Here is a 258,836-nt window from a genome sequence, read left to right on the forward strand (position 1 = left end):
GATTAGTGGCAGTTATGGTAATGAGGTAGGATTCAATCTATAAGATTAGGCTGTGTCTTAAGTCAATCTCTTTTGAGACCTAAAAGAGAGAAACAAGCAGAGAGACTTTGAGACCTCCTACCACCAAGAAAGCAGTGCTAGGAGAAGAGCATGTCCTTTGGACCCAGGATTCCTGCATAGAGAAGCTCCTAGATGAGGGGAACATTGATGACAAGGACCTTCCTCCAGAAGGTCCTGAACTTGCACTTCTAGCCTACTACACTGTGAGAGAATAAATTTTTATTTGTTAAAGCCATCCATTTGTGGTATTTCTGTTATAGCAGCACTAGATAACTAAGACACCACTTAAGCCAAACAAAATGTACTCTTAACTCAAATTCCCCTTATCTGGATGCCAAACATGCCTGCAATGACTGCATTGCTATTGTTGTTGTTGTTAGGTACTGTCGAGTCAGTTCTGACTCATAGCCCCTATGTACAACAGAATGAAACACTGCCTGGTCCTGAGCCATTGTCACAATCATTGCTATATTTGAACCCATCGTTGAAGCCACTGTGTCAATTCATCTAATTCAGGGTCTTCCTCTTTTTCGCTGACCCCCTACCTCACCAAGCATGAGGTTCTTCTCCAGGGACTGGTCCCTCTTGATCAGGGTCAGATTACCCAACAGGCAAGGTAAACACTGTGCTTATTTTGCTTACCAGATCATTTGTAGTGAAATTTTTCAGTACAGATTAGTTAGTAAGCACAAGTTAGCCTGTGCTTACCTTGCTTACTGGGTCATCCACCTCTGTCAGTGTTGTGAATTTGAAAAGAGACTTTGATTCTATAAAAAGATGCTGTGGGGTTAGGAGACAGACAGATGCCAGCCATATCTAGAAGTAAAAAATTCAATTTGGAGAAAAAATGTGTACTTGTTTACTACAGATGATCTGGCACTGTGCTTGCCTTGCTTATTGGATAACCTGTCCCTGTTCCTGATAACGTGTCCAAAGTAACTGAGACAAAGTCTCACCATCCTCGCTTCTAAGGAACATTCTGGCTGTACTTCTTCCAAGATAGATTTGTCCATTCTTCTGGCAGGCCATGGCATATTCAATATTCTTCGCCAACAGCGTAACTCAAAGGCATCTATTCCTCTTTTGTCTTCCTTATTAATTGTCCAGCTTTCACGTGCACATGAAGCAATTGAAATTACCATGGCTTGAGTCAGGCACACCTTAATCTTCAGTGACATCTTTGCTTTTTAAAACTTTAAGAAGGTCTTTTACAGCAGATTTTCCCAATGCAATACGTTGTTTGATTTCTTGACTGCAGCTTCCATGGGCACTGATTGTGGACTCAAGTAAAATGAAATCCTTGACAACTTCAATATTTTCCTCAGTTATCATGATGTTGTGTATTGGTCCAGTTGTGAGGATTTTTGTTTTCTTTCTGTTGAGGTGTAATCCACACTGAAGGCCGTAGTCTTCGATCTTCATCAGTAAGTACTTCAAGTCCTCTTCATTTTCAACAAGCAAGCTTGTGACACCTGCATATTGCAGGCTGTTATTGAGTTTTCCTTCAATCCTGATGCTGAGTTTTTCTTCATATAGTCCAGCTTCTCAAATTATTTCCTTAGCATAAAGAGTGAATAAGTATGTTGAGAGGATACAATTCTGACACACATCTTTCCCTATTTTAAACCACATAGTATCCCCTTTTTCTGTTCAAATGACTGCCTCTTGGTCTATGTACAGGGTCCACATGAGCACAATTAAATGTTCTGGAATTCCCATTCTTCACAATATTACCCATAATTTTTGGGGATCCATACAATTGAACGCCTTAGCATAAGTCAATAAAACACAGGTAAACATCTTTCTGGTATTCTCTGCTTTCAGCCAAGATCCATCTGACATCAGCAGTGATAGCTCTCATTCTACATTGTCTTCTGAATCCAGCTTGAATTCTGGCAGTTCTCTGTCGGTGTACAGCGGCAATTGCTTTTAAATTATCTTTAGCAAAATTTTACTTGCATATGATATTAATGATACTGTTTTATAATTTCCACATTTCATTGGATCACCTTTCTTTGGAATGGGCACATATATTGATCTCTCCCAGGTGGCTGGCCAGGTAGCTGTCTTTCAAATTCACCTGTTATTAGACTGAAAGAAAACCCTGAAAAGGAAATGCTGGAGGAAACAGTTAATCGCCTTTGTCATTTAGCAGTTAAATAGGTATAACCATGTGGACTCATTGCAAGGGATCCTGACAGAGACTTGGAAGGGGTCCTGTAAGTAAAGGATCCTGAAAGTTGCAGTGATTTCAGGGTAAACCAACTTTACTTTCAGGGCAGGTAACTTTTCCTCAAGGGAGTCATTGCTCTTCCCTGTCTCTGTGTCTAGGGCCACCTGATCCAACTTTGGTAGATCTACCTTGCTAAATCATAAAGGATAAAAACAAGAGTCTTGATTTCTCTCAGAATGTCCCAGGCTCCTTATGCGAATTAATCCAGCTCCATCCCAGGGACCTTCCATTAGTCACCAAGGATCTCAGGGAGTGGCAGTCTTTTGTTTCAACTGCTAACCCCTACTTCCAATGAGGGAAACCTTCCTACCATACATATACATTAACTAAGGGCAATACTTCACATGATTCTTAGCAGAGCTAAGATCTGATTCAAAGAAACTTTCTGCCTCTTTCCCCACAGGTTTAATCCATCCCCACCCCTCAATGGGCACCCACAGTTGCCTGCTTCAAGAGATATCCTGTTACTCATGCATAAAATTAATCCCTCTGAAAAGATACAAAGGGTGGGTATAGAATTTTTAAAGTGACTTCAAATTTTATATCTATACATATATACATACACACATATATAGTACTACAACATTTTATGGTAGGTGATATGGAACATACATTTGCTGTGCTGTAGGACTTTATATTCTGGTATTCAATACTTCACTAGTGGTCAGTTGCCAGCCAAAAAAGTGGCAGTTCAAGTCTACCCACAGACATCTTGGAAGAAAGGCCTGGCAATCTTCTTCCCAAAAAATCAGTCATTGAAAACCCTATGAAGCATAGTTCTGTTCTGACATATGTAGGGTTGTCATGAGTTAGAATTGCTTTTAATGTGCCAGCCAGGAGGTATCAGTGGGTCAGCGGTAGAATTCTTGGCTTCCATGTGGGAGTCCAGGGTTCAATTCCTGGCCAACGCACCTCATGCACAGCCACCATCCAACTCTCAGTGGTTTGTGTGTTGCTATGATGCTGAACAGGTTTCGGCAGAACTTCCAGCTTAAGACAGACTAGAAAGAAAAGCCTGGTGATCTACTTCTGAAAAATCAACCAATGAAAACTCTATAAATTACAAGGGTGTGATCTGCAACCTATCATGGGGATGGCACAGGACCAGGCACCATTTCCTTCCATTGTGCATGGGGTAGCCATGACTTGGGGGCTGACTCAATGGCAGCTAACAACAACAACATGTACCAGGCAGGACTGTAGGAGCTGGGGACCCAGTGGTGAATAAAAAGCAAATTCAACCTTATGGAGCTTACAAAGATAGGCAATAGACACATAAATACTAATTATAGAATATAACATCCAGAATCAATAAGTGATATGAAGAAAAACAGAACTGTGTTTGGCAATGGGGTTACATACATGGTCTGAAATGGCCTCCCTGAGATGATAAATGAGCAAAGACCCAAATTAAGTGAGAGGATGAGCTATGGAACAATTTAGGGGGAGACACAGGTTTTTCCAAGGCAGAGAGAACAAGTTTGAGGCCCTAATTTGAGATAATTTAAAAATAAATTCTAATAATAAAATAAGTTGTTATTGAGTCACAGAACAATAAGTAAGGCATCAGAAACATTATTCATTTACTCATGCATTCAATAAGTAATTACTGAAACTTATTGTGTTCCTGGGGATGCAACTGATGAACACTAGGTCCTAGGGATACCACTAAGTTTGAACAGTGCCTGCCCTCCAGAAGTTCATGTTCTGGTGTGGAGATGAATTTCAAATAAAGGGTTATAATAAAATGTAATACATGAGCAGGTGTTCTGAGGTAACTTAAGAAGGACACCTAAGAAAGCCTGGGGTGGGAGGTGGGGGCCTGGTGGGGGCCTGATGGAGGCCTGAGACGATAACCTTTCTGGAGCATCTGACCTCTAAATTGAATCTAAAAGAAACAGGAGTTAGCCAGAAGTAAGGGTGAGAGAACAAATTTCAGCCCATATTCCAACTTCTGGAAAAGAAAGAGTATGCAGTATTTTAAGAGATGTGGTATTGAAACTTTTGAAGTAAACTAGGATCAGATTGGGAATGGCCTTGTAGGTCATACATAGGAGTTTGTCCTATATTCAGAGAGCAATGGAAGCCACTAAAGTGTTTTAGGAGAAAGTGACACCATCAGGCCTGCATTCAGAAAGATCACTCTGCTTACAACATGGAAAACACTTTGGAAGGGTGTTATGGATTAAATTGCATCCCCCCAAAATATGTGTTGGTATCTTAACACCTATACCTATGAATGTAATGTAATGTAATTAGCTTCCATAATGCAAACCAATGTCATATTAATGAGGCCATACTAGTATAGAATGTGTCATAAACCTGACTACTTCTGAGTATAAAAGGAGCAGATTAGACATGGAGAAAAGCGCATACTGGGAAAGACAGATGCGTGTGAGGATCGCTAAGAACCAAGAAGTTCTGGAGCTCCTGATACGGAAGGAGTTAACACAGACGAGACCTTGATTTATACTTTTAGCCTCCAGAACTGTGAGAAAATAAATCTCTGTTCTTGAAAGCCACCCACAGCAGCACTAGAAAACTAAAACATAGAGTACATGACTAAAGACAAATATTGGAAGTGGGATAGAGAAAAAACAATGGATTTAAAAGTCATGATATAAGGTTGATCTTCAGAGTCCATCATTGGTTGGAAAATAGAGAATTATAAGATGAATTAATCACACCAAAGATGGGGAGTTGACTTCAGAGTATGGATTTGGAGTCAGGTTTGGATGATGCTGTGTATTTGAGTAGATGGCAAAAGCAGTTTGATAGGAAGGTGAGGGCTAGGAGTTTCTTCATACAGTTATTTTCAGGCTAACAATTATCGAACCCCAACTGTGTGCTCGTCTGGACTGTAATTAGCACTGTATACTTATTAGATCATTTAATGCTCATAACAGGGTAAGCTATTGTCACTCCTGTTACAGATAAGAAAACTGAGGTGTTGAACAGTTGAGTAAATTGCCCATGGTCTCACAGCCAGAAAACGGAAGGTAATAAAAATTTCCAAACTAAAGAACAAAAATTAGCCCCAATACTTTATAATCATTTCTTATTTTACAATAACGTATGTCATTGTGTGCTGTCGAGTCAATTCCAACTCATAGCAACCCTATGTTACACAGTAGAACTATCCCATAGGGTTTCCTAGGCTGTAAACTTTAAGAGGAAAACCTGGTGGCATAGTGGTTAAGTGCTATGACCAGTAACCAAAAGGTCAGCAGTTTGAATCCACCAGGTGCTCCTTGGAAACTTTATGGAGCAGTTCTACTCTGTCTTACATGGTTGCTATGAGTCAGAATCGACTCAAAGGCAATGGGTAATCTTTACAGAATTAGATCACCAGGTCTTTTCTCTAGAAGAGTCACGGGTGGGCTCTAATCACTGACCTTCAGGTTAGCAGCCAATTGCTTAACCATCACATCATGAGGGCTCGCTCATGCTCTATCTATCTATCTATCATCTCTCTCTCTCTCTCTCTATCATCTATCTATCATCTATCTATCATCATCTATCTATCTGTCTACCTGTCTACCTGTCTGTCTGTCTATTTGTCTGTCTGTCTGTCTATCTATCTATCTCCCACCAGTCCTTAGGTGGAATGGCTTTTGGCTGTTCAAAATACACAAAGAAAAAATTCACTCCCAGTGTAAAATAAACAAACCAAAATATTGTCACTGCTGGAGAGATGCAAAAAGACTAATGCAGACTCTGAAAGCATTCCAAAGAAGAATTTCCCAAAATGTTTTTCAGCAATGACAACATAGTTTATAAAAATATATGCCCTTCTAAGGTAACTATTTCAAAGAGAAAATCACTTGCATCGATAAGTTCAAGAGTTTTAAAATATAATTGAATATTTAACAGGAAACTTTTAGACCCAAATTACAGTGGGAAAAAGTTCAAGATAATTTACACATATCTTCAAAAAGTAGTTTTTCTAGTACTTGATTTACCCAAATGTAAAAGTAATTATGCAGGCCGTCCTCTCAGGCTGGCATAGGTTGCACAACACTTCTAATTTATTCACCTCCTCTGATTTCATAGCCTGAGAAGAATGAAAACAAATGAACTTGGAGGATTTGGGGAATGTTCAGTGGATGTAGTTCCTTCTTTCTATTGATTTATTGATTGCTCTTCTTGGAAGTGCTATCGTTTAAAGACAACATTTTCTGCAAGCATAGCTGGAAATTTTATCCTGGAACTTCCAGATTGGAATGGCTGCAAGTCATTTCAATTCAATATATTATTAAGTGCTCTATAAGAAATAGGAAAATTGGGTCATCAAAGGATGCCTGGTGGTTCAGTGGTCAAAGCAGTCAGTAGCTAACTGAAAGGTTGGTTTTTCAAACCCACCAGCCACTCCAAGGGAGAAAGATGTGGCAGTCTACTTTTGTAAAGATTTGAAGTTTTAGAAACCCTATGCGGCAGTTCTACTCTGTCCTATAGGGTCGATATGAGTCAGAATCAACTCAACAGCAATGAGTTTGGTTTGGTTTTTATGACTTATCTATAGTGAATATATTGCTGGTGCTTAGTCTAAATCACCACATGACCTTTGATTTATTTAAAAAATGCAGTGCTTTCTGTAGAACAAAATTCTAACTCAAAAAGAAAGACCAGACTTACTGGCCTGACAGAGACTGGAGAAACCCTGGCACCCTATCAGCTCAGTAATGAAGTCACTCCTGAGGTTCCTCCCTCAGCCAAAGATTGGACTGGCCCATAAAATAAAATGAGACTAAAGGGGCCCACCAGCCCTGGGGCAAGGACTAGAAGGCAGGAGGGGACATGAAAGCTGGTAACAGGAACCCTAAGGTTGAGAAGGGAGAGTGCTGACATGTCGTGGGGTGGTTAGCCAATGGCATAAAACAATATGTGTACTGTTTAATGAGAAACTAGTTTGTTCTGTAAACCTTCATCTAAAATACAACAAAAAAAAATAATAAAATGCAGTGTGTTTCCAGGCATGTATCAAAGTTGAGTATACCCAATTTTGGGGTTCTGCTTGAGTTTTAACTAATCTTACTAAACTGTAAAATGCAGGTTTCTATCTTTTTTAAAGAATTAATTCAAAGAAGCTTATCAAAATATGCTTATAGGATAAATTTTAAAAGACTGAAACCATACAAAGTAATTTTCTCAGACCACAATGGAGTGAAGCTAGAAATCAACAACAGAAAAAAACCTGGAAAATACACAAACATTTGGAAGTAAAATAACATACTATTAAAATACCAGTGGGTCAAGGAAGACATCACAAATTTCTTAGTGTCAATTGAAAATGAAAGCACAACACACCAAAACTTGTAAGATGTAGCAAAGGCAGTATTCAGAGGCAAACTTACAGCAATAAATGCTTACGTTAAAAAAAAAGAAGAAGAAAGATCTCAAATTAACAGCCTAACTCAACAACTCCAGGAACTAGAACAAGAAGAGCAAACGAAGCCTAAACCCACCAGAAGAAAAGAAATAACAAATATGAGACCATAAATAAATAAAATCAAAACCGGGAAAACAATAGGGACAATGAAACCAGAAGTTGCTTCTTTGAAAAAAATCAACAAAATTGACAAACCTTTAGTTAGGCCGTCAAAGAAAAGATGGAAATAGCCAAAATAAAAAATGGAAAAGGGGATATTACAACAGACCTAATGGAAATAAAGAGAATTATGATAGAATATTACGAACAACTGTATGGCAAAAAACTGGATAACCTAGACAAAATGGACACATTCTTAGAAGCACACAACCTGCTCAAACTGACTCAAGAGGACATAGAAAGTCTCAACAGACCCATAACAAGTGAGGAGATTGAATCAGTAATCAAAAGCTTCCCAACAAAAAAAAGTCCTGGACCAGATGGCTTCACTGGGAAATTCCACCAAACATTCGGAGAAGAATTGATACCAATACCTTTATAAACTCTCTCAAAAGATACAAAAGGAAGGAATACTCCCTAATTCATTCTATGAATCAAACATAACGTTGATACCCAAACCAGACAAAGATACAACAAAAAAAGAAAACTACAGGCCAGTATCTCTTATAAATATAGATGCTAAAATCCTCAAAAAAATACTATTGAACAGAATATGATAGCATATTAAAAGAGTCATACACCATGATCAGGTGGGATTTATTCCAGGAATGCAAGGGTGGTTCAACATTAGAAAATCAATCAACATAATACACCACACCAATAGAACAAAGGAAAAGAACCACATGATCATCTGTATTGATGCAGAAAAAACATTTGACAAAATCTAACACCCTTTCTTCATGAAAACCCTAGACAAGCATAGAAGGAAATTCCTCAATATGATTCAGAGAGTATATGAAAATGCCAACAGCCAATATTATACTTAATAGAGAAAAACTGAGACCTTTACCCTTGAAATCAGGAACAAGGGTGCCCACACCAGTTCTATTCAATATTAGAAATCTTAATCAAAGCAACAACACAAGAAAAAGAAACAAGAGGTAAAATAAAAGAAAAGATATAAAAAATTGGAAAAGAGAAGTAAAATTCTCTCTATTCACGGATGATATGATCCTATACATGGAAAATCCCGAAGAGTCCATGAGAAAACTTTTAGAGCTTATCTTAGTTATCTAGTGCTGCTACAACAGAAATACCACAAGTAGATGGCTTTAACAAACAGAATTTATCCTTTCACCGTTTAGGAGGCTAGAAGTCTGAATTCAGGGTACCAGCTCCAGGGAAAGGCTTTCTTTCTTTGTCAGCTCTGAGGGAAAGTCCCTGTCATCAATCTTCCCCTGGTCTAGGAGCTTCTCAGCACAGTAACCCTGATCCAAAGAACACACTCTGCTCCTGGCTCTTCATTCTTGGTGGTAAGAGGTCCGTCTCCTCCCTACCCAATTCTCTCTTTTATATCTCAAAAGAAATGGTGAACAACCACATAATACTGGGAATTGTGGCCTGTCCAAGTTGACACATATTTTGGGGGGACACAATTCAATCCATGACAGAGCTAACAGAGAAATTTAGCAAAGTTGCAGGGTATAAGGTCAACAAATAAAATATCAGTCGGGTTTCTATACACAGGCAATGAGAAATCTGAAAGGGAAACCATACCACTTACAATAGCATCTAAGAGAATAAAGTACCTAGGAAAAAACCTAGGGATGGATGTGAACAACTGAAAGGGATTAAAGAAGACTTAAAGAAACAGAAAAATGTTCCATGTTCATGGAGTGGGAGATTTAATATTGTTAAGATGTCAATACTACCCAAAGTGATCTATAGATTCAAGACAATCCAGATCAAAATTCCAATAGCCTTCTTTACAGAAATAGGAAAAACAATCCTCAAATTTATATGGAGTGGCAAGAGGCCCTGAATAGCTAAAACAATGTTGAAAGAGAAGAACAAAGTAGGAGGACTCACACTTCATGGTTTTAAGCCTACTATAATGCTACACAAAATTTTTTATTTATAATGCTACGGTTACAGTAATCAAAAGAGTCTGGTACTGGTATAACAACAGGTACTTAGACAAATGGAATAGAATTGAGGGTCCAGAAATAAACCCACACATCTATGGTCAACAGTTTTTTGACAAGGGTGTTAAGTCCATTCAATGGAGAAAGAAGAGTCTCTTCAATAAATGGTGCTGGAAAAATAGGATTTCCACATGCAGAAAAATGAAACAGGATCCATGCCTCACACCATATACAAAAACAAATTCAAAATGGATTAAGGACCTAAATGTGTAAACTGAAACCATAAAATTCTTACAAGAACAAGTAGGGGCAATGCTGTCAGGCCTAGCTTTCAACAATGGATTATCTAATATAATGACAAAAGCACAAGCAACAAAAGAGAAAATAAATAAATGGGACCTCATAAAAATTAAAAACTTTTGTTCATGAAAAGACTTTACCAAAAAACTGAAAATACAACCTACTGACTGGGAGAATATCTTTGGAAACCATACATCCAACAAGAATCTAATAAGCAAAATATATATAAAACTTTGACAAATTAAAAACAAAAAGACAAATAACCCAATCATAATATAAGGCAAAGGAATTGAATAGACATTTCACCAAACAGGACATTCAAATGGCCATGAGACACAATTAAAGTTGCTCAGCCATTAGAGAGATGCAAGTCATTAACCATCAGAGAGATGCAAATCAAAACCAGTCAGATACCATCTCACTCCCGCTAGGATGGCTAAGATTAAAAAAAAAAAAAAATAGCAGAACATAACAAATGTTGGTGAGGACATAGGGAAACTGGAACCCTTATCCATTGCTGATGGGAATGCAAAATAGTACAGCTGAGTGGAAAACAGTGTGGCAATTCCTCAAAAAAACTAACAATAGAACTACCACATGACCCAGCAATTCTGCTCCTAGCTATATACCTGAAAGACTTGAACGCAGAGATTCAAAAAGAGACTTGTACACCAATGTTCATTGCAGCACTATTCACAACAGCCAAAAGGTGGAAACGACCATATGCCCAACTACAGATGAATGGATAAACAAAATGTGGTACATACATACAACGGAATACTACTTGGCCAGTAGAAGAAATGAGGTCTTGATACATGCTACAGTGTGGATGGAATTTGTAGACATAATGCTGAGTGAAATAACCCAATTGCAAAATGACAAATATTTTATGACCTCACTTATATAAAAAGACAAAAAAAAAAAGAGGCAAACGTATACAGACCAAAGTTTATTAGTTGTTACCAGGGGTGGGTGGGAGGGGAAAAGAGATTAATGGTGATGGAAAACCACATGGATTAAGGGTAGGGTTGCATTGATGATTATTATAATTGCTGCCAACATGTTGTATGCCTGTAAAAAGTTACAATTGGCTAAAGTGGTGTGATAGATATATTTACAACAATGACACACACACACACGCACACACACACACAAGGAGCTGTTGAAGCTGTTTATGTAAAACCAAACACCTCATGGGATTTGGTTCCTTGGGTTGGAGGTTTAGAGTCGTGGTTTCATGAGACATCCCAGTTACTGGCCTAATAAATATCATGTTTAGTGCTTCTGTTCTAACTCCTCCTTAGTTGTATAGTGCCTGGGGTCTTAAAAGCTTGCAAGCAGCCATCCAAGGCACAACAATTGGTCTCTACTCACCTGGAGCAACAGGGTAAGGAGAGTCAAGAATAGGAGAAGGATATGGAATATGTGGCTAATTGCCTCCATGAACTACTGCCCCCTTTGCTGTAAGACCAGAAGAACTGGATGGTGCCTGGTTACCAATACCGAACACTCAGATAAAACAGTCCTTGGAAGAATCCTGATCAAAAGTGGGAAAATGCAGAACAGAATTTTAAATTCTTGCGGACTCTAGACTTTCTGGAGCCATGGAGGGTGGATGAACCCCTGAAACTATTCCCTTGAGATAAACCTTAAACAAAAAATATTCCCTGAAGTCATCTTAAAACTGAACAATAGTTTAGCTCAACTAGTAAAAAAGGTCTGCCTTGAACATTATGCTCTTTTAAGGACTCTGTATATGGGATCAGATTGACAACAGCAACTCAAAAGATTAGACAGAAAACTTGGGAACTGAGTATATGCTAACGGAAGAGGAACAACTCAGAAAAGGAGGGTGAGAATGGTTTTACAACTCGAAGAATGTAATCAATGTCACTAACTTGTACATGTAGAAAGTTGAATTGGTGTATGCTTTGCTCAACAATGACAACAACAAAATAAATAAAATTTAGGGGAAAAAAAGAATGTATCATGAAGGAATTGTTGGAGCACACAGAAGGACAGAGGGCTGGGACTTCATTGAGCTTGTAGGTTATATGACTGTTTTCAATACCTACTTGCTGATAAAATCTTATCTAATAAATGTTGGTTTGTGTGACCAAAAAAACAAACAAACAAAAACTATGCTAAAAGATAAAAGAGGTCCCTGACTGATACAGTTATCGCACTCCACTGCTAACGAAATGGTTGGATGTTCAAGTCCATCCAGAAGAGCCTGAGAAGAAAGGTCTGGCAACCACTTTCTAAATATCAGCCACTAAAAACCCTATGGAGCACTTTTCTACTCAGGCACACATGAGTTCGGCAGCAATTAGTAACTGGTAAAAGACAAAAACTTATCCCTAGTCAGGAGGTTCTATCTTTTTCTCTGGCATGATAATTAAATCTCACTTTTCCTTACATATTTGGGAGGGGACAGGCTGTACAGCTGTGATTATTAAACTACCGAGATTTTAAAAATGAGACTCTGAGCATCACCAAAAAAATTTTTACCTACAATTTATAAAAGAAAGATAAGTGATTTTCTACACTAGAAATTCAAGATCAGTAAACCTCTGTTGCTCTAATTTTCCTTTAAACGCACACAGTTTTGTTCTTCCAACTCTGAGTCTATTTTAAATGACCTACTTTTAAACTGGTTTTTAGTTAAGTGTGTCACACCCTGATGCAGTTGACTTGAAAGTGTTTCACTCCTTGCTATTTCCTTCTAAACTAATTATATTATTTTTAGTCATTCTGACTAGTGCAGGATAATTTTCTCTAGAGGATGGAATCTCTTCTTTAACAGGAAAATGGATGGGAGTTGTGTAGAACTCTTCTGGGTAAAAGTGTTTTTTGTCATTTTAATTTTCTGTGAGTGAGTAACTAATATTATTTATCAATGTTTAACATACTCCCCATTTGTTGGCGAAAGGGCAGTGAGGAACCTCAAGAGCTCTTCAGGTTTATCTGCTTCTTAGGACTTCAAAGCATTGTAACAGATGGTTGTCCACCCCATTTGTAAAAATCTCTAGGCAAAGGTCCCATGGTTGTTTTTCATCTTGCATTCATCTGTACTACAGCCCTTCGAGAGGAAAGTGTGCCTGTTATCCATCTACAACCCCTCCTGTTTTGATATAAGTTCATTTCCTCTAGGTGACCTCTTTGGATACAAAGAACAGCTGCTCACCATCTTCTGTGTAAAGTCTTTTCAGATGGATCAGTCTTTGTATATCGAACTGAATTCTTGGCTGCTCCAAGAGACTTGGGTGGAAAACCTCATGTTTGGTTTGGGGAAGAGAGTTGTTTACTGGCTGGAATCATTGCACCATTACGCAGAGTTATTATTCATAAGTTAACTCTGTCCTTGAAATTGAGATCTAACTTAAATTCATGTATTTAAAATGTTAGTCGAATCCCTACTGCGCAACAGCTTTAAACATGTAGTCCGATACTGTCATTATAAAACTGCTGTATTACATGAATGTAGTCCTGCTAAGAGCCCTGGTGATGCAGTGGTTAAGACATCAGCTGCTAGCCAAGAAATGAGCAGTTCGAATCCACCAGCCACTCCATTCTGACCTATAGGGTTGCAATTGCCTCCACGGCAATGGGTTTGTTTTTTGGGCTTTAGTGCTGCTAAGCTTAAACGGTGCTCTTATTAAGTGTGATCAGACTTACAAAGGTCAATAACAGAAACAAACTTTTTCCCAATGATTAGCTGCCATATTTACTTACAATACACAAAGGGGAACTGCCAAGGTACTTTAGGAGAGCATCCACACTTCTTTTTAAATTGTCGAAATATTTAGTGAACAGACTTCTGGCCAACACGGCACCATAGAGAGAAGTACCACACTGTCCCTCCACAGCAAAGACCCAAAAAGCAAAGTAAAACACAGACATACGTCATTCCTGGAACCTGAACTGCCAAACGAAGAGAACTCAGCCAAGCACTGAATGGAACAAGAACCTGACAGGACGGAGAGCCAGGAGAGTTACGTGCGAGGGCCCCATCAGCTAAGCAACGCAGATCCGCCATCTTGGACTCCAGTTGGGAATCGGCAGACAAGGAGCACTGAAAAGTAGTTTCGCAGAACTCCCAGCAAGAAACAGAGCACCCAGTAACCAGCGATACACGCCTTCCCACCCGCCAATTCTCTCCCCGCTGCTCTACCACCCAGCTTCCGGGCTGGTTGCGGTGGCTCAGCCAGTCAGGAAGTGCAGCGTCCCTGCCACCTGGATTCACCTCACCCACATCGGAGATCATTGCACAGGAAGTACTGGAAAGCAGCTTCACTAAGCTCCCAGCAGGAGACAGAATACCCGGTAACAAGCCATAGAAGCTTTCCTAGCCTCCCTCCTGCTTCCCCTCGCCCTCCCCCGCGTCCTCCCTCGCCCTCCCCCGCGTCCTCCCTCGCCCTCCCCCGCGTCCTCCCTCCCACCCCCCCCCCGCACCTCTTCGGCCTCCTCTGCTTCCTGCCAGCCACAGTCTCTTGGCCAGGAGGCAACTGCTCTGGCCTCAGGCTGCTTGGATTTGCCCTGCCTACACTGGCCAGGCCCCTGAGCTGGTTATTGCTTCTTTCCATCTCTTGGTTTCTTCTGTGCCTGCTACCACCTCCCCCTCCTTTCTCTGTAACACCTGGCTCCCTGTGCCATCTTTGCTTCTTCTTGAAAGACTGTGAAGCCACGCTCTACTGGGGCACCACTCTCCCGGCCCAGGACACCACACTGGTGGGGTCCCTGGGGCATTTTTCCCCCTTGTTTTGCTTTGTTCTGTTTTGTTTTCTTTTTCTTTTTATAGCTTGTGAGCCTCTTCTAGCTGGGCTGCCATGCACAGCTTAGGAGCCACTCCCCCAATTTGCGCAGCCACATAGGTGGGATCCCTGGAGGCCTTTCTTTTTCTCTTTTTTTTCTATTCTCTTTCTTTTTCCCTTTCTGTCTGTCTTATTTCTCAGTTCTGACACTTATCTTCTTTTCCTGTCTCCTGAATACCTGCTGCTTTGGGACATCTATACCCCCTCTAGCCAGGCTATACTGTGCAGCCTGGGAGTCACTTCTCTGGTCTTAGCAATCCCACCAGTGGGACTCCGGGACTCCTGGGGGCTTTTCTTTTCTTTTCCAAATTTCTATCTAGTTATTTTTTCTTTCTTTTTCCCTTCTTTTTTTTTTTCTTTTCTCCATTTCTCAGTTTCCCATCTCTCCACTCCAGTGGCATGCTCCCTTAGCACTCTTTTTTTTTTTCCTTTTTGTTTGCTTGTTTGTTTTGGGCTCCTGTTTTTCTATCCTGTCTCTCCTCTTTCCCATACGCCTACTAGCTCCACACATCACAACCTCCCCCCTCTTTCATGCCTACCTGCACCGTGCACTGAACATCACACCTCTGAGCAGCACAAGCACCTGCCCAGCACCGATTCCTGGCCTGCCCTGTTGGCCCTAGTACGTGCCACAAACAACCCATCCCAACCCCTCCTCTTCAACTGGACCTGCCCTGCTACACCATAGCTGAACGACTGGCCCTGCCCATTGGACAAGGAGGTGAAAAGTATTGTGACTACAGATGAGCAAACAAAGAATGCACAGTGCACTTGCTTAGACATAACCAAATAAAACAAAAAGCAAGATGAAACAAACAGATCTACAATCAAAAAATGAAGAAAGTAACAACTGAATGTCCCCAAGACAGCAAATGATATCAAAACATTAAAAAAACAGGACAGGATGGTTCCAGTAGGCATCCAAAATAAAACACCAGATGACTTTCCAGTAGAAGAAAAGGCAGGAGTACTACCTGAAAGGGAATTCAAGTCTCTAATATTCAGAGCAATCCAAGAGTTGAAACAAAAATGAGGAAAAAATACACAAATTTATGGAAAAGGCAAACAAATTCATGGAAAATACAAAAAAAAAAAAATCCAACAATTCGGGAAAATAATGCAGGAACAAAATACCAAAATAAATTCACAACCAGAAATCATTCAAAAACAACAATTAGAAATCCAAAAGATAACAAGATTTCAGAAATGGACAGTGTCATAGAAGGGCTGAGGAGCAGGTTTGAAATGATGAAAGAATCAGTGAAATTGAAGGCAAACAGATACAACTCTGTTTGAGGAAAAATCAGAAAAAAGAAAAAGAAAAAAAAAAAAAAACCCTGAGAATTATGTGAGATACAATCAAAGGCAAAAATTTGCAGGTGATCAGAGTTCCCGAACAGGGAGGGAAAATAGAAAACACAAAGAAGATCACTGAAAAATGGCTGACAGAAAAGCTCCCTAATATCATGAAAGATGAAAAACTGACCATCCAGGAAGTTCAACGAACCACATGTAGGCTAGACCCAAAGAAAAACACCAAGGTAAAAAAAAAAAAAAAAAAAAATTTTTTTTTTTTTTTTATATCGTAATCACACTCACTAAAACTAAAGACAAAGAAAAAATCCTGTGAGCAGCTCCAGAAAAATAAAAAGTCACATACAGAGGAGAACCAATAAGATCAAATTCTGATTATTTGGCAGAAACCATGTAGGCAAGAAGGCAATGGGATGACGTATGTAAAACCTTGAAAGAAAAAACTTGCCAACCAAGAATAATATATCCTGCAAAACTTTTGTTCAAATATGATGGTGAAATTAGGGACATTTCCAAATGGAAATTAAGGGAAGATGTAAAAACCAAACAAAACTTAGAAGAATTATTAAAGGGAGTCCTTTGGTCTGAGAACAAACAACATCAGCCCACAGCCTGAATCTAGGACACAAGATTGTACCAGCCAGATACCAACCTAGGAAATGAACTCTCAAGGACTATTCAAAACCAAAACAATTGGAACAGGGAACGGGAGAGGTTAATCTATAAATGACAACAATGTCGGAACAGTAAAAGAGGGAATAAACGGTACAGGTATAGAACTTCCTAATGGAGAGGAAGGCAAGGTGATACCAAGTAATAAAAGACTGTTTCAAACCTAGAAAGGTAAGGGTAAATTTCGAGGTAACCACAAAGAAAGTTAACAAACCTACTCATCAAAATAAAACCGTAAAGTCTCAATAAAAACAAAAACAAAAGAAATCCACAAACAAAAGGAACACAGCACAGGAGAATAAGAGGAACAAATAAAATGTTAGCACTACAAAAAAAAACTTCAAAATGACAGCGATAAACTTGCACCTATCAATAATTACACTGAATGTAAATGGCCTAAATACTCCCATAAAGATACACAGAGTGACAGAATGGATAATGTACAAAAAGAAATAATATTTGATGGCTATGAGGGAGGGGAGGGGTGGAGATGGAAAAACACTAGACAGTAGATAAGTGGTAACTTTGGTGAAGGGTAAGACAGTACACAATACTGGAGAAGCAAGCACAACCTGTACAAGCCAAGGCCATGGTAGCTAGACACATCCAAACTCCCAGAGACACCAAATTGCTGGGCTGAGGGCTGTGGGGACCATGGTCTCAGGGAACATCTAGCTCAATTGGCATAACGTAGTATATAAAGAATTTTTTTTTTTTTTTTTTAGTATATAAAGAATATATTCTATACTTTGGTGAGTACCCTGTGAGCAGCCATCTAGGATACTCCACTGGTCTCACCCCTTTGAGAGCAAGAAAGAATGAAGAAAACCAAAGATATAAGGGAAAGATTAGTCCAAAGGACTAATGGATCACATCTACCACAGCCTCCACCAGACTGAATCCCGTATAACTAGATGATGCCTGGCTACCACCACTGACTGCTCTGACGGGTCGCAATAGAGGGTCCCAGACAAAGCTAGAGAAAAATGTAGAACAAAATTCTAGCTCAAAAAGGAAGAGCAGACTTGCTGGCCTGACAGAGACTAGAGAAACCCTGAGAGTATGGCCCCCAGATGCCCTTTCAGCTCGGTAATAAGGTCGCTCCTGAAGTTCACCCCTCAGCCAAAGATTGAACAGGCCCATGGAACAAAACAAGACTAAACGGGTGCACCAGCCCTGGGGCAGGGACTGGAAGGCAGGAGGGAACAAGAAAGCTGGTAATAGGGAACTCAGGGTTGAGAAGGGAAAGTGTTGACATGTCGTGGGGCTGTTAACCGATGTCATAGAACCATGTGTGTACTAACTGATGAGAAACTAGTTTGTTCTGTAAACCTTCGTCTAAAGTTCAATAAAAAAAATAAATATACGTATATATTTAGTGAACACAAGCTATACGCCAGACATTGTGCCTTCTTACGCAGTCTTATTCTAGAAATACTTCCCCAGATAGAAACTATTTTCATGCTAGTTTTTATGTGTTTTTTCACTAAACAAATATTTATTAAGCATCTACCTCTGTAACACGTAGAGAAAATACAAAGATAAAACTCCCTATCCAACCTTAGAAGAAACTCCATGTAGAGTAGTCAAGTATACTGAAATTTTCTCTAAGCATGTCTCACAAATGTAATAAACATTTTTCCAAACCAGAAACTGGGACATACAATCTGTCAATTGGTTTTCTTTCTATTTTTCTGGATATAGTTTGATAAAATGTTGGCATTTTCAGAATATTTTGATAGTTTGTGGCAATTTATTTCAAATTGTGTTCCACAGAAACTTGAGATTTTCTGTTTAAAAATACTTCATATTAATATTTCTGTACATTTTAATTTTTTGTATAATTTCAAATTTACAGAAAAGCTGCAAGAATAATACCAAAGAATCTCTGTATGTTCTGAAGTCAGGTTTAGGAATTGTTTACATTGGGTACCATCATTCATTCTTTCTCTCTCTAAATACACACACACATGCATATGCACCCACAGACATGTATATACACACATCATACAGGGAGGGTATATATACATATTTTTTTCTGAACCACCTGAAAGGAAACTAGAAACATTGTGCCCCTTTCTCACTAAACACTTCAGCATACATTTCCTAAAAACAAGGATTTTTTTTTTTTACATAACCACAGTCAGTTATCAAAATTGGGCAGTCTAGTATTGATACAGTATTATTATTTCATCCGTAGGCCATAATCAAATTTTGTAAATTGCCTCAAAAATTTCATTTTTAGCTATTTTTTAAAATTGGTCCAAGATCGAATTGAGGATCACACATTGCCGTTAATTGTCAGGTCTTCTGGTTTTTTGTCTTTATTCATCTAGAACAAGTTTGTGGGAAACAGACTCTTAAGGTGGTTCCCATAATCCTTGTCTCTGGTGTTGCCACTCTTATGTGATCCCCTATCCTTGCGTGAGAGAAGGGACCTGGAACTTGCTTCCGACCAATAGAACGTGATAAGGCATCGGAGTGTATGTGATTATGTGTGTATGCTTGTGTGATTGTATTATATAAGATTGTAGAGCTCATCTTGTTGGAGTCCCTCTCTTTTGTTGGCTTGAGGAAGTAAGCAACCATGTTAAGGAACTCCTGGCAAAGAGAAGCAGGTGGCTTCTAGAAGCTGAGAGCAGCCACCAGCCAACAATCTGTAAGGGCCTCCAGCCAGCAAGAAATGTAATCCTCAGTTCTAAAATCGCAAGGAACTGAATTCTACTAACAGCCTGAGTGGGCTTGGAAGTGGAATCCTTCTCCAGATGAGCCTTAAATAAGTCTGCAGCCTTGCTTGCAGCATTGCCAGATCCTGAGTACAGGACCCGTGTAAAGTGAACCTGGACTCTCGACTCACAGACTGAGATAATGAAGGTGTGCTGCTTTAAGCCACAAAATATATACAAAAAAAAAAAAATGTATATGTACTCTCTATATATCATGTGTGTATATATATGCCTGCGTGTGTATATGTGCATGTGTGTATTCCTAAACCTGACCAAATTTAGTTGCTGTGGAGCAGAGTAGAACTGTTCTATTGGTTTTTAAGGCTATGTGATCTTTCTGAGGCTACACTGGGTGCATTCTAGCTGCCAACTTTTCAGCTAGTACCTGGTGCTGTGGAGTTGATTTGAACTCAGAGTAGAACTACCCAATAGGGTTTCCAAGGCTGTAATCCTTACAGAAGCAGACTGCCACATCTTTCTCTCGCAAAGGGGCTGGTGGGTTTAACTGCCAACCTTTCAGTTAGCAGCTGAGCACTTAAACACTGTGCCACCCAAAGATTCCAATATTGTTACACAGCAGTAGTTAACTAATACACAGCTCCTTTCTTTGTCTTTCTAGATCTTAACATTTTTGAAGCGTATGGGCTAGTTATTTTGTAGAAAGTCCCTCAGTTTGGGTATGTCTAATATTTTCTCATGATTAAATTCAGATTGCATGACATATTTTTAGGAGGAATAACACTGAGGTGATGTTTCCTTCTCAGTGCATTCTATTAAAAGGTATGTGTTGTTGGTTTATCCGATATTGTTGTTGCTGTGTGCCATGAGTCCATTCTGACTCATAGTAACCCTATATGACAGAGTAGAACTGCCCCATAGGGTTTCCTAGGCTATAATCTTTACAAGAGTAGATCACCAGGTCTTTTCTTCCGAAGAGCAGCTGGTGAGTTCAAATCGACTACCTTTCCGTTAGCACCCAAGCCCCAAACCATTGCGCTGCCTATAAGTGATACTAAATTGGTGACTTGGAATTATGGATTGAATTGTGTCCCCCAAAAATATGTGCCAACTTGGCTAGGCCATGATTCCCAGTATTGTGTGATTGTCCATTTTTGTCATCTGATGTAATTTTCCTATAGGTAGTAAATCCTACCTCTATGATGTTAATGAGGTGAGATAGGTGGCAGTTACATTAATGAGTCAGGACTCAATCTACAATATTAGGTTGTGTCTTCAAGAATAGACATATGCACATCTACGTTCATTGCAGCATTGTTCACAATAGCAAAAAGATGGAAACAACCTAGATGCCCATCAACAGATGAAGGGATAAACAAACTATGGTACATACACACAATGGAGTATTATGCAACGATAAAGAAGAATGATGAATGAATCTCCGAAGCATCTCACAACATGGATGAATATGGAGGGTATTATGCTGAGTAAAATAAGTCAATCACAAAAGAAAAAATAGTGTATGAGACCACTACTATAAAAATTCATGAAAAGTTTTACACACAAAAAGAAACAATCTTTGATGGCTACAAGGAAGGGGAGGAGTGGGGATGGAAAAACACTAAATAGACAATAGATAAGTGGTAACTTTGGTGAAGGGTAAGATAGCACACAATACCAGGGAAGCCAGCACAACTTGTACAAGGCAAAGTCACGGAAGCTCCATAGATACATCCAAACTCCCTGAGGGGCCAATTTGCTGGGCTGAGGGCTATGGGGACCATGGTCTCAGGGAACAGCTAGCTCAATTGGCATAACATAGTTTATGAGAAAATGTTCTACATTCTACTTTGGTGAGTAGCATCTGGTTCTTAAAAGCCTATAAGCAGCCATCTAAGATACTCTCACTGGTCTTACCCCTTCAGGACCAAGGGAGAATGAAGAAAACTGAAGACACAAGGGAAAGAGTAGTCCAAAGGACAAAGGGACCACAACTACCATGACCTCTACCAGACTGAGTCCAGTACAACTAGATGGTGCCCAGCTACCACCACTGACTGCTCTAACAGGGATCACAATAGAGGGTCCCGGACAGAGCTGGAGAAAAATGTAGAACAAAATTCTAAGTAAAAAAAAAAGACCAGACTTACTGGCCTGACAGAAACTGGAGAAAACCTGACAGTATGGCCCCCGGGCACTCTTTTAGCTCAGTAATGAAGTCATTCCTCAAGGTTACCCTTCACCCCCAAATTAAACAGGCCCATAAAACAAAACAAGACTAAAGGGGCACACCAGACCAGAGGCAAGGACTAGAAGGCAGGAAGGGACAGGAAAGCTGGTAATAGGGAACCCAAGGTTAAGAAGGAAGAGTGCTGACATGTTGTGGGGTTGTTAACCAATGTCATAAAACAATATGTTTTGATGTTTAATGAGAAGCCAGTTTGTTTTGTAAACCTTCATCTGAAGTACAATTTAAAAGAAAAAGAAAGACTCCTGGTTTCTTTTAGTAAAGAATTGTATTTAGAAAGCAAAACCCAAATTGTACGTGTACTCATTGCTTCTGGTATGTCATTGCTTCTGGAACAAAGTATGTGTAAGACATGTACACTACAAATTACAAAGCATTGCTGGGAGAAATTTTAAAAGACCTGAATAAATGAACAGACTATGTTCATGAATTGGAAAATTCAATATAATTAAGAGATCAGTTTTTAAGATGTCCGCTCCTTGGCATCTCATAAGGCTGCAAATCAAAGTGTTGGGTGGAATCGTGCTCTCGTCTGAGGCTTGATGAGGAAAGATACATTTCTGAGTTCACTCAGGTTGTTGGTAGAATTTAGTTCCTTAGGGTTGTAATACTGGAGGCTGGAGGTCCACACAGGCGGTCAGCAGGAAGCTGCCCACAGCTCTTAGAAACTGCTTTCAGTTCCTTCTCACGTGATAGATAGATTTTTAGACATAGATTTAGAGATTTTTAGATACAGATACAGAGATATTTAAATATAGGAGCCCTGGTGGTGAAGTGGTTACATTTGGCCACTAACCACGGATCAACCGTTCAAACCCACCAGCTGCCTTGCAGGAGTAAGATGTGATAGTCTGTTTTCATAAAGATTACAGCCTTGGAAACTCTATTGGGCAGTTTTACTCTGTCCTGTAGTGTTGCTATGATTTGGAACTGCCTTGACAGCAACAGGCTTGGTTTCATGCACACAGGCACACACACACATTTATATTTATGTATATATGTATATACACACATATACATATGTATATCTGTATACATATATGTGACACCAGTTCATACCGCAAAGTACCTTCTAGTCTTCTCCCTTTCCATACGTGTAACTCCCTTCTCCAACAATGAGAAACTTGGCTCTCGTTATTTGTGCAAATAAATTTATACATTTTTCTTAAGCCTATAATATACAGAAAGTAGTTTCAGAACTGTACAAAGAACAAGCTAACTACCCACAGTTCAACATTTTTTATAGGTAAAATTTACACACAATGATTTCATTTTTGTGCAATTTGATGAGTTTTGACAAATGCACACGATCTAGTAACTCACGTTCTTCTCCAGTCTCAGAGTATTTCTATCATCCCGAAATGTTCCCTCACACCCTTTCTCAACTGGCTTCCTCCTAGAGGCAATCGCTTTTCAAATTATTTTCACGGTAGATTCGTTTTATGTGTTCTAGAACTTCATGTAAATGGAATCATACATTATGTATTATTTTTGTTGATAGCATAATGTTTATAATCTTCATCCATTTCGTTGAATATATTAGTAGTTCAGTCCTTTTTATTACTGAGTCGTGTTCTAGTGCATGAATGTATCTTTCATTCTCCTGTTAAGGCATTCGGGATTTTTAGAATTTTTGGCTATTAAGAATAAAGTTTCCATGAACATTCCTATGAACATAAGTTCTCATTTCTTTTGGATAAATATCTGTGAATGGAATTTATAGGGAAAAGGGTAGGTATATGATTAACTTGTTAAAAAATGCCAAACATGTTTCCAAAGTGATTGTACCATTTTAACTTTCAACCAGCAATGTATGAAATTTCTGGCTGCTCCATATCCCACACCAAACAGCATTTGGTGTTGTCAGTCTTTTTAGTTTTGGCCACTCTGGAGGTTGGTAGTGGTAGCTCACTGTGGCTTTAATACATATTTCCCTGAAGACTAATGGTGTTGAGCACCTTTACATGTGCTTAATGGCCATTTTTATACCTTTCTTTGTAAAGTGTCTGTTTAGGCCTTTTGCCAATTTTTCCCCTATTGGAGTGTTTGTCTTTTTATTATTTAATTGGGAGTATATGCCGTATACAAGCCTTTGTGAGATATATGTTTTGCAAATATTTTCTTCCAGTCAGTGGATTAATTTTTCCTTTTCTTAGTGGCTCTTTAGAAGAGCAGACTTTTTTGATGAAATCTAATTTATTATTATTTTTTTCTGTATAGTTAATCCTTTCTGTTTTCTCTTAAGAAATCATTGCCCACTTCCAGGTTGTGAAGACATTCTTCCATGTTTCCTTCTAGAACTATACATATTTTGTTTTTAGGCCTATGTTTCATTCCTGATTAATATTGGTGTGTGGTGTGAGGTAGTGGTCAAGAAAAATTATTTTTTTCATATGAAGATCCATCTGTTCAAGCAGTCCTTAGTGAAAACACTGCTTTTTCTAATGAACTACACTGGCATCTTTTTCTAAAGTCAAGTGATCATACAAATTATATTTCTGAACTTTTAATTAAACTTATTATAATTCATTATATTTGACTATGCTTATGTGAATATCATACTTTCTTGATTACTGTAGCTTTATAGTAAATCTCGAAGTCAAGTAGCATATATCTCCCAGTTTTGTTACCCTTTTTCAAGATTTTTTTTTCATTCTATGTCTCTCACATTTCCACGTTAAATTTAGAATCAGATTTTCATCTTTTTAATGAAATTGCTTGCTGGGGTTATGATTGGAATTTTATCATCAATCAATTCCAATCATAAATTTTGGGAGAAATGACATATAATAATATTGAGTCCTCCAATCAATGAACATAATATATCTGTGCATTTTTTAGGTCTGTTTAAATTTCTTCCGGCAATGCTTTATAACTTTTAATGTGCATTTTTTGCACATATTTTGCTAAATTTTTCATTGTATTTTGTTTTGACACTATTGTAAGTGGTATTGTTTTATAGTTTAGTTTTCTAATTGTTCATTGCTACAATTGATTTTTTATATTGACCATTTATGCTGCAATCTTGCTAAATCGCCTCTTAGTTCAAGCAGTTGCTTTGTAGAGTCCTCAAAGTATGTTCATAAATATTCATGTTTGCAGACATAAAGTTTTACTTTTTCCTTTCCAATCTTTGCAGCTTTTTCTTTTTCTTGCTTTATTGCACTGGCTAGGACATCCAGTACAATTTTGAGTGGAAGTGGCGAGAGCAGATTTCCTTGCCCTGTTCCCAAACTTCTGGGGGACAGCACTCAATAGTTTACTATTAAATACACCTGTAAGTTTTTTATAGATGCCCTTTATCAAACTGAAATATTTCTATTCCTTGGTTGCTAAGAATTTTTTTTTAAATAGTGAATGAATATTTAGTTCTGTCAAATGCTTTTTACTGCATCAATTGCGATTATCATATGGGATTTTCTCCTTTATTCTGTTAAGATGATAAGTTGAATTAAATGATGTTTGAATGTTAAACTAGCTTTATATTCCTGTGATAAATCATTCTTAGTCATAGGATATTACCTTTTTTATATATTGCTGGATTTAATTTGCTAATAATTTATTAAGAGTTTTTGTATTATTTCATAGAGGATATTGTTTTCTTTAAAATTTTTATTATGTTTTAGTATCAGGGTTATGCTGACTTAATGCAAAGCTTTGTGTAAGATTCATATTTCTTTTCTATTAAATGTTAGATCAAATTCACCAGTGAAATTATTTGGGACCAAAGTTTTCCTTGTAAGAAGGCTTTTGATAACAAATTTAATGTATTATTGAATTCTGTTTCAATAGAACTTCTATTTCATCGTGTGTCAGTTTGGGTTAGTTTTTTTTTTTTTTTTTCTTGTGAAATCCATCCATTTCATTTCATTTAAATTGTTAGATTTATTGTCATAAAGTTGTTTAGTGTATTTTTTATTTTATCTTACATATAACAGCATTACTGTAAGTGAACAGAAGACGGCAGGTAATATTTGGGAAAAAAAGGAAAGATATCATGGCACTTTTGTGTTCTCTTTTTTGGGAAAAGGAATTGGATCATCCATGGTTTCATTTGTTTTCTCAAGTTGTATGACCAAATATTTAACAGTAAACCCACTGCCGGGTATTTAACAGTAGAGGCCACATAATGTAGAATCTTGTAAACTACATTAGGAAGTTGAGATTTTATTCTAGTATAATGGGAATACACTGGAAGTCTCTTTTCATTTGTTTGTCATAAATAGTGTTAACAGCATTTTAAAGGTTATTGCTTGGTGATGCTTATTTGTTTGTCCTTCAGCTCATTTCCAAACAAAATTGAGGGTACTTAGAACAATCCATACCAGCAAGTTAAAACATAAAATAATTGATCAAATTGGGGTAAAGAATGAAATGAAATAAAAACAAGAGGTCAGTATGAAGACCTTACTTTTAAATACTTCTAAGAGGTGTGTTACAAATGTTATCTGAGCGTTCTAGAGACTAAAACAGTTTGAAACCTCCTCCTACCCCTTCTTCAGGTAACAGGCCTTCCCAGTAAGCCCTCACCCACCATCTACATTGCACAGAACTGAAACTCAATGATGGGGGAATCTGTGGATTGTTTTATCTTCCAGCAGTTTTTCAAAAACCTTCCTGGTAGTATAATTACAACAATATTCTGTTGTAATACATAACCTTTTTGGATTATAAGCGAACGTGGACCTTTGGATATTGCCACGTTTAATCAAATATCCAAACAAAGAAAACTATTCAAGCCAGAAATTCCCTCCATCTTTAGCAGGTAAGTAGAGAATTAAATTATAATTGACCTCCCGTTATGAGGAACCCATGGATTTCCACAGGGGGAAAAACCTGAGCACTGAGAAGAAAGTCTCTATTTCACGAACACTGATACAATTTATCATGCATTACTACCACTCCATTGCTTTGCTTGCTTTTTATTGGTTGTGGTTACTTGCATACAAAAGTGAACTTTCAATAAAACTTTATTTACCAAAAAGAAAAAAAAAAAAGTAAAGTTTGAGGAAAGCTGAAATAACAGAAGGACAATTATTTAAAGCAGGAAAGATAAAACATTGCATTGGGGGATTGGCAAACATTTTTAAAGTTCCCAGATTATCAATTTTGTTAGGTGTTTCCATGTGGTGAGTAATGTCTTATATTCTTGCCAAGAGTAAGTTTGTTCAAAGCATGTCCAATCACTTTTGGTATATTCCTGCTAACAGTGTCATTCACATTTTGTGAAACATATAACTCCACATCAATTCTGCCAAAAATAATTAGGTCATTGCAAAATACCAAAGCAAAGGAAGACACCAATTGCTTTCTTAATATAACAATATTGTAGTTAGTTGCTGCGGAGTCAACTCCAATTCGTGAGGACTTTATGTGTGACAGAAGAAATGTTGCCAGGTCCTTCACCATCTTCATGATCATTGGTATGTTTGAGGGTACTGTGTAATGCCTTCCAACCTAGGCGGCTCATCTTCCAGCACTATATTGGATAGTATTCTGTTGTCATTCATAAATTTTTCACTGGGTAATTTTTGGAAGTAGATCACCAGGCCTTTCTTTCTAGTCTGTCTTAGTCTGGAAACTACTGAAATCTGTCCACCCTGGGTGACACTGCTGGTATTTGAAATAGTGGTGGCACAGCTTTCGGCATCATAGCAATATGCAAAGCAGAACAACTGGATGAACTGACAGATGGGTGGTAGTAAAGAAGCGTAAGATAGTAAAGAGTAGGAATGCTTAACACTTTTAAACTGATTTTTTGGGAGGGAGTATTGATTCAAGTTAAATATAAATGATTAATTAATTTTAAAGTGTACTACCTGGGTGAGGGGTACAACAAGGCAACTACCTGCTCTCTTTTGTACCCACTTGCACCAGTATTCTCAATCTAATTATACAGAGCAGCCCTTGTTTTCTGACTTCATACGTTTTTCTCTTCCAAGAAAATCAGTGATTAAAAAAAGGGGGGTGTTTGATACGATGGCTAAAGGCACTTAATGTCTCATTATTATTAAGTACAGGTATAACTTGGTAGGAGGTTGTTCACCTAGGCCCTCAACACTTCACCTGACCTTTGAGGTCAGGGTTGCAGGAATCTGTCTTGGTGCAAAGCATCCCAGCTCTTCCCGCTGGGGCGCTTTGAGATGCTGCGCGGGCTGGGCGTGGAGCGAAGTGGGTCCCGGCTCTTACCGGACCTACGCGTTGGGTTGGAGGAAAAGCGAGGCGGCCCAGTCATTGTTTTCCCAGGCCCGAGGAAGAGCGCCCAGGATAGCAGCAGCTCTCACTTTCGGAAGGCTCCCAAAACTCCCGGTTTTTGGGCTTGGGAGGGGTCCCCTACATGGCAACCTTCCACTTCCTAGAGCGAGGCGAGGCGCTCTGCGAACACATCCAGTCACCTTTGCGCGCTTCCCAGGAGCCGCCTCGCCTCACAGCGCACCCCAGCGGCCGCGCGGCCTCCCAGCCGCGGCCACTCTGCTGCCGGAGAGTTCGCCTGTCGTCGTCACGGCCGCCTCAGGACCCGGGTACTCGAGAGTCGGCCGGACCCTAGGCAGACAGAGGGGCAGCTGCGGCCGAGCCCGCCCGCTACACCTGGGAGCGGTACGGAGCTGGAGGGACTGGGCGGGGCGGGAAGCTGGCCCTGCGCCTGCAGCCTCTCCGCCAGCCGACCGGGCCGGAGCGAGGCGGAGGGGGAGGGTCTCGAGGAAGTGTCCTGCTCCTCCGAGGGAGGGACCCTAGCTAGGGTGGAAAACCAGCTCCAGCGAGACGCGGAGTCGCGCGGCGCAGATCATGGAGCGGGGCGACCCCGGCCCCGGGCGGCCGCAGCAGCAGCGGGACCAGGACTCGGTAGAAGCGTGGCTGGACGATCACTGGGACTTTACCTTCTCTTACTTTGTTAGGAAAGCAACCAGGTAAGAAGAGAACGCACGGAAGACCTAGTCGGGGCATGGAGAGTGACCTGGGACTGTTCTCTTTCGCCCTTTGAATTTTCCCTTCCTTCCCATTAAGCAGCCACCAGTTCCCCGGCCCTTTGCTTTTGAAGTAGGTCCTTGGTCCTGTTATGGATAAATACCTCTACTTTAAAGTGAGTACGGTAACTAAAACCGAAGCGTCAGATTCTACCCAACTTGCTCACAAAGTTCAAATACAAAAATGTATGTGCCGACCCCCCCGCCCCAGCTCCCGCCACCCTGGTCTTCCCTGGGAGCAAGGTTATTTTTATATAACGTCGCTCATGGGGCCTTCTACCAGCCCCTCTCCTGCCTCTTGGTTTTCCTAAATCCCCTTAGCGAAACCAAAACACTTTTTTGAGCCCCTTCCCTGTAGCTCCGGAAGCACCATTTCCAACTCGGTCCCAGTGGCTCCGCTCCTCCCCGTCCCCCCTCGCCCCGGCCCTGGCGGGGCGGGGAAGCCGGGGTAGAGGCGAGACGACCGGAGAGCCCAAAGGCAACAACATGCCGGAACCTTCCCAGAGTGAGTGCGGTCGCCTTTTGCCCCTTCCAGTCCCCTCGTCCCGCGCGCCTCCTTTCACTCGCGCTTTCGCAAAAGGCGGTGCCGCTGGAAGGAGGGGCTCCACGGCTCGCACACAAAGGGCGCGGGGGAGGTGCACCGGGGAGCGAACCCCGGGAAGCTGACGGGTCCCGCGCGGCCCGAGCCGACCCCACAGGCCAGCTTCTCCTGGTCGGGAGCCAGGCGGAGGGCGGCTGCTTCGGAGCGCGGGGAGGAAGGAGCCTGACCCTTTGGAAGCAGCTCACAGCAGGCAGTCGGGGCGCGCGTGGGAAACGCTCGCGGGAGAGTTGGGAGGAATTGAGACCGGAGCCGAGGGACGAGGAGGGTGGAGCGTGGCGGGCGGACTCCCTGAAGCTTGAGGAGTTAGTGCGAGGCCGGGGTGCGGACAGCGCTCCTGCGCGCGGACTCAGGCTGACTCCCTGACGCACCCCTTTGGAGCAGGGGCTGAGCTCCGCCGCCGCCACCAGCGCAGGGCAGTGGCCGTCGGACTGCGAGTGCTGGCCATCGCGGCCAGGAGGAAGATGCACGCGGGGCGGTGATGGTGGAGGAGCCGACCGAGGCTTCGCGCCACACTCCCGCCTGCCGGCGCGCGGCTGCGGCTCTGCCGGGCGCTCCCCGCCAGGGGGCGGCGCAGCGCGGGACGAGCGGGCAGCGGCGGTCAGCGGCGCGGCGTCGGGGACCGTAGGGAGCCCGCTCCGAGTCGTCGGCTTCACCTGGGCAGGTTGTCACCCTCCCCCGCTCGCGCCTCCTGGAGTACAGACTCGGCCGAGGCCGCAGGGTCTGCATCTTGAACTTCCTACGTTTGCTATGTTGCCCTTTGGAGACAAAACAAGGTACTTGCTACTGCATCCCCCGCCCCATCACTTCCCCGGGGCGCGATGGGGACGGGTAAGGGGTGGTGGGGCCTGGGTCACACCGACGGGGCGATTTCCCAGTGAAAATGAACTATATATTTTTGTGTTCCTTTATTCTCTTGCGGATGTATTACTTTGGGGTTTTAGATGGGGTTTTTTTCAACCCTGTTTTTCTTAACAAACGTTCAGAGTTGGTGCCCCTTTGATCACTTTCCGCGTTTTTTGATGAAGGCAACGGCTCCGGGGACAAATCTTATCTCTTCTGCTTACTTACTCCGACCTCCTTCTTTAATTCCCGTCCCCTTTTTCCTTCCAAAATCCTAAACAGGAGCCGCCAGAGGATAGATTTAGTGAATAACCCTGGAAGGAGAGTGGTTTATTTACGAAGGGCACTTTGCTGCGAGTTTTAGGCTGAGGCACTAACGCCATCTAGGTCTGGAATTATCGATTGCTTATGGGGTCACCTGCTACTCCGAGGCCATCTGTCCCCAGTTTTCTTTCTCCCTTGCACACTCCCACCCTTTTGCTCTCATTGAATTATAGCGCATAGAACGGCAAGCAGGGAGGCGAACTAGGCTGGTTTTTTGTGTAGTGTGTGTGAAAGTGTTCTCTGGAGGTGTTCTAGGCAGTTCGTTAACAGCTTAAGGGACAACGTTATTAGTCTGATATTACAACATAAATGACCTTTTCTTTTTTCTTCCCTCTTCCTTCAGAGACGTAAATTTGGCATGATTTGGTAGTAGTTTTTGACTAGTCATAGTTAAGAACAGTTCATTTTCAGAGCTTGCAAAAACTTTGAAAGTGTAGTCATATTTTACTGGAAAATAAATTGAGAGAGTACGGTTACATTTTGTTCCCATTAGGATTAAAATTAGAATTCTCAAGTTTACATTGCTCCCTCTGTGAAGCTTAGATCACCTGAGACTCCATAAAAAGAGTTTTCCCCCCGTTAAGGTTTTTATATTATAGTTGATGTTGGCAATAGGCTGAAAGCTTTCTAAGGCACGTGTGTGTTTGTACTCTTAAGAGTATGTTGAGTATAAGTTAGAAAATGAAAGTGTAAAATATTTAAGAGTCGTGCAGGCCCTCAGCATTAGGAGGTATAAAGTGCTGAAAGTCGTCACTAAAAAATATAATCGAAGAATTTGCGTGTAGCCGGAGGCTCTTCCTGAAACAGTATTCCACTTTGGGATTATGTTCGGTGCTATTAACTGGAAACTTACTTTAAAATAAAGAGTGAGAGGCTGCTGATTAGTTGATTATAAAAATACCAAACTACTAAGCCCATTGTAGTTCATATGATTGTGGTAAAATTTTATTGCATACATTTTAACTTTATAGCTTATGGTTTTTAATAAACTTTTTTTCTTTTTTTTAATAAACTGGAAGCTCACATTGCATTTTTCCATTTTGTTAAATGTAAAATGAATACGATCTGCAATTCAGGAAACCTGTGAAACAGAATAGTTCTGTAGAAGCATTTGGATTCAAAGTTTTAAGATGCAAAATAAATTTGGACTCAGATTGTCCATCTGCACTAGTAAACAGGCTTGCTGATGGAACTCTCTCTACATTATTTGATTTAATTCAACATTCTTGTTTGTGTCTTTATCCTGCCCCAGACTGAATAGTCTGCCCCCATTGGTAGTCATTGAACAGAATGCAGGCTCTGGCATTCCTGAAGTCTCATTTGTCGTTGCTGTTGTTGAGTGCCAGAGAGTTGATTCCAACTCATGGTGACCCAGAGTAGAACTGCCGGTAGAGTGTTCTTGGCTGTAATCTTTACAGAAACAGATCACCAGTTCTTTCTCCCATAGAGCCTCTGGGTGGGCAGGAAACGCCAGCCTTTGGGTTAGCAGCTGAGTACTTAACCGTTGTGCCACCAGGGCTCCTTAACACCTGTAAATTTTAGTTAACCTTGAAAGCAATTATGCTCTATGTTATATTGTTTCTATAACTAGCTTCAAATACGGAGCAAAGGATCTCATTAAAAGTTACAGCTTGTAGCCTAGCAATAGGTGTTTTATAGTAATCACAACTTGTTTATGTGAATTTGAGAATGTCATTCGAACAATTCATGATGTAATCTATTGGCATAAAAATTAATTTGGGGCTACTTACTTGATTACAACGTCTGGAAACTCACACCCTCACTGTTCTGGACGACGTGCGGTCTTTTGAGCCTGAGACACTGTGAATGAAGAGCTCTGATGCATACACGTTCACAACTGAAGCCTTCCTAGTGCTAATGCCGCTTCACTGCTGTTGTTGTTCTTGACAGCGTATTAGAATACCGATACCTTTCATTACTTACTAATCAGCTCTGTGATTGTGGGTGGTGTTTTAGGTCATTTAGTACTGTAGGGGTGACATGATTGATTTTTTATTGCTTTGTTTTGTACTAGGCAAAAGCTGCAGAATATTTGGCATATAGTGGAAAATAGGAGATAGTAATTGAGGACAAGGTTTTACGACCGCTTGGATCAAAGTCCAGAAACAGAAGTTCTACGCTCCCATGTAGTTCTCTGTGATAGATTTTTACTTGACACCACAGAGCTGTACTGAATTGGTTGAGGTTCCAGGTCCTGTGTTTGGGATTCTTCGTTTCTGTTTCTTTGTAATCCTTCTCCTCATTTCTAAAAGCAGTAAAATTTTTACCTGCAAAGCATCTATATTAAAATCAGACAATGGATATAAAATAAGTACCACTATCCATTTAGAAGTTATTGTTCTATAGTTACGTAGAAATATAGACTTGATCACTATTTTAAGACAAATGATTTGTTATGCATATTTTGGTAAGCACTTACTAGTGTTGAAGATAATAAAATCCTTTAGGCATTGGCTGAATCTTTGTCACTATTTCTCATATTTTTATGGTGGCGATCCTGGTGCAGTCATGGCCTGTTTCCCTGTATTGTGTATAGTTAGGGCCCGTAGAGCCAGCTCTAAGCTGCCTTTTAGTGCCCTGGAAGCACTCACGTGGATTGACGTCCTCCTGCCTAGAGGAATCCCTAGGAGCTCCTGAAATGATGCTTCTCATTGCCTTCCTATCTCTAGTGACCTCAAAGTTTCAAGTTCAGACCCATTTAGGACATGATTCTTAAAAAGGTGGTAATGTAATGCAGTGGCAGGTACTCATAGGTGGAGATCTCAGTCGATCTGTCTGCTTAGTTACACCAAACTTAAAAAGACTTGGAGTCCAATTCAGCAGGATTTTCTTTTTCAGTTTGTGCTCTGAAGATAGGTAGAAATTGGCAATATTGTCACGAGATCGTGCCCTTAACACCCCAGATTAGCAATTATTTTAGCGTCTTCATTATGCCCTGCATTAGAATTTTCTTTCTAAATAATTTGCGTAAAGAAGTGTTTTGACTTTGCTCTCTAGTAGCATTTCTTTTAAAATATTTGAAACTTCTTTCAAGTTGTCTGGCTAAAGTTTGTATCCTGACTCTTTTCTGATTATAGGGATGGTGTCTTACTCAGACGTTCCCCTTCCACTAGATTCGAGAACACACATCAGCTTAGAACTTTGCCTGGGCTTCCTAGTGTGTTTTAGTAACGCTCAGGAAGGATTTCTTTTGTACCAGAAAAGGCTAAACAGAACTGCTTGGTATTTATTAGCTTATCCCAACTAGTTTTCAGCCTAATATTTAATTGAACCCATAATTGTTGTATTGAGTTATATTTGTTTTTTGTTCTTAGAGCTGATGGTAGGATAAAAACCTCTTGCGTGGATAAAAGCCTTTAGTAGAACTGCCAGCCAATTAAATCACTAAGTTGATTGATACTGGAGGGTTGAAAAATGACCAGTTTCTGAATTTCGGATGCAGACTAGCAACTGACTTTGCAGGACTTTCTGTGAAATTAGTTTGGCCACACAGATGTAGATTTAGTTGACCGGTGTTACAGCTGACCAAGACTGGCTCTGGAAATATGTGTTATGTCAGGTTCTCAGTTACAAAGTGCCTGTGGGCTACATACCTAGGAATAAAGATTGAAGAAAACCTTTCCACATGAGTCATTCATTTGATATTTAACTCAGTAATCTTATTTGCTGACATGCTAGTCTCAGTTTATTTTGAATTACGTTACATTTTTAAGATGTAAGTGCTTTATCCATTTTCTTTGAATAGTAGATAGATATAATTTTTGTTTATATTTATTGCCAGTGAGATGTTTAAGGCAGATAAAGCAAACTGAGTATTAAGCTCATAAGAATTATTTTGATAAGTATTCTAAAGGAGCTTTTAAAAAGCCTGTAAAGATACATCTATTTTTCTGTTTTTTAGTTTGTAGTGAACATGTTTTTAAAGTCTTACGTGCCATCATTACCCTCTTTATTTTTCAGGAGAGGGGAGACTTCTCTGTTGATTCTGAATCGTACCGTAAAGTAAGATTAACTGTTTGCTGATTATCGTCTCTGAATAATTTTATTTACACCTAAGCGTAGAAGTGAACCGAGCTCATTTGGTATCACATCCCCAGTGATGCTTATGAAATATTAGAAAGTAAAGATCCTGATCTTTTGAGCTTGTAAAGTAATTAAAATACACACACACAGAATCACTGACCTTTAGAGTTAGCAGGATCATGGAATCCAGTGTTTCTCAAACTAAGCAATGTACCCCTGTTAAAGAAGGACATTTAGTGATTTTCAGTATATTAGTCAGGAAACTTTTGGCCACAAGTGATAGAAACAACTCAAACTTGCATGAAATTGACTCGCATGATTGAAGGGCTTGAGTTTGACTGTGCGTTCAGCTGATGAAACGATCTTGTCCAGATTCTGTCTATAGTCCATGCACCCACCCATCTGCCGCAACAGAGGAGTCTGACAACCCTCCATCCATCTTTTGGCTCTCTTCTAGGTTGGCTTTATTCTCCTGAATGCTTTCTCCATGTGCCGATAAAGTTTCCCCCTGGCCTGTGTATGTAGGTCTTAAACTTCCAGTGTTAGAGAAGCACCTTCTTATGTATATCCAAAAACCAGTTGTCACCCACTCAGCTCTGATTCATGGTGACTCCATGTGTGTCAGGTAGAATTGTGCCCCATAGGGTTTGTAATGGTTGATTTTTTGGAAGTAGATTGCCAGACCTTTGTTCCAGGGCACCTCTGGGTGGACTTGTACCACCACCATTTATGTTGGCAGCCAAGCGCATTAACATTTGCACCGCCCAGGGACTCATTACCTGTGTCAGTCCTCTCAGAATTACTCTGGCCTTGCTTGGGTCATGTGCCTAACCTGGACCAGTCATTCTATCCAGGAGAGAAGGGTTCTCTGACTCCTCTGCTAGGGCAGGTAGCCCACAGCATTGTATGTCACTGGGGAAGGGCAATTCCTAAAAGAAAGTAATGTGGGTATACCCAGAAGTTCCAGATATCTGGCATTCCTTATGTTGCTGCCTTCTATTTTAATGTTACTTAAATGTAGAATATTTAAAAGAAAGTATAAGTTAATCATAGTTACAACATCTATGCAGCTATAATACGAAACAAGTGTACAAGTTAATTAGGAACAAAATGATAAAACTCCAGCCAAGTGGAAATTGAGAGCATTCATTAAGTTACCCTTGGAAAGTAAAACCAAAAGCAAACCCGTCGCTGCTGAATTGCTTCCGACTCCTAGGCCCCTGAGTGCCCCGTGAAGGGTCTGGTGAGGTCAGCTCGCCTTGCTACACTTGCCCTGTGATGACTCACTTCTCCCACTGGGCCTCTCTGTTTGAACAGTCATGAATCTTTCACTCCTATGGCACAGGATACCAGTTTTTGGTTTTTATGCATATTTATGTGTTAAATTTATCTCTTTTGTTTTCTCATTATCCCAGAACCGTTGGGCTACAGTGTGATTGTAAACACAAACATAAACCTGAATGCTAAAGTGCAGGGCAGTCCTTGGTTCCAGTGAGGGCAGTAGTGGTTCAGTGGTGGAGTTCTCGCCTTCCCTGGGGGAGACCCAGCTTCAGTCCTGGCCAGTGCACCCCACGTGCAGCTACCACCCATCTGTTACTGGAGGCTGTGATGCTGAACAGGTTTCAGTGGAGCTTTGAGACTGAGATGGGCTAGGAAGAAAGGCCTTGCGATCTACTTCTGAGAATCAGCTGGTAAAAACCCTATGACTCACAAGGGTCCAATCTGCAGCCAATCGTGGGAATGGCAGAGGACCAGTTCATAGTCACCGTGTGTCAGAGGCCGACCCCACGGCAGCTAACAACAGCTTGGTTATAGGGTGACCATCCAGAGAGTCTAATGCACATACACGTACAAAACTGTTTTCCCAGAAAATGTACAGAATTTCAAAGCATAGTTGTTTTGGGCACTTGGTACAAGCATATTCACTGCGTGGATTTCAGCTATGTTTTCTTTCACATGTGGTAGGTTTTCCTTTGAGGACCATCTTTCATATCATGTGATTGTGAATGCATGGAAAACTACAAAACATTGTATCCCTGCCAACTCTCAGTCAGATTCGAATGTAAAACCGTATGAAACAATTCTGCTTTTTATTTATATTTGGTCCCAGTAAGATTCTCAGATGTTTTCATGTCTGGAGAAAACTTGGAAACACTAAGTAACTTTAGGCAGAGGATTCATTTATTTGCCCTGCCAGACCCAAGCGAACCACTCTTGGTAATACCAGAGCAGAGATTATTGGAAGGGATCATTTGATTGTTGCTAGCTGCAGTTGAGTTAGTCCCCGACTCATGGCGACGCCATGTGTAGAACTGCTCGATATCATTTTCTTGGCTGTAATGTTTACAGAAGCAGTTTGCTGGGCCTTTGTTCATTTTGCCAGGCCTTTTTTGTTCAGTTTGTCAGGCCTTTGTTCTGAGGAGCTGCTGGGCGGGTTCAAACTGCCAACCTTTAGATTAGCAGCTAATTGCAAACTGCATGCAGCACCCAGGATTCTTCATTTGGAGGCACCCCAAATCACCTGTTTCATTTAATACCCTACTGTGGATCTTTTAATCATTTGTTTTTCTAAACTAATGCATCTCGAAAAGGAGATGCTATTGGCATTTAATGTTCACCTTTTCTGTTGTCATGAGGGGCTGTCTAGTCCCCTGCAGGCCGTTTAACATCCTTTGGCCCCAGACACTAAATGTCAGGAGCACTGCCATCATGTGGCAGCAAGTACACCCCACACATTCCCCAGGGCCCCAGAGCCTGGCGCCACCACTGTTTGGGAACCACTGTTCTAAACCATTTCAGATCTATTTCTGTTTTCTTATCTTTTTAATAGTGGTTTTCAGTGGTTTGCCATTTTACCTTGAAAATCATTTCTTTTCAGTTCCTTAAATATATTCCAGACTTTGATAGCCGTTCCCTTGTTTTGGGAGGTGAGAATCTCTACAGACTTTGAAGTATCTTTTCCATATTTTAAAAAAAAAAAATTATGGATGAATGTTATTAATGGTTTAAGCAGAGCTTTTTGTGGGATTGTGTAAAGTACTGGAAAGGGATTTGAGCTGGAAATCCAGACCCCTCTACTTTGTTCCCAGCTTTGCTGTTAACTAATGTGACTGGGGCCAAGTTAGTAAACCTCAACTTTCACGTAAGGAGTGGAGGTAGGCGAGGGATAGAGGCAGAGAGAGTCATAAATGAGCTTAAAAATCTCTCAGCTCTCAGAGTCCTTGATTCTTACTGGGAGAGCAGAGCATCAACTTCTCAGATAAACAGTTTCATTCTTTAAGGATTTTTCCAAATAGAGTAGTAGATCCAGGTCCAATTATGCAGACAGCAGTAACTCGAACTGTATAAAATAAAGATCTAAGAGCAGAAAAAATACCTAATGTTGTTTTTTGTATGAGTTATATTTGTGTGTTCCTATGGATAATTTTAGCAGATTTCCATATCAGTTAATTACGCTTCCCTTTCCAGGCAGAAAATTTAGTATATGCTTTTTGTAATTCTGGCATTAGTGATTAATTCACATGACTGATGAAAAAAACATTCAAAGACAGAAAAAAGGAGCATAATTTTCATAGTAGAATTTATAAGCATGAAAATGCATTGTGGTTTATGTATCATTTGGAGCCTGTACTTTTTCTTTCCATTTTGCTTTAGGTACCCTGTAAAATCTCTCCAAAAGTTACTACTCAAAGAACTGGCCATATTGCCATTTTTGAGGCCTGGGGCTGGCATCAGCCTACTTTTGGAATTTATACAAGTAAGCCCCCTTAGATGAGAACTAAAATGGACCAACTTTAATCCCTAAATCCCCATATAGCAAAGAATGTTAAAGCACTGTTGTATCATGTATTAAAAAGCAAGCTGCAGTTCAGAATTACGGTTTTGAAATATTTTTATGGTTCCCACAATAGGTAATTAGTTGTATATTTTCTCACATTTATTTTCAAGCAGTTTTATTTAGTCTTTGACTGGTGGGGGGAACTTCCCCAAAAGTTATAACTTGTTTTTGGAAAAAAATTAACTTCTAAGTAGTAATGTAAAAACAGGAGCCTCAGTGGCGCAGTGGTTAAGAGCTCGGCTGCTAACCAAAAGGTCAGTGGTTTGAATCCGCTCCTTGGAAACCCTATGGGGCACTTCTAAACTGTCCTACAGGATCACTGGGAGTTGGAATTGACTCAACGGCAACAGGTTTAATGTAAAAACAAGATACACAATTTGAGTTTTTCTAAATTAAATATTCAGCTCCTAATCTTTATGTGAAATTCAGAAAATTATGTCATATGTAAATGTAGTTACTGGTCTGGGGAGTCCTTTTTTTAGTTTTAATTTGAGAAAATACTAACATTAAAACAATCACACCCCTTTTTTCCTTTTTTTTCTTTAATGAAGTATTTCTGTAAAGAAATTTAGTGCTCTTCAAATTTGGGGCCTGAAAAGAAGCAATGGTTAACATCTAGCTAGTCTTCAAAAGCTCAATGAATAGATTCTCTATTTTTAGTTAAAAAAATTGGTTTTTAAAATATACTCCATTTACTCTTCAATTAACTGAAAACAGTAACTGTCATGTGTTAAACATTTACTGTGCAGCAGGCACTATGCGTTCACTTAATACACATTATTTCCTTTAGTTTTCTTAAAAACCCTATGCAATTACTGCTGTTATCCCTGTTTTACAGAGAGAGTAAATAATGTACCTAAGGCCATACTCTTAGAGGTGGTTCTGAGGTTGGAGCCCACGTCCGTCCCATTGAAATCCCTCAACCATCAGGCTCAGATTTAATGCCATGAGGAATCTAACTCAGGGAGAGATTGAAGTTTCTCCTAGGGCCTCTTAGTTTTGTGCAAGCACAGTACTGAATGATGTGCCTAGAGACTTTGCCCACATGGGTTTAGTTTCCATATATAATTTCAGCGTTTAAAAAGTAGGAAATCTCAAATGACATTTTAAAATAGAGTGACTGAAAATTTAGGTACTAGGCCATTACAATTTTATTTTTAGTATTAGAACATGAATACCCTAAGTATATATTTTCAAAGAATTTTTGTTCTTTGATACATGATTTTAGGCAAGAGCACAAAGCACATTAAACTGATTGCTCTATAAGTAAGCTTCATCTGATTATATTTTTAACTCATGGAAGTTATATATTGACATCACAATTTTACTTTGCCTTGTAAAATTTTTTCGCCTTGCTTTTCTAGGTGCAAGAAATGTTCTATAAAACACAGACAATGTATTCTAAGTATTTGTTCCTTTCAGGATATCTGGAATATTAAATATGTATTTTAAAACACTTCTGTCCTTTTCAAGATTGGTTTTATAAAATGAGTGAGCCGTTTGACTTTGGTAGAAAGTGCAGTGGACACAGTGATTAAACAGTGTGTGGGTGTGCTCACGTTTGGAATGCAGTGTAAGAGTTTGCATCCCAGGGCCCTGCCAGTAAGTTTTGCATGTTCTACTTCCTACTTGTAGATAAGATACTAGGCATCTGGAAGAAGTTGTGACTTGTCTGAGTTAGTGGAGAACTTCTAGAACACAAACTATACATGGTAGTTTTCAGCAGTAGGATCATAACTAATTGTGAGTGAAAATGACAAATTGGAAAGTAGGGAGAGTTTTGATTTAGAGAATAGGAGATGAAGCCTATGCAATACACAAAGTTAAATCTACTTAAACATCTGTTAGAAAAAGGCATTGCTAGCTTGACACGATTTAATTTAATTGAATTTGTTTATAACTTTAAAAGTGCTACCCTTTTCATCATCAAAAATGTGAACACATAGGGTATATAGAATGAAATGTATAGTATTTTATTTCTCTCATATGTGTCTTTTTTTATGTGCATAACTTTGGTGAATAAATTCTTTGTTATGACCATTATAAAAATTGACTACAATTCACTTTCTTAGCCTCCTACTCCCCAGAAGTCCTTTAATCTTTTTATCATTAAGGAATGAATTTATTCATCCCTCTCCCAGCTGTGTTATTACTGAGGGCCTAAAATGTCTGACACTGGAGATGTCAGGCTCAGCCTTTTCCTGCAGCAGCTGCTAGAGACGGGCTACCTAGTCTTTTGACTGGGTGAACTCCTTTAGTTTTGTTGGGTGCTCCACCCACATTGTAAAATCATCTGTAGTAGTATAAAGGAGCCTTATGAAATGAAAATGTTTAAGCATTATTCTTCATGACACTGATTTTTATATTAAATCATTTCATGAGCTTCAAGAATATATTGAGAAAACTTCCGGGGAGAGTGGCTTTGACACTGCTGTTTAACTGGATAGGATTCTAACGAATGTACTGGATTATCTCATTTAAAAAATACATTGTCAGGTTTATTTCATAACTTAATTACGTAGTACACACAATATTGTGTTTGGAATTATATATACCTTTTTTAGTCTTGACACGTCCTGTGCGCGACCGTGTTCTAGTTAACTTCCCTAAGGCTCGGTTTACTCATCTGTAAAGTGGGGATAATAGATGTCTCAGAACAGATTCCCTAGAGGATGAAGGTTGTTGTTGTTGTTAGGTGCCGTCGAGTCGGTTCCGAACTCATAGCGACCCTGTGCACAACGGAACAAAACACTGCCTGGTCCTGCAATCGTTGTTATGCTTGAGCTCATTGCTGCAGCCACTGTGTCAGTCCACCTCGTTGAGGGTCTTCCTCTTTTCCACTGACCCTGTGCTTTGCCAGTCATGATGTCGTTCCCCAGGGACTGATCCCTCCTGACAATATGTCCAAAGTATATAAGATGCAGTCTCTCCGTCCTTGCTTCTAAGGAGCATTCTGGTTGTACTTCTTCCAAGACAGATTTGTTCATTCTTCTGGCAGTCTATGGTATATTCAATACTCTTCCCCAACACCACAGTTCAAAGACGTCAGTTCTTCTTCAGTTTTCCTAATTGACTGTCCGGCTTTCACATGCATATCCTGCAATTGAAAATACCATGGCTTGGGTCAGGTGCACCTTAGTCTTCAAGGTGACATCTTTGCTTTTCAACACTTTAAAGAGGTCCTTTGTAGCAGATTGAAGGAAGAGGAATATATTTGAGAGGCAAATAAGCTCAATTTTGATCAAATTGAGTTTGAAGTACTGCAGAAGTAGTTAGATATGTAAATTTTGATTAATTGCTTTTCAACTAGAGTTTTTTTAGTTTATTGAGGTAATATTTTCTAATAATTGTTGATAGCATTTGATAAGATGGTATTTCAACTAATAGGATATGTTTCTCACAAAATTTTGTGAGCCCTGTTCCTGCCTGCTCTCCCCACATCTCTTCTCACAGTGTTCTTCTAGCAGACCCATCCTGTGATGTGTGCCCACCTCTGTTCCTGTGCCCTTCCATGACTCTAGTCACCCCTGGGCCACCATCTACCTGCATAAACCCTTCAGTGGCTCTCCATAGACTGCCTGAGGAGTTGGACATTGCTCAGCAGAGCAGTCAGTTAAGTAATGACCTGACCCTTGTATCCCTTTCCTGCCTCATTTTCAGCTCATTTTCCCACATTCCTTCATGACTGGTCCCAGTTAGACTGTATCTTACTATTCTAGACTCTCAGCTCTTAAATCTTATTAGAGCATTGTGTATCAATGGTATAACTAAAACCACAGTGAAGAGTGATTAGCAAAACTCTGAGACATATTTTTATTTACCCTTTTACTCCAAAGGTCAATTTTTCCCCTTGATTGTTGTCCACTGAAATAAAAGTGTGTTTGAGTTTTCCCTCCCAAAAAAGAAAGAAACAAAAAGAATATATTAAGACAATATACTTTTGATTACATTCATTGTTTTAAAAAATTTGAGGTTTAAAATTTAAGTTATGTTTATGACAAGAACTTGGGGCAAGTTTTTGGGAACTCCACTTGACATTATTTCTCACAGTCTAACTACTGTCAATCTTTTCGGTTCTTTACTTGCCCAGTGTGGGAAAGGATACTTTAATGAGCCCTAAGCATTTTTAAGCATGAGTCAGGAACCCTGGTGGTGTAACGGTTAAGTGCTCGGCTGCTAACCAAAAGGTTGGCAGTTTGAACCCAGCCAGCGGCTCCATTGGAGAAAGACAGACTTGGCGATCAGCTCCCTGTAGCCTAGGAAATCCTGTGGGGCAGTTCTTCTCTGTAACATGGGGTCACTATGAGTTGAAATCGACTCAACAGCACCTAACAACAGCTAGCATCAGCTGTGGGTGGTCTATACAAGTTTGAATTGAAACCACAGATGTTATCCGCGTTTGTTGTATTCGAATTAGTGATACCTGAGAGTAATAATTCCCAGCATTGGTTTTTGGTATACTTAAGGGTTTTTCCATATTTAAGACATATTGTAAAATTTTAGAAACAAAACTAATATAATTTACCCATTAAAAAAAAAAAGTGTATAATATTTATGAGGTAAGAAATTCTTTGTGAAAAAAATAGGGTAGGAAATAAGTGACTAGAGGATAATAAAACAGATTTTGGTGAGGAGAGAGAATGATTTGGATGGGATGTTAAACATCAGGATCTTGACATCAATTATAAATTCTTGGCATCAGTTTTCATTGCATTTTCCTTGGCCATGGCGTTATTTCAAGTGTCTAGGCCTGTTGTCTTTCATTAACAGCTTTGTAAAAGTTGAGTCAACTAAAAGACTTCAAGAGGGCTGCTCTGCTTTCTGATTGTTCCCAGGTTTGCAGGGCAGTGAGCAAGGACATACTCAGAAACGAAAGTGGATAGTGTCTAAGTTATTAGTGCTTGTAGCTAAGGGTAGCAGTACTTCTGTGGAACTTATGTCCAGTTCATTTCTTTTTGCTCAGATGGCTATTATGCCATATAAACTCTTATTTTTTTGGAAAACTTAGTAGTAGCGTCCTATGTCCCCCCAATGGTTTATGCCTAGCTACTAAGCTAACGTTTGGTGTTTTGAGCTCACCCAGCAGTGCTGTAGAAGAAAGGATTGGTGATCTGCTTCTGTAAAGGTTACAGCCAAGAAAACCCTTTGGAGCTCAATTCTACCCTGTAATACATGGAGTCACCATTAGTAGAAATTGACTCAATGGCAGTGGGTTTGGTTTCGGGTTACTGGGGTTCTGTATAGAATAGACTTCTGAAATACATGCTTTGGTCAAGGACTTTGAGTGTTCAGGGTGCATGTGTTGTTAGGTGCCATCAAGTTGATTTCAACTCATTGCGACTCCACGTGACAGAGTATAACTGCCCCCATAGGGTTTTCTAGGCTGTAATCTTTACAAAAGCGGATCGACATCTCTTTCCTCCCGCAGAGCCTCTGGGTGGGTTCAAACCACCAACATTTCGGTTAGCAGCTGAGGGCTTAACAGTTGTATACCAAGCCTATCCAGACCCTGCCAGGCCCACTCTGCCTGTGTGCCCATACCACCAGGAACATGTTTTCCCATCAACCTTTTTCAGATTCTCTTGGCTGAACTCTGAAGAAATGAACAGCCATAGCTCCTTAACCGGACCCCTTATCTCCACTGGAATGAATACTAAGGGTATAGCAGATAGCAAAATCTTTAATTTGTGGAAGAGATTTTGAAATACTTCCAAATGCACTTTCTAATGCTACTTACTTACTCTCTTCTGTAGGGTCGCTATGAGTCGGGCTCGACTCGATGGCAGCGGAGTTTTTTTTTTTTTAATGCTACTTGCACATCATCCATGAGTAAAGGAGTAAAAGAGCTTTTACCCTTATATAAGAATGAGGAAGCTGATGGGCAAAAAGAGGTTAAGTGAGTTGACTGTGACCAAAAGATGACCTCTCGGCCTTTTGAAAAAGTCAGCTTTTGTGGGAGTCTTAATGATCCTTTACTACAGCAGCCTCATTTTTACAACTAAACAACTTGAACTCCAGAGAAAATGAATCCCAGAGAAGTTGTAACTGGTGTAACGTCACATCTGTGTAGAGTCGTAGCTGGAACCAGATTTTATCTCCTGATTGCCAGGCTGGTATTCTTGACTCTGTACCTTGCTGAAGACAGTCAGTGGAGTCCTTGAATGATGCAGGTTGTTAACATGCTCCACTGGTGGTTTGAGTCCAAGTGATGTACTTTTGAAAAAAAATCAGCCATTGAAAACCCTGTGTAGCACAGTTCTACTCTGACGCACATGGGCGTGCTGTGAGTCAGAGTTTACTCAATGACAACTGGAAGATAGCATATTATACTTCATAAAGAGGTTAGAACTGGTAGTATTTCTCCCCACTGTATACAGATGGAGCACTGGTGGCACAGTGGTTAAGAGCTTGGGTTTGTCTGCTAACGAAAGGTCAGCAATTGGATTCTATCAGCCGCTCCTTGAAACCCTATGAAGCAGTTCTACTCTATCCTATAGTGTCGCTAAGAGTAGGAATCGGCTTGACAGCAACAGGTTTGGTTTTTGATATATACAGATTGATCGTGACTAAAAGCAGAGAATACCAGAAAGATGTTTACCTCTGTTTCATTGACTATACCAAGGCATTCAACTGTGTGGATCATAAATTATGGATAACATTGCAAAGAATCGAAATTGCAGAACAGTTATCTGTGCTCGTGAGGAACCTGTACACAGACCAAGAGGCAGTCGTTCGAACAGAACAAGGGGATACTGTGTGTTTTAAAGTCGGAAAACGTGTGCGTCAGTGTTGTATCCTTTCACCATACTTACTTACTCTGTATGCTGAACAAAAAATTCAAGAAGCTGAATTGTACGAAGAAGAACAAAGCATCAGGATTGGAGGAAGACTTATTAACAACCTGTGATACGCAGATGACACAACCTTGCTTGCTGAAAGTGAAGAAGATTTGAAGCACTTACTAATGAAGATCAAAGACTACAGCCTTCAGTACAGATTACACCTCAACGTAAAGAAAACGAAAATCCTAACAACTGGGCCAATAAGCAACATCGTGATAAACAGAGAAAATGTTGAAGTTGTCCAGGATTTCATTTTACTTGGATCCACAATCAACGCCCATGGAAGCAGCAGTCAAGAAATAAAGCTACATATTGCATTGGGCAAATCTGCTGCAAAAAACTTCTTTAAAGCATTGAAAAGCAGAGATGTCACTTTGAGGTCTAACTTGCGCCTGACTTAAACCATGGTATTTTCAGTCATCTCATATGCATGTGAAAGCTGAACAATGAATACGGAAGACAGAAGAATTGATTCATTTGAATTATGGTGTTGGCAAAGAATATCGAATATACTGTCAACTGCTAGAAGAATGAACAAATCTGTTTTGGAAGAAGTACAGCCAGAATGCTCCTTAGAAGTGAGAATGGCAAGACTGTGTATTACATACTTTGGACATATTATCAGGAGGAACCAGTCTCTGGAGCAGGACATCATGCTTGGTAAGCTGGAGGGTCAGTGAAAAAGAGGAAGACCCTCAATGAAATGGATTGACACAGTGGCTGCAACAATGCGCTCAAGCAGAGCAACAATTTTGAAAGCAGCACAGGACCAGGCAGCATTTCGTTTTGTTGTACGTAGGGTTGCTCTGAGTCGGAATCGACTCTATGGCATCTAAGAATATAGAAGAAGAAACTGAAGCATTGGTCAGTCTCCCTTTTGTAAATAGTTTTTTCTCTGTGAAATGTATCATGTAGCATTGAGTGCAAAATAAAAGAGCTTGGTTTAAGGAAGAATTTTATGCTCCAAATTTTACCACAAATCCTTAATGCAGTTGCGTTCAGAAGGTCCATTTTTTTATACACAGAATCACAGTATGATAGTCCGATGTACTCTTTTCGTGATAAAATGAGTATTAGTGATTTGGTAGCCTGGAATCCATTAATATGCTGCATAGGGCCTACTTTTTCTTAGTTGCATACCCATTACCAATTTCAGTTAGAAAAAACAGAGTATAGAATGACCAGGGCGGCAAGATAAAATACAAAACATCCAGTTAAATTTGAATTTCAAATACTACTTACACTAAAAATTTATGCATTGTTATCTGAAATTCAATTTTAACTGCATGTCCTGTAATTTTATTTGCTAAACCTAGCAACCCTAAAAATGACTTTCCTTTGGAATACATTTATTAGCCATTTATCCATTCTTCTCAGCCCATGGTTTTACATTTACAAAACACAGACCTGTTTTCAGAGAAATGTAGAGATGATGGAATTCAGTCAGTTTTTTTAAGGGTATTATCCTTATGAATCTTTGTTCTTGGAGTCCTTTGAGGTGATGTTTTTCCTCCGTGGCATAGTATGCCATCCTTCATGATTAGCATGTAAAAAATGAAGTTAAAACGAAACTCAGTGCTGTCGAGTCGGTTCTGACTCATAGCAACCCTATACGAGGGAGTAGAACTGCACCATAGGGTTTCCAAGGCTGTAAATCTTCACAGAAGCAGACTGCCACACCTGTGTTCTGCAGAGTGGCTGGTGGGTTCGAACCGCCAACCTTTTGGTGTGCAGACGAGCGCTTTAACCACTGCGCCACCAGGGCTCCAGAGGGTGTGTTATTGTAAATGATCTTAATTCTCTCTCTGCCTTGTATGCTTCAATGTGATTGTGACTCATTCAGATAGAGTTAGCAGTTATGGAGTGCCTTCTACATAACAAGCATTGTTGTGCTGAAAACTTTTATATTCTTACAGGCCATAGGACTTGCAATAGGAGATCTGGTTCTGATGGTTGGTTCTGCCACCAAATATCAGAATGGTTTTGGATCAGCCATTTACATAATTCAGCGTCTTGATTTAGAAAGTAGGATTATTAATGCCTGTCTCACCAGGTTCAAATAAAATGATGTTTTTCCCCCAATATGTCTATGTTAATAGTTTTTTAAAATTCCCTAGAATCAGTGAAGAGAAAATAAAAACCCTATCCTTGGCTCTAGAAGTGATTTGCCCAGCCAGGACTGCCATCCATCTGGTACTTTTTACACCTCTGTCTGACATGCTCATAGTCATCCTTCTTTCCACCTTTATTCGTATGTATGTATTTACACTTAACGGCATAGGACAGCTAAAATCCAGTATGTGCATAGCTTAACTCTGAACACAAAACATACAGAATTTGTGGGGAGAGGTCACTAATAATTCGTCAGTGTGCGGGCTCCATGAGATTGAAAGAAGGGGCCTTGCCTGAGATTGCTTATTACTATATCCCTGGTGCCAGGTGTAGTACCTCACACATCCCAGAGATCTTTCCTTCATGGAAATAATGGATTCCAGAGAAAAAAGGACACTTAAAAGTGAATCCAATCAAAATGGAGGACCAAAAAAAAAAAAAAAAAACTGAAAAAGCTGAGATTGGAACCTTATCATGAAACATGGAGCTATAAATTATGAACATAATTTTTTTCATTTAATGAAGTTTAGATTATAATGAAAACTCTATGTTAGAATAAACAATTTAAATTTTCCAGGAAAATGGATTACCGTGAAAAATATTTTCACTTTGTTTGGCTTTTGCAGCAGGGTCATGAAGAAAATTGTTTTCCAAAGTGCTCTTTTTGAATTAATATTTGAAGGCTTCATCAGTTTTTCCAAAGGTCTTTCTTAATCCAGAATATGGTTGTTTGAATGTAATTCTGTTTTCAAGTATTTATTATATCATTATCCTTGTTGATTCTTTCTTCTTCAGTTGTTGGCTAGTTTTTAATTGGGCAAAAAGCTTTATTGTCAATGGCTTTGTGCAACATTAGGACAGTTTTCCAACTTCACTTTTATCTACTTCTGGAAATTCTGTCTCTTGTATATAAAAAACAAAAACAACCCGTTGCCATCGAGTGGCTTCCAACTCATAGTGACCGTACAGGACAGAGTAGAACTGCCCTGTGGGGTTTCTAAGGAGCGGCTGATGGATTTGAACTGCCAACTTTTTCATAAGCATCTGTAGCTTAACCACCGTGCCACCAGGACTCCTGCAATAACAAATAGGGCTGCAGTAAATACCCTTGAACTTCTTTGGCAAATGTGTAAATGTCTGTAACAAAGGAAAAGTGTATTTCAAAATTTGTTAGATATTGCCTATCTGCCCTCCAAAGAGGTGACACCAGTTTTTATTATAGCCGGAAAGATTGGACAGTGTCTTATATCCTCCACTCTCAAAGTAGTGCATTGTCAAACTTTTTTCTCTTGGCCTTTTTGTTGAAAGTAATTGGCTATGCCATTGGAGATAATAAGAGACAACATTGCTCTTATTATGGGCAAATTCTTTCGAAGGTAAATTTGAGTTTTGGAAAAAAGTCAAGTCTTATGCATGAGAAAGATAATTAGATATTACTCTAGGTTTTTTATTTTTTGTTTATTTTGGGCAGAGGGGCTGGTAAAAAATAAGACTTGACTTTTAGAAGAAACTACTGTTCTTACTCGGCTTATAAATTGCCTCAGAAGTTAGTTTCAAAAAGAAGAGCTTCAACAATGGTTAAAGCAGTGATGGCATTGTCAATTGATATAAGGTGACAGCTTTCAAAGGAGAATTATTTGAATCAAGCAACACTCATATGGATGAGATTGATTTGGTATGTTTGTTTTTTAAAGACTTTAGCTCAAATAGGCTTATTTCGTAGGAGGGTACATTAAAAACATAAATATCTCAGTTTTATTGGATTGAATTTTTTTAATTAGGTATTGCTACTTTTTAATTTTTCTCCTTCCTATTAGACAGCCCGGAAGAAGAGATCACATTTAACATTTTTTTTTATTGAATGAGCATTGTTGGGATAACACTTACAGAAGCCTATCACCAGATCAGATTTTCTGTTTTCCATTTCCACTTCTAAATCTCATCTGTCTGTATATAGTGATATATAGATATAATGATCTAAAATTATGCATATTAGCCCCCCAGTTTAGGTAAATATATTTTTTAAATTTTAAAATATTTAAGTTCAGAACAAGTTATGTGTTTTAAATAGCAAATTAACTTCCATATATATATTTTCCTAACACTAATGTTGAGTTTAGTGTCTTAATGCAAGCTCACTTTGGGAGAGGCAAACTTGTTGCTTGATGTGTTGTAAATCAGATAATCTACAAATATATATATTTGGAATTCTGACATTACTGAAATGTTCATCGAAGCAAATATCTTTTACAGTTTTTCAGAATGAAATTATCTGTCTTAACTAATCACCATGTTTTTCTTTGAAAAATGAAACAATTATCTGATCAGTTTACAGTAAAGGGATTTTTTAGTAGCTTTTGGAGGTAGCACAGGTCTCTGGGTGCTGTGGACTGCTAACCCAAAGACTGGTGGTTTGAACCCACCTAGTGGCTGCTAACCAAAGGGTTGGCAGTTCAAATCTGCCAGGCGCTCCTTGGACACTCTATGGGGCAGTTCTGCTCTATCCTGTAGGGTCTCTAGGAGTCGGAATCGACTCGACGGCACTGGGTTTGGTTTGGTTTTGGTAGTGGCACCACAGAAGAAAGGCCTAGTGATATGCCTCCATAAAGATTACAGCCAAGAAAACCCTATGGAACAGTTTTACTCTGTAACACATGGGGTCACCATGAATTGGAATTGGTTTTGGTTTGGTTTGGGAGGTAGCACCGTCTGTCTCCAAATATTTAATGTGTCTGGATGTTCTGTTCTGCAGAGAAATGGTCAATGCATGGTTTGCTGAGAGAGTTCACACCATTCCTGTCTGCAAGGAAGGCCTCAGAGGCCACACCGAATCTTGCTCTTGCCCCTCACAGCAGACGTCTCGTGCAGATAGCAGTGCCCCTGGGACACCAACCAGGAAAATCTCTGCTTCTGAATTTGACCGGCCCCTTAGACCCATTGTCGTCAAGGATTCTGAGGGAACTGTGAGCTTCCTCTCTGACTCAGAAAAGAAGGAACAGATGCCTCTAACCCCCCGAAGGTTTGACAATGAAGAAGGAGATCAGTGCTCACGGCTCTTGGAATTAGTGAAAGATATTTCCAGTCATTTGGATGTCACAGCCTTATGTCACAAAATTTTCTTGCATATTCATGGACTCATCTCTGCTGACCGCTATTCGCTGTTCCTTGTCTGTGAGGACAGCTCCAATGACAAGTTTCTTATCAGCCGCCTCTTTGATGTTGCTGAAGGCACAACACTGGAAGAAGCTTCAAATAATTGTATCCGCTTAGAATGGAACAAAGGCATTGTGGGACATGTGGCAGCGCTTGGTGAGCCCTTGAACATCAAAGACGCATACGAGGTAAATAGGGAACCATTGGAGCAGAGGTGGGTGGGAGGGGACTATGAGGGAGGACGACTGTTTCGAATGGTGGGGTTATTTGAAATTGAGAAGAAGTAGGATAACCGAAATGCAATAATTTGCATACCTATTTAAAACTGTACTGTATAGAAGAGGTTTCCCATCTTTTAAATAAAGGAGCTTAAAGAGTTTCTTTAAAGAGTCAAGGATATGGACCTGAGCGAAATCTTGTCTTGTTTTCCTCTTTAGTAATAATTTAGCAGAGCTCATCTCATTATTGTATTCTCTCAGCTTTTTATCTGATTTTACCTGATAATATTTGAATAGTCATCATATTATCTTCACATGAACTTCTGAAGATTTTACTGAGACTCTAAAATGAGAAAAAGTTTAAAATAAATGAAACAAAAACTGTCAAAAAAAAAAAAAAAAACCCTACCAAGGACAATCTTATTTCATTAAATCCTGTTCGTTCAAAGTCACATTGATACCAAAGTCGCTTTTCTTTCCTTGTATACTTTCTTTTGTTTGTTTTTAAGCAAATAAATTTTTGAATGTTTTGGGAAAAATAAGCATTTTTTCCTTAAGATTTGACATTTCTTCCGCTTTTGCTATAGTTAACCACTGGTCTTTAATTTTGGGGTTAAGGATTATATTATAAAATTCTTATATTTCCCATTTAAAAGGATCCTTTTTATTAATAAAATTATGGTTTTTAAACAAAACAAAAACATACCAAGTTGCATGACGCTCAGTATGTTTGCAGGGTGTTTTATAGCACCGTGATTGAACAGTTGGTTTAGCTGTCTGCTGTGTGGTACACGAAGTGGTTCAGTGGCAATTGGCTCACTCTTATGTGATTTGAGGGATCATAAGTGTTTTATTTGCTCTCGTATTCCTGTTTCCTAATATGGTACCTGGCACATAGTCAGGTCTTAATAAACATTGGTCAAACGAAAATTATAGTAGATAGCCAAAAAAAAAAAAAAAAACTCATTGCCATCGAGTCGATTCCAACTCATAGCAACTACTATAGGGCAGAGGAGAACTGCCCCATAGAGTTTCCAAGGCTGTAAATCTTTACAGACACAGACTGCCACATCTTTCTCCCACAGAGTGTCTGGTGGGTTCAGACTGCCAACCTCTTGCTTAATAGCTGGGTGCTTAACCATTGCACCAGCAAAAAAACAAACCTATTACTGTCAAGTTGATCCCGGCCCGTTGCAACCCTAGAGGACGGAGTAAAACTGCCTCATAGGGTTTCAAGGAGCATCTAGTGGATTCCAAATGCTGACGTTTTGGTTAGCAGCCATATCACTTAACCACTACGCCACCAGGGTTCCTTAAATAGAAGAAACAGCAGATCATAATAGGTGCCAAGGAAAATGTGGTAGATTCAGGGAAGGAAGTGATGACATCTAGTTGGGAAGATGGGGAAAGGTTTCTTTGAGGAGGCAGTGCTTGATGCAACCCTGGAAAATAGATAAGATTTGAACAGATGGAGATGTGTGCATGATGAGATGCAGATGTAAACAGCAGTTTGAAGAAGGTACAAGGAAGTTGGGCTATTTGGCTTTTATTTGGAGATATATGGGTAATACTCAGGATATACACTGAAGAGCTATGGGAACAGGGCTGGGAGATTACTAGGGTCTTGAATGCCACCCTGAAAAGTGTGTTCAGTTCAGAGCCATGAGGAGCAATTGAGGATGGTTTGAGTACAACTGTGTGTTAAGAAAGGTGAATTTTACAATGGTTATAAAATGAATTAGAGTAAGGAATACGGAAAGCTGAGAGAATAGAAAATTTTTTTAATAAACTAGGTAGGAGGAAGTGAAGGACCTGAACCAGGGAACTGGCCTTCACAATCAAAAGGAGAGAATGGATTTCAGATGAAGAGAGAGTCTGTTGGCCTGTAGGAGATGGAAGGAAGGGGAAAATAGGAGTCGAAGGTGACTGAGGAATACCAAGGGGAGGGATGTGGGGAGAGATGTGACAGTTCAGATAGGTAAAATCCTGAGACCTTTTTGTTTTTCAGAATCCTTTCTACTGAAAAGAAATGCAGTTTGTGTGAGCAATTTATTTATTTCTCTATTCTGTTTGACAAATTTACTTGTCTTCTGGAGCTGTCTTCACAACCTCTTTGAGCTCTGTAGTAACGTCACACAGTAGCAGATCCAAGAGGGGTATTAAAGACACAGCTGAAGGATTGCTGCCAAATCTGCAGAATTCCCTTCCTGTCTTAGGTGACAGCTGGGTTTCCGCTTTTCAATGGCACTACAGTCTCAAGTACAGTAGGACCATAAACATTCTTCAGTGTTGCTGAGAAAACCGTCATTTGTCTGCATGGTCCTAAGTTTCTCCAGCCCTGAGAATTTTTCACTTGTATGCATATTATTTGATCTACTTACCGTCTTTAAGTCTTTGACAAAGTATTTTTTGTTTTGCAGTTAATAATGATTGTATTCTGCTGCTGCTCTCTAAAGGAGGCCCAGTGTCCTTGATTTGCAGTGCTTCTAGGGGTGAAGCCACTTAGCCTGTGGATTCCTCATGTTGCCACTTCACCCTTGGCACCCTTGACATGTGTTCACAGTGGCCTTTGCAGAACTTATTCGTGTCCCAGGAACGTCATTAGAAATTATGTGATTGATCAGTGATATCTTGTTTATTACATTGGTTTTAGCAGTGGAAGTCAGTTGGCTAATGAGTAATTTATTACTGAGCCCTGTCCAAATTTGAATAATCAAAATACTGGCCCTTAGCCTGCTGTGAAAGTAGTTACGACTTGAAAATCCATTCTAATATTTTCTTCTGAGTTCTCCCTAACAGTACTTTTTCTTTAAGCATGCATCTGTAAAAATGACACTCTAAAGCAATACGCTTTCAGCTTTTTTAACCACAGAACACTTTAAAGATTGTAATGTAATAGTTGAAAACCAAGAGGTGGTCACGAAATGTAATAATGCTCAGATTAAAACCACAAATAAAAACTAGTCTCATAGGTAAATTAATTGTAAGAAAAGGTAAACGTTTGATTCACTTTTTAAGACTTCGTAATAGAGTGAAATAGGGAATTCAGTTTTTTATTACTAATAAAATAGCGCGTTGATATATTTAAGATATAAGACAGAATCCAAAATTTAGACCAGTAACTCTCAGACCACAAATGCCAGTGAAAGGTTCACGCATCACCGCCTCCTGTATCAGCCGGTTACTCATCTAACTTCCTTGGATGTGGCATAAAAAATCAAAAACTGAACCCACTGCTGTCAAGTTGATTCCAACTCATAGCAACCGTATAGGATGTGGCATAGCATTTATTAATGATAAGGAGATATTAACACATACTTAATAAGAGCAGCTATGTTAAATGTGTTTGGAGTTTTCCTTCTCTATAAAAACTAGGTAATATTCGATATCTAGACTGGATTGTCTCGTAACCCAATTTCCATGTCCTCCGGAAGGTGGTGCAGTGGTTAAGCACTTGGCTGCTAACTGAAAGGTCAGTGGTTTGAACCCACCAGCCGCACCATGGAAGAAGGATGTGGCAGTCTGCTTCCATAAAGATTTTAGCCTTGAAAATCTTACAAGGCAGTTTTACCCTGTCCTGTAGGGTTGTTATGAGTTGGAATTGACTCGATGGCAACGCCTTTGGTTTTTGGTTTAAGGGAAGCCTTAAGGAGCCCTCGGAAATCCTGGTGGCGTAGTGGTTAACTGGTACAGCTGCTAACCAAAAGGTTGGCAGTTGGAATCCACCAGGTGCTCCTTGGAAACCCTATAGGGAAGTTCTGCTCTGTCCCGTAGGGTTCCTATAAGTTGGAGTCAACTCGACGGCAACGGGTTAAGGAGCCCTTGTGGTGTAATGGTTAAGTGCTTGGCTGCTAACCAAAAGGTTGGCCGTTCGGACCTACCCAACAGCTCCACCAGAGAAAGACCTAGCAATCTGCTTCCATAAAAATGATAGCCTAGGACATATGCGGCAGTTTACTCTGTCACATGGCGTTGCTATGAGGTGGGTTTTACATTGTCAGAACACCCCTTTCTCTCCTGAGTCAACTGGAATGAAAAACTTGGGCTCTTACCCTGTTTTCACAAGGCAGCCACTCCATGTGTGCCATGATTTCTAGAGAGAGAATTTGGAGGGACTTAGGGAAAGGCCCATTGCCACTTATGTGGGTTTCACCATGTGGCTGCAATTCTTCCCACCCCCACTTCATCTCTCCCTTTTCATTCTTTCTCCAAAGAAATACATCTGCACCTTCTCTCACCCTGCAGGCATTACTTTTTATTCCAAATACTTACCAAGATACTTTTCTGAAGAAATATGTGCTCTCTCAAGAAATTCTGATGAATAAAAATTATCTCTGAAATGAATTTTGGAAGGAAGAAATAACAATAGCAACTGTTTTCATGTTGATAAATCTTATAATCTCTCATGGAATAATTGTGCACTAAGGAACACAGTTTGGGAACTGCTATTCTGGATTGTTCTGTACATGTCATTGATCGACATTCTGATCACTTTTAGGCGTTGTCTTAGAAATGCTTCTCCGTGGAAGAACACCATCCTTTTAATTTGGCAAGTCATCTGTATTGTTTGTTTGACTTTTTGCTTCCTGTTGTTTTGATTTTGATACAATTTCAAGCTCACAGAAAAGCTGCAAGAAGAGTATAAGAAATGTCCACATACTCTCTACCCAGATTCTGTAGTTGTTTATGTTTTGCCCCATTTTCTTTTTATTTTCTCTCTAAAATGCGTATAAATAATGTATGCTTATTATGCTTCTGAATAATATAATACTAAGCTGGAGATATATGTTTACTGAGTATTAAGCATATATTTTCTAACAAGAATATCCTCTCACGCAGCTATACTACACTTATCAAAATTAGGAAATTTTACATTGCTACAGTACACGGTGGTTAAGTGCTTGGCTGCAAACCAGAAGGTCAGTAGTTCGAACCCACCAGCCTCTTCTTGGGAGAAAGATGTGGCAGTCTGCTTCCATAAAGATTTACAGCTTTGGAAACCCTTGGTGTACTCTGTCTTTAGGGTCGCTATGAGTCAAAATGGACTAGACAGCAATGGATATAGTTATTTTTTTACCCCCGGTCCAGGATCACATATTGTGTAGAGTTGTCACGTCTCTTCAGTCTCCTTTAAATCTGGAACAATTCTCAGCCTTTCTCTGTCTTTCTTGACTTTGATATTTTTGTTGAATACAAAAAAAAAAAAAAAAAAAACCCAAACCAAACCCATTGCCCTTGAGTCGATTCTGATTCATAGCGACCCTATAGGAAAGAGTAGAGCTGCCCCCTAGGGCTTCCAAGGAGCAGCTGGTGGACTCAAACTGCTGACCTTTTGATGAGCAGCTGAGCTCTTAACCACTACGCCACCAGGGCTCCTCGAGGAGCACAGGCTTATTATTTTGAAGAATGTCCTTCCTGAATATATTCAAGTTACGTATTCACTTCGACGGCACTGGGTTGGGGCTATTCACTTTTGGCAGGAATACCATGGATGTTGTTGTAACTATCTCACTGTATCTTGTCAGGAAGCATATGATGTCATTTTGCCATGGTATTGATGATGTTAAATTTGATAACTTGGTTAAGCGATGTCCACCAGATATCTTCATTACAAAGGTGTGATTTTCCCTTTATAATGAATAAGTATCTTATGGGAGATACTTTGAGACTGCAGATATTATATTCCTCATCAACCATATACATACCAATTTTATCATCCCCTGACTTTCTAACCCCATCATGCCATCTATATTTATTAGTTGGCGCTCTAGTGTAAGAAAGAGCTTTGCCTTCTTTATTCATTCAGTTGTAACAGTATTGACTCACGGATTTTTATTTAATGAGTTATAATCTGATATTGGAAACCCTGGTGGGGTAGTTGTTAAGTGCTAGTGCTGCTACCCAAAAGGTTGGCAGTTCAAATCCACCAGGTGTTCCTTGGAAACTCTGTGGATTAGTTTTATCTTTATTTTGATGCTGAAATTATACCATGTTTGCTGGCCCCTATCTCTCTTCGATATGTCCCTATCATCCTTAGGCACTTTCTTACTTCTGGCACAAGATGTTCAAGGTCATCTTATGCTGTCCCTGCTTTAGTCCTAGAATCTTTTCCTTTTTCTAACAAGCCCTGGTTCCTTTTAGTGGACAGGATGGTATTTAGAAACCAAGTTCTGGGCGTTAGGTGCCCATCGTTTCTAGTATGTGCTCACTGCTACTAGAATGTCAGCAGACAGAGCTAGGGGAAAAAAATATATATATAGATACACCAATATTTTATTTATTTCTGTCCATCTGCTGTATTAAAACCATGAATGCATACTGATACCTCTACTGTATTTTTATGCAAATAATGCATGCCTCCTGCGCTTGTTTGCCGGCCGTGCCCTCCCCCTGAGAGGCACCCTCATAAGCTTTGCCATGCCCATCCTCTTCCACCTGTTGTTGTAAGAAAAAATTAGCATAGTGCACTTATAGTAGTACCTCATGGGGGGAAGGTGCAGCCAGCAAACAAACGCAGAAGGCATGCATTATTTACATAAAAACATGGTAATTTCAGTCCAGCACCTCAAGGTGCATTATTTTTTCTTTCTCCTTTCTCTGTTAGGTATTTCCTTCTCCGAAAACGATGGACCAGGCTTCCTTATCTTCTATATTTTTACTCAGAATGCTCAACCCAACTTTTTATTCCTTTCTGTAGATATTGATATCTTTCCCTTCATGCCAAAGAACTTCCTTTGGCATTTCTGGTAGTGTAGATCTGTTGGTGAGAGTTTCTCTCAGTTTTCGTTTATTTCAAAATGCCTTTATTTTACCTGCGTTCTTGAAGGATAGTTCCATTGGCTAGAGAATTCTCAGTTGAGAGTAGTTTTCTCTCAACCCATTATAAAATGTTTTCTGGTCTTCATTTTTTCCTGAGAAGTCAGCCATCCTTAGTATCATTTTTCACCCTTTATGTAATGTGTTGTGTGAGTTTAAGATGAGAAATTTTGGATCATTATATCTTTAAATACTTTTCTGCCTTATTTTCTGTTATCTCTTTGGGATTCCAATTATATAGATGTTAGACCATTTGATATTGTCCCGGAAAACACCAAGGTTCTGTTAACTTTGTGTGTATATATATATACACACACATACACATACATATACGGCCCTGGTGGCACAGTGGTTAAGAGCTCGGCTGCTACTCAAAAGGTTGGCAGTTCTAATCCACCATCCGCTTCTTGGAAACCCTATAGGGCAGTTCTACTCTGTTGTATAGGGTTGCTGTGAGTTGGAATCGACTCAACAGCAACGAGTTTGGTTTTGGCTTATATGTATAGATATACGTTTTTTTTCTTTTTTTTTTCCCTCTGTCCTTATGAATGGATACTTTCTGTTGCTGTGTCTTCAGGTTCGCTGACTTTTTCTGCTATTTTCGATTTGTGGTTAAACCCACCAGTGAATTTTTTATTTTACACGTTGTACTTTTCAGTCCTGGATTTTCTGTTTGGCTTTTTTATAGTGTTTCCTTCCTTTGCTGAGGTTCTCATCTGTTCATTCTTATCATATTTTCCTTTAAGTCCCTAAATACAAGGACTTCTTTGAGTCCTTGTCTGCTTATCCCAACATCTGAATCATCTTGGGGTCATTTTCTATTGACTGATTTTTCTCTTGACTATGGGTTATATTTTCTTGTTTGTTCACGTGTGTAATAATTTTTATTGTATGCTAAATATTGTAGATGTTACATTGCAGGGCATTTGGATTATATCTCCCTTTAAAGTAGGGCTGAGATTTGTTCAGGCAAGTAGTAAAATTATTGGCAGATCATTTTGGTCCTGCCACACTTGGTCTTATTATCTGTTACAGTGGATCTATTTTAGTTTTTAATTTAGTCTTAGGGAGTATTCCCAATTCTAGGGTATGATCCTGCTTCTAAAGAGTAACATTTCTGTGTCACAACTGAATGCCTGAAGGGCTCAGTGAGGTCTCTCCTCAGGTCGGACTGGACCTGCAAAGTCTCCAAGCTCTTCCCTAACTGGTATCACCATTCAGCTTTCAGCCTTCCGAAGGTAATTTCTATTATTTTTGCAGTCTTTCTCTGTACATGTCTGAAGGAATTAAGCAGTCAGTCTTCTGCTAGCCCTCTCTCCTTGTACCTCCTTTTCTCCAAATTGCTCTCTCTTCTCAGGTACTTTGCCCTACAAATTTTAGCCACCTCAGAATCTCAGAACTCCTTTCTCTTCTCTTCACTGAGATCATTGCTCCACTTGTGTGCCACCTGCCTTCTTCACAGCAGGAAAATACCTCCAAGCACAAAGCAAGGATTTTGTGTGGCAGTCATGTGTGTTTGCTCCTTGCACTGTCTGTAGTTTAGTTGTCTCATATATTTTGTCTAATTTTATCATTGTTTTCAGCAGGAGGGCAAGATGATACCAGTTACTTTGTGATGGCAAATGCATATCCAAAGCTTGTGTTTTCTCACACTGTTATGTTCTCATAAACTATCAGAAGGATAATCACTATAATAGTAGTGCACCTTTTTCTTGTTAGTGTTTCTGGAGCTACAGAGGTTAGAAGTCCTTTGCAATGAGTGCATTGTTAAAGGACAACTGTGTGTGATACCAGAGTTTGGAACGTCACCTAATGCGAATTTGAAGGATATATTACTCCCACCGCCTTCAAAGAAAAGTGAAATCCAGGGATGTTACTGATTTTAAACTTGTGTAACTGCACATACACAAAGTAATGAATGCCTACTGATTTCAGTCTGTCAGACTCTACTGCTTTGATTAGAGAGTTTGTTTTAATCTTCTTTATAAAATGACCTTTTCAAAGTCAAATATTCATTAACAAAATACTTGCCTGGGATGCATTTTTATTTTTCACATTTAGATTTAAAAAAAAATGACCTTCAAAAGATGAGGATTTTCCAATGTGAATATTCCACATTCCCTGAAGGGGCTTTCAAAGGCAGAATTTTGGGAGCAGTGATACTATTATTAGGTTAAGTATGTAACTTTGAAGGGAACAGCACTCCTTCATTTATGTTTTGGTATTTTCTTTTTCCATTCTAATATTAATTCTAATAATAGTGGTATCTGTTGACTTCCTCTAGTATGTTTTTCCTCCTACCTAAAGGTTTGCTTTAAACGATAATAAACGAAAAATGATCATGTTTAATAACTGTGATATCATTCCTTAATGAATTTCTTCATTTATTTAACAAATACTCTTGAGTTCTTGTGCTAAGTATTGGGGATAAAGTGATGAACCAGAAACAGCTCTGTGTAGAGTTTATGGAGTTCCTGGATAGTGCAAGTGATTAATGTACTCAGCTGCTAACCGAAAGGTCAGTGGTTTGAATCCACCCAGAGATGCCTTGGAAAAAAAGCCTGGTGATCTGCTCCTCCCAAAAATCAGCCATTGAAAACTCTGTGGAGTGTGGTTCTACTTTAAGACACATGAGGTTGCCGTGAGTGGGAAGTGACTCTGTGACAACTGGATTTTATAGAGCTTCCTGCCTAATTTTTGGTCTTCTCAGTGTAAAATTTAATGGCAAATAGTCTTGTACCTTTTTTTTTTTTGAACCATGTTTAGAACTTTTACAAAGTCCTTTGTGAGATTGGATGTGCACAATGTGCTTTGTAAAATAGGAGATTCAGAGGAATTTTAAGGAGACTAGTCCCTGACTTTGAATTGTTTATAGTGTGAATTGAGGCCATGCAGCTATTCTGTACACACACACACACACACACACTCTTAAAGATGTAAATACATTTGCATATCTGAAATAGAAGTACAGAGTATGAGGAAATGTATAAACAACCATTGCAAGACAAGTAAAATTAATGTTGGAAAGATTTTGGAGGTGGTAGGTTTTATAGGATGTTTCAGGGTTGGAGATGCTTTTCTTTGAATGGCCAGAAGAATCAGGTACTGAGATATGGGGACAAGTAAATCATGTTATAGAGATGGAGAGATGCCACTTTTTCCTAAATTTCAGTAAGACTATCTAAACTTGTTGCCACTGAGTCGATTTCAACTCATAGGGACTGTATAGGACAGAGTAGAACTGCCCCACAGGGTTTCCAAGGAGTGGCTGATGGATTTGACCTGCCGACCTTTTTTGGTTAGTAGCTGAACGCTTAACCACTCCACCACCAGGGATCCAAGACTACCTAAACTTTTGAGTTTCCTTTATTACCAGACATTTGTTCAGTCTGTATTTTGTTGTTTCTCCTAAATACTAGCTGCTAAAAAAAAAAAAAAAATTGACATTTATCTTGGTCAAAACTGATATGTCCTCACATGATTTGATGCCCTCGTTTCACTATGGTGGAATTGTTATTTGGAGTAACAAAGTAAGTCAAAGGTTAAATATCTCTAATCTTATAAATGAGAAAAATCAAATCAGTCCTTGAGCAGATCAGTCACTAAATTGAATTTCTTTTTCCTTACTAGGATCCTCGGTTCAATGCAGAAGTTGACCAAATTACAGGCTACAAGACACAAAGTATTCTTTGTATGCCAATTAAGAATCATAGGGAAGAGGTAAGACAATTTTCTATTTTATAAAATGTTATTTGGAAATATTTTTTGGAAAAAATTTTTTTTTTTTTTTTTTTTACTTTGCACACATTTGAAACGATAGATAATATACTGATAAATTAACTATAGAGTACTTAAATATTCTGCTTGATGTTTTTTATTTAGACTTTAGTTACAGGGTTCAGTCCTGGTAGAAATTTTACTGAAGTCTTTGTTTACAATTAGATTTCAGACATGTCTTTTTCCCCTCCCCCAGAAAGCCTTATTCTATCTTAAGATATGTAATTATAGTTGTGGTTGGAATCAGTTTATTCCATTTATATTTTAGGTAAGTGTTTAAATAATGCTTATTTTGTAAATCCTCATTCGATTGTAGTGATCATCAGCTGGTATCTTTGGATTCAAAATGAGATTTTGAAAAAACTGAAATTGTAGCTAATTCCAAACAGTTGTGTAAATTTTGTTGTGAAATTATGACAAACAAATGAAAATATGTTGGCTCATATTTTGTGTTAAGTAAAAGATTTGAATTTTGTCAGCACTGAGTTTCCTCTTCCCTTTGCACTCATTTGAAAAAAGATAGTTAATAAATTTTAAATTAAACTACACATTTCAAGTGAACATTCTCAGTCCTGGCTGCACATTACGATCAACTGGGGACTTTCTGAAAAACCATCAATTAAATCAGAATCTCTAGGGCTGGATCTGACAGTGATGTATTTCCCAAGCTCCCCAAGCCTTTCTAGCCAGGGTTGAGAATCACTGCCCGAAGGGAAAACATTGGAAGGTCCTCATCAGTGGCTTTTAACCTTGGCTGCACATTAGCATCACCTGAGAATTCACCTCAGGTCAGTTAAATCAGGATCTCTGGGCTTGGGACCCAGGCACCCGTGTTTTTAAAGCTCCCACATGACTGATAATGTGCAGCCAAGGTTGGGAGTTACTTACAAAGACATTAGAAATACTTTGATGGTTCTTTTTGATTTATATTCAGATTCTGACATCTTTGTTTTCCTTCTCCATCCAGCTTGTTACCAAGTCCTGCTGATTTTTTTTTTCTTATACAGTGCTTCTCATTTCATTTTCTTTTTTTCATTCCTGCTGCCTGTGCCAATTTCCCTTCAGTGCATCCTGTAGACCAGTCCTCTGGGAATATTCCTAAATCAGCTCTTCTGAAACATTAATGTGCTTAGGTATTACTTGAGGATCTTGTTAAAATACAGGTTCTTTATGATGCTCGGCCTGGGGTGCGAGAGGTCCCAGGTTCATATCCCAGGTGAGTCCTTGTCTTGGGGCCCTGGTGGCACACTGGTTAAGAGTTTGGCTGTTAACTGAAAGGTCGGCAGTTCAAATCTACCAGCTGCTCCTTGGAAACCCTGTGGGGGCAGTTCTGCTCTGTCGTATAGGGTCACTATGAGTTGGAATCGACTCGATGGCAGTGGGTCTGGTTTTTTTTGGAAGGTGGGACCTGAGATTCTCCTTTGCTAACAAGGGCCCATTTGATGCTGGTGTTGCTGGTCTGCAGACCACACTTTAATTAACAGAGCCGTAAATAAGTACCTTTGAGTTGCTAGATGGTTTCTTAAGAGGGTAGCTCCAGCAGCCGTTACTAAAAATACTTGCAGCTAAGATATGAATATGAGGTTAATTAATTAGTTACTTAATTAGTTAATTAACTAATTTTGTGAATTAATAAATAAAGCTAAAAAGACCATGCATGGACTTTGATGGACAGATACAGCAAATAAAAAATGTGTCCATTGCAATATTTGGGATGTACTTGTAGTAAAAAATTATTTGTTATGTATGTAAAATCAAATTTGACTTGACATCATTTATTCTCTCTGGCAGCCCTAGATATAAAACAAGGACTGTGATTTTGTGTACTTAAGGAGATGTAGAAAACTTGGTCCCACTAATGTTTAGCCTTTAGTTAGTATTTTTTAAAATCATGGCCCCCAAAACACCTTTGTCCTGGCAGAAGGACTTGGCCTGAATCATTATCTGATTGAACCTCTGTTTATAAATAGCATGAATAATCTTGCCAACAGTGGGCAAGGGGAGTCCCTGAGAATGTGTGGCATTAGGGACTACTCCTTTTACAAAAGAGTACCCTCAGGATACATGTTTTTTACCTTTAAGATTATCACTGAGGATGACTTAATGTTTTTAAGAGAACAGCTGTATTATGGTATAATTTACATGCAATAAAATTCATCCATTATAGATGTACGTTTGATGAGTTTTGACAGGTACATATGTAGTCACGTAACTACCATTACAGTCAAGATACAGAACATTTCCATCACCTCAAAAACTCCCCATACCCCTTTACAGTTGATCTCCTGCCCTCCCCAACCCTAGACCTGACAGTTACTGACCTGCTTTCTGTCACTATTGTTTTGCATTTTCTAGAATGTCATATAAGATAGTCTTTTGTATCTAGCTTCTTTCACTTAGCATAATGCTTCTGAGATGCATACATGTTATTGCATGTTTCAGTAGCTTGTTCCTTTTCATTGCAGAGTCATTTATTCTGTCTTAAGGCCGTACCACAATTTGTTTATCCATCCAGTAGTTGTTAAACATTTGAGTTATTATAAAATAAGCTGCTGTCACTGTTTACATACAGGTCTTTATGTGGATGTGGACATATGTTTTCATTTCTCTTGGGTAGTTATCTAGGAGGGGAATTGCTGGGTCATATGGGAATTGTAGCTAAAGCAAATGGAAGAAATGATGAAGTAGAAGAGCTGAACAGAAGAGTTCAGAGGGTGGCTCAAGAAAACAAAGTATTATAATGAAATGCACAAAAACCTGCAGTTAGAAAACCAAAAGGTAAGAACACACTCAGCATTTCTCAAGCTATAAGAACTGAAGAAAAAATTCAAGCCTCAAGTTGCAGTATTGAAGGATTCTATGGGCAAAATATTGAACAACGCAAGAAGCATCAAAAGGAGATAGAAGGAATACACAGAGTCACTGTACCAAAAAGAATTGGTCAGTGTTCATCCATTTCAGGAGGCAGCATGTGATCAAGAGCCAATGATATTGAAGGAAAAAGTCCAAGCTGCACTGAAAGCAGTGGCAAAAAACAAGGCTCCAGGAATTGACAGAATACCAATTGAGATGATTCAACAAACAGATGCAATGCTGGAAGCACTCATTCGTCTGTGCCAAGAAATTTGGAAGTCAGCTACCTGGCCAACTGACTGAAAGAGATCCATATTTGTGTCCATTCCAAAGAAAGGTGATCTAAAAGAATGCGGAAATTATCTAACAATATCATTAATATCACACACAATTAAATTCAAGAATGGTTGCAGCAGTATATCGAAAAGGAACTGCCAGAAATTCAAGCTGGATTCAGAAGAGGACGTGGAACGAGGGATATCATTGCTGATGTCAGATGGATCTTGGTTGAAAGCAGAGAGTACCAGAAAGGTGTTTACCTGTGTTTTATTGACTATGCAAAGGAATTCGACTGTGTGGATCATAACAAATTATGAATAACATTGCAAAGAACGGGAATTCCAGAACACTTCATTGTGCTTTTGCAGAACCTGTACGGAGACCAAGAGGCAGCCGTTCAAACAAAACAAGGGGATATTGTGTGGTTTAAAATCAGGAAAGATGTACATCAGGGTTGTATCCGTTCACCATATTTATTCAATCTGTATGATGACCAAATAACCCGAGAAGCTGGACTATATGAAGAACCTATGATATGCAGGTGACACAACCTTGCTTGAGAAAGCAAAGAGGACTCGAAGTACTTATTGATGAAGATCAAAGACTACAGCCTTCAGTATGAATTATTCCTCAACATAAAGGAAACAAAAATTCTTACAACTGGACCAATAAGCAACATCATCATAAACGGAGAAAATATAGAAGTCGTTAGGGATTTCATTTTACTCGCATCGACAGTCAGCACCCATGGAAGCAACAGTCAAGAAATCAAATGACTTTTGCACTGAGCAAATCTGGTGCAAAAGACCTCTTTAAAGTGTTCAAAAACAAAGATGTAACTTTGAGTGATAAGGTGTGCCTGACGCAAGCCATGGTATTTTCAGTCTGGACAATGAATAAGGAAGACCGAAGAACTAATACATTTGAATTATGGTGTTGGCGAAGAATATCGAATATACCACAGACTGCCAGGAGAACAAACAAATCTCTCTTAGAAGAAGTACAGGAAGCAAGGATGGCGGGACTTCGTCTCATGTGCTTTGGACATGTTATCAGGAGAGACTAGTTCCTGGAGAATGATATCATGCTTAGTGAAGTAGAGGGTCAGCGAAAAAGAGGAAGATTGTCTTAGTCATCTAGTGCTGGTATAACAGACATACCACAGGCAGTATTTAACAAAGAGAAATTTATTCTCTCACAGTCTGGTAGGCTAGAAGCCCAAATTCAGGATGTCAGCTTCAGGGAAAGGCTTTTTCTGTCAGCTCTGGAGGAAGGCCCTTGTCATCAGTCTTCTCTTGGTCTGGGAGCTTCTCTGCGCAGGAACCCTGGGTCCAAAGGATGTGCTCTGCTCCTGGCACTGCTTTCTTGGTGGTGTGAGGTCCCCCACTCTCTGCTTGCTTCCCTTTCCTTTTATCTCTTGCAAGATAAAAGGTGGTACATGCCGCACCCCAGGGAAACTTCCTTTACTTTGGATCAGGGTTGTGACCTCAGCAAGGGTGTTACATTCACCCTAATCCTCTCTAACCACAGGCAGAGATTATTATTTATAACACATAGGAAAATCACAAAATGGAGGACAACCACACAATACTGGGGACCATGACCTAACCAAGTTGACACATATTTTTGGGGAACACAACTCAATGCATGACAGAGATGGATTGACACAGTGGCTATAACAATGGGCTCAAACATAGCAACTGTTGTGAGAATGGCACAGGACCAGGTGCTATTTAGTTCTGTTGTACATAGGGTCGATATGAGTCAGGATTGACTCATACCTAACAACAACAACAACATGGTAGGTGTACGTTTAATTTTATAAGAAACTTCCAAACTCTTCAGTAAAGTGCTGTACCATGTTTGCATTCCTACCAGCAATGTATGAGAGTTCCAGTTGCTTCACGTCCTTGCTAACACTTGATAGTGTCAGTCTTTTTAACTTTAGCCATACTAAAAAAACTTATTGCTGTCCAGTCAGTTCTGAAACATAGTGACCCTATAGCTATGCTAGTGGGGGAAATTTGATTACGTGAATATATAACCCAGTTCAGCCTAGGGCCCCACTGTTTGCTGAGAGATCAGATTAAAATGGTTTCTTGGACTTCCTTATGCTCCATCTGCTTCTCTGCTCCTGTGTCCTCCCCTGCAGTCCCTGTTTCACCCCATGATGACTTGATGTGACGCTTAGGCTCTTCACTGGTTTCCACGAAAGTTCACTCCCACCAAGCATTTCATGAGATAGAAACATTCATTAACTTCAGTGTAGACTTAGTAACTTTACTGAAGGAAAGGTTTCCAAAACACAGCTTTTGAAAACACCTTGCTGACCTTCCCCATTCTCTGTCCCCACCCCCTTGCTCCCAAGTTCACACTGACCAGATCCAGAACATTTTCTCTGGTAATTATTTCTTCAGAGAAGAAGAATGAAGGGAAACCATCAGAAGAATAGGCATACTCCCAGCATAACTTGTTTTAATATGAAAAAGTAATTTGGCTGAGTGAGAACCAAGATGCCTAACGAGATGTAGTACATGACCTTCAGAATTATCTTTAAATTTCTAGCCTTGTAACAAAACACTGGGCACTGTTGGTTTTTATATAGACACAGAAGTACTCTGTCATGAAACTTTTGAAATAAAATTGAGAGTTTCATTCTTAAGACTTTTGGGAATAACCGTTAGATTGCTCATGACATTATTTGGGCTTGAATCTTATCTTTACCACTTACTTGATGAGTAACCAGGATGGAATTAGTTAATCCCTTTGAGCTTCAGTTTCCTCTTCTGCAAAATGGGGGTGATAACAGTTCCTATCTCATAGGGTTATTGTTATAAATTAAGTGCAGTGATGGTGTAAAGGGCTCAGCATAGTTCCTGGCAAAGGGTCAATATAAATATGAATTCTTTTTATTTTTTTAAAGGAGATGTAGCACTAACAGAGCTTTTAAGAGAGACAGGAAGTGAAAGCATTGTGTAAAGAGGTCATCAGCCACATCATATCCACCCAGCTGAGATCAAATGATAACTGGCACAGCTTCTGACTTAACTTGTCTGTTTACTGTCCTCTAATAAACAGGCATCCATGGGTGGTGCAAACAGTTAACACACTTGGCTGCTAACTGAAAAGTTGATGGTTTGAGTCCCCCCAGAGGTGCCTTGGATGAAAGACCTGGCAATATACTTCTGAAAAATCAACCACTGAAAACCCTGTGGAGTACAGCTCAACTCTGACATATGAGGTTGCCATGAGTTGGAGTCAATAGTTTGGCAACTGTTTTTGATTTGGGGTTTTTGCTTTTGTTTTTTTTTTTTAAATAACAAACCTTAGCTTAAAAGAAAAATGGTTTTCCTCAGAAATGAGGCAAAATTAATTTGGTGTCTTCCATTTGTGTTAATCCAACTGTACTGAGTAAAACCAGCATATATCCTAACTAATTACTAAAGTGACCTAAAACAAACTGTGATTATTTAAATAATTGTTTACTAATTGTGGTAGAGTTTACAAAACTGCCTGGGGTACCTTTTAGTGATTGGTTTCTTAAGGTGCTGGCACCCACTCCAGAAAGCTGTTTTAGGCTAGAAAATTTGTAAATGTAAAATTGTAAATGTAAAATCTAGGCTAGAAAATGTAAAATTCAGGAGGATTTTCAGATGAGTAAAACATCTAAGCTTCTCATTTGCCTCTTATGAAATATTTTAGCTAGTGAAACTTTTCAAGAGTTCTTTTCATTAATGTTCTAAACTGAAGTGTAATAGATACAGAGATGCTTTTTTAGAAGTATGCAGCACAGATGTTTCTAAAGTTCTGTGAGAGAGATTTTTGAACAAATTGTACAGGTTAGGTTTTTGCAATCTTCTCTCTCTACTCCCGTCTAAGGGAATGGGGTTAACAGGCAAAGTGGGAAGAAAAAAAAAAAAAACTGGAGAAGCTTGAAGAAGCTAAAGGAATTTGTTTTGGAAAGATCAGAGAGCTGCTGGCTAGGAAAAATGAATAAATACAGAAAGAAAAAGGGGGCAAGGGAGAGAAGAGAGTGTGTCAGGCTATGTATGAAAGAAGAATGGCTTAAAGGGTATGGAATAGAACTTTGGAAATAACTGCCTTTCACCATGGAGACAATAAATGTACATGATATTTACTGAGCACATTGTATGAGAATTGTCCTATGAACTTTACAACTTAATGTTCATAACAAGCATAGGAGGTTGTCGTTATTATTACTCTCACTTAACAGGAAACTGAGACACAGAACATTTAGGGAACTGTCATATAAATTAAAAACTGTGGAAGCTGAGGTGCAAATTTAGGCAATCTCACTGTTCTTGTTGTGTGCCGTTGAATTGATTCCAACTCATAGCAATCCTGTAAGGACAGAGTATAACTGCCCCCTGGGTTTCCTAGACAGTGATCTTCATGGGAGCAGATCGCCAGGTAAGTTCTCCCAAGGAGCAGCTCGAGGGTTCGAGTGGACAACCTTTCAATTAGCAGCCGAGCGCTTAACCTTTGTGCCACTAGGCCTCCTTAGGCAATCTGACTACAGGGTCATAATAAAGGGAAAGGGGGTTTCTTAAAATTCTGCTATGGACGATGACTGTAGTTGACATCCTACCCCTTAGTGTTTTCCTGATACACTGCAGTTCACATTCAAGCTACTGTTGATTTGAGGAGGGAGGGTGGAGGGCACATTGATGGATTTCATGTGGTTCCACGCAGAAGCAGGCTTGAAGGGAAACAAGGAGACCTGGCTCCTTTCTGATGGCATTTTCAAAGTTTGTGTTTAAACTACTTTGCTGACAGACTCTTAAAAAAAAAAAGAATGAGAAAGAGGGATCACACTCTCATCCTCTGTTATGCCTTAAGAGGAATTCATCCAGTAAGCAAGAGGAAGTGTTACCGGGGATAAAAAAGAGTTATAAGAGCAGGTTTCACGCATCACAGTAATCTGGGCCCGTGTGCTCCAGGGAAGGGCCATGATACTCACATGAAGCGTAATGAAAAAACTCTGACCTAAGTATGTGAATTTTTAGGGTTGCTATTCAATTTCTTTCAGACGAGATGCTAGATTTTTCAGAGTGGGGCATGTGGACCCATTTTTATTTTTGCCACTTGCGTTAGGTATTTCTGTAACCAGGCAGGATTATTTTATGTTGAGTAAAGAAGTGCAAGGGAATTCAGCCCTTTCCCTGTGTGCTCAGATGGGCTATTTCTGAAATGCTGCCCTCCCTGAAGTATTGCTCATTATGTGACGTGAAGAAAATGAGTGTTCCTTTTTAATTATAGGGGCTGCACCAGTGTAACGCACCCTAGATTCAGAGCCCTTGTTTGTCACCCAGTGACTGCTGAATTCTCTATAGATCATTTGGAGGAGGCAGATAGGAAGGAGGAGATAAGACAAAATGAAATAAAGCAATTTCTCTGCAAAGTTCTTACTGATCTGAATTGAAGATTATATCTCATAATGTCTTTCATTATGAGATATTGAAACACCTGTTTTCTCTTAGTTCCGTGTCAACCCCAATTATTAAGTAGAAATCCAATTTGGAACCAGAGTTCTTTTTATTTTATCATCTTGATTTTATTTTATCATACTTGTAAAGCTTTGATGCACATATAACAATTAAAATAGATAATTTATGATAAATTCTTTAGTGTGAAAAAGGAACATTTTAGATAAATATTTAGTTATTTATATCTTTAAAAACAAAAAAAGCCTGAAGATACTGGTTTATTGAAGCATTATTTGCAAGAGCCAAAAGGTAGAAACAGCCCAAGTGTCCATCCTCAGATGAATGGGTACACGAAATGTGATGCATATATACTATGGAATATTATTCAGCCATAAAGAGAAATGAAGTTCTGATACATGCTACAATGTGGGTGAGCCTTAAAAACCTTATTTTAAGTGAAATGAGCCAGACATTAAAGGACAGATATTGTATGATCCCACTTACATGAAGTGTCTAGAATAATAAGCAGATGCATAGAGACGAAAATGGCTGCCAAGTCCCCGGTAAAGTGGTTACCAGGTACTGGGGCTAGAGGACGAGTGGAGAGTTACTGCTTAAGGGATACTGAGTTTATGTTTGGGGTGATGAAAAACCTCAGGAACTGGATGGTGGTGATGGTTGCACAACGTGTCACTGAATTGTACACATAAAATTTTTTAATTAAAAAAAAGGGGGCCTGAAGAGATTTAAAAAAGCAGCAGCTTGGTTTAATTTAATGAGATGCTTTGAATCAGATTGAATATCTGCCCCAAATCATTATTTAAACCTGATTTAGAGGAAAAATAAGTCATTAATATAATCAGATGTGTAATTCATACCACAGTATACAAAGCAAATGTTTTCTAGAATTTAAACTTTATGACTGTGACTGCTCATTGAAGACATTCTTTTGTTTCTTCTCATTCGTTTTCCCAACAAAATTGTTGGAAATTGTTCATTGCATTTATTTGCCTGCAATATTCTTTCTCGTAGCTTTGTTTTAGAAACAAAAGTGCTTTGCAGTTTCCATTCGTCCTGAATTTGATGTCATGGTGGTGATTTTTTTCCCCCACATTGCCCTTTAAGTAATAAATGTATTTTACAAAGAAGATGGTAATCATTTTCCTGTTTCTGCTCATTTAAAAATATTCTTAATTGTTTCCCATACATTATCTTGTTTCGACAAGTAATTACTGAATCACTACAATATGTAGAGCAAGGGTCAAGGCAGTGGAGATATCAAGAAATATGAAACAAGGAGGTGTAGTTGCTTTAAAAAAATTCAACCTGGGGAGGGGAGGTAGGTCTTGTACAACAAAAACTAAATATCAATACCAAGTAACAATATCAATGTCAAAGGAGTTCAGTATTCAACACACAAATTCAAAGGAGAGAGACTGGGGATTAGGGGAGCTAAAGCAATCGCAGAAGGATGAAAGCTGTGGGTTCATACAGCCAGACTTTGCTGTGTTTATCTCTTAGCTTTAAGAGAAGAAACGCATAAATGTTCCCCATGGTACTTGGTTTCCATGAGAGAATGGAAGCAGAGTAACTCCTTCCCTGCGATCTCATGATCACCGTACCAACTGTGGCTTTCTTAAATTTGACAAGTAAGCTTGGAATAGGTAAGCTTTTTAACTTTATGCGTAATTCTCTAATTCTAAGTCAAACTAGGTAAAAAAAAGCAGGGTTTAATCGCAGACTGTAGGTTGACCTAGATCTATTTTAGCCTTTAAGAATTGCCTGGCTATGTGGGGTTTTTTTGTTTTTTTTTTTTGTTGTTGTTGTTGTTTAACTTATAAATTGGTTATTGCATTTATTTCCTGGCAGTATTCTTTCTTGTAGCTTTATTTTAGAAACAGAAGTGCTTTGCAGCTTCCATTGGTCCTGTACTTAATGTCCTGATGGTGATGATCCTTTTTTTTCCCCTTTTCCACAGTAGTAAACAAGTATATTTTGCCAAGAAGTAGATGGTAACCGTTTTCCTAAGGTGGGAGGGCGGAGAACATTTCTTAAGAGCAGTACATAATGCTAAAAGCTTAAATCCCTGAGGCTATACTGCTGACCCAGGAGAAGAGATGCTGAAAAAAAGCTTGAAACTGAAGATTAAGGGCAAGCTATCTGTGCCCAGATGATATCTTATTTTTGCTGCTCAGAAAATTTGATTCATACTGAATGTTATGTTTTATTCAATATAAGATTTATCTTCATTACCGCTTTCAGGATAACCATTCCAGCACTTATTTTGAATTTAAAAATAATTTATAAGTTTAATTTTGAGGAGTTTTACGTAGGCCCTAATATTAAAAAAAAAAAAAAAATCAGAGACCTGAAATTAGTTGCAGATAAACAAAAACCATTTTCTTTGTTTGATATCTGACCCAGAGCCACATAATTAGACCCTTGAGTAGATTGTGATTATTAAATAATTTTCATGTTTTTCGTATATTCTTAAAGAATTGAGGTGGTAATCAGTGAAATTGCTGTTCTCAATAGATAAATGGAAACCCTGAGGGGGTAGTGGTTAAGTGCTATGGCTGCTAACCAAAGGGTTGGCAATCGAATCCGCCAGGCACTCCTTGGAAACTGTATGGGGCAGTTCTACTCTGTACTCTAGGGTCGCTATGAGTCAGAATCGAGTCAATGGCACTGGGTTTGGTTTTCAGGTTTTCAATAGATATATATGCAAACTTCTGTGTAGACATCTATTAAGAGCTAAGATTACATGGGTAACAGTGTTCTGTGAACTGTTAAACACTATGTATTCCTTCTTATTAAGTCCTCATCTAAAAATCCCTATCATTCTAGGTTGAATTTAAATGAAAGAGCAAGAGATACTGGTTTTATAAAACTTTTGATTGATTGATAGTGAAATCTGTTTAGAATTCCAGGTCTGTTTGATTGTTAGAAATGATTTGCTGGTCATGAATACTATATTGGTTATCTTTTGAATCCTAACAAATTATCCCAAACTTAGTGGTTTTAAACAGCAAGCATTTCTTATTTCACAATTTCTGTGGTTTAGGAATTCTGGAGCAGTTTAGCAGATTTGGTGGTCTGGCCTCAGGTTTCTCATGTGGTTGCAGTCAGCATGAAGGCAGGCGCTACTTGACTTGGGTTTGAGTATGCACTTCCAAGAGGTTTCACTTGTAGGCAGGAGGCCTTAGTTCCTTGCTATGTTGGTGCTTGAGTGTCCTCCGTTAAGTTACTTGAATGTCCTCACGTGGCGGCTAACTCCCTCCAGAATGAGTGATTCAAGAGAGAGTAAGCAAGAAGGAAGCAGCAGTGCCTTTTATGACCTGGTCTCCAAAGTTGCACACTGTCACTATCGTGATATTCTGTGCTTTAGAAGCATGTCACTAAGTTCAGACTTAAAGGTGAAGGGCGGGATAAGGCTTCACCTCTTAAAGGAAAGAGTATCAAAGAATTTGTGGAGATATTTTAAAACCAGCAGAAGTACCAATATATTTTGGGGTTTTATTTTGTTTCCTTAAAATTGGCCAAATGATAAAAGAGGAACTCTTCTTGTTAATTAAAATAATATTTTAAAATCATTATTTCCCAAACTTTCATGTACTTCAAAAATATGAATTACCGGAGGCAACATAGATTGGCTTTGAAAAAAGGTGGTATGTTGGTGTGTGTGTTTTTCAAGATTGGCGTGAGTAAAAGGAAAAAGAGGAAGTAGAGAATTAAAAAGAGGAAGACTGAGAAGAAGAGGATGTCTGCCCCTTTTGACTGTGGCAAATGACTGAAGTATTAAGAGTCTTCAAAACTGTTATGCCAGAAATGCAGTTCTACATGAGCTCACTGTTTATGTGTAATGTAAGTACTTCTTAACGTTGACAGGAGATGCTCATTGGTACATCCTTAATGTATCTTTCTGCACCATTGCTTTCTGCCTCTGTTGGTGAATTAAGAGCAGAGGGAACATATCATTACTTTGGTACACTGTTTGCTTGCATATAAAATGGAAGGAGGGAAGTGACTGGAGACTGAGGCCATACAGGTAGGCAAGACAAGGTTACGAAGAGCCCTCTAAAATGCCATGCAAAGGAGGCACTGTTTTTTTTTTTTTAAGCCAGGAAACATTTGCGATCTCTTTGTCTACAGCATTACTGCTGAACAGTTTTCTCTGTTTAATATCTAACCCAGAGTCAAGTAATTTGACACTGGATAGATTTTGATAATTAAATAATTTCCATGTTTGTTCATACACAGAGACAGTGTACTGTGTCTGGAGAAGGAGAAGCTGGTAAGGAGGCTTTTGTGATAATCCAGCAGAGAGGTGAACTGAGGCCGAGGGAACATGGAGAGTGGATTGTTACATTTCTGCTTTAGAGGTTGGGTGATTGATTTGACGGAAGATGAAAGGATAGGGAAGAATCTAGAATACTTTCTAGATTATTGGGTACGTTGTAAATAAGGGAGGGAGTTATGACATATACAGAGATAGTTAGTTTTGGGGGAACAAAACAATTAGCTCTTATTTTGGATATGCTGTTTCACTGTCTAATACTTTCTCCTCTCCCCTCAAATCTCAACAACTAACTACCCGTCCGCACTCTCAGCTGATAACCTTACTTACTATTTCAGTGAAAACTAAAGTAAAGCAATGAGAGGGTTATTTCCACAAGAGAACTCCCACCCTCATTCTCACCACACCCATCATCCGAGCCCCACATACTCTGGCTTCCCTTTCACTTCTAGGGATGAACTGTCTCTGAACCAGCAAAGGTCATTCTCCTGCTTGTGCACCAGATCTCATCCCATCTTACCTGCTCGAGGACACTGCTCAGCAGTGACTCTCCATGTCTGAAATCACCAACAGTCCGTCTCTACCAAATTGGTTCATCAGCATACAGGCATACCTTGTTTAATTGTGCTTTGCTTTATTGCACTTCGCAGATATTGTGCTTTTTACAAATGGAAGGTTTGTGGCAACCTTGCATCGACCAAGTATATTGATGCTGTTTTTCCAACAGCATGTGCTCACTTCATGTCCCTGTGTCACATTATGGTAATTCTGGAATATTTCAAACTTTTTCCTTATTGTTATATCTGTTATGGTGATCTGTGATCAGTGATCCTTGACGTTACTATTGTAATTGTTTTGGGGTGCCACAAACCATGCCCATATATTGGATGTGTTCTGACTGCTCCACCAACTGGCCATCCCCCCATCTCTCTCCCTGTCCTTGGGCCGCTGTATTCCCTGAGACAAGACAATATTGAAATTAGGCCAATTAATAATCCTACAGTGGCCTCTAAGTGTTCAAGTGAAAGCAAGACTCACACGTCTCTCACTTTAAATCAAAAGCTAGAAATGATTAAGCTCAGTGAGGAAGGCATGTCAAAAGCTGAGATAGGCTGAAAGCTAGGCCTCTTGCATCAAACAGGTAGCCGAGTTGTGAATGCAAAGGAAAAATTCTTGAAGGAAATTAGAAGTGCTACTCCAGTGAGCACGCAAATGATAAGAAAGCGAAACAGCCTTATTGCTGATATGGTCTAAATAGAAGATCAAACCAGCCACAACATTCCCTTAAGCCAAAGCCTAAGCCAGAGCCAACTCTCTTCGCTTCTGTGAAGGCTGAGAGAGGTGAGGAAGCTGCAGAAGAAAAGTTTGAAGCTAGCAGAGGTTGGTTCATGAGATTTACAGAACGAAGCTGTCTTCAAAACATGGAAGTACAAGGTGGAGCAGCAGGTGCTGATATAGAAGCTGCGGGAAGTTATCCAGCTGACCTAGCTGAGGTAACTGATGAAGGTGGCTGACCAAACAACAGATTTTCAGTGTAGATGAAACAGCATTCTGTTGGAAGAAGATGCCATCTAGGATTTTCATAACTAGAGGGGAGAAGTCCATGCCTGGCTTCAGACCTTCAAAGGATAATCTGACTCTTGTTAGGGGCTAACACAGCTGGTGACTTTAAGTTGAAGCCAGTGCTCGTTTACCATTCTGAAAATCCTAGGGCCTGTAAGAATTATGCTAAATCTACTCTGCCGGTGCTCTATAAATGAACCGCAAAGCCTGGATGATAGCACATCTGTTTACAACATGGCTTACTTAAAATTTTAAGCCCGCTGTTGAGATCTACTGCTCAGAAAAAAAAACTCCTTCCGAAATATTACTGTTCATTGACAATGTACCTGGCCACCCAGGAGCTCTGATGGAGATGTACAAGGAGATTAATGTTGTTTTCATGCCTGCTAACAGAGCATCCATTCTGCAGGCCATGAATCAAGGAGTAATTTCAACTTTTAAAAACTTTTAAGTCTTATTGTTTAAGAAATACATTTCATAAGGCTATAGCTGCCATAGTGAGTTCTCTGATGGATCTGGGCAAAGTAAATTGAAAACCTTCTGGGAAAGATTCACCATTCTAGATGCCATTTCATGGGAGGAGTTCAAAATATCTACATTCACAGGAGTTTGGAAGAAGTTGATTCCAACCCTCATGGATGACTTTAAGGCGTTCAAGACTTTAGTGGAGGAATTAACTGCAGATGTGGTAGAAATAGCAAGAGAACTAGAATTAGAAGTGGAGCCTGAAAATGTGACTGAACTGCTGCAATCTCATGATAAAACTGTAATGGATGAGGAGTTCCTTCTTATGGATGAGCAAAGAAAGTGGTTTCTTGAGATGGAATCTACTCCTGGTGAAGATGTTGTGAACATTGTTGAAATGATAACAAAGGATTTAGAATATTGCATAAACTTAGTTGATTGATCAGCAGCAGGGTTTGAGAAGATTGAATCCAATTTTGAAAGAAGTTCTGTCGTGGGTAAAATGCTATCAAACAGCATCGCATGCTACAGAGAAATCTTTTGTGAAAAGAAGAGTGAGTCGATGCGGCAAACTTCATCGTTGTCTTATTTTAACAAATTGCCACAGGCATCCCAGCCTTCAGCCACCACCTCCCTGATCAGTCAGCAGCCATCAACATCGAGGCAAGACCCTCTGCCAGCAAAAAGATTACAGCTTGTTGAAGGCTGAGATGATGGTTAGCATTTTCTAGCAATAAAGTATTGCATTTAGCAATTCATTTAGCAGTGAAGCTATGTACATTGTTTTTTTAGACATAATGCTTTTGCAAACTTAATAAACTACGCTGTAGTGTAAACATAACTTTAATATGCACTGGGAAACCAAAAAATCCATGTGACTCACTTTATTGCGTTAATTAATTTTATTGCAGTGATCTGAAACTGAACCCACGTTATCTCCGAAGTATGCCTATACGGATATGCAGATATCCTTCCCAACTTAAAAACAAAATGGGACATCCAGTTAATTGACCTAATAATGTGTTTAGTGCTTCTGTTGTACCTACTAGTTGGTAGTATACTTCCTGGGGTCTTAAAAGCTTGCATATGGCCATCCAAGGCACAACAATTGGTCTCAATTCTCCTGTAGCAACAGAGGAAGAGAGTCAGGAATAGGAGGAAGAAAGGGAATGTGTGTTTAATTGCCTCCGTGAACAGCTGCCTCCTTTGCCATGAGACCAGAAGAAGTGGATGGTGCCAGGCAACCATTACTGAACATTTTTATTAAAGATTTCAGTAGAAGAATCCTGATCCAAAGGGGGAAAATGCAGAACACAATTTCAAATTCTCACAGACTCCAGACTTCCTGGAGCCATGGCAGCTGGATGAACCCCTGAAACTATTGCCCTGAGATAATCTTTAAACCTTAAAAAAAATTCTCTGAAGTCTTCTTAAAATCAAACAAGAGTTTAGCTTAACTAGTAAAAAAATGTCGGCCTTGAGCATTATATGCTCTTTTAAGAACTGCGTATCTGTATGGGATCAAAGTGACAACCGCAACTCGAGGGATAGGAACCTTAGGGGGCAGTGAATTCATGTTGATGGGGAAGGAACAACTCAGAAAAGGAGGGTGAGAATGGTTGTGCAACTTGAAGAATATAATCAGTGTCACTGAAATGTACATGTAGAAACTGTTGAATTAGTGTATGTTTTGCTGTGCATATTCTCAACAGCAACAAAATAAATAAAAATTAAAAAAAATAAAATGAATGAAAATCATAAGATTCAGTAAAACTCACTAAACCATTACCTTGGGGGAAAAATATGAAGACACTGTATCAAAATGTTTAATAATATTCTGATTAGTAGAATTCTGGGTGATTCTTTTTACACTTTTCTCAATGAACATAAATTACTTTAATACCTTAGAAACAAAACAAAAACACCCCCTGGGACACATCTTTCAGGACCTTTTTGTTTCTCTAATGACCATCAGAGCAAAAGGTTTTGAAGGCGTTGCCATATTTGCCTTTCCAGTTTCCCTTCATTCTTTCTGGAATATGTGCCATGCAAGCTTTCTTCCTCACTACTCTAGGAAAACCACTCTTAGCACGTATTGTGATTGAATTGCATTCCCCCAAAATACATGTTGAAATCCTGGACTCTATACCTGTAAATATGATCCTGTTTGGAAATAGGGTTTTCTTATACCTGCTCAGGTATGTTAGTTAGAGCATTCCTGAGTAGGCTGGGTTCTAATTCTAATTACTTCTTCTGAGTTTAAGAAAGAGCAAAATACACACAGAAGGACAGACGATGGAGACAGATGGATCTCTAAGGGTTGCTGGCAGCTACTGGAAGCTGAAATAGACAAGGAAGAACCTCCCCCTAGAACCACACCCTGAATTCAGACAAAAGTCTGAACTGAGAGAAAATAAGTTTCTGTTCTTTAAAGCCACCCATTTGTAGCACTTGGGTTTTGGCAGCATTAGGAAACTAAGACAGCAGAGTTCCAGTGACTTGCATAGGACAAGAGCTAGAGATCGTTTCTCAGTCTTCATCTTGCCCAGCCTGTTGGCAGCATTTGACGTTATTGGTAATCACTCCTTCTTCTGGATACATTTTTTCACTTGTTTTCCAGGACCCCAGGCTAGCCAGTTTTCCTCCTATCCCCCTGACTGCCTCTCTCCTTTCCTTTGCTGATGTCTCATCATCACAGCAACTCTAAATGGCTCAGTCCAGGGTGCTCGTCTCTGCTCTGGCTACACTCATTCTCTCGGAGATTTTATCTACTTTCATAGCTTTAAGTAACTTTTATATGCTGTAATATTTTCCTATGGCTGTTAGCAGAGTACCACAGTTTGGTGGCTTAAAGCAATAGAAATTCATCCCTTCATAGTTCTGGAGGCTAGAAGTCTGAAACCAGTATCACTGGGATGAAATCAGAGTGTTGGCAGGGCTGAGCTTTCTCTGGAGGCTCTAGGGGAGAACCCATTCCTTATCTTTTCTAGCTTCTGGTGGCTGCCAGCATTCCTTGGTTTGTGGCCGTATTACTCCGTTCTTCAAGGTCCAAATCTTCACATCTCTCTCTGTTCCATCTTCACACTGTCTTCTCTGTGTGTCTGTGTCAAATCTCTCTCTTAGAAGGACACTTGTGATGGCATTAGGACCCACCGGACAATCTAGGATAATCTCTGCATCTCAAGATTCTTAAATTAAGCACATCTGCACAGAACCTTTTCCCAAACAAGGTCACATTTGCATGTTCCAGAGACGAGGACCTGATAACTTTGGGGGCATTATTCAGACCACTACATATGCTGACCAAATATATATTGCATCGATACTGCTGCAGTTTAAACTCATATATGCAGCTGCTGATTTGGCTTCTTTACCTGTGTGTCAAATTGGCATCTCAAATAGAACATGTCCAAAACTGAACTCCGATCTTCCTCCCCACTAAACCTGCTCCTCTGTAATCTACCGCATCTCAGCTAACAACTTCTCTATCGTATCATCTATTCAGGCTAAATGCCTTGGAGTCACCCTTAACTCCTTTTCTCTTAACTGTGGACATCCACCTCATCAGCATGTACTGTTGGCTTTGCCTTTAGTCAGTGCTTACCACCCTGGTTTAAGCCATTAATATGTGTGATTATTATAGTAGTCTTCTCTAACTAGTATCCCTATTTTAAGCCTTCAGCTCCCTAAAGTCTAGACTCAAGACAAATTTTATCAAACTTATTAGATCCTGCCACTCCCTTGCTCGGAACCTTCCAGTGCTTTCCACCTCACCCCGTAAGAATGGCACAGAAGGCCCCACATGATCTGGCCCCTCCCATACCCCTCTGACCTCACCTGTAGTCTACCCCCTTGCTTACTGCCCTCTAGCACGTTGATGTTCTTGCTGTTCTTGAACAAATCAGGCACGTCCAGCCCCAGGCATTTGCACTTGCTGTATCCTCTGCGTGGAATTCTCTTCCCTAGATGTGGCTCATTCCCTCACCTCCTTCAGGCTTTTGTTCAAATGACATCTAAGTAAGACTTTCTTTGACCACGCTTATCAAAGCGTAGCCATTATCCTTATTCTCTTCTCTGTTTCCACCGTAGCATTTAGCCCTTAATCACTGTCTGACATACTACATATTGACTTGTTGGATTGTTTATTGTGTGTCTCCCCTCATTTGCATGCTCAGATGTTTGCTATATATATATATACATATAAACCGAAACAAACCAAACCCAGTGCCGTTGAGTCGATTCCAACTCATAGTGACCCTATAGGACAGAGCAGAACCGCCCCATAGAGTTTCCAAGGAGCGCCTGGCAGATTCGAACTGCCGACCCTTTGGTTCGCAGCCGTAGCACTTAACCACTACGCCACCAGGGTTTCCATATATATATATATATGTATACACACGTATATGATCACCTCTTCAGGGTAATCATATTGATACCTAGTTTCTCATGGCAATAGCAGTGATCTGAGCACTCAATTCAACTCAAAGAAAGTGTTCTTTCAACCCCCTTTAATACTAACTTTAATTTTTAAATGAGATTCAGCCTGTTAAGTGTTTTGGTGCATGAAGCTTGCTTTTCGCTGCTCTTGCTGTGTTCTTTCTCTTCTGTTTGTAATAGGGTGCACATTATGGGCACACTCCCTTACCCTGTAATTACTGGAAGCTTTATTAGCACAGCGCTTGCCAGGCTGTAGAGACACAGACCTAGTAGAAGCGCAGGCACTGCTGGAACACGCTTGATCCTGGCCTAAGGGAGTCCAAATCCAACAACACTGTCCAGGGTGAGCCTGTGCTCTGCAGCCCAGCATCTGGCAGAACACAGGACACCACCCTTAAAACAAATCTCAGTTATAAGAGGATCCAAGGCTCTGAAGTAATTTTTGGCAGTGTCACATGTAAAGGTGAGCATAAACAGTGCTGGAATTATTTTGATAGCAGGTATGGTTTGTACAATGGATATTGACTACACAATTTTTTTTTTTTTTTTTATTGTTTTTTGGGCTTATTCCCAATTAGGCAGAGAGAGTGTGAAAGAAAGATCTCCAACTTGGAAGCAAAAATGACTTGGTCTTGGCTGCTGGCATTAAAGCAATGTTTCCTTGAGCCAGTTTCTTTGCCCATCTGTGCCTTAGAGGACTTGTCTGTAAAGTTTCAACATGAAGTATAAATGCGTGGGATCGTTTTGAAAGTCCTAGTGAGACAAGGAATGCAACAGGGCCCAGCACAGAGCTCTGCACCTAGCGGAGGTTCAGAAAAGGTTAGCTTCTCCCTTTGAGAATGCTTGCAAGGCCAGACAAATGGAGAAATGGAAAGTTAAACAACAACAGTAAACAGGGAAAGATAGCAAGCAGGCTCTTTTCTGGTATGTAGCCTTTGTGTCTCTGGCAATTTATAAAGAACTTACAAGGAGACTTTCTTCACAAACGCTACGTGCTGTTTTGTCTCAAGACTGAGTTTTTGTATCTAGTTCCCCACGCAGCTAGGTTGCAGACGTTGTTGTTGTTGTTAGCTGCCGTCAGATTGGCCCCTGGCTCGTAGCGATCCCATGCACAACTGGATGGGACCATTGTGACCCACAGGGTTTTTGTCAGCTGATTTTCAGAAGTAGCTTACAGGCCTTTTTTCCTAATCTGTCTTAGTCTGGATGCTCTGCTGAAACCTGTTGAGCATCATAGCAACACTCAAACCTCAACTGATAGATGGGTGGTGGCTGTGCTTGAGGCGCATTAGCTGAGTATCGAACCCAGTTCTCCCACATGGAAGGTGAAAATTTTACCGCTGAACCATCACCACCCCTGCCCCTTAAGACCTTTACTTCATTGCTTAAAAGCCAATGTGGCAGAGAGTTTAGTATTTGGCAGGGAAGAGGAATTTCTATTCTGCGGAGGGATGAGAATAAACACTAAGATCAAGAATTATGCTCAACATCCCCTCGTCTGGCAGGAACTCAGTCTCAGGTTGGCTCGACTTCCATTGGATATTCCTGGGGCAGGACAGGTCCTGACCCCCAGCGGCTTATTTCCCATGGCCCACCTGGGGAACACACCCTACCTAACAGCACAGAGCAAATATTCAGGACCTCAGCCTGGGTCGCCATTACTGGGACAGCTGGGAACTCGGCACGTGGGCCATGTTCACATACCAGCAGCAATTATAAATTCACTTTAAAAAAAAATACTTTTTAAACACTGAGTTAAAATTTACATACAGTGAAATACACAGATCTTAATGTACACTTTGATGTATTTTGAGAAATGTATATACACCTGTGTGACTAACAACCCAGTCAAGATGTAGAACATTTTCATCATTCTAGTCATTCCCCACCACCCACAGGGAACACTGTTCTGATTTCTATCACCACAGATTCGTTTTGCCTCTCCTTGAAGAATCTGCTTATTTTTGAGATGGTGTTATTACCATTTTCCCCTGAAATATAAGTTTTTTATGTTGAAAAAATGGTTTTTGGCTATAAAAACTTGTCACAAGATTTAGGCTCTCAATCAGGGAAAAGAGAACTCTTACCAGCCACCTTAGGCTTTTGATTCTTAAAGTTATAATTTAGAAAATTTTTCCATTCCCTTTGATGAAAATATGCATTAAGAAGATAAGGATACTTGTGGGATTATGGAGCCGTGGTACAGTGGCTAAGAGCTGGGCTGCTAACCAAATGGTCAGCAGTTCAAATCAACCAGCCGCTCTTTGGAAACTCTATGGGGCAGTTCTACTCTGTCCTATAGGGTCACTATACGTCAGAATTGACTTGATGGCAGTGGTTTTATGGGATTATGGAATCTAAAGAATAAGCCTTGGTATGTTCTGGAAACTCTTTGGTCTTCATGATTCCTTCAGTTTAAAAGAACAGTGCTTAAAAACTGTATTTTATACTAGTGCTACTTTCACTTTTCCCTGGTGGGGAGTAGTAGAAAGAATTTAGGTTTCAGTACCAGACCTGGACTACATTTGGGTCTGCATGTTCCTAGACTAGCTGTTGAACTTTCCTGAATGTCAGTTTCCTCTGTGGTAAAGTGGGGAGAATAATGTCTACCTGAAAGCATTGTGTTAAAGATTAAATGAATTAATAGATACAAAATGCCTGTCACATAGCAGACTCTCCCTTCTTGTTCTTTTTTTAATGGCAAACTTTTTAACATTATGAATTTTTCTTTTTTTGATTGGGATTAGGTTTTTTAACTATGTTAGAGACACTGGCCATTGGTCATACATTTTTTTTTCCTAAACAGCTTTATTGAGATGTAATCTATGTTCCATACAGTTCATCCATTTAAAGTATACAATTCAATGGCTTTTAGTATAGTCACAGATATGTGCATCCATCACCATAATCAATTTTAGGACATTTTCATTACCACTGAAAAGAAACCCCACACCCCTTAGTCATCACCCTGTAATGGTCATTTATTTCTGATGCCAGTTATCTAGGGCTCTGCTGTCTATATCTTGCAACTTCCTAGAAGCTTCCTTCAACTTGGCTGACTCTTCCTAGCCAGCCAGGCTGTGAGAACAGGCTCAAGGCATCTAATTCTCTAATATTCTTACTTGTCTTATTCCCCAACCTTGGACAGTCCATAAGCATTCTCTTCAGATAAATAGTAGGGGAATAGGTGCTTATGCATAAAGATGGAGAAGACAGAGCACAACCCAATAAAGCCAGTCTTGCTAATCACTTAAAGAAATATCAAACCTTGATTCTAAAATTTATTAATGAAAACCAAACATCCCAGAACAACAACAAAATGGGTTAAAATTGTCAAAGGTATACATAGGTAACATAGAGAGGGAAACCAGTATAACCAATAAAAATGACAAAGTTGTTCATTCTCTGTAGTACTCAGGAAAAGATGAAGTAAAGCAATAATGATATACAGTTTTATACCTGTCATATTGATAAACATTAAAAAGCCTGATAATACAGGAGCTGGTTAGGATGAGAAGTTAATAGGAAGTCGTATGTATTGCTGGTAAAGATATAAATTTCTGTAATCCCTTTGAAGATTTCACCAGAAAAACTCTTACACGTGTGCACAAGGAAACATACACAAAGATGTTCATTGTAGATGTATGAAATAGCAAAAAATTGCAAAAACTCCAGACATCCATCATTTGGAGATAAAAGGAATTCAGTTTGATGTGAAATGCAATACCAAAACCAGACCAAACCCAGTGCCGTCGAGCTGATTCCAACTCATAGCGACCCTATAGGACAGAGTAGAACTGCACCGTAGTTTCCAAGGAGCGCCTGGTGGATTCAAACTGCCGACCCTTTAGTGAGTAGCTGTAGCACTTAACCACTATGCCACCAGGGTTTCTGTGAACTACAATATTGTATATGAATTCATGAGCCAGATCTATATAGATTGACTGGAAACAATGCAAGCTGCAAAATGATGCACATTACGTGGTACTATATTTATGTAACCTTTTGAAACAAAATTAGTACATCTTGTTTATAGAGTCATATATTTGGTAAGACTATAATGACAGTGATTGACTCTGGAGAGGAGGCAGAAGAAGGCAAACAAAGCCTAATTTAATTTTCTTTTAATTTAATCTTTTTTGAAACAAAGCATTACCAATTAGTAATAGTAATTCTATATCTGTGCTTCTCAAAGTGTCTCTGAACCAGCAGCATTTGGCATCACCTGAGAACTTTCAGAAAACCCTGGTGGAGTAGTAGTTAAGAGCTATATGGCTGCTTACCAAAAGGCAGTTTGAATTCACCAGGCGCTCCTTGGAAACCCTGTGGGGCAGTTCTCCTCTGTCCTATAGGGTCACTATGAGTCGGAATCGACTCGACGGCAGTGGGTTTGGGATTTTGGGGGGAAAACTTTTAGAAATAGAAATTTCCAGGCCCCACCAGGATCTACTGAATCTGAAACTGTGGGGATAGAGTCCAGCAAGCCGCTTTAACAAGGCCCCCGTGATCCAGTGGACAGTACCACTGTCCTAGATGACAAAGACCTGTGTATTTGCTATCTGGTTCTCTGTGATTTTCTACATTTTTAAACTTTTAAATTAAAAATAACAGTCTTGAGTTTTCCTTTCCCTCTCAAAGTCCTTTTAGGCTATACATTTCAACCGCATAATTAAAAGGCTTTTTAAGAACATGACCTTCTTACTGTTACAGAAAGCCCTCTGATTTGAGTACTTTTCTTTATATCAAGCAAATGGTAGAGAAGGAAAAAATGGGCAGATGTAAATAATTATTATTTGAATGTGAGTTGTCCAGTAAGCACATCACTCTAAAGGAAAAAAAAAATTGATTCCCTCTGTCGGGATCAATTTGTGATCTCTTTCTCCCACCCGTCATCATCAACAAGTATCTATCATACTTTGAGTGCATTCAGAACAATGTAAAGTATTGGTGCTACTCCAAGACATTAAGATACCAATCATATCCTCAGGAAACAATCTAGTTGGAGAATCAAGATACGAGCAGAGAAGATGAGGTTACAAAGAATACTTCAATGGCAAACATAAGTTGTTGTTAGGTGCTGTCGAAGTTGTTCTGACTTATCGAGACCCTGCGTACAATGGAACTAAACACTACCCGGTCTTGTACCACCCCCACAACCGTTGTTATGCTTGAGCCCTTTGTTACAGCCACTATGTCAGCCCATCTCATTGATGGTCTTCCTCTCTTTCACTGACCCTCTACATTACCAAGCATGATGCCCTTCTCCAGAGATTGATCCCTGCTGATAGCGTGTCCAAAGTATGTGAGACATAGTCTTGCCATCCTTGCTTCTAAGGAGCTTTCTGGTTGTACTTTTTCTAAGACAAATTTGTTCATTCTTTTGGCAGTCAAGGGTGTATTCAATATTCTTCGCGAACACCACAATCAGACATATGGTATACACAACTGCAAATTTCAGAGGGGTAGACATTTTGTAGATTCAGCCTCAATAGATGTGGTTAACATATTGCTGTCGAGTCGATTTCAGCTCATAGCAGCCCTATAGGACAGAGTAGAACTGCCCCATAGAGTTTTTCGAGGAGCACCTGGTGGATTTGAACTGCCAGCCTTTTGGTTATCACTTGTAGCACTTAACCACTATGTCACCAGGGTTTCGCAATAGAGGCGGTAGAAGGCAATATTCCAAGGAATGATGTGAACAAAAGTCATTGTAGCATTGTAATCCAATGGCCCATGTAAGTGATCTTAATTAAAGCTAGGGTATGGAAAATTATGCAGTCTTCAATTTTTATCCTATAGATGGATGGAACCATTAAAAATGTTTGATTAATGAGGTGATCTCTATGTGCAAAGCTGTGTCCCAAGAGAAGTGTGGCATAAGTATCAAAGATGAACTGAAGGCAAGAAGGCAATTAGGAATGAGATGTCATCTTCTGATGAAAACAGAAGATGTAATGTTGGGTGAGGAAAAGTGAGGAAGCAATGGAAGAATGTGAGGATAGTAGTTCTAATGGAATGTGTTAGTTTCCTATTGCTGCTATTACAAATTTGGTGGCTTAAAACAACACAAATTTATTATCTTTGAGTTCTGGAGGTCGAAATTCTGAAATAGTTCTCACTGGGCCAACATCAGGGTGTCAGTAGAGCTTGTTCCTTCGTGATGTCTCTGGGAGAGCATCTGTTCTCTTGCCTTTTTCAGCTTGTAAGGCTGAAAGCAGAGAATACCAGAAAGATCTTTACCTGTGTTCTATTGACTATGCAAAGGCATTTGACTGTGTGGATCATAACAAATTATGGATAACATTGAGAAGGATGGGAATTCCAGAGCACCTAATTGTGCTCATGAGGAAACCGTACTTATACCAAAAGGCAGTCATTTGAACAGAACAAGGGGATACTGCGTGGTTTAAAGTCAGGGAAGGTGTGTATCAGGGTTGTATCCTTTCATCATACCTATTCAATCTGTATGCTGAATAAATAATTCAAGAAGCTGTACTATATGAAGAAGAACGGGGCATCCTGATTGGAGGAAGACTCATTAACAACCTTACTTGCTGAAAGTGAAGAGGACTTGAAGCACTTACTGATGAAGATCAAAGACCACAGCCTTCAGTAGGGACTACACCTCAGCATGAAGAAAACAAAAATCCTCACAACTGGACCAATAAGCAACATCATGATAAGTGGAGAAAATATGGAAGTTGTCAAGGATTTTATTTTACTTGGATCCACAATCAGCACCCGTGGAAGCAGCAGTCAGGAAATCAAAAGATGCATTGCATTGGGCAAATCTGCTGCAAAAGACCTCTTTAAAGTGTTAAAAAGCAAAGAGGCCACTTTAAGGACTAAGGTGTGCCTGACCCAAGCCATGGTGTTTTCAATCACCTCACATGCATGCAAAAGCCAGACGATGAATAAGGAAGACCGAAGAAGAATTAATGAGTAAGGAAGACTGAAGAAGAATTAATGCCTTTGAATTGTGGTGTTGGCAAAGAATATTGAATATAACATGAATGCCAAAAGAACAAACTTGTCTTGGAAGAAGTACAGTCAGAATGCTGCTTGGAAGCAAGGATGGTGAGACTACGTATCGCATACTTTGGACATTTTCTCAGGAGGGACTAGTCCCTGGAGAAGGACATCATGCTTAGAAATAGAGGATCAGCGAAAAAGAGGAAGACCCTCAAGAAAATGGATTGACACAGTGGCTGTAACAATGGGTTCAAGCCTAGCAACAATTGTGAGGACGGTGCAGGACTGGGCAAGTGCTTCATAATTGTTGTACATAGGGGTGCTATGAGTCGGAACCGATATGACGGCACCTGACGACAAAGGTGCTTACATTCATTGGCATGGCCCCTCACTCCATCTTCAAAGCCAGCAGTGTAGCATCTTCAAATCTCTCTTTGACTGTGTTTCATGCCTCCCTGTGTCCCTTATAAAGATGGTGTGATTACCTTGGGTCTACCCAGATAATCCAGGATAAACAAACAAATGAAGAAAAGCAAATCCATTGCTGTTAAGTCGACTCTGACTCATAGTCACCCTGTAGGACAGAGCAGAACTTCCCCATAGGGTTTCCAAGGCTGTAATCTTCATGCCACATCTTTCTTCTGTGGAGCAGCTGGTGGGTTTGAACCAGTGACCTTTCAGTTAGCAGCCAAGTGCTTCATGACTGATCCACCAGGGCTCCTTAATCCATAATAACCTCCCCATTGTAAAATCCTTAATTTAATCATATCCACAAAGTCCCTTTTGACATTTAAGGTAATATATTCATAGGTTCTTGGGATAAGAATGTAGGCAACTTTGCTAGGGATACCATTATTTTACCTACTACATGGACTACCACATCACATAATTTTATAATTACTGCACCATAATTTGGTGATTGCTTCGAATTTGGAAGAGAGGTAAAAAAAAGTCTTGGTTGGTCATGGCAGCCCTCGCATTTTCAGTTTGCTTATCGTAAAACAGAGGTAGGAAAGGGTATGGGGTAGATTCCCTTCCAAGCCTAACAATCTCTGACCAGAATGTCAGCTCCAGGAAGACAGAGATTTTTATCTGCTTTGTTCACTACTGTATCTCTACCGTCTAGACCGGTGTCCAGTGTGTAAAAAAGAAAGTGTGTAGTAGGCAATTATTTGTTAAATAAAATATTTGTTGCTGAATGAATGGGTGAGATAAGGAAAAGTGTAAAAAGAGCACTGGGAAGAATTCTCCAGTGGCTCCTGACATGGTGTTAAATTCTCATTTTCTTGGTGATGTATCGTATTTGGCTCAAGTTATAGATTGTCTTGAGTCCTGCCATTTGTATGGAGACATTATACTGGATAGGGGAGAGCTATAGCTAAGATCTGTAGAGTCTGTTCCTCCCCGACCCCTGCTTTTAGTCTCTACTGTAAGCATCCTTGGAACAGGGACTGAATGGGGAAATATATTGGGATTGATGTATGGCCTCAGTAAGTAACTGGGGCAGCTGCTGATTGAAGAAATTGCTCACTGTGGCAATGATCAGTTGCCCCTGAAACCACCAGCTGTCACATTCCACACTGCTTACCCAGCGAGAGTTGAGTCTTGCCCTTTGCATTCCTAAAGGAACAAGTCGACCCTGTGAGGTTATAATACCCATTTATGCTGTGGAAAATGCCAGTAAAATAGAAAACAGGGAGGCTCCTTTGTGTTTTAAAAAAAAAAGACCATAGAGTACCAGCATCTGAGGGTACAGGTATCTAGCAGGTAGGCAGAAGTGAGTGGGTTTTCGGATATGGAAGCTAACATTTTTAGGAGCTTTGCTGCTCAGGTCTGAAATCTGCCATATACTTATGTTATCTTCGAAAAATGACATTTAAAAACCTATGGTTAGCAGCTACTTGGCTTGAAGAAAATAAACTAATTTTTTTTAAAAGAGCAATAGATGAAAGAAGAAGGAAGCCCTTTGTACGCTCAGGATAGGAACAGAGTGCTGGTTTTGCTCCAGGTCCTTGAAATTAGAAGAGTTAGACTACTCTTTGTCTTTACTGACGGTGTCTTTCGACACACAATGTGCCTTTTCTTCTATTTCCTCACGTAAAATACTTAACCCAAGGCAGTGCTGTTTTTAAAATGTCACCCTTCTGGAATGGAGGCACATGTATGTATTAGATGTAATTTTCTGGCCTGATAGTCTCTTAAAAGAACTTGCCTGTGTTTTTTTTTTTTTTCAAATACCAATTATGTTTAATTAACCATCTCTTAAACAAATTAACCTCTTGTATATCAATCTATGAAGTCATTAGTGAGGGAAATAATTGTTTACCAGAAAGGGTGAAAAACGTATTGTTGGAAGCTATCATTTCCATCAAGTTGCCAAATGGTAAATATCTAGTTCTAATATCTAAGGAAAGAAATTAAATGTATAGCATTAAAGACCTGGTGTTCAGGAGATATATGGTTTTGAAGCAGATGAACAAGGCTTCTGGTCAGTTTGCCAGATGGAAGATGTAGAAGCATTAGAAGAATAACCCCCTGCTCCAAGCAGTAGAAGTAGTAGATAAAATTTCACCAAAAACAAAATTTTATACATACACATACGTATATGTGTATACACACACATACATATATATCCACTAAGACCCACTGCTGTTGAGTTGATTCCAACTCATAACGACCCCGTAGGATTTCCACGGCTATAAACTGGAAGCAGACTGCCGTATCTTTCTCTCGCAAAGACGCTTACAGTTTTCAAACTGCCACCCTTTTGGTTAGCAGTCTGGCACTTTAAGGACTGCGCCATCAGCAAAACGTGTATATATATACTCAAAATGAAGAAGGGGAAGACCCCAGGTGTGCCAGAAACAAAGAAGGGAATCCACAGTAAGAAAAATGCGTGAAACCAAAAGCCAGCTGAATTCCTGGAGGTATGAGTTTCAGGTATAGGCTCTGTGTTTGAGGTTAACATCTGCCTGAGATGTTAATGCTTGTCCATGCCACGGACATGATGGGAGAAGTTGGGGGAGGGGGTGTGGGGGGAGAAGCTGGAAATAAACTCCTATAGAAAATCTAGATCTGTGAAAGTTCTGTCTATGAAATTAGTCCTAGCAGAACTCCACCAGCAGCCAGGAGAAGCAGCAAGGGAGCTTGCCTTCTTCTGCCTTCAGCTGAGGTAGAAAGAAGAGACATCTGTGAAACATCAAAACACAAGCCTGTGCCACACACGGGAATGGAGTTCAAATTCACACGACCAGTGTAGAACAAAGACAAACAGGGATTCACTGTATATAGACACTTCATGACTCGGGGAACACGAGACTTCCATGGAAAACAGTCCCAGCTAAGGATGGGTGAAGGAGAGTTTGCAGATGAAACAAACAGGAGAACTTCTTTCCCAAGAATTAGAGATGGTAGAAAAATCTGAAAGAGACTTTAAAGTATGCATGTTCAAAGATACAGAGGGAGGAAATAGGCCAATATTTAAAAGGAAAAAAAAACAGATTTGAAAAAAAAAAAGAATTAAATAGGAGTTCTAGAAGTGAATAATAGTTATCAAACTGCCTGAACATTATTGTGTTGGTTGAAAATTGTCAATAATGGAGTCTACTCAGTATAGTTTCAGGGACAGTGTCTTAGTCATTTAGTGCTGCCGTAACAGAAATGGAAACCCTGGTGGCGTACTGGTTAAGTGCTTGGGCTGCCAACCAAAGGGTCGACAGTTCGAATCCATCAGGCGTTCCTTGGAAACTCTATGGGGCAGTTCTACTCTAGCCTATAGGGTCGACAGCACTGGGCTTGGGCTTGTAACAGAAATACCACAAGTGGATGGCTTTAACAAAGACAAGTTTATTTTCTTCACAGTAAAGTAGGCCAGAAGTCCAAATTTGGGGTATCAGCTCCAGGGGAAGGCTTTCTCTCTCTGTCGACCTTCTTATCAATCTGCCCTCAGACTGGGAGCTTCTTTGCACAGGAACCCTGGGTCCAAAGAACACGCTATGCTCCCGGCACTGCTTTCTTGGTGGAATGAGTTCCCCCTGTCTCTCTGCTCTCTTCTTTCTTTTATATCTCAAGAGGTAGCCTCAAGACACAACCCAATCTTACAGATGGAGCCCTGCCTCACTAACTCCACTGCAGCCCATCCTCCTTCATTAGCATCATAGAATCAGTATTTACAACATGTGGGAAGGTCACATAATACTGGGAATCATGACCCAGAGAAATTGATACACCTGTTTTGGGGGGGGATACATAATTCAATCCATGACAGGCATTGCTCTTATTAACTAGAGAGAAAAATTTTCAGCCCACAGTTAGAAGTTACGCTTATTCTATAAATATTCCTGAGTGCAAAACATGCAGATTAAAACTTAATTGTATACTGGTGCAAATGACTGACTTAGTTTTGGGGGGATATAGATTTTAACAAAGAGTAGCTCTAGGAACTATCTATCCCCTTGTCTACTGGAGAAGCCTTGTTGTAAGTGCCCTTCTACATAAATGAAGATGCTGCCAACCCATTGGGAACAGGCCATGCTTGGGTTTTTGCTGTTCTGTTCAAAAATGATGCTCACTGACCCATCAACAAATATTTACACCCTCTTCCTTTCCAGCTCTCCCCTTCCACCCCAGATGATTGTTCAGTCACCCAGTGTAGAGATCACTGACCTAGTTAAGGGTATCTGCAGCCTGCAGACACGGACAACATGAGCTAATTGGCCCACACAGTCTTTGACCTCATTTTCAAAGGACTCTAATAACCTAAGCCGACCAACTTTATTACTTTTACTAGACTTCATTTCAGAAAATACATTATGTAGGTGATTTTCCTCTTTTTCTTTATCACTCTCACCTGTCAATTTGTGGTAATATGATAGTCTAAAATATGAATATAGTTTAATTATTGGTCATTTAATAAGCAGCTGGCTTTTTGTCCATGTATATAATTGAGTGAACAGGAGTCTGTCTCCTTAGTCGCTTGTTTTGTTCACTGCCTCAGACAGCTCTGGGTACAAATAGTATATCAATATGTGCTTTTTATATTGTTTAATTATCCAAGGAGTTTTCATAAGAATCTCTGTGTCTGTTTTCAGCTCATCTCCCTTAAAATGAAGGTTTAAAATTTAGGTCTTTCTTTTACAAAACTATTTCTAATACATAAAAACTCAAATGTCACTTTCTGAGGTGCCTTCTCTTTCATCCATATTAGGTAAACCCTCTCTGTGTTCCTAGAAATCTATGGGCGTCTGTGTCCTAAAACCAATCATGCTGTCCTACTGTGCTATAAGTGTATGCTATGTATCACCCGTTCTTGATTCTAAGCTCTTTCATGGTAGTCTGTGGCTGCTATAAAAGGTCAGCAATTCGAGTCTACCAGCACAGCACTCCTTGGAAACCCCATGGGGCAGTTCTACTCTGTCCTATAGGGTTGCTATGAGTTGGAATCAACTCTGCAGCAAAGGGCTTTTTTTTTTTTTTTTGGCACATAGTAGGCACTTCATTGTTTGTTGAGTGAATGAATGAATGGGTGAACACTTAAAATAACCTAGTTGTACTGGTGCCACCATATATTAGACCCCATTGACCCTCAAGTGGTTCTTATCAATTATATTTCAAGGGAGCTTGCTTATCCACGCTCCAAACATTTTCTGACATTGGACAAAAGCTCTCCTAGGCATTTAGCCATTAAGGTTGGTGCATGTAGAAGTCTGTCAGCTCTTTTCAAGAGCTAAAGATTATGTAAAGAATAAGGGAGAAATGAACTAAGGGCATTAAAAAGTACTGGTTAATTGGATATTTCTGCTTTATATGTCAGTTCTTTTACTCTATATTTGAAAAAATAAGGGGGAGGGAGATTTGTTGAGAAGACCAGAATACCATATGAGATAAGAATGTTTTCCCCCTTCCTTGTTCTGCTGTCCTAGAGGGAAATTTTATATTCTTTTCTTAAAACTGAGGGACTAGAGGAAACTGAGAATTTAGAAAGCAAGGGTGAACAAAACTAAGGACTTCGTATTTTTTAAATGGAACCGTTCAGGAGATGATGACTTATACCACTGAACTAAATTGCAGAAGGAAAGGAAGAACAGAATTTGTATGTAGTATAGAGGCGGCGAAAGTCAATTGAAGGCCTTTAGGTAATATCTCAAGCAAAAGCTAAAACTAAATGGTTAAGTAAAACACCTTTTCAAGCACAAAATTGAAAGGGTTCCTAAAGTCTTGCTGCATCTTTTGATGAAATTTATGGCATATTTGCAGACAGAGTTTAGCCTAGTCTCCTTAAGGTATAGTTTATCTTCCAGATACCTCACCTATTTGAAATAAGACCTTTGTTAATTCCTGTTTTGATTTTTCAGTAATCTCTTTCCCCAAAAATAAGTCTTTAGAAGGTAAAATAATTTTCAGGAAAGAAGTTGGACTACATCCCTACAATAAGAATTCTTTTCGCCCAGTGGTCCTCTTACTTTTTAATGTCTGTGATTGGTTACTGGGCTCTGTTTCATTTTTAGTAAAAGAGCATTTGGCCCTTTTGAAAAAAAAACATTTAAAGCCAATATAAAATGTTTATTTTATCTTATATTTTATTTGAAATGTAACAAATTTTTTTTTTTTATCATTCAGAAACTGTAGAAAATATTCAGTTAACATGTGACTGCCAGTAATTTTATTCAAAATGCAGGGTGAAATCACAAAGTCAAATAAGATTTGAACCACAAGAAGCTCATTAGGATAAAGAGTGTAGTAAGTGATGTAGAACTCCCTCAGTTGCTGAGGGTTTTCTTTTCTCTTTGTTGCTTAGTGTTATTTTAAAGCACATGGAATTAGAAATTCTTCTGTAAACACTCTTTGGTGAATTTATAACAATAATTACATTCAACAGAACACTTAACTGCTTTTCTGTTCTTATACCAGGTTGTTGGTGTCGCTCAGGCCATCAACAAGAAATCTGGAAATGGTGGGACATTCACAGAAAAAGACGAAAAGGTACCAAAACCTGTGTCTGGTGTGATGCCAATTGCTGTCGAGTCACCTTCAATTCATGGTGGCCCCATGTGTGTCAGAGTAAAACTATGCTCTGTAGGGTTTTCAATGGCTGATTTTTTTCAGAAGTAGATCACCAAGCCTTTCTTCTGAGGCATTTCTGGGTGGACTTGAACTTCCAACCTTTCAGTTGTCAGCCAAGTATGTTAACCGTTTGTACCACACAGATACTCCTTATCTAGACCTCTGGAATTAGTTCCTGAAATTGTTGATCATGAAAAACAGTATGATTAAAAACGATTGGAAATGTTTGGAAGTTTGTATTTCCTGTCACTAAATACAGTGCTGCCTTGACTCCAGGGTACCTGTGTTATTCAGTTCCTGCTTCTCCAGCAGAAACCTCAGACTCTCTGCCCACTGAGCAGCCAGGCCTCCACTGGGGCTGTGCGCATGGTGGGGCTGCACAAAGGGTGACTTAGGGTGTTTTAACTGCCTCATTTACCTTTCATCACTGCTGTAAAGACGTTCGACCTGAAGTAAAAAACCCCAAAAGCACTGCTTCAAGTTCAGTACTCCAGGTTGACTGAAAATTGGAATTGCCTTTTGGTGAAGCAAGTATCAGAATGTTTTATAAGCTTTGCACACAGACGGTGGGGCGCCAAGGTGTGAATTCAGGCTGGACGATGTGAATTTCACTTCAGAAAGAGAGGTGGTCAGCATTATTTTATGACTTTTCTCATCCAACTCTGAAGGAATACATTCTGCACACCAAATTTGACAGGCTTTCCGGGACGGAAGCCCTTAAATCCGTTTATAACTTCATTCTGTCAGTAGGTTTTATTATTTCTTCTACTGAATCTGTCATTATATGTATATTGTAGAGCCCACTAAATTCTTCCTGTTCCTAGCTTATTGCTATTTATTTTGTTTTCCTCTGAAAATTATTGGGAGCTTTGAATTTGGAAAGTATTCAAACAAGACATCGTTATTTTTGTCTGCATGTTGTAGGCGGATTGGCACCTGTGTTGGTCTCCATATTTTAATTGCTTCAGAATATAGAAAGTACCTTTTTAAATCAGAGTACTAAACATCTAGTCTCCTATTTTATTAATGGCACCTGAGAATATTTGGTGGGAAAACATGATTCCAAATTCGCTTCTATTCTATTATTGGTTTATAGTTCCTTAATATAAATTCTTCTTAAATTTATGTACTTTTTTTGGTTCTGTCACCTCTTGGCAAGATAAATCCATAATTGTGAATAAAGTGTCATATTCTGAAGATTTATTTTAATCGGTGATTAATACAATTGTGAGCACATTACACTAGTATAGTATGCTGAGGATAATAAATCAATGTGAAAAAGAACATATTTAAAGTTACAAAATATTTGAAACTTTATATGGGGCTGCTATTGCCAATAATCTATTAACAAGTATGTGAGCTTCCATTTACCCCAGTAATAAGTTATTTATAGCCTCAGCATGGATCCAAGTCTTAATACCATGCAGAGAGTACACCAAATTGCAATTTTAAGTGATCTAAAGAGGTCTGCATCTTAGTTCCTCCCCTTTTTCTCCGTATTCATTTACACCTAACGTGACCATAGGGGACTGTGTTAAGACTTGTCATCTACTGGTGGTGCCATTTAGCTGACACTTGCTTTGCATCAATTCCTAATTTTAAGTTTTTAATCAAAAGAGACACCTACACTTTCGACTTTCTAATATGTGTTTCGACTCAAAATAGTTTTGGATGCTGTTTGTGTTTCAGGAAATATAACTAGACAGTTTTATAGACAGCTCTTATTTGGCTGTTATCTTATTTATCTGTTTTCTAGGACTTTGCTGCTTATTTGGCATTTTGTGGTATTGTTCTTCATAATGCTCAACTCTATGAGACTTCACTGTTGGAGAACAAGAGAAATCAGGTAAGACTTGATTGCTAAAGAACCAAAAAAAACCAAACCCAGTGCCGTCGAGTTGATTCTGACTCATAGCAATTACTAAAGAGAGAGTATTAAAAAAAAAAAAAAGCCAAGCCCATTGCCGTCAAGTTGATTACACTCACAGCAACTCTGCAGGACAGAGTAGAACTACCCCATGTGGCTTCCAGGGAGCACCTGGTGGATTCGAACTGCCAACCTTTTGGTTAGCAGCCATAGCTCTTAGGTACTGTGCCACCAGAGAGAGTATATACATCTTTTAAAAAAATTTGTAAAAATTTTTATCTAAGTAATACATGTACATGGTTAAAATTTCAAATAGATTCAGCTTCGAACTCTTTTTCTTCTGGTGGTTATTTTAGCCGTTTCTTCTCATAGTTATTTCCATTCTCTATTTCCATACTCAGTTGCATTATCACTGTTAGACAGTATTCACTGACTTGAAAGATGAAGATTTATCTGACTTTGACCACCCTTACTTCCTGTTATCCCTATCCTACCAGTATCATTATGTCATTGTTTTAAGTGCCTGGTTGGGTTGTATTCGTGATGTTAAATACTATAATGCATGTATACTTTTAATTCATGCCCTGTCAACTCTAGACATTATACCTTGATTTCATACATTATAAGATGAGGATCTTAGCACCCCTAACGTTCCCTTTATCTCTCCTTGCCAACTACTACTCCTTACCCCTGTTTGTGCCATCTATCTGGACTTTTTATAATACAGGAAAACTAGAAACAATTTAACTGTCCTTCATGAGGAGAACAGAGAAATAAATTGTGGTATATTATGTGGAAATGTGGAATACTACATAACACTTAAAATAACCTAGAGCCGCAAACATTGACATAGGTCGATCCCAAAAATATAATATTAAACTAAAAAAGTACATTGCACATTATACCTACAGTATGGTACAGTTTGTGTAATGTTTGAATCTAAAACACTGCTGTCCGTATTCTTATATATAATTATATTTTATATTGTTCAAGTTGATACCATATTTCGCTCTCTAATCATAACGAAGTTTTCTTGAGCTTTGTCTAAATTAATCCTAAAGTTAAAATTTAAAATGAAGCTTTAGGATTACTCTATGTAAATTGCTATTCACATTACCTTTGTTATGTAACTTTTAGTTTTTCTTGGTATTTCTGAAGTCCTTTCTTTTTTCCTTGAACTATGTTGCTCTTTTGTAGCCCCATGTTGCTGGGCTTGTTCCCCCAAACTCTTCATCATATTAGTCATTCTGTTGAGTTTCTCTTTTTCATGGAGATTTACAAATTGAGATTCTCTATCTTTCCTCTTCCAAGCTGAATTATTTTTTCCCATGCCTATTTCATAGCTGTTATCATATAACTTTCCTTCACTGCTTTCTGAGAATGATTCCACAGTTTTCTGGATTCCTGAAAACTTCTTTCTCAGTTTACTCCCTTTTACTGTTGCAGCACTTTCTCGGTTAACTACTTGAGAAAGAGTATTGATGACAGAAGTGTTCTGAGTCATTGAATGCATGAAAATGTCTCTTGTACTGTTCCACCAGTTTGGCTGGGTATAGAATATTAAGAATATATATATTTTTTTATACCCAGAATATTAAGAATATTAAGTTGAATTTTTGAGAATTCACTTTTTCAGAATTTAAAGTTAGTGCTTTTTAGTTAAGTGTGGTGAAAGGATACAACCCTGACTCACGCCTTTCCTGACTTTAAACCACGCAGCATCCACTTGTTCTGTTTGAATGACTGCCTTTTGGTCTATGTCCAGGTTCCACATGAGCACAAATTAAGTGTCCTGGAATTCCCATTCTTCACAGTGTTATCCATAATTTGTTATGGTCCACAAGTTGAATGCCTTTGCATGTCAACAAAACACAGGTAAACATCTTTCTGGTATTCTCTGCTTTCAGCCAAGATCCACATGACATCAGTAAAGATATCTCTTGTTCCATGTCCTCTTCTGAATCTGGCTTGAATTTCTGGCCATTCCCTGTTTCCTGCTGCAACCGTTTTGGGATTATCTTCAGCAAAATTTTACTTGCGTGTGATGTTATTGATATTGTTTGATAATTTCCGCATTAAAAAAAAAAATTGTTTTTTTTTTTTGTTGGATCACCTTTCTTTGATATGGGCACAAATATGTACCTGTTCCAGTTGGTTGGCCAGGTAGCTGTCTTCCAAATTTCTTGACATAGACGAGCGATCACTTCCTGTGTTGCATTTGTTTCTTGAAACGTCTCAATTGGTATTCTGTCAGTTTCCTGGAGCCTTGTTTTTGGCCAATGCTTTTAGCACAGCTTGAACTTCTTCCTTTAATACTGTTGGTTCTTGATCATATGCTACCTCCCGAAATGGTTGAACATCAACCAATTCTCTTTAGTATGATGAATTTGTGTATTCCTTCTATCTTCTTTTGATGCTTCCTGCGTCGCTCAATATTTTGCCTGTAGAATTCTTCAGAATTGAAACTAGAACCTTGAATTTTTTCTTCAGTTCTTTCAGCTTGAGAAATGCCAAGTGTGTTCTCCCCTTTTGGTTGTCTAATTCCACCTCTTTGCACCTGTCATTATAATATTTTACTTTGTCTTCTAGGCTGCCCTTTGAAATCTTCTCTTCAGCTCTTTTACATTGCTGTCATTTCTTCTTTTCACTTTAGCTACTCGACATTCAAGAGCAAGTTTCAGAGTCTCTTCTGATGCCCATTTTGGTGTTCTCTTTCTTTCCTATCTTTTTAATGACTTTTTGCTTTCTTCATGTATGATGTCCTTGATGTCATTCCACAGCTTGTCTGGTCTTTCAGTCATGAGTGTTCAGTGTGTCAAATCTATTCTTGAAATGGTCTCTAAATTCAAGTGGGATGTACTTAAGGTCATACTTGGGCTCTCATGGACTTGTTTTGATTTTCTTCAGCTTCAAATTAAACTTGCATAGGAGTCACTGATGATGTGTTACACAGTTGGCCTCTGGCCTTGTTCTGACTGATGATACAGAACTTCTCCATCATCTGTTTCCACAGATGTAGTGAATTTAATTCCGGTGTATTCCATCTGGCAAGGTCCACGTGTATTGTCACCATTTATGTTGTTGAAAAAATGTATTTGCAATGTATATAAGTTGTTGGTCTTGCAAAATTCTAGCATGCAATCTCCAGCATCGTTTCTATCACCAAGTTCATATTTTCCAACTACTGATCCTTCTTTGTTTCCAACTTTCACGTTCTAGTCTCCAGTTACTATCAATGCACCTTGATTACATGTTTGATCAAATTCAGACTGCAGAAGTTGGTAAAAATCTTCGGTTTCTTCATCTTTGGCATTAGTGGTTGGTGAGTGAATTTGAAATAGTCGTATTAACTGGTCTTCCTTGTGGGCGTATGGGTATTATCCTACTGACAGCTTCGTACTTCAGGATAGATCTTGAAGTGTTCTTTTTGAGGACGAATGTGATGCCATTCCTCTTCAGTTTGTTTCCTGGTGTAGTAGATCATATGATTGTCGGATTCCAAATGGCCACTACTAATCTATTTCAGCTCACTAATGCCTAGGATATCGATCCTTATGCATTCCATTTCAGTTTTGACAACCTCCAATATTCCTGTATTCCTACTTCATACATTCCACATTCCAATTATTAATGGATGTTTGCAATTGTTTCTTCTTAATTGAGTTGTGCCACATCAGCAAAGGAAGCTCTTGAAAGCTTTGCTCCATCCATGTCATTAAGTCCGATTCTAGTTTGAGGAGGCAGCTCTTCTCCAGTCGTATTTTGAGTGCCTTCCGATCTGAGGAGCTCATCTTCCAGCAGTGTACCAGACAATGTTCTGTTGCTATTCATACATTTTTTTACTGGCCAATATTTTTAGCTGTTAGTTGCCATCATCTCAGCTCTGGCTCATGGCCACCTTGTGTATAATAGAACAAAACTTTGCCCAGTCCAGTGCCATCTTCATGATCTTAGAACATAAGAGCCCATTATTGTGGCTGGCTATTGTGTCAATCCATCTCATTGAAGGTTTCCCTCATTTTTAAAAGTTACAGTTAACAAATAATAAGCAATAACCATTAATCTTTTTTGTCTAGGTGCTGCTTGACCTTGCTAGCTTAATTTTTGAAGAACAACAATCATTAGAAGTAATTCTGAAGAAAATAGCTGCCACTATTATCTCTTTCATGCAGGTGCAGAAATGCACCATTTTCATAGTGGATGAAGATTGCTCCGTGAGTACAGAGTATGACTTTTATATTTTTAGAAAGACTAAAAGCACCTCAAAGCACTGCTTTTAAATCTCATTTAGCCTCAGAACTCTCTGAAGCAGAACTACGTGTGGTACTTGGGTAAAGCTGATCAGAGTTTGGGCTGCTGTGGTTGATGAGGGGTAGAGAAGAGATTGGAGGGTTCTTTTCATGCACTCTTTCACTTCTGTCCCCCAGCGCTAACTAGTTACCGTGGGTATGTCTGTGTGCTGCTTTTGTCAATGACTACACTGTCTTGATGGAAAAATACATTATCATTACAGTGTGCTGATTTTTCAAGATCAGGAGTAGTGGTGCCTGGCTGCCGTGAACAAGTAGACCTCCACCCTGAATGAGTTAGGTGTAGACTTTTCCTTGTAACAGGAATTCTTTAGAAACAAGAAGACATGGACCAATAAAGGCAGCATCACTAAAGGTGGCTATAGTCCCAAGTCCTTTACCAATAATGCCAAACTACTGAACTGTTGTAACTGGTAGATTTCAGTCCATTGATTTGTAATGTGAAGAAACATTTTCAGATGTGTAGGGAAAGGTGGAGCGTTGTTACAGATTATGGGTAACTTACAGGCAGGCCAAGCCCCTTGCGTTTGCCATTAGAATCAAGACCTCTGGCCAAAGGCAGTTTTCCTTTATGCATTTTCTTTCCCTTCTCAACCTTTGAACTGTTACTTCTGGGGATATTTCTTATTCGTGTAGTTGTTTTTTTCCATTAAGTTGCTAGAAATAGGGTCTTTACTGGTGTGTGAAAAAGAGAGTAGGAATTCCCCTTTGTATGTACAGGCCAATTATAATCCATATTTGATATCTAAATTGGTATGGGGGGTAAGTAGAAGTATAAAAAGTATTTAATATTTAATTTATATTTAAATGTTTTAATTGTTTTAGCTCCTAAGACTGTACTGTGTGACCCAACATCATTAGAATTGTGTGTGTCTGTATGAGAATGGATATGTTGATTAATACAAAATTCTCATTAATAGGGTATCATATGAGAATTCACTGTGCTAGAAGATAATGAGTATTCTTATAGATATTGTTTCATATTTTCAATCAGTTACAAAATTATTAATGTATTTAAATGAGAGATAATTACAAGGTAATAACCATTCTTTCAAAGTTTAGGTTAGAACTTATTAATACAGTATGTCATTTTGTCATTTTTCTCCATGATCCACTCTTTAGCATTTAATTTTTGAAAGTTATACATGAGGCAGTCCTTTTTGAACAACTTAAATATCACTTTAATTAACATTCAGTGCATGTTTCTCCCAGTTAACACCCATCATGGTAGCAACTGATTTGGATCAGTGGTGCCTGGAAACATAGCTCAGCAATATGCCTGATTGCATGTTTTACTTACTTTTTAACAATCCAATTGTAGAGTTTAGAAAAGGGATTGGATGACTTGATGTCTTCGTATTACAATTACTAGTTGATTAAAAATATTTGAACATCATGAGCAAAAATCAAAATGTAAGCAAGAAAAAAAAAAATGTACTCGCTTCATCCCCAAATTACACCAACATCACCGTTGTATTTCTTTGTTTCCTTTTAATTCTTTATATGGTTGTAAATACAGCACAGATGCAAATTTGCATTCTGCTCTTTTAAATGTAACTCCGAAAGTATTTCTCTGCGTTGTTGAAATTTTCACAATTTAATGATCTCATAAAATTTTGCTGAATGATAAGTCTTTTTAAAAAGGCATTCTTTACCTGGGCTATAACAACAGCCATCAATGTATGTGTAAAAGTCACAAACTGAGGATTTTAGAATAAACATAGAGAAATTTTTGAAGTGAATATATCCGTTAACACCTAGTGGAGAAAATAAACCAGTTGGTACTCAAATCAGCATTCTCGTCACCAACAACATGAACAAGGTCTTCAGTAATGGGAAGCAGCTTTGTGGATGTCATGAAATCAATGCCAATTACAGTTTAGTCTGCAAAAAAGTAAAACTATCTGACAAGTATTAATGTCTTTAACCAGCTCCACAGACATGTATGTCTGTATACAGATAGTTTTCATTACGTTTTCAAATTTAATTCTCAGTCTGTGTTGTTGCTCTGTTTTCAGGATTCTTTTTCTAGTGTGTTTCACATGGAATGTGAGGAATTAGAAAAATCATCAGATACCTTAAGGTAAAACAAATTATTCTCTATTTCTCTTTATCACAAGTATATGTTGTTGTTGTTAGCTGCTATCGAGTCAGCCCCCAACTCAAGGTAGACTCAGTGCTTGACGAAGAATATGTTGTCTGGTCTTCCTCCGTCCACACATCAATTGCAAATTGGACCATTGTGATCCGTAGCGTTTTCATTGGCTGGAAATAAATGGGCAGGCCTGCCTTCTTAGTCCAGCTTAGTCAGGAAGCTCTGCTGGAACGTATTCATAGTAACATGCAGGCTACCACTGACAGACAGGTGGTAGTGCCAATGAAGTATATTGGCTGGAAATCAAACTCATATCTCCCACAGGGAAGGTGAGAGTTCTACTATTGAATCACCACTGCCTCATATCACAAGTGTATAATGTTGACTAAATATTTCATGGCCAGTTTAATTTTAAATCGTATAAGCTATAAAAAAACAAAACCAAACCCAGTGCCATCGAGTCGATTCCGACTCATAGCGACCCTATGGGACAGAGTAGAACTGCCCCGTGGAGTTTCCAAGGAGCGCCTGGCGGATTCGAACTGCTGACCCTTTGGTTAGCAGCCGTAGCGCTTAACCACTACGCCACCAGGGATTCCATATAAAGCTATAGGCTATTTTATTTCCACAAATAGCTTTATTTTTAAAATATTTTACTATTTGATAGTAAAGCTCAGGTTTTTTCACTACAGATGACCTACCTGAGAATTATTTCGTATAGTGAATGATGTTACGATTAATAGAGCCCTCACTACAGCATTTTCTGTGAACAGGTTCATTTAAGACCCGCTAGCTTTCAATTATAGTTTCTTGTTGAGAATTAGACCCTTACTGGAAATTTGGTAGACTTCTGAATAGGCTTACTCTAAGTAAGCCGTAAGGATTTAATGAGTAAAAAAATGAGTAAAACATTTTTAAAAAACCATATATGATATTTTAAGTGGCTGAACACCGTGGTTTTCTATAGTGAAGATAAGGTCATGTCCTGTGTTTTGTTTCTATCTTCCTGAGGATACTGGATACTTGGTTGACTTCAGGGAATGCTTAAAACAGGTGTGGGGGTTGGGACAGGAGAGCCTGTGGCCCGTTTCATACCAAGACGTGTGCCCTGTGGCTAGAATCAAATCAGCCCTCTATTGCAGTTCAGTTCTTTTTCATGTTTTCATTGTTTTCAAAATTGTATTATTTTTGTTGTTGCTTAGAAACAATAGAAAGTATATGATGGAAGTTATAGATATTATTACCTCAGTTTTATATGTGCTTTCTGAAGAATGTTGAAAAGGATTTAAACTACCAAATGTTCTTTCTCATATTCCCTTTCCTGTTCTTGGCCAAAAACTAGTGTTATTGGCTTAAATGATAGGACATTCCAAGGAATATAAATCTGCTAGAATAAAGGGTCCAGAATTCTTGGGCATAATGCCGTTTATCACACTGATCATTTTTCATTTGTTATGGATTATTTTACCACTAAGTACTTTGCTGATCAGAACTCACAGATTAATTAGGAAATGCAGACTGTTAATATTATATATAATAGTCTCATACCAAAAACCCATTGCTGTCGAGTCGATTCCAACTCATAGGGACCCTATAGGACAGAGTAGAACTGTCCTGTAGGGTTTCCAAGGAGTGGCTGATGGATTCAAACTGCTGACCTTTTGGTTAGTCGCTGAGCTCTTAGCCCCTGCGCCACCAGGGCTCCTAAAAGTCTCATGTGATCATCAAAATAGAATGTTATTTTAACTTTACTGTTGATATTAAATTTCTAGATTTTTTTTCACTGGGTGTTGACCTGAGAATTATTTCATATAGTGAATGATACCACTATTTGTACTCAGTAACTAAGCTCCTTCGTTAATAAAAGGTGTTAGTCCTTTAAAAATAACCTCGTTACACATCTAGCATATAGGAAAAAAAAAAAACCTATAAAATCTTCCAAAAGTATGTGTCATCAAAAAAATGGTTAGCAGGACTCTTCTCAAAGACGTAACAGCCAAGTGCAATATGTGAACTTGAGTAGTTCCTGTTAAAAACATAAAACAAAGCAGAACAAAAAAATCTATCAAAGATAGATTTGGGGAGGGGACAACTGAATATTTGCATATGGACTGGATATTGGGTGGTGGTGGAGGGGTTGTTGTTACTTTCTTTGGAATTAGTAAGATATGGTGGTTAGTAAGAGGATTGTGGTTACTTTTAGGAGATTCATGCCAAAGTATTTAGGGATCATGATGTTTGCAATTTATTTTAAGATGGTTAACCAAAGATAAGTAAATACATTGAAATTTAATATGTTAAATAGATCCACACATGCATATATAGATAAAGCAACTATGGCAAAAATATTAAAAATTTTTGAATCCGGCGGGAAGGTATTCATTTTACTTCCAACTTTACTGTATGTTTCAAAATGCTTGTCATGAAATGTTAGAAGAAAATGTTTGTAATAATAAGTTGGAAACACAGCAAAGCAAAAACCCTCTATGTAGATCCTGTAATGCAGAACGCCCTGACTTCGCAGCTGCAAGAACAAAGTATTTCAGTGCACAGCCTGTTTTGTTCCAATACTCGTAAATAAGACCGACCCCAAGGAACACTGTGACGTCTGCAAAAGCTGTCTTCTGCCTCAGCCCTCTTTTTATGGGTGCCCTTTCTCTTCTTCTCCCCTCTTAGCTTTTCTTACGTTTCCTGTCCTCTTATATCTTCCCCCATCAAGACTGAGAAACTGTTGTACGTAGTGACTTAAAGTTGTCATTTTGTTAAGTAATTGTATTTAAATTAAAGCCTGCTGTTACTAAATTTTTTTTAATAATGGATGTAATATTAAACATTCTATTGATGCAGTGAAAGGCTTTTTCTCCTATTAAAGAATTTTAGAAATCAGCAAAGGGGCAGGGGTATAACTTGGGAGCAGGTGAGGAAATCATTTGATTCAGAGGGTATACCTGACTTAAGCCTTTCCTGCTGACTTTGGTGTGGGGTCCTCTAATTCCTAGCCAATGTAGATAAACGGTGGTAGGTCTGCCCAGAGGTTTTTCTGCTGCCCTGGAGATTTTGGTTCATACCACCATTACCAGATAACTAGTTGCTATCTAGTCAATTTTGGCTCACGGCAAGCCCATCTAGAACTGTGCTCCATAGAGTTTTCGGTGGCTGATTTTTTGGAAGCAGATTGCCCAGATTTTTTTTCAAAGAGCCTCTGGTGAACTTGAACCTCCAGCCTTTCAGTTAGCAGCTGAACGTGTTAAACATTTGCACCAACCCGGGGCTGGTCTGTATTTCCCTTTTGGCCAACTAGTCAAGTGCTGAAGTTTATATCTTAAACCCCCATGCCGTTGTGTTTTTGTGGCATGTTTGACATTGTTTCAGTTAATACTGAATCCTTTTTGAAAGCCTGATAATGTATATACACCCTAGTGTGTGTATGTGTCTTCCCCTTAAAAGATGGATACGAGGCTCCATCATCCATCTCAGTTATGAAGTTTTTTTTTTCATCCACAGGAGGATCTATAATATTATCTTGCTTTTATGATACTGTGACATTTTGTTGCTCTTTTAAAAGAGTATCTTTGACAGCTCAACTGGACTGGACCAAAAGCAAAGAAGTTTCCGGGATAAACTGAATGCTTCAAAGGTCAGCGGAGCAAGGGCGGGGGTTTGGGGACCATGGTTTAAGGGGACTTCTAAGTCAATTGGCAAAATAGTTCTATTATGAAAACATTCTGCATCCCACTGTTAAATGTGGCATCTGGGGTCTTAAATGCTAACAAGCGGCCATCTAAGATGCATCAATTGGTCTCAACCCACCTGGATCAAAGGAGAATGAAGAACACCAAGGTCACACGATAACTAAGAGCCCAAGAGACAGAAAGGGCCACATGAACCAGAGACCTACATCATCCTGAGACCAGAAGAACTAGATGGTGCCCGACCACATCCGATGACTGCCCTGACAGGGAGCACAACAGAGAACCCCTAAGGGAGCAGAAGATCAGTGGGATGCAGACCCCAAATTCTCACAAAAAGACCATACTTAATGGACTGACTGAGACTAGAGGAATCCCGGTGGTCGTGGTCCCCAAACCTTCTGTTGGCCCAGGACAGGAACCATTCCCGAAGACAACTCATCAGACCTGAAAGGGACTGAACAGTGGGTAGGAGAGAGATGCTGATGAAGAGTGAGCTAATTGTATCAGGTGGACACTTGAGACTGTGTTGGCATCTCCTGTCTGGAGGGGTGATGGGAGGATAGAGAGAGTTGGAAGCTGGCAAAATTGTCACAAAAGGAGAGACTGGAAGGGCTGACTCATTAGGGGGAGAGCAAGTGGGAGTATGGAGTAAGGTGTATATAAACTTATATGTGACAGTCTGACTTGATTTGTAAATGTTCACTTGAAGCTCAATAAAAGTTAATAAAATTAAAAAAAAAAAAAGAGTATCTTTGAAAGTTTCTAGTGAGACGTATGTAAATACTTGATTATTTTACTTTTGTTTGCATAAATAGTGAACTACTATATAAATATAATTTAGTTGTATATAATTATAAAGTTCATAAGCATAGATACATATATGTTTCATATGCCTATATGTATGTATGCAAAAAAATGTATGTGTGTGCATATATATACATATATGTATTCATAGGACAATAGGAAAATCATTATGATAGTGCATATTAAAAGTATAAAATGATGAAATCTGCATTAACTTTAGAATATTTGTGCAGCATATGTCTTGTGTAATTATGATTTGTGTATTGGCACTTTGATTTTTTTTGTAAATTCCTCCAGGTTGCCTAATTTCTAGTCCTAGCTGAACAACCCAGTGACTTGGTGTAATAGTGACCTCTTCTGGTGAATATGAATTTTTTTGAAAAAAACAAAAGCAAGGTCTTGGTATATATTTGTTTTGTTTCTGATGAGTGCCATGTTTCCTCTCCATAGGCAAAATGAGAGTTATTTTTCCTTTTTTAAAAATTGTTCCAAGACTGTCTTAGTGTAAAGATATTTTTTATAAAGGATAAATAAGTTAGCATGATTACCTTAAAAGAGACTAATTTACATGGATCATTTTAACTGATTTATTATGTGATTTTACAGTAAGGAGAATCGTTCACACCAATGGCTTATGTCAGATAAACATTTAAATGTTAGCTTTCATTTTAATAATGCATTAAAATACCTCTAAGTCATGTAAATAAGTTTTTATTTTAATAAAAATTGGATACCACACCTAACTGCAAAAACTCTGGCTTAGAATGGTATTTAGTAACCTCGGCATTTTGAAAACAGACTTAACTGATATTGATCCGTATTTTTCACCAACAGATTCTTTATTACATTTCTCAAATTGCTTATTGATAGAATTCAGGACTCCCAATTCTCGATATTAAACACTTTGCCAATCTAAGTACTTTTCCATAAGATGAAATGCTAGGCAGTTTGATGCTGTTAGCAGTAAGCAAATCAGTCTTTCTTTCTAGACAGTTACTTATCGGTTAAAAAGCATGGCTCACCAACGCAGTAAATATCTTTCGTAAATTAAGAGAATGTATTGAAGACAGCTTTGAAATATTAAGCGTAAAACTAAAAAATATTCAAGGTGAACATTCTACGTAATTATTACAATGATATTATCAATGGGATAAAGCAGAGTAAGTTCTTGGGAATGGGTTGCCCAAGAAATTTAGAAGGAAAGCTAATTTCCAGATGGTGAAAGGTTTTAGAAGAGTACTGGTGGCACAGTAGTTAAGCGCTCAGCTGCTAAACCAAAGGCTGCTAATCCCACCAGCCACTCTGAGGAAGAAAAATATGACAGTCTGCTTCTGTAAAGATCACAGCCTTGGAAGCCCTTTGGGGCAGGTGTGCTCTGTCCTATAGGGTCGCTATGAATGAGAATCAACTTGATGGCAATGGGTTTGGTATTTTCTTGGGGGTAGGTTTTAGAGTCTCTGTTTAAATTCAAAAAGTCATCCAATTAGAAGAGAAACAATGAGTAAGATGTTGTACAGTTAGTGATATAATTCCATATGAATGAGTTCTGTGTGTATTTTTATTATATATACATTTTGTCCAATGTACATTTTTATCATAAAGTGACAAATACATAAAACTAGTCCTTGAAATTCACTTTTTTTACAATAAATATACTAATCAATATTTGTTACTGATTATAATAGTAGGACACAGTTATAGTTAAAAGTAAAATCTACTTTAAAACATTTGTGGATCCAGAGTAGACAAGTGTAACTCTGGAATCAGACTGATTATACTTAAATCTAAATTCCACCACTTAATACCTATAGGACTTTATGTGAAGTATTTAACATCTCAAAGCCTCAGTTTCCTCATCTGTGAAATGGGGATAATGGTAGTAGAATTCAGTGAGGGCTAAATGAGATAATGCATATAAAATGCTTCAGGAAATTGCTGGCACATAAGTGCTTGGTAAATTTTAGATTTTACTCTCTCTTGAATGTGTTTTGGTTTTCTTTCTTTGGTTTTCGTAGCCTACAATGATTTCCATTTAATTCTACAGCACAGAAACTTCTCAGCTTTTCTAAGTTCCTTACCCGTCTCTTTCCAAAGATATACTCATATAAACTCTGTTGATAGCCACCATGTAAAAAGACTTAAAAAAGTCTGGGTCCTCCAAGAGGCATATGCCAAGAGTGAATTAAAGGTACGAGAAATTTGTCCAGGAAACACCCTGTGGAAGCGGAAGGGGAAAGAGCCAGGGAAGGCTAGGAGGGCCAGCAAACCCCCACACAGAGTGAAGGAGAGAGGGAAAGAAGGAAGCTGGGTTGTATGGAAGCATCTTAATTATCTGGGCTGTTAAAAGGGATGTTTGGCAAGACTGTTGGGGAGTCCCCTAGGTTCTAGTCTGCTGTCAGACAATCCTGGTTTCCCAGGAAGGGGCCTACCTCAGTGTCCCTGCTGTGTGCAGTCTTGGTCTGGGTACAGCCCTTCGAGGCTTGGCCTTGGTGCTGACATGCTGATAGGTTTCAGAGCACAGCAACTGGAGACGTTGGTTGGTTACGTGTCCTGTAGCTGGAGCTCTGAGAGGCACACCCTCAAGGCTGCCACAGTGTTCCTGTTTTCTGTGAGATCCAGATTCCTTGCATTGTACTTTAAAAATCTTCCACTGTCTGCGCTGGCCTAACACATTCAGTCTGAAACTATCACTTCATGCCCAGTGATGTGTAACTAGTGTTTCTAAAATACACATAGAACTCTTCCATTTCAGCATTGTATTTTATGCTGTTTTTCTCCCTGGAATACCCTCCTTTCAGTCCTGATGTCTTTCTTCACTTCCTTAAATCATACCCAGCCTTTAATGAATTTCTCTAAAGCCACCTCTGCCCTAATCCACTCCACTTAGGTGTTATCTGTTCATCTTCTCCACGTATGTGGTGTTGCGTTGGTAACATCTGCATTAGTTAGGAAGATTAAGCTTCACTAGTAAGTCTTGAAAACCCATAGTAATGGTAGCTTTGACAAGAATGCCGTGTAAAAGCCCAGAAGTAGGCAGGCCAGTGCCACTCTGCTCCACAAAGACCTCAGGGACCCAGGCATCTCTGGGCTTTCTACTCTGATTCCCTGGGGTGTGGCCCTTTTCAGAACCAGGGACGCAGCTCCAGTGATCATATCCCTGTTTCAAACAGTAGAATGAATAATATCAGTATAGTAATGCATATTAAAAGTATAAAATGATGAATTACCCACATTTACCTTAGATTCTTTGTGCAGCATATGTCTGTGCAATTGGAAATCCTGGTTGGTGAAGTGGTTAAGCGCTACAGCCGCTAACCAAAAGGTCGGCAGTTCACATCCACCAGGCGCTCCTTGGATACTCTCTGGGACAGTTCTAATCTGTCCTATAGGGTCACTGTGAGTCGGAATTGACTCGACACCAATGGGTCTTTTTGGTTGAGTTACCTTAGATTCTTTGGGTAGCATATGTCTGTGCAATTATGTTTTGTGTACTGGCATTTTGATTTCCCTATCTCTTAGGGAAGACTGCTAGAATCTGCCATACCCGTTTCATTTTATATTTTATTGACCACAAATTGGTCAATTGGTCAAATACGGCTGTACCAAGCTACTTGGGTGGCTGAGAAATGTAGTCTTTCCTCTGGGTGGCCATGTGTTCAGTTAAAGAGAAGGGGAGGAGAGCTGTTGAGGGATAGCTGGCAGCCTCTGCTCTAGACTCTATCCAAACAGTAAAATCCAAAACGAATTACTGTTGAGTAGATTCCAAATCCTGGCAGATCTGTGTGTCACAGGAGAACTGTGCCCCATAGGGTTTTCAAGGGTTGATTTTGTTTTTTCCCCCAGAAGTAGATCACCAAACCTTTCTTTCAGGGTACCTCTGGGTGAACTCAAACTTGCAACCTTTCAGTTAGTATCCGAGTTCCTAACTATTTGCACCACCCAGGACAGGCCACTAAGACAGTCCTGAATTCTATTCATTTCTGTGTCACAGCCGTCTACTAGACAGCTACTGGCCTAGTACGTTTGTCTCCCATGTGGTACCAAAGGTGCCTTTCATGGAGTAGGTACTTGGTATGTATTTGGGGTGCAGAAACTAAGAATTTATCAGCATTTCTTTTAGTTTAAAAAACAAGCATGGCTATCATATAACTTTAGTAAAGCTCATACTCATTTTTCACTAAAGTACCGTTAGGAAAACTTTAAGTTTTTAGTAATTTGAAAAAGAAATTAGATACCTATTGATTTAAAAGTAATTCATTTTATTTCTATAAATAAATAGTATAGTTTCATTTTTTTATAAATGAAAAATAATTTTAGTTAGAGTGGATCATTTACTTCTACCTACCTCAACGCCTATAAGTCTGATTTTATGATCTTTGGCAAGTTGCTTAACCCTTTCAGACTTCCAGTACCCACTGTTAACATGACGATGATAATAATAAAGGTTATTAATATTATTATAACTTTTAAAGAGATTTGGACAGTTATCTTACCTCTTCTCCAGTGTACTTCTTTCTCCCTGTGGCCTCCTTTTCATTTTTCATATCTTTAATTTAGCTTCTTAATTTCTTTTCCCTAGGCTTTTTTATTTTATATATATATGTATATTAGTTTTAAAAATTGTTTTCTGAACTGAAAACCTACACTTAAAACCTTTTCTTGAATGCCACCCAGATAACACAAATGAAATAGGAACCCACATGAGTGTATTAGGCCTGAGTTGTGTAATAACTTGTATGCCTTCACAGATTATCAGTCTAGTCTTGAGACATGTTCAATATAAAGTTCATTTACTTCTTGTGTTACTATTCTGTCATTTCCTTTTCTTTTTTTTTTTTCTCTTTCATTCAAAATAATACTGGACATCTGGTCAGTACATAATTTGACCAAATTATACTTAAACTAAAATATACAGCTAAGAAAGGGAAGACTTAAGATGTGTGAGCCAGGAATGAGACAACAAACTTCAGGAATCTTTGTGGACTCACTAGCACTGGAGAACACTATTTGAAACCTCTGGCCCCAGGAGCAGTTTGACAGTTGGGTGAGAAGGACAGCAGATGGGCAAAATATTGGAACTTGGCGAACAAGAGGACATCCTCCTAGGCCTGTATTTTATTTTGGAATGTCTCTCACGATTAGGCTTTCCTGTTTCTTCACTTAATGATACTACAGTTGAGATAGGTGTATAGTTATACCTGGAGTAAATTTCCGTCACCAGATCTTTGCGGAATTAATTCATCACCATCACCAGGAAACCTAAGAAGCTTCCTGAAAAAAACTCATGTCCTGTTCTGTTCTCTCCACCACCCAGACTGTCACTGTATTACTGTTCCTTCTGACATAAGATTAATCTTCTGTGCTCAACCAATTTAGCAAGAGACTAGGGGAGGTGGGGGAAGGTAAAAATAGTATAAATTCAAAAAATTTTTGAGGAAGATTAATTTTTAATTTTAGGAAGTATTATAAGGGGTCTCAAAGCATAAAAAAGGAGTGTAGAGAGGAAATTGAAGAGAATGATGTTAAGGAAGAAGAGACAAGAAAAAGAGAAAAAGGAGAAAAGATTCGGTTAGAGAGAGGAGCTAATAAAATTCGTCTAAGCCTGCTTGGTGATTTTTCCTTTGGTCTTAGAATGTGTAAAAGATTGTTTCATTAATATGGATAGATAAATAATCGAGAAAGTATAGCAAACACTAGACCTTAATCTTTCTGGAATCTGATGAAAAGAATAAGACATGGGGGGGAGGTCCATGCAAATTTTACATTAAATGTCACAAAAATCAACATGCCCATTAAGAGTGGTAATAAAGATTACTATGACATCTTTTGAACTTGCTTTGGACTGTTGACAAATTGTAAACTTTTCCCTTCTTAAAATATTTTAAGTGTAGTAGTTATCAAAGTTGTAATCAACAATTAAAGCTGCCTTTTTCCAATTAAGAGACATCCTTTTCTCTAAAATTTGAGACTAGTCTGTCTCTTACAGAGTCATTTCTTTAACTCCATTTTGCTCATGTTTTCTCACTGCGCAGAAAGAACTCATATTTGTTATTTCCACAGGGAACGTGATGCAAACAAAATCAATTACATGTACGCTCAGTATGTCAAGAATACTATGGAACCCCTTAATATCCCAGATGTCAGTAAGGATAAAAGATTTCCCTGGACAGTAAGTAACCTGATTTTAAAACTGACGCCAGAAGGCTGTTTTCTCATCAGATCTGTACTTAGTTATTCTTCTACTGAAGGACTGACTCCAGTTGATTGTTTAAGAGTGATCTCTGCTTTCCCTGATCAGTAAAACGGGAAGATAGCTCATAATACCTATTTAGAGGTGATCATCTATACCTAAAAAGGAGCCTTGGTTAAGTGCTCAGCTGCTAGGTGGGTTGGCAGTTCAAACCCACCCAGCAGCTCCACAGCAAAAGACCTGGTGATCTGCTCCCATAAAAATTACAGCCAAGAAAACCATATGAGGCAGTCCTACTCTGTCTTGTGGAGTTGCTATGAGTTGAAATCAACCCGGCAGCACCTAACAACAACATACATACTTCAGAATTTTTTTTTAAACTTGTATCAGTTGTTTTTTTATTAAGTATGTTACTGAACTATCATATACTAATGCTGAAGTCATTTAATGTTTACCTATGTAATGTCAACTACATATCTTAAATGATATTGTTAGAGTTCTTAAATTTATCCTCAAAAATTAAGTTTCAAATGATTCAAGCTTACATGAATTGGTATTCTACCTCAGTGAGTCGCTCTGTGGGAAAATGGGTATCTGTTTTCCCTGAATTAGCGAAGCAGCAAAGATCAGTTTCGCAGACATTGAAAACTTAGAATTCTAGTATTTTCTCATTTCAGAAAAGTATTGCACATCAAGGCAGGTGCCTTGGTTTTGTTATGTGCATATCCAGGACACCTTTGGAGAACATGAGTAATGTAGGCAATAAGAACAGTGGGAAAGCAGGACGATTTGTAACATGTAGTGTCCTGGGTAGGAGCCCTGGTGGCTCAATGGTTAAGCACTCATCTGCTACCTGAAAGGTCAGTGGTTCGAGCCCACCCAGCAGCTCCTCAGGAGAAAAGACCTGGCAATCTGCTCCCGTAAAGATTACAGCCTAAGAAACCCTATGGGGCAGTTCTACTCTGTCCTGTAGTCCACTGTGAGTCAGAATTGACTCAGTAGCACACAACAACAGTGCCCTAGGTAATGTAACACTTGTATTCTGTCCCTCTTGCGCACTTATTTGAGATACCTACGTGGCATAGTGGTTAAGTGCTATGGCTGTTAACCAAAGGGTTGGCAGTTCAAATCCGCCAGGCGCTCCTTGGAAACTCTATGGGGCAGTTGTACAATGTTCTATAGGGTCGCTATGAGTCGGAATCAACTCGACGGCACTGGGTTGTTTTACTATACCAGTATAGTAGATACTGAGTAAATATTTTCATTCATATTCTTATAAATTACTTGCGAACATTTAAAATAAAAAAAAAGTTAAAATACGGGATTTTTAAATTTTTTAATAAAGTAAAAAGTGATTGTTTTATATTGCATTTATGTGAACTTCATTATAATTTATACATTTTCTGCAGTCTGGTGTTACCTTTAGTTAATAAAAAGTGAGAATATTAGTGATGCCAAATATGTGGCATCTAATAGACAATTTTATCCCTTCATAATGTTTTGCTGTTTTGTTTTTTTTTAGAATGAAAACACAGGAAATGTAAACCAGCAGCACATTAGAAGTTTGCTTTGTACACCTATAAAAAATGGAAAGAAGAATAAAGTGATAGGTAACACAAGTATTCTTCATTTGTAAAAGAAAATATATTATCCTAGAAACTTCTTTCTTTCAAATGTCAATTTAAAGAATAAAGTGCGTGAAAGAAGATAAAAATTGGAATGATAAAATAATTTTGAAATGATTTTGTGTTCGTAAATGCCAACAGACATTATTAGATACATTATTAACTTTGATGTGTTAATAGAGGATATAATTATTACGCACCTGTTTCATTAGAATGTATTGTTTAAAAATGGCATGGTGCTGAAAGTGGGTAGACTGAGAGACTTCAAATTGATCATGTATATTGGTTATGACCCTCATTTCCTGCTTTCTGAAATCTTTTTAACGTGGTTTAGTTTATAGGCTGAATTCGTTTATTCAGTAAGTATTTTGAACACTGCAGGGTTCTGAAGTCCCTGTGTGGCACAAACGGGTAAGCACTCAACTGCTAGGCAGAAGGTTGGTGGTTCACACCCACTGAGAGGCACCTCTGAAGACAGGCCTGATGATGTGCTTCCAGAAGGTCACAGCCTTAAAAACTCTATGTAGCTGTTCTGCTCTGCACACAGTGGGTCGCCAGGAGTCAGAATTGACTTGACAGCAACTAGGCGCTTGGATAAATCAGAGAACAAAGCAGTGATTCCTGCCCCCATGGAGCTTCCATTCTTGTATGCAGGTTATAGAAAACCTCTACTTGAGGAATGGTGGAATGGTGCATTCACAAAAAAAATGGAATGTTGTTTGCTGTTATCAACGTATTTGTTTCTCCACACTGCAAGTTGAATTAAGGGTAGGGCAAAAAGTAAGGAATTTCATATACCACACATGTGTAATTGACATTTTGAAAATAGTCTGAATTGTTAACATTCTCCCAGGACCTTGGAAATAAAGGAAGTACGAGTGCCTTCTAAAGGTGAAGCTTTTAAATGAGAACTCTTATGGAGCAATGCTTAGATAGATAAATTTACCTTAAAAAGACTGAGCAGTTCTCAGGTTATAATTTTATTGAAGGAAACAGAAAAGAAAAAAAGACAAATACTGAAAGTGCCCCTCCAAGTTCTGTCCAGAAGCAGGGGATCCTCTGTCCCTAATGCAGAAATGGATATAGAGAGCTGTACCAGCGTGCACGGAGTCTTTTGACCACATGGTGAGCTTAGGTAGAGACAGATGCAGCAGCTTGTATAGCCAGTATTTTCTCAGTGAGTCCAGTCCCTTTGCTTGTATGCTTCCTTATTGTGAGATGGATGGATACATCGGCTTAGTACCATTAAATGTTCCATGAATCTGACTTCCCTTGTTCTGATTGTGATTTTTGTTTTGTAGGTAGGTTAGTTCCTAGGAAGAGAATGCATTATTCGTGTACTTTCAAATATATTGGTTGCTATCATTGTGCCATAAAAAAAAATTAAAAAAAAAATTTTTTATGATTGTGCCATAGTGAATAGGAAATTGAGGCGATGGGCTGGAGTTGCAGGTGTACATATGTACACCTGTCCCTGGGAAAGACTTGGTTCTCATTGTAAAATAACACCTTCTGGTTATAAAAATCAGTCTTGTGAGCTTAGTTCAAGTGGCTCCACCCCAGAGAGATGGCTCTGTCCTCAGCATGGTAATCCAGTTTCTAAGCCTCAAGGCAGAGTCAGATCCTGACCCTGGTGGATTGTATATTAAAACCTCTTAGAAGCTGGCCTTCCACCTTCCTGCTGGGCTGTTTGGTCAATTGCTGTCTTCTACAATTCTCAGAGAAAAAAGATTCTCAGAGGTTAATGAATAAGTAATCTCTATTTTGAAGATTATCACCAGTCAGAGCTCCAATTTAAACAATAAAAAAATACTGCTCAGGGTGCCCTACAGTGTGGTGCTAAGCAAATGTTATAAAATTTTATTTGCTGGGGAGATCAAGGGGAATAGCTACATTATGAAATGTTAGGCTTTTTGATATAAAGACTTAGTACAACTGCCTTTGACCTTTGAAAATATGAAATTAAATGCCAGAAGGAATGCATTATTTACCAGTAAGTTTCCATAAGAGGGGGGACAGAGTGGCAGCTTGCCACATCAAATCACATCTTCTCATTTCCTCAGTAGCTTCTCTGGAATAATAACTGGGAGTGGGGTGTGGCTGGAGGAAGTTAGGCATCAGGCCTCCTGTATCGCCCTATGCATATGATAAATGAGAACTAGTAAGATAAAGTGGGAAGAGAATAGGAGTCACAGCCACCTGTTTGCTCGATGTTTCCTTTAGCCATTTAAGTGATTATGGGCACAAGACTCACTTCTCTGGAGTCCCTGAGTGATACAAACAGTTAATGCACTCAGGTGCTAACCTAAAGATTGGAAGTTAGAGACCACCCAGAAGCACTTTGCAAGAAAAGCATGGGGATCTACTTCTGAAAAATCAGCCATTGAAAAACCTTTGGAGCACAATTCTACTCTGACACACATGGGTTGCCATGAGTCAAAGTCGACTTGATGGCAACCATTTTGTTTTTTATTGGGTTATAGTTTCTGAGGGACTTGAACTAAGTAACCTTTCAGATCTGTTAAGAGATTCACGTTGTATGATCCTAACCATCACTATTCCAGACAAGGAAGTGAAAAAATAACAATTGAAATAATTCCAGACTTTTCTTGGCATACATTTTGTGTCACCCTATTTGCCAACAGAGCCAAAAGTAAGCAAATGTTTTTGAAGAGGAAAAATTTCCTATAAATAAGAAGAAAGGAAGGCGGGAGGGAGGGAGAAAGAAGAAAGAGAAAGAAGAAATGATTCCTCTAGTGGGAACTTTTGGGGGGGCCTAAAATTAATTCCAGATATGAGGAAGAAAATTTCCAGTGTTCCCTGCTGTTTTATAAGTGTGACAAAACTAACAATTTGAATTCCACACTATACTTATGTCCCCACTGATGCAGCATGGAAAATGTCATGATTTTAGATAATTTCTCTTACGTGTTACAGGCCAGATTCCACTATTATGTAATTTTAATAAAGAATCCCCATAGAGTTACATGCAGACAGGCCCATGTGTTTTTTGTAATCTTCCTTCCCCTTCATTTTTTTCCATTACTTTCGTTTAGATGAAATTATAGACATTAGACCAGTACGGGGCCTGTTGTATCATCAAATTTATTCCCTGAGGTATTGTTTCACATCAAATGTTTTCTTAGTGCTCTGGCTAATACAGTGTTTCCACTACTTTGCTTCCAAAACTATTAAGGAAATATATTTCTCATTCAACATGCATTTATTTTAACCAGTTATTTTCCCTATTTTCTAGGCTAAACATGCCTTTTTCCATGCTGGATTTACTAGAAATTTTTGATGCTTTTGCATACCAATTGCAGGACAGATTTTGTTAAAAATTAGTCCTATTCCCATTTTAAAAAAAGAAAGGGGGGGGGAACAGTACTGAGAACATTTCCACTTTAAATAACTTACATTTCCTTCTTTTTTGTTAGTAAAGAAATACAATAAAAGTTATAGTGCTATGCTACACATTGGTTGACAGAGAAGAACGAGATATGTTTCTTCCTGAATGTTCTAAACTTGTTATTATCCTAATTCTCTCTTATCTACACTAAAAGAAGGTTCTAGTTTTTTTTATCTCTACAGTGAATTTTATAAGTTTTTTGTACATTCAGACTTGTTCTTTTAGCCTGTTTGAACTGATCAAACAGCTGTGTTACTCTGGTGTTCTAAAAGATACCGTTTTACATCCTCTGCAATACTAAAATGGAAGTCCCTGGGCGGTGCATGTGGTTAAGCACTTGACGGTTAACCAAAAGATTGGCTGTTCAAACCCACCCAGAGGTGCCTTGTAAGAAAACCCTGGCCGTCTGCTTCTGAAAGGGCCCAGCCTTAAAAACCCTATGGAGCAGTTGTACTCTGACACATAAGGCAGGAGACCTACATGCCTACAGAGATTTCCTGAGTAGGCCTTCAGTAAGTTTTTGAATCATCGATTGATTCAAAATATCCTATCATCTTATCTCACTCTATTAATTTATTTTGACTTTCTTTACAAATACCAAGGTGAATGCTTGGAGAGGTAGTCTGATCATTTATGTATTGCAATATGATACCAAGGCATTAATATTCTAAAATAATCCAAGTTTAAATTTGACTTCTACTTCATTTTATTTTCCAAATTTTAAATTTTATCACTTGGCCATGTTATTAACTGTTCTGATTATAAAAATAATTGCTAGGAATTTTCTAATGCAAGTATAATTAATAATGCCTTGTCTTCCATGGTACATATACACCTGTGTTAATAAAAGAGTATACATTTTTCCCAGTTAGAGAAGTTTAATGCACACACAGTGGTTTGGTTTTTTTTGCAGTTATAATAAGTGCCAGGAAGGAAGACTGTAGAGGCAGTAGTACCCAGAAGAAAATGAGGAAAAAATAAAATAAAATTAAGAAATTACAGTTTTAAGATTATAAAATCTACAAAACTATAATAAATGTAGGGATAATAGCTTTAAAAATTGAAGAAATAGAACAGTAATAAAGTTTATAGGAGTACCGGAGAACAAGGAAGCATACCTTTATTAGATCAGAAACGCTGAGGAGTTTCTGGAAAATGAAATATATGCTATTTACAAGAACACATTTTACACAGAATGGGCAAAATTTGAATAGGGACGACAATATTAACATCACACAAAGTAGAATTTAAGGTAGGAAACATAATATAAAGGATCACTTGACACTGATTAAAGTTAAAACCCACAGAGGCAAATGTGATTGCAGTGAAGGCTTCAGATAAATTAAATGACATATCATTGACATAGAGAAGTAAAAGCTACTAGGAATACAAGAAGAAATGGACAAAATTGTAATTATAGAGGGAACCTTTAGTATATGTCTCACAGAGTGTTAAAGTAGAGGGAAAAATACATGTTAGAATTGATTAACATAATTAAATGGATTTAATGGACATATAAGGAGCCCTGTTGGCACAGTAGTTAAGCCCTCAGCTTAAAGGGAATGTAACTACAGATCCAAGAAAAAATTTTAAAGGTGTTAGATAATGTAATGTACCAATTAGATAAAACGTTTTGGTGCAATTAATGAAATTCTATAAAAATTGGTAATAACCAATACTCACTGGAGAGTTTAAAATTTTTCATGAGAGTAGTTGAGAAAGTTATTTTAAAAGCCATTTTAAAAAAACAACAACCAAAAAAAAAAAACTTCCCGAAGGAAGCTGTAGTCACAACAACCTCAGGAGAGGAGAGGATGGACTAAAGTGGGACACTGAAAAGGAGAGGGGAAAATAAAACAATTTAGTAATGATATGGGTGTTAAATGGAAAAACCCAAGTACATCGAATTAGAGTTTTAAAAGTGACTGGTTATCATGTTATTGTAGAGAAATAACTTTAATATATGTCAAGACATTTTTTAGTAAATAATAATTGAAAAAAATCCCACTTACACTAGCAAAAAAATAAAACAGGAATAAATTTAGCCGGAATATGCAGTGGTTAAAGAGCTTGGCTGCTAATGGAAAAGTTGACAGTTCGAATCCACCAGCCGTGCTTTGGAGACCTTATGAGGCAGTTCTGCCCTGTCCGGTAGGGTCACTATGAGTCGGAATCGACTCGATGGCAATAGGTTTATATGAGGAAAACTAAAATTCTACTGAGTAACTTATAAACCTCTAATAAGTGAAGTAACAACATTCCGTGAATGTCAAGATTCAATTTTTTAAGGTGTCAGCTTTCTCCCAGATTAAATTTACATCAATTTTAATATATATCCTTGTAAGATTTTTGGGAAGGAGAAGGATATTCTTGACCAATATAAGTTCATCTGGAAGAGTAACATGTAAAAAAGAATAGAAGAGTCATGTGTGGAGAATTGCCCTATCTGAAACTAAAATAATGATGTAAAAATAAAAAAGATAGAAGTATGGAAAACCAAACCAAAAACCTGTTGCTACTGAGTCGATTCTGACTCATAGCGACCCTTTAGAACAGAATAGAACTGCTCCCTAGGGTTTCCAAGGAGCAGCTGGTGGATTTGAACTGTCGATCTTTTGGTTAGCAGCCAAGCTCCTAACCACTGTGCCACCAAGGCTTCAAAAGTATGGGCTGTGTGCTGAAAGAGATGGCAAGATTGATGGAACAGAATAGAAAGTCTAAAAGCAGACTCAATTCTAGCAGATATAATATTTACGTTGCTATTATTATATACATTATTATTATATATAATAGCGTATATTTCCTTGCTTCTAAGATGCCACTGAATGAAAGGCACACCATTTTATATACCACAAGAAAGGAAAATATGATGCCAATTAAATTATGACAAGCTATTGATTATAAAATGCATATTGATTTCAAAAATGTTAAAATATGAGAACATAATCTAAAAATAGAATAGTTTATAAATACTCAGAATGAATATGATAAGGTCACAATTCAAATCATTAGAGAATGGATAACTATTCAGATATAAGAATTCAGTAACAATTAGGGAAAAAATTAAGTAGGATTACAAGTTTCAATATACTACCATCAATCTAGAAAAGTACTAGAAGAAAATATAAGTTCATGTATAATCGTAAAATGGGGAAGCCTTTATTTCAAAACACTGTGGTTGGAAACTGTAATGATTATGATGCTTGACTACTGGAAAAATATTTTACGCAGCAAAAAAACTAAGGTAATTGGCAAATGGCAATTACAGGGAGGAAAATATTTGCCAGATAGATAGTAAGGGTAAGACTTGGATGTTCATACTACAGGGTACTGATTTGGGAGTCTGGGTTTTGTGGTTGAGAGGACATAAGACCACAGGAAGGATGTGAGGGTTGAGTCCCCCCTCTACCACAAAGCCAGGAGTAAAACTGTGGTTGGTTAACAACATCCCATCTCTGGAATTATGGAAAAGGTAACATACGATGTGATTTTGGAAATCGTCTGCTCCCTTCCGCCTAATTTCCAGAAGTGCCTTCAGTGCTGCGTAGCTCTCAGAGCTGTGGTGGTGAGATAATGTATGTACCATTGCTTTGTGAATGCTCATGATACAAGGCAGCGTTGAGAGTTTACTGTCCAACTTCACTGCTTCCTCCTTCTCCCCTGATATGGTTTTGAATATTGTTTTATTTTATGGCTGTACATACCCATTTTTGTTGAATGGTTTTATTTTGGGTTCTGCATTAACCACTTTGTTTTTATATATTCGGACTTTGTATCCAATATGGCTTATTCTAGTACCAGTATGAAATTTCGGTGTAGCACTATTTACTCTTCCAGATGATTAATGAAATTGTGAAAACTCTATCTGTGAAATGTGCCCAAGCATTGTATTTTCTCATATGAGGAACTCAGTTTGTTCTTTATACACCCTTCTTCCTAATAGCTTTTTTTTTTTTAAGCTTAGATATTTTTGTTTGATAGAATTAAATTTGCTGAAGAGTATAAAGAAATCAGTGGGGTTGTCATGAATGCTACAGAATTAGGACCATTACCCTTTCAAAGGAGAATAAATGACACGCCTAAATGGATGAGTTCTGTCTAGAATCCCTTTTCTTGCCCCAAGCTTAACTCTGTGTCTGTATATCTCTATCTGTAGTGGTCGGTTGCAACATAGCTTTTCTGCTCTGAGCTGTGGTGGTTCCAGCAGATCCTTGATATTTGTATACTTAACGTTCAATTTCAACAACTTATGAGCAAATCCAGAGGTATTGGTCACAGCTGTTAATGTAGTCAGTGAATTAATATATTAGTTCGTTTTTTTTCTGAGGCGTAGCTTTGAACTGTTGTACAGGAGGCAGCTAGTTCATATGCCAGCAGACTGCCTGATAGCCACATCTCGGCCCCTCTTTGTTTGCTCCTTGTTGCACATGTAGTAATCCTAATGAAATGATTAAAAACAAATCTTGCTTATGAAACACAGCCATCAAGTAGGAGAAAACTTGATTAAAAATTGTAAAAGTCAGTTCATTGTGATGTGGGGATAAGGGCATGAAACACATGACTCTTTTCAAGAAAATATGATTTGGGAGACAGCCAAGAGCCTATGTAAACAGCTTCATATTTATAATTCAGGGATTCAAGAAGTTTGGAGGACATAACCCTTGAGAATGTAGTGTCTGTTGTATGCGTGTATTTTTACTGTACATTAAAAAAAAAAAATCTTTGCTGTCAAGTTGATTCCGATTCACAGTGACCCTATAAGACAGAGTAGAAGTGCCCCATAGGATTTCCAAGGCTGGAATTGTCACAAAAGCAGACGGCCACATCTTTCTCCAGTGGAGCAGCTGGTGGGTTCAAACTGTCGACCTTTCATTTTGCAGCTGAGCCCTTTAACCACTGCACCAGGGCTCCCCTGCCATACGTGGGCCGTCTTTGATTAAGATAATTAATGCCAATTGCCATTTAGTACATAGTTTTTTCTCCTAGTGTCCAAATTCGTTGTGTCTCATTTGAACTTTTTCTTGATAGTGGAATAAGTGTTAGAGAAGTAACCCCTGCAGTACGAATGTAAATAGGTAAAGATGTGTGAATCGTGACAAACTATAGATAACATTGTGCAGAATGGGAATTCCGGAACACTTAATTGTACACATGAGGAACCTGTACATAGACCAGGAGGCAGTTGTTCGAACAGCACAAGGGGATATTGAGTGGTTTAAAATCAGGAAAGGTATGCGTTAGGGTTGTATCCTTTCACCATACATATTTAATCTGTATGTTGAGCACATAATCCGAGAAGCTGGGCTATATGAAGAACGTAGCATCAGGATTGGAGGAAGACTCGTTGACAACCTGCAGTATGCAGATGACAACAGCCTTCCTTGCTGAAAGTGGAGAGGACTTGAAGCACTTACTGATGAAGATCAAAAACCACAGCCTTCAGTATAGATTACATTTCTACATAAAGAAAACAAAAATCCTCACACCTGGACCAATAAGCAACATCATGATAAATGGAGAAAATATTGAAGTTTTCAAGAATTTCATTTTACTTGGATCCACAATCAGTGCTCATGGAAGCAGCAGTCGAGAAATCAGATTTGCTGGAAAAGACCTCTTTAAAGTGTTGAAAAGCCAACATGTCACTTTGAGGACTAAGGTCCCCCTGACCTAAGCCGTGGTATTTTCAATCATATGCAATCAAAAACTGGACAATGCATAAGGAAAACTGAAGAAGAATTGATGCCTTTGAGTTGTGGTGTTGGCAAAGAATATCAAACATACCATGGACTGCTAGAAGAACAAAAAAATATGTTTCGGAAGAAGTATAGCCAGAGCGCTCCTTGGAAGCCAGAATGGCAAGGTTTCATCTCACATACTTTGGACATGTTATCAAAAGGGATGAGTCCCTGGAGAAGGACACCATGCTTGGTAAAGTAGAGGATCAATGAAAAAGAGGAAGACCCGCAACAAGATGGATTGACACAGTGGCTGCAACAATGGGCTTAAGCATAACAACAATTACGGGGATGACACCAGACTAGGCAGTGTTTTGTTCTGTTGTACATACGGTTGCTGTGAGTCGGAACCAACTCGACAGTACTTAACAACAACAGTAACACGTACTTTTTTAACTAAGTGACCTTGAGAAAGTGACTTAACCTTTCAGACTCGGTTTCCTCATCTGTGAAATGAGTATGGCCAAACCTCCCTCACAGTGTAAATTGTGAGGACTAGAGGTGTTGTGTATAATAAAACATTTAGCGCAATGTCTATCCCACAGTGGCCCCATGATGACAGTCAGTTATTATATATTTAGAGACAGAAGGGATAAAGGCTTGAACAACACTTGTTTGTTTTACCCAGAGATAGGCTGGCTCACCACACTCCTCAAAGACAGACAGACCTCTATGCTTCAATCCCTTTGAGTGACGAGTTCAATAAAAATTTCTTACAATGTTGATATAATCTTCCTTTTTAATTGACTGCATGTTTGACTTTCTAACAGAGGCTAGAACTTGAAAGGGTGTGATTTTCTTCAAAGATAGATCTGCTTGTATTTCTAAGTAAATAGTCATTTATTTGCAGTTTCAAAAATTGACTACCAATATGACTGTCCTGGACATGTCTTTGAAATTTGAGACTGTCTATGTGAGTTGCCAGTTTTCTGCATTCTACTTTGTGAGTAATTGAGTTTTTAGCTTCTGGCTTCTCAGTCAGGAAAGGCAATCTGCGTGTCCCACAGTTCTGATCTCCCTCAAAATTGTTCTCTTGGCAAAGGTACAAAAATCCAATTAGTCTCCAAAGGACAAATTGTCTTTGGGGACTCAACTCATCTAAAATTCGCAACAGATTCTGGAAGAAAATAGTACTCTAGGATTTTTTGAACATGGGCGACATACATTTAAGACTACGTGAAAATAGGTCTCATATAAATTAATTTCATATACTTGTCTAGCCTGTGTTTGTGGCGGTTCGTTTGCTTATTTTGAGATGTCGAGCTTTCCGAACAGAAAAGTGTAAGACCGTCTTTGTGTGTCTGTGTGTTAAAGTTAAAAAAAAAAAAAAATGATAATAAATAATGTCTGCTTAAATTTTTGGACCATTATAGGGGTTTGCCAACTTGTTAATAAGATGGAGGAGAATACTGGCAAGGTTAAGCCTTTCAACCGAAATGATGAACAGTTTCTGGAAGCTTTTGTCATCTTTTGTGGCTTGGGGATCCAGAACACACAGATGTATGAAGCAGTGGAGAGAGCCATGGCCAAGCAGATGGTCACATTGGAGGTGGGCTGAAACTTACAAGGGCCTCCTGGTCTCTACGGTCAAACACACAGCTTTTTCCTTTCTTTGTGGTGTTCGTTACATCATTGTGTCCTCACAAAAATGTAATATAGACGGGTGGATTAACCAGGAAGCACGGTGTACATGGTGTTTACTAATCCGTACTGCACAATTTTGTCTGGTTTTCATGGTGAAATTATGCACTACAGATTAGTAAGTAAACACAGTTAAGCTTGTGTATACCTTGCTTATTGGGCAGTCTGTCCCTGGATGATTAAATTCTCCGTTTAAATATCTGAGAAAACTTCAGACCCAAAGATAGTGAGAAAGTTGTTGAAGGTCGTGGCCAAACCAAACTCACACAGTTTTTTCTCTTTAGTCCTCAGCTTTTTCTGCAGAAAGCAATCCTTGGCGTGAATAATCCATTCTCCCAAATGACTGGTGATGCTGTGGTCTACCTGTCCTTCCCTGATCCTCCCCATCTCTCTATGCAGTTATGAAGAAAACATTAAAAGATGAAACAAGTAGAAACCTTAGGCACCCTTAGAGACTTAGACATGAGCAAAGGAAAAAAAAAAAAAAAAACAATGAAAAGTAAGAATAGTTTAACCCCAGATAAATATGTAATATGAACAAGTTTACCTTAGAAACTCGTTCATATTACATATGGATCTCACTTGTGAAAACTCTAATTCAGTGAATCTTAGGCAGAAGCTGGGAATTGCTACTATTAAAAAGCTCTCCCCAGTGATTCTGAATGTGCAGGCCGGCTAGTGAACCAGTGGCCTAGATGGGCAGACCTCAGTGGCAGCTCGCTCCCCGGTGGAACTAGCCTACCCAAGTGGTGCCCGCCCTTTGTGGATATACCTCACAAAGTACCTTGAAAATGGTTACATGGTATAACGTGGATATTTCCTACATCACAGACCAGTTTAGGGAAATAGAGGTCAAAAAGTACAAATGTCTCCACCTTGTTACTCATACACCAGTGTGAAAAAGTTTGAATGTTTGCCTATTCTGGTCTAGTTGAGATCAGTGGAAAATTAGCATTGGGATATAGTAACTTTTCCTCTGACTTTTAATACTTGACCTCAAGAGCTGAAAAAGATATACATTATATGTATCAAGATTTACCAATAGCTTTAAATTTCACGTTACTGTCTAAGGCACTTCACCCTGAATATATAACCACTAATTGTGGTACAGAATTATATAAGAGACTTTGGATTATAAACCTTTGAAAACCTGTTCCAAATACATATATACATGTAGAGAGAGAGAGAGAGACCGACTCTGGGTGGTGCAAACAATCAACGCACTCAGTTGCTAACAGAGAGGTTGGAAGTTTCAGTCCACCCTGAGGCACCCTGGAAGAAAGGCCTAGTGATGTACTTCCCCCAAAATCAGCCACTGGAAACCCTATGAAGCTCAGTTCTACTCTGGCACACGTAGGGTCACCATCAGTGGGAATCAACTCTACTGCAAGTAGCTTATCAAATGCTTACTCTGTAGGATAATGCTTATACATGTATTAACATGTAAGCCAGAGGCCAAGTCATTATTAGAGCTTCAGTGTCATCAGCTGTTAGTGGATCAATTTGTAGATGAGCCCGGCTGTCTTCTCAGCTCTTGAACCCTATGAGTGTATCGGGATCCCTGAATCTATATAACGTTATATCCCAGTCATTCAGTTTTTCCTTATGAATCCTACCATGGTTACAGGTCTCATGTTAGAGTTCCTTCTAGAATAACTTTCTTCCCAAGTGTCAACATTAAAATGTCAGTTTATGCAAGGTTTTTTTGGACACACGCAAAAATAACTAAAGTCGGTATTTTTTTCCTTTGCCTAGGTGGTAGGTTTAAAAAACAATTCAGAATAGAATTTCTGCCAAGTTTGAGCGAGTAGTTATTTCTAGTGCAGCATATAAATAATGTATTTGTTATATCAACAGTGTCAGAATGAAAATAACTAGAATTTCCTTTGAACACAGGTAGCATAATGTTTTGTTTTCTGAAACAAGCAATTGAATGTAAATGTGAGATATTCATGCTTGTTAAAGAAAGCAGACAAGGTTTGGGCGTTCGGAGGAGTCAAGTTATCTCTGTAAGAAGTTTCAGCAGAATTCCAAGCTTGAAATTTCAGTTCCCCCCGTTGGGCAGCCTCTCCTGTATAACCTGTACTCCTTTTCTTCCCCTGTAGGTTCTGTCATACCACGCTTCTGCAGCAGAGGAAGAAACAAGAGAGCTCCAGGCTTTAGCGGTAATTCTCCTTCTTCTTTTTTAAAAATTATTAACTGCAGACATCTGCTTAATAGGTAAATATGCTTTGCTCAGGGTATCTGCTTCTACTAGTAATGGTCCCCTAGACATTTAATCAAATTTGGTAAATACTGAGATGGACTTTTATAAAAATATTTAATCAACCCTCCTTTCTTGTAGAGGTATAACGTCACTGTTAATACAAAGTAAAAATAATAACTTACATTGACATTGGAATATACTGTTCTGAGTGTTTTTTGGTAATTTTTTATAATCTTTAAAGCTTTATACAAAATTAAATTTAGTTTTCAGTTCTTGGGGAAATGGCAACAGGTAGCTAAAAGGTGGTTATGTGGCTAGGGTAATGACGACAAAGATTTTATGGTTTGTGGCTGATAATCTAGTTTGCATTACCAAGAATTAAGAGCGACTTTAATTTCTGACCGTATGGCTTGTGGGGTGCTATTTGAAATTGGGTTCAAATAAGGTCAGTTTCTGATTTCTCATTGCTTTCTCATGTAGTATATGGTGGGAAAACAGCACATTGCTATATATAAGTAGGTCTTGGTTGAGATTAATGAAAATTTAAGATGCTTATACATTTACAACCAAGACTAGCCTTCTACGTTTAGATTTATTTGCGGTGGACTAGGTAAGGCCCATGAGATGTGAAGGGAGTTGTATAAGGAACGAGAAAGGGGTGATCAGATGTTTGAGATTCTGTGTCATGGTCTGGGTGGTACGGTTAACACACTCAGCTGATAACCAAAAGGCTGATGATTTGAGTCCACTCACAGGTGCCTCGGAAGAAAGCCCTGGGGATCTAGTTTAGAAAAACCAGCCACTGACAACCCTACGGAGCACAGTTCTACTCTGACATGGGGCTTCCATTGGTCAGAATTACCTCGATGGCAACTGTGGCGATGTGTCGTTGTCATAATCATCACAGCTTACCGTACGCGAAGCCCTTACATTTTCTCATGTAAACTGTACAGCTGGGTTATAAGTACCACAGTGAAGCCTAGAGAAGGAAGACGGCTTGCTCATGGTCACCTTGCCAATAAGTGGGCGAGTCAGGAAGCAGACTCGCCCAGTCAGCCTTCTGAGCCTATGCACATGACTGCAGTGCTATCTGTTATGAGCTGTTAGAGAGAAGATTAAAGGTTTTGATGTTGGTAGTTCAAAGAATGATGACGCCATTAATTAACAAAAGGGGAAATGTTAAGCAGAGAGACTTGTTTTAAGGGACTGCTGGTAGATTTGATTTAGGACACGGTAAGTTTGAGGTGCTGGTGCAACAACCAAATGGACGTCTTTAACAACCAGGCAGGGCAGGACTAGAGTGGTAAGAAGGCGATGGTTCGAAGTGAGGTGGAGATCTGCAAGTTAGTGATCCCACGGTAGTGAAATTACGGGGGTGGAGCAATTCGGAGAGAGTAGAGAGAGCAGTAAAAGAGAAGGGCAGAGCTCTCGGGAGTATAGTTTTAGATGGAAGGAGCCAGGAAAGAGACCAGCGGAGAAGATAGCAAAGTTGTTGGCTTAACAGGGAAGAAGGTTTAGGAGGGTTCAGTGGCGCAGAAGGCAAAGGAGGACAGCATTGCAAAACAGCAGATCCCACCCGCGGTTGTAGGAAGGCTGACATAAGAGGACTGAGAAAAGGCTGCTGGATTCAGTGGTCAGGCGATTGCGGGGAGTGAAGTTATAAAAGGTAAATGGCAAGGAAGTTGAGGAAGTAGTCTAGACTGTTTTTTTTTTTTTTCCTAATAAGTTTTATGTAAAAGAGAAAGTGAGAAGTAGCCCTGAAAGGTGTTGGATGAATTGTGAAGCTTTTTATTGTTATTTCTGTTTTCATTTTGTTTTTGTGAGCAGGAGTTGCTCACAAGCCAGAAAGCACCATGTTCCTTGACAAGGGGGAATACAGGGTTGAGTGTGAGACTCACAATGCAAGACAGTGAAGAGATTCGGACCTTGAAGTGGCCTGGGTATGAAAGACAGACATTTCTTTTACGAACACAAGAGCAAAAAGACAGTAAGAACAGCTACAGTTATTGAGCATTTACTATATATCTGGCATGTTTTCAGTTCTTTGTGTGTTAGCTAAGTGTATTTAATCCAAAACCTACTTATCAGGGAATTTGAGGCTTAGAGGGTTTAGATTGTCCTGATCAGGTTCTCACAGAATCCCTAAAAACCAAAAACCATTGCCATCGAGTTGATTCCGACTCGTAATGACTCTATGGGACAGAGTAGAACTGCCCCATGCAGTTTCCAAGGAGTGCCTGGTGGATTCAAACTGCTGACCTTTTGGTTAGCAGCTGTAGGTCTTAACCACTACACCACCAGGGTTTCTACAGAGTCCATTGGTGGCACAAATGGTTGAGTGCTTGTCTACTCACTGAAGGGTTGATGGTTCGAATTTACCCAGAGGTATCTCGGAAGAAAGACCTGGCGATCTATTTCCAAAAGGTTAGCACAGTTCTAACGTGAAACGTGTGGTTGCCATGAGTCAGAACTGACTTGATGGCAACTTGTTTGGTTTTTTTTTACTCAAGTTCTCAGAGATTGTAAGTGATAGCACCACTACTAAAATCCAAGCCGGCCAATTTTATTTTAATTGGAGTTAGAACAAGAGGGCATAGAATGAGAGCCTGTAGACATTCTAGTTACCCCAGTGAGTCACTAACTACTGCTCATTTGCCAAGAACAGCTGAAAGAATGTCATACGATTTCACCTGAAAGGTTAAGCTTCTTTGGGGGCTAGCCTCATACTGAATTGGCTGTATTTATTTTTTGTATTCCTGATGAATTTGAAGTAATGAGCAGTTTTCATTTACTTACATACGTTTATAAGTTTAAGTGTCTTTCACCTCAGGCTTGATTGGCCCATTTGTCTATTCCTCTCAGAAGGATATAGATTTCAACTGAATGTGTACTCTGAGTTGGAAATTAGCATATGGAAAAATGCATTTGAAGTGCTTGCAGGCACAGTGGGGTTATTAAATTAGTTCTAAAATGAGGACAAGGTTACACTCTGCCATGTGTTATTTTAGATAAATAAAAACTAGCAAATAGAGTAATTTCTAAAGATAATGCTAAAAAAAAAATTCACTGGGATATAAACTTTGTTTCTTACTTTAAAAATAGTGTAGTCTTTCAGAAAAATCTGAAAATTATCCTCTCAATTAATGTTTATAATTTTAGCAAGAGAAAAACACTTTGAAAAAACTGAAAATTGCTACATTGCCTTATTGTTCAAAACCATCTGTTGTTCCATTTGGAAAATAGGTTTTTGGCAGCTGCATTAGAAATTTGGGGTCACATAGCTTGTGAATCGAGTAACTCATTTAAATTAGTTGAAATTCAGCAACTGATTTCAATTCTAGCTTTCTATCAGCCTAATAAAACTTCCTTTATCGTCCCAACCACACAGGTGTGTGATTAGCCTGTGTCACCCGGCATTTAGAAAAGCCTCTGTCTTTGTCTGATTGTCTCAGTTTAACACCTAAAACAAACTGAAAAGCTGTCAAATGTTTTCTTAACTCTTCTTTTTAAAAATTTGTCCTCAAGAGAATTAAATCATGTACTTAAGTATACTAAATGTTTATGCCTTTATCCAGAAAAATTCCTTGGTAATAGCAAGATAACTTGGCTGGTAGGAAATTCAGAGCTCTTACCATTTTTTCTTTGATTTACTTGGATTTTTCCCTCCATTTTAAAACTAACTTTCTCTTGGCTTAAAATTGGGTATAGCAGAAATAGGGTTGTAAACTGACTGTTTTGTATTATACCTTTTAATGATTCTTAATCACAAATTGAAGTCCTTGTGGCATAGTGTTAAGAATTACGATTTCTAACCAAAAGGTCAGCTGTTCGAATCACCCAGCTGCACTTTGGAACCCCTAGGAGGCAGTTCTACTCTGTCTTATTGGGGTGCTTTGAGTCGAAGTTCACTCGGCAGCAATAGGTTTGGTTTTTTTGGTTCTTAGTCACAAGTTGGAGCCCTGGTGGGGCAGTGTTAAGCTTTTGGCTGCTTACCAAAAAGTCAGCAGTTCAAATCCACCAGCCCCTCCTTTAAAACCCTATGGGGCAGTTCTCCTCTGTCCTATAAGGTCACTATGAGTCAGAATTGACTTGATGGCAACGTGTTTATCTTTGTTTTGTTTTAGTTAAAAGTTGTCAAGATAACAATAAAGGGACCCCAGCTGATTTGGTTATGATTATTAGAAAGTTATTAGGTAAGACAACAGTATTAATGTTTATTAATTTAAACAGCCAGAGAGTTCAGGTAACTGAATATTTGATTGATGGATTGATTATTGCCTTTTTCTGCCTTCTTCTGTGTTATAATAACAATAGATAAATTGATAGTCGTGTTTAGTTTTTTAAAATAAGATTCTCAGTTTTGTCATGGAATCAGTATAGGTTCAGTTCAGTCTCTATGGCTTCTATCTTCCAGCAATTTCTTAAATTTTAAGTGGTGTATCTAGGAGCAAACTGAGACTCTTGTGATCCCGAAGCATCTCCCGTATCAAAATAGTGAAAGGAAAGAGGCTGACCACGCTGGCATGATTTCCTGGCACAGAATTCACCTCATCGTGACCTTAACCTTTTAGAGTGAGAAACTACACAGAAACCCCGCCCTGATCAAGCATGTGTGCGATTGTTTCCGCCCACATTAGCAGTGTAGACCCAAATCCAATCCAAAACCGAGAGGTCGGCAGTTAAAACCCACCGGCCGCTCTGTGGCAGAAAGATGTGGCAACCTGCTTCCGTAAAGATTTACAGCCTCGGAAACCCTGTGGGACAGTTCTAATCTATCCTGTAGGGTATGAGTCAGAATAAACTCAATGGTAATGGGTTTGATTTGGGTATATATGATTTTGAAAAACTAGAAACTGATTATCCAAGTTTTGTATAGGCTGTGCCTCTTCCCTATTGAGATTTAAAGAGGCCCACTTATATAATCTTAGAAAGAAGGAAAAGTCACAGAGCATGTTGATAGTCCTTAAAGAAAATATAATGTCCAGCCCCACTGTGCTTCGTTGGCTTCTTTACTCTCTAGAAGATTTGGTTCGGTACACTCAGTTGAATATTCACCTCCCTTTGTATAAATAGACTTGGATTCATTTCTCCTCTGAGAGACAGAAATTCAGACAGGATTGTAAACTATGTGATTTCTTCATTAAAGACACATTATTCGGGCACTTTAAGGGAAGAGACACAATAGCGTTCTGTTAGTCATCGCGTGGTAGCTATGAAAGTGACTTTATTTAAAGACCTGGAACCAAAGTACTCTCCACAAAGAAGCGTCCCATGAAGTGGTGATAGTGGTCAGGGGCTGACAAGGAGAGATGAATATATCCAAGGAGGATCTTGCCTTGTAGCCAATCACTTTTTGAATAGACTAGTACAACCTATCAAATACCATATATTAATTTTATCCTTCAAAGGGATTCCCTTCAAGTAGGAATCACTGAGATAGAAAGTATCTTTTCCTCATAACATTTGTATTGATTAGACATCACATTGTAGTGTAACAAAATGCCTTTATAAAACACTGAAACTAATTGGAAGACTTTGACATTTTATGAAAGACCAAGTTTGGTAACCTCCCTTCTTTACAGACTTATTTTAATAAATTGCTTTCTGAATAAGGACTCTTTTCTTAACAGGTGGCTGTTAGGAATTGTTTCCAGTTTCCATAATTTTTATTTTGGCTGTTGATACTTGATTCTAGAGACTTAGGCAAGGAAATAGCCTTTTGATAGCAGGGTGACTTTCTTTGTGCAGAGACTGAGCAAATAACATAGACATGTAGCCATATGTCTTCATTTTCTCCTGCGGTTACCAGAGACTGTGCCACAGGCTAAATGTAAACCTTTTTCATAAGACGGCCACCAAAAAGAAGAAACTTAATAATTTTAAAATGATCATTATATTTACCTCATCCAAGTGTATTATTTTCCATGAACACATGTTTTATAGGTTTCCGGGAGACCACACACTTTATAAATATATTATTTCCTATAATGTTTCACTTCTCTGTTGAGTAAACAAAAAGGCACCCTCCACATTTGTGTGAAAGGAGCACCAAAAAAAGCTACATTTGCCTTGTAAAATAAGGTGCATTTGCCTGCAAAACCTCAGGAAAGATTCTTTTTGACTTGAGAAAAATATGTGACCAGTTTTTTAAAAAGTAGTTAAATGTGAATTTGTATTCTCTGTTATTGTGTTATGGGAGGAAGACGTGGCGGTCTGCTTCCGTAAAGATTACAGCCTTGGAAACCCTATGGGGCAGTTCTTTTCTGTCCTTCGGGGTCACTATGAGTCAGAATCAGCTGGGATGGCAACAGGTTTGGTTTGGATCATTGTGTTAATAACGATCACTTGTGTAAACTACAAATATACTTTTGTTACTGCACTTACAAAACTATGTGTTTCAATTATTTACTTGCTTATTTTCTCAATCAGACTGTGATTTCTCGAGTCATAATAATAATAATAGCTACCATTTAGTGATTTCTGGCTTACATGTTTTATTGAATGATTGAATCCATCGATCAATAGATTCTGGGCGATCCAAACTTTTAGGAATCCAGTTATCTACCGTGAAGAACCACAGCTCAAACCCTTTTAATACATTCAGCACAATTTTGGTTTCTTTTTCTTTAAAATGATTGTGAAGCTAGAAATAATATAGTTGATTAAATATATAAAATAGCCTGCTAACTGGTGGTAGAGCCAGAGAGACACCTATGTTCAAATTCCAGCTCTCAGCCAAGTATGTGACTTCTCTGTGCCTCTGTTTCTTCATCTGTAAAAAGGGAGTAATGAAAGAACTTACCTCACAGAGCTGTAGTGAGCAGAGTTCTGGGAACATGTGCCCACCATAGATATTAATTATTGGTAGTGTTGGTAGTTGTTGCATCTGGTAGTAGTGACATCAAGATCTTTAGGTTCGCCCCTGTCCCAAACCATTCTAGTGATGAAAAAAAAAAAAAAAAGTGATGAGCACTCAGGAAATTATACACTGATTTTTTAATTAGCCTAAGTAAAACAGGTAGGTGAAAAATTTAATGGAGGAGAAAAATCATCACATATTGTAAGAAAAAATGTAAACCTTTGGTGTATAAAATATAACCTAGTCCCTACTCAAGAGGAGCAATCTAGAATTGACTGTTTTAGGTAGCTTCTATCAGAGCTGCTAAAAAGTTGAAAACTGTTTGGTCGTTATTTTTCCATCTTGTATTTCCAGTGTTCTTGGAAGTAAGGGAATCAAGACTTTAATGACAGTTAAGACAAGCTGAAGACGGGTTTTTTTTTTTATTATTATTACAGTAATGAAGCATTCATTGTGCTTTTTCTCCTTAAAACTTTTCAGAAGTAAATAAAACAAATAATTGAACTATAAGGAAGAAGGCATATTCTACAATGTATTCTTTCTGATACAGTATGCTTCCTTATTAATACTAACACTTATGTAATAGCTCTTGACCAAATTAAATTTAACTGAAACATTCACACAGAGTATGGATAACAGGTTAGGTGTTTGATGATCAGAAAAACTATTCATTTATTCATTCAGTATTGACCTGTACAAAAAAAAAAAAAACTCATTGCCTTCAAGTTCATTCCGACTCATAGTGACCCTATAGGACAGAGTAGAACTGCCCCATAGGGTTTCCAAGGCAAGGCTGGTGGATTCAAACTGCCAACCTTCTGGTTAGCAGCCGACCTCTTAACCCCTATGGTGCTAGGGCTCCTGACCTGTTGTATATGGGCATTATATTAGGTATTCCAAATAAATAGTCTCTACCCTCTTGGGGCTTACAGAATAGAGAAAGGACTGTATGTGTTAGCTATTTTAAGCAGAAAAGAATTTAATTAGTTCCTTTCAAATTATTGGAAGGGGTAGATAAATGACCCCAGAAATGAATCCCAGATCAAACTGCGAATCTGGTATACCTCGAAAACTTACAGAATCTAGAAGCCACTGGACTATCTGCTCCCTCCAGAATCACCCATGCGGGCATAATTTGGGAGTGGGAAAGCTGCTACCAGAGCTGCAGGTCTCAGAGCCCCATTATGCCTGCTAGATTCACACCAAAAAAAAAAAGAGGATTCCCTGTGCATCGTTGCATTGTTTGATATTCAGTTCTTACTCAAGAACACCTATTTGGAGAAACCAAAATCCATCTGGAACTCTAGCTGCAAGGGATTCAAGGAAATTTTTAGCTTTCCAGCCTCTTCAGAAAATGAAGGCTCACTAGAAAAAGTTTGAAATAAATGTTGTAATAATATCTACTACAGGGACGAGAAAATGTTTCCCTGCCCGATACAGCTGAGACTGAAAGATGAGAAAGAATTAGCTATATGAACACTTGGACGGGTGCATTCCAGGCAGAGGAGAAACTGTTGCAGAGGCCTGGAAGTGAGAGAGTATTAACTAACCTCAAAAACAGACGGCAGTTTCAAGAAATTCAGCTTTCATTTAGGACAAGATTGCAAGTATACAGAGGCTACCATCTATCCAGTCTAACCCTTCTCTACACTCACACAAAAGCTAAGGTCCTCTGTTAAGTCAAGAGTTATAAAATAGCCCTTCTCCCACTTATGAAGAAGCCGGACCAGAGTGGCTCCAAGCATGAAAAGTACAACATAATTATAACAGCTAAGGTGCACCAGCCCATTTACCTAGATTCTCAGAGCCAGAGGTAGCATTTGGGCCCTGTATGGGATGACCACTGGCAAGATCTAGATGCCTCTCACAGAGTGGCATTGAGCATTTGGTCCCAAAGTTAGAAGGCAGTAAGACACAGGTATATGTATCATGCACTAAGAGAATATTAGACCTTAGAGACAGTCTAATGCAACTTCATTAAAAAAAAAAAAAATTTTATCATGGAAAAATATGTAACAATTTTTAAGTGTACAATTCAGTGGCATTGATTACAATCACAATGTTGTGCAACCATTATCACCATCTATTTCCATTTTTTTTTCTTCTTTTTTTATTGTGCCTTAGGTGAAAGTTGGAAACCCTAGTGGTATAGTGGTTAAGAGCTTCAGCTGCTAACTAAAAGGTCGCCAGTTCAAATCCACCAGGCGCTCCTTGGAAACTCTCTGGGGCAGTTCTAGCCTGTCCTGTAGGGTCGCTATGAGTCGGAATCAACTCAACAGCAATGGGTTTGGTTTGGTTTTGGTTTAGGTGAAAGTTTACAGAGTAAATTCGTTTCTCATTAAACAATTAATACACATATTGTTTTGTGACATTGGTTGTCAACCCCTCGATATGTCAACACTCTCCATTTCATGACCTCGGATTCCCCATTTCCATTTGTCCAATTTCCCTATCCCTTCCTGCTTTCTTGTCTTTGCTTTTGAGCTGGTGTGCCCATTTAGTCTCATATACATATTTGAACTACTTGTGTTATTTTTTGCTTTATGGGTCTGTTTAATCTTTGGCTGAAGGGTGAACCTCAGGAGTGACTTCAGTACTGAGTTAAAAGGGTGTCCAGGGGCCATACTCTCAGGGTTTTTCCAGTCTCTGTCAGAGCAGTAAGTATGGTCTTTTTTTGTGAGTTTGTATTTCTAAAACTTTTTCGTTGCCCCAAACAGAAACTCTGTACCCATTAAGCGATAACTTCTCCTCCCCCTTCCCCCTAGCCCCTGGTAACCTCTAATCTACTTTCTGTCTTAATGAATTTACCTGTTTCAGATATTTTATGTAAGTGGGGTCAGGTCATACAATAGCTGTCCTTTTGTGCCTGGCTTATTTCACTTAGCATAATGTTTTCAAGGTTCATCTGTGTTGTACCATGTATTAGAAAGAATTTCATTCTTTTTCATGGCTGAGTAATATTCCAGTGTAGGTAGATCCTACATTTTGTTTATTCTTTCATCTGTTAATGGATACAACCTTCTCATTTTACAGGTGAGAATACAGGTGAAGAGGTTGAACAACTAGTTCAGGATACAAAGTCAGTGAAATATGGAGAATAGAACCCTCAAGAGCAACCATCCTTTTTACCATGTGTTTTACCCTGCTTTTACCTAACTTTTTATGATCATCATCTCACCTGAAATGCAAATGTGCTGGCTGAGCTAGGACTTTGTCAACTGGTTGTTAGTTTAATATGTAGCTCCTTTTCAGCCAGATGGTATTTAGAACAATTGATTTTGATTAAGATGACCAAGAAATTGAAATATTTCCTTGTAAGTATGACTACTGCCTCCTCTAACCCAAGCCAGTCCTACTTCCAAAGATATGTCTCTTTCCATTTCAGCAAATTTCACTTCCAGAGTTTTTATTATTATTAATTTTGGCAAGAATGATGGGAAAAGTCATAAAACCTGAAGAATAGCCAACAAAAATTAAGGTGACTTAAATGAAGAGTTTCCTTTAAAGAGTCACAGAAGCAAACTAGTTTCTTCATTTGTTTGAGTAAACAAACAAAAAAACCTGTTGCTGTGGAGTTGATAGTGACTCATAGTGACCCTATAGGACAGAGTAGAACTGCCCCATAGAGTTTCCAAGGAACACCTGGTGGATTCAAACTGTCAGCCTTTTGGTTAGAAGCCATAGCTTTTAACCACTATACCACCAGGGTTTCCATTTGTTTGAGTAGTGGATAGGATATAATTAAAGAACCTATAGGAAAACAAGATTATACTACTGAGCTGTTTGTCCAATTGAATCTGTAACCTAGTGAGCATTGTCTATTTTTAGTATTTCATATATGGTTAATTTGATACAAATTAAAACTCTAACTCAGGGAGAGCCTTATTAAGCACTAAAATATCTGAACACTGTTGCCTGCGCTCCTGTGGACTGATAGGCAGTGTGGGGTGGCATTAGGTGGTATCACAGTTCCAGGGGGTTTAAATTGGATTATTTAATCATAAAAATGTACACACACACATTATAGTGTCTTATTGTTTTCTAGAATCTTTAAAATATGTTATTTCTGTTAGTCAAGTTCATACTACAGTAAGTTATATTATCCCCTCAAGAAATTCAAACTCAGGAATGCCTAATGACTTGCGTGTGCCTGGTAAATAGCAGATCTGGGGCAGGATCTCAAATCTGTGTCTATTAACTCTCTGTAGAAAATAACTGATGGCTCACTTTGAAAATTCTAACAAATCAAGCTCTCACTAAAAGGAGATGCTGTGAAAATCCAGAATTGTATATACATATCTTTCCCAGAAATACCACATACTTTATGCAAAATATTTTGTTTTATGAAATGGTAAGTAAGAGTAAATAGATGATAATGTTTTATTTAAAATCACCTTAATCCCAAACCTTTCTGAGTTGAACTGTGAAGCAAACAAAGTCGAATCCTGATGTGATGATCAAAGACGGTAACAAGAACTTTAAATGACTCCTGGCTTTCTCGTGACTTGTTGGTAATAAATCCTAAGACTTTCAGTCTCTACATCACTGAGCACAAGGTTCTAAGGAAAATGTTTGCATATCCCCACAGGGTCAGCTCAGAAAGGTTGAGTCCTGGTGTGGCGTGACCAAACAAGCGAAAGGAAATATTCTGTTCTCTTAGTAGAGAAAAAAAAAAGAGGGAGAGGTGGGGAATTGGAGTGTATAATGGAGAGAGCCACAAGCTGTGTTGGCTTGTCTTTATCCTGTAGCTTTTATAATATCCTTTGTGGAAGGAAAACTTCCTGCTCTAAGAATAATAATGCCCTAAGGAAAAACATCCGTTCCCCTCTTGTAGAGTGCACTATGTTTAACTATGGCAGCTGTTATCTGCTTTGAGTTAAAAGGTGGCTTATTCCCACCTCCACACTTCTGAGTTCCAGTTCCACTCATGTTGACTGCTCCATTTCTGGTGTTGGTGACGGGTATAAACAACAAAACTGTTTATCTAAACATTTTAAATCCTCGTCTCTTCCCCTCTTTCAGCCTACGCCTTAGCCTGTGGAACCAACTTCCCAGGATGCATACTTTGTTGTGAATTTTGGTCTTGGGAAAAGATTCTCATTATAGAGTGTGAGGAAGGTGACATTCATTTAAAGTTTAAACAAGCCTGGTATATGTAGATGAAATCTGAAGGCCGTGAGAAGAAGGAGAATATGCAAGAGCCCTCAGATTTGTGGGGGAAGTTCTAGAGTACACCATACAAATTTGTTAGTTTGACCTTTTTGCTTCAAAAAAGATGATGTAAAGCAGAGTCATGATATTCGAAATACTCATAGGAAGCCTAGGGGTTTGGAGTGAGTCAAGGAAAAAACATTAAAGTAAGAGAAGGTGTTTAATTCAAATTTCTCCATTTTTCTTCCCTCTACCTCGCATCAAGTTAAAGCTTCTTTTCATCAGGGTAATCTCAGCCTGATCTGACCAGAGCAGTTTAAACAGTACTGGGAGGGGGAATGATCAAGCAGGTGGAATAAGTAGGGAGTTCCTGCAAATTCTGATCCCTACAGGGGTGCAGCGGGAAATATCTGTGAGAAGCCTGAGAGCTCTACTCAGTCTGAGGGATCCAGGGCTCATCTCCCCACTAAGCTGTTTCTTCCTGGGAATTGGGGTGCGTGTGGCCTGGATTTTAAGGAAATCTGGAAATCTTTTTTTTTGTTTTGTTAAATTCTCCCAGTTTTTAAACAGTATAACAAAGATGTCACTTTGAGAACTAAGGTGCACCTGACCCAAGCCATAGTCTTTTCAGTTGCCTCATATACATGCAAAAGCTGGACAAAGAAGACAGAAGAATCAATGTGTTCAAACTGCGGTATTGGTGAAGAATATCGAATACTGTGTATTACCAGAAGAATGAACAAATCAGTCTTAGAAGAAATACAACTGGAATGCTCCTTAGAAGCAAGGATGGTGAGACTTCAGCTCACTTACTTTGGACATGTCATCAGGAAAGACCATTCATTAGAAAAGGACATGTTTAGTAAAGTGGAGGGTCAGTGAAAAGGAAGGAAACGCTGCGTGAGATGGATTGACATAATAGCCAAAACAGTAGACTCAGACGTAGTAACGACTGCGAAGAGGGCTCAGGAGCAGGCAGTGTTTTGTTTTGCTGTATATTAGGTTGCCATGAGTTAGAACCAACTTCATGGTAACTAACAACAACAAAACAGCAACTTTGGTGATTTTTAAAAACACTCTGTACCAAACTAATCAGGTTGGAACTCACTTGCCAGCTCTCTAGTTTTCCAGCTCAGGTTAATGAGCTTTGGAACCTTAAATACAAAGCTTGTTGACTCACTCACATTGAGCTAGGGGAATGAGGTTTTTCTTTTCTGCTCCGTGGCGGATGGCAATGAGTTTGGTTTTTGGTTTGGTTCATTTCACACAGGTTTATATTAAAACTGTTTTAATTGGTAGTCACATGGGTACAGAGGTGTTTTAAGATACAGCCCCACCTGTAGCTCTCAAAGTAGTTTGAGAGAAAGATGAATAAGAAATTACATTATAGTGAACTTCATGTAATTAAGCAGGGTGGGGCTAGCTCAGAGGGAATTTAACGCTTCACTGGATGGGAATTGTGCCTTAAAGGAGTCAATTGGTTAAAGAGAATGGGAACACTTAGCAAGAAGAAGCAAAGGTGCAAAGGCACACTGATGAAAGAGCAAGACATATTTGAAGGAATCACAGGTATTTGCCACATGTAAATGATTATAAAAACCAAAACCAAGGATGTTAATTAAAAGCAGATCCTCTACTAAAAAAACAAAACCAGCTCCCAGACCTACTGAATTAGAATCTCCAAGTGAGTGTTTTTTATAGGTACCCATGTGATTCTTAGGATCATGATTGAGTGGGGCAAGTATCATGGAAGACAAGTTCTCTAGGCTACAGAGTAGGGATTGTGTCAAATCTGAGAGCAAGATGGTCTGCCTGGGCTAGAAGCCTGTCTCCATTCCTTAACTACCCTTTGTTTTCTTAAGTAAAGTGCTCCTTCTACATTTGTTTGCCAACCGTGCCCTTCCCCTGCAAGCTATTTTCATAACTGTGCTATGCTAATTGTTTATAGCAACATGTAAAAAAAATTAGCACAGTGGCACTTAAGAAAATACCACGAGGGGGGAGTGCATGTTTGGCAAATAAACATAGAAGGCACATGTTATTTGTGTAAAAATACAATAGCTGGACTAGCATAGTGAAATAATGACTCTGAGTATAAAAGCCACCACAAAATTGGTTTCCACGAGGCGGAGGACAGATATACTCTCATTCCGTGACTTCTCCGCCATTTCTGACACCAGCCATTCCCCCTACAGCAGTCTTTCTCTATTGGGCTCTATAATTCATTGCAATCATCACAGCAAACTCACGGAAACACCATGTTTGCAATACCAACTTTAATATAACACAGAAGGATGTCAACAGAAATGAAGATATACATAGGGCAAGATTTAGGAGGAGTCCAGCATAGGTTCTCTACCTTTCAAGAGGAGCCACTTAAGTCTCAAAGGAGACCTGCATACCCTTCCAGAAAACTGATGTTCATTTTCATCCATCAGGAAACTTTTAAACGAGAACTGTTCTGTGATGTTACATGGTAGGATCTGCTGTCGGCCAAGAAGCCAAGAACCTCAGCTGGTTCCTGGCACCTCCCAGCCAGCTCTTGGACGGTCCCTGCTCTGTGGGCAGCCCATTGCTCAGGGCGCATCCCAGCTCTCAGGGTGTTACAGCTCTTGGCCAGGGTTTGGTCTTTATACTCTGCAGCGATTTCCTGGGCCTGATCTTTATCTCCGCGTCTTCTGGTACTATTACAACTGCTACCTCTATCACCATTGTAGGTTTTTCTGGCCTGGGAGCTTCTCAGCTCAGGACCTCTGTGCCAAAAGATGCACTCCCCTCCTGGCTGTCCTTGATCAGGAGGACCCATCTGATCCTCTGCGTTCTAGCCCTCCAGCCAATCCGAGTATCAGTCAAATACCACACTCAGGAACTGACCTTTACCCAATTTGGGAGGGAGAGAGGGGGCTGACCTTTACTGGGATTGGCTGGAGGGCCCCTGTAGTTGACCTTTACATAAACTTTACCCAGCCAATCCAGATAAAGATCAGCCCAGGCAAGGTTTAGGAAATAGGACTAGAAGGCCAAATTTCTTTTTGGTAAGGTAATTCTACGCGACACTCATGGGCAAGAAAATTAATTTTCCACACCTGAAAATGTAGCTGTGTATCCACTTTATAAGGTTGTCTTGAGAATTAAATGTAAAATGCTTACAATATTAACATTATCCAGCTCGCTTTATTCCTAGCCTGTAGCACTTGGCTAGGCCCAGAGTAATTAATAAATATCTGTTGAATAAATAAGACTGGAGAAGTATAAAAGTAACAGGCCATCAGGACCCTTCATCTTCTTACTGTTCTAGGTGATGTTCTCAGGGAGGCAACCCTCTCTTCTCTTCCATTTGCCTACTTGGAACCACATTAGTTACCCTCATGTGGCTCAGTTTAAAAAGTTAAAAAGGGAATAGCTCCCATACTGAAGGATTTCTAGTGTACCACATTAAAAAGAAAAAAAAAATTGAAAATGCTGTTGCCTTTCAACAAAGTGAGAAAGCTTGGTGAATCACCGCTGCTTTGATTAACAGCTCTATTTCATTTTCCCTTCCTCACCTTACCTCAGGCTGCTGTGGTACCATCTGCTCAGACCCTTAAAATTACTGACTTCAGCTTCAGTGACTTTGAGCTGTCGGATCTGGAGACGGCACTGTGTACAATTCGGATGTTCACTGACCTCAACCTTGTGCAAAACTTCCAGATGAAACATGAGGTAGGAATGCAGTGTTGGCCCTCAGAAGAGCACACGCGCCTGTGTGTGTGTGAAAGATAGTTTGGAATGCAAATAAGAAATAGGAATTTTTAAGTTTCAGTGATTAATATGCCATCACCTAACACAAACCCGTATTTTTAAAGAAAAATTGTGAGCTATTAAAAAAGGAAGAAGCCCTTGTGTGTAGTGGGTAAAGCACTTAGCTGCTAACCGAATGGTCAGTGGTTCGAACCCACCAGCTGCTCCATCGGATAAAGATGTGGCATTCTGCTTCCCTAAAGATTACAGCCTTGGAAACCTTATGGGGCAGTTCTTCTCTGTCCTATAGGGTATGAGTCTGAATCGACTCAACGGCAGTGGGTTTGGTTTTGGTTATAGGGTCGCTGTGTGTTGGAATTGACTCGCTGGCAGTGGGTTTGGCAGTTTGGGGTATTAAAAAAGGACTCCTACCATATATCAAGCGCCAGGATGAAAAATAGAGAAAAAGAGTATTCCAAGAAGTAAGAGCAGGATTTGCAAAGCCAGGATGACAGGAAAGATTAGGGGTGGAGCGTGTGGAGCACTGATTGAGGGGGCTGAGAGAAACAACCGGACGGGAGAGCAAGAAGCCGATCAAATTGATCCTTGTCAGCCATTCAGAGGAATTTGGGTTTTATCCTGAAAACAATCGCAAGTTACTGAGGAATTTTAAGCATGGAGGTAACATGATCTGACAGCAGAGGTAAGAATAACTACATACAGGGAAGGTTATGATAACAATGTACAGTGTCCTCCTTTGGAAATGAGAAAGGGGGCTTGAGGTGAGACCCAGCTCTTGGTTAGAACATGATGACCCGCATGGGGTAAAGATGAAAACTTATTTTAACCACGTTGGTTACCTTATTCTCAGAAAGTAGTCAGACTAAAAGGAATACCTTTTAATCTCATTTTGGAGATACCAGGGAAATTTCATTTGTTTCATAGAGCTATGTATATAACGTTAGACTAAGGGGGACAAGAAAGGACTTTTTGGAAAAATTTCAGTAGTCTTGCCTTTAAAGTTATTTTTCTGGTCAGTTCAATATCTAGTCTCCTTATACAGATTTCTTCTCAGGAAAGTTAAATGTCTTGAAGGCCTCTACTTTTCAGCAATCCAATAATTCCTGCAATGAAAGTTATTAGCATATAGTATGTACCCAGTAAGGAGCCTTGGTGGCGCAGTGGTTAAGCACTTGGCTGCTAACCAAAAGGTTGGCAGTTCGAACCCACCAGCTGCTCTACAGGAGAAAGATGTGGCAGTCTGCTTCTGTAAAGATTACAGCCTTGGAACCCCGAGGGGGCAGTTCTACTCTGTGTAATAAGATCCCTGTGAGCCAGAATTGACTTAATGGCAGTTTTTTTTTTTATGTACCCAGTACTGTGCTAGGTGTACCTTTTAGTGATAAGCTCTCCCTGCTGTCACAGCCCTCACTGTTAGGCACGAAAGCTAAGATCGATATATTGTCTTTATGATGGCTTTACCTGTCTTGAATTTAACTAAACGTTATATCACTCTTGGGTGAAAATAAGAAATAACTGTCTGTAAACTCTTCTCTAGCAGTAGTACATCACTCTTGTTAGAGTGTGTTAAGAGGTATTGTCTCATCGAGTCATTACAACAAGCAATCAAGAGTGGTTTTTTGTTTATTATTGTCCCCATTTTACAAATGAGGAAATTGAGATAACATGGTAGAGCAGAAAGATCATGGGTTTTGAGTCAGACAGACCTGAGTCTGCATCTTTGCTCTACTAGTGATTACCATTATTCCTGTGGACAATTAAACTCTCACATTCTCAGTTTCCTAATCTGTTAATTGGGAAAAATGGTAATGCCTCCCTCATAGGAGTCTTGTGAGAATTATAAATGCATCTATGTAATTATTAAAGTGTATATTTGTATGTGTATAGATATGTAAATATTCTGCTTAACACACAGATGTAGAGTACATGTCAATTACCCCATTCTTAGGCCAAGTTTGACTATGGTAGTGTCACTCCATCAAATGTCTCTGTTGTAGATTATTGGACTCGATTTTTAAAACCTTTTCTGTTAATGGAATAAAGACTTCATTCAGTTCTGCTTCCTGCTAGTTAAGAGTAAACCTAGATGACTTCTCAAATCTCCTTCCATTCCCAAGAGTTTTCATACTTTAAACTTACTAGTAACGCTTCTGTTGAAAGGGCTTGGCCATTACAAAGGAATGTGATCCTTGTCTCTTTTTATGAAATTCTTATAAGTTGATTTATTTCTTATTTAGTTTTTAGATAGCATTTGAGGGCTGGGTATATAGTTACTCTCAGTTTCTTTAGCAATCGTTTTCTTTCTGTTTCTTGAACTTCTATGCATTAGGCAAATATTTCTTCTCAATTTGTGATTCATCTGTCCTCCTTTTATGTTTGAATAACTACTATTCTAATTCTGGTCGACATCAACTTGAACATCACAGTCATTCGGGTTGGCTTTCTTGCCTTAGCACCTCTTCTGTTTTATTTGTTTTAGATATCACTGTCAGTATAATTTAGGATGATACGATTAAAATGTTGTGACTGGAGAGGATGTTAGCATTTTGAAGCTTCCCTGACAAAGAATATTTCCTGTTGAAAGATATGTCAAAGCTTCACGTATCAGCTTGGCTTCCTTTCCTTGAGTTACTCCCCTATAACCGCCGCACTAGCATTGCCTTTTGCCAATCTCTGAAACAGATTCTTAACTTTACTCACAAAAAATCTGCATGTGCTGTACTTTTTTTATTTTCACCTTCTATCTTTCATGTCATTTCTTTCTCTGAAGTATATCTGCTCCATTTTATGCCACAGCATATTTTTCTCTTCCTCAGTGTGACCCCAAAATCTCTCTTCTTGGGAGAATCCAAGGATTGACTTCGTGCCACTTGGATTGCTATTTGGCAGTTTATAAATTTGTGCTTTCAATTTTTATATTGATTTGTTTTTCATATGTATAGGAACAGAAAGACCTGAAAATAAAAGGGATAATATGAAAGCACTGTTCACGTACCAAATCCTCTGCAAGCAGGTTTCCCCCAGCAATGGAGAAACCTTGTTTTTGGCCTACTTCTGCAGCCAGTCATACTGTGTCGGATATTGTCAGAGGAGTATCCTTTTCCCTGGTACTTTTACCATTCGCAGGCAGTGCTTTTTGCGTTCGAAGCATCCCCAGTGATATAGGCAGGAAGAAGCACATACTTATCTTTACAGATCCCCAAAAGTACAGTAAATCATTCTAACTTGAAGAGACTCTGAAGCTAACACAAACACAGAATACCCATGCCTAGGTCCCATGAGTCCCAGGGAATTTTATAGACTCTTCTCAACTCATGAGACTGGGAATAGCCTCTCCTTTTCATTCCATCTTTTAAAATATTTTTTTTTCCATATGGAACCAGGGCTTTATTTCACATATGTTATTTTTTTAAATTACTTCTTGATAACCCATCGGTAACTCTGCCTGAATATTTAAGCATGGTTTATAAAGGGACAACGATCTAATGATTGTGTTAGGACTTGCAACTCCAGTTTGTCCTTGGATATGTGCTGTATATCCTGCCCCCAATCCAATCTCAAAGCCTTGTACTAAATACTGTCTCAGACATACAAAGTGGACCCAAGGGTCTCTAAAGTTGAATTTATATACATGTGTGACTATCTACTTGGACTCCCTTAACTGAATATCTTTTAAAAAGCTAGTCTGCCCATGCTAAAAATAACTTTCTTAGAGATGTCTTACATTTCACGTATAATTTAGTTAACGTCATGGTTATTTAACGTGATGGTTAATGTGGTGGGCCTTGGAGCTCAATTTTGAATTTTGGCCCCACCCCTTGCTGGCAGCATGACCTTAAGGAAGTTACTTTACGTCTCTGTGTGTTATTTTCCTCATCTGCAAAATGATGCTAGTAGTGCCTCCCTCACAAAACGGCAAGCATTAAATGCGAATACTTTGTACTGTGCCTAGAACATGGTGACTGTGATCAATGCTAGCGATTATTGTTGTTACTTATGTTTTATTTATTTCCTAAAGGTTCTTTGCAGTTGGATTTTAAGTGTAAAGAAGAATTATCGGAAGAATGTTGCCTATCATAATTGGAGACATGCCTTCAATACAGCTCAGTGCATGTTTGCTGCTTTAAAGGCAGGCAAAATCCAGGTACTTTTTAGAACTATTCGTGTATTTAAGACATTTTGTTGCTTAAATAGTAAAAATTAACAGCATTTTTTTAGTTTTAATGTGCACTAAATGGAAGCCCTGGTGGTATAGCGGTTAAGAGTTACAGTTTTAACCAAAAGGTCAGCAATTCAAATCCACCAGCTGCTCCTTGGAAACCCTATGGGGCAGTTCTACTCTGTCCAATGGGGTCGCTAGGAGTTGGATTCGACTTGAAGACAACAGGTTTTGTGTTTTGTTTTGTTTTGTTTTTAATGATAATTGGTACCAGCCTGCTTCCGTAGAGATTTACACCCTTTTAAACCCTGTGCGGCAGTTCTACTCTGTTTCATAGGGTCAGTATGAGTTGGAATTGACTCAATGGCAGTGGGTTTAATGATGATTGAAAATAATATTTACTTCTGCTTTTACATAACAGATTATATTTTGTTAATTAAGGAGGACTGTTGTCGTTTTGTGCCTTAGAGTTGATTCTGACTCATAGCGACCCTATGGAACAGAGCAGAACTGCCCCATGGGGTTTCCTAGGCTGAAATCTTTATGGGAGCAGATCACCAGGTTTTGTCTCCGTGGAGTGGCTGGTGGGTTCAAACCCCCAACTTTTCGGTTAGCAGCCAAGTGCTTAACCAGAGAGCTGTTTAGGACTAGTATGGCAAATTCTTAATTGGTCATTTTCTTTTATATGTAATATATATGGCATATTTAAATTTTTTTGTTGTTTTTTGTTTACCTTCATGTTACACTTAGTCTTTGGGCAAATAAATATTTTCTTCAGAGGAAAACTCTACAGTATTAATAAGAAAATATACCCTATTTTCTCATGTTCAACCGACTCCATAGTAGAGTTCCTCTAAAACCACCCAAGTCCTGAATTTGGCTTCAGAGATAAGCCCCATAACGCGTTGCCGTTGAGTTAATTCCAACTCATAGTGACCGTAGAGGACAGAATAGAACTGCCCCAAAGGGCTTCCAAGGAGTGGCTGTTGGATTTGAACTGCTGACCTTTTGGTTTGCAGCCAAATGCTAAGTCCAGGGTCCTTTATCTCATTTTCTCTGGAGCACTCAGTCACTTTTATTTTGTTCGTATTGTTATTTGCCCTCAAGTGGATTTCGCCTCATGGTGACCCTGTGTACAGCAGAACAAATCTTGCCCATTCCTGTGTCATCCTCACACTTAGCAGCGTGTTCTAGTCCATCAGTCAATTTTACAAGTACTCTTTAATCAAAGAGTTTTGGTTTTATATGCATTGATTAGAGACTATTTACCAAGAAGATCAACACAGAAAACATTTACATAATTGGTTCCTTTTCAGGTCAAATTTTATTCATAGCTCGACTAGTTAATCTAGATAAGTGATTCTAGGCATCCATCCATCATATTACTGTTTTTAATTCAGAGCTTCCTTGCCTTTTGTCTTTGTTTTTTGTTTTAATAAATTCTAAAAATGGAATTCTCTGCCTTCATAGGGTGCACATGTTAACTGGCTGGCTCTAAAAGATGCGATTACTAGCAAAGGAGCCACGTGAAATGTCATAATCTTATTTTCCTGCTGTAGCAAACATTTCTAGGAAATGGGCTAAATTTATTTTGGAATATGGAAAGGTCATAAGGATTATCTCCACTAAAGACTTATCCTTGCATTTTGTGAGAAATAACAAAATGACAATTTCTGTGTGTGTCATAAAACCTATTTAGAGTGTTGAGAGTTCCAGCAGAATACAGCTGATAATAATTTCAAATTTTTTCTTGCTAATGAAGGAGAACAGTGGCATAGATAATACAAATGGCAGATGTTCAAAAATAACCTCATTTGGTTTTAGAATATATTATGCAACTTTTTAAATTTTTCATTTCTAATTATCTTTTTTCTATTCTTTTGCTTAATATTCACATTGTCTATATTCCTTAAGGATACAACAACTGGTAGCAGAGACTGAAAGCAGAAGAGTCTACAGGGAACTAAAAGTCAGAGAGGAAACAATTATTTAAAGTGTTTTCTGATTATTCCATATGCGTTGTTGTTAGTTGCCATCGAGTCAATTTTGATTCATTGTGACCCCATGTGTGCAGAGTAGAACTGTGCTCCATAGCGTTTTCCAGTCTGTGACTTTTCAGAAGCAGATTGCCAGGCCTGAGGCACCTCTGGGTGGTTCAGATCACCAGCCTTTTGGCTAGTTGTCAAGCACTTAACCGTTTATACCACCCAGGGACTCCATATTCCATACATACATGTATGCAGTTGAGATAGATAATTGAGAATTAGTAGTATACTAGAGTTGGACAAGTTATTGATTTTTGAAGGGGGGGCATTTTGACTTTTTCTGTTGATTAGTGACATTTGTAGTAACTCCATCCTGAGTGACAAACTACATCTCATTTCCCGCAGAATAAGATTCTAGCTTGAGTCCTTGACTATAAAACACATATGTAAAGTACTGAGAAAAATACATGATTGCTGTGGAGAGGTGGTATAATGCCCTTCACCGAACTGTGTCTTTCTGTCTCTTTCCTCCAATGCCTGTGGCCACGCAGAACAAGCTGACAGACCTGGAGATACTCGCACTGCTGATCGCTGCGCTAAGCCATGATCTGGACCACCGCGGTGTGAATAACTCTTACATACAACGGTAAGACATTTTCCCCAGCAAAAGAAGAAGATGCTTCTGTTAAACTGTAGGGCTGTAGTTCTTAAAGTGAAAGCCACAGCAAAATTTGATGGTACAGAGTTTCTGTTGGCCCAAGTCCTATAGGTACTCTGGTTATATTTAAGGGAAATGGAAAAAAATAATGCAAGCCCAATAACATGTTGGGTAAAAAGCAAAGTTGCTGGCCTGAAGTTAAAGTATTTATGTTCAGAACTGTATTGCTTTAGTCTGTGTAGACCCCGCTGAAGATCTTCATTGGAAAACTATTAAGACTAGTTCAAAAAAGGTAGAATTTTACCCTGGAACTGAAAAAATAATGTTTGAAAAGTGCTTAGCTTAGTCCTTGGTACTCTGTAAGTACTCAACAGAAGGAGGCTTCTGGTCTCAGTGGAGACTGTATAACACAGTGTTGGAGAGCTCTGGCCCTGTGGTCAGACATGGATTCAGATCTTAGCTTTGCCCTACAGTCCTTGTGTGACCCTGGGCAAGGTAGCTAATCAGCCCATACCTCAGTTTTCGGATCCATAAAATGGAGATAATAGTATAACCTACCTCATAGGGTTGATGTAAGTTTGAACAGATAGCACGCATCAGTGCCAAGTTGAATACTTGGTACGTGTTCAGTGTTAAATAGTTGCTGGCCTTAGATACTAATGATAATCGTACATCATCTGCTCATTGGCTGACATTGGGAGCAAGATACCAGTCCTTCAGAGAAGAGTTTCAGGCTTCTGTAAAGACCATACTTAAGTGACATTCGCAATTACAAAGAGATGATAACGGTGACATCACTTTTCATCAAATTTTTGAGCCACTGTGACATTTTTATTTTCTTATAGCAATTTGATCAAAAAGCCTACAGTTTAATAGTGAAATCTCTTTACTACTGAGCATTTTTTTTTTAAGTGTGCAAATGATTCAGTTAGTGGATAAATCTCTTGAGGAAATTCCAGATGTCTTGAGGGAATATCAGAAAGCTCTCTAATCAGATTCTGTTTATCTAAATAAATGGAAAACTCCATGTAAAAAGAATTGTAGCAATGCAGTAACCATGTCCTTTGCTAACTTTTTGATGGGAAAAGAGAGCAGGCTCTTGCCTGAGTGTCTCAGATGGGCTCTTTAAAATATTAAAAATTTAAAATGTAATGTTGGGAGAACTGACTGGGTGACGTATCCCTTGTCCCCTGTGCTTTGTCATGTGATTGTGTTCCTGAGCCTCAGATAGACACAGGAAATAATGATGAAAAGTAACATCAATAGAGTCAAGCCACATAGCATGGCCTTCCACAGCCAGCACAGCCTAAAGATCGAAGTAATTGTGTGATACGTGTCCCTCTCTACCTCAACTGAACGTAATGTTATTAGTCTATGGATTATTAGTACATGGATTGTGCTGAGATGCTGTATTGCCCTGCTTTAGAGTGAAAAAATTGCTCAGCTATTTTTTCCTTTGTTTATTTAAAAATACTTATCCGGAAAAACATCTGGAGAAACGTCATCTTCTCTTCAAAAAAAAGTCCTGGGAAAAAGTCATAGACTGCAAAACCTTGCTTTCACACACACCACAAAGCAATCTTCTACCGAGTAATAATAACTTAAAAAAAAAAAAAATTAAAGCAATTTCAGAGATTTTTATTTTTTCCTACATCCCTGTGGTTTGACTAGAGGAAACCAAGAATTTTCCAGGATGGTTCTTTTATTCTTTCCTTAGTGGTAAATGAATGATACTTAAAGTAGAATTTTCTTGACCAGGGGAATCTTGGGAGATTACAAGTACCAGGAACATGCCCATATAAAGTACTAATTTCTGAAAAGGTATACTGTTTTCAGATCTCATTCAGATATTCAAACTAATATGTGAGGAAAAGTAAAACAATAAAAGAAGGCACAGAAATAAAATGAATGCATCAAAAAGAAGTAAGACCCTAATGTGGTGGTAGAGTTAAAAACTGAAATTCTCCTGTCTTGAAAATCTTTTCATAAAATGAACTTGAAGTAAGATATTCCTTGAATAGGAAGTTCTCCCTGATCAATTCTTATGTCCTTCCTCGATTAGGAAGGCTACCATTATGGAGGAGTACTGTTAGTATGGCAGGGAAATATTGGTGGGAAGAGCTCACTGCTCATAGGTTGAAAAAGAAAAGAGAGATTTCAGATAGGTATTGCCATATTATTTTAAAAATAGGGTGTAACAGGTACAAATTGGCTGAAGTACAGACATCTATGAGAGAAAACACATTTGTAACGTTTGGATTGCTTAGGGAGATTTCCAGAATTAGGGCTGCAGAATTAGGATATATTTCGTTAGATTCAGATTCGTGAGATACTATAGTGAAATTATCCTACATTTTAGACAGATGGCTAATGGGCATTTATTAGGGCATTGGCACCTTGCTAGGCGGCAAGACAACTGTAAGAGTATAAAATGTGATTCTGGCCCTGACAAATTTTCATAGTCTCATAAAACAGTAGTGATCGATGCAAAAAAGTATCTAGTAAGTCCTGGGTTGTATAACAACATTGACTGCAAATGCTCAGCTGAGAAGGAAGTTGGTCAAGACTAGTTTAGTCGGTCCATCTCCACTATTAATGGGGGAAGCGAGACTTAAGCTGGATCTGAAAAAGTAGGTAGGATTTAGAGAGGAGAAAGGATAAAGATACTCCAGGAACACTATGAGGTGGGCATCCTCATGGAACAGTGGTTCTTTGAAGGAAAAATTTGACAATGAGAAGAATATAATAAATAGGGTATTAAATAGTGACCCTATAGGACAGAGTAGAACTGCCCCATGGAGTTTCCAAGGAGCGCTTGGTGGATTTGAACTGCCGACCCTTGGATTAGCAGCCGTAGCACTTAACCACTACGCCACCAGGGTTTCCATTAAGTAGTTAGAAGAGGTAAAGTGGTCAAATAAATGTTTGCTTTTTTTTTAAGTTTAGAGAATCAATAAAATCAGAATAAAATAACTTTCTGGTGGTCTCTGTCAGACTGTATTTGTACTGGGAGAACTTTTTCTGTATCACGGTCTTCGCTGCTCACTAACGAAGGAACAAGAGTGAGCTGGAGTTACAGGCAGCCCCATGGAAATAGAAGGCCAAGAGAATCAGAGATTTAAGAGGGTAGTAAAGACAGCACAGAAGTTACACTTTTTAAAGTTCAAATTGAGTAGAGTCTAGTTTAGCCAAGAATGAGATAATCCCTGGTAAGGTTGGTGAGGTTGGAGATCTTGAGAGACTGTAGATCTGAGTATGAATAAAGTGCAAATTCAGTTACAGTAAAACCTGCGGAGGCTGGAACCTGTGTAAGGCAGAAACCTGTCAGAGAAGCAAAACTCAAATATTGTGCACTAAATAGAGAGCAACAGAGAAGTAGTGACTGCACCAAAGGCAGAAAACTTCTGAGACTGGAAAAACAAGGCAGTCCCGTCTAGTTCCGGCTTTCACAGGTTTCACTGTAGTTCTGATATCAGTAACAATGAATAATAATAGTAGTAATAAATAATAATAGGAACTAAAATTCACTATAAAAACCCATTGCAATTGAGTTGATTCTGACTCATAGCGGCCCTATAGGACAGAGTAGAACTGCCCCATAGGGTTTCCAAGGCTGTAAATCTTTACAGAAGCAGACTGCTCCATCTTTCTCTCGTGGAGTAGCTGGTGGTTTCAAATCACAGACCTTTCAGTTAGGAGCCAAGTGCTTTAACCACTGAAGCACCCAAAAATAAACAAAAAACCCGTTGCCACTGAGTCAATTCCGACTCATAGCGACCTTGTAGGACAGAGTAGAACTGCCCCATAGGGTTTCAAAGGAGCAACTGGTGGATTCAAACTGCCAACCTTTTGTGTAGCAGCCATAGCTCTTAGCCACTGCACCACCAGGGCCCCTTTAACATTTACCACAGACCCTATTATGTGCCAGGAACTCTTATAGACACATATGCGCATACACATTAATTCAGTTAATCCCTATACCACCTTGCCGTGCTTATGATGGTTAGGAGAGCCTCGAGCCGGTCTGCCTAGGTGCAGCCTGACTCCTCTTACCATATGACCTTGGACAAGTTACTGAACCTCTCTGTCCCTCTGTTTCCTTCTCCGTGTGATGGAATAATCATAGTTCCTACCTCATAGGATTTTTATAAGGGTTAAAGGAGTTTGATAAAGTGCTTACTTAGAACAGTGCCTGGCACGTATTAAGCATTGTATAGGTTTTAGCTGTTTTCACAAGGGAATGCTATTAATGACAGATGGGAGTTTAAGGTACTGCTTTGTTTCATGATGGATCAGGGTGTGGCAAAGCTACTATGCCTAATGCAGGTGCTTGCATTTAGTAGCTGTGGGACAAACGAGTGAGCCTGTCTGTTGTTGATGTGAAGAAGAGACAATCAGTAGAGGCATGGAGGTCACAGAGCTGTGAGGGCCAAAGATCAAGTGAATCACCGACTTAAATATCTGTGCCATCAAGTCCAATTAGAGAATAGAAGGAAAAAATAAGCCAAGGCCTGTTTTTTTCTGAGAAGGAGAAGTAACCCCTGATTGGTGATAGAAGGAGACAATAGTGATGATTTGGAGAGAGATGATGATAAAGAATTAAATGGGGTCGACATGGGTTACAAAGAAGTGGGAGTTAGAGATTTGTGCCCAGAGCAGTATATATGGATGAAAAGCAGAATCAAGGTTTTCGCCGTTAGAATCAGTGAGAAGAGGAAGTCTGAGGTGGTAGAATTGTTTTTCTCACAGGGCTTTCATTTCCTATGAATTTCTAAGGCTTTATATTTAAACTTTCTAGAATATTGGTCTGATTTCTGCATAGATGTCCTAACGCCACTCTCAGAGATGGACTGACAACCATGCAGGGCAGGAGGAAAACGCAGGGAGGGAATGCCCATCTGCTAATGCTCACATCAGTGAGGGAACAAAATTCTGCAGCAGTAGTGGTTTAAATGGGTCCCTCTGATGTGACCTCAAATAAGGAGACAACGTAGCCTGTGTCTGAAAGAGTGGAATGTAACAGGATGTAGAATACACTGGTTTCCATAACTATTTTTGTAAACAGGAAATTCGGGGCATTTGTCACCCTTTCATTGATTCATAAACCTATATTTTTAGAATGTAAGTAAAAGCAAACACATAATTTGCATTCATCCCTCTCACAAGCCAAGGCTTTTCTCTAATGTGAAACAGTCCTTTGTGCATCGTCTAAAAATGCAGCGTGCATTTGAGGCTTTAAACCTGTTTGTGTTCTGTCCACCTCGTTGCCTTTCCTCATCCGTCTCTTAACTAGGTCAGTGAGCATGTGCGCCGTGCACAGCGCTGTGGCATCGTGACACCTGTGATGCAGCAAAGAGGATATATCTGAACCCCAGCTGTGCCATTGATATTGACCTTGAGCGAGTTAGATAATCTCTCAGAACTTTTGTTCATCTAAAATATAAATATAATCATGCCAATTTTAGGGAGGTCTCAGCCTGGGTTACCCCAGAGGCAGAGCCTGAGACAAAGGCTGACATGCACTTAGCTTATTGGTGAATGTGATCCCAGGGAGCAGAAATACAGGACTGGGATTGAAATAGGGAGGAAGGGAAAGCCAGTACAAGGATGAGTTATATGGCTGTGCTCTGTTATGGGCAACTGATGTTCAGTTTGCCATCCTTTTGAGGCATCTTCTAAAATTAGACTCAGGACAGTCTAATGAGAAGACAAAAAGGGAAGCAATTATTCATAAGCTCCCATGCCCCATTGCTTAAAGGTGACCCCACAGGCCATAACTCTTCCACACTTCTAAGATGATACGTGCGAGTGCAGAGGGAGTTCCTGTGGGCACCAGCTATGGGGTCAGACAGCTTCAGGGCAGGAGTGATAGATTTTTGCGGGGGACCAGGGCAAAGCACATTCTAATTGGCACCTGCGCAAAGTCTGGGAAAGTTTGCATGAAACTGAACAGTAACTACATCAATGGCTGGAGTAAGAGGTGGGACTGATAGGACTGTGAAGTGGTAAACAGAGGGTCCTACACAGGGTTATCGTAAAAATTAGATATAAACTTCTCTTAGCACAGTCATACGTTCTCAGTAAAAAAAAAAAAAAAAAAAAGCTTCTCAGCAGATGGTAATTATTGTCATTACTGTACTGTATATCGCAGGCTAAGCACATATTATCACACTGAAGAGGTTTACAAATCTAATGGACTGATAGAAACAGCCAGTATCTGGCAGAATAAAATTTATATTAAACTAATACTGTATGCCATTGAATTTCCTACAGAAATGAAAATAACATACTTTAGAAGCTTTTCCTTTTATTCTAAGTGAGGAAATGAGGAAGACTGCAGTTGTTAAATTCAAGTTGAGTTCAGCATATCTAGTCTGAGTGATGAGAAAATACTGTTGCCAAAATCGAGAACCCAAAACACTAGGCAGGATTAAAAATGGAGATAATGGATTCCCTTTACCCTAAGGTCTCTGTTCTTCTTTTAGGCCATATCCCTGGAAAAATCTCATCTACTCCCATGGATGGAATAACCATTTGCGTGTTGATGCATTCCAAATCTATATTTCCAGCCCAGACCTGAGCTCAGACATTTATATCCCCTTGGGTGATCTCCAAAACCGAAAAACCAAACCCAGTGCCGTTGAGTTGATTCCGACTCATAGCAACCCTATAGGATGGAGTACAACTGCCCCATAGAATTTCAAAGTAGCGCCTGGCGGATTCGAACTGCCGGCCCTTTGGTTAGCAGCCGTAGCACTCAGGCATCTTAAAATCAACAGTTCCGACTAGCTGTCTTCTGCTCCTTCATCCCCTTTTTCCTGCGCCAGGAAATGAGATCACCATCCCTCTAGCTGCCCAAGGCAGAAGCTTAGCATTCGTACTTGTTCTCTTCATCTCCCTCACTGGGTCCCCCATCAGGATTTGTTGCCAGTTCCTATCTAATCTACCTCTTCAGCAACTCCCAGGTAACTCTGCTTCTCTTCAGGTCCACTGCTACCCCTTAATCCAGGCAACCATTCATTATCTCTTACCTGGATTACCAGAACTGCTTCCCAGTAGTCTCCTACCTAACACTCACACCACCAGTCTTGTTTCCAGCAGATTCATGCTTTTCACAGATCTGCTCATGTTTTGCCATTCATTGGCTTCCCATTGTCCAGCAATAAGCACAGTACCTGACCGATAGTAAACAAAAAAAAAAATCAAACCAGTTGCTGTTGAGTTGATTCTGCCTCATGGCAACCCCATATGTGTCAGAGCAGAACTGTGCCCACGGGGTTTTCAATGGCTGATCCTTTAGAAGTAGACTGCCACGGCTTTCTTCTGTATGTCCTCTGGGTGGACTCGAATCACCAGCCTTTTGGGTAATAGCCAAGTGCTTAACTATTTATGCTGTCTGGGACTCTCAGAACTCATTAAATGTGGAAGGAGCAAAGGAGACAAGCAAGCAGGAGTTAATATTGCTGTAATGTAGCGATACTTTAAACACTGGATTAGCTGAGGTTACCCATTCTCTTACCTTACTATTCATTTTATTAGTTTTGTTTTCGCTTAGGCTTCTTTCACTCTATCCATTTTTTCCCATGTTACATTTCTCTCTCTTCAACCAATTAAATGCAAAAATACTGAATGACAATTGTGTTATCCAACATTTATTTGGTGCTTTACAATTCATAAATCCCTGTCCTATAAATTTTAGGAACAGGAACTTTTAGAAACTTTATTTTTCTTTTAAAGAAGAAACAGTGATAACTGCTTTATAATTACATCTGAGGGGTCATGAGGAATACGAGAGGAGGGGATACTTGTTATGTTTTAGAAGGGTTTCACACACTTGCTTTGTGCCTGTCCCAACTGTATAATAAGCTGATTATGAGATCTCTCCCCTTCTCTCCACCAGACCAAAGGATCTCTACTGCTTCCCCAAGTTCAACTTAGAGGCTATGGAAATATCCTGCACTGAAAAAATATGAATCCCATGTGGGGAATTTTCTGACCCAGCTGTCAGCTTTCTTCCCTTTCCAAAGGGGGCATGTGCACTGGCTGCCCCCTTTTTCTTACCTTCCGTCACACACACCACCGTTGATTTCATCTCAGTCACTTCTGTTCTTATAGGAACCAAACCAAAACCACACTCGTTGCCATCAAGTCAATTCTGACTCCTGGAGCGAGACTCCGTGTGTTTCAGTGTAGAACTCTGCTTCATAGGGTTTTAAAGGCTGTGACATTTCAGAAGCAGATCTGCAAACCTTTCTTTTCTTTCAGGGCACCTCAGCGTGAATTCAAACTGCCAGCATTTCAGTTAGTACCTGAGTGCTTAACCATTTGCGCCACCCAGGGACTGCTGTTAATCAGCTGACCTTCAGCCTGAGCATTATTTCAGAGTAGAAGTCAGCATGTGAACTTGTTTCCAATTTTGAAATCAATTTCAATTTTGAAATTGAAAAATATTTGTACATCTATTTCAGAGATTTTTTTTTTTTGCTTTATTGCTTGTAAATTCTAACCTCTATGCCTGGGGTTATAACCCCATTTGAAATAAGTAGTCTTTGTTATGTTAACGAGGCAGGATTAGTGTAGGGTGTATTTTGAGTCAGTTGCTTAGAGAAGTTAGCTATTTTTTTGTCCTTATTCCTTATTTCTACTATTCTAGTTAATTAAAAAAAAAACAATGAAATTGTTTGTACGTGGAACCGGCAACAGTTGTTATATCAGTATTTGGCTCTTTCATTTTATTCATCGTTTTCCAGACGTAAACTCACCCTTTTTTCAACAAAGGGACAGAAAACTGTTAGTTTTATTAATTTTGTAAAGTAGCCTCTCTTTTAGGTAACCAATAAGAAGAAGCATAAACTGATAAGCTTATTGGGAAAAAAAAATTTTTTTTTTTTTTTTTAATTTACTTTCTTCAAAAAAATATTTTCCAGAAGCGAACACCCACTGGCTCAGCTCTACTGTCATTCCATCATGGAACACCATCATTTTGACCAGTGCCTGATGATTCTCAATAGTCCAGTAAGTACCCAATTTATGGTTATGGAATTTTAAAATAGAGCTTTATGAATTCAGTTTTATTTTTAGGTTTTGGATTTGTTCCCGGCATCATAGATTCTTGAACATACTTTATCCCTTTTTGGGTAAGGAAGACAAAGTCAAAACATTTGAGATCCTCACAGCCTCACTGCACTAAAAAAACGAGTCGAAACTGCCTAAATGTTGCCTCGTGTTATAAATTGAATTGTGTCCTCCAAAAATATGTCTTGTAAATTCTAACTTCTATACCTGTGGTTACAACCCCATTTGAAATAAGTAGTCTTTGTTATGTTAATGAGGCAGAATTAGTGTAGGGGGTATTTTGAGTCAATCTGTTTTGAGATATAAGAGATTAAACAGAACCTAGCAAGCAGAGACAGGGGAAGAGAGCTGCCAAGACACATGAAGATCGCCCAGGAGCAGAAGTTCAAAGGGACAAGGACCTTCGTCCAGAGCCAATAGAGAAAGGAAGCTTTCCCCTAGAGCAGGCACCCAGAATTTGGACTTCTGGTCTCCTAAACTGTGAGAAAATAAGTTTCTGTTTGTTAACGCCATCCATTTGTGGTATTTCTGTTATAGCAGCACTAGGTAACTAAGACACCTGAGAAGGGAAATTTAGTTACTCAACTAAATTTGGTTTTGGTTACTCCAAATTGTTTCTTGTTGCTGGGTGCCATCGAGTTGCTTCTGACTCATAGCGAGCCCATGTACAACAGAACAAAACACTGCCTGCTTCTGTGCCATGCTCACAATCGTTGTTATGTTTGAGCCCATTGTTGCAGCCACTGTGTCAAACCATCTCATTGAGGGTCTTCTCTTTTCTGCTGACCCTGTACTTGACCAAGCATGATGTCCTTCTCCAGGGGCTGATCCCAACTGACATCTCCAAAGTATGTAAGACGCAGTCTCGCCATCCTAAGGAGCATTCTGGTTGTACTTCTTCCAAGACAGATTTGTTCGTTCTTTTGGCAGTCTGTGGTATGCTCAATATTCTTCACCAGTGCCGCAATTCAGAGGCATCAGTTCTTCTCTGGTCTTCCTTATTCATTGTCCAGCTTTCACATGCATATGATGCAATTGAAAATACCTTGGCTTGGGTGGGGCATACCTTACTATTCAAGGTGACATCTTTGCTTTTCAACACTTTAAAGAGGTCCCTTCCAGCAGATTTACCCAATGCAGCTCGACTTTTGATTTCTTGACTGCTGCTTCCATGGGTGTCGATTGTGGATTCGAGTAAAATGAAGTGCTTGACAACTTCAGTCTCCTCTCCATTTATCATGATGTTGCTCACTGGTCCAGTTGTGAGGATTTTTGTTTTCTTTATGTTGAAGTTTAATCCATACTGAAGGCTGTGGTCATTGATCTTCATCAGTAAGTACGCTTCAAGTCCTCTTCACTTTCAGTAAGCAAGGTTGTGTCATCTGCGTAACACAGGTTGTTAATGAGTCTTCCTCCATTCCTCATGCCCCATTCTTCTTCATATAGTCCAGCTTCTCAGATTATTTGCTCAGCATACAGATTGAATAGGTATGGTGAAAGGATACAACCCTGACGCACACCTTCCCTGACTTTAAACCATGCAGTATCCCCTTGTTCTGTCCAAAGAACTACCTAATCATCTATGTACAGGTTCCTCATGAGCACAATTAAGTGATTTGGAATTCCCATTCTTCACAATGTTATCCATAACTTGTTATTATCCACACAGTCGAATGCCTTAGCACAGTCAATAAAACACAAGTAAACATCCTTGTATTCTCTGCTTTTAGCCAGGATCCATCTAACATCAGCAGTGATATCCCTGGTTCTACATCCTCTTCTGAGTCCAGCTTGAATTTCTGGCAGTTCCCTGTCGATATACTGCTACAGCCGCTTTTGAATGATCATCAGCCAAATTTTACTTGCATGTGGTGTTAATGATACTTATGATAATTTCTGCATTTGGTTAGATCACCTTTCTTGGAAATGGGCATAAATATGGATCTCTTCCAGTTGGTTGGCCAGGTAGCTGTCTTCCAAATTTCTTTGCATAGGCAAGTGAGGACTTCTAGCGCTGCATCCATTTGTTGAAACATCTCAGTTGATATTCTGTCAATTCCTGGAGCCTTGTTTTTCCTCACTGCCCTCAATGCAGCTTGGACTTCTTCCTTCAGTACCATAGGTTCCTGATCATATGCTAACTCTTGAAATGGTTGAAGGTTGACCAATTCTTTTTGGTATAATGACTCTGTATTCTTTCCATCTTCTTTTGATGCTTCCTGCATCATTTAATATTTTCCCCACAGAATCCTTCACTATTGCAGCTCGAGGCTTGAATTTTTTCTTCAGTTCTTTCAACTTGAGAAGTGCTGAGCGTGTTCTTCTCTTTGGGTTTTCTATCTCTAGTTCTTTGCACATGCTATTATAATACTTTACTTTGTCTTCTCAAGTCGCCCTTTGAAATCTTCTGTTCAGTTCTTTTACTTCATCATTTCTTCCTTTTGCTTTAGCTACTCGATGTTCAAGAGCAAGTTTCAGAGTCTCTTCTGATATCCATTTTGGTCTTTTCTTTCTTTCCTGTCTTTTTAATGACTTCTTGCTTTCTTCACCTATGATGTCCTTGATGTCATTTCTCAACTCCTCTGGTCTTGGGTCATTAGTGTTCAACGCATCAAACCTCTTCTGGAGATGGTCTCTAAATTCAGGTGGGATATACTCAAGGTCATACTTTGGCTCTTGTCGACTTGCTGTAATTTTCTTCAGTTTCAACTTGAACTTGCATATGAGCAGTTGATGGTCTGTTCCACAGTCGGCTCTGGCCTTGTTCTGACTGATAGTATTGCGCTTTTCCATCGTCTCTTTCCACAGATATAGTCGATTTGATTCCTGTGCATTCCATCTGGCGAGGTCCGTGCGTATAGTCTCTGTTTATATTGGTGAAAAAAGGAATTTGCAATGAAGATGTTGTTGACTTTCCAAATTCTGTCATGAGATCTCCAGCATCTTTTCTGTCACCAAGGCCATATTTTCCAACTACCAATCCTTCTTCTTTGCTTCCAACTTTTGTATTCCAATCACCAGTACTTATCGATGCATCCTGACTGCACGTTCGATCAATTTCAGACTGCAGAAGTTGGTAAAAATCTTCAGTTTCTTCATCTTTGGCCTTAGTGGTTGGTGTGTAAATTTGAATAATAGTCGTATTAACTGGTCTTCCTTGTAGGTATATGGATATTGTCCTATCACTGATAGCGTTGTACTTCAGGATAGATTCTGAAATGTTCTTTTTGACGATGAATGCAGCACCATTCTTCTTCAGGTTGTCGTTCCTGGCATGGTAGACCATAAAATATGATTGTCCAATTCAGAATGGCCAATACCAGTCCATTTCAGCTTACTAATGCCCAGGATATTGATGTTTATGCTCTCCATTTCATTTTTTTTTTTTAAATTTTTATTAAGCTTCAAGTGAACATTTACCATTCCAATCAGTCTGTCACGTGTAGGTTTACATACGTCTTACTCCCTTCTCCCACTTGCTCTTCCCCTATTGAGTCAGCCCTTACAGTCTCTCGTTTCGTGCCAATTTTACCATTTTCCCTCTCTCTCTATCTTCCCATCCCCCCTCCAGTCAAGAGTTGCCAACACACTCTCCCGTGTCCACCTGATTTAATTAGCTCACTCTTCATCAGTATCTCTCTCCCCCCCCACTGACCAGTCCTTTTCATGCCTGATGATTTGTCTTCGGGGATGGTTCCTGTCCTGTGCCATCAGAAGTTCTGGGGAGCATTATCTCTGGGATTCCTCTAGTCGCAATCATACCATTAGGTGTGGTCTTTTAATGAGAATTTGGGGTCTGCATCCCATTGGTCTCCTGCTCCCTCAGGAGTTGTATGTTGTGTTCCCTGACAGGGCAGACATCGATTGTGGCCGGGCACCAACTAGTTCTTCTGGTCTCAGGATAATGTAGGTCTCTGGTTCAAGTGGCCCTTTCTGTCTCTTGGGTTCTTAGTTGTCGTGTGACCTTGGTGTTCTTCCTTTGCCTTTGCTCCCGGTGGGTTGAGACCAATTAATGTATTTTAGATGGCTGCTTGTTGGCATTTAGGACCCCAGGTGCCACAATTCAAAGTGGGATGCAGAGTGTTTTCATAATAGAATTGTTTTGCCCATTGACTTAGAAGTCCCCTCAAACCAAGTTCCCCAGACCCCAGCCCCTGCTTCGCTGACCTTTGAAGCTTTCATTTTATCTCGGAAACCTCTTTACTTTTAATCCAGTCCAATTAGGCTGACCTCCCATTTCATTTTTGAAGATTTCAATTTTCCTAGATTCATACTTCGTACATTCCATATTCTGATTATTAATGGATATTTGCAGCTGTTTCTTCTCATTTTGAATCGTGCCACATCAGCAAATGAAAAGTCCTGAAAGCTTGACTCCACCTATGTCATTAAGGTCAACTGTACTTTGAGGAGTCAGCTCTTCCCCAGTCATCTTCTGAGTGCCTTCTAACCTGGGGCGCACATCTTCTGGCGCTATATCAAACAGTGTTCCACTACTATTGATAAGGTTTTCACTGGCTAATTCTTTTCAGAAGTAGGCTGCTGGGTCCTTCTTCCTAGTCTGTCTTATTCTGGAAGCTCAGCTGAAACCTGCCTGCCTTGCGTGACCCTGCTGCTATCTGAATACCAGTGGTATGGCTTCCAGCATCACAGCAACACACAAGCCCCCACAGTACGACAAACTGACAGACATGTGGGGGTACTTCAGTTAGAAACAAACAATATTGATAGTTTTGTGCCTGTCAGCTAGTTCTTCTCTCTCTTAATCCCAAATGAGGTAGCTTATACAGATCTAGGTTTTGCTCTTGCTCTTCTTATTGAAATTTATAATCTGAAACTTCTAATCACTAGCAAACTATTTTGGTAAGGAAAAAAGCCATTGTGTGTGTGTGTGTAGGAACCTAACCTAACCTAACCCATTGCCACCAAGTTGATTCTGACTCACAGCAACCCTATAGGACAGGGTAGAACTGGCCCATAGGGTTTCCAGTGAGCACCTGGTCGATTCGAACTGCTGACCTTTTGGTCTTAACCACATAACCACTATGCCACTAGGTGTGTGTGTGTGTGTGTGTGTGCGTGCTATTATACCATTTGGTTACATGAATATTTTATCAGTGTAAGAAAACATATAGGCTACGCTAAGCATATTTATGTTAAGGAAAATAAGAGTAAAATAATATACACTGACGTGCCAATAATGGTTGTCTTTGTCTAATAAAATTATAAATAATTTTTATTTTCTTTTTTTGCTTAGAATATTTTGGTTTATCCATTACTCACATTGTCTAGTGTATGCATGTATTATCTTTACAATAACAAAAAAATAATGAAAGTGTTAACTGTGACTTTGAATAAGCACAGTGCATGGGATATAATCGTGAAGCAGCTGTATCAGCCTCTCTTTAAGTTTGCTCACTAGGGCTAGTTCTTCCATTGCCTCTGGAAGGAAACTCAGGGAATCCCATAAATTTTCTGGGCTGTGGACATGCAGTGGTTAAGAGCTCAGCTACTAACCAAAAGATCGGCAATTCGAATCCACCAACTGCACCTTGGAAACCCTATGGAACAGTTCTACCCTGTCCTATAGGGTCACTATGAGTCAGAATTGACTCGATGGCAACAGATTTTTTTTTTATAGTAGAAAGCCCCCTAGTTACTTTAAGTCCCAATATACAGCATATAGGTCTCAATTATATACTATAATAAAACCAAAATGTCCAGGCCATGTAATAGTCAAAATTTTTGCATGTGCAGTTTTTTTTTGGGGCCGAAAATCAAGAAATCATACAATGTATTGCATTGGGCAGATCTGCTGCAGAAGACCTGTTTAAAATCTTAAAAAGCAAAGACATCACCTTGAAGACCAAGGTGTGCCTGCCCCAAGTCATGGTATTTTCAGTTGCCTCATATGCATGCAAAAGCTGGGCAGTAAATAAGGAAGACCAAAGAAGAATTGATGCCTTTGAATTATGGTAATGATGAAGAATATTGAATATACTATAGACTGCCAGAAGAATGGAACTAATTCGTCTCAGAAGAAGTACAGCCAGAATGCTCCTTAGAAGAGAGAATCACAAGACTTCGTCTTACGTACTTGTGACGTGTTATAAGGAGGGACCAGTCCCCAGAGAAGGACATCATGCTTGGTAGAGGGCCATCAAAAAAGAGAAGACTCTCAGTGAGGTGGATTGACACAATGGCTGCAACAGTGGGCTCAAACATAGTAATGATTGTGACCAGGCAGTGTTTCATTCTGTTGTACATCGGGTTGCTGTGAGTCAGAACTGACTGGACGACACCTAACAACAACAACAAAATATGGGCACTTGCTCCTGAGGTTCTTTGCCCTGCTTTGGACTGTTCTAAGCTTGTAACAGGTATCTCTTCCTTCAGTCCCCACCTTGATAGCAACCCTACTGTCTGAGAGATCCAGTTCCATCTGCATTGTCTTGGCCCACACGGACCAACTTTTCCACTCAGTGGTTTTGTGCATCTTAAATATCCTTAGAGTCAATCTCCAGACCTGTCCAAATTACCTGTACCCACCACTGCCATCAAGTCAATTCCCACTTACAGCAACCCTAAACTACCTCATAGAGTTTCCAAGGCTATAAATTTCCAAGGCTATAAATCTTTACGGAAGCCAACTGCCGCATCTTTCTCCCACCAACGCTGGTGGTTTTGAACCTCTCACCTGTCGGTCAGCAGTCAAATGCTTTAACCACTGTGCCACTAGGGCTTCTTAAGTTATCTCCGGAGGTACCAGTTCTTGATTTGATTTGTAATCTGGTTAGAAAGCTGCACAGTGGTTTGTCTCATAAACCATGTTTTTAGTTTGCAGTTTTTTAAAACAGACTTTTCAAGGACGTGTATGTCATGTTATAGCAGAAACATCAGCACTTACTTTTGAATTTGCTATCTGTGTGCTTCACCTAAAACTTTCATTTTAATATCTTGTTACAAATTCAGTTTTTAAGAAAGAAAACATGCTGACCTTTTTTTGTTCAAAAGCAGATTTAAGGGTATTCAAATCATAGCTGCCTCTGTTATTACATAAGTTATATAATACGTTTTTACTTAACCGATAAAGAATTTGATTTGTATACATAACTGACCTCAGATTATAAGACCCATTTATGTATCCTGTCTTTGTAAGCACCATTACACAAGAAATTACAGCCTCCACGTTGGGGAGGGGAAATAAGAATATGGCACGAAAAGACAGTTTCTTTTCTACAGATATTGTTTTATCTTGTAATATATATCAGAAGATATTTTCTGAATATTTTTCTGTTTGGCCTAGAACCTAAAATGATTTAATATGTAAAAATAATGCTTATGGTTAAGAGCTTGGCTGCTAACTAAAAGGCTGGCAGTTCAAATCCACCAGCTACTCCTTAGAAACCCCTATGGGGCAGTTCTGTTCTGTCCTATAGGGTGGCTATGAGTCAGAATCGACTCGATGGCAAATGGGTTTTGTTTTTTTTTTTTTTTTTTGGTTTTATGGTTGTAATTATAGATTTTTGTCATTAATTAAACATATGCCTCAATTTCACATGTGGTTATTCTCTAACCAATGTGTTTTGGCCCTGGCCCAGCACACTCGCTAGTTCCCCTATGTTCCCAACAAATCCTTCGCCTCCAGGTCCCATTCCTGAGCCCGTTAGCTTTTTCTCAGCCCTGAGATTTTGGAAGTATGTCTGACTCCATGTACAGATGTTGCTTTGAGAATAGTCTGAATAGCCAAGATGTGTACTTTACCCAGTTCAGGTTAAGAGAGCTACTATGCTTTAGCTAGGAGTTCCTTAGTGGTGCATACAGTTTATGAGCTTGGTTGCTAACCAAAAGGTTGGCAATTCTAGTCCACCCGGGGTGCCTTGGAAGAAAGGCCTGGTGATCTATTTCTAAAAAGTCAGCATTGAAAACCTTGTGAAGCACAGTTCTACTCTGACACACATGGGGTAGCCGTGAGTCAGAATCCACTCAGTGGCAACTGGTAATGCTTTAACTTAAGGCAAGAGATAAAAAATGTAGAAAAAGTGTTTATTGATTTGCACATGTGTAGCCACCTTGGAAATATTTCTTATAGATGTTTCAACCCATGTTTTCCTTAGACCACCAGTAAGCACAACTTTGGCTTATGTCTTCTACCCATCTATAGTGACATGTTTCTAAAGAATACACACTATTCCCAATATTGATTAGATTAAATATATATAAAAATGTACCAGAAATGTTACTGTTTATTACAAAGGCCATAGAGAAATAACTTTTTAATAATCAGTTGTTTAAAAAGTTCACTTCTCTGCTTTTCATGGCCATTAATATGCTTTGGTTTTAAAGAGTTTTACTTGCTGTTAGATTATAGCAATTAACTTCCCCAAGGGAAAATGACACACAGCTATTAAATTTCAGGTCTAGATTAAGGCCTAAAGAGTAGAAGAACTAGAAAAGCATGCATACATAGGTAGCTTCACTGTTATGGAACTGTTTTATATGAAAAGGGACGGGGTTGGGGGTGTAGATGGGGAACACTATTTCATGGTATTTATTTTAAGTAAGCAGGTGGCTTCTATATTCATGAGTTTTTAATACTGGGCATGTTTTCAAGATATGAGAGTGTATTTTCAGATTTTGTTCTTATGAGCTTATTGCTGTATTTTCTGGCAACTTGTCCGCCGTTTCTCCAAATGGAGTGCTAATGATGTTTTCTTTTTCCATAAAGGGGAATCAGATCCTCAGTGGCCTCTCCATTGAAGAATATAAGACCACGTTGAAAATAATCAAGCAAGCTATTTTAGCTACAGACCTAGCACTGTACATTAAGTAAGTTACCCTGAGATCAGTAAATAAGTCTTGGAAGTGATAGCATTGTTTCAAACTTTGCAAATCCACTTTGGGGACTTTTTAGATTATAATGGCAAATTATCTTGGCAAAGCTGTTTTTCAGACTTTGGATCAGTTTCTTCAGAAAAGCCAGAAATGCATACCCCTTTGGCTTACTTGATGCTAAAAATTACAGAATACCCAGTGATTTCTTATGTTTATCCACTGCCATATCCCTGGAGCTGTGTACAAAGCAGATAGTCATCTCAGGGTCATTCCAAGCCAGGTTGTCCAGTCTAAAGATTTTATAGGCCATTTGATTTTCCTCCTTATCCTTACTCCACCAACTTCATACCATGTCACAATTCCTTTATGCTGTCATCCAAGCCTAGGTAAGCTGAAGAAGGAAGTGGAAGCCAAACAAGTAGCTCTTGTTTCTTCTTCTGTAATTTTCTTAAGTTTTATTGTAGAACTTTGAAGTTAAACCGATTCAAAAATTAGGTTGTACATTGGAGTGGTGCTTATGGGATAGGCATTTTCATAATTAATCTGCCTTTCTAAAAGCTAGAAAGGACTTTCCTGCATCTGGGCAGCTGTTAGTTTCCCACCCATCTACCGAGATCTTGGTGCACGTGGGGAGTGAGGGGGTCGAGAGCCCACACTCCTGGGGTTCACCATACGCAGGTGTCTCTCTGGGTACAGGGATTCACGTCCATGATTTTAGCTACTCTTAAAGAGAAATAAGAACAAATAGAACAAACTCACAGAAACATTTTTTACCCTATGGGGTTTTTATAAAATGATGCCAGATATCCACTAGTGTATTTTCCAAAAGTAAATTGCATGTCTCAGCTTCATTGAATTTTGGAGCACTTTAAGACTAATTAGGATAAATGAAAATATAGTAAACTTTAGTTTATTCAGTATAAATAGTAGAATAAGGATTCCAGTAATTTGAAAAATACTTCTAACCGCATGTCCTTTTTCACCTTTCCACATGGGCCTCTCCCCTGAATCTTTGGGAAACCTAGTATAAGACTGCATTTTTTGATACTAATCACTGCTGGTGCAGTGGTCAAGCACCAGGCTACTAACTGAAAGGTCAGCAGTTCAAACCCACCAGCCGTTCCATGGGAGGTAGATGTCTCAGTGTGCTTCCGTAAAGATTACAGCCTTGAAACACTATGGGGCGGTTCTCTGTCCTACGGGGTCACTATGAGTCGGAATTGACTCTGGTAGTGGGTTTGTTTTTTTGGTTTAATCACATAGTCAATTTTGTTATGTAAATTTTTCTTATATTTGTCTTGCATCCTCAGCTAGATTTTAAGTACTGTGAAAAGAACAATTCTGTCTTTTGACTTCTCAGGATACTTACAAATATGAGGCACATAGGACTGTTGACTCTACACTGAGTGGATATTATTTTTAACTTTACCTAGTCTTTCTTTGCTTCAGAGCATTTAACAACTTTATACTGATAGAGTTGTTATATAAACACTTTTTACCCTACACCATAATATATATGAGTAAGATATTTGAAGTTAAATTGAAACCATGTAGATATTATGCTATACACTTAAAATTTCATAAATAGTTCTTAGCATCAAATTTTCAACTCATTTTTTTTATTTTCTTAAAATAATCTTCAAGAAATAAAATTACCATTATCTGAGCTCTGTATTAGAAATTATTTGAGGTTTTATGTTTCATCCAAAGGAAATGACAGAAAGGGGAAAAAATGAAGTGCTAAAGATTTTTAAATGATGATTTTTATATTGGGTTCTAAGATGGGAAAAAAGCTACTAGAGATTTTTTTTTCCCTCCAAATTTACTCGATGAGTCTTTATAGACCAAATTCATGAGAGCCTGGGGAATCATCGTAACTACCAAATATTTTCCTTTATTTTCAAGGAGGAGAGGAGAATTTTTTGAACTAATAAGAAAAAATCAATTCAATTTGGAAGATCCTCATCAAAAGGAGTTATTTTTGTAAGTAGGTTCACTATCCTTAAAGCTGAAGTTTTACTACCCAATTAATTTTCTCCCTGTTAGTTTTATTACAGTTACTGTTACAAGACAATGATCTCAGAAGTTGCCATAATTCTCCAGAGAGCTGTACCAAGGGCTGAATATGAATATTTATTTGAAAAGAAATGCATTTGTGAATTCAAGTGAATAACTGCTCCTTTATTCTAGAAGGACCTTTAAAATATGGTAGAATATCAGTACAGGGCTACAGGGCTCCCTTGTTAATTTTGCCAATTGTTCAGGACGGAAGAGCTGAAAATGGCACTCTAAAGATGGTGGGAACATGGAGGGGGCTATGAAAGGTTCACTTTTTTGAAAGATGGCAGAGCCGTGCTCTCAGAACTGGAGCCCCGCAGGGTTTCTCTTTTTCCTCACCAGTACCCCATTGCTCCCTTCTTCTAGCTGTATATACCATTCCTTTGCTGTTACTGCCTTTGCCACGGCATGAACTGGATCAATAAAAAGGAACAAAGGGTCAGTAATAAAGAAAAATAAGACAGAGCAGTACAAAGGATAGTGCTAATACAGTTTAGAAATCAACATTTCTTTAAATAGATTCATATTAGTGTGTGAATGAAGGTGTGAATTACAGGAAAACATACAAAGACTCAGCTATGTATTCTCTACGGTCATGCTTCACTTAATAAATATTCTCAGCATGTTTTTCAGAATAGTGCTTTAGGAACGTACAGACATGCTACCCTGACTAGTGAACAATTTTTCTCAATAACGAAATGAAATGGAACCTTATTTCCAAGCCTGTGCCACAGGCTCCCGGTGTCACTCTCCTTGAGAAGCTGTAAGCCCTCACAGAGAAGGACTCAGGATCTAGTACTCGGCCTGCCGTTTTGCACTCTTCATTTTTCAGATTGTAGTTAAGCTCACAGGGGCAGTGATGGTTCAGTGGTAGAATTCTCACCTTCCATTCCAGAGACCCAGATTTAATTCCTAGCCTGTGCACCTCATTGGCACCCACCACCCGTCTGTCCGTGGAAGCTTGCACGTCGTGATGCTGAACAGGTTTCAGTGGAGCTTCTGGGGTAAGACAGACTAGGAAAAAAGGCCTGACGATGTGCTTCCAAAAATCAGCCTTTGAAAACCTTGTGTATCACAATGGTTAGATCTACAACTGATGGTGGGCATGGCCTAGAACCAGACAGGGTTTTGTTCTGTATTGCGTGGGGTTGCTGGCTCTACAGCAGCTAACAAGTTAAGCTCATACAGGTGCATAGTCTTCTTTGGGGAGTCCATTTGTACTGGCAAATATTATTGAAATCCTTCACGAAAATGGGTTCAAATAATGATTAAAATCATTGCTGGTGCACAAACTTCTTGAGAGAGTCAGTGTAAAAGATAGCATGGCAGTAGAGTCATTTCCATTTTCTTTGTGGCCTGTATAGGTAGGGAGAGTGTACTTCTAGGTCGGATTTCCCTAGAGGAACAACTGATACAGTCTTTTGCCCAGAGTGTTTTTGTGTTACAATAATGACCTTTTGGCTTATCTCTTCAAACATATTAAAGGGATCATAGATTCGGAAACCCTGGTGGTGTAGTGGTTAAGTGCTACGGCTGCTAACCTAAAGGTTGGCAGTTCGAATCCACCAGGTGCTCTATAGAAACCCTGTGGGTGGTTCTGCTCTGTCCTATAGGGTCACTGTGAGTTGGAATTGACTCAACAGCAGTGGGTTTGGTTGGATTATGACTGATATTTGGATCTGACACGGGAAAACACTGCTCAAGAGAGAGAAACATTTTCTTAAAATGGTTGTGGTATTCAGTTCCAGAGCACCTTGTCACAAACTTCATAGCCCACCATGGTTTTCACTTTTCTTTTAAGAGAAGGAATGAAGAGCACCATGCTTGCACTTACTGCTTTCTTTTTCTCTGGCAGAGGCCATTTAATTTTCAAAAGCTTTTCACATGGAAGTCACTACATGTGTTGAGTGGATTAGAATGACCCACCATAACCGTTTTTGTTACAGGACTTTTATCAGTAGGATATCTTCAGTGGTTAATTATTAGTAATCAGTGTGTTTTCATCCTACTGTCACTGAGAATGGGATACCAAGGTTAAAAAAAAAAAATCATAGGAGCAGGCACATTTTTGCCTACAGGTTAATAATTTCTCTTTGTGCCAATCTGGAAATAAATGAGGTAGTTTGCGGGCAAATTCCAATAGTTCACAGTCTAACCAGAACAATACCACTCTGTTAATTGGTGCATCAGTCAGGCTTCTGTACGAATTCTGTTTTTATTTCGTTAGACACAACCATTGTTTAGAGGGTTTTCATTTAACTTTTTGTTAGTGACTGTTTACTGAGGTTATATATTCACATAAAAGTAAATAGGAATGTTGGGTTTCTTTTTCCTCTTAACAGAGCGATGCTGATGACAGCTTGTGATCTTTCTGCAATAACAAAGCCCTGGCCTATTCAACAACGGGTATGTTGCTTAGTGACAATTTAAGTACTAATTAAAACATCAAAATAAGAGAAGTCTTGACTCTTCAAAGTGGCTTCTATAGTAGCTTAAGTATTTATGGAATTTTTTTTTTCTAATTTTTAAGTAGTATTAAAAGCAGATAATGGACATAAACAGGTTTCCCTTTTTAGAAGGTTCATTTGCACTTAACAATATTTGTAAGATATATTAACACAACAAATTCCTAGCTGTTGGTTAGATTTAATTCCAGTACTTTTTCTGGCTCACTTTGGGACTTTTTTTAAAAACATCCTTTTGATAACTTTGAAAATTAGAAGAAACAAAATTATTTTTCTTGTCATGAGCCTGCTAGGCTACACAGAGCCTAGTAATATATCCTTCTCGCTAAATACGTTAACTGTTACAACATTTTGCAAAGGCAGTGAAGACCGTAGGCTCAGAAAATGATGGGTGTACATGCAGTGGTGTGTATATTGGTTTTTTGGTTTTTGAGATTGCATTTTGAATCCTTACTGCACTGAGATTATTGACAGTTTGCTGTGAGTTATGCCCTGGGCTGCACAGTCTTTGAGCCCAGGAATTACAGGGTCAATTCCATGAAATGCACGTGCTGAGAAAGCAGGATCAGAAACTCACTCTCCGTGTGCCAACATAGATGTTCCCTAAGCACCCAGGAAAGGTAGTATTTTGGTATTTACATACCTCCCTGCCCAATAATAAATAGGACTATAAACCAATATGGAGCAATGGTGACACAGTGGTTAAGAGTTCAGCTGCTAACCAGAAGGTCGGCAGTTCAAATCTACCAGCCTCTCCGTGGAAACCCTATGGGGCAGTTCTACTCTATCCTGTAGGATCACTGTGAGTCGGAATTGATTCGATGGTAACGGTTTTTTTTTTTGCCTATATAAAGAGGCCTAGTGGCACAATTGCTAACTGAAAGGTTGTCAGTTTGAACCCACCCAGAGGCTCCAGGAAAGAAAGACCTGGCAATCTGCATCTATAAAAATTTAAAAAACCAAATCCATTGTCATCGGGTCAGTTCCAACTCATAGCAACCCTATAGGACAGAGTAGAACTGCCCCATAGGGTTTCCGAGGTATGCCTGGTAGATTCAAACTGCCAACCTTTTGGTTAGCAGCCTGAGCGAGTTCTTAACCACTATGCCACCAAGGCTCCAGCCTAGAAAATCCTATGGGGCAGTTCTGCTCTGTCACATGGGGTCACTATGAGTCAAAATAAACTCAATGGCACCTAACAACAACGATATGCCTGTATGGAATAGGGAGGGATGTCTTTTCTTTTAACCTTTCTTCTGACTCAAACCCTTCTACCTATTGTTTTGTGGGGAGAAATAAATGAAGAGAAAGGTTTTTTGTTTGTTTGTTTTGTTTTGTTATAAAGGAAAATGTTGGAGGCTACCAAAGAGAGATTTACAGAAGCTAGGAAGAGTGTAATTTAGTGGTCAAGAGAGCAGACTTTCGACATGCACAACTTGACTTTAAATTCCATGTTACTACTTATTAGCTATTTATCCTTGTGCAAGTTATTTCATCTTTAAACCTTAATTTCCTCATCTATTGAATGGAAACCTGTACCACATAAGATTATCATGAGGTTTAAATTAACTTAATACTGTGAGCCTTAAAAATAAAAACCAAGCCCATTGCCATTGAGTCAGTTCCGACTCATAGCAACCCTATGGGACAGAGTAGAACTGCCCCATTCGGTTTCCAAGGCTGTAATCTTTACAGAAGCAGACTGCCACATCTTTCTCCCACGAACAGCTGGACAGTTCAAACCACTGACCTTTTGGTTCGCAGCTGAATGCTTAACCACTGTACCACCAGGGCTCCTTACTGTGCCCATAGTAATGCTTTTTAAATGTTTGCCACTACTACTATTCTGCCGATGATGATAATGAAGCCCTAAGGGCACTACTTTTCCTTCTCATCACAAGCAGCACTCATTCATTGGATCTTTATTGGATCCTTATTCTTTCTTAATACATTTGATTCCATTGCTAATTTCAGAATGACACAAAGTACTGAGGTTACAAACAGTGGCTTCCACTATATTAGAACTAAGAAGAAAAAAAAAATCATATTATCATATCCATAAATATAGCAATGACATTTGTCAAAATGTAATACCCATTCATGTTTAAAAAAAATTTCTTAAAATAATAAAATGAATATACACATCTCATTGTAAAATAAAAATAAAAGCTTTGTGTTAGAGATATTAGCTAATACAGACAAGTGAAAGCAAGTAGAGGTATAAGAATTAGAAAGCAAGAAGTAAAACTATCTCTGCTTAAAGATTAAATGATTATATATTTACAAAACCCAAAATAAGCAATGAAAAACTATTAAAGCAATAAGAGAATTTAATAAAGCATCAGGTTATGAAATTAACCTGTAAAATTTAATAACCTTCATATAAACAAAGAAAAACCAATTGGAAGAAGATATAATGGAAGGAAAGACATTTATGACAAAAAATACAATAAAATGTTTAGTTGTTCTTAGTTATCCAGTGCCACTTTAACAGAAGTAACACAAGTGGGTGGCGTTAGCAAACAGAAATTTATTTTCTCACAGTTCAGGAGGCTAGAAGTTCGAATTCAGACTGCCAGCTATAGGGGAAGGCTTTCTCTGTCTCTTGGCTCTGGAGGAAGGTCCTTGTCACTTTACCTTCTGCTTCCTGGTTCCTTAGACGGCTTCCTGTGTCTTGGGATTTATCTTATCCTATCTCTCTGTCTGCTCGACTGTTTAATCTTTTTTTATATCTCAAAAGAGATTGACTCAAGATACACCCTACACTAATCTTGCCTTGGAGTCCTAGTGGTGCAGTGGTTAAGAACTCAGCTGCTAACGAAAAGGTCAGCAGTTCGAATCCACCAGGCGCTCCTTGGAAACCCTATAGGGCAGTTCTGTTCTGTTCTGTAGGGTCGCTATGAGTCAGAATCAACTCAATGGCAATGGAGTTTTAATCTTGCCTTATTAACATAACAAAGACAGCCCATTCCCAAATGGGATTATAACCACAGGCATAGAGGTTAGAGTTTACAACATATATTTCAATCCATAACAGTTGTAAGCTTAAAAAATATCTAAAAACTATATGAAGAAAGTTATAAAACACAGCTAAAGCACAAAAGGAGACTGAGGTAATAGAAAGATATGCCATGTTCTTAGAAAAACTTATTCAGAAGTTTAATGATGAAACTCTGTTGGAGAAACTGTGGGAAAACAGGGAATGCAAAATATTACAGCCCTTTGAAAGTTTACAAATGTACATATGCATTTATGATTAATTCTAGGAATCTTATTCCAAAGATATACTGGCAAGAATATAAAAAGATACTTAAAAAAGGCTATTCATTTTAGCACTGTTTATAATAGCAAAGACTGGAAATACCCCAAATATTCATCAGTAGGGTATTGATTGAATAAACTATAGTACATTGACACAATGCAACTATAAAAATGAAATGAAGATTCTTTCTATACTATATGTACATATTTGCTTATATTAACCAAGGAAAAGTTAATGGTTTCCTATAAGGGAGAGAGGGAAGAGGGTTGAGGGAACCGAGATAGAAGCTACTACTCTGAGCGTACTTGTTTTGTAGATTAGACTTTGGAATCATGTAAATCATTTTCATAATTATAAAATTAAACTAAATAAGTAAAGCAATCACTTCATCCTGAAAGTAAAATGAAACAAACCTGATTTTGGCTGCAAATCCACACAGAGAGAAACTCTTTCATTTGAAGTAAAGAACACAGTAACGTGACCGTCTATCTCTAGTGAGATGTATCCTAAGAACCAAAAAAAAACAACGCACACACACACACACACAAATCTCAAACAGTTTTTAGTAATCATATTGTTAGTGGTAATTTTGTATCGATATTCAGTCACTATTTTGGGTGATGTGGGATGAAATCAAAAAGAAATTATGTTGGTATTGTTGAAAACTGGGATTTTCCGCATGAGTGAAAAGATAAAGATCTAAGGTGGATGAAGCTATGCAGAAATGCTGTAGTCCTAAATTTGAATCGGAAGTGTTGTATGCAACTGTGTTGTATCTTAGCTCTTTTCCCTGAAAAGGCTGAAAAATAATGCCCAACCCAGTAGCTGTGAATACAGCTAGTGCCCATGTTGAGGTTCTAAATACAACAATTTAGAGAAACCAGGGCTCCATGAAGTGGCTGACTCCAGCTCTAGAGCAGGAAATGTACAAGACGCACAAGAAGAGCCTAGAGCATCTTTTATGCCAGACAAAAAAAAAAAGCGGTCTGGCAAAGGAATTCAGAAACCAACTTCATAAGCTCCCATTGACCAAAGACAGCACAATTCAATCATCTATAAGGTTTGAAATATGTCAAATATGTTTTAAAATAATAAGAATAGTGAAATCATCCATGTCCATCTTTGCTGGAGCTTAAGAACAACTTATCTTTAAAAATGATAAATAGGAGGAAATAAGCATTTCTCCTGCTTTTCTTTTTTTTTCATTCAGTTTTTTTTTTAATTGTGGTTGGAAGTATCCAGGGCAAAATATCACTAGTTCAACAGTTTCTACATGTACAATTTAGTGCCATCGGTTACATTCTTCAAGTTGTGCAGCCATTCTGGACATCCTTTTCTGAGTTGTCCCTCCCCAATTAACATGAACTCACTGCCCCCTAAGCTTCCTATCTGACCTTTACAGATGCCCTTGTCAAATTGCTCCCATAACAGGTAGTTCTTCAGAGGAGCTCAGTGTTCAAAGCAAACATTCTTAACTAAATAAATTAACTTACTCATTGGTTCAAAAAGACTTCGTAGGATATTGATTTAAAGTTTAAAGATTATCTGAGGGCAGCAGTTTTAGGGGTTCGTCCAGCATCAGTGGCTCCAGAAAATCTGGAATCTGTGAGAATTTGGAGTTCTGAGAACCTTAAAATCAGGGATTTGAGCTAGTTTGGAATGGTCCATAACCGTTCGGTAATTGCCAGCATAAACATGGGCAGTGGACGTGTTGCGTAGCAACCAAATCTGTTACCAGTTTTCTTTTTGTTTTTAACACTTTATTGTTGTTTAGGTGATGCTTTTCTTATATAAACTGTACCTTAGAGTCACCAGATAGTTGATCCAAGAAGTCTCCGTTTATTGTATTCCAACTAATAAAAGAATGACGGATTTCTGTCTCACCCTTTTGCAAACCCTAAGTTAATGGATTAAGCCAAAGATTATCAATGGGTGTCGCAAACAGTTAAGCAAACACTCAAAAGGTTGGCAGTTCGACTTCCAAAAGATCGTAGCCTTTGTAAACCTTACCTTCTACCCTGACACATGTGGGGTCACCATGAATTAGAATCAACTTGATGGCAGCTAGTGGTGGTGGATATAAAGCAGTCTCTGGGTGGTGCAAACGGTTAACACACAGCTGCTTAGAGAAAGGCTGGAGTTCGAGTCCATCCAGAGGCACCTGGGAAGAAAGGCCTGGTGATCTACTTCTGAAAAATCAGTCATTGAAAACCCGATGGAGCACTGCTCTACTCATGCACATGGGCTTTCCGTGAATCAGAATCAACTCGATGGCAAATCATTTGGTTGTTGCTTTAATATTACAAAAAAGAGAGCCATCCAAGCATTATACATATATACGCACACATCCTGTTGAAAGTATACAATACACCCTGTGAAGTCGTCATGCAAAAAAAACAAGTAACCTCAACCTAATCAAGCTTCTAGATCTCACTCCCAGTTTATGGAAATTCGGGATACAAAGGAACATATTAAATGACATCACAGGGTGCAATCAGCAAAATCCAGACTGTGGGAAACTTTGCAGAATAAACAACCCAGTTTATGCACAACAACCCAGAGGAAAAAAAAATTGCAAGGAAAATAAAAAAGAGGGAAGGATCCTGTAGATTAAAAGAAATGTAAAAGGCATTCTAACCAGTCACAGTATAAGGTCCTGTTTGATACTGTGTTTTTTTACAACACCTAGTATAAGAGGTGCTTAATAAAGATTTCATTGATGATATATACAAATGGGCATAAGATACTTTTCCCCCACTCAGTGCTGAAGTTGAAATAGCATGTTGATTTTTCTGCTAGTTACAGAAGATTACAAACTATACCCTTTGTGGAGATTAAAACCATTTTTTATATATATACGTATGTGTGTGTGTGAGTGTACGAACCTAACCTAACTTAACCCATTGCCATCGAGTCAATGCTGACTCATAGAGACCGTCTAGGACAGAGCAGAACTGCCCCATAGGATTTCCAAGGAGCAGCTGGTGGATTCAAACTGCCAGCCTTCTGGTTAGCAGCCGAGTTCTGAACCACTGCACCTCCAGGGCTCCTTGTGGCAATTAGTTACACATCTAAAACAAATGAAATATAATTTCTATAACTCATTACTGCTTTATTCTAATTTTCTTGAAGTGGTTGAAAACTACGGAGTTGATTGATTTTCTTACCTTCATTCAAAATCTGTGTTCTAGACAGTGAATTTTTTTAACTGCCAAAACTTAGTCTGTTATTTATTTCAGATAGCAGAGCTTGTAGCAACTGAGTTTTTTGACCAAGGAGACAGAGAAAGAAAAGAACTCAATATAGAGCCCACTGTAAGTATGAGACCTTGATGGTATGAATTATTCAAACACATTTTTTTGTTGTTGTCGAATTCTTTTTATTCGTCTGTAAGATCTTCCCTTAGGAACACTATTTCTCCTCATTTTATATTTTTAAAACTTTTTTCTTGGAAGAATCATACATGTTCATTACAGAAGACAAGCAATTAAAAGAGAACAAAAAAGACTCTTGGGATCATCATATTGAATCTACTCTTTTGTCAGTGTAAATATGCTGACCGATGCACTTCTAAGTATTATTTATAATGACATGAAATAGATGTAATCATAATTTAAGAGGAATCACTCCCTTTTCAGGGCTTACTATTATAAGCAACAGTGTGCAAAAATCTATGTTGCTAAACTTTTACGTGCCATTCTTCATTATCTTTTTAAAGGAAATCCCCACAATTGCTACATTGAAGAGCACACAGCTTTTAAAGCTCCTTTTACATAGAGTGTGGATCTCAAATACCTTATCTGCTCCAAAAACAAGAGAAAGATTCTTCTCAAATCATTTCTGTCTTTTGGAATGAGTTTTTTTTTTTCTGGAAATTAAGCATTGAGTCTATTTCTGTGGCATAATTGCTATCTGGTCTTCCTCAGCTAGCCCAGTAATACATGTTTTTAGAACTAACTTGCATTGTGTTCTTTAAATAAATTACCGTATGTGTGTGGGTCTGTGTTTTCAGGATCTAATGAATAGAGAGAAGAAAAACAAAATCCCAAGTATGCAAGTTGGATTCATAGATGCCATCTGTTTGCAACTATATGAGGTATTTATATGAAAAAATGAGTGCTAGACTTGCTATACTTAAACTGTGTTATGAATTAAACCTCATAATTCAGATGATTAACACTGGGCACGTATTTTTTGCTTCTTAATCAAGAAACAAGAAATAAAATTATCAGCATTATTTATTGATGAATATAAAGTTGTCTTTGAATAAGGAGCGCATTTTATATTTACTGTTTCTCAAAAATTTGATTCATTCAGTGTAAAAATATCTATTGAGTGCCTTCTCTGTGCTAGGCTGATTGAGGGGCTTCTACAGAAGCCCCTCAATCAGCCTAGCTGTGCCAGTACTGTCCTTACTGAGGAATATCGTGCATACTCTATATTAGCATACTCCTTTTTTAAGACTAAATAGAGAAAAATAAGTATACAATTTTCTCTCGTTGTCATACCAAACCAAAACCAAACCCATTGCCCTAGAGTCGATTCCCCCTCATAGCGACGCTATAGCACAGGGTAGGGTTTCCAAGGAGTACCGGTGGATTTGAACCACCAGCCTGTTGGTTAGCAGCCGTAGCTCTTAGCCACTACACCACCAGGGTTTCCCTCGTTGTCGTAGTGTGGCTTTAATATTGTTGAGAAAAAATCTGTGGGGATTAACAAGGGGTGGTTAGAAGGAATATTGTAGTTTCTCATTTCTACTCACGTGCTAGTTTGTTGGTTTGTTTTAGGTAAATACATTTCTTCCTATAACACTCAATTTATTAGTTTAGATGTTTATGACCCAAGTACAGAAAGTAGATGCTGTCATTGTCTTTAAAACATATAAACAGTAAACTTTTTAGTTTTGATTATTTGGGAAAGGAGTATTTATCATGAAGTTACCACTGAATATTAAAACCAGAAGGAAGCCTAGAAATCTAGTTCAGATGTTAACAAACTGAGCAACTGAAATTCAATCTCCGTTCCCAGGAGGTGGGTGGATTTGCCCAGTCAGACAGGTAGTTACAGGAGAACTGCCTCTAGAGTCCTGTGCTCATCGCTAGTCCAGGGCTCTGTCCATCAGAAAATGTTAATAAAAAAGCTGTGTCTAATGAGAAGTGGAGGAAGAAAGGACAGGAGAGACACCAAAAGAAACAGAGAAAGAACCAACCGTCTCCCCACTTTTCTCATCATTCTGCTTGTTCACCCTGTTATTTACAAGCTCTTCCTCAGAAGTGGATTCAGAGCAGTGTTTCAGACACCCTGCAGCATCTCGTTCTTTCTGTAACAGATGTTTTCCATACGATTGGATTGAGTTCCTCAACTAGACATACTAATAATACCTTTTTTAATTTTTCCCACCTTTACATATAAAAAAAAAAAAAACTTTTTTTAGTTTTTTACATATAGTCAGACTAGCAATCAGATTCCCCCATTATAGATTTTATCTTGCTACGTTTCATACACGTGTAAGATTCATTTTATTTAGCTATGCTGTTGAAAATTCTGTGATATTCATGTGTGTTTTTACCATTATTTATTATAGAAGCAATATGTTCTCACTGTAGAAAAATCAGAGACTATGGAAAAGCAAAAAGGAAGATAAAAATCGCTTATAATTCCACTACCCAGAAATAACCACTGTTAACATATTAGTGTGTAACCTTCACAACATTTTTAAATTTAAAAAAAAATTGGTTTTTGCAGTCCACAATGTATCATGTGCATTTTTCTGCATCAGTTGTATTTCTACAACATTTTTAACGGCTGCAAAATAGTAACACAATATGCCTAACTTTTTCCTTGGGTATATACGTGATTTTCAGTGTTTCTTTATTACAGAGAAATTCTGTGATATTGATGTGTATTTTTACCATTATTTATTATAGAAGCAATATGTTCTCATTATAGAAAAATCAGAGACTATGGAAAAGCAAAAAGGAAGATAAAAATCACTGATGATTCCACTACCCAGAAATAACCACTGTTAACATATTAGTGTGTAACCTTCACAACATTTTTACATTTAAAAAAAAATTGCTTTTGCAGTCCATAATACATCACGTACATTTTTCTGTGTCAAATGTACTTCTACAACAACATTTTTTTAACGGCTGCAAAATAGTAACACAATATGCCTAACTTTTTCATTGGGTATATAAGTGATTTTTAGTGTTTATCTATTACAAAGAAATTTGCAGCAAACATTCTTATAACTAAATACGTATGGCATTTTGGTTGATATATAACACTACTACACAAAATTATAAATTAATCTTTATTATAATCTTTGATAAAAATCTATTTAAGGGCATTTTATAAAACAGTTCTATAGAAAAACACACAAACGAAGCCATTCCTAATGCATACACATGTAGGGAGAGCCATCTGTACTAACAGAAACAAAACGTTCTGTGGATTGCACACACAGATCTGTTTCCACAGCTCAGGAATGTCATCTTGGAACTTGTGCGCTTGTGCTCTCTCTCAGCATGTGCTCCTTCTCTGTGTGGCTTCTTGGAATGTGTGCGTTTGTGCTCTCTCTCAGCATGTACTGTCCTTCTCTGTGTGTCATCTTGGAACGTGTGCGTTTGTGCTCTCTCTCAGCATGTACTCTCCTTCTCTGTGTGTCATCTTGGAACGTGTGCGTTTGTGCTCTCTCTCAGCATGTACTTCTTCTCTGTATGACTTCTTGGAACCTGTGCGTTTGTGCTCCCTCTCAGCATGTACTCCTCTGTATGGCTTCTTGGAACGTGTGCGCTTGTGCTCTCTCTCAGCATGTGCTCCTTCTCTGTATGGCTTCTTGGAATGTGTGCGTTTGTGCTCTCTCTCAGCATGTACTCCTTCTCTCTGTGTCATCTTGGAACGTGTGCGTTTGTGCTCTCTCTCAGCATGTGCTCCTTCTCTGTATGGCTTCTTGGAATGTGTGCGTTTGTGCTCTCTCTCAGCATGTACTCCTTCTCTCTGTGTCATCTTGGAATGTGTGCGTTTGTGCTCTCTCTCAGCATGTACTCCTTCTCTCTGTGTCATCTTGGAACGTGTGCGTTTGTGCTCTCTCTCAGCATGTACTTCTTCTCTGTATGGCTTCTTGGAACCTGTGCGTTTGTGCTCCCTCTCAGCATGTACTCCTCTGTATGGCTTCTTGGAACGTGTGCGCTTGTGCTCTCTCTCAGCATGTGCTCCTTCTCTGTATGGCTTCTTGGAATGTGTGCGTTTGTGCTCTCTCTCAGCATGTACTCCTTCTCTCTGTGTCATCTTGGAACGTGTGCGTTTGTGCTCTCTCTCAGCATGTGCTCCTTCTCTGTATGGCTTCAGAGGAATCATTGGCAATGACCTGCTGATGTGCTCACACGGCTTGTGAAAAGCCCAACAGTGAGCCTGAAATGAGTGTGGGATGTGGCCCTTGTGACGGGCCTGTGGGAGAGGGCTGTGTTTCCTGGCTTCCTTCTAGTTGCTTGCTTTCTTTTTCTCTCCTCAGGCCCTGACCCATGTATCAGAGGACTGTTTGCCTTTGCTGGATGGCTGCAGAAAGAACAGACAGAAGTGGCAGGCCCTTGCAGAACAGCAGGAGAAGACGCTGATTAACGGGGAAAGCAGCCAGGCTAAGCGGACCTGAGTGGCCTCTTTCATGCAGAGTGGACGTTTACAGAGACGGTGTATTCTGCAGTAAGCCTAGTTCTGTCATACACTGTACAGATTTGGTGTCTACTTTGCAACTGTGGTATTTTTTATTTTTGCACAACTTGTGAGAGCATTGCATGAAATGTTTGTAGGGGACATAGCTTCTGTATATCTGTTTTATGCCACTCAGCTGAGATGATCAGTGACACCCACTCATAGCACATTGATAAAGAACACTATCTGTGGTGTTTGTACAAATGGCGTTCTTGCACTGAGGATGGTTTTCGCCTGGAGATTTTACATAATTGGGTTTTGTGTTTTCTGAATTACCAATCTTTCAAGAATGTTTGGAATCTTTCCTTTCTCAAAAACAGGCTAGGAGCAAATGGAATATGTTCTGTGACATTTAAAACCTTCGTAGGACAGAGAAAAATGTAGGCCTAGTGAGTTTTAAGGGGAAAAACGTATACTTGCCAACAATGCATTTCCTTAACAACAACAAAAAAAAAGGTCAAGCACCCTGAAACAAATGGAAAGTACTGTGAGTCAGGATTATAAAGAAAAAAGATATTAGTTCACTGATTTGCTGTTTTAGTTAGAGAACAGGTAGGAAAAGGATTTTGTCACTGCGGTGCAGTACATCTATTCAAAAACTACCCATAAAACCCCTTCAGTCTAACCTGTCCGGTGTGAAGCAGAGGAAACCTTAGGAGAAGATCAGTCACTGGCTAAACTAAGAGTGAGCATGATCCAGAAGGAAGCCCTGGTGGGGTAATGGTTAATAGTTACAGCTGCTAACCAAAAGGTTGACTGTTTGAATCCATCAGGTGTTCCTTGGAAACCACATGGGGCAGTTCTACTCTGTCCTATAGGGTTGCTATGAGTCAGAAGTGACTCGATGGCAGCGGGTTTTTAACGGGTTTTATGATCCAGAAATGGAATGGCCCTGTGTTTAATTCTGTCAGGGGAGGGAAACGTTTTGTCGGAAGACCCTTCTGAGAGTTAATGAGTGTTTTGAATATTGAACTTCCTTTTTTAAACAACTTTCTCATCTCTCATCTCCTTATGGCTTTTAAGTCAACAACCTGAATTTTCCAGAGGAAATTGAGGGGGGAAAAAATGGTAATTGGAGCACTGACCTGAACTGAGATCTGGCTCTAGATAGGAGGTGAGTAAAAATGGAATCCATTTTTTCTCTGTCAAGCAGAGTATAGAGAAAAGTGTTGATTACATAAACAGCAAAGAGCTATCTATCCTTAATGCTGGGGTCAAACATGAATTCAAGTGAGCAGGAAGGTGAGAAACTTTGGGCCTGAATACAACATAGCAATTTTGAGGCTTGTGATCAAGAAACTGCCATATTTTGGTTTATAGGACGAATCACCCCAGAATCACATAAGTTTAGGAGTCATGCTAAACACTTAGCTTGTAGTTGTCGGTACTTCCTCCCCATCCTTTTTAATATTGTTGACATCTTCTGTGGATTTTGAGCCCCTTTAAATGGATTTCCTATGAGTTGGAATCAACTCCACCGCAATGGGTTTGGTTTTGGTTTGGTTTTAAGTGGCTTTCCTGCCCTTAAATACATATTTATTCAATACATTCCTGCCCTTAAATACATATTTATTCAATACTGGAAAAGTAGCTAATGAATTGAACAACTGGCTCAGAAAGAAAAGTCTGTCCCCAATATCAAGAAACTTTCGGATTTGGGGAGAGTGAGAAGAGAGATATTGTATGATTGCTTACCTTACCCCCTAAAAAAGTTATTATCATCTGAGTTTCTGTCACTAATTTGGATAGAAAACCTTTTAGGGATGTGGTGATGTAGCAGCCTGAAGACCTTTCAGTAAAACACGTGGTTTTCCATTGAAATCTTTTTTTTCCATGAACTTTGCCTAAGATTCAACAACATGTTCTTTAAGTTTTTAAAGAATATATAAAAAATGTATACTGTGTGTATATATTTATCTTGACATAATGTGGCTTCATTCTTGCCACTCAGGCAAAAAAAAAGGCAAAACAAATTATATTGCTGTTACTTTGTAGTAGTAAAGGCTATTTTAGAAGTTATCAATTTTTTAATGTTATATGTATTTTCAAGATGTTATTTTTATTTTTTGTCATACAGATGAGATCTGTAAGGTTGCTTCTTGGTGGCACTGGTGTGTAAATTACACAAACTGTCACTAAAATAATAGTATCTACATACTGGTATACACCTATGCATGCATACATAATTTCTTAGTATAAAAAACAGCCATCTATAATAAGCTCTTTTTATCACATGCATTGTGATTTAACAGGTGTGCTAATATCTGTAGTCATACACTTCAGTAGATTCTTTCAGGCCCCTCAAAGAATTCTTTTAAAGACATGGTAGGTTGTGTGTGGAGGATTTGTAGCCGTGCCATTTTAACAAGCAAGAAGAGAGATTTAGATCAGTAATTCTTCAGTTTGCCTTTGTTTTATGGTTTGTTTTACTTTATTATTTAGATAGTAAAAGAAATTGGCCAGTGCCATGGATATTTGATGTTGGAAGAAGAGTACTTCTTTAGGACCGTTAATTGGTTCAAATAATTTTTGTTAGGAAAATCATTCCATACACGGATTACTATCTTTGGTACATGGGCACAAATCAAAGTTTTTGTTCTTATGTGAATATTTCCTTTCCAGTATCTTCTCCAAGTTGGAAAAAATATATATATTTAGTCCTCCTTCACCCTACCCTATATTTATATTACCCATAATAGTAAGGACATTTTCTTGCTCTAGATAAAAGGTAGTTTAGTTTGTTTCAGTTACAGCTGAGTAATTGGATACCATTTAGTTTCACTTTTCATCGAAAAACTGTCCCTACTATTTTACTCACTGTTAAAATTGTCTGGCCTTCTATTTTTCAAAAGATTGGCGTTTGCTTCTCTGTATGAACTTGTGTAAGTCACTTAACCTCCGTGTGCCTGAACAAGTTGTGCTATATTACAGAGTTATGTTCGGGCTAAGCCTTTGTCTTCAAGGAGGATGTCACAGAAGGCAGCTATTGTGTAATAAATAGGCCCTGGAAACGACTGTCGGCAACGGGATACTGAGCTAGAGAGCACGCTGATCTAATCCCGCTTGTCGCTTCTTATGTTTCCAAGACCCAAAACAAAGACAGTACATTGATTTACTCAGCTTCACATGCGGATGACTAGTGAGCGTGAGATTTGGAGCTGTTAGAGCATCTCACCTCATGAAGAATAGTTTCCTTTGATGGGAGTTTTGGAGGTAAGGAAGTTGAAGAAAATATAATGGATTCTGGGAGAAAACTGTTTTGTCACAGATACAGTGTTGCCTGACAGAGAAGTGCCTTTATTTTCAGCCTGGAGCACAAATATTAGACCTGCTCAGATGTGATTTTCAATTTTTCTGTGTTTTCTACCAGACTATACTCCTAAGACTCAAGTCTCAAGCAGTGCTGTTTCGTTTTGTTCAAGATTGCTTTATGTTGAGAAGGAAACAATGTAAATGCTGTCCTCTCCTGTGAACAACTGTGGTTAAAATAAGGTGGCAAGGTTTAGTTGCTCAGTATTAGACATTCATTGATCCACCTTGTATTGTGTCCCGGCCACATGCTGGGCTCTGTGCTCAGCCCTGGAGATAGAACAGTGACCTCACGGAGCTCACGGTCTATGTGGAAAGTGCCAGATAAGAGGCTTGTCAGCTTCTGACCCTGCCAATTTAACGTGAAAATGTGGGGTACATTATATCACTGTTGTTTTCATCTATAACATGTATTATGCAGTTTTCTAAGGATCTTCTTTATGTGAAACTTGTGAAGAATCTGTCAGTAAACATCTTGTCATTCTTTCAAGTAGGAATCACTTAACCTGATGATAGCTTAAAGAATACCAGTGTCAAGAGTCATATATTCCACTATACTGGTAGTTTTTTCCATATGCAAGCCAGATGATTCAAAGTTCTTTCAGACTGTGAGATTGTGCACAATTTTGGACCCCTTCTGCTCTACCACAGGGAGCGAGGAAGAAGGTATTAAAGCTCACTGTACCCTTCCATATACTTATCAAGAGCCTGTGTAAACGTGTCTTAATGAATGTTGTTGACAGCAATGTAAATAGTTGAAAATATAAATTTCTATTACAGTTTAAGAAAAGAAAACCTTATGATTCATCACTAGCCACTGTTAATATCTATTTGTATTCTTATACCTTTTCAATATATTTGAACAAATATATAGTTTCTGGCACTATTTTTGTACTAGGATAAAGGAGTTACTATGTATATTATGTTTAGCTTTTAAGTCATTTTAAATCGTTGTGAACGTTGACTTCTTTTCTTTCCCCCACCACAAGAATCATTTCATATGACTCCTCCATGACGAAATCGCGCTAAAGGAGCATTTACTCACTCGTGGGCCCTGTCGTGGGATGGTCAGGGTGGTTTCCATTGTGCAGACTCCTCACCTGCCAATTATCTCCTTGTTTTGCTTTGTAAAAATAAAAAGTAGAACAAGTAGGTACAGGTGTTTTGTGATTATTAAGGGACTTTGAAGTTGAAGAGTGGGGCATTATTTGGGGAAATTGAATTTTAGGCAAGCAGAGTAGTGGGCCCACTAGTTCCAGAGACTTTAATCAAGAGAATGTGTGATCCTGTGAACTGAAGAGAAATGTCGCTTAACCCTTTTCTTAGCTGAGACTCCTTTCAGAAATAGTCTTCCTTTTTTTTTTTTTTTTTTTTAATATCCTTTACTACCAGTTTGGGGGCAACATTTTTCATACGCCTTCCCATCTCAGATCCAAGACAATGCTGTGGAGGCTGATTACCGAGAGGAGGGAGGGCTTAGAAGTTACAAGGGGCAGGAGCTGGATTTGAGCCCAGATCTGTCTGGTTTATTCCACTTAGTTTAGTTCTCTTTTTGAATTCTAGATTTAAAAGGTCCCAAATCCATTCTTACTGGATCAAATTGGCAATAATACTTTCACCCTAGAAGCATCAAAGATTCCCCTTACACAGCAGGTTTGGTATTTTCTTTACAGTTAAGCCAGCTGCTGTCCAATCAGTTCCGACACATGGTGACCCTGTGTGTGTCACAGTAGAGCTGTGCTTCATAGGGTTTTAAATGTCTGATTTTCTGGAAGTAAATCATCAGCTCTTTCTTCCGAGGCACCTCTGGGTGGACTCAATTTAGGTTAGCAGCCCAGCTAACTATTTGCATCACCCAGGGACTCTCTTTATCACCTGGTAATAGCCAGTGCCTTCAGAAAGTCCCAGACACCACCGAGTCTCAGTGCTGCTAGTCTAGAGGTATGGAGATATAATTAAACATAGAATTCCTAGATTCTATCATGTAGTTTTGCCACTAGCCAGCCCTCTTCGTGTGGGGTAGAATATCAAAGCTATGCCTAGTTCACAAAAGTAAATAAAACAAAACAAAACAAAAAACTAAATTTTCTGTCCACTAGAGAGCGCCAGAGTTTCAGTTGTATTTAAAGAAGCAGTCCTTTACTGGGCATGAACAACAAATAAAACTGCTTTAAAAAAGATTTTTACTAGTTAAAGAGAAATAAATGGAAAATAACAATATGGAACTTAGGGTAAAATAAAAAGTTAAAAAAAAAAAGTCACTGCTACTTTATGTTATGGTTTGTTTCTTAAGACTTGCTGCCCTTTGTCCAGTGGTCATTTCCACATTTTAGGATTCCTCTTCCTAAACTATGAGTCAGAACCGACTTGATGGCAGTGGGTTTGGTTTTTTGATTTCTTATTAAACCGGAGTCTGAGGGGCAAGCTTGCATGGCTAAAGAAAAAAAAACCATAAATGTGGACTATCATAATAACTTTCAACTTTAATATAAAAGAAAAAAACCCATTGCCATTGAGTGATTCCAACTCGTAGCCACCCTATAGGACAGATAGAACTAACTGTTCCATGGAGTTTCCAAGGAGTGCTGGTGGATTTGAACTGCTGACCTTTTGGTTAGCAGCAATAGCTCTTAACCACTTCGCCACCAAGGTTTCCAACTTTAATATAAAAAAAAAAAAAACCGGATATTAATTACCGGCAATCCCCGGGTTACTAACTCCTGACTTATGTACGACTCGTAGTTAATGAACCAACTACTGTAATTCGAGGTACATACAATGGTTCCTAATAACAAACGGATGCTTCTGTGCTATGCTCATCAAAACATTATTATTACTGTATTATTATGTTAAAGATGGTTTAGTGTATCTGGAAGTGTTTCTTAATGTATTTATGCATAGAAAGGTACACTGTATACTAAGACAAACATTTGACTCACTGACGTTAGATATGAACTGAACCTGGCTCTTCACATTTACGTACAAAATCGACTTAAAGACAGACTTATGTACAGAACTGGTTCATATTCCAGAGCCTGCATGTACTTTTAGAGCCATATCTCCCAATTTCCCCTCACAGCACTGTTTCGCTTACCCAAAAGATTTGTTTTTAGGTTTTATACAATATCAATCTAGCACATTCCTGTAAGAAACGATTCCCCCCTTACTGCCTAACTCTGAAAGTCAAGAATCTCTGGTCTTACTGAAGTGCCTAGGGCAAGGAGGAAAAGTATAAACATAGTCAACAGCTCTACCTCGGCTAGAACTGCTCTCTCCCCAGAAAAGCTAATAGAAGCAGCTTCTAAGGGTGCTGGACTGAGACTATGAGCATAATTAATAGACTCCTTGGGAGATGAAGGCCAGGTCTGTGCGCCTTCCTCTAGGCCTACCAAACCAAAAAAAAACCACACCCAGTGCCGTCGAGTCGATTCCGACTCATAGAGACCCAATAGGATAGAGTAGAACTGCCCCCATATAGTTTCCAAGGAGCACCTGGCGGATTTGAACTGCCGACCCTTTGGTTAGCAGCCGTAGCACTTAACCACTATGCCACCAGGGTTTCCTCTAGGCCTACAAACATTCAATTCTCCCCTGCCGTAAGCTACCAGCATCTCTGCATTCTTTGTTATATGTCAGAGGTAGTCAACAACTACTTACTGAGTGAAAAAAGATTTCCATTTTTTCTCCCTTGACATAAAATTGAATTTTTTATAAAGAAAGGAGAAAGTGATTCTAGTGAAGGGCAATAGAAAAATCAATACAGCGTTTTTAGACATATTCAGTTGGACAAGGGCTGAAACTAAAAGATGAAAAAACAAACTCAATGCAACATTTTTTTTGAAAAAATGTTTGTTTTCTACTGTGAAAGTAAGTTAATTGCCAGGCTTTCATTTATTAGTATCCATTTGTGGAATTACTCCCACTGGGATTTTTACTTATATTGTTAGGAGCCAAAGAAAATTCATTAAGAATTTTAAACCCAGTTGTCATCAAGTCATTTCCAAGTCATGGCAACTCCATGTGTGTCCACTGTGCTCCATAGGGTTTTCAACAGTTGGTTTTTTGGCAGTAGATTGCCAGGCCTCTCTTCTGAGGCACATCTGGATGGACTTGAAAATACAAACTTTTGGTTAGCAGCTGAATGTGTTAACCATCTGCACCACTGGAGACTCCTCGTAAAGGCAAGAGGCCAATAAGCTTGTAGAGGAGAATATTCAAACTCTTGCGGAGTCTAAATATACTCCAGGACCACCCAATTTGAACTGTGAGTGCAAAAGAAATCAGGACACCTGGCAGAAGCAAAGGCAAATGTCTTTGGAAGAACGCACCCTCAAACAGACCCATCAAATTTCCACAGAAGTTCCACCACTAAAGATAACTTCATAATTTACAATCACAGAACATATGAGGAAACAGTTGACGATGAGCAAAGACAGAAATCACAGCAGACTGTAGGAGCAGATCCTCAAGAAATTCAGACAGTAGAACTATTTGATGGAGGCTACTAGGAAGAATTGTTGATTCTTCACACCTGTTTCCACATTGGGAGTCCCCAGGTGGTGCAAGGGATTAAAGCACTCAGCTGCTTACTGAAAGATTAGAGGTTGGATTCTACCCAGAAGTGCCACAGAGGAAGGGCCTGGTGATCTGCTTCCAAAAAATGAGCCATTGAAAACCCTATAGAGCACAGGTCTACTCTGACCCATATGGCATCCCCACAAGTCAGAAATCAATTCCCAGGGCAACTGGTTTTGGGGAAGACTGAACAAGTGCTGACTCATTTGAATTGTGTATTGGTGAAGAATATTGACTATACCATGGTCTGTGGGAGGAACGAACACTGTCTTATAGGAAGTGCAGCCAGGATGCTCCTTAGAAACAAGGATGGCAAGACTTTGTCTTGCTTACTTTGGACCCAGCATCAGGAGGAACCAATCGCTAGAGAAAGACATCATGATTGGTAGAAGGTCAACAAAAAAGGAGACCCTTAAGGAGATGGATTGACCTAATGACTGCAGTGATGGGCTCAAACATAGCAGTGATTGTAAGAATAGCACAGGACTGGGCAACCTTTCCCTTTGTTACACATTAAGGTCACTCTAAGTGGAGCTGACTCAACAGCACCTAACAACAATGCAACATAGAGGAACATCCCTAAAGTAACTCTTGGCCTCTTGTTCCATCCTTAACTCAGACACCTGATTGGCAGGTGACAGTCTTTAATCCACATCCCTTAAATGAGTAAAGTTAATCTAATAAAAAGCAGTAAACGCTGAGGATTTGTTTCTTTCCCTTACCTTGCTACCCTGATCCAGGGCGAATTGGAAATCCTAAGTAAGTGTGTCTAAGTATGTGGACTGTCGCAAGGTCTGGCCTGGGGAAAAGGTGGAGGCTGAGGTAGAGAGTGTTAGCGAACCCATCTGACCATAACATGTTCTCCAAACCCTTTACTCACTCAACCCTGTCCATAAGCTGAAGTCCACACCAGCCAGTATCACAATTTTCTGGAAGTGGCTATGCCTGTCTTCTCTGAGGGCTTTCTAGCCCGTTGCTCTGCAATGCCAGTGGGCCCTTCCAGCCAGTGAACTCTTCTGCCTCTGATCAGTGTGGTAACTGTGCTTTTCTGAGTAGTTCTTGAGTTCCTCAGACATTCTTGTGCAAGTGAAAACATTTCATTTCATTCCTACCTCTCCTTCCTGCTGGTGGCAGTGTGTGGGAGGCAGGGGTGCAATCAACATTGAAAGAGATCACATTTTGGGAACACTGTGATCACAATCTAAAGAGTTCAAGAGGAGACATGGTTCGAGGATGTGTTATGTTTTATGTTGTAAAATTCTGAATAGTAAATTTAACATGACCGGAAAACAAATTATTATTCACGGTTTTCTTCTGCCTTTCCTGTGCGAGACTTGCATTGTGGTCATTGGCAATGAAGCAGTAACAAATTTAGAGTCACTGGAAGCCAGTGTTTACCGGCAGCACAGTGGATGGAGCAGCATCATAACCAACGTAAATAAATGCTATTAGATGGCATATGTTCTGCTTGTATATTCTTAACAACAACAAAAATGAAATAAGTTATATTCTAAAAATAAATGATATTCAGGGAACTGCAGAGGCAAGATGATCTATATTATTTTTATATAACTAGGCTCCAAAGAGTCACAGCATTGGGAGTAATAATAGCATTGCCTCTTTTTTCTCTCACTGGGAAAGATGAAATTAGGGACAATAAAGAGTATAAGCAGATTATCCCTGGATCTGAGCAGAAGAGATGGTACCTGGACACTATCACCATGAACTGATTTTCACATGCACTGTTTGGACAATAAAAGTATATATAAATACCTCTTCTCTGCCCGTTATTCTGTAATTTCATTGATAAATCACCGTATGAGTTTCCTGTTGCTGCTCTAACAAAGTACCATAAAGTTGGTGGCGTCAAAAACACAAATGTATTACCGTACAGTTCAGGAGGTGAGAAGTCTAAAAATGGGTGGGCAGGGCTGCATTCCTTCTGCACATGCCAGGGGAGAATCCCTTTTCTTGCCTTTTCCAGCTTCTAGAGATTGCCCGCATTCTTTGGCCACTTCCTCCTTTAAAGCCAGAAATGTAACGTCTTCAAATCTCTCTTTTTTTTTTTTTTTTTCCTCTCTCTCTCCCCTGTTTCCACTGTCACATCTCCAACTCTGACACTCCTGCCTCCCTCTTATAAGGATCGTTGTGTTTGCATCGGGCTCAACTGGATAATGCACCAAGATCATCCCATCTCAAGATCCTTAACTTAATTTCTACACGGTTCTTTTTGCCGTGCAAGAAAACATATTTACAGGTCCCAAGGGTTAAGATATGGACATCTTTGGGGGGTGGGCATTATTCTGTCCACCACCATGAGTATTCACATGGGCTCAAAAATTTCGTAATACAATTTTTGTTCATTTTTTAAAATATGAATATGGGACTCCACATCCAATGGGCTGCCCTTGCCCTGAGGCCTCAAGAAAAACTTAAATTCTGTCCCAAACACTTCTTTTAGGTAGAAAAAATATACATGATAAAATAGATGCTATGAGTTTTTTGCAAGATATAAACAAAATGTGTTAAGTGCCCAGGACGGAAACTATAATAGCAGATTTATTCTATCATTATTATTGTTATTGCTGTTACTATGATCATGCTGAAAGATTTTTATTCCAGAGGCTAAAATAAAAGCTTTTGTTCTTAAGTGGATAAAACTTAGTGATTGAAAGCACATCTAGAGTGAATTAAACTTAGACCGTGCTTTGCCATTTACCGGTCTCTTCCACATACATAACCTTCTTGGATCTTCACAGCAATTCTGCAATACAGCCTTCTTTTCATTCCTTATTTTCAGATGAGGAAACTGAGATTCAGAGACTCAGTTATTTTACTTCTTGTAATTTGCAGAGTTGCCACGTAAATCCAAGTCTTTCTACATCAAATCTGGCACGCTTTGCATTGCAAAACAGTTTCATCCTCTTAGTGTACCAATTGGCCTGGCTTTTATTACGTAAGATGGTAATTTCAAAGGGTGGTCCTCCCGGACCAACAGCAGCAGCATCATTGGTTAACACCGCAAATTCTCAGTTCACTTGCCAGAGCTAGTGAGGGTGGGCTGAGCAATCTGTTCTGATAAGCCCCCTGGCATATTCTGACATGTGCTGAAGTTTCACAACCATGGATCTGAGACATTGTTCTCACGGCTTACAATCTTGAGATTAGGGAGAGGTGACATAGTCACACAAAGTGGTTACGTAAAGATTCAAGGACTAAGGTAATGCTTTTACGAGGGAGATTCCTAAATGTCTGAACAGCACCATCCTTGCAAAATTTTCTTTCTAATCTGGATTTTTCATCTCCACAAAAGTACAATGTAGAAGTAAAAATTTGGGGGGTGGGGTTTCGGATTGAGTTTCAGCAGAGGCAAAGCTTGTAGAATGATCACACTTATTTCCAGGGTTTCTTCTCCTTTATTATGTACAACTGCTTCAGCAGGACTTTGAAAGATCAGCTGCATTAGCAGTTCTCCCCTCCTTGTAGACCGTATTTGTGGAGGACACATAACTGTAAAAGGCCAGATGATGAGAAGTCCTCTTAGGTTGGAACAAAGGCAAATCAGATGTAGCATGTCATAGGCTGAGGGGGCAAAGGGAGAACCGACATTTTATCTTTTATAGATACCGCTTACTGTTAATTTCCCAAATTGTTCCTACGACGCAGAGTAGAGGGCAAAGTTCTTCTCATTTATCATCTAAATACGTCCTGATGGGTTGGGTCAACCTCCTGGAGCAACTTAGGAGGGCAAAGACACCTGCTACATGTCATCACAGACATCTGACAGTTGCCGTTCATTATCAGAACCAAGGAATCTGCCCAGCTTTGACAGGGAGCCAGGGGAAGTCTATGGCAGAAACCATCCCTAAGGAAAAGCAGTCCATTCCAAGTCTATCACAGAAAGTAAGCATTTCAAAGGAGACTTAGAAGTGGAGATGAGGTTAGTGGTGCTTTGGTCAGAGGCCAAAATTCAGGGTGGGGCTGGTCCCCAGCTCAGCCCTGAGCCTTCCTTGCTGCCCTAGTTTAGAACCTCTTCCCCAAAATGTGGGGCATATTCCAGATGAGGAGGGTCACCCCAACTCAGTAGAAAAAGAGCACTCCACCCTGGCCAGGGCAGAGGCCCTGATGACCATCCTGCCACAGACACAGCAAGGCATCTTTCTGCACAGAGCCCTGAACCTTAGCCACTAAGGGCTGCGTGAGGCCTATGTCCTGGGCACAGTTGGTGGTAATTTCATGCCCAATGGTCTTTTGCATGAAGAGTTACCAGAGAACAATTCCCAGCATTACAGAAAGGCCTTCTAGCAGAATGGAGAGAAAGAAACAAGCATTTATTTACCAGGCCCTTTCCCTCAGTGGTGCAAAAGGTTAAGCGCACAACTGCTAGCCGAGGGATTGGTGGTTTAACCCACCCAGAAGTGCTTGGGAAGACAGATCTCCAAAGATCACAATCTTGAAAACCCTATGGAGGAGTTCCACTCTGCACACATGGGGCCACCATGACTAGGAATCAACTTCACAGCAACTAACAACAACTTCCATACATTAATTTTAGCCTCACGGCAACTTTGTTAGATACATAATTTTATCCCCCTTTTCACACAGGAAAACAAGAAAGAGAAGGCTAGGTTACTTACTCAGATTCACACAGCTTCTGAACAGCATAGCTAGAGTATAAACCCAGTTCTTGCTCCCAACTTCATGTCTTCTCACTATTGTCCTGCAAAGGCAGAAAGGGCCTACTGGATCAATCAACTGTCTCTGAGAGAAAGGTCACTGCAGACCTTCCTCTCTGGGTTTCCCTCACAGATAAATGGAGATTACAGTGTTGACATCCACTCAACATCATCCACGCCCATCTTTCTTGGCCTGCAAACATACATCCTAACTATGCTATCCTGAGGTAAAATCGTTATGCACATCTACTACCCAAGAAGGGATTGAATATCAAAGATAGCTGATTCACGAGTTCTTCCCATGAATGATCCTTATTTATGCATTCTATTTCTCTTTCAAGGGCAGTGGTTGTTCAGTGGTAGAATTCTTACCTTCCATGCAGTCAAAAGTTCGATTCCCAGGCAACACACCTCAAGCACTTGTTTGTCAGTGAAGCCTTGTGTATTGATATGATGCTGAGCAGGTTCCAGCAGAGTCTCCAGGCTAAGACAGGTTAGGAAGAAAGGCCTGGTGATCTACCTCCAAAAGTCAGCCACAGAAAACCATATGGACTACAATGTTCCAATCTCCTCGTGCATGGATACGTAAGGTCACAATCAGTTCGGAGCGACTCAACAGCAGCTAACAACAACAGCATTACTCTTTCTCCATCCGAACATCCTTCCTCCATATTACCCCCATGTATCCCAGTTAAAATCTATTATCAATGTTTTTGTTATCTCTAATATAAGAGAGAAAAAAAGAGCTGGGAAGATGGCAGCCTAGTCAGATCCACCACACTGTCCCTCTACAGCAAAGACCTGAGAAACAAAATATAACAGGTACAGATGACAACCCTGGAACCCTGAGCATCAGATGAAAGGATATAGAATTAGATCAAACACTGACTGGAAAAAGAAACTGAATGACAGCAGCAAACAGCGAGAGAATGTGCACTGCCAACCAGTCGAGCACAGAGGGGCTATTTTGAGACAAAGCCAGCAGTGACCCTGGCTGAGGAGCATAGGAAAATAACATCAGAGAACTCCCTATAGGAGCCAAACAAACTGCATAGACTACCCAGAGAAAAACAAGGTGAGCAGGACATGAACAAGAGCCAAGGAGGGAAAGTACAGGAAGGAGGGTGAAAGCTTCAGAGATCCCAGTGTACATAAAGCAGGGAGGAAATCAGGACCCAGAGACAGGGCAACTCTCCAGTAGTGATAGCTCACCAGTTGGGCAATAAAGGGGCTCCCTCTTTTTCTTTCTCTCCCCCCTCCCCAGCCACCTGCCCCACCTGCCCTACCCCTCCCCTGCTGGAGAGAGCACCTGAGTGTACCTTGGCTGCTCACCCTGCCCCTTACCCACTAGAGAGAGCATCTGCACAAACCCCGACCACCTAACCTGCCCCTTCCTCACTGGAAAGAGTGCCTGCATGCCCCCTGGCTGCCCACTCCCTTTCCCCTGCCCAGAGACCATCTGTGCGCTCCCCAGCCAAATGCTCTGCCCCTACCCCTCCAGAGGGAGCATCTCTGAACACCCAGCCACCCACCCTGTCACTTCCTTACTGGAGAGAGCACCACTGTTCCCCCAGTCATGCACCCTGCTTCATGCCCACCCACCCACTGTGAGTATTCCCATACCATCAGCTAGCAGCCACCCAGCATACCCTCAGCCATCCCACAAATACAGTGAACAGCAATGAGGGCTTGCCCTGCCTGCATCTGCCCCGTCCACCTGGGGGCAGGTAGAGAACGCCCCCATGCCGCCAGATGAGCACTCACTAAAGCATGACCGACCCTGCTCTGATATATCAAAACAAAATCATAAATAAATAACACCTTAATGCCTTAGAGACAGCAGATAATATCAAATCATGTAAAGAAGCAAAAGAAGATGGCTCAACCAAGGGATGAAAATAAAGGGGCAGAAAAACCTTCCTGAGGATGAGATGGTGGTTGAACTGCCTAATAAGGAATTCAAAAGGTTTACATATAGGATCCTCAAAGAGATGAAGGAAAATACAGACAAAATCCTCCAGGAAAATAATACAAGAACAAAATGACAAATACACAATTAGAAATTACACAAAAACTGTAATTAGAAATTCAGAAGATTAACAATAAAATATCAGAAATAGATAACTAAATCAAAAGCCATAGAAGTAGAATTGAAAAAATGGAAGACAGAATTAGCAAAATAGAGGACAAATCCCTTGATACCAATTTGCTTGAGGAACAATCAGGAAAAAGAACGGAAAAAAAAAAAAAAAATGAAGAAAGCCTAAGAGATATGTGGGGCACTATGAAAAGGAACAGTTTAGGCCTGATTGGAATCCCAGAACAGAAGGAGACAAAAAAAGCACAGAGAAAATTTTTGAAGATCTTCTGTAAGAAAACTCCCCCAATATGAAAGACAAGAAGATTTTCATCCAAGAAGCTCAAAGAACCCTACAGGATCGACCCCAAAGGAAAGTCACCAAGACATATCATAAACTTTCCAAGTCCAAAAATGAAGAGAGAATTCAGAGAGTGGCTCAGAAAAAATGAAATATCACCTACAAAAGGACTAAGTTCTGATTTCTCAGCAAAAACCATGCAGGCAAGCAGGCAATGGGATGATATATATAAAACCCTGAAAGAAAAGAATTGGCAGCCAAGAATCATGTATCCAGCAAAATTGTCTCTCAAGTATAACAGTGAAATCAGGACATTGTCAGATAATTAAGGGAATTTGTAAAAACCAGTCTATCTTTACAGGAAATATTAAAAGGAGTCCTTCAAATAGAGACCAACGCCATCATACAAAAACCTGACAGTAAGACACGTCAACAAGCCAACTCAGAGAAATCTCAAAAGGAGAAATAAACCTACAGAACCAAAAACAGGGAACCAGAGATGTCGATGTGTAAGCAATGACAACTTCAAAACAAAAAGAGGGAATAAAGGGTGTAGACACAGAACTTTCATATGGAGAGGAAGTCATGGCAATATCAAGAAATAACAGACTGTTTTAAGTTTACGAGGTAAAGGTCAGAGTAACCACAAAGAAAATTAATAAACCTTCTCACCAAAATAAAGAAGAAAACCATAGACTTAGTAAACACAAAATCAACAATAATGAAGGAAATGAAAAGAAAATAAAAAGAACTCAGCACAGAAAATTAAGTGGAAGAAAGAAAACATCAACACCACAACAAAAAGCATAACCAATGACAATGGTGAATTCATACCTATGGATAATCAAACTGAATGTCAGTGACTTAAATAGACCTGACAAGAAACAGAGAGTGGTAGAATGAATTAAAAAACATGACCTATCAATAGCTTGCCTACAAGAGACACACCTTATTCACAAATAGTTTTAAAATCAAAGGATAGAAAAAAATATAACATGCAAACAGTAACCAAAAAATAACAGGAGTAGCAATATGAACCTCTGATAAATTAGACCATAAATCAAAATTCATCATTAGAGACAAGGAGGGGCATCATATAATGATTAAAGGGGCAAGCCACCAAGAAGACATAACCATAAAAAATATCTACGCACTGAATCACAGAACTTCAAAATACGTAATCTCTAACAGCATTGAAAAGATAAACTGACTTTTCCACAATACTAGTAAGAGACTTTAAAACACCACTTTTGATGAAGGGCAGAACAAATAGAAACTAAACAAAGATATAGAAAATCTAAATAACACAATCAGTTTGACCTCATAGAACTTTCCACCCAAGAGTTGCATGGTACATATTCCTCCCAAATGCACATGGATCATTCTCCAGAATAGACTATATTTAAGGCCACAAAGCAAGCCTCAATAAGTTAAAAAACATCAAAATAATACTTAGCATCTTCTCTGATCAGAACACTATAAAACTGGAGATCAATTACAGAAAAAAAAAAGGAAAAAATCAAATACAAGGAAACTGAATAACATCATTCTTAAAAACTACTGGGTAACAAGAAATCAATGGTGAGATTAAAAAAAAAAAAAATTCCTAGAATCAAATGAGAATGAAAACACGACATACCAAACCTGTGGGACACAGCCAAAGCAGTGCTCAGAGGAGAATTTGTAGCAATAAACGCACACATCAAAAAAGAAGGGCAAAAATCAATAGCTTAACAATACAACTCAGACAAATAGAAAAAGAGCAGCAAAAGAAGCGCACAGTCACCAGAAAAGAGGAAATAAACTTTAGAGCAGAAATAAATAAAAGAGAAAACAGAAAAACAACAGAAAGAATCAACGAGACTAGAAGTTGGCTGTTTGAGAGGATCAATAAAGTAAACAAATCACTGGCCAAATTGACAAAGGAAAAGAATGAGAAAACACAAGTAACCACAATAACAAATGAGATGGGCGACTTTTCAATAGAACCGACTGATATAACCCCCATGTGTCCGTCAATTTGTCGTACTGTAAGGGTTTTCCTGTTGCTGTGATACTGGAAGCTATGCCACCAGTATTCGAATACCAGCAGGGCCATCCATGGCAGACAGATTTCACCTGAGCTTCCAGACTAAGCCAGCAGTCTGGTTCTGAAAACAGCCAGTGAAAACCTTATGAACAGCAGTGGAACACTGTGTGATATAGTGTCGGAAGATGAGCCCCTCAGGTCAGAAGGCACTCAAAAGATGACTGGGGAAGAGCTGCCTCCTCAAAATAGAGTTGATCTTCATGACAGGGATGGAGTCAAGCTTTCAGCACTTTCATTTGCTAATGTGGCACAACTGAAAATCAGAAGAACCAGCTTCAAACATCCATTAATAATAAGAGCCTGGAATGTACAAAGTATCAAACCTAGGAAAACTGGAATTCGTGAAAAATGAAATGGAACACATAAACATTGATATCCTAAGCATAAGTGAGCTGAAATGGATTGCTATTGGCCATTTTGAATCAATTATATGGTCTACTATGCCAGGAATGAAAACTTAAAGAGGAATGGTGTTGCATTCAACGTCAAAAAGAACATTTCAAGATCTATCCTGAAGTACGACGGGGTCAGTGATAGGACAATATCCATATGCCTGCAAGGAAGACCGGTTAACACGACTATTATTCATATTCACACACCAGCCACTAAGGCCAAAGATGAAGAAGCTGAAGACTTTAATCAGCTTCTGCAGTGTGATGGAACATGCAATCAGGATTCATTGATAATTATTGGAAATTGGAATGCGAAAGTTGGAAACAAAGAAGGATCAGCAGTTGGAAAATATGGCCTAAGTGATAGAAATGATGCTGGAGATCGTGTGATAGAATTTTTTTTTTTTTTAATTGTGCTTTAAGTGAAAGTTTACAAATCAAGTCAGTCTCTCACACAAAAACTTATATACACCTTGCTACATACTCCCAATTACTCTCCCCCTAATAAGACAGCCTGCTCTCTCCTTCCACTCTCTCTTTTCATGTCCCTTTCGACAGCTTTTAACTCCCTCCCCTCCAGGCAGGAGATGCCAACATAGTCTCAAGTGTCCACTTGATCCAAGAAGCTCACTCCTCACCAGCATCCCTCTCCAACCCGTTGTCCACTCCAATCCATTTCTGAAGAGCTGGCTTCAGGAATGGTTCCTGTCCTGGGCCAACAGAAGGTCTGGGGGCCATGACCACCAGGGTCCTTCTAGTCTCAGTCAGACCATTAAGTCTGGTCTTTTTATGAGAATTTGGGGTCTGCATCCCACTGCTCTCCTGCTCCCTCAGGGGTTCCCTGTTGTGTTCCCTGTCAGGGCAGTCATCGGTTGTAGCTGGGCACCATCTATTTCTTCTGGTCTCAGGATGATGTAGTCTCTGGTTTGTGTGGCCCTTTCTGTCTCTTGGGCTTGTAATTACTTTGTGTCCTTGGTGTTCTTCATTCTCTTTTGATCCAGGTGGGCTGAGACAAATTGATGCATCTTAGATGGCTGCTTGCTAGTGTTTAAGACCCCAGACGCCACTCTTCAAAGTGGGATGCAGAGTGTTTTCTTAATAGATTTTATTATGCCAATTGACTTAGATGTCCCCTGAAACCATGGTCCCCAAACCCCTGCCCTGGCTACACTGGCCTTCAAAGCATACAGTTTATTCAGGAAACTTCTTTGCTTTTGGTTTAGTCCAGTTGTGCTGACCTCCCCTGTATCGTGTGTTGTCTCTCCCTTCACCTAAAGCAGTTCTTATCTACTAATTAGTGAATACCCTTTTCCCACCCTCCCTCCCTCCCCCCTCTAGTAACCACAAAAGAATGTTTCCTTCTCAGTTTAAACTATTTCTCAAGTTCTTATGATAGTGGTCTTATACAATATTTGTCTTTTTTCAACTGACTAATTTCACTCAGCATAATGCCTTCCAGGTTCCTCCATGTTATGAAATGTTTCACAGATTCCTCACTGTTCTTTATTGATATGTAGTATTCCACTGTGTGAATATACTATAATTTATTTGTCCATTCATCCACGGATGGGCACCTTGGTTTCTTCCATCTTTTTGCTATTGTAAACAGTGCTGCAATAAACATAGATGTGCATATATCTGTTCGCGTAATGGCTCTTATTTCTCTAGGATATATCCCAAGGAGTGGGATTGCTGGATTGTATGGTAGTTCTATTTCTAGCTTTTTAAGGAAGCACCAGATCGATTTCCAAAGTGGTTGTACCATTTTCCATTCCCACCAGCAGTGTAGAAGTGTTCCAATCTCTCCACAGCCTCTCCAACATTTATTATTTTGTGTTTTTTGGATTAATGCCAGCCTTGTTGGAGTGAGATGAAATCTCATTGTAGTTTTGATCTGCATTTCTCTAATGGCTAATGATCGTGAACATTTCCTCATGTATCTGCTAGCTACCTGAATGTCTTCTTTAGTGAAGTGTCTATTCATATCTTTTGCCCATTTTTTAATCGTTTTTTTTGTCTTTTTGTAGTAGGTGCTGATCAGAAATGTCATAGCTAAAAACTTTTTCCCAGTCTGTAGGTAGTCTTTTTACTCTTTTGGTGAAGTCTTTGGATGAGCATAGGTGTGTGATTTTTAGGTGCTCCCAGTTATCTAGGTTTTCTTCTGCATTCTTAATAATGTTTTGTATACTGTTTATGCCATGTATTAGGGCTCCTAACATTGTCCCTATTTTTTCTTCCATGATCTTAATCATTTTAGATCTTATATTTATGTCTTTGATCCATTTTGAGCTCATTTTTTTGTGCATGGAGCGAGATATGGGTCTTGTTTCATTTTTTTGCAGATGGATATCCAGTTATGCCAGAACCATTTGTTAAAAAGACTGTCTTTTCCCCATTTAACTGTTTTGGGGCCTTTGTCAAATATCAACTGCTCATATGTGGATGGATTTATGTCTGGATTCTCAATTCCGTCCCATTGGTCCATGTATCTGTTGTTGTACCAGTACCAGGCTGTTTTGACTACTGTGGTGGTATAATAGGTTCTAAACTCAGGTAAAGTAAGGCCTCCCACTTTGTTCTTCTTTTTCAGTAATGCCTTATTTATCTGGGGCCTCTTTCCCTTCCATATGAAGTTGGTGATTTGTTTCTCCATCTCATTAAAGAATGTCTTTGGAATTTGGATCGGAATTGCATTAAATGTATAGATCACTTTTGGTAGAATAGACATTTTTATAATGTTAAGTCTTCCTATCCATGAGCAAGGTATATTTTTCCACTTATGTAAGTCTCTTTTGGTTTCTTGCAGAAGTGTACTGTTGTTTTCTTTGTATAAGTCTTTTACATCTCTGGTAAGATTTATTCCTAAGTATTTTATCTTCTTAGGGGCTACTGTAAATGGCATTGATTTGGTGATTTCCTCTTCGATGTTCTTTTCGCATGATAGAATTTTGCAAGACCAACGACTTCTTCATTGCAAATATCTTTTTTCACCAACATAAACAGCAACCATATACACGGACCTCGCCAGATGCAATACTCAAGAATCAAATCAACTACATCTGTGAGAAGAAATGATGGAAAAGCTCAATATCATCAGAAAAAGGCCAAGGGCTGACTGTGGAACAGACCATCAGTTGCTCTTATGCAAGTTCAAGTTGAAACTGAAGGAAATTAGAAACAAGTCGACAAGAGCCAAAGTATGACCTTGAGTATATTCCACTTGAATTTAGAGACCATCTCAGGAATGGATTTGATGCATTGAACACTAATAACTGAAGACCAGAGGGGTTGTGGAATGACATCAAGGACATCATACATGAATAAAGCAAGAGGTCATTAAAAAGACAGGAAAGAAAGAAAAGACCAAAGTGGATGTCAGAAGAGACTCTGAAACTCGCTCTTGAACGTTCAGTAGCTAAACCAAAAGGAAGAAATGATGAAGTAAAAGAACTAAACAGAAGATTTTGAAGGGTGGCTCAAGAAGACAAAGTATTATAATGACATGTGCAAAGAGCTGGAGATAGAAAACCGAAAGGGAAGAACATGCTTGTCATTTCTCAAACCGAAAAAACTGAGGAAAAAATTCAAGCCTGGAGTTGCAATATTGAAGGATTCTAGGAGGAAAACGTTAAACGACTCAGGAAGCATCAAAAGAAGATGGAAAGAATGCACAGAGTCATTATATCAAAAAGAACTGGTCAACATTTAACCATTTCAGGAGGTACCATATGAGCCGGCACCAATGGTACTGAAGAAAGAAGTCCAAGCTTCACTGAAGGCACTGGCGAAAAACAAGGCTCCGGGAATTGACGGAATACCAATTGAGATGTTTTAACAAACAGATGCAGCACTGCAAGTACTCAGTCATCTATGTGAAGAAATTTGGAAGACAGCTACCTGGCCAACCGACTGGAAGAGATCTATATTTATGCCTACTCCCAAGAAAGGTGATCCAACCCAATGTGGACATTATTGAACAATACCATTAATATCACACACAAGTAAAATGTTGCTGAAGATCCTTTAAAAGTGGCTGCAGCAGTATATCAACAGAGAACTGCCAGGAATTCAAGCCAGATTCTGAAGAGGATGTGGAACCAGGAATATCACTGCTGATGCCAGATGGATCCTGGCTGAAAGCAGAGAATACTAGAAAGATGTTTCCCTGTGTTTTATTGACTGTGCAAAGGCATTCAACTGTATGGATCATAACAAAGTATGGAAAACATTGTGAAGAATGGGAATCCCAGAACACTTAATTGTGCTCGTGAGGAACCTGTACATAGATCAAGAGGCAGTCATTCAAACAGAACAAGGGGATACTGCATGGTTTAAAGTCAGGAAAGGTGTGTGTCAGGGTTGTGTCCTTTCACCATACCCATTCAGTCTGTGTGGTGAGCAAATAATCTGAGAAACTGGACTATATGAAGAAGAATGGGGCATCAGGAGTGGAGGAAGACTCATTAACAACCTGCATTACACAGGTGACACAACCTTCCTTGCTGAAAGTGAAGAGGACTTGAAGCACTTACTGGTAAAGATCAAAGACAATAGCCTTCAGTATGGATTGCATCTCAACATAAAGAAAACAAAAATTCTCACAACTGGACCAATAAGCAGCATGATGATAAACAGGGAAAAGATTGAAGCTGTCAAGGATTTCATTTTACTTGGATCTACCATCAACACCTTTGGAAGGAGCAGTCAAGAAATAAAAAGACACATTGCATTGGGCAAATCTTCTGCAAAAGACCATTTTAAAGTGCTGGGAAGCAAAGATGTCACCTTGAAGACTAAGGTGAGCCTGACGCAAGCCATGGTGTTTTCATTTGCCTTCTATGCATATGAAAGCTGGACGATGAATAAAGAAGATTGAAGAAGAATGGACACCTTTGAATTGTGGTGCTGGAGAAGAGCATTGACTATGCCATGGACTGCCAAAAGGACGAACAGGTCTGTCTTGGAAGAAGTACAGCCAGAATGCTCCTTGGAAGCAAGGGTGGTGAGACTACATCTCTCATACTTTCGACATGTTGTCAGGAGGGATCAGTTCCTGGAGAAGGGCATCATGCTTGGTAAAGTGGAGGGTCAGTGAAGCGAAAGAAGACCCTCAATGAGATGGATTGATACAGTGGTTGCAACAATGGGCTTAAGCGTAACAACGATAGTGAGGATGTTGCGGGACTGGGCAGTGTGTCTTTCTGTGGTACATGGGGTCGTTGATTCAGAACCGACTCAAAGGTACCTAACAACAACAACAACAATAACAACTGATATAAAGGATCATAAGACAATACTATGAAAAACTGCATTCCAACAAATTTGAAAACCTAGAAGAAATGGACAAATTTCCAGAAACACACTACCTACCTAAACTAACACAAAGTGAAGTAGATAATTTAAATAGACCCATAGTGAAAGAAGAAATTGAAGACATCATTAAAAATCTCCCAACTTAAAAAAAGGCCCAGCCCAGAGGCTTCACTGGAGAATTCTATCAAACATTCAGAGAAGAGTTGACACCAATCCTAGTGAAACTATTCCAGAACATAGAAAAGGGAGGAATAGTCCTGCATTTATTCTATGAAGCCAGCATAACTCTGATACCAAAGCCAGGCAAAGACGCCACTAAAAAGGAAAATTATAGAACAATAACCGTCATGAATATCAACACAAAAATTCGTGACAAAATCTTAGCCAATAGAATTCAATAGCATATCAAAAAAATAATATACCATGACCAAGTAAGATTCATACCCAGTGTGCAAGGATGGTTTAATATTAGAAAATCAATGTAATTTGCCACATTAAAAAAAAAAGGAAAAGAATCACATGATCATCTCAATCAATGCAGAAAAAGCATTTGATAAAGTCCAACACCCATTCTTGATAAAAACTACCAGCAAAATAGAAATAGAATGGAAATTCCTAAACATAATTAACAGCATATATACAAAACCACAACCAGCATTATTCTCAATGAAGAGAGACTGAAAACATTCCCCTTTAGAATGGGAACTAGACAAGGATGCCATTTATCACTATTTTTATTTCAATATTGTATTGGAAGTCTTAACTAGAATAATAGGGCAAGATGATGAAATAAAAGGCATCCAAATTGGTAAGGAAGAAGGAAAACCATCCGTATTTGCAGATAACATGATCCTATGCATAGAAAATCCCAGAGACTCTATAGGAAAGCTATTGGAATTGGCAGAAGGATTTAGCAAAGAGGAGGGGGTACAAGATTAACATACAAAAATCAGTCAATTTCCTCTACACCAACAAAGAAAACGCCAAAAAGAAAATCATTTACAACAGCCCCTCAAAAGATAAAATACTTGAGAATAAACCTAAGAATGAAAAAGACTTATGCAAAGAAAACTACAAAACACTACTGCAAGAAACCAAAAGAGGCCTGCATAAATGGAAAAACACACAATGCTCATGGATAGAAAGACTTAACATTGTGAAAATGACAATATTATCCAAAACAATCTACAGATATAATGCAATCCCAATCCAAATTCCAACAGCATTCTTTGATGAGATGGAAAAACTAAACACCAACTTTATATGGAAAGGAAAGAGACCTTGGATAAGTAAGGCATTACTGAAGAAGAACAAAGTAAGGAGGCCTCACACTCCCTAAATCTCAGAACCTACTATACAGTCACAGCAGTCAAAACAGCCTGGTACAGGTACAATAACAGACACATAGACCACTTGAACAGAATTGAGACTCCAGAAATAAATCCATCTACCTATGGACAGTTAATCTTTGACAAAGTATTGAGATTCGTTAAATGGGGAAGAGATAGTTTCTTTAACTAGCAAAACTGAATATCCATTTGCAGAAAAATGAAACAGGATCCATCCCTCACACCATACACAAAAACTAACTCAAGATGGATCAAAGACCTAAATGTAAAACCTAAAACCATAAAGATCATAGAAGAAAAAAGAGAGGCAAATCTAGGAGCCCTAATTTATGGCATAAATAGACTATCAAACATAACTAAAAAAGCACAAACAGCAGAAGACAAACTAGAGGATTGGGACCTCCAGAAAATAAAATACGTATGCTTATCGACTTTTCCAAAAGATGAAAAAGATAACCCACAGACTAGGAAAAAAAATTGGCTATGACTTATCTGACAAGGGTATAATCTGTAAAATTTATAGAAAACTCCAACAACTCTGCAACAAAAAGACAAACAACCCAATCAAAAAAAAAAAAAAAAAAAAGGCAAAGAACATTAACAGAGACTTCACCAAAGAAAACATTCAGGCAGCCAACAAATACATGAATAGATGCTCACGATCATTAGCCATCTTTTAGAGAGATGCTAATCAAAACTACATTGAGATACCATCTCACACCAGTAATAATGGCACTGAACAAAAAAAAAAAAAACACAGAAAACAGCAAATGCTGCAGAGGCTGTGAGAAATTGGAACTCTCATGCACTGCTGGTTGGAATGCAAAATGATACAATCACTCTGGAAAACGATATGGCACTTCCTCAAAATGCTAGAAATAGAAATACTGTATGATCCAGCAATCCCACTTCTAGGTATATATCCTAAAAAAATAAGAGCCATGATATCAGTAGACATATCTACACACATGTTCATTGCAGCATTATTTATAATAGCAAAAAGGTGGAAACAGCCTCAGTGCCCACCAATGAATAAATGGATAAACAAACATTGGTACATACACACAGTGGAATACTATGCAACATTAAAGAATAACCATGAGTCCATGAAACATCTCACAATGTGGGTGAACCTGGAGGACATTATGCTGAGTGAAACAGGTCAGTTACAAAAGGACAAATATTGTATGAGGCCACTATTATAAAAAGTCAAGGAAAGGTTTTCACACAGACAGAAAGATTCTTTGATGGTTACCAGTGATGGGGCTTGGAGGGACCACTAACAAGATAGTAAACACATACTAACTTTGGTGAAAAAAAAAAAAATTGGTGAAGGGAGAGATAATATACAATATGAAGGAAGTCAGCATAACATAATCAAGGTAAAGGAAGACACTGAAAGGTACCCAAGAGTAAAAGGCAACAACAGTACATACTAATACATATACAATCCTGCAACAACAGTAATAATAAACAATAATGTACAAGTGGTTACACAGGTAGATATTAAGCTGAACAGGGTGGGAGGGCATATGGAAGTACATCCACTTACATATGTATGTGTCCATGCTGCAAATATACCCATGTATGTCATAGTGTATACAGGGGACAGAGTCATGAAAACTTCTTAGCCACAATCATACACCTCCTGGGATTGAGATACTGGGCTTGAGGGCTAGGGACCACAGTCTCGAGCAACATCTAGGTCAGCTGGCACATCGTAATCCATAAAGACAATATTCTACATACTACTTTGGTGAGTAGCGACTGGGGTATTAAAAGCTTGCAAGCAGTCATCTAAGATATAATTGGTCTCTTCCAGGTCATCCAGAGTAAAGAAGAGTGAAGAAAATCAAAGGTCCAAGTAAATAATTAGTCCAAAGAACTATTGGACCTAATGAACCATGGCCTCCACTAGCCTGAGCCCACAAGAACTAGATGGTGCCCAGCTACCTCTACCGACCACTCTGATTAGGATCACAATAGAGGATCCTGGACAGAGTGGGAGAAAAATGTAGAACAAAATTCAAATTCATAAAAAATATCAGACTTAATGGTCTGATAGAGACTGGTGGAACCCCTGAGACTATGGCCCTTAGACACCCTTCAAACCTGGAACTGAACCACTCCCAGAGATCACCTTTCAGTCAAACAATAGGCAGGCCTATAAAGCATCAGGATTGGAGGAAGACTCATTAACTACCTGTGATATGCAGATGACACAATCTTGCTTGCTGAAAATGAAGAGGACTTGAAGCACTTACTAATGACGATCAAAGACCACAGCCTTCAGTAAGGATTACAGCTCAACATAAAGAAAACAAAAATCCTCACAACTGGACCAATAAGCAACATCATGATAAATGGGAAAAAGACTGAAGTTGTCAAGGATTTCATTTTATTTAGATCCACAATCAACACCCATGGAAGCAGCAGTCAAGAAATAAAAACACGCATTGCATTGGGCTGCAAAATCTGCTGCAAAAGACCTCTTTATAGTGTTGAAAAGCAAAGATGTCACCTTGAAGACTAAGGTGCACCTGACCCAAGCCAAGGTGCTTTCAGTCGCATCATAGGCATGTGAAAGCTGGATGATGAATAAAGAAGACAAGAAGAATTGACGCCTTTGAATTGTGGTGTTGGCGAAGAATATTGAAGATACCATGGACTGCCAAGAGAAGGAACAAGTCTGTCTTGGAAGAAGTAGAGACAGAAAGCTCCTTAGAAGCAAGGATGGTGAGACTTCATCTCACATACTTTGGACGTGTTATCAGGAGGGGTCAGTCCCTGGAAAAGAACATCATGCTTGGAATGGAGAGGGTTAGCAAAAAAGAGGAAGACTCTCAACAAGATGGATTGACACAGTGGCTGCAACAATGGGTTCAAGCACAAGGATTGTGAGGATGGTGCAGGACCGGGCAGTGTTTTGTTCTGTGGTACACAGGGTCACTATGAGTCAGAACTGACTTGACTGAACCTACAACAACAACAAAATGGGGGAGGGGGCCGAGAAAAGCATTTTATTGCAAAGGTAACTAAAGAGCACTTGCCACAATCTACTTAACTCAGCATAATCCTCTAAGTGCTATTTTATTTGCCCTGAATCAGCTCAATATACAGCATAGTCATAACCATCAATGATAATTCAGCCAGTTAATCATTTATTTGTGATGGCCCAAGTCAGAAGATCAGTTTCTTTGAAATTTGTTGTAATTGTTCAAACTGACGTATTATAGAAACAAATTCCTTTCTTCCTGGAATATATATCTATGATTTCCCACTGGGAATTTAACTATTACAGAATGCCTCACTCTGAATCAGTCAACTATAATTATATCATTCTTCTTACAGTCTATTTTCCAGGACAATTCCGTGATATAATTCAGCCCTAAAGGCCAGGGTCCTTGGGAAGCACTAAGCTGGTGTATTTCTTGCCAGGGTGGAGCAAACCATTTGGAACGGAACGGAAAGAGAGCATTTGTAGGCAGCCCAGGGGTTCTGACATGGCCTAGAGGTAGGAACACACACCCTCACCTGTGTGAGAACTGATTCTACTACTACATTTCTCCAACCAATCTACTTTAGGAATTTTTCCTAAGGAAATAATTAAAGATGTACATTTAAAAAAATCTGTACAGTGTCACAATGGTGGAAATTTAAAAGAATATAAATACCCATCTCTTAGAGGACTAATTTAATAAATTATAATATATTCCTTAAAAAATAATACAATGTAGACATAAAAAAAATCATGCAGAAATAGCTCTATTAAAATAAATATATTGTTGAGTGGAAAAAAAAAAGATTACAAAACTCTGTATACAGGATGGAGTCCCTGGGTGGTGTGAATGGTTAATGTGCTCAGCTGCTAACCAAAAAGTTGGAGGTTAAAGTCTGCCCAGAGGTGCTGTGGAAGAAAGGCCTGGCAATCTACTAACAAAAGCTCTTGAAAACCCTGTGGAGCACAGTTCTACTCTGACACATATGAACTGAAATTGACTCAACAGCAACTATTTCTTTTTTACATATCAGATATAAAATTTTACATATTGTGTGTGTGTGTGCGTGCATGTCATAGAAAAGGATTTGATTGAATAGACACTAAGTTGCTAATAATGGTTTTCTCTGGGTGGAGGAGGTTTTTCATGTTGGTATTGTTGTTGTTTGTGTTTATCTATATATCTGATTTTTCTGAGATGAGCCTGTATTGATTTTGTAGTAAGGAGAGAAGGAAAACACAACAAAAGATTTCTGGAAAAGGTGCAACAAAACACTGGAAATTTTCTGTTCCCACAGTCATCATCTTTACTCAGAAGCAAAAGTAGCATATGAATTGCCATAGTAGTCCTGCTTCTCCCTGCATCTTGATTTCAAAGCCTCTTTTACAATAAAAAGTGTCCCTCTCTGTGTCCCTCTGTAAAAGTCCCCAAGAGAGAGCAAAATGTCTAAAAGAAGTATTTCTTAGCCTGTGTTGGACTAACCTTACAGGAACTCCTGCACTAGTGAATCTTTTTCAGGAGGAACAAAGCAGTAGTGGGCACCAAAAATGTACAGGATGAGGCCCCAGGAAGCAAGGGCATTCTCTATTGGATAGTGCAACTCTAGGATCAAGTCAAGGCCCCCTGTTGGGAACACACACACACACACACACACACACAACATAATATGTAAAATTTCAATTATAGCAGATCAAAAGGCTCTAGGAGAGACTCAAGAGGATGAAATTAATAAAATACCTGATGTGAATGAATGCATTAAGAGGGAATTTAGAAAACTAGTGGAAAATCTAAGGCTAAATTACTGATAAATATACTGAAAGCAAATAAAAGAATAAGAAACTTACTAACTGAGGGAAAAATGAAAGGATGTTAGCAAGGAATCACAGTATGACCTGGTTCTGCTCAAAATAACATAGTCATAATAATGTAAGCACTGAACACTGATCTAATAAAAATATCCTAAATATATTGGGAAGATGGATTGAAAAAACCTGAGTAGGAAGCCAATAGAAAATGCCTAAAACTGAAAAATAAAAACTTAAAGAGTCAATCATATTATTTAGTGATTAAAAAAAAAAAAGAATATCAGAAGACTCAGCTAACAGAACGAAATGTGATTGACTCAAGATGAGAAAACGGGGAAGAGAGTTGCTGGAGAAAGCTGTTTTCCTTAAACCATGTAGAATTACCTGACTATACTAGGGATCAGCAAACTTTTTCTGTAAAAAGTAAATATTTTCGGCTTAAGCGCCAGGTACTTAAGGCTACCAATGGTGGCCAAGGGCTGGTGGACAAATTTCCTTGTCCCTTTTTGGTAGGACAACCTTAAGATTTTTCTATACAGTCTCTTAGAGGTCCTTTGTAAAATACAGCCCTGATGGCCCACAGTAATAACCTGTTTATTAATTCTTCCTGTATTGACTTCCTTCTCTTTTTCCATCTCACTTCTTCACTCTCAAATCAGTGTTTCCTGAGATAACCCCCAAATAAACTACTTATACTCAGATCCTTGCTTCTGGGGAAATCTAAAGATTGCCAATATTGTTGAGGTGCCCCGTGTTTATCCCCAGTCTCTCTCTGTCCCTACCAAGGGTAACCACTACATTAGGTTTTTTATTTTTATCATTTATTTGCTGTTTGTTATCATTTTACTAAGTATACTAAACCCATTGCCATTGAGTTGATTCCAATTCCTAGCGACCCTATCTCTTAGCGACCTTATAGGGCAGAGTAGAACTGATCCATAGGGTTTCCAAGGCTGTAAATCTTCATGGAGGCAGATTGTCACACCTTTCTCCCATAGAACAACTAGTGGATTCAAATTGCCAACTCTTGGGTTAGCAGCCAAGCACTTAACTATTGTGCCACTACCCATCCCATTGCCATCGAGTCAATTCCGACTCATAGTGACCCTATAGGACAGAGTAGAACTGCCCCATAGAGTTTCCAAGGAGTGCCTGGTAGATTCCAACTGCCGACCTTTTGGTTAGCAGCCCTAGCTCGTAACGACTACGCCACCAGGGTTTTCATTGCACCACTAGGGCTCCTTAAATATATAAAAATATTAGTAACTAACAATGTATTTTTTAAATTATTTTTAATGATTTTGAACGGTGTATAATTTATTTCATACTGTATACATTCTTCTGTGCATGTGTTTTACTAAACATGTTTCTAAGATTCATCCATGAGTTATTTCTAGTTTTTTTTTTTTTTCTGTTACTGCATATTTAGGCAAATAATGAGCACCTTCTACGTTTGTCAACCACCCCCTCCCCTGCCAGGTATATTTGAAAGTTTCACTATGCCAATTTTTTTTTTTTTTTTTACATGTTGCTGTAAAAAAAATTAGCATAATTGCCTAAGAAAATACCTCTCGGGGGAGGGATCCGTTGACAAACAAATGTAGAAGGTGCACATTATTTACTTAAAAATAGGGTATATCAACACTGCCACAAACACTTCTGCACATCTCTCCCGGCGTACATGTCAAGATGTCAAGACTATGTGCATCTTATCCTTTTTTTTTTGTTTGTTACATTTTCTGATAAAGACAGTAGATTGGTTACATGCGTCTAATTTTATTTTCTTTCAAAACCCCACTGAAGGTTTTTAAAAGACAAAAATCCAGAGAGAGGGGAGGAGAGATGTTAATAGAATATCAATAAAATTTTTGAATCTGGAAAGTAACTAGATGAGTGGTAAATTACTTGGCAGAACCGAGAAGGCTGAGAGGCAGGAGGGAATAAAAAACTATCTTAATTTGACAGTAGCATGTACCTCTGGAAAACGGGTTGAAAGGGGTACCTGAAATATGGTGAATTGATTGAATTCTTTTTAAGAAGCAGTTGAATTCTCAAATCACCTTGCCTATACCATGTCTCTAGGTAATTGTCCCTCACAGCCAGCAGAAAATTGCAGATTTATTCCCTTGACTGGGGAATGCCAGGCACAACTGAGGGCAAAAGCACTATCATGAAACAGGAAAATTAACTGAATTCGTGCATACTAAATATCAAGAGGTATTCACTTTTCAGAACATTGAAAGCCAAGCCTTTACTCTCAATGGACAATTTTGGAATAGTCTTCCCAGGGGGCTCTGACCAGCCCATGCGGAAAGATGTAAAGAAAATGAGGTTTTGGTTTCCCCAACCACCGGCCTACCTAGATCACCCTGTGGAGAAGTTCACCGTTGATAAGCCTCACCAGGCTGTTAGTCCTAAACTCTTAAACATGACCATTTACTCAAGGAGACATTTGAGAAAAAAATCTCTGATATGAAAGATAGAGATCAAAACAAATAGATGCAATTGCATTAGATACTATGTGGAAAGAATAAAACCTCAGGGGAAAAAAAAAGAATATATCATTAATATGCTCAGAGATATAAGAGGATATATGTATCTCTGGAACAAAACCAGGATGACATGAGTAATTGAACAGAAAATAAAAGGACAGCTCTTGGAAATTAAAAATATGATGAAATAACTGAAATAATAAAAGGTTTGGAAGATAAAGTTGAAAAAGCATCCCAGAAAATATAAAAAAATGACAGAGCTGGAAAATATGCAAGAAAAGACAATAAAGTTAGAGGACCAGTCTAGGAGGTATAAAATTTAAATAATAAAAGTTCCAAAATATAAAAAACAAAAACTGAAGGGTAGCAAAACATCTGTAAAATAATTCAAGAAAGCTTCTCCAAATGAAAGCCAAAAGCTTTTACATTGAAAGAGACCACCAAGTGCTCAGCGCAATGCGTAAAAATAGGACCACACTAAGTCAAATTGTGAAATTTCAGAACATTGAGTGAGGACAAAGAAAAACATTTACAAATTTCTGTGATCGGAGTATAGAGTGGCAAGGAATAGTTAATATACATATCATAATCACAGTGGTTTGAATTTCTCAACAGCAACACTAGGAGCTAGAAAATAAAGAAAAATTGCCTTCAAAATATAAAGAAAATTATTGATTTTTTTTTCCAACCTAGAATTCTATACCCAGCCAATGTATCAGTGGGTATAAGGATAGACTTTAGATGTTTTTCAGCCATACAGTTCTCAAAAATTTTGTCTCACAAGCATCCTTTCTAGGAGGCTACTGGAGGAAAAAAATGAAGGAGTAAACAAAGAAAGAGAACTTAAGGTATAGGAAACAAGAAATCCAACATAAAAAGTGAATGAAATATCTAGTATAAGGACTAGAGGATACTACAATATAAGGCTCCACTAAGTATGGGAGGGAATCTCCAGTTTCAGTGGGGAGGGGGCAGTTGGCAAACAAACGCAGAAGGCACTCGTTATTTTCATAAAAATGCGGTCACAGCAAAAAAAAAAAAAAAAAAACAGAAACTAGAAATAACCCATGGATGAATCTTAGAAACATATTTAGTAAAATACACACACACACAGAAGAATGTATACAGTATAAAATCAGTTATACACCATTTGAAATCATTAAAAATAATTAAAAAATACATTGTTAGTTACTAATATCTTTAATATGTTTAAGAAGCCCTGGTGGCTCAATGGTTAAGTGTTCAGCTGCTAACCCAAGAGTTGGCAGTATGAATCCACCAGTTGTTCTATGGAAGAAAGATGTGACAATCTGCTTCCATAAAGATTTACAGCCCTCAAAACCCTGTAGAGCAGTTCTACTCTGCCTTATAGGGTCACTAAGAGATAGAATCACTATGAATTGGAATCGACTCAATGGCAATGGGTCTAGTATACTTAGTAAATGAAAACAAACAGCAAATAAATGATAAACATAAAAAACCTAAAGTAGTGGTTACCCTTGGTAGGGACAGAGAGAGACTGGGGATAAACATGAGGAACCTCAACAATATTGGCAATCTTTAGATTTCCCCAGGAGCAAGGATCTAGGTGTAAGTAGTTTATTTGAGGGTTATCCCAGAAAACACTGGTTTGAGAGTGAAGAAGTGAGATGGAAAAAGAGAAGGAAGTCAATACAGGAAGAATTAATAAGCAGGTTATTACTGTAGGCAAGCAGGGCTCTATTTTAGACCTCTAGAAGTGGACCTCTAGGAGACTCCACAGACTACATCTCAAGGTTGTCCTACTGAGGGACAAGGAAATTTGTCCATGAGCTCTCGTCCCTCATTGGTTGAGGGCTGCCCCTGGTAGCCTTAAATACCTGGCACTTCCAGCACGCCCTGCCTGTAGGGGCTTCACCCATAGGTGAAGAATCCCAGGTGCTAACAGTAGATAGCCATCAGTGCTTGTGGGGAACAGTGAGTGCTAAGTGGATTGCCTGCTACAGTGCTATTCTACTTCTTAAATTGGAGGTGAATAAAAAGGCATTTAAAGGAGCTTTGGTGGTACAATAGTTAAGTACTTGCTTGCTAACCCACCAATGCCTCACAGGAGAAAAGACCTGGTGATCTGCTCCTGTAAAGATTATCAAACCCAAAACCATTGCTGTTGAGTTGATACCGACTCATAGCAACCCTATAGGACAAAGTAGGACTACCCCATTGAGTTTCCAAGGAGCGCCTGGTGGATTTGAACTGCCAACTTTTGGTTAGCAGCCGTAGCACTTAACCACTACGCCACCAAGGTTTCCAGAAGTTTACTGCCTAGAAAACCCTATGGGGTAGTTCTGCTCTATCACATACGGTCTCTATAACTCAGACTCTATTCGACAGCACACAACAACAAAAAGGCGTTTATGCGGGGATGTGGCGATTCAGTGGTCGAAGTCTCTGAAACACAGGCACATTGGCCCAGGTTTGATTCCCGGCCAACACGCCTCATGCAGCCACCACCCATCTGTCAGTGGAGGCTTGTGTGTTGCTATGGTGCTGAACAGGTTTCAACAGAGTATCTAGACTAAGATGGACTAGGAAGAAAGGCCTAGCGATCTACTTCATCAAATCAACCGATGAAAAGCTTATGGATCACGTAGGTCCGATTTGCAATCACTCAGGCAGGCTGCGCTTAGTTCCGTTGTGCATGGGGTCACCATGGATCGGGGGTTGACTCAATAGTAACTACCAATAAAAGGACATTTGTTATTCTTTGTGCTATATATGCTAAATGTATTCTTTTATATAAATCCTGTGCTAATAAAAAATTAAGTAAACTCATACATGTTCTCTGGTGCCTTGAATTGCCTTCTTATTCTTTGGAAGATGTTTGTTAGAAATGTGGGCTTCATGATATGTGTTCATTTTCACTGAACTTCTGCTCACTTGCAGCCACGGGGCCCTAGCCTCCCTGGTGTCATTTGGACCCTAAATCATTCTGTGAACAAGTTGGCCTTTTATTGCAGGAGGACTGTTGTAATTCGGTTTAAATATGGTCATTTATACAGCAGCAGGAACTGATTTGCAAGGACTCTTTAGACAGTATATTTCAGGAAAATAGCATGGTATGAAACTCAGTTCAATTTTTATGTCTGTTTTTGGATTATATGGATCATTTTTTGCATAATAAGATTTTGATGTTTGAGGTTTCAGAGGTCATATGCCATTGGCTAAAATAACTTTTTGGATTATAATTAATTCAAATCCCAATTATACTATTCCAAAGCAGCAACATTTTTCCACAATCCTCTTTGTGTGGCTGGCATGTTACAGTTTAGTGATTAAACCAAATGTGTAAATTGGCTGTGCTTATGGAACAGGGCCATCCAGTTGACCAAGGCAATTGTAGCTGAAAACTGAGCTATACTTTGCAGAACAATGCATTACAGTTGGACTTATGGGGGTGGGGGGGACTTGCATATTTGTACCTGGTTACACAAATAGGGTGAAAATGCCTTAATTGAATTTAGAGAAGTATTGTGGACCTGGAGCCCTGGTGGCACAGTGGCTAAGAACTACAGCTACTAACTAAAAGGTGAGCAGTTTGAATCACCAGTCACTCCCTGGAAGCCTTATGGGGCAATTCTACTCTGTGCTATAGGGTCACTATGAGCCAGAATAGACTCAATAGCAACGGGTTTGGCTTGGGGTATATTGTGGACCACTGAAAATTATCAAAGAATATAGCTCTACATCAAGTAAGCTAAATAAAAAAAAAAAGCTAAATAGATAACAAATATTTACTGACTAAATTAAGCCCCTTAATATATCAACTTGAAGAAGCCCTTGTGGCACAATGGTTAAGCCTCAGACTGCTAACCACAAGGTTGGTGGTTCAAACCCACAGCAGCCACTCCTTGGGAGAAAGATGTGGGAGTTGGCTTCCATAAAAATTATAGCCTTGGAAACCCTGTAGAACAGTTCTACTCTGTCCTATAAGGTCTCTATGAGTCGGAATCGATGACGGCAATGGGTTTGGTCTCGGGTTTGGTAATACATCAGCTTAAAAAACAGAAAACCTTTGAAAATAAGCAGTAATTTAAACTCGGAATTTTAATTAATGCAGCAGGATTCAAAACACATTTCAAAGTGAAGTGTTAGATCACAGATAGTAAGTTTCAAGGAAGGTGTCTAAGATTACACCCTAACATGACTTAGATTAAAAAAAAAGATGATGGCGATTGAGAGAATTTTAAGGAGAATTGCACTGGGAAAGGTCCCTAGGTGGTGCAGTTTGTATTAGACTACTAACCTAAAAGTTAGCAGTTCAAACCCACCCAGCAGCACTGCAGAAGAAAGGCCTGGCAATCTGCTGTAAAGATCACAGCCAAGAAAACCCTATGGAACAGTTCTACTGTATAACATATGAGGTTGCCAGGAGTCAAAATCAACTCAACAGCAATGGGTTTGTTTCTGTTTTTTTTACTGACTGGAAGAGAGAGAGACACAGAGAATGGTGATGGGGACTGTGTACCCTGCACCTCAAGATATTCACAGTAGTCACCAAGTGTCCCCTAAATTACTAATCCTGTGTTTACTTAAAATATGATACGTCGTTTGTCATGGACAAGGATTTTTTTGCATTAATTTTGATTTTTAAAAAACATTTCATTAAAAATTTATTTACCTTGAGTTCTGACCACGGACACAATGGAAGGGCCCAAGAGAATAGGAGAAAAATGTAGAACAAAATTTAAATTCCTAAAAATGACCAGGCCCACTGGACTAATAGAGACTGGAGGAACCCCTGAGACTATTGCCCTAAGATACCCTTTGAACTTGGCACTGAAGCTACTTCTGGAAGTCACCTTTCAGCCAAATAACAGAATGGCTGATAAAATAAAGTCTCACCTGTAAGTAATGTGCTACGTTAAACAATCAACTATATGAGACCAAACAGACAATATCTATCCAAAAGCAAAGATGAGAAGGCAAGGAGGGGAAGGTAAGCTAGCTCAATGGAAACAGAACACGCAGAATGGAAATAATGAAAATGAAAATGCTGACACTGTGAAAATTGTAACCAATGTCATGGAACAATTTGTATAAAAACTGCTAAATAGACACCTAATTTGTTGTGTAAACTTTCACCTAAAACACAATAAAATATTTTTTTAATTCTCAAAATAAAAAAAAAAATATGTATTTATCTTGATTAATGTTTTTGAGGATCCCCTTAAATTTTTCACTGTTAAAAATCATATTAAGCCAATAATAAAAACTGATTGAAGCTTATTTAGTTATATGATTTGCAAATTGGGGTAACATTTCAACTAGGGAGTCAAAATGCTCCAAAGATGAAAGAATTTCCAAAGATTCTTATACCCCATTTTATTGACATTGCCATGGAAAAGGGCCAGGGGAAGAGTGCTTACATAATAACAATTTATGCTACAATACATCTTCCAGTCCAACTCTGGAGTTTCTGTTTCCCAGAACTGACCAAAGTCTTCAAAATAACACAATACTAATTAGCAAGATTATGGTGGCACAGTGGTTAAGAGCTTGGCTGCTCACCAAAAAGTGAGCTGTTTGAACCCACCAGCCACTACTTGGAAACCCTATGGAGCAGTTCTACTCTGTCCTATAGGGTTGCTATAAGTTGGAATTGACTCCATGGCAATGGATTATTATTTGACTTAAAGGTGACTAGTAGGAGACCAATCTGCTGAAGGCTCAAAGTTTACAAAGATCACTGTTGCCAGGTGGAAACCCCAGGTTTTGCTCAGCAAGACTTGTCTCAGCGAATAAACAAGAGGCTGAGGTGCAAGATTAGAAATGCACCTTTATTTTGTTGCACAAGGAAAGGAGCTTCCAAGGCTGCTCAGCAAGGGTGAGAGGCAAGGTTACTTTTATGGGGTTTACAAGCAGGACACTCATACAAGTTACATCAGAAACATTCTTAATCATACTACACAGGTGCAACAGGGTTTACATATAACTTCATGAGTACCATGTTCAGAAAATGGTGCCTCACCCAGAGGTGGGGAAGTTACTATGTATAAGGTACTTAATGAGCTAATAGGTTATCCAGAATGTCAACGTGGTGCCTAAACCAGTTTCTGCCAATTTTCTCTAGTTCTGGGCAGCAGTTAAGGAAAGGGGAATCAGGATGTTAATGTAAAGCTACAGGGTGTGTCAAGCAAGCTGTTTGAGGCAATGGAACATTCTGCAGCCAACTTTCTGTTATAGGGTAAAAATATCACAAACTTTAGTAAAGCAAAAAGAAAGTTTAATTTGGCATATATTCAAAAAGGTAAAAGTGGAAAACAGACAAGCATGCTGCCACAGCCATGTCTGCCTGAGTTCACGGAAATATTAAATCCGGGATCACTGCCTTGTCACCTGAGGGCAATTGCCTGGGTGGGTCACCCTAACTCCATGGACCCTGGAAATCTGAATTCTAGGGAAATTAAAACTATACCTCAGCACCCAAGGCAAATGCCCCACTTGCTTCATCCTAGTCCCATCCCTGGTTCGGGAAACACATGAACAGTACCTGACTCTCACCTGAGCCTTAAAAAGCAACCTATGACAGCAGGATAGAGGGTGAGAGAGTAGGAAGGTGCTGCCCTCTCCTATAACAGTTGTCTAAACATGTGGGTTCTAGGGACTTGATGAACAAGTGATAGGAATATCAGCCTGGAGTCATTTTAAAGGGCATCCTACCTAAGAGGATAGGAGCTATGGCAGTGCAACAGTTAAGTGCTCAGCTGCTGACCAAAAAGGTTGACAGTTCAAATCCAGCCAGTAGCTCCACAGGGAAAAAGATCTGGCAATCTGCTCCTGTAAAGACTAAAAACTACATCCTATAAAATCCTATGGGGCAGTTCTACTACATCACATGGAATTGCTATGAGTCAGAATCCACTGAATACCACCTAATTACAACTAAAAGAATAGTCTGCTAGGCTGAACACAGCATAAAAGTAAAAGACTAGAGGATATACTGCTGCAAGGCAGAATCTGAGGGGCTTTGGGAGTGACCAACTAACTGTAGGTGAGGCACTGCTACATTTACATAGCTAGAGGAGTTAGACCAAGGGGCCTGCCCTTCAACCCTAGAGGGGTTAAGCAAGAATATCTGTAGCATACTCTTCCTTGAAAAGGAAAAAAAAGTGTGCATCAGGGTTGTATCCTTTCACCATATTTATTCAATCTGTATGCTGAGCAAATAATCCCAGAAGCCAGAGTATATGAAGAATGTGACATCAGGATTGGAGGAAGACTCACTGACAACCTGTGATGTGTAGATGACACAACCTTGCTTGTTGAAAGTGAACAGGACTTGAAGCACTTGTTGATGAAGATCAAAGACCACACAGCCTTCAGTATGGACTACACCTCAACATAAAGAAAACAAAAGTCCTCATAGCTGGACCCATAAGCAACATTGTGATAAAAGGAGAAAAGATTGAAGTTGTCAAGGACTTCAGTTTACTTTGATCCACAATCGATGCCCATGGAAGCAGCAGTCAAGAAATCAAACAACATATTGCATTGGGCAAATCTGCTGCAGTGTTAAAACGTAGTTAAAGCGTTAAAAAAGCAGAGCTGTCACTTTGTGATCTCGGCTGACCCAAGCCATGGTATTTTCAATCGTCTCATATGCCTGCAAAAGCTGGACAAAAAGAATAAGGAAGACCAAAGAAGAACTGATACATTCGAATTATGGTATTGGTGAATAATATTGAATATATTGTGGACTGCCAGAAGAATGAATAAATCTGTGTTGGAAGAAGTACAGCCAGAATGTTCCTTCAAAGCAAGGATGTAGAGATTTTGTCTCGCTTTGGACAATTTATCAGGAGAGACCAATCCCCGGAGAAGGACATCATGCTTGGTAAAAAAGAGGATCATCAAAAAAGAAGACGCCCCTTAACTAGATGGACTGACACAGTGGCTGCAACAATGGGTTCAAACACAGCAATGACTGTGAGGATGGTGCAGGATCGGGCAGTGTTTCATTCTGTTGTTAGTGACATGATGGCACCTAACAACACGTCCCTGAAGACTGCCTGTACCCAGGTCCTGAAATGAGGGTGACGCAGAGAGGATAAATCTTACCTTTGCATGAACAGTAAATATTCTTTATTATATTGGACGAGACATTACTAAATACTGAATTAAGACTATGATTTTGAGATTGAAGTAATGTTAGGACTCAGAACCATGTTGCAAAACTCCAAGGAGCACCATTCCTATATCATCTAAAGGGATTCCAAAAGATTCCATTTACAAATATTATAATGCAAATGGTACCCCCTGGAGTTGTGCAATAGAAGGCCCTGACAGAACATTTTATTATTTGAATGACCAAAAAAATCATGGGAAGGCCTAGATTTTTATGCAAGCACAGGAAAAAAACATCTTTTGGTGAAAAATAAAATAAAGAGAAAAATAAAGTTGCAGTTCAATTTAACTCCATAAATTGTGCTTTTTCAATTTATAGTAACAAAATGATGGATGGATGGATGGTGGATGGATGGATGGATAAACAAGTAAATAGTAAAATGTTAAATTATTAAAAAGAGTAGTTCTATTTAGTCTATTTCCCTAACAGGGAGATGATTTAAGGGACTAATTCCTATTGAAAAAAATAGAATCACTCTTTGGGAGCAAATTTCAATATCTAATTGAGAGACATTGTTTAAGGACTTTATCTACATTTCAAAGGTTGATCTCCTAAACAGATGAGCTAGCTAAAAAGAAATAGTGTTCCCTAATACCCTTGGGGGAAACCCCGGTGGCATAGTGGTTAAGTGCTATGGCTGCTAACCAAAGGGTTGGCAGTTCGAATCCACCAGGTGCTCCTTGGAAACTCTGTGGGGCAGTTCTACTCTTTCCTATAGGGTCGCTATGAGTGGGAATCAACTGGACAGCACTGGGTTTGGTTTTTTGGTTTTTAGATAACCTTGGGAGATACCAGATATGTCTGGGACAGCCTGTGTCAGCTGCCTTGTTTACTAATCAAGTCTCTGACAGCCCCCTAGGCTATGCCCATATTTATGTGGTTCTCTTCTCCCCAGTATCACTTCCACCATCATAGTTTTAGTCCTCATTTCTCAGTAAGTTCATAGTAATCTCTAATTTGTCTTCTCTTCCAGACTGGCTTCTATATTCGGTGCCACATGAAGTCTTTTGAAATACAAATCTGATCAAATGAATAACGTGTGTGGGTACCTACCATTTTCATGGGGTTGATTCCGATTCATGGCAACCCATGTGCTTCAGAGTAGAACTATGCTCCATCGGGTTTTCAGTGGTTGATTTTTCAGGAGCAGATAAGGTTATATAGGGGGGTGGTTTTCCTAAAGTCAGTGATTTCTGCGGGATTGCTTCTGCCGTGCATAAGAAAGTAACACTAATTGGCAACATCATTTTTTCACTCTGAGGCAAAAATTTGCTTCATTTCACAGGACTTTAGCTCCCATGTAATTTTGTGCCACCTACAGCTTTGGAACCAAGTACCTACAATTAACTTTCTTTTGGAAAAATTGCAGATAGGGAGCTCCTCAATCAAGTTGCAAAGTAGGCAGGGAGTCAATACTGCACTGGGTAAACCTCTCTCTATGAAGAAGAACGGGTATATTTAAGGAGTAAAAACTGACTTGATTTGGTGAGAAAATGGAACGCAGAGGGTGAAGGAAAGGAAATACTTTAGAATGATTCTTAGGTTTCTGTCTTGGGAAAATGAATGACAGCATCATTCACTGACAGGAAATAATACAAGGAGAACAAATTTGAGGCTTGTTAAAAATAATTAAAACTCAGAGAAATTTGAACAGAAGGTTTATTCTGAGCAAGTATTCCATATGCATATAGGAAGACCATTTTGACTCCAGAAAAAGCAAATGGCTCAAGGAAGCTAGGTACAGTAAGGCTTATAAAGAGAAGAGGAGAAAGAGAGAAGGTTAACCATTGGCTCATCTTAATGTGACTGATTGAGCCCTGCCCTCCCCTTTTTACTGAAATCAAAGTGACATCAGCTCACAAGATGATCTCTGCTCCTCCATCCAGCCATATCTTTCGAAATTCAAATTTAGTAAGCCCGGCTTCCAACTGAAAAGGATTTGCAACTTTTTGTTTTTTTTGGTAAGAAAATCCCAAAATCAAAGTAAGATATCTGCTATCAATTTCTTTCTTTGACAGGGGGAAAGTTGAACTCCTTTCAGTTGTGTGGAGTTTAAGGTGATTTATAAGGGCATGCAGGCAGAAGTACATTGTAGAATATAGGTGCCTGGTAGGAGAGAGAGAAGGAGCCCAGGTGGTTCAGTGGTTAAGTGCTCAGCTGCTAACTGAAAAGTCGGTGGTTTGAACCCACCAGTTGTTCCAGGAGAAAGATGTGGCAGTCTGCTTCCACAAAAATTACAACCAAGAAAACCCTATGGGGCAGTTCCACTCTGCCCTATAAAAAAATATATAGGGTTGATATAAGGTCACTATGAGTCCGCACGCAACAACAACAGAAGAGAGATCTAGGTTGGCTCTTTAAATTTTAGTCATATAGATGGAAACTAAAGACACAGGCATGCAAAAGATAGCTCATGTAGATTGTGTGGAATGAAAAGCAATCTGAAGATGCACACAATGTATCACTTGTGAAAGAGGTGCTCATGAAGGAACCTGAAAAAGAGCATTTAAAGAGGACGATCAAGAAAGAATAAAGTCAGAGAAGGAAAAGGTGCAGTTTCATAGAGAGGAGTCAGTGGTTTTGAATGCTGTAATGAGATTAAAATAAGGGCCAAGATGTATGCATTGGATTTGGCAACTAAAAACTCATCAATGACTTTAGTATTTTCAGTGGAGTGGTGAATACAAAAGACATATTGCATAGATTGATGTGTTAATGGAGAAATACATGGAGACAGAAAATGTGGATTATTCTCAAGAAGCCTGGTTTGTGAAGAGGAGAAAACCTGGAAAGGTTGTAGAAACATCATTAAAATTCAGGGAGAGTTCTTTTAATTTCTTAAGATGAGAGAAACTTGACCATCTTGATGTGAAGAAAGAAGGACCCCACCTTCACCCAAATAAATAGGAAAAAAAAGGGAAAGGAAGAGATGTGAAGATACAGAAAAAAGTGTGCAGGGTGAGATGGGAGAAAGTAGGTGGTGAAGTGAGATGAGAACAGGAGAGAAAGGTTGAGATTCTGAGCACAGATTAAAATTTTGTCTTGAAAAGGAGGGTCACATTTTCTAGGTCTCAGTTTAAAAATTACTGTTCCCAAACAGTTTTTGTTGTTGCTGTTTTTATGGTGTTTGTGTGTGTGTGTGTGTGTGTGTGTGTGGCAAGTATGTATATATATATATGTATACATATATATATTATATATAAACATTTGCCATTTCAACATTTTTTACATGTACAATTCAGTGACATTAATTACATTAATCATGTTGTACAAACATCACCATTTTCAAATTTTTCCATCACCCTTAACAGAAGCTCAATATCCCCTAAGCAATGATTTCCTCTTTCCCCTTCCCTCCCAACCCTAGTAACCACTAGTAAATTCTGGTTTCTATACATTTGTCTATTCTAGATATTTCATATAAGTATGACCATACAATATTTATGGGGCAGTCCTTTGGTGACTGACTGACTTCACTCAGGGAAATATTTTCAAGGTCTGTCCACGTTGAAGCAAGTATCAGAACTTCATTTTTCTTTATTGTTGAATAATATTCCATTATATGTATGTACTACATTTTGTTTATCCATTCATCAGTTGATGGACATTTCAGTTGTTTCCATCTTTTGGCTATCATGAATAGTGCTTCAGTGAACATTGGTGTACAGGTTTCTGTTTCACAGAGTTTTTGCCACCACCAGAGAGTCTATTAGGGGACTCAGGTCTATGCTACATCTGCACTCTATACTTACCCCATCTTTGCATGTACCAAAATACTGTAATTTCAAGTCTTGCCTTCTCATGATTGAAATAATGTATGTTCATTCTCCTATCTCTAGAATTTAGCATAGTGCCTAGGTATTAGTTGGAATTCAAATATATGTTGAATGAAAGTTGTTGTATGGCATCGAGTCGATTCCGACTCATAGCAACCAACAGGACAAAGTAGAACTGCCCCATAGGGTTTCCAAGGAGTGGCTGGTCTATTCGAACTGCTGACCTTTTGGTTAGTAGCCTGAGCTCTTAACCACTTCGCCACCAGGGCTCCAAGTCAAAGAAGATATTAATAAACAGAAGTAAAGGTAACTTTATAACTGAGACAGCATCGTATTGAAATAGTTGCTTCTCCTGTGAAGTAGTGTGTCGGTCATCTGCTGAGGGCAAGGGGACAAGGCTATTGAAAAGTAATTAAAGATACAACTATTGTTATAAATGAGGAGGAAGCTCATTAGGGATCCACAGAAGGCTTGTCAGGCAGTGTGAGCAATTCAGCTGAGGCTAGAAACCATACATGTGTATTAGCACCTGGGTTAATACAAGAAAAGTGCAAGGGGGTTTGTTATTGGCAACAGGAACTAAATTGGTTAGAAAAGGTAAGTAAACCAGGAGTGGGTTTCGATTGGGAGAAAACACAGGCAACAACTGGATGAAGCTCTCTCCAAGCAAAGTACTGCTATTGTGGGAAAAAATGAAGGAGCTAAGAGGATGGAAAGCTATAGTCGGAGTTAAATTTCACAGAAGGAGCAGCTCCAGTAATGCAAATCACAAGAGACAGCCCTGGATGAAAAGTCAGAAAGTGTAGTGGAAGTAAAGGTCGTTAGAGTTGAAGAGGTTAAGGGACTGTGAGCCAGGGTGACAGATGGTGATCCACATGGACTTTGAGGTCACCAAGGATGATGGCAGGACACAGAGTATGTTGGTGAGCACGGTGCCCTACCTTTCAGTGATAGATGGTAGATAAGAGGGATATATGAGGACAGATAGTAGAAAACAATGATATATGAGGATAGGCAGTAGATAACAATGATGAAGTCGGTGGAAGGTGATACAACTGAATGGAAATAGTTTCAAAGGAAAGAGTTTTCTTAAAAAGGCAGCAGCATAATAGTTTGGATGCTAACCCACCTTCCTCTGTGTTATGTGGGGCATGGAAGATGAGCAGCCGCTAATCCAAATTGCTTGAGAGGGATTCGTCACTTTTGGGGAGGGATTTATCACTTTTGGGGATTGACCCAGATCACAAAGACGAGAAAGTGGATGGAGGAGTCATAAAATCTTCATGCAAGACCATTCAAAGCACACATGAAAAACCTCTAAAATGACTGTTCAGTTATTATTAAGAATCAGCAAGCTACAGTCACCATTGCATGGTGCATTGCTGTACCTCTGTGGGTTTTTTTTTTTTTTTTTTTACAAGAAAACTAACTAGCCATCTCATGTCCAAAATCTAAACAGGTCTTAATATTTCTAAAAGTTAGAGGCTCATCGTTAAAACAGAATGAAGTAAACTCTGGTATATTCTAAATGACAACAACAAAAAATAAATCATACATAAAAAAAACTCTATGGGGCACTGACACTCATGGGTTGCCATGAGTTGGAATTGACTCCACTGCACCCGGTTATGAACCTGCAGTAGTTCTGTGGCCTGCTTTTTCCCACAGCGTGAGGTAGGAGTGACTAGGTGCCAGTTCTGAGGCTTTAATGGACTCACTGTCTTGGAACCCTACTGTTGCTATGTGAATAAGCCTGAGCTAGCTTGCTGGATAATGAAAAATACACAGGCCAGTGGCCCCATTACCCCTGTCAACAGCCACAAAACCCAGCCAGGCCAAACCAGTTGCCGATGAGTTGATTCCAACTCATAGTGACCCTACAGGGAAGGGCAGAACTGCCCTATGGGTTTCCAAGGCTGTAATCCTTACAGAAGCAGATTGCCACATCTTTCTCCTGTGGAGTGGCTGGTAGGTTTCAACCACCAATCTTTTGGTTAGCAGCTGAGCACTTGACCACTGTGCCACCAGAGTTCAGCTGACTGAAGATGCATGAGGGAGTAAACTGAGAACAGAAGAACTACTCATCTGAGCCCAGCATAAATTGCTGATAAGCAAACTGTGAAGTAAGTAAATAGTTGCTGTTTTAAATCCCCCAAAAATAAATAGTTTTTTTTAAACTGTGAAGTAAATAAATAGTTGCTGTTTTAAACCTAAGAAAAATAAATAAGCCAATGATGTCACAGGGATTCTAACTGACTTTAAATAGGTCATTGCCACTGATAAGTAGAAAACTGAAAGTTTAACATTCCTGTTATGTCAGCAGAATGAAAGATTGGATCCATCATCCATGACCTTCTAACATGAATCACTCTGGATTCCTCCAGATGCTATTCAGTCCTTGACTTTAGAGTAATCATGAATGTTTCTACTTTTTCCCAAGTTGAAAGTATACTAGAAAGTGATTCCCAAATGCTGAGGTTTTCACTATCTTTGGCAAAAGAGAGAAAAACAAAGGCAACAGTGAATTTTTTACAAGGCTAAAGTTATGAATGTAAATATAAAGGACTTCCTTTTATTCTAAAATTTCGATCTCTCAACATATATGTGAGTGTATTCTTTTTCTTTTTTAATGAAATAATGGACCTAGAAGATAGTTTGCTTTTTAATGTGCTTACTTGGTGAAATAAAAAGTGGGCAACTCCACTGAATGAGTGGCACCCAACAGATACAATCAACATAAAATAATTTGATTCTGTTTCCTGATGTCCTGTTCAAACTTATGAGGTACATTCTTACCCTGACCCTGAATGAAGTCTCTGGCAGACTCATGGCTTCTCTGCTAACCCTTAGATAATAGAGTTCTCTGTCATGTTCTGTCACAATAATAGTCTTTTTTTAAATAATTAAGAGGTTCAGGCTGGAGACCTGGTGGCACAGTGGTTAAGAGCTTGGCTGCTAACCAACAGGTCAGCAGTTTGAACCCAGCAGCTGCTCCTTGTAAACCCTATGCAGGCATTTCTAGTCTGTCCTATAGTGTTGCTATGTGTTGCAATCAACTCGATGGCAATGGGTTTGATTTTGTTTTAGGCTCAGTCTAGGTAATAAACAAAACTGTTCAGTTCATATAATGTTAAATTTTTTTTTTTTTTTCCTACAGCTCAGGCCTGCTCCAGTATGGAAGACTGCAGTGGAGGGAGGGGAGGATGTGGTTGTCTTCTTCTCTTTTCAGCTACAGGCAGTCCCCGGGTTACGAACATCTGATTTACAGAAAACTCATACTTAAGACTGGGCTGACATAAAGCTTTGAGCATATATCATACAATTGGAGTTAAATACATAAAATGGTTCATAATAACAAATGCGCGCACTACTTTGTGATGCTTGTGAAAACCCTGCATGGTTTGGATGTGTTTCTTAAGTGTTTTATATGCATAGAAGGTAAAATATATGCTACATACTAAGACAAACATTTGACTGACACTAAATAAGAACCGTATGTACCTGTTCCGATTTACCTACAAATCTGATTTAAAGACAGATTTAGGAACGGATCTCGTTTGTAACTCAGGGACTGCTTGTACTCTCATATCTCCTGGGTGGGGTAAGTGGTTAAGCACTCGACTACTAGCCAAAATCTGACAGTCTGAACCCACCCAGAGACTCTTCAGAAGACAGGCCTGGCAATCTACTTTTGGAAGGACACCCCTTTGAAAACCCTAAGGAGCAGCTCTACTCTGCACGCATGGGGTCACCATGAGTCAGAATGGACTTGACAATAACTCACAACAACAACCATATCCCCGCCCCTCACACATATTGAGCTTTGGCTTCTGATCCTTTCAGCTTTGGAGATAAGAGGCAGTAAGAGTGAAACAAAGGAATGGTTTTAATTAATGGCATAGATGACATCTGAATTTTGTTTTCTCCACACATGGCAGATGTTTAAAGCTGATTCTTTCTTATATGGGAGCTTTCGTGTTATCCAGCCACATTTCTACCTCTTGAAATTTTGCTCAGTGCCTATCACTATTCAAGATCAGAACGAAGATCTGGTGAGTACCGACTGTGGGTCATAAAAAAAAAAAAATCAGAACGAAGATCTGGTGAGTACCGACTGTGGGTCATACATGGTGCCAAAAGCATAATGTAAAAGGACACATGAAAAATAAATTTTGTGTCTCTGTAATCATAATAACTTTAACTTTTCAACTGTATTTGGTCATAACGTCCTACTTTACAAGGTAATTCTATTATAAAAGAGGGGTAGGTCATTAATAGTCTAATTAGTTGATAATATGCTCTAAATTGATGCTCTAAATTATGTTACCTCCAATATAGTGTTCACTTTGAACTTGGAAGTAGAAAAACGAGCTTCAGAAAGCATGCATTTGTATTCTTGAAATAAATGCCTTTGCAAACTGCAGTTTAAGGCAGAGTAGGTATGCTTATTATGTTTTAATTCAGTCGAATTTCAGGAAAGGCGCTAAGGAGTTTACGCAAAGAGAAGCTAGAATGGCTGGGCATTACAGTGTGACCTCCTGAACTTTAAACTTCCACATCACAGTATGAAATTGGTTCTAAGATAAGAAATAGAATAAATTTTGTGCTAAGCACAGACCGGAATCTCTGGTTGCCTAGAGGCTGACTCAGCTGAAGATCATGGCATTTGATGGTACTTGGAAGATTGACCGAAATGAGAACTATGGCAAGTTTATGGAAAAACTGGGTAAGAACTTCATTTTTTAGTGACTGCATCTTCATTTCCCACAGACTTTTTTCTTTCTAATTCCCTTTAAATCTCTAAGCTTGGAGGATGGCACCTGGTGTGGTGATGAGGATCCAAAATGTGATGGTTCAGAAGAGGAAAAACAATATCCTCACTTACCCTAGGAAAAACAGATTATTCTTTGAGTGTTATCCCTTAGAAAGAAAAGAAGTCCCGTTATGTTTTATTCAGTCTTTAACTGCTGATTTCACCTGTATTATTGCAAATTGATGTTTTTGTGTGACTGTAGAGTAAAAAAACGGAAAAAGTGATGATGACTGCCAGATTTTTATTAAAGCGTTTGAATTCTTTAAGATGGAAAAGCAAAGGCCGTGTAATAAAGCAATGGAAAAGAGTTCTAAAATTCACAGTTCTGAAGAATTAGACCTAAACAATTCTTTTTCTGATTTATAAAATTTTAGAAATAATCTCATGAAACTATGTGTTTTCTTTGAGGGTTTTAATTCAACTTATTTAAAAATCTATTTCAATTATCTGGCAGCACAGACACTGTAGAAAAAGGGCAAATAAATGTGTGTCTTTCCAAAAAAGAAAATTTGCATCAATTATATCCTATAGGTGAGGGATTACAAGTTGAAATTTATGAACACTGTATACTCTTACAATAATGAATTTGAGTGTAAAATTTGCTAATTCTCCCATTATAAAATCAAAAATGTTAAATCCATTACAGAAAGCAAGGAGCCCTGGTGGTGCAATGGTTAAGAGTTTGCCAATCGAAAGATCAGCAGTTTGAATCTACCAGCAAAGGGACTTTAAAAAAAAATGTATGCAGGATTAATGTTATGTGTTTTTATAAGTCTATGTATATATTTTTTAATCCTTCATTTGACATTTCTGGAATTTGGTTTACCTAACACAAATGTTTGATAATCTTATCACAATTACCCAACTCTAAGGTTTTATAATTCTATAGAAAATCATTTAGGTTTCCTTAAGTGTTAGAAAAATAGCTTGAATTTGTTCTCTTGATCTGATTGAATTTGAACTTTTTCTGCATAAGCCATCTGAATGCTATTGTGCAAAGGTACTGCTATCGGGTTTTCCTCTCTACCCTCAAAAAAAGAAAAGAGAAAAAAAAAATAGAACTTAGAAAAATGAACACTTTCTATGGCATTTTGACTTTATTTTCCTCAATCTGTCTTTACAGGTATTAATGTGGTGAAAAGAAAGCTTGGTGCTCATGACAATTTGAAACTGACAATTACACAAGAAGGAAATAAATTCACAATCAAAGAATCAAGCAATTTTCGAACCCTTGAAGTTGTGTTTGATCTTGGTGTCAGTTTTGATTACCGTATGGCGGATGGAACTGAACTCAAGGTAAGAAATTTTTTTATAAACAATGCATTTTTTCTTTTTCTACACAATCCTAAAGCAGTCTCTGTTTTAGGTTGTGTGGATTAATTAATGCAGGTCACCTTCATTTATAAGGAAGCCAATGGAGTTTGTTCATATTATGCATTTTACAAATTGGAAGAGTATTTAAATACTTTCATATACATCTGAACAATTTGGATTGAACAATAAGAATTAGAAAAATATCCTTAGAATGACTCAGTATAGACCTATTCATAAAGAAATCTAAAGCTCAATGTTTTCAACCTTACATACCTGATAGTAACAAATGCTTTGAGAGTGAACTAAGGGCTGAATAAAAACATAGGAATTATTTCTAAATATTGGAGTCATTTCAGCCTCACAAAATACTTAGAAACAGCAGTGGCTTCAAAAATTTATGTTCTCCCATATGCTTCTGAGAAATTTCAAGATTGATTAAAATACATCATAAGTGAGTCAGGCTGTCACCTGGCCATATCTTTTGTGTTCTCTTTGAAAAAATAGACAAACTATGAAATTTTGAAAACATTCCAAAAAGTAAAGAAAATAAAAATACTGTCTTTAGTTGTACACAGTACAAAAGGAGAGGGACAAAGCAGTAATTTATTGGAGGATCAAAAGTAGTACATATATATGTAATGTACTTACACAGGTATGGAGCCCTGGTGGCACACTGGTTAAGAGCTCAGCTGCTAATCAAAAGGTCGGCAGTTCGACTACATCAGCTGCTCCTGTAGGAAACCCTATGGGGCAGTTTTACTCTGTCCTATAGGGTCACTATGAGTCAAAATTGACTTGACAGCAGCAGGTTTAGCTTTTTTGTTTTGTTTTTGGTGTACACACACACACATACACAATGTCTATCTTTCTATGTGAGTATAAGTGAGGCCCTTCTCATGAACCGATCTTCCATGATCTCTTGGCATTTATTTGCTTTAGAAATACACACATGATGGAAATTTACCTTGTACTTACAATTATTCAGATGTGTTTCCAGTCCCTAAATCAACTGCAACTTCCCCAAACAAGTTGAAACTTAAGTACTTTTTGAAAATAATCTCGGTATTTTAAAATATGTTGTATTATTTACCTTTTCCTTGTTACGTATACTCGGGGTATCTGACTTCTTATCTCCTCGACATCTAAGATTTTTGAGTTAGAGGCCTTAGTATGTGATATGCTTTGAATAGATATTGAAGTAATAGGCATTTAATAGCTAGCTGTACTGAAATAATGAAATGAATGAATAAATTAGTGAATGAATGAGAAACCAAATGGAAAGATTTAGTGCTATACTGTAGATCATTGGGAATTTATCTTTTAATATTTAAAAAGTAAAATTTGAGGGAATTATTGTTTTTGACTTTTTTTTTTTTTTAAATTAGCCTCAGAATTTATTTCTAGTTAAATTATGAATGTTTGCAATGACAATATAACTGTTGAATGTTTTATATCAATTATGGTCATTCTACCACAATCAAAGGAATTAAAACAATCACAGAATTGTCATCCTACCCATGAAACTAACTTGAACAATGACTAAATTCAGGACACTGTTTTTAACATGAAAGAATAGAAAGGAGAAGGCTTGCTCATCTACCTTATAATTCAGCATATGGAGATTACTGAGTGAGATGAGCATAATGGTTACGAACACAGACTCTGGAGCCCAAAAGCCTAGGTGCAATTCTGACTCTGTGGCTTTGGGTGAATTACTGTGTCTCAGTTTCTTCATTTGTAAAATGGAGATAATAATAGACTTCTTAGGGTTATCGTGAAGACTAAATGAAGAAATAGCTCTATAGCACTCAGAACAGTGCTTGACACGTGAAAGAATCTAGTCAGTGTTAACTCTAACTGTTTTTATGTAGGGAAGCTGGACCCAAGAGGGAAATAAACTTGTTGGAAAATTCAAGCGAGTAGACAATGGAAAGGAGCTGAATACTACCCAAGAAATTATCGGTGGTGAACTAGTCCAGGTGAGTTGTAAAAAGACTATAACTATTTCTCAAAGGCAAAAATAATTGCTTAAAAAAAATTATTTTTGCAGTCGTTGAATTATATATATATCTTCAGGACATAGGCAGTTACTTGTTTTTTCTTAAATCTCACTAATTTTAAAAACAGATATTTTCTGATGCCGATTTATTGAAGAGAACTTACATATATGTGGAAGTCACAGATGCCTGTCTTACCTGAGAGTGTCAATGACTAGAGACCAAAATACTTTTTAAATAGGTGTATCCTATATGTATATAAAATGCTACTATCTAGTACAAGGAAAACATACTATAAACTCATTCGAAAGCTATAATAATGCTAATATTTTTCCTAATTTAACCTTAAATCTTCATGGCAAATTCTTCTGTTTGTTTACACCTTCCAGGCTTACATATATGAAGGAGTAGAAGCCAAACGGATCTTTAAAAAGGAATGAACATTGTTCTTGAAACACAGCCCAGAACATAAATCAGCTAGAAGATGTGCCTGAACCGACGTTCTCTCCCCATCCAGCATACGTGACTAACTTATCAGTCTTTTCATAAATATATAAGCATTTAATTGGTTAGGATTGTTTTGTATTCCATAAACTATACATTTATTGATGTTCTAAAAAAAAATTGTGATATTTTTTAAAACAGAAAAATATTGCTCCGAAGTTGCTTTGTAAGTAGCCTCTCCTTAAAAAAAAAAAAAAAAAAAAAAAAGTTTTGTGATCTAAGCATTGGTAGATTTTTTTTTTCCACATTTGGTAAATTAAAACCATGGGCTGCACGAGGGTCTTCAAAATCTTGCCCTGTCTGTGAATATTTTCCAAATGTAATTTTACATCTACTATTTTTTTTTTTTTTTTACTATTATTACCAGGTGCTCCTTGGAAACTCTATGGGGCAGCTCTACTGTATCCTATAGGGTCGCTGTGCGTCAGAATCGACTTGACAGCAACGAGTTCGGTTTTGGTTTGGTACAATTATTACAAATTATTACAAGTGTAATATATGCTCAACCAGAAATATAGAAATGTAAATGCAAAATAAATATTCCCAAAAACCTATTATCCAGAGATAATCACCATTCTGATTGTAATTAATATCCTCCCAGTCCTCTTCTCTGGGTGTATATATATATATATATATATATATCCCCATTCATACCACTTCAAATAATATGATAGGAAACAAGTGATCTGCTATATTAAATAATTGTATTATATTTTCCCACACTGTCAGTGATTCCCAGACCTGGTTGAAAATCAGGGTCACCTGAGTAACTTAAAAAAATTATGCGTTCTTATACCATCTTACCCCGGCATTACTGGCACTAATCAATTAAAAAAAGAAAATAACAAATGCTGGAGACACTGTGGGGAACTTGGAACTCTTATGTACTGCTGTTGGGAAAGTAAAACAGTAAATCACTACGGAAAACGATATGCTGCCTTCTTAGAAAGCTAGAAATAGACATATCATACAATCCAGCAATCCCACTCCTAGGCATATAAAAGCCAAAACCAAACCCACTGCCGTAGAGTTGATTCCGACTCATAGCGACCCTATAGGACAGAGTAGAACTGCCCCATAGAGTTTCCAAGGAGCGCCTCATGGATTCGAACAGCCGACTCTTTGGTGAGCAGCCATAGCACTTAACCACTACGCCACCAGAGTTTCCCCTAAGCATATATCCTAGGGAAATAACAGCCGTCACATGAATAGACACAGCCACATTCATTGCAGCATTATTCACAACAGCAAAAAGATGGAAACAACCTACGAGCCCATAAACAGATGAATAGCTAACAAATTATGGTGCATACACATGATGGAATACTATGCAACAATAAAGAACAGTGATGAGTCCGTGAAACATCTCAGAACACGGATGAATGTGGAGGACATTTTGCTGCATGTAATAAGTCAATCACAAAAGGGTGAATAGACCACTATTACAAAAACCCAAGAAAAGGTTTACATACAAAAAGAAACAATCTTTGATGGTTAGGAAGGAGGGGAAAAGTGGGAGGGGAAATCGCTAGCTAGATAGTAGACAAATGGTAACTTTGGTGAAGGGAAAGACAAAGACAATACACAATACGGGGAAGTCAGCACAACTTGACCAAGACAAAGTCATAGAAGCTTCACAGACACATCCAAACACCTTGAGGGACTGAGTTACTGAGGCTGAGGGCTAGGGACCGCAGTCTCAGGCGACATCTAGGTCAACTGGCATAGCATAGATCATAAAGAAAATGTTCTACATCCTGATTTGGTGAGTAGTGTCTGGGGTCTTAAAAGTTTGCAAGCAGCCAAGATACACCTATTGGTCCCATTCATCTGGAGTAAAGGAGAATGAAGAAAACCAAAGACACAGGGAAAACATTAGTCCAAAGGGCTAATGGTCCACAATTACCACCGCTTCCACCAGCCTGAGCCCAGAGCAACTAGATGGTGCGCAGCTACCACCATCAACTGCTCTGACAGGGATCACAATAGAGGGTCCTGGACAGAGTGGGAGAAAAATGTAGAACAAAATTCAAATTCAGAAAAGAAAGACCACACTTACTGATCTGATAGAGACTGGAGGAACCCCTGAAACTACAGCCCCCAAACACCCTGCTAACTCAGAACTAAAGGCATTTCTGAAGTCCCACCTTTCAACCAAAGATTAGATAGGCCTATAAAACAAAAAATAATACACTTGAGGAATGTGCTTCTTAGTTCAATCAAGTATAAGAGACCAAATGGGCAACATTTGCCCAAAAGCAAATGTTGGCTGGAAGGGATAGGAAACCTGGACGAATGGACAAGGGGAACTCGGGGTGTAAAGGAAAAGGAGGAGAGTGCTGACACATTGCAATTGCAATCAATGTCACAGAACAATATTTGTATAAATTTTTGAATGAGAAAAAAATTATTTTTGCCTTCTTAATCTCTGCTGTTGACTACTAAGTAAGACTCTCTGAAAATAGAGTCAGGGATTTTAGAAAACTCTCAGGTCATTCAGATACAGCCTGTTCACTAACCAGTCTTTAGGACCAACTGGGCCATCAGACACCAAAAATGTCACTTTTAATTTTTTTTTTTTTAATGGATACATACATCCACTGCCACTTGCCAGGGCCCCAAAAGTTTCCTTTTAGTTATATTCTCACATGATGTACTATTTTATGTGCTTCAAGCAATTGAGTTAACGCGCATGTGTATTAGAGGGCAGTCCCTGCGTGGTGCAAATGGTTAATGCAGTTAACCGAAAAGTTGGAGGTTTTAGTCACTCAGAGGAGCTCAGAAGAAAGGCCTGGAAATCTACTTCCAAAACATCAGCCATTGAAAACTCTGTGGAGCACAGTCCTACCCTGACACACACAGGGTCACCCTGAGTCAGAATCAACTTGACAGCAACTGGTAAATATTAAGGGGTGAAGAGGGAGGTCAATTCTTCCAGCATTTGCAATTTTATAGGCTTTTGTTTTGACATATTCTTTTCATGCTGATGTAGATAACAGCTAATATTTATATAGTTTTTTTTATTTGCCAGGCACAGTTCCAAGTGGTAAACACATATAACAGACACATTACAACATGGGAGGAAAAACATTTGAGATTTGAGTACATGATGAAAATGAATAGACTGGAGGATCTACAATCTATTGCAAAAACAAAAACAAACTTAAATAGTGTATTATATAACCTCATAATAATCTTCATATAGGAAATAGTAATTATTTAGAGTTCACGTGCTTTTTAAACAAAGGTTCAAAGTACTTTCACTTATCTAATCTTACTTGCCTTACTTATCTAATCTTACTTGCCTACATATCTCTGTGAAAAAGGAAAAAGGCAGCTACTAATAATCTCATTTGAAAGTTGAGAAACTAAGGCGCAAAAAAAGTTTATTAGCCCTTCTAATGTAGTACAGAGTCCATAATGAACACAGGAATTATATGTAGGTCTCGGCTTTCAGGCTAGTACATTATGATCTATGCTATTACTCAGCCTGTTATAAACAAACATATCTTAAGAAAAAAAGTCCCTTTAAGATCTTAGTGGCAACAAGAATAGCAAAGGAGTCAGGTCAGACTATAAAAAATGGCAATTTAGTGGTTAGGCACTTACCTATTTCTAGCCTTTTCGCAGGCTCACTCTTTTCACAATTTATACACTTTCTAGTATTACATTGCCGTTATTTATTAGTATTGGAGAGCAGCCTGTTATTTGCTAAGTAACTGCCACTGCCAGATTCCTTTTTGGGAAAACTGACCTTGTCATGATGCCACCCTGACTGGTCAGGAGAGGGTGCCTGACCCAAGAATAGCCGATCTACCACGTCGGTTAGCTTGTGAATGCTGTGTAGAAGACACAAAGGCAACTAGCTGAACCTGGAAGAGCTCTTTTTAGGGAGTTTAAATTTGAGAAATACAGAAGTAGTTGGCAGGAAAGAAAAAGAGCTAAAGAGGACCAAGAGGGCAGGTAGTAAGTAGAAGCCGTGAGTACACAAAACAATAGAGAGAACGTAGAAGCTACAGGGTAGATAGCAAAACAGACGGGCAGTTAATTATAAACCGTGGTGGTGTAGTGTTTAAGAGCTATAGCTGCTCACCAAAAAGCTGGCAGTTTCAATCCACCAGGCACTCCTTGGAAACCTTATGAGGCAGTTCTACTCTGTCCTATACGGTTGCTATGAGTGGGAATTGACTCAATGGCAAAAGACTTGGTTTTTTTTTTTTGGAATAGAAGAAGCTGAAATATTTTCACATGAAATACGGCATCTGGTATTTGTTTCAAATTAGAAGACCGAAAACAAGACCAATGTTTGGGTAATGTGGACTAACTCAGACCGACTAGAACCCAGGAATGATATAGTGAAAAGAGACTTGCCTGAAGTCTTGTCTTTCCACTTACTAACTAAAATTCAAGACCTAAGCCTCAACTTCTCTCACCTGAAAAACAGAGAAAACAGTAATGGTTTCCTGAGGTTGTTGTTAATTAAGGTATTCTACCAAAAACATCTAGCATGGTGCCTACCATGCAGCTGGTAATTAATAAATATAACACATTGTAGAAAAAATGGAGTCAAGTATGTACTGAGTAAATGGGAAAACTCTTTTCTCAAAATATCCCTAGCCGAACCTGTGTAGTAGAAAGTCTTGGCCTGGCAGATGAGAACTCTTAGTTCCAGTCCAGTCTGTGACATGACTAAGTGAGGTCTTTGGACAAATCACTGCATCTCTTTGGAACTTGGTTCAGTCATCTTTAAAATGAAGGGTAGGGACTAGATCACCTCTAAATTCCTTTACTAAGATTCTATGATGTCTGAAAACATTCAGTGATTCTTCCTTTCTGTTCAAACACTCCGTTTGGTACGTGTCTCAGGGTGTTGGGATGACAGAGGGTGAGGGAGGGCGGAGATGGCTTTTAGGGTTCTCAGTAAAGCTGGCTTCGTAGGCATACAACTTGTACAGTCACATGGGGCCCCGCACTCAGAAGGGCCTTGTGCTTAGTTTAATGCTCTCCTGTAAACCTGTAGCTGTCCTAAAATCAGCAATAATTTTTGAACAAAGATCTTTGCGTTTTCATCTCACACGGGGCCCGGCGAATTCGTGGTCAGTCCTGTTCCTATGAGCTGACTGAGTAACGCTAACAGAAAAAGACAAACGCTAACGCTAACTAGAAAGGCTGGCAACAAGCCATCTCTGGGCTCCTAAAGAGAGGTGGATGAGTGGGTAGAATGCAAGTAGAAGGGGCAGGGTTTGTGGGGCAGGGGAGACGAGGTAGGCGGTGGACAGACACCGCAAACAATTCCGAAATGCTGTACCCTCTGCCAACTGCAGTACAAGGGCGCCATCTACTGGTATAGAGCATGCATGAACTCTTTCCAAGGCTTTCAATGCAGCCTCTTTGCAATTTCAGTAAGAGGGATTTGACATACCACATTCTGTAGCTTGAAATGATAATTATTAAATGCTTCCTCAGTTCCAATTTCCATACTAACCAAAAGTAATACAAAGTCTTCTTTTCTTTCATTCTGGATCAAAGCCTAGGGCTGCTTTCACGTCTTCAACAAAAAATAATTCAAAAACTACTATATATAATAATATGCCAGGGGTCACCATGAGTTGGAATCGACTCGAGGGCAACGGGTATGTGCCAGGCAGCAACTATTTGAGGATGAACACCAGTGATAGAGATATTTAGGTCATTAAGAACTTCCTCAAATAGATTCAAATTCTCAGACACATCTTGGGTCTAAATCTGAACACCTAGGCTAGCACCATCATCTTTAATACTGGATGGGCATTTAGGAGTAGGGCTATGCTCTCTCTACTCAGTGTGTGCTAACATGCAAGGTGGCGTATATAGCTGGTCTTCAGACCCAGTGAACAACCTTCAGGCTATTGGCTGGGACAGAAATGACTGGAGCACCCACTGCACAAGAAGAATAAGCAAGGCAGTGTCAGGACATGAAGAAAGTTAGGGAGCATGGAGAGAAATAGTCACAGGTAAAAGGACTGTGTTCCATATGGCTTCTCTCATCTATATCCACCCCCACTGCAAATTCACTTAGAAGGAAGAATGCAGAAGTCTGCCCCTCTGTGATATCTGGATTACCAGGATAAAACAGGGAGTTCAAATACTTGTGAGACCAGGACTTTGTAGTTGGGACTGTAGTGAAAGTGGAAGTGTTATAAAAATCTGGACTAGGTGGAAGAAGCTCTCTCTGCATCTCAGCCCAGTTTTAAGGCCACGTTCCTCAGACCACAGGAGGTGTAGCTGGTTCTTTCAAACAATTCTGGCACACTCACTATCCTCATTGGAGAAAATAACTGGAAGTCAAAGAACGAAACTTTTCCCACTCTTGAAAAAAAAAAAAAAGTCCTTTAAGGAGTATATACTTAATGCCATCCCTTGGTTTTGCTTTCAGTAATTTTTTTTCTAATTAGAAAAGCCAAGGATATTGAAGGACATAAATATGATGCAGAACTTCCTCTCAACATATCATTAGTACAGAGGAACCTGAGTGAGGATAGAACTTAGAGCCCTGCCCGGTCCTGTGTGTTTCCGTAGCAGACTTTGATCACCTAGATCAGGCCGTTATTCTGTATTCCATCTGCTTGTCTGTCCTCCCTGGTCTGGGTGTTCCATTAAGGCAGAATAGTCTTATATTTATATCCCCCACTACATCTCTCCGATACATAGTAAACATTAATAATTGCAGTTGAATGAATAAATGACTGGGGCATTCTGGACAGCCCCAGGCTCAAAAAGTCAGCCTTGCTCATCTTAGATTCTGAGAGCTTCCTATACACAGAAGCTCCACTGAGGGAGTCGGCCCTAGCTATTCCTTGTACGTAGATAACCTTATTCTGAACCAGATCGTCCTGACCCTGCTCATATCTCATTAGGCCAAAAGTAATAACCTGATGCAAAGGCAGACAATATGTATACTCGAGAGCAGCCTATAATATGACAATTTTGTCCGAGACTAATAACTCTAATTAATTAAACCAGTTAAATTCTCTCTCTTGGAAATCTGACCTCAATACATAGAAAAAGGCAAATATGTTCAAGTCCTAACCCCTGGTATCTGTGAATGTGGCCACATTTGGAAATAGCATCTTTGCAGATGTACTTAGTTAACATGAGGTCATACTGTAGTAAACCAAAACAAACCTGCTGCCATCGAGTCGATTCCGACTCATAGTGACCCTGTAGGACCGAAAAGAACTTCCCCACAGGGTTTCCAAGGCTGTAAATCTTTACGGAAGCAGACTGCCACATCTTTCTCCCACAGAGCAGCTGGTGGGTTTGAACTGTAGACCTTTTGGTTAGCACCCAAGCGCTTAATCACTGAGCCACCAGGGCTCTTTATAGTGGAATAAGGTAGGCCCTAATCCAAAATGACCAGTGTCCTTATAAGAAAAGGAGGATGCCATGTGAAGACAGAGAGAGAGACACAGGAAAGATGTCCGTGTAAAGATGGAGGCAGAGATTGGAATGATGCTGCCACAAGCCAAGGAACTCCTGGGGCTGTCAGCAGCTGGAAGAGATAAGAAAGGATCTTCTCCTAGTGGCTTCAGAGAAAGAATGGCCCTGCCAACACCCTGAATTGGGACTTATAACCTCCAGAACTGTGAGAGAATAAATTTGTTGTTTTAAGCCACCCAGTTTGTGACACTTCGTTACGGCAGCCCTAGAAAATGAATACAGCTAGTAATAATGGGCAAAAGTTGAAAGACACAAAGGGACAGGCAGGTAACACAGGCATGAAGCAAAAGGGGTCATGAGGAGTTCTGGTAAACAAAAGCCGGAGAGAAGAAAAGAGGGTGGAATGATCGGTTCTGAGAGGTGGGAATAATGAATCCTTGCTGCCGGTGGATAAAAATATAACTTGTTCACTATAACCTCCTTGAATCCTGAATTAAGGGAACACCCTTAATATCCAGATGAGTCACTGCATGAAAAGAACGTTGTTGCTTATGAAGTGTATTGTGCACGGGAGTGACGTGGTGGCAGAGAAGATTAAGAACCACTGAAGCAGTACGTACATTCCTGCACCCACAGCTCTGCTCAGCCCTGAACCATGAGCCTGTACCCATCTCCATACTGTACTTAGTTGGTTTAGGAACTCTTACGGTGTTATATTTACATCCTATGTGTAGCAGTTAAGTGCTACGGCTGCTAACCAAAGGGTCGGCAGTTCGAATCCACCAGGCGCTCCTTGGAAACTCTCTGGGACGGTTCTACTCTGTCCTATAGGGTCGCTATGAGTCGGAATCGACTTGACGGCACTGGGCTTGGGCTTGGGCTATGCCTTTTGCTTTCAAAATCAAGTAATAGTTTCTCAACTTCAAGGTCACTGTTACAGTACCCCAACAACCTGAACAAACAGAGCCGCATTCTTATATGTGCTCCACTTGCCAGTAGAGAGATTAGGGGAGAAAGAACTTTTTTCTTAACCCCTGGGAATACTCTAAATTTGTGGTTTATTTTTTAAGCAAGGGAACACCTTTTCAAAGGAAATTCTTCAAAAGGGTAAATGTAGGCACTTACATTGTAGACTCTACTCTACACCCAGCCCAGGCTACATTAGCACATTCTAATGTAACAGTATCTAAGGCCTTCCAGTACAATACTTCTTTAAGGGAGTAAGAGAATGGCTACAGTATAAGTTACCTGAAGAAGTATCTGGGCATAGTCAATCAGATCCTAGAGCAATGTGCTGGATTAGATGGTCTCCTCAAGGTCCTATCATGGCTCCTGGAACAATGGGGTTTGGTTTGCAGCAGAACCTCCTCCTTTCATATATATAACTACCTCTTGGGCTACAAGTTGGAACATGAGGACTAGAAGGGCTTAGGTGTCCTCCCCATCTTGGATCCAGTGCCTTCTGAGGTTTTCCACTTTCTCTAACCTCCTCGGCAATTGAAAACTTCACCGTTTAAGACTTTAGTGAGTTCCATTTAAGACATAAAGACAAGAAAATTACGAGTGCAGCCCTTAAGAATTACTACCCTGATTGCCTCCAGAGACTCCTGCTTAAACAAATTGCAAGAGTTGTCTGTTTTAGAGCCTGTCAGATTGATTTAGTCCCCTAAGGGAGACCAGGATGACTTTTTGACACAGCTCTCACCAGAGCGAGAAAGAGTAAAGTTGTTTTCCCACAGGGCATATTTATACACATGAAAATAAAAGTTGAGCTTCTGTAGTAGGGGGTCCATGTACTTCTTCCATTCCACGTTGGTTCTTGAGTAATCTTTGAGCAACCACAGAGCTTCACGAAATTTAGTTTGAAAAGCACTGCTCTAAATCATTATAATCCTTCAATATTTATGATGGATTCTACAGGGAAAATATTAAACGATGCAGGAAGCATCAAAAGATGATGGAAGGAATAAACGGAGTCACTATACCACAAAGAATTGGTTGATGTTCAACCATTTCAGGAGGTAGCATATGATCAGGAACCTATGGTACTAAAAGAAGAAGTCGAAGCTGCACTGAAGGCATTGGTGAACAACAAGGCTCCAGGAATTGACAGAATACCAACTGAGATGTTTCAACAAACAGATGTAGCCCTGAAAGTGCTCACTCGTCTATGCCAAGAAATTTGGAAGACAGCTATCTGGCCAACCTGACTGGAAGAGATCCATATTTATGCCTACTTCCAAGAAAGGTGATCCAACCAAATGCAGAAATTATCAAACAATATCATTAATATCACACGCAAGTAAACTTTTGCTGAAGATTATTCAAAAGTAGCTGCATCAGTATATCACAGGGAACTGCCAGAAATTCAAGTTGGATTCACAAGAATATGTGGAACCAAGGATCTCATTGCTGATGTCAGACGGATCCTGGGTGAAAGCAGACAATACCAGAAAGCTGTTTACCTGTGTCTTACTGACTAAGCAAAGGCATTTGACTGTGTGGATTATAACCAATTATGGATAACACTGCAAAGAACGGGAATTCCAGAACACTTAATTGTGCTCATGCAGAACCTCTACATAGATTAAGAGGCAGTGGTTCAAACAAAACAAGGGGATACTGACTGGTTTAAATTCAGGAAAGGTCTGAATCGGGGTTGTATCCTTTCACCATATTTATTCAATCTGTATGCTGAGCAACTAATCCCAGAAGCTGGACTATATGAAGAAGAATGGGGCATCAGGATTGGAGGAAGACTCATTAACAAGCTGGGTTATGCAAATGACACAACCTTGCTTACTGGAAGCGAAGAGGACTTGAAGCCTTCAGTATGGATTATGCCTCAACATAAAGAAAACAAAAATCCTCACAACTGGATCAATAAGCAACATCATGATAAATGGAGAAAAGATTGAAGTTGTCAAGGATTTCATTTTACTTGGATCCACAATCAACACCCACAGAAGCAGCAGTCAAGAAATCAAAAGACACATTGCATTGGGCAAATCTGCTGCAAAAGACCTCTTCAAAGTGTTGAAAAGCAAGGATGTCACCTTGAAGATTTAGGTGCACTAAACCCAAGCCATGGTGTTTTGAATTGCTTCATATGTATGAGAAAGCTGGACGATTAATAAGGAAGACCAGAGAAGAACTGATGCCTTTGAATTGTGGTGTTGGTGAAGAATATTGAAAATACCATGGATTGCCAAAAGAACGAACAAATCTGTCTTGGAAGAAGTACAACCAGAATACCCCTTAGAAGCAAGGATGGCAAGACTATGTCTCACATACTTTGGACTTGTTATCAGGACAGCATGCTTGGTAAAGCAGAGGGTCAGCGAAAAAGAGGAAAGTTCTTGACAAGAGCGGTTGATACAGTGGCTGCAAGGATAGGCTCACGAATAACAATTGTGAGGATGTCATGGGACCAGGCAATGTTTTATTCTGTTGTACAGAGGGTTGCTATGAGTTGGAACCAAATTGAAGGCACCTAACAATAACATTGCCTATATACTGATATATGTCGTATGTAGCTAAACAATTTGCATGTGTGAGTGTTCTAAGGACTTTTAATAGAAGTTCCATTAATGCTTGTTGACTTCTCCCATGATTAATATCCATCTGATTGGGTCTTTCTCTAGGTTCACAAAACCTCAGTTGAAGTCAAAGCAGTTCTTGTTCATTGAGAGACCCATTAGTCTTTGAGTCTGTGATACTCAAGTGCTCCATATACAAACTGCCTATCTTCATCAATTTGTTAATTTTTTTCATTTCATTGTGTTTTAAGTGAGAGTTTGGAAACCCTGGTGGCATAGTGGTTAAGTGGTATAGCTGCTAACCAAAAGGTCAGCAGTTTGAATCCACCAGGTGCTCCTTCTTGGAAACTCTATGGGGCAGTTCTAATCTGTCCTATAGGGTTGCTATGAGTCGGAATCGAGTCGATGGCAATGGGTTTTAGGTGAAGATTTACATAGCAAATTAGTTTCTCATTAACAATTACTACACAAATTGTTTTGTGACACTGGTTACAATCCCCAAGATGTGTCAAAACTCTCCCCATCTCCACCTCGGGTTCCCATTTTCCTGTCCTTTCCTGCCTTCTTGTTTTTTGCTTTTGATCAGGTGTGCTCATTTGGTCTCATGTATATGACTGAATTAAGAAGCAAGTTCCTCACGTGTATTATTGTTTCTTTTATAGGCATGTCTAATCTTTGGCTGAAGGATGAACTTTGGGAGTGACTTCAGTTCTGAGTTAAAACGGTGTCTGGATTCCTGCCCCGCCCCCCCCCCCATCTTTGTCAGACCAGCAAGTCTGGTCTTTGTGTGCGTGTGTGTGACTTTGAATTTTGTTCTATATTTTTCTCCCACTCAGTCGGGGACCCTCCATTGTGATGCCTGTCAGAGCAGTCAGTGGTGGTAGCCAGGCACCATCTAGTTGTTCTGAGCTCAGGCTGGAGAAGGCTGTGGTACTTGAGGTCCATTAGTCCTTTGAACTAATATTTTCCTTGTGTCTTTGGTTTTCTTAATTCTCTTTTGCTCTGGATGAAATACGACAGTGGATGCATCTTAGATGGCCACTTGCAAGCTTTTAAGACCCCAGACACAACTCATCAAAGTCGGATGTAGAACATTTTCTTTATTAACTATGTTATGCCAATTGAGCTAGATGTCCCCCAAGACCATGATCCCCAGTCCTCAACCCAGTAACTCGGTTCCTCAAGAGAGTCTGGATGTGTCTACGAAGCTTCTATGACTTTGCCATGGTCAAGTTGTGTTTATTTCCCCTATATTGTGTACTGTCTTTCCTTTCACCAAAGTTAACATTTATCTACTATTTAGTTAGTGATTTTCCCTCCCCACTCTTCCTGTCCCTCATAACCATCAAAGATTGTTTCTTTCTGGATGTAAACTTTTTTTGAGCTTTCCTAACTGTGCTCTCATACAGTATTTGTCTTTTTGTGATTGATTTATTTCACTCAGCATAATCCCCTCCAGATTCATCCATGTTGTCAGATGTTTCACAATTCATCATTGTTGTTTATTGTTGAATAATATTCCAATGTATATTTATATCGTAATTTGTTTATCCACTCGTCGGTTGATAGGCACCAAGGTTGTTTCCATCTTTTTGCTACTATGAATAACGCTGCAATGAATATGGGTGTGTGTGTATCTATTTGTGTGACAGCTTTTATTTTTCTAGAATATATTCCTGGGAGTGGGGTTTCTAGATCACATTGTATTTCTATTTCTAGCTTTTAAGGAAGCACCATATCATTTTCCATAGTGGTTGTACCATTTTACATTCCCACCACCAGTACATAGGGGTTCTAATTTCTCCCACATTTGTTCTTTTCTTTTTTTTTTTCCTATTAATGCCAGTAATGTTGGGTTGAAATGGTATCTCACTGTAGTTTGCATTTCTCTAATGGCTAATGACAGCAAGCATTTCCGTATGTGTCTGCTAGCTGCCTGAATGTCTTCTTTGGTGAAGTGCCTGTACATATACTTTGTCCATTTAATTGGATTGTCTTTTTGTTGTTGAGGTGTTGCATTATCTTACAGATTTTAGAGATTAGACCCTTGTTGGATATATCATAGCCAATTTTTTTTCCCCCAGTCTGTAGGTTCTCTTTTTACTCTTTAGGTGAAGTCTTTTTTTATTTTTATTTTTTCTTATTAACTTTTATTGAGCTTCAAGTGAACGTTTACAAATCAAGTCAGACTGTCACATATAAGTTTATATACACCTTACTCCGTACTCCCACTTGCTCTCCCCCTAATGAGTCAACCCTTCCAGTCTCTCCTTTCCTGACAATTTTGCCAGCTTCCAACTCTCTCTATCCTCCCATCCCCCCTCCAGACAGGAGATGCCAACACAGTCTCAAGTGTCCACCTGATATAATTAGATCACTCTTCATCAGCATCTCTCTCCTACCCACTGTCCAGTCCCTTTCATGTCTGATGAGTTGTCTTCGGGAATGGTTCCTGTCCTGTGCCAACAGAAGGTTTGGGGACCATGACCGCCGGGATTCCTCTAGTCTCAGTCAGTCCATTAAGTATGGTCTTTTTATGAGAATTTGGGGTCTGCATCCCAGTGATCTCCTGCTCCCTCAGGGGTTCTCTGTTGTGCTCCCTGTCAGGGCAGTCATTGGATGTGGCCGGGCACCATCTAGTTCTTCTGGTCTCAGGATGATGTAGGTCTCTGGTTCATGTGGCCCTTTCTGTCTCTTGGGCTCTTAGTTATCGTGTGACCTTGGTGTTCTTCATTCTCCTTTGCTCCAGGTGGGTTGAGACCAACTGATGCATCTTAGTTGGCCGCTTGTTAGCATTTAAGATCCCAGATGCCACATTTCAAAGTGGGATGCAGAATGTTTTCATAATAGAATTATTTTGCCAATTGACTTAGAAGTCCCCTCAAACCATGGTCCCCAAACCCCTGCCCTTGCTCCGCTGACCTTTGAAGCATTCATTTTATCCCGGAAACTTCTTTGCTTTTGGTCTAGTACAGTTGAGCTGAACTTCCATGTATTGAGTGTTGTCCTTCCCTTCACCTAAAGCAGTTCTTATCTACTAATTAATCAGTAAAAAACCCTCTCCCACCCTCCCTCCCTCCCCCCCTCGTAACCACAAAAGTATGTGTTCTTCTCAGTTTATACTATTTCTCAAGCTCTTATAATAGTGGTCTTATACAATATTTGTCCTTTTGCCTCTGACTAATTTCGCTCAGCATAATGCCTTCCAGGTTCCTCCATGTTATGAAATGTTTCACAGATTTGTCACTGTTCTTTATCGATGCGTAGTATTCCATTGTGTGAATATACCACAATTTATTTAACCATTCGTCTGTTGATGGACACCTTGGTTGCTTCCATCTTTTTGCTATTGTAAACAGAGCTGCAATAAACATGGGTGTGCATATATCTGTCTGTGTGAAGGCTCTTATTTCTCTAGGGTATATTCCGAGGAGTGGGATTTCTGGGTTGTATGGTAGTTCTATTTCTAATTGTTTAAGATAACGCCAGATAGATTTCCAAAGTGGTTGTACCATTTTACATTCCCACCAGCAGTGTATAAGAGTCCCAATCTCTCCGCAGCCTCTCCAACATTTATTATTTTGTGTTTTTTGGATTAATGCCAGCCTTGTTGGAGTGAGATGGAATTTCATCATAGTTTTAATTTGCATTTCTCTAATGGCTAATGACGGAGAGCATTTTCTCATGTATCTGTTAGCTGCCTGAATATCTTCTTTAGTGAAGTGTGTGTTCATATCCTTTGCCCACTTCTTGATTGGGTTGTTTATCTTTTTGTGGTTGAGTTTTGACAGAATCATGTAGATTTTAGAGATCAGGCGCTGGTCTGAGATGTCATAGCTGAAAATTCTTTCCCAGTCTGTAGGTGGTCTTTTTACTCTTTTGGTGAAGTCTTTAGATGAGCATAGGCGTTTGATTTTTAGGAGCTCCCAGTTATCTGGTTTCTCTTCGTCATTTTTGGTAACGTTTTGTATTCTGCTTATGCCTTGTATTAGGGCTCCTAAGGTTGTCCCTATTTTTTCTTCCATGATCCTTATCGTTTTAGTCTTTATGTTTAGGTCTTTGATCCACTTGGAGTTAGTTTTTGTGCATGGTGTGAGGTATGGGTCCTGTTTCATTTTTTTGCAAATGGATGTCCAGTTATGCCAGCACTGTTTGTTAAAAAGACTATCTTTTCCCCAATTAACTGACACTGGGCCTTTGTCAAATGTCAGCTGCTCCTATGTGGATGGATTTATATCTGGGTTCTCAATTCTGTTCCATTGGTCTATGTGCCTGTTGTTGTACCAGTACCAGGCTGTTTTGATTACTGTGGCTGTATAATAGGTTCTGAAATCAGGTAGAGTGAGGCCTCCCACTTCCTTCTTCTTTTTCAGTAATGCTTTGCTTATCCGGGGCTTCTTTCCCTTCCATATGAAGTTGGTGATTTGTTTCTCTATCACCTTAAAAAATGACATTGGAATTTGGATCGGAAGTGCATTGTATGTATAGATGGCTTTTGGTAGAATAGACATTTTTACTATGTTAAGTCTTCCTATCCATGAGCCAGGTATGTTTTTCCACTTAAGTATGTCCTTTTTAATTTCTTGTAGTAGAGCTTTGTAGTTTTCTTTGTATAGGTCTTTTACATCCTTGGTAAGATTTATTCCTAAGTATTTTATCTTCTTGGGGGCTACTGTGAATGGTATTGATTTGGTTATTTCCTCTTTGATGTTCTTTTTGTTGATGTAGAGGAATCCAAGTGATTTTTGTATGTTTATCTTATAACCTGAAACTCTGCCAAACTCTTCTATTAGTTTCAGTAGTTTTCTAGAGGATTCCTTAGGGTTTTCTGTGTATAAGATCATGTCATCTGCAAATAGAGATAATTTTACTTCTTCTTTGCCAATCCGGATGCCCTTTATTTCTTTGTTTAGCCTAATTGCTCTGGCTAGGACTTCTAGCACAATGTTGAATAAGAGTGGTGATAAAGAGCATCCTTGTCTGGTTCCCGTTCTCAAGGAAAATGCTTTCAGTCTCTCTCCATTTAGAGTGATGTTGGCTGTTGCCTTTGCATAGATGCCCTTTATTATGTTGAGGAATTTTCCTTCAATTCCTATTTTGGTGAGAGTTTTTATCATAAATGGCTGTTGGACTTTGTCAAATGCCTTTTCTGCATCAATTGATAAAGATCATGTGGTTTTTGTCTTTTGTTTTATTTATATGGTGGATAACATTAATGGTTTTTCTAATATTAAACCAGCCTTGCATACCTGGTATAAATCCCACTTGGTCGTGGTGAATTATTTTTTTGATATGTTGTTGAATTCTATTGGCTAGAATTTTGTTGAGGATTTTTGCATCTATGTTCACGAGGGATATAGGTCTGTAATTTTCTTTTTTTGTGATGTCTTTACCTGGTTTTGGTATCAGGGAGATGGTGGCTTCATAGAATGAGTTGGGTAGTATTCCGTCTTTTTCTATGCTTTGAAATACCTTTAGTAGTAGTGGTGTTATCTCTTCTCTGAAAGTTTGGTAGAACTCTGCAGTATAGCCATCCAGGCCAGGGCTTTTTTTTGTTGGGAGTTTTTCAATTACATTTTCAATCTCTTTTTTTGTTATGGGTCTATTTAGTTGTTCTACTTCTGATTGTGTTAGTTTAGGTAGGTAGTGTTTTTCCAGGAATTCATCCATTTCTTCTAGGTTTGCAAATTTGTTAGAGTACAATTTTTCGTAATAATCCGATACAATTCTTTTAATTTCAGTTGGGTCTGTGGTGATGTGGCCCTTCTCGTTTCTTATTCAGGTTATTTGTTTCCTTTCCTGTATTTCTTTGGTCAGTCTAGCCAATGGTTTATCAATGTTGTTAATTTTTTCAAAGAACCAGCTTTTTTGGCTTTGTTAATTCTTTCAATTGTTTTTCTGTTCTCTAATTCATTTAGTTCAGCTCTAATTTTGATTATTTGTTTTCTTCTGGTGCCTGATGGGTTCTTTTGTTGCTCACTTTCTATTTGTTCAAGTTGTAGGGACAGTTCTCTGATTTTGTCTCTTTCTTCTTTTTGTATGTGTGCATTTATCGATATAAATTGGCCTCTGAACACTGCTTTTGCTGTGTCCCAGAGGTTTTGATAGGAAGTATTTTCATTCTCATTGCATTCTATGAATTTCCTTATTCCCTCCTTAATGTCTTCTATAACCCAGTCTTTTTTCAGGAGGGTATTGTTCATTTCCCAAGTATTTGATTTCTTTTCCCTAGTTTTTCTGTTATTGATTTCTACTTTTATTGCCTTGTGGTCTGAGAAGATGCTTTGTAATATTTCGATGTTTTGGCTTCTGCAAAGGTTTGTTTTATGACCTAATATGTGGTCTATTCTAGAGAATGTTCCATGTGCTCTAGAAAAAACACTTATACTTTGCAGCAGTTGGGTGGAGAGTTCTGTATAAGTCAATGAGGTCAAGTTGGTTGATTGTTGTAATTAGATCTTCCGTGTCTCTATTGAGCTTCTTACTGGATGTCTTGTCCTTCTCCGCAAGTGGTATGTTGAAGTCTCCTACTATAATTGTGGAGGTGCCTATCTCACTTTTCAGTTCTGTTAAAATTTGATTTATGTATCTTGCAGCCCTGTCATTGGGTGCATAAATATTCAATATGGTTATATCTTCCTCATCAATTGTCCCTTTTATCATTATGTACTGTCCTTCTTTATCCTTTGTGGTGGATTTAAGTTTAAAGTCTATTTTGTCAGAAATTAATATTGCTACTCCTCTTCTTTTTTGCTTATTGTTTGCTTGATATATTTTTTTCCATCCTTTGAGTTTTAGTTTGTTTGTGTCTCTAAGTCTAAGGTGTGTCTCTTGTAGGCAGCATATAGACGGATCGTGTTTCTTTATCCAGTCCGAGACTCTCTGTCTCTTTATTGGTGCATTTAGTCCATTTACATTCAGGGTAATTATAGATAAATAGGTGTTTAGTGCTGTCATTTTGATGCCTTTTTATGTGTGTTGTTGACAATTTCATTTTTCCACTTACTTTTTTGTGCTGAGACGTTTTTCTTTGTTAATTTTGAGATCCTCATTTTCATAGTATTTGACTTTATGTTTGTTGAGTCGTTACGTTTTTCTTGGCTTTTATTTTGAGTTATGGAGTTGTTATACCTCTTTGTGGTTACCTTAATATATACCCCTATTTTTCTAAGTAAAAACCTAACTTGTATTGTCCTATATCGCCTTGTATCCCTCTCCATATGGCAGTTCTGTGCCACTTGTATTTAGTCCCTCTTTTTGATTATAGTGATCTTTTACATATTGACTTCAATGATTCCCTGTTTTGAGCATTTTTTTTTAATTAATCTTAATCTGTTTTTGTGATTTCCCTATTTGAGTTGATATCAGGATGTTCTGATCTGTGACCTTGTGTTGTGCTGGTATCTGATATTATTGGTTTTCTGGCCAAACAATTTCCTTTAGTATTTCTTGTAGCTTTGGTTTGGTTTTTTCAAATTCTCTAAGCTTGTGTTTATCTGTAAATATCTTAATTTCTCCTTCATATTTCAGAGAGAGTTTTGCTGGATATATGATCCTTGGCTGGCAGTTTTTCTCCTTCAGTGCTCTGTATATGTCATCCCATTGCCTTCTTGCCTGCATGGTTTCTGCTGAGTAGTCTGAACTTATTCTTATTGATTCTCCCTTGAAGGAAACCTTTCTTTTCTCCCTGGCTGCTTTGAAAATTTTCTGTTTATCTTTGGTTTTGGCGAGTTTGATGATAATATGTCTTGGTGTTTTTCTTTTTGGATCAATCTTAAATGGGGTTCGATGAGCATCTTGGATAGATATCCTTTCGTCTTTCATGATGTCAGGGAAGTTTTGTGTCAGGAGTTCTTCAACTATTTTCTCTGTGTTTTCTGTCCCCCCTCCCTGTTCTGGGACTCCAATCACCCGCAAGTTATCCTTCTTGATAGAGTCCCACATGATTCTTAGGGTTTCTTCATTTTTTTTTAATTCTTTTATCTGATTTTTTTTTCAGCTATGTTGGTGTTGATTCCCTGGTCCTCCAGATGTCCCAGTCTGCATTCTAATTGCTCGAGTCTGCTCCTCTGACTTCCTATTGCGTTGTCTAATTCTGTAATTTTATTGTTAATCTTTTGGATTTCTACATGCTGTCTATGGATTCTTGCAACTTATTAATTTTTACACTATGTTCTTGAATAATCTTTTTGAGTTCTTCAACAGTTTTATCAGTGTGTTCCTTGGCTTTTTCTGCAGTTTGCCTTATTTCGTTTGTGATGTCTTTAAGCATTCTGTAAATTAGTTTTTTATATTCTGTATCTGATAATTCCAGGATTGTATCTTCATTTGGGAAAGATTTTGATTCTTTTGTTTGGGGGGTTGGAGAAGCTGTCATGGTCTGTTTCTTTATGTGGTTTGATATCGACTGCTGTCTCTGAGCCATCACTAAGATACAGTAGTGATTTATTCTATATTTGCTCACTAAGTCTTATCTTGTTTTGTTTTCTTTCAATATACGTGGATGGGCTACTAGATTGTGCTGTCTTGTTTATTGTAACCCTTGACTTACTTATGACCTATTACCAGCTGGTTTGGGCTGTTGCCAGATATATATGCCTGAGTCTATTCACTATTCTTGAGTGGAATCTAATTTTGGGTCATCAAGTGTGTGCTGCACCCTAATACCTATCCACCTCGAGAAGTAGTGGTGATAGTTGTGTGCACCAAATTCTATTAGCAGCTGGGGTTCACACTCCAGGGGGGGCAGGATGCTGACAGGCTTACCCCAAGTGTCAGTGAGGTAGGTGTGTCTCTATTCCTATAGCACCTTGGTGGGAGGGCTCTGCAGCTATACCTTAGGCCCCCAATGCAAGTACATCTACTGATTGGTAGGTGTCACCCTCCTTAGACCCCTAAGGCAAGAGGCTAGGTGGTCTGGGGGGAGCTTCGGCCCTCAGTTCCCTGTTATGGGTCAGTTAGGGCTCTGTTGAATAAGCAGAGATATCAGACCTGGGAAACTTGTTTTTCCAGTAAATCCGCTAAAAAAAAATGCAGTCAGATCCCTATCAGAACTGCCTTTGCATTATAACAGCCACCTTGTTCCCTGTAAGGATGAAAGCCCAAGATTTGGATCATATATGCTTGGCTGGAGCTGGTTCTGTGTTTTTAGTCCAATTAGGGAAGGATTTTTGGTCCCTGGGTTTTTTGTGGTTGCTTCTCTCAGGCCAGAAGAATGGGTTAGGAAAAGACCAAAAAAAAAAAAAAAAAGTGAAAAGCAAAGCCGTGGAGCCGGAGCCGTTCTCCCTTTGGCTCAGGATTTCCAATGTTAATGAAGCCGCCTGGGAAGGGGAGGGGAGGGTTCAGAAAAACAGCAGAGAGTAGCACCCAGGAATATAGCCACAGTTGGTTATCTTGCTTGGGATGACTATTTTATCTGAGGTTCCCGAGGGGTGTGTCGCCTATGTGTGCTGGCTGTGTGGAGATTGTCCCCGAGGGTCTGGCCCGCTGAAGCCACGGTCAGATGCTCCACTGCCAGTCCAAAGCCCAGCGTCAAGGTTCCCCTGCCGGGACGCTGCACTCCCGGCTCCAAAATCAGTCGCTGCCTCCTGGGGACTTTTCGTCCCTCTGGCCGCGTGGCCATGCCGCCCGCACGGACCGGCTGGGCCCCCTCCTGGGGTTAGTTCAGGGGAGTAGGGCTGCGCCCTGTGTTTGGGCCGTGACCAGATGCTGCGTTCAGCTCCCCTGTGCCCAGTCCAAAGCCCGGCGCCAAGGTTACCTGACTGGGACGCTGGCTCCAGGCTCCGAAAACAGTCGCTGCTTCCCCGTAGTTGTTCGTTCTCCGTCTCTGTCACTCAGGTCAACTCTTTAAATCTGTGTTTGTTGTTCAGGGTTCGTAGATTGTCATGTATGTGATCAATTCACTTGTTTTTCCAAGTCTTTGTTGCAAGAGGGATCCGAGGTAGCATCTACCTAGTCAGCCATCTTGGCCCCGACCAGGTGAAGTCTTTTGATGAGCATAAATGTTTAATTTTTAGGAGATCCCAGTTATCTACTCTATCTTCTGGTGTTTGTGCATTGTTAGTTAGGGTTTATATCCTATTTATGCCATATATTAGGGACCCTAGTGTTGTTCCTATCATTCTTCCATGATCTTTGTAGTTTTGGTTTTATATTCACGTCTTTGATCCATTTTGAATTAGTTTTTGTGTACATGTGAGGTATGGGTCCTGTTTCATTTTTTTACAGATGGCCATCCAGTTTTGCCAGCACCATTTGTTAAGGAGACTGTCTTTTCCCCATTTAATGGACTTGGGCCTTTGTCAAAGATCAGCTGACCATAGGTGAATTGATTCACATCTGGGTTCTCGGTTCTGTTCCACTGGTCTATGTGTCTGTCATTTTATCAGTAGCAGGCTGTTTTGACTACGGTGTTTATATAATAGGTTCTGAGATCACGTTGTGTGAGGCCTCCTACTTTGCCCTTCTTCTTCTATAATGCTTTACTTATCCGGGGCCTCTTTCCTTTCCATATAAAATTAATGATTAGTTTTCCATCTTGTTAAAGAATACTGTGGGTATTTGGAAAGGGATTGCATTGGATCTGTAGATAGCTTTAGGTAGAATTGGCATTTTTCACAATGTTGAGTCTACCTACTCATGAGCATGGTATGTTTTCCCATTTATGTAGCTCTCTTTTGGTTTCCTGCAGTCACATTTTATAGTTTTCTTTGTATAGGTCTTTTACATTCCTGGTTCAATGTATTCCTAAGTATTTTATTTTTTAGAGGCTATAATAAACGGTATCATTTTCCTAATTTCCTTTCATAATTCTCTTTGTTGGTGTGTATGAATCTAACTGACTTTTTTACGTTGATGTTGTATCCTGCTACTCTGCTGAATCTTTATATTAGTTCCAGTAGTTTTCCTGTGGAATCTTTAGAGTTCTCTATGTACAGTATCATATCAACTGTGAATGGGGATAGTTTTACTTCTTTTTTATCAATTTGGATGCCCTTTATTTCTTTTTCCTGCCATATTGCTTTAGCTAAGACTTCCAGCACAGTGTTAAATAACAGGGGTGACAAAGGGCATACTTGTTTTGTTCCCATTCTCAGAGGGAATGGTTTCAGCCTCTCACCATTGACAATGATGTTGGCTGTTGGTTTTGCATAAAAAAAACCAAACCCATCGCCATGGAGTTGATTCTGACTCATGAAGAGCCTATAGGACAGAGTAGAACTGCCCCACAGGGTTTCCAAGGAGCAGCTGGAGGATTTGAACTACGACCTTTTGATTAGCAGCCTGAGCTCTTAACGCCCTTTATTATGTTGAAGAATTACTCTTCTATTCCTATTTTAGTAGAGTTTTTATCAGGAATGGGTGTTGGACTTTACAAAACGCCTTTTTGTGTCGATTGAGATGAGCATGTGATTCTTTTCTTTTGTTCTATTTATGTGGTGGTTTATGTTGATTGATTTTCTAATGCTGAGCCATCCTCGCATACCTGGTATGAATCCCACTTGGTCGTGGTGTGTTATTTATTTATTTTTAATACGATGCTGAATTTTATCAGCTAGAATTTTGTTGAGAATTTTGCATCTATATTCATGAGAGACACTGATTTGTAATTTTCATTTTTTATGGTGCCTTTTTTTTGCCTGGCTTTGGTGTCAGGAGTAGCTAAATAATTTTGGCCTTGCTTATTTTCTAA

At 39.1% G+C, this 258,836-nt stretch overlaps 2 protein-coding genes across 8 annotated transcripts; both read left to right on the top strand.

Moving 5' to 3' along the window:
* The first annotated feature begins 28,278 nt into the window (after positions 1-28,278).
* Positions 28,279-188,850, top strand: PDE5A (phosphodiesterase 5A). Of its 7 annotated transcripts, XR_010322029.1 has the most exons (23): positions 28,413-28,706; positions 50,117-50,705; positions 61,182-61,271; positions 94,551-94,622; positions 96,460-96,549; positions 100,647-100,784; positions 102,899-102,963; positions 113,532-113,640; positions 115,184-115,271; positions 125,807-125,982; positions 128,180-128,239; positions 143,846-143,992; positions 148,050-148,175; positions 150,727-150,821; positions 159,761-159,848; positions 168,637-168,737; positions 170,649-170,726; positions 173,144-173,207; positions 179,768-179,842; positions 180,541-180,624; positions 184,045-184,232; positions 185,265-185,355; positions 187,173-188,838. XR_010322029.1 is itself a non-coding variant. In XM_023548615.2 (21 exons), exons 2-21 carry the CDS (start codon positions 50,121-50,123, stop codon positions 184,180-184,182), a joined length of 2,469 nt encoding a protein of 822 aa, XP_023404383.1. In that variant the 5' UTR covers positions 28,279-28,395; positions 50,117-50,120; the 3' UTR covers positions 184,183-188,850. The 7 variants fall into 7 exon arrangements, 4 of the variants coding, with proteins under 4 accessions (XP_023404383.1, XP_003410546.1, XP_064141476.1 ...); XR_002785850.2 differs by having other exon boundaries at positions 185,265-188,849; XR_010322028.1 differs by having other exon boundaries at positions 184,045-185,355; positions 187,173-188,846.
* Positions 188,851-231,687: 42,837 nt separating this feature from the next.
* On the top strand, positions 231,688-236,262 carry FABP2 (fatty acid binding protein 2). Its single transcript, XM_064286273.1, has 3 exons — positions 231,688-232,284; positions 233,495-233,667; positions 235,557-236,262. Exons 1-3 carry the CDS (start codon positions 232,218-232,220, stop codon positions 235,707-235,709), a joined length of 393 nt encoding a protein of 130 aa, XP_064142343.1. The 5' UTR covers positions 231,688-232,217; the 3' UTR covers positions 235,710-236,262.
* The last annotated feature ends 22,574 nt before the right edge of the window (positions 236,263-258,836 follow it).

The sequence above is a fragment of the Loxodonta africana genome, chromosome 5, assembly GCF_030014295.1.
Source record: "Loxodonta africana isolate mLoxAfr1 chromosome 5, mLoxAfr1.hap2, whole genome shotgun sequence".
Lineage (NCBI taxonomy): Eukaryota > Metazoa > Chordata > Mammalia > Proboscidea > Elephantidae > Loxodonta > Loxodonta africana.

Coding starts and splice junctions, on each gene's coding strand:
- PDE5A (XM_003410498.4), top strand. CDS start 28,585: ATGGAGCGGGGCGACCCCGGCCCCGGGCGGCCGCAGCAGCAGCGGGAC. Junction 148,176..150,726: donor TAAAGGCAGGCAAAATCCAG/GTACTTTTTAGA, acceptor GTGGCCACGCAG/AACAAGCTGACAGACCTGGA. Junction 180,625..184,044: donor TCTGTTTGCAACTATATGAG/GTATTTATATGA, acceptor TTCTCTCCTCAG/GCCCTGACCCATGTATCAGA.
- FABP2 (XM_064286273.1), top strand. CDS start 232,218: ATGGCATTTGATGGTACTTGGAAGATTGACCGAAATGAGAACTATGGC. Junction 232,285..233,494: donor CAAGTTTATGGAAAAACTGG/GTAAGAACTTCA, acceptor CTGTCTTTACAG/GTATTAATGTGGTGAAAAGA. Junction 233,668..235,556: donor CGGATGGAACTGAACTCAAG/GTAAGAAATTTT, acceptor GTTTTTATGTAG/GGAAGCTGGACCCAAGAGGG.